Raw genomic sequence first — 284622 nt, forward strand, 5'->3', positions numbered from 1 at the left:
CCTAAGCCTTGCTAGCTGGAAGGAAGCAAAAGAAGAGAGGCGTCAGGCTTCCTGGGCTTTTTCAGCAATACAGTGGCTTAGAGGACAGGCTTGGGAATGTGCCAGCCTGCAGTTCTGGACCTAGCAAAGAGGAGGAAATGAAGCATTGGGATTGATGAGCATTTGAGTTCCTGGGCTCCCATACCCCTGTGGCACCAGCAATTGGGACCTCTCATTTCACATGCCATCTGTTGCACTGACCTTGTTGGGACAGTAGTCCCTGAAGCACTGGCACGTGACTGTGTTTTTTCTGTTGTTGTTGTTGTATTTTTTTTGGCTGCGCCGCACAGCTTGCGGGATCTTAGTTCCCTGACCAAGGATTGAACCCAGGCCACCACATTGAAAGTGCCGTGTCCCAACCACTGGACCATCAGGGAATTCCCATGACTGGTTTTTGATAAAATCTGGAGATGATCAGTTGGTAGGTCCAGCATGCCTTCTGGTCCTAAAGTCCACATCCCATTTATCTCCCACCTTCCTTCCCTCCAAGAAAGTACCATCCACCAGGCCATTGCTTGGTTTTTTTCAAAAACACCATTTTAATAAGGAAACAACAGAAATAGAAGATTGTTCTCTGGCTGGAGCCCAGACGCCGTATAATACATTACATGTACAAAGTGGCCTGCAGCTAGCTTCTGGGCCTCTCCCTGGGACGCTCTGACCCCCTGTTCTAGGCCAAATTCCTGGACCCTTGGACCTCCGCTGCTCTCCAGAATATGCCTGCCCACTCCCCTTATCCCAAAACGCAGTGGCCAGGAGGGAAGCCTGACAGGGGGCTGGGGTTGGAGGAGGGGCTAGTGGGAAAGAGGATGTTTTTAACAGCCAGACTGACATCAGGGGAAGGTCTCCCTCTCTTCAGGGTGCAGGGCTGCCAGGGGAGCAGTGGGGTGTCCTGCTTTGGTGTGGAGCATGAGTGGTGTGGCCTTAGGGAAGCCCAACCTGAGCTTGGGGTAGAGTCCCTAAACCCCTTAGGATCTCTTAGAATTATTGCCTCCCCCAGCAAGGGACGGAAGGCAGAACTGACCATTCCCAGGGCCTTAGAGAAAGACTAGAGATCCCCCCCCCCAGAGGGGGCTGATGTCAGCATGTCAGGACTACCCAGAGGTCACTGTTGAGAGCAGTTTTGGCCACTGGTGATGGCCCTGTGAGGAGCACCCTGGCACAGTTTCCGCCACTGTCAAGTTAACCCTGCTGCAGGGTGCTACATGCCAGGGCTGGATGGTGGTCACGTGGAGAGAGGTGCTCCCGCTCTGCCTGTGAATTCCAGGCTGGAGGTCCAGGGCACGAAAGAGAGTCAGGAGAATGCTGGTTCTTGATGCCTGTGCCCCAGCTGTGTTCTGCCTAGAGGCAGATGCCCCTGACTTCGACCCAAAGAAGGGCCCTAAGTGGGCAGCGGTACCAAGAAAATAGGCCCTGGCAGGCATTGCAGGCGGGAAGAGCACAGCTTCTTGAGGGATTGGTGGCATCTCTTCCCAGGTGGTATGTACAGGAGGTGGAGGGGCAGCAGGAAGCTGGGAGCTCTGCTGCTGGGCTGTGATGCAGGGCTGAGCCGGCTTCCCCAGGCTGCCCCACCTAGATGGAGACTTCATATTCTCTCGTCTCCTGCAAAGGAAAGAGACTGCTGGGAGTTGGAAACTTGTAAAAGGTTGGCCAGTCCATAATCCACCTTCCCAAGGGAAAGGGAAAGGGAAAGAGAGAGAGGGCTTGGCAGGACCCTCAGGGGTACCTGCCCAAGGGAGCATAGGATTGGGTCCTGATTAGGGTGTCAAGCCTGGCATGGGTCCTTACTCCAGTCTCGTAAGTCGGATTGTCAAATGCTGACTCCACGGTGATGCGGTCATAAGGGCGCGGTCGTGTTCGGGGCAGCTGCAGGGGGCTTTTCCCCTGGAGCCTGTGTGGCAGAGAAGCCTGTGAGTCAGGAGTGCTGGGCAGGAGTGAGTCAGGGGTGCAGGGCAGGAAGGGAAGCCAGACTCACCTGGAGAAGTAGAGGTACACACCTCCCACCAAGAGCGCCATTGCCACCAGCGGCAAGAAGATGGCAGCTGCAATGTGAGCAGCCTCCAGGGTGCTGGAGGCAGCAGGCGCCTTGGCAACTGAAAGCACAGAGGATGGGATTGGGGCAGAGGCCTGGGTCCCACATCCCCTCACCTCTGCCCAGGGGCATCCAGCCACCAGCTCCCTCTAGCTGGCTGGGGGCAGGGAAGGAGCTTTTTGCCCTGCTAGTCCCAGGCCTCTCTCCTTCTCTGCCCTCCCTCCTCAGAGAACCCATGGCCTGGAAGCTGTGAGAACTAGGGGCAGGGAGATTATTTCCCTGGCCCTCAAGGTTGGGGGCTCACCATCCAGGCTGCGGCCGCTGTAGAAGCCATCCAGAGAGGCTGGAACAAGAGGGGAGGGCCAAGGGCAGTGGATGAGCCCAAAGAACCAAACCACTAAGGTGGGGAGTGGGCTGATCATGGGAAGGATTTGTCCAAGGAGAGCCCATCCCAGAATTTGTCTTGGTGTCACCAGGTCAGAAGGATCTGGCAGAGACTGGGGAGACCAAGAATAACATGAAGGGGGCATGGGCAGGGGGTTCTGGTTCTCAGCACTTGACATCTTTGCCAGAGCAGCCCTACGGGCCAGGCAGAGGTTCTCGGGGTGGCAGGGCACTCACCAGCCCTACAGATGGGTGGGGGGTCACTCCAATGTGAGGGGTGTCCGGGCACACACTTAATGCTGGCCTGGCCCTTCAGCACATAGCCAGGGGCACATGAGAAGTGGACAGTAGCCCCCGCTGGGTGCAGCTGCTTCTCAGGACTGCGGGCACCATTCTCGGGGGCGCTGAGGCCACGGCACGGCTTGAGATGTTCCACTGCAAAGCAGGCAGAGCCCAGTGAGGGTGCCAGGCCCCTAGCCTCCAGAGGCAGCATCGTCCCCTCCTCCTCATTTGAGACTTACGGAGACATTTGGGGGCCCGGTCGCTCCACTTGGGGCTGCTGGCTTGGCGGTCATGGCAGGTGAGGATGGCACTACCCGTCAGCACAAAACCCTGGTCACAGATGTACTGCACGGTGGCCCCCACGGGAAACTTGGGGCTAGATATGAGGCGTCGGCTGTGCTCCACATCCCCAGGGTCATGGCAGGAAGTCACTATGGGTGCGGGGTGATGGGGGGAAGTAGCCCAGGTAGAACTCAGCAAAAGCCAGTCCACGCTGGCTTTGTTCCAAGTCAGCCAACATCTTCATGGCCTATGGCTCCACCCCTATTTATTTGCCCTACCATTTTGCTGGTGTATCTCCTCATTTGCCCCTTCGCATCCATCAGAGTCAACAAATACTGATTGGCCATATACCAGGAACAAAATACTTGGAGTACTTAGCGGATGACCCTATGAGAAAGTATTATCCCATTTCACAGATTAGGAAATTGAGGCTATGAATACCAGCTAATAATGGCTGGAGTCTGGGTCAGAATCCAGGAGAGAAGCTTGTAGGTTGTGCTGGGGAGAATATGGGGAACAGGTACACTCACCCCTCTGGCAGGAGGGCAGGTCCTCACTCCAGGTTAGGTCCCACTGGCACATGAGGACACTGGATCCCACCACCTGGTAGCCAGGATAGCACTGGTAAGTGACGACAGTGCCGTGTACCAGCTCAGGCTGCGACGGGCTCTTCCAGCCATTGGGGATCTCAGGCAGCTCCGGACACGTGTCATTACGGGGCACCTCTGGGGGCAGCAAGATGCAGGCTGTCAGCAACACCAAAGGGACTGTGCTAGCCTCCCTGACCCTGAGGGCACTCTGGCTCCTGGCAGTTTGTCCTGGGCCTAGCCTGGCCTAGGCAGGCTCAGCGATTCATGCCTTCCTGCTCAAGCGCCCCTCCTTGCCTGTCCCCGGCATTATTCTGTCTCCTAGATTCCAGTGTTGTCACCTAAGCTTTGGCCTTACTTCCAGAAGCATGTTGGCCAATTCCTCAGGGATTGGGTAGGGTGGGGAAAATCGTCATTTCTATCAAAGATTGTTAGAAAGGTAGAAACGAACACCTTTCCTCAGTTCCCTGTTTCTGTTATGAAGTTCTTCCTGTTGTCTACCCCAATCCCTCTTGCTGCAACGGAGAATTGCTTCCTCTCACCGGGCCCTCAGGGAAGATGGAGAACAAGATTAGCTTCCTGAAGGTGATAGCTGGAGATGCCCAGCTTTCCCTCATCAGATAAGAGCGCTCAGGCTCCTCATTGCCCTGGACTCTCTGACTTGCCATGGTTTGGGGTCTGCATCCTGGCATCCCTTTTCCCCCAGGCAGCAGGGTGGGGCAGGGGCAAGCTCACCAAAGAAGTGGATGACAAAGCCCTGCTGGTAGCCCAGCACTGAGGCCCCGGGGTCCGACTGGAACTGCATGGTGACGTCGGCCGTGGAGGTAAAGAGCTTGAAGCGGCCATGGGGCCCAGAGTACTGGCCCAGGACCCGGGCTGTCAGGTCATCCCCATCGTAGAAGGTAAGCACGTCACCAGGGCCTATGCGCAGCCTGTGGAGGAGGACGGTCAGGGAGGGTGGGCCCGGGGACCCCAGGACGGGCTGGGTGAGAGATGTCCCCAGAGCTCGGGAGGTAGTTTGGCCGAGCCCAGTGGGCACTCACACTCGGACGTCCAGCATGATGCGCTTGTCTTCCTCCACGTGCACGCCCCAGATGCAGTCCTGCCCACGGCCGTAGGGCTCTGGCCAGTTGGGGGAGAGCACGACGCCGGCCGAGTCTGTGATCTCCCCACTGCACACAGCTGGAAGGCAGAGGAGGCGCATCCCCTCCGCGTTCCCCCCAGTGCCACATCCTGGAGCTGCCACCGGCCCACAGGAGTGCCTACCCACTGCTCGGAGCCCCCCACCTCCTCCTCAGGGGGAAGCTTGAATCACACGTGTCAGAGGGCCCCTGTGGTCCCAGGCCCTGTGGCTGGCCCCCTGGCGCCCACCCTGCTCCCTGCTCTGGCAGGCCCATCTACTGGTGCCTACTGACCTCGGCAGGCGGGTTCTGTCTCATTCCATTGGGGGTCATGAGGGTCAACGCACTCAATGATGATGGAGCCCTGCTCCAGGGTGTAGCCAGGGTCGCAGCTGAACTCCACGGTGGTACCCACAGGGTAGGAGGGTGCGCTGCTGCTGAAGTTGCCGTATTTGACAAAGGGCTCGTAGCAATGGCCTTGCTGGAAGGCTGCAAACCACAGGGCCCAGCCCAGCTCAGCCTCGACTGGAGCAAACACAGGGGGGCAGTTGTCCGCCTACTCCCCTCCCCAAGGCCTTTCTCCTCCTGACTGCAGATGTATGTCTGAGGTTTGGAGCAGAGGGCAGGGACAGCCCAGAGCATCCATCCCAATTGTGCTCAGGAGGCCATCTTGATTACCACTGTATTCCCAGTGCCTAGTTTGTGCTTAGTACACAGAGGGTGCTCAATAAATGTTTTTGAATAATGAACACATGCAGGCAGGAGTGGTGCTAGAATGTCTCTTGTAGCAATTCTCCTTCCCTAAGGGTTGGGGCCATTTTTGTTCTTCAAACTCTAGAGAATTCATTCTCTTGGACCAGAGGTCCTGGGTCCAGGCAAGGGTCTCCTGAAAAGATGGAGTAGAATCCTGGACTTCAGGAGAGGGGTAGGGAGAGGGGACCTGGGTGGCAGGTGAGCAAGGGCTGAGTTGGAAGGTGCGATGATGGAATGGAGGCAGAGGGGGAGCGTGTGAGAAGAGACCCCAGGCTCAAGACCCCCACCCCCAGTTAGGTCCCAGCAGGCTCACCCTCATAGCGCAGGGCCATGCCTGCAGCCGCACCACTGCTGTCAGTACTGAGCTCCACAAAGAAGTGTCGGCCGGAGCTGAGCAGGCCCTCAATGGGCAGGTACTCCACCTCGTAGGAATCATACACGGGCGGGGCCTCCACATTGTCCCCATTGCGGATGATGAGCCTGGGCCAGGAGAGCGGCAGCTGCGTGGCTGGTCGCTGAGTTGAGTTGGGTGAGGCCCCAGGCTTGGGTACCATCCCTCCAGCAGGGTATTACCAGGCCAGGCACTGCTATCCCACCAGGATACCCCCTCACCTGTCGTCATCCTCTGCCAGGGAAACCTTCTCAAAGTGCAGGTGCAGCCGTTGGCCCTCAGGGGCCTCAAGCAGCCAGTGGCAGGTGAGGTTGATGCTGTAGTTGCCCGGGAAGCCGGGAGAGACGATACGGCCCGTGGTGGCATTGCGGATCACTCCACCGCAGGAAGCTGGGAGACAGGGGTGGGACGGTGGGCTGGGCTGGCCTGTGGGATCCTAGACAGCCTAACAAGCCTCTCTGCCCATCCCAGCTCTGTACCTTCTGCACGGGGCAGCAGGGAGCTTGCTTTCATGGCCCTGAAGGTCAATCCTTTGCCCCTGTGACCCTGCAGCTCCAGGCAGCCGACCTCCTAACCTTTCACACCTGTTATTCTTCATGTGCAACTCCCTCGACTAAGGTAGATCTTCCATTGCCTAGCCATGTGGCCCTGGGTAAGTCACTTACCCTCTCTGCTGACTCCTCTGGGAGGCCGTCCCTGATTTCCCCTGCCCAGGTGAACTTTATTAATACCTCTTACCAGGGTATGTCTGCTGCAGGGTATATCCAACCTTCTTGGGTATATCTGCTGTCTCTACTTCATGCCACTTTCTTAAACCAGTTATTATTGGATATGTCCCTTACCTAGGCCCCCCTGGGCAGGGGCCAAGTCTTTTCAGGCCAGGCACAGAGTTGGTATTCAATGTTTGTTGAATAAAATGAGTGAATGGATATTAAGAAGGAGAGTAGGGGGCTTCCCTGGTGGCGCAGTGGTTGAGAGTCCACCTGCCGATGCAGGGGACATGGGTTTGTGCCCCGGTCCGGGAAGATCCCACGTGCCGCGGAGCGTCTAGGCCCGTGACCCATGGCCACTGAGCCTGCGCGTCCGGAGCCTGTGCTCCGCAATGGGAGAGGCCACAACAGTGAGAGGCCCGCGTACCGCAAAAAAAAAAAAAAAAAAAGAGTAGGACTAGATCAGGGATGACAAACACCTGGTATGCATGCCATCCACCTCCAAATCGTGTGCCCTTAGCAGGCATTGCTAGCCAGGTGATGGTCTTGAACGCTGTCTGAAACAGCATCACTACCACTGTCATTTCTGGGCTGACCCCTTAGGGCCTTTCCAGCACTGGTCCCTCTGGCCTGAGACTGTCCTCTCTTCCTAAGCAGAGGCTTAGCAGCTCTCCCATCCCCATCATTGAAGACTGCTGAGTTACTTGGCCACAGGCTCCTGGCAGTTAAATGGGGCCAGAGAAGGGGTCTCAGGCAACAGGAGTGTGGCTGGTTTCAGGCAGTGCTTTCCTCTCCTGGACATGCAGCTCTGGACCCTGCCAGCTGTCAGAGACCAGGCTGCCATGGCCAAGACCAAGTGCCTTTGCCTCCAAGTGTTCAAGACGGCAGAATATTTTAACCTAATAAAGCTCCCGGGGAAGGAGTTGTGGTGAGTTTCTTCTCTGCTTCTTTGCAGAGGGGGCAGACCCACCTTTCTGCTTGGGCTCAGAATGGACCTGCCCTTCAAGTCGGATCACGCCCCATCCCTCACTTAAATTCCTCAGTGGCTCCCTATTACCCTCAGGATAAAGTGCAGGCTCAAGAGGGTGTGCAAGCCCTTTATAAACCACTCTCTCTTGACTCAGCTTCAGCCCTTCCCCGTACACCCTCTTCTTCAGGTGCACCTCACCATGTCCTCACGACAGTGTGCTGCTTCATGCCTCCGCATCTTTGCAGATGCTGTTCCAGGAATCCACTCCACTTCCCTGAGTCCTAACATGCTTGTCATCCTTCCCTGCCTTCTCCTTGGGAAGCTTTCCTTGTCTCCTTCCTCATTTTGGAGACACTCTCTCTCCCTCCCTTGGATCTCCCCACTGTGCCCTGAGTTCCCCCCATCACAGCTCCATCTGCACTGATCTTCCTGAGCTGCTTTCCAGTCTTCCCACCAGACAGAGAGCTCCTTGAGGGCAGAGCCCGTGTCTGGCTTATTCACCTCTGCTTATGCCTGGCACCTAGAAAGAGTTTATAGAATGAAATAAGTATCAAAAACCCAAGCTGCCTTTCACGCTGCAAACTAAACATTCCATCTCCCTTCTGCCAACAAGCCCCACTCCACTGGCAGCAATCTCAGACTCCCTGATCACCCAGGGCCAGAACCTGGGAGTCTCCTCCTTCCCCCCCATTCCCTCATCAGTGACTCTGGAAACACTTCCCTCCTCCTCATTCCCAAAGTCATTGTCTAAGTTCAAACCCTCTTGCCTGGCTGGCTGCCTAGCCTCCAGACACCACCCGGCTGTCTCTCCTGAGGAATAGTTCTGAGCCCCTCCCTCCCCATCTCACAAAACTTCAACAGCTCCCCACCCAGTGTCTTGGCCCGACATTCAAGGCCCTCCCACTGCCCCCTCCACATGTCTCAGGCCTCAGCCAAACCTGGCTGTTTTGTGTGTCCCTAAATGCTCCCTCACCTTCTCACCTCTGTGTCGCTGCCCACATTGTTCCCTCCACTGAAATGTCCAGGGACTTCCCTGGTGGCGCAGTGGTTAAGAATCCGCATGCCAATGCAGGGGTCACGGGTTCAAGCCCTGGTCTGGGAAGATCCCACATGCCGCGGAGCAACTAAGCCCGTGCGCCACAACTACTGAGCCCACGTGCCACAACTGCCGAAGCCCACATGCCTAGAGCCCGTGCTCTGCAGCAAGAAGCCACAGCAATGAGAGGCCCGCGCACCGCAACAAAGAGTAGCCCCCGCTTGCCGCAACTAGAGAAAGCCCGCATGCATCAACGAAGACCCAACGCAGCCAAAAATAAATAAATACATAAAATTTAAAAATCAGTTACTCTAATTTACCACATCAACAGATCAAAGGAAAAATCATATGATCATCTAAATAACAGCTGTATGAATAGTTAATACAACTCCACACTCATTAAAAAAGAAAAAAAAGAAATGTCAAACCTTCAACGCTTACTTCCCCGCGGAAGCCTCCTCGGTGCCCAGCTGAGAATGACCGCTTCCCCCATCCCCGGTCACTGTGTCACTTCACTGGTACTTTTTTGGTTTTTCTGTTTTGACTGCGCAGCTTGCTGGATCTTAGTTCCCTGACACCAGGGATCGAACGTGGGCCCACAGCAGTGAAAGCACTGAGTCCTAACCACTGGACCGCCAGGGTATTCCCTCTTCGTTAGTACTTTTAACTTCCTGCTCTGGAAGTTGGTGACCCATGTACTTTCTTTCACTCCCATTTCCTGGAACTGTGGGCTCCTTGAAGGCACAGTCCCTGTTTAATTCTGCTCTGTATACCTGTGGTGCCTCCATACCATAAGTGCTCAATAAGTGCAGGTTGGGTGAATGCTACTGACGTGTGTGGCCATTTTCTGGCTTCCTTATGGAGAGCAAATGAAGGCGCCAGACAGCAACAGAGAGCAGGAATGAGCCCCCCACCTCACTCCCCTGTTCAGCACTGAGTCCCCTGGGGCTACTCACCAATGCAGACAGGCTCCTGAGAATCCCATAAGGGCTGGGTGGCGTTGAGACAGGTAAGGAGCCTGGCACCCTTCAGCTGGTAGCCAGTGGCACAGTGGAAGCGGGCACTACCTCCTGGGTGGAGGCTGGTGACAGTCACAGCTCCATAAGCTGGACGTCGGGGAAAGTGGCAGCTCAGGAGATAGGCTGCAGAGAGAGAATGGGTGATGTGGGTGTGTGTGTGTGTTGAGTGGGCTGAGTCATAGCCAGGGCAAAAGGGGCCTGCCCCAGCCTGCCTTGAGGTGTCAGAGGAAGCATCAGGAATTCCAGAAGAGACTCTGATCCCCTCCCCAGAAGGTGCCAGGGATTATTTCCAGCAGCCTGGGCTGGTTACTGGAGCAAGCACAGAGGTGGAAGTTGGAGCCTTGGGTTCTGGTCCAAGCTTTCTGACACTGTAGACAAGTTACTTCGCCTTTCTGTGTCCTAGTTTCCTCATTTGTTAAATGAGGTTCAAAATGCCAGCCCACTTACGAGGATATTGTGAGAATAAATGAGGTAGTATTTTGTTCAGCTTGGTATCCCTGGAACCAAGAAATGTTTATTGAATGACTTGTAGATGTGAAAGAACTTGAAATAGAGAAAAGCCTATACTGATGTAAAGTACTGATATTATGTTTCCTATAGGGGACAAATATGAATTACAGCAGGAAACACTTAAGTCAGAGACAGTAAAAGCTTTCCCAGTATTCACGGAGAAATGCTAAAAGGCTTGATGGCAAGGCCTGTGGACTTTTTAAAAACAGGATGGGTCGAGGGTGGCAAGGCAGGCCACGCCTTCAAGGAAGTTGTGGGAGGGACAAGTTGCCCTGGGAAACTTGGTAACTTTTAGAACTGTCATACCAAGTATGACCGAATGGTGGCAGCAAATCCTATAAAAAAAACCCGGCCAATCCCAATCCAGAGCCAAGCTGGGTGGGGCCTTAGCTAAAAATAGGGGTCAGGGCTTGGGTCTGAGAGGTGGTCAAGGAGAGGGGCTGAGTGAAGAGTCTGAGCTACAGTCTGCAAACCCTCGGAGGTGGTGGGAGAGATGAGGACCGTCTAGGCTGATGACCACTCCTGGGTCTTGGAGTGGAGGAGGCCCACCCTTACTGATGGTACTAGGTGGATAGGAAGAAAGGTCCAGGCAGGGACTCTACAAGCCTCTGTGTGCCTTTGTATGAGTATAAGAAAGGGCTGCCTCTGGGCGGACGAGGGTCCACACACAAGTTTTGTGATTTTCACCTGTCCTGGTCTTAGTTACTAGGTCTGTGAAAGGGGGAGATGATTCCTACTCATCCCTCTCTCACAGAGTTCTTAAAAGAATGGCCAATGAGTGATTGCTTGTGATTGGTAGTCAGTATGGGGCAGTGCTTAGGAGGTGGGCTCTGAGGTCAGACTGCCTGGGTTTGAATACAGGCTCCCCTACTTGCTGTGCCACTTTGGGCAAGTTACGTAATTTCTCTGTGCCTCAGTTTCCTTGTTTACCCACCCATTTGGAGTCTGCGTCCAATGTTGTTGCATGAGAGGTTAAGTGAGAGGATATATGTGCAGTGTCTGGCACGGAACAAATACTGCACACACCAGCTTCCTGTTATTGCTTGTAATTTTGATTCATAAAAGCACCTCACATCTGCATGCACCTTCCAGCTTCTAAAGTGCCTTCACACTCTTCTTACTTGATGTCTACCACATGCTTAGGAGGAAGTTAGGGGTTATTAACTCACCTTCAGGTGAGGAAAACTAAGGTTCGGAGAGACTGAGGGACTTGCCCTGACCACACAGCCACTAAGTGGTAGAGTGGGTGCTTGAAACTCCTGGCTTTAGAGCCCACTGCTTTATATCTCCTCTTTCCCACCTGCTTTCCCACATGAAGTAGAAACCTGGGCTCAGGAGTCAGAGAAACCTGAGAGTAATAACGAAGGCTGTCCTGGGTGGTTGTTCAGGGCGGCCACTCACAATGATCTGGGGAGAAACCCCAGGCTGGGATGGGATGGGACACTCTACCCAGAATGGAGGGGGGAGTGACACTGAGGGCAGTCTAGGTCATGAGCCAGATGTCATGCTCAGCACTTGTACTTCCATCTTCCCCATGAGTTCTTATCACAGTTCTGGGAAGGGAGGTCCCCCATTTCACAGATTAGGAAATTGGGCTGGGATGAGGTGAGAGCAGGAGGCTGGGGGCGGACAATGAAGCCCCCAGACTCCATGGTGGGTAAAGTGCCACTTCCCAAGACGAGCTTCCTCCTGTTGCCATGACAACTGTTCCTGGGGAGCCTGCATCACTGAAATCTGTTGAGCTATTTTCTCCCTGGCATCTGTTTCTGGGGCCAAGTCCAGTGCCAGGAATATTCAGGAGGGAGGAGGGGGATGCCTGGCAGGGCCTTCTACTTCCTCACCCTGCCTGAGGTTGTGGGAGGGGAGTTGGAACTTGGTTCTGCAGATGAGGGCCCAACCTTATGATCTCCAACATTATCTTGGATAGCTCTGACAGGGGTGTGGGTACAGGGCCCCTCACCCCCTCTTCTGGCACCCTCTTTCTCCAGCCCAGGGAGACGCGCGTATGAGCACACGCTCCCGTTCCCATCTCTGGGATCAGGGCTAATTACAGCCTATAATTAGGGGAATTACACTCATTAAGGAAAGAGCTGATCATTGACAAAAACTGGGCGAGGAGGGAGGGCTTCTGGGAACTGAGAAAGAGGCAGGACTGGGCCAGCATTCCCAGCCCCTCCTTGGGGTCTGCACCCCTCGCCAGGCCTCCAACTCGCTGCCTTTCAGCCACCTTTGTCTGGCCCAACAGAGAGAAGGTCTGGGGGTTTGTGCAAAGGAATTTGCAGCAAGAGAGAAGGTTACTGTGGTGTGAAATTATGCCCACTGCTAGGGAGGATTGATGAGCCGTTAGGGAGGCTGGTCGGGCTGCCTAGACGCTCACCCTTGCCTCAGCTGGCCCCTTGCCTCTGACAAGCCCCTGGCCAGCCCCTGATGGCCACCAGGCTCCCTGTTGCCACACCAGATTGCTCCCCCAGTTTAGGTGGAGAGGCCAGGAAGGGGTGAGTACTCCTTAGCGGAGAGGTCCAAGCATCCCCATCCCCAGAGGAGTGACTGTGGCTCCCGGCAGGACCACGGAAGTGGTCCCTGTCAATGCAAGCCAATTGTTCATGTCAATTATTTCCCCATTAGCACTCCCCAGTCTGAACTGGTTACCTTGTCACAGCTGTGCAAGGGATCAAGAAGACTTTGGGGAAGAAGGGGCCAGGAGGGATACTGATGGGAGAGGACTAGGGTCCCAAACCCCTTTTCCTCCCTTTCCCATCCTACTAGCTCTTTAACATAGTTCCGGTTTCTTCCTGGATGTGTGCTAAGCCCTTGACATGCACCATTTTGTTTCATCCCTACCAAGACTTTGTGGAGTAGGTGTTTTGGACTCGTTTTACAACAGAGGAAAAGGAGGGTTAGAGAGGTCAAATGACTTGTCCAAGGTCAATAGCCAGTGGGAAGGAGATTCAGACACAGATCTGCCCATATCCTGAGTCTGTGATTTTCCTATTACGTCATGCCACTCTCCTATTTCCAGCGGTGTTCTGAGCTGACTGGGACATGGCCAGGTCCAGGGTGGGTGAGGCAGTTCAGGAAGGCCAGGTTGGTAGCTAAGGACCTTTAGATGGTCACTATCAAGCCCCTTTGACCTCGACCCCCTTGCATTTGGGGAGAGGCCTTCTGTTGTTACTGCCTGTTAGGTGTCTGCCTCCTGAGGAGATTCTGAACTCCTTGAGGGCAAGGACTTGGCTGGATCTTAATAGTGCCAGTCTCTTGCACAGGCCTCGCAAGGAGCAGATGCCTAGGAAAAGTTTACTGAATGAATGAATGAATGAGTGGCAATGGACACACCTGGGGCTGCCTGATTCAGTCCCCCTTTGAGACCAGTTCTCTGCAGGGTGGTAGGTGGAGGAGGGAAGGTCCTGGAGGTATCAGATGGGCAACACTCACCTCCAGTTGTACAGAGCTTCCCTGGGCAACTGAGTTGTATGTTACTAGTCTCTCCATGTTTTCCCCAGGCTGTAACAGCACCAGGGATCCCCAGGAGGGCAGCCAGTCTGGGCTGGTATTTTCCTCAGCTACCCAGGCCTACCTTGGTAGTAGAAATGGAAGGTGCCAGGCCCAGCGGGTGGTGGGAGGCTCTGGAACCTCAGGGCCGCTTGGTGGGTGGGGCTGCGGATGACGTGGCCCCTCATCAGGAAAGACTGGTTGGCCAGGGGCAAGGGGTCAGGCCCCCCGAGGCCCTCCACAGTTACTGTCTCCCCTTCTCGGAGGCTGATGTTCTGGACCTGTCCATAGAATAAACAGAGCAAAGCAGAAGAGTCAGGCTTCCTTTTGCTGATTGAGCCCTGCTGCCCTCAGGCTCCTGCAGGCCAGGGGCATGGCCAATCCTCAGTGCCCCTTAGGCACTGGAGCCCCCGGCCCTGAGCTAGGCACTTCAGTGCAGGAAGAGCTCATTTTACCTTGCTAGTAACCCTGTGAAATGGGACCTGAAGTTCAGAGATATCAAGTAAATTATCCAGGGTCACGTAGAGATTAGCACAAGTGGGATTTGTAAACATGTCTGTTTCCAAAGCTTTCCAGCTACACCAAATGGTTCCTGTCCCTTCATAGCTCTAGGCTCAGCTTTCTCATCGGTAAGGTGGGGGTGCAGTTGGTGTGTTGAACTAGATGGTGTCCGCCGAGGGCCTGGCCAGCAAGGTGGGCTCTGAAACATCAGCTTCCCCTGAACAGCCTCTGTTGTCCTCTCACACCCAGCTTGCCTCAAACTGAGCACCCCCTTCTCCCAGCTGGCAGCTCCCCTGGCTCCCCAGCTCAGGGAATGACCTTACCATCCATCTGCAGGCCCAAGTTAGAAACTGGCATCTCTCCTCCTCCCTTATACCCCAGCATCTCTCCTCCTCCCTTATACCCCACATCAAATCCGTCATTCCCTCCTGTCAACTGGCCCCCAACTCTGTTCACTGCTCTTCATGCCCGCTGCTACTTCCCCCGTCCTCACTGTTATTGCTCACCTAGACCCTCGCAGCAGCCTCCTGCCAGCCTCCCTGCCTGCAGGGCTTAAGCCACTTCTCCCTCCACCTCGATATTCTCTGAACTGCAGCCAGTGAATAGCCCTGATATGTTGCTGCTCATGGTGCTTCCTTATTTAAATCATCCGTGGCTCTCCAGTGAGCCCACAAAGACCACAGTATCTAGTCCAGACTCCTTGCTGTGGCCCTCGAGGTCCTGCCCAACTTGGCCTCTGCTGACTGCTCAGCCTGGCCTTATGCCACGCCCCTCCATGTGCCAGCCACCCTTCTGTTCTCTCTTCTCTGGGCCTCTTTTTCCAGTCCTTTCCTCTGGCTGTCACAGGTCCCTCTGCCACCACCCCAACGCCCTTAGACCTTCAATCCCTGGAGCATCCTCTGGGCTCCATGCCTTCATTCAGTCAAACAAGGATTGGACAGCAACAGACTCTGCCCAGAGGGGAAGTGTTAGTGTGGCCTGGTAAAGGAGCACTGGCCTGGGAGCCCAGAGGTCTGGGACCTAATCCTAACCATGTGATCTTGGACAAGTATGCCGACTATTTGAGCTTCATTTTCTCCATCATATAAAATGCCTAGTGTGAATCTTTGCTACTCAGAATGTGGTCCCTGGGCCAGCAGCATCAGCACCACCGGGGAGCTTGTTAGAAATGCAGAAGCTCAGACCCCACCTAAGATCTACTAAATCATCCTTTGCATTTTTTTTTTATATCTCTGATTTTCTTTCTTTCTCTCTTTTTAAAATTAATTAAATAATTTTTGGCTGTGTTGGGTCTTCGGTGCTGCTCGCGGACTTTCTCTAGCTTCTCTTGTTGCACGGAGCACGGGCTCTAGGTGCGTGGGTTTCAGTAGTCGTGACACATGGGCTCTAGAGTGCAGGCTCAGTAGCTGTGGCACACAGGCTTAGTTGCTTCAAGGCATGTGGGATCTTCCCGGCCAGGGCTCGAACCCGTGTCCCCTGCATTGGTAGGTGGCTTCTAAACCACTGCGCCACCAGGGAAGTCCTCATCCTTTGCATTTTAACAAGGTGATTCCGAAGCACTGATCTACACGGTTTCCAAGGTCCTTACTATGTTGCTCTGAGGCAGGACCTTCACAGATTATCCTCCTGGGCTAGTTAAGTGGCATCCAGTGAGCCACCAAATCCTTCCTAATCTTATCTCCCAAATATTTCAGTTGACCCCTCCTCTCCATCCCTTTGTCTCTATCTTGGCTCTGATTACCTACCACCCTCCCCCCTACCCACTGTTCCTCACCTGGCCTTCACCCCTCCCATCCCCAACTCATCTCCCTGGCCCTGGCTGTCTCAGATTGGACCATGTCTCTCTCCTACCCAAAGCCTGTTGGTGACTTCAGATTGTCCACAGGAAGAGGTCCAAACTTCCCAGCTCACAGTTGGCCTCAGCAGCTATGCCAGCCTCTTATCTTCACTGCAGCCACAGGCCATGCCTCACTCCCCTCCTCCGGGCATTTGCATATGCAGGATCCAGCCCAGGGAACGCCTTCCGTTTTTCCTCTCCTGCTGAAGCTGCTCATTCTCTCGGGTTTCAGGGCCACCATCCTCTGCCTCCCAAGCCAGGCCAGTCAGTTCCTTTACTTCAGGCCCCTCTACCGTCTGTCTCTCTTATAAAGCCTAAAGGTAGCATTTTGGGTCACAATGCCCTCTTCACTGGCCAGTTGCAATAAAGATGTGTGGAAAGGGTGAATGTGCGGGTCGCTAGAGGTACATTCCTTGCAGATTTCTGTAAACTGAGAAGCACAGAGGATGCTGAGCCCAGCCAGGTCCAAGGACACAGCTGCGCTAGGCTCTGGGCCCCTCAGACTGTGGGTGCTGAGAGCATATGTGCCCTGCAGACTCCCCTGCCTGGGAGAAACGGCCTAGGGAATCTTTGGGGCTGAAGAGAAAGCTCAAGGCAAGGTGCTGGGGCAGATGTGCAGCCTCTCCATGAGGAGCTCCCCTCCAGGGCACATTTGGGTGGAGGCTGCCGGACCATCTGCCAGAGACATTCCTCAGGGAATTCCTGCAGCAGGCGGAGGCTGGATGAGGCCCCCTCAAACTTGGAGATTCTGTGATTCTAGAGTTGGGCAAACAAGACTCACACACGTGGAATCTGTAATTATCGAGAGATGCCAGGCAGCATGTAATTCTGCCTTAAGTGGGACTGAATGCATGCAGCAGGAATCCTCTAGGGGGGAGTGGAGGGGGTGCAGGCTCAGGGAGAGCACGTGGAGCAGGTGGGGCTGAGAGCGCCTTAAGGGGCCAGGGCCAGCCTGGGAGGAGGAGGAGGAAGGGAGGACATCACTGAAGGGAAATTACTAATGAAGTGAAGGCAGAGAAGTAGACATGAAGTTAGCATTTTTCCTAGTTCCCATAAACACCCTTTAACCCCTATCTTCCAGCTCCTGACCCTGCTTTTTAGCCAGCAACAGTGGACAGCAATAACAACAATTACCATTCACAGAGCACCTACAATGTGTCAAGCCTTGTACTATTTACAGATATTTCATCCTCACCAGAATTCTGTAAAGTGGGTGGTAAAATCCCCTTAAGGATACAGAGGCTGGGAGAGGCTAAGGTCACACAGGTGTTAAGTAGCAGAGCCTGGCCTTGCTGGAGGCAAAGGCAGCTCCCTCCCTCCTAACCTCATGGGGGTGAGACCTGCAGACAGATTTCTAGACATTTTTATTCCTGGGTCCCAGGTCCGCCAGGTTTAGCAGGGAGGTGGTTTTTGGCCACACTGGGCTTTTTTCAAGATGTTGAGCCATCTTTCCCCCAGAAGCCCTTAAAGCTGAGAAAACTGGGAGCTGAGACCTCTGTCCCCCTCTCATCTGGGGAAGGCATGGGCCCCTCAAAGCTGGTCTGGTGGCAGGGGTTGCCCTGAGAGCATGGAATGGAGTGGGCCTGATTACTTGGGGCTCTTATCCAGAAGGTACTCTATTCTCACAATGGCTGCCTATGCAGCGCTGGTCCCCTGGGTTTCAAGCACCCACTTGCAGGCCTGCCACAGTGGCCAGATGTAATTTGTCACTTGTTTGAGGGCCAGGCCTGACAGGGGCCAGACAGGGCTGGGTGTTAGACAAGGGGGGTGATGAAGTCTTGATGTAATTTGCAGGCATCTGAAGGGCTCAGGAGACAGATTGAAATGTCAGCTCTGCTCACGAGGGCTGTCTTCCCACACGCCTAGCCAGTGACAAGAGGGGAGCTGGGGATCAGGCTGGGGAAGACAGAAGCAGAGGGAGCCGAGGACAATTCCCACAGGACTCTGGGCTGTCTAACACTGCCCAGCTTCCAGCAGACCAGGGGTCAGTTCAAGGAAGGAAATATGGCTGCTTTGAGGGGGCTGACTCCTTCCTGGATGGGAGGTGGGGAGGATTCAGGTTGCCCTCTGCCAACCCCAGACCATCAGCCTTGCCTGGCCTGTCAGTCCCCATGGAAGCTGCCAGTCGGTCTCTAGGACATGCTCTAATGGTGCGACTCATGGACAGGATGGTGCCACAAGTCCTTGCATACAATCATCTTAGTACAACCCTGCACAGGCCACGAGCTCAGGGATGACTTGTGTGTAAGCCCCTCCCCCAGTACCTGAGTCCCACTCCCAGAAGCTGACCAAGGCCCCTGTTCCACTGCACTCTCCTGATCACCAACACCTGTGTGTGTACTCTGACATAAACCCACTGCATGCGCACAACTCCCTCAAACAGATGACCTGGCACACATGCCCACACATACATGTGCTCCCTTACTCCAACAGTAGTAGAATCACAATTCTTCCCATGAGATCCTTTACAGTTTTCAAAGCTCTTTCACACCCATTATCCTCACAGATCTCACAAAACCTCAATAAGGGAGGCGGGGCAGGCTGTGTTTACCTCCAGTCTATAGAGAAGGGAACCTCGTAATCAGAGAAGTTGAGAGCTCCTCTTTGGGTCACACTGGAAATCCAAGGCAAAGCCAGGACTCCAGGCCAGGACTCCTGATTCCTGGTCCAGTGCTTTGTCTTCATGCAAGCATCCCAGGCCTCTCCCCTGAAACTGGGAGAATTCCAGATGGGGTTCCTAGAGGAGCAGGCAGGGCTGGGCTGAGAAAAGGGGTTGGGGATGGAGTTCTCCAACGGTTCCCAACTGCACTCTCTTTCTGGAACAGGCCAATCTTCTGGGCCAGGGGAAGAACAGGGACTCTTGAGTCCTGGGATCAACTCCCAGCTCCATCATCGACTAGTTGATAGGTCCTTGGGCAAGTCACATGACATCTCTGAACCCCAGTGTCATCTGTGAAATGGGATAATCACACCCACCTCATGGGGTTATAACGGTTAAGTTAGATCCCGCCTGTACGGGGCTCAGCACAGAGTGGGCGCAGCATGAACAGTCCTCTTTCCTTTTTGGAGAGACCTGGGCCCCACCCAGGCTGTGGACCCACCTCACCTCAGGTCTGCCAGGGCTCTGCCTGGGAGGCACTGTACCTGGGAGCCACCCTCTCCCTAGCGCAGATTCTGAGCTGCTAGGAAGCAGGAAACGGGGTCCAGGGCCTGAGATGCCACTGCCATTCTGAGCTATGATGGAGTTTCCCACCCAGAAAAGGAACCATACTCAGAGGGACTGGCTGGGAGCAGCCTTTTGCGTCATCTGGTTCAACCTCTTTTAAGAGAAAGGGAAACAGGCCCAGAGAAGGCCAGGGGCTTAGCCCAGTGACTGAGAGATGGGCTGCAGAACCAGGACTGGAACCCCACTTTCAGTTTCTGTGCTCTATGTGACAGCTTCTATGCTCTTGTCTTAACTGATGCTTGTCTACAAACACTTATGGGGTAAGGTCTGCTTTAGGGAGGGGAAGAGGGGCCTAAATCCATGGGGCTAGAACTGTTTGCTCCCTTGTGACCCCCCCCCCCTCAGATAAGCCTTCTAGGAGCCAAGAAAGAGGAGGTTGCTGAGAAACCTCACCCCCCTGACCCACCACCCTACTCCTGCGTCCCTATCAGGCCTGGCCCTGACCTGGCCTAGAAGGGTAGGGTGTTCCAGTTATCAAACTGGCAGCTGGCCTGGCATGGGAGAGCAGTGTTCCAATGGGGCCATCTGGGGCACTAGGGCAGGGACTGTGGGCGGCTGTGTCCAGGCTCCAGATGGTACAGAGAGCGGCCAAACCAAGATGGGGATGGCAGCGGGAAGGCTCTTAGAATGCCAAGCACAGTGAGAGACATGAGCCAGGCCCAGAAAGGCCTGGAGCTCTCAGGGGAGCTGGCTGCCTGGAGAGGAAATGGGACCCTCATGGGCCATGGGGCTCGTGCCCACCCATCCTGAAGGGTCTTCTCTGGATCTCTCTAAAAAGAGCCTAGCCCAGTGCCCAATCCCCAGCTGAAATAGGCAAGCCTCTTCCCATCATAGAGGGCTGGCCCTGGCCTTCTTCCTACAGGCAGCCCAGACCCTCAGCCCCAGAAGGCACAGATAGCTGCAGCATCCTGAAGGGAGGTGGAGGCCAGGGATGAAGCAGGTTAGGAGGGGCTGTGGTCTAAGCCATGAAGAGATGGGCTCTTAGGGATTCTGGAACCCCTGAGGCTGTTCCTCACAAAGAGGGAATTGAGAGGGTCTTGCCCAGGGGCCCAGCCTTTAGCCAGAGCTGTGGTCACATGGCAGGGGTTCAGCATGGTGTCAGGCTGACCTGCATAGGAGTGTGATTTGTGGGTCTTTAAGATGTTCCGGACTTCTGTGGTGGTCCATTGGTTAAGGCTCTGCACTTCCAATGCAGGGGACTCAGGTTCGATCCCTGGTTGGGGAACTAGGATCCCACATGCCGCGTGGTATGGCCAAAACAAAAAACAAAAAAAGTTCCTCTCCTCCCATGGTTCCTCCAGTCCCCCTTGCCTGGATTCCATCCCTTCCACCAACCCTGAGCCATCCCTGTGAATTCACGGAAGCGTAGGCAGGGGCTTACCCATGATGGGAAGAAGCCACAAGCCTTCCCCAAGCCTGAAGGAGCAGTGGGCAGCCTCCTGGGCATTCCAGCTGTCTCATCTGTCTTACCCCCAGTGCACAGAGTGGCCTGGCCCAACTGCCAGCCCTGGGCAGGAGGGCACTGCACTCAGGCCTAGCCTCTGGCAGGAGTGCAATCCAGAAGCCATTAAGCCCACCTCCTGCTCCTAGGCAATTAAGTCACCTGTTCAAAACTGCCTGGGCAGGCTTCAAGGGCCAGTCGGCCCTACCTGCTGCTTTCCAGCCAAGGCTTGGCTGCTGGCCTCTCATCCTTCAGGCTTCAGAGCAGGTATCATCACCTCCGGGGAGCCTTCTCTGACTCCCCCTGGCCCGCCCATGGTGGAGTGTGCCCTATCCTGGAATTCCTACGGTCCTCTGTGCTTCCCACTCCTATCCCCAACAGCATTGCGCATTCTGTGGTCATCATTTTTATTTTTATTTTTTGGTCATCATTTATGATTTCTGTCTCCCTCACTAACTGTGAAGATCCATGTCTCCAGCACCCAGTACAGAGCCTGGCACATAGTAATTGCCCAATCTGTACTTGTGGAACAAATTCACTCATCAAAAAACATTAGTTAGGCCTTCCTTGGTGGCGCAGTGGTTAAGAATCTGCTTGCCAATGCAGGGTACACAGGTTCGAGCCCTGGTCTGGGCGGATCCCACATGCCGCGGAGCAACTAAGCCCGTGTGCCACAACTACTGAGCCTGTGCTCTGGAGCCCGTGAGCCACAATTACTGAAGCCTGTGCACCTAGAGCCTATGCTTCACAATAAGAGAAGCCACCACACTGAGAAGCTCGTGCACTGCAACAAAGAGTAGTCTCTGCTCGCCGCAACTAGAGAAAGCCTGCGCGCAGCTACGAAGACCCAATGCAGCCAAACATAAATAAATAAATAAATAAATTTAAAAAACAAAACATTAGTTAATGATTAATGGAGTGACCTTGGGCAATTCCCTTTCCTTCATGGCCTCAGGTTTTCAACTACCCATTGGGTATTGGTCTGCAGTGTCATTAATTCTTCAGGTCCCCAAGTGGCCTGTGTGGTGTGGCCAGGAGGCTTAGATAGGAGCAGAGGTTGTTGGAACTGGCCGTGGAAGAACCTTAAATCCTGCTTCAGCCCTGATGATTCCGTCCCTCCCCACCCAGCCCTCCCTGCCATGGCCTCAGGAGCTCTCAGGCCATCAGGGCCAACAGGGTCCCCAAGGACTCTGCCCGGTGGCGGTGGCGGTATGGTAGAGGGCGGGGCCAGCATCTGCCTGCTCCGTTTCCTGACAGCAATCCAGGGCCGTGGCAGGTCTTCCTCTCAAGGTTGCCTGGTAACGGCTTTTGCATTTGATGAAAAAAATGTGGCAGAACCACAACAGACATGGGGCTTCCGGAGGAGCTTCCGGGGGCTTCCGTGAGAGGGTGGGTATCCAGGGTGGGGCTTGTGCCTGGGCCAGGGCCGGGGCAGGCAGAGGCAGCATCTTGCTTGCCTCATTGTGGAGAGAACCAGGACGGGGCCCGCCCGGCCTGGCCTAGTGGGCGTCCGTGGGGATGGTAGGCTTGGGGGTAGAACCAGCCCAGGCCTGCACAGGGGCAGCCCGCCTGGCATCGGCCCCCTCCCACCCCCTTCCCCACACCTGCAGCTGGTGCCTTCCACCTGGTGAGCCACAGCCAGTGCCACCACTCATTAGGTGATGATTTTACATTAATTACCTTAATTAAGCGGCACTGAGTGCTAATGGCTTGAGGCGGGGTGGCTGTTCCTAATTACCCTCCCAGTCAGACCCAAGCGAGGGGCACAGGAGCAAACGGTTACAGAAAGAAGGGGAGGGGCCCACCAGTGCTGGGAGAACGTCCCCCTCCGCAGGGCCTGGCTCAGAGACCTGGACCTGACATCCCCAGGGGGCAGGGCTGAGGGTGCTGCCCCAGGACAGATGAGCCGGCTTTAGGCCCAGATCCAGGGGCTTTGGGATGCGCGGGGAGCAGGCCGGGAAGGGGGGATAGGCAGAGCTGTCCTCTTCCCTGGACTCCTCCTCCGCCCCCTCCCTGATTCCCTCAACTGGGCCGAATGCCTCTCTTCCCCACCTCCATTCAGTCTCCAGAGTCACATTAAATGTCACCTCATTCCTTCCCACCTCCATTCATTCGTCCATTCATTCAGTCAGCCCATGGAGAACCCAGTCTGGGCCGTGCACACCAAGGCACCCCTCAAGGAGCTTACAGTCTAGCTGGGGAAATGACAGTTATAAACAGACCCGTAGGAGACAGCGTGATGAGCGAGGATGGGGGATGCCCCGGGCTTTGGGGATCAGGAGAGAATTCCCAGAAAAAGGGATGCCAGGGTTGAGTCCTAGGGGAGGGGATAGGAGGATGACTCTTCCACGCAAAGGGACCAGTAGGTGAAACTGGGGCTTGTGGGGAAAGCACGCTTGACCCATTCCCTTAGCTGCAAGCTGTTTAGTGCAAAGCAGGAGTAGAGAACAAGGGAAGAAGTGGCTAGAGATGGGCCCAGAGGGGCTGGCCTTGATTTAGAGGCCCTTGGGGGAGACGTGGGAGGTAGGATCGATTTCATTTGAGAAAAATGACGGCAGTGTGGGTGGAGGATGGTAATGGGGGCAAGCGTGAGTGGAGTGACCAGTGAGGCATCCACTACAGCATCAGGGGAGGGATGACAGAGGCTGGACCACGTGGGGGTTGGGATAGAGGGGGAGCAGCAGGTAGATCTGAGTCTGGGGGAGTGTCATGGTGACAACTTGGGCATCAGGGAGCTGGTGAAACAGGGAGAGGGAAGGGCCAAGGTGCCTCTGGTCACACAGCTCCAGGGATGCCATCTACACTGCACCGTGGTGGCCCTGCTCTAGGTTTCTGACTGGTTGGGCTCAGTCTCTGAGGACAGGAGTCGGGTGGCAAGCAGGTTTGGGGGAACAAAAAGGAAGAGCTGGGTTTGGGGCCTGTGGAGGTGGTGGAGCCTGTGGAACAGCCATGAGGACCTGCAGGCTCAGGTTTGGGGATTAAGAGGGAGCCTTAATGCCAAGGGAGGGATGAGATGGCCCAGGAAGGTAGGGGGCAGGGGGCTGGGCACTAGGTCTGGCGCTCCCAGCAGCTGGTCACCTTTGATGCTGCGGCCATGTCCGTCTTCCCACCTCTGCATCCCAGGAGCCAGCACAGGGCCTGGCCCAGAGGAGCTACTCAGGGAGTATTTGCTGAAGGGAAAGAGGAAGTGAATACACGAGCGAGTGAACATATGAGTGAGTGAGGCTCCACGGCTCTCACAGGTCCAACAAGGCCACCCTGAGTTCTTTCGACTCAGATGCATGGATTCACACGCTCACCCAATCCCGTGTCCATCGAGGCTAGAGCCCCTCCTCAGGCTCTCCTGAGCTCCTGATTAAACCCTTGGGGGAAGAGGATAGGCACACGTGCTTCTCCAGCAGCCCCTCTCAGCCTAGGCATCGCTGCGCGGGAGCAGGAACCTCTTCACTCCCTGAGGCGCAGGGCAGAATCCAACCATGTTTTAGGCCCACTGCCCAGCCCTGGCCCTAGGTCCCTGTCCAACTGCTGACCCTGCACATCTCTACCCAATCCCCCCGCCCCCAGGGCCAGCACCTTTCCGGAAAGATAACACACTAGCCCCAGTCCTGTCCCTGCCGAACCCAGGTCACTCACCTTGATTTCCACACCGTAGCCAGGATAGACGGAGATGTAGTAGAAACAGTCCAGGCCGACATCAAGGGGTGAGCTGGGGGCTGTGGGGGAGTCCAGAGAGCCCTCTGGGCCTGAGAAATTCCAGCTACAAGGGCCTGGGAGGCAGGAGGAGACATAAGGCTAAACCCAGCTCTTGCAAAGTGGATCCAACTACGGCTGACCTGTGTGTGTTTGTGTGTGCGTGTGCGTGTGTGTGTGTGTGTGTGGTGAAGCTCACAACTTGGGAGGTCTATTACCCTGTTAAAAGCAGGGGACCACTTTCTCTTGACCACCTACTGTGTGCAATCTTATCTCAGTTCTTGGCAGTGGCTCAGTAAGGTAGGTCTTCTTATTGCCGTTTTACAGATGAGGCTCAGGGAGGTGAGATAAAATTTCTAAGGTCTGCTGTAGTTGCTTCTGATCAGGATTTGAACCTGGGTCTGTCTGGTTCCCAAGGGCAAGGCAGGCCAGCACAGTGACACAGAGGGAGGAATTCAGGGGCCCCTCAGCTCCCCCATTCCCATCTCTAGATCTGCAAGCCATCAGGTAGCTGACCTGGTGGCTGGACTGTGGTGACGGTGGTGGTGATGATGGTGCTGGTGGTGGTGGTCTCCTCCTCATCCCCTGAAGCCGTAGAGGTGGTGATGGTCCCCTCAATCCCAAGCCCTGTGGTCTGCGACATGACCTCTGGAGCCCAGGGCCTGCCTATGTCTCCAGGACCTTCTCGGGTCAGAGTCCATGCCCTGCTAGGGGGTGTAGTATTGGGCCTCTCTGCTGGGCCTGGGGTGGGCATTGCCATACTGGGCCCTGGAGGTAGGGGAGCTGTGATATGAAGTGCAGGGGGCTCTGACTCCAGGCTCCAGGGTCCTTCCCTGGACTGGGGCTGAGTAGGTGCTGCCACCATGGCTGGAGTGGGGCTGGTGAAGACGGGGCGGCTGTCCTGCTTGGCCAGACGGGGAAGGGGGCTCGGGGTGTATGGTGTAGGCGGGTCAGGCCGGAAGGGCTGTGCTGGCCTCAGCGCTGCCTCCCCCTCCTCCAACCCCTCTTGTAGGAATTCCTCGAGCAGGGGGTGGTGGTTAAGCAGCTTCAGGGTAGGGGCCGTTGTGACGAAGTGGATGCCTCGTTCTGGCTGCTCAGGTGTGGGGTTCACTGTCAGCTCCCCATCCGTCTCCTCCATGCCTGGGGCCTGCTCTTCCCCCACTGTAGGGGCCTCCGAGGAAAGTCCTGAAATAGTAACAGATGATCAGAGGTTCTCCTCCTGCCCCACAGTGAGCAGCATCACACCTAGTCCAGGAAGTAGGAGATCCACCTCTCTTTTGACATAGAGCCTTGGGGAGTGTCCTCGTGGTTGAAAATCATGGAGCTATAGAATATTAGAGCTGGAAGTGAGATAATATCACATACTTTAAGGATGGCACATGAGATATCCCTTCTCCTCCAACACCAGAGGTGGACATTACTAATCTATCATTGCACTATTTCCTGGCTGTTCTCAGATTCGGCCTCAGAATCCTTCTCAACACAGCACTCTAGGCAGCCATGCCCGATGCCTCAGACCAACATGACGAACAAATATTTCTCATCCCTAACATAGCTCAAAGGCCTTATTTTACCAATGACGAAACAAGGTCAAAGAAAGGAAATGACTTGCTCAGAGTCAACGACCAGTCAATTGAAGACCACAGATGACACCCTTAGCAAGAGTGCCATCCCCCACCAGTGTGACTTTTCTGCCTGAGGTTACAGGACATTGCATTCAAGTTCACTTGCTGTTCTCAATGAACCTGGTCATTAGTCTCAGGAAATGCTTCATATATTTGGGATTTTATTTTAGATTGCCTCACAGACACATGACGACATTTTTGTTGGGGTCCCATTATGCCCTATTTCTCTCAATTTTCAGAAAATCATTTCTTTTGTCTCTCTCTCTCTCTTTTTTGTCCTTCTACAAAAGCTAAACTCTGGAGTAAGGCAGATGTAGCTTCAAATCCATCACCATGGGACTGTGTGACCTTGGGCAAATAACTTAAACTCTCCGAACCTTATTTTTCTCATCTGTAAAATGGGGTTTCTTTTATAGGATTAACTGAGATAATATTACTTCCCTTTCCCATTTGTTGTGCCTCTCTGAATTCTCTTTATCTTTCTTTTGACACAAGCCAGGGGCCATCTAGGGCAGGATCTAAAGTAGGGTCATCTGCATGCTACAAGCCCCTCCCCCCCCAAATCCATGGTAGACATTATTAACCAATTTTGGTTATTTCTTGCTGAGGCCATATGGTGCTTCAGAATCCTTCTTAACACAGTTATCCAGGCAGCCACTACCAATTGATTAGATAGGCTATGGAAGAAGAAACTTATTTGCTGTTACTGGTCTGAGGTTGCTATGCTATTGATTGTATTGACTTATTTAACCACATAGCTGAAGAGATGATGCATATTCTGCCTGTGGCCCACTAGGCTCCCCAGATCCTTGACTGCCAGAAAAAGGTCAATGGATGCTGGCTCCAGATTCACTTCACATAGAATTTTGCCAGTTTGGAGAAGGCTGGGAAGATATTCTGATTTTAACAGCTCTCAAAATGGCTGCATGAAGATTTGAAGGGAAACACAGCCAGGGTGAGATAACAGAGTTTGCAAGGAGAAGGTTGGTTCCTCTGCACGTCCGATGGTGGGGCTGTCATTCCACGGGCTCACACCCACTCCATGGATTGGCAGGCGTGAGGAAGCGGCAGATGGTCTACATTCTGTTCAGGAGACCATGGTGGCTCTGATGTGTCAGACAATTGGGAGGAGGGAGGAAATTGGGGTGAGGGAGGTGGGTGCAGGTCAGAGGGCTCTCCACTGCTCTGGGTCAGAGGGGCCTTGGGGCCCCAAAGCCCTGAGGAACGAGGCCCAACCCCTAGCTCCTGAGATGCTCACTAAAGGAGTCCATCTGTGCCTTGGCATTCTGTACCAGACACTGACAACACGGTGTCCAAACTAGATGCCCAGCCAGACCCATACCCCCTGGAGCAGGTGGTCTGGCAGTGTCCCGTGTGTTTCATCTAAGTCAGTCCAGGGAGTGCCTCTGACAGGCCAGGACGGGGCTATTCTCTTTGCCCAGCTCCCAGATATCACACGGTCTTTGCCAGGTTACCTGAGAGTGATCATAGCATATGACAAGGAAGAAGAGCCTTTCTCATCACATAGACTGGAGCCTTAGGGTTCCAGTGTCGCCTTCCAGGGTTGCCCAAGAAGAGATGTAGCAGAGGCTCCCAGGGTAGGCACCTGCGGAAGTCTTCAGTGGGAGAGGGAGTGCCTCTGTCTCAGGAAGGGACCGTAGCGGGCACAGCTCCTCCTGCTGGCTGCCAGGTGGGTGCTGGGCAATGGAGCAGATCTAATGGGCACCTCCCGTCACTGTCGATTGCACTGATTGTGTTATCTGGGGGGACTGAGCACTTGGTTAAGTGGGATCGAGATAGCATACCAAACGAGCAAATTGATTCTACAATCAGCTGCCACGTGGTCCCGGAGGGTGCTACCCACTACCAGAGAGGGTAAGATAATCTCTGGGAGACAAGCCATTTCCAGGGAAAGGGCATCTCCAGACACCCTGGATGATTCTGATGGAATCCTGAGGCCCTGTGAGACCCCTCCCCAGGTTCCTCTCTGCCTGGGCTGACTGAGTCCAAAGGTGTAGAGACTGACAAAGGGGGAGTGTGATGCAGGGGAAGCAGCAGGAGGTGTCAGGGACCCAAATGCCCAGTCTCATCAGGCACCTTAATGTGTGCCAGACACTGAGTTGGGTCGTTCCCGGATCTTGGATTATTTAATTGACACTACGAGTCTGTGAGGTGGGTATCTTATTCCCACATTATAGAAAAAGAACCTGAAGCCTAGAGAGGTAAGGTGAGGACTTGTCCAGTCACACAAAGGTGGAGCTGGGACTTGAACCTATGTTGATCTGGTTCACAAAGCCCTAGTCTTTCCAGGACACTAGCTCGCCTCACAGGAGGAGGGGACTGGGGCTACCCAGCAGAGAGTCCTCTAGCCAGTTGAGGAAACTAAGGCCCAGAGAGAGGAATGGACTTGTCCAAGGTCTTCTGCAGGTTAGAAGTGGAGCTGAGGCCAGAGTTTCTGGCATCTGGGACCTGAGCTGAGGCTGAGCTGAGCTGGGCCCTCAGGAAGCCTTCTGGTTGGGACCCAGGGAGCCCCCATTCTGTGTCCAAAGCACACCTGAGTCTGGGACTCAAACCAGAAGCCGAGGACACTGCTCCGCAGGGCGGGCATGCCAAGTCACACATACACTGGGGTGTAAATGTCAGCTCTCCACTTAAAAGTCAAGTGAGCCTGGGCAAGTCAAATCTGTGTCCTTTGTGTCCTCAGCTGTAAAACGGGCATCTTGGAGAGGTTCTGTGAGAATCTTTTTGTTCTAAATAGCAGGGTTTGTTTGTTTGTTTGTTGTTTTGGTTTTTTTGGTGGCGGGGACTACAGAGGGAGAGGCCACACTCCGAGGGGGGCAGCCCCCTGCCAGGGCAGCACTGAGCAGGCCTTTAGGGTTGGGAGAAGCCGGCCCGGGTGAGGCCTCTCCTTTCTGGGCGACCATGTCCCCTGTTGTGTGGCAGGTGTGTGTGACCTCGAGCATGTCAGCGTTCTCAGCTGTACAACGAGGATAATACTGCATCGCGCCGCGCAAAGGGCAGCCGCCTCCGAGGCTGGTATGTATGTGGGGGACAGTGGCCCACAGCAAAACAGCCCCCCATGATCCCCACCTGCCCGGTGCCGGTGCCGGTGCCGGTTCCGGAACGCAGGAATGCACACCCTGGGCTGCTGCTCCCTCCTCTCTTCCCGCGGGGCCGGGGGCTGCGTCCTCCAGGTGGGCTGGGACTGGGAAACACCTCTCGGCTCCCACACCACCCTGTCGCCGTTCCCGCCACGGAGCTTCCCGGCAGCCCCCAGCCCTGGTGGGCCCCGCCGCCGCCTCCTGGGCCCTCCCCCCGCATTAACTCTCAAGCTATGCAAATAGACATCGGAGGGAGCCCTGTTTAAAGTATTTAGACGAAATGAAAAAAGGCTTTCATCGGCACTAATGAGCCATTCAGGATGCCTCCCCGGTGGATTCTATCCCGCTCCGCCTCCCGGCCCGCGCTGCCCCCCTGTGGCCCCTCTTGGGATTGGAAGCCCCCTCCCCTTAGCCCCCGCCGGGGCCTCCCAGGGAAAGCCGCCTTCCCTGCCCGCTCCTCCCCTGGGCCCAGCTGGGTGAGGGTGGAGACAGGGGGCCGCGTGCTCCACCTGCACAGACTGGGATCTAGATGGGATGCTAGCTTCTGTTTAGGGAAAGCCATAACGACTGGGGACCCTTCTTCATAGCATCCAGCTGGGTAGGTGTGCTGTCCCTGTCTGATAGATGGGGAAACTGAGGCTCAGTGAGGCCCAGGACGTTGCCAAGGGTCACCGCCCCTGTGGGCTGAGGAGTTGGAATTGGTCTGTGGGGAGACAACGGCGGAGGGTGGTGGTCCCTGCCTGGGGCAAATGCTGCACCAGGCAACACACTCCAGATGCCACCTCAGGCCCAGGTGGGCTGTCTGCTTAGTGCTATTGTGTCTGCAGATCTTTCTGCTCCACACAGAAAGAAAAACCTCAGGTTCCAATCCCCAATCTATGTCTCACTAGCGGTGTGATTGGGCAGGGGGCTGCCCACTCGAGCCTTTGCTTCTCCATCTGTGGAGTGGGGACCTCCTGGGTTTGGTGAGGGCCATCTAGAGACAGGCCCATTCTCCCAACGGCCAGCCCCACCCCGTCCTCTGCAAGGGCAGGGGGACCTGCTGGCCTTAGCAGCTGGCACAGGAAGGGGACCCCACAGTTCTCAGAAAGGTCAGGCTTGATCACCAACTTGTGGCAGCACCAGCTTTCAGCTGAGGGGAGCATGACTGCAGGTGGGTACAGGGGGAACCTGGGGGATACAGTGGGCAGGGAGCTACCCCTCAGGGTTCTGGAGGTTAAGCTGGCCCAGCATAGGGTGAATGAGTATTTAATGGGATCCATTTATTATCCCATAAAAGCTAATGAGTTTATTCTGGAGGTTCTCTGGCCCCTTTCAAGTTTTAATAGGGAATTAGTGAGGGCCTGGCCCCTGTGGACCCCCTTTATCCCAGACCCCGAGGGAGGGAAGAGAGGCCCCTGGAATAAGAGCACCTGGGCCCCCCAGAGCCAGAGCCTGGTCTCCGCAGCGACGGTTCCACTGGGCCCAGGCCTACCTCCTGAAGTGGGGGTCCCCAGCTGGAGGCTGGCAGGGCCACATAGGGCCCCTGAGGCCTGATTCCATGTTCTACTACTGAAATAATTACCCCACAGTATCCCTGTGTCTGAGGTAGGTTTGCTGCTGTCGACTACTTGTATTAACAAAAAGGCAATATAAGCCCTATACGACAGATGGGGAAACTGAAGCCTAGAGGGGGGGTGTGGCTTCTTCAAGATCACCCAAAAGGTATGGCAGAGGCAGAATGGACACTTTCTGCCTCCTGTGGTTTGCAGCCAGGCAGCTACCATTACTCAGTGCTCATGTGCTAAGCATGCACTCAGCAGTTTCACATGTAATCAGTTATCCTCCCAAGAGACAGAGACACTGAGGCCCAGAATGGTTAAGTAAGTTGTACAAGGTTGCGCAGCCAATGCGTGGCAAGCCTGGGACTAGAACCCAGAGCTCAGCGGCTCCATAGCTCAGCTCAGTCTACTGCTCCCACTGGCCCTCAGCTGTACCTCTTGACTCTCTCCCCACCAGCCTGGCCGTCACTATCCTAGGGCACTCTTGCTGGGAGCCCTGCAGCTTGGGGTGATGGGGAAGGACTCCTGGCGGTGTCTTGGAGGGCCAGTGGTTAGGGTGGGCAGTGGTTTGAGTGTGGCAGATACACTCAAATGGAACTTCTCTGCCAGAACAGGTGCCTTCCCCCTTCTGCCCTATTGCTCACTACTTTGTCTCTTTAAACTTTCCCCATCCTACCAGATCCAGCTCCAATCCCCACCTGGGATTGAGGGAGCCATCCCTGCCTGGCCCAGTGGGTGACAATAGCTCTCTCCTCTGATCTCCTGGGGGCACTTTTTGGTAGGCCCTCAGCACACGTACAGCTTTGTCCATGGCCAAGGATCTAGCACAAGGCATCTCTCTTCCTGCATCTCTGCCCACAAATGCTGACCCCTGGTGCCAGGTACATTGAAGGTGGGCTCAGGGGACACAGTCTCCAAGCTAGGATTCTGCCTGTCTGCACACTTGGAAGGCTCCCTGCTCCCCAAAGTGCTTGGTCCTTGGCCAGGAGGAGTGGGCAGGGCAGGGCAGGGGCTGGCAGAGGTGTGTCCTGCAGGGAGAAGATGGGCAGCCAACCCTTGGCAGTGCCCCAGCACAGCCCCAGCTGGCAACTGATGAAGAGTGTCTGTCGGCACAAGCTGGTGGGCCCTGCAACCCCAGACTACCCTCTCTTCCCCTGCCACCGACCGTCCCCCATCTCACCCTCTTACTACCCTCTCTTGGCCAACTCCTGGCAGTTCGGTCAAATCTGGAGTACAAATGCGAATGGGGGCACCTCCTCTTGGCTGGGACCCAGGCAAGGAAGTGGCTGGTCCCCAGAATCTGAGCGCTTGTAACCTCTGTGCACATCGCATCCCTCCCTCACTTACACAGGAAGAAACAGAATCCAGAGAGGTTTCCCAGGTCACACAGTAAACTTGGGGCAGGGCTAGAACTCAAGATTTTGGGGCTCAAAGAGCATGTGGCCCAACTGTTCTGAAGAGTGAACCCTCCAATACTTTTGGGGCTGTCTGCCATCTGTGGGCATGCCTCCAGCGACAGAGAGCATGCTGCTTCCTGGGCTGCCAGGAACAGCTACCCCCCCACACACTGTACTAGGTTGGGGGTGGGTGGGTAACCCTGGGCTTCGGCATCTCCAGCGTTGGGGTCTTCTTGCCGATGGAGGGAGTATGGGGGTAGAGCAGGCAACACCCAGGAGTCAGCCCACCTGTCCTGGTCCCGCCCCTAACAGGCTAATAGGTCCCTCTGCACAAATCACTTCCCCATCCCGAACTTTCATTTCCCCATCAGTAAAATGGAAAAAGTATCACATTCCAGGATCTGGTGAGCCACAAAGGGCTCTGTGAAAAATATACTGAACGCCACTGTTAACTGAGAATTTACCATACACCTAGCACCATTCTAAGGTGCTTTTACCAGAATTAACTCATTTATCCCCCCACAATAATGCTGAGATATGAACTTTCATAGGTGAAGAAACTGGGACCCAGGGAAGGGTAGTTCCCAAGTTACCAGTTTGGATGTGTCAGATTCAAACGCAGAGGCCATGCAGCCCTAGTGCAGTGCTGTTTCATAGAACGTTTTGTGATGATGGAAATGTTTTATGTCTGCATGTCCGTCATGGTAGTCAGTAGCCACACGTGGCTAGTAAGCCCTTGAAATGTGGCTGGTGAGACCAAGACACCGGATTGTAAATTTGATTTCATGTTCATGAATTTACATTTAAATCGCCACATGTAGTTGGTGGCTACCATGATGGAAAGCGCAGCTCCAAAACCTGCCCTCTAGACCCAGAAGTACTCAGCGCTCAGAAGGGAAGAGCCTAAAGTGGGAGGGGGTCCTGGAGAAGATTAAGATGGGCTGACGGGGTACTTCCCTGGTGGCGCAGTGGTTAAGAATCCGCCTGCCAATGCAGGGGACACGGGTTCGAGCCCTGGTCCAGGAAGATCCCACATGCTGCGGAGCAACTAAGCCCGTGCGCCACAAGTACTGAGCCTCTGCTCTAGAGCCCGCGAGCCACAACTACTGAGCCCATGTGCCACAACTACTGAAGCCTGCACGCTCTAGGGCCCGTGCTCCGCAACAAAGAGGAACCACTGCAATGAGAAGCCTGCGCCCTGCAACAAAGCATAGCCCCTGCTCGCCACAACTAGAGAAAGCCCGAGTGCAGCAGCGAAGACCCAACACAGCCAAAAATAAGTAAGTAAATAAATAAATTTATTAAAAAAAAAAAAAAAAAAAGATGGGCTGACAGTGTCTACTCCCTTCCTTTGGGCCCGGGAAAACTGGGGCCTGGGGTTGGGCAGGGAGAGGTGACAAGGAGCCCTGGGACTTCTTTAGGTTTTTCATAAAGGCCTCAGGAGAGCTGGGCCTGTCAGCCACTCACTCCTCAGGGAGGATTGGTGCCACCCACCCACGATGTTTTCTTCCCAACCTGGGCTGAGCACTGATGTTCGGAGGGGTGGGGTGTTCAATGGGCAATTTGGGGAGCTCAGGCAGAGCCAGTATAGGAGGACTTTATGGATGGAGGGCAGCCAGGAATGCTTGGCCTCTGGCGATTTGGCCCAGGATGGGGCCAGGGTGTGTGAATGCTCCATGACAATGCCTGCTGTGCTTGGCTCACCTGCCCCTACCTCTCTGCCCAGTCAGGCACACAGGGGCAGGAAGCCTGGCTTGGCCACCACCCCAGGGCTCCTGGGCAGCCCCAGAGTAGCTGCCTGGTCTTGGGATCAGGGGAGGGCCTCACATTTACTGAGCACCCTCCATGGGTCAGGCAGGACTTCCTAGGGAGCTGTCTTCCACCCAGAGCAGCACCTTTTATGCCTGGAATCAATATTTTACACTTTGTATGTGAAGGAACTGAGGCTGAGAGGCAAAGTGAATCATCCTAGTTCATACAGGAGGAAAGTGGCAGATAAGGGGTTTGAACTGGGTTCGCCTGTTCCACAGCCTGGGCTCAAGTTTCTACTGAAGAGTTGCTGCTTTGTGTGAGCATGCGTGGGCCTGTGAATACGTGGGCCCGTGTGTTTACATGAGCGTGTGCATGCGCCTGCGTGTGTGTGTGTGTGTGTATGTGTGTAGTTCCAAACACACAAGGGCCAGAAGTCATTACCCTTTGTTCTCGACCATGGACGCCACACCCTGGAACCTGGATTCACAGTCCTCAAGCCTGGAAAGGCCCAACCTCCCAAAAGGGATGCACTTCTCCCCAAGGCGGCTGCTGTGCTGCCTCCTTCTCACCCTGAGCCCTTCTTGGACCCTGACTTGACCCTTCCCAGGGCCATGTGGCCTGGACAGCCCCTCAGGCTCTGGGTGTGTGGGGAGAGAGGGGACAGGGCTCTGGGCCGCTGCCCTCTTCTCCCCACTGCCCCTTCCCTCTCGTGAGGCTGTGGCCAGGGGCCCAGGGTAGAGGGAGCGCCCAGCTAACTGCCACGTTCTCTGCTTTCCAATTTAAAATCTAATATGGTCTCGCCACTGCAGAGCTGGGGGCTGGAGAGGTGATTAATGAGGCTCTGCTACAGCGTCGCCTGCTGTGTTCTCCACCTTCCCCTGCGGCCCTGAGTTCCCTGCACCTGCCTGCCTGCTGGCCCTGGGACCCCTAGCCCTGCCTGCCCGCAGTTCCTGGTGCTGGACAGGTGGCACAGGAGCTGGGGGCCTGGAGTGGGGCGTTGGGAGAGAGAAAGGGGCTGGCCTTGGACGTGGGGGCAGCAGGACTGACACCCACCCCTGGGGCAGGCTGGAAGGAGAGGAACAACCTGGGCCCTCTTTGGCCTTACCTCCCTCACCAGCTGGTAACTAACCATTCTGCTAACTCCTCGTGATAATGCCAGCTGGCAGGAGTGTGGCCAGAGCAGAGGCGGGACGTGGCCCTGAGCTGGGTGCTCAGGTCAGCCCTCCCCCAGCACCGCCCCCTCAGCAGCAGCAGGGATCATATTTCTCTGAATGGAAAACCTTGGAAATGTCAGCTGGGCTGAGGAAGGCTGTGAAGGCCTTCTCCCTGGAGCTGGTACCAGGGCCGGCTCAGCCCAGGCCAGTGGTGAAGCTGGGGGACAGGGGTTGGTCTAGGGAGGAATGGCCATCCCCTCCATCCTCTGCCCCCTGCCCAATTCCAGGTACCTGCCGAGGAGAGTCCCTCCTAGCCACTGAGCCCAGCGAGGTACCAGGGCCCAAGAATGCGTACCAACCTGGGCCCTAGACCAGCATCTTTGGGCTGTTGCTCCCCCCCCCCCCGCCAATCCCCCCTGCAGTTCAAAAGCTGGCATTACTCCCAGTGCCGTGTTCACCTCTGAGCTAAACGGCCGGCCCGGTAGCCCCAAGATTCTGTGGCCTTTGGTCAGAGGAAGAGGCTCACTCTACGTACCAGGGCCAAAGTGACCTTGTGACCTTTGCCCTGTGGCTACTTTTGTCAGCTACATCTGGGAAGAGATGGATTGAAGGATTTGGCTGCGCCTAGACCCCCAGCTGCCCTGATCCTTAATGCTGAGGTGGGCTCTCTCTCCCCTGGAGGTCACTAGAGTGTCTGTCCTTAGCTGTGAAAGCTGAGGAGACTGGTGAGGGCTTGTCAGAGCCCTGTCTCCAGCATGGAGGTAGCTTTGCCATGGACAGGCTGTGTGACCTTGGGCTTCTCTTGCCCTCTCTGGGCCTGTCTGGTTTTTCATATAGTACTTGGTTCCTGGCTTTTTAGGTTCTTTGGGCAGGTGGGGTGGAGAGTCACAGCCCCTCTACTATCAGTGCCCAACTGCAGGGGTTGATGGAGCCTCACAGTGGGCAGTGGTGAAAGTGGAGGGGGCCTGGCAGGACAGGGGACTGTGCTCTGTTGACTTGCCACTTTCCTTCTGAATGTCACTGGACCCCATACACCTCATCTCCAGTACCTGAAGTCCCTGTGTGTGCGTGGGTAGCCTCATCCAGGTATACTCCCTCCCCTGTCTTCCTCACACTTTGAGCTCCATTCTGTCTCTCCAGCTTCTATGGGGGAGATGCAGGAGGTCCTGCCTTACTTCCAAATGGCCTGCGGAAGAATCACTGGAGGCCTGGGATCTGCCTTTAGAGGTTTGGAGGGGGCAGGGGGAGGGGAGCCTGGGGCCTTCTCCTAGCCCCAGGCAGGTGGCATGGGGCCTAAGCTGCCCCAGGGCATGGGCCCTGCACCTGTGGACAATCCCAGACTCCCCTTGTTTCTATGGCCTGTGGCACTGAGGGGAAAGGGCCTTACCAGCCCAGCACCCGAGCCTGTGAGGCTTCCGAGGCTCAGCTTGTTCTCCCCACTTCCCGGGCAAGCCTGAGTGGGGGAGGGGAGGGGTGCAGAGCAGCTAAAAATAGCAGCAGCAGCTCAAGTCTCCTTGAGGGGTCAGTGGAGCCCAAGACTGGGGAGGAAGCGAGGGGAACAGGCTCTGGGGAGGGGAGAGACCAGACTGAACTGGGACCTGCTGTGCCTACACCCAGGGCCACAGTCCCAGGGTATAGGGACCGAAGGGTACAGATACGCAGGGACGTATGGACGCACACACCCAGGGGTAGATGGACAAGCCAGGCAGAGATGTATCCAGACATGGCTACCTGCAGATCTGGGGCTTCTTCTCCCCCAGACCCCCCGGGAACACCAGATGGACCCAGCTGTGCAGCCCCCAATCCCTCAGACTTCTCTCTTGACTCAACCTTGCTCTGACTTCCAAGGACCCTGCCAGACGGGGTGTGTGTACACCTTGCGTAGAGAGAGCTAAGACCTCCCTCTGTGTCCCTGCCAGTCTCCTCTGCTCAAGGCCCAGGGCAGGGAAGGACCAGGGAGCGCCAGAGGTAGCATCAGGGATACAGGTGCAACAGAGACTAGGCTGAGGGCACCACCCCAGCCTGAGCAGCAGGCTTCTTCCTAGCCTGGGCTGGCAGGCAGGGTGGGGGGATGAGAGGGAGACGGCCGGACCCAGAAGAGCAAGGCTAGGGCTCTGTCAGGAGGTGGAAGGAATGGAGTGGGAGGTGAAGGAAGGTGGACCAGGGGAGGCTGGATAAGCAAATGCACCAATGACCTCTCTCAGGTATGCCTTGTTTGGTCCCACCTTTACACCTTTGCCTGGAGACGCCAGGGGCTCTTCTGTCCTCAAAAGAAGGTGACTCCCTCTCCCCCATTTCCTCTAACCAGCCAGAAAATAGGACCTCACAACAAGAGGGAGGCTGCCAGCTGCCAGACCAGATGTTTCCAATCACTAGCATATCCCCTTGCTGGATATAAATGATATCTAAGAATGTCCATCAGAGCAGCAAGGCAGGGTGAAAGCCCTTAGAAGCACTCTAATCCCAGCCTTCATCCCTCTGCACTGCTAGTCTCAGCTTCCTAGTCAGACCTGGGCCAGCTGGCCCTCACTGCCTGCCCCTGACTTGGGAGTCCAGCCCTGGGCTCCTCCGGCTTCTGATCCAGCCCTTCCAGTGACGACCTGAAAACCAGCCCCTCCTGGTGCTGGGCAGCTCTGGCTACACAAGGACCCTCCTCTTAAGCGGGGCTTCCAGTTTCTTCCCTGTCAGCACCCCTTCTGATTTTCTTTGATTTGGATGCTGTTTTTTGAAAGAGGTGGGACAGAGGCCATGAATTCCCAAGGAAACTGAGGCACAGGAAGGTGACATGATTTGCCCAAGGTCACCCAGCCAGTAAGAGCCAGTATCAGGTTTAAACCCTGGGAGTCCTGGTGCCCTGACCAGCATTCTTCCAATCATGTTCTTCCTTTGGGGCTGCCCCCTCCTCCCGGAGGCACAACTTGGCTCTCCAGACTGCATGATATCCCCCACCCCCCACAGGCTTTGGAGCTCCCTAGGCACCTGCTGGCTGGTGGGACCCAGGCCAGACACTCAGCAGGTGGCTGCCTGGGGCACAAAGGAGCTGGTGCTCAGCTGCTGGGCTGGGAGGGAGAGAGGGAGAAGCTATGGGGGTGGGAATGCGGGAGGGATAGGGGCTGAGAGTGGGAGGGGCAGGGTCTGCTTCTGTGCCTTTTATAAGGAGCGAGAATGCAAAGGGGGTAAAACGGCCTGCAAATGAGCATCTGTTGGGGGTTGCTCTGTGGTTCAGGCACTTTTCACAGGGGCCCTGCAGTTCTGCCCTTGCAGCACATGACCAGCTGGAAGGAGAGTCCTGAGGGTAGAGAGAGGAGCCCGTGGGGAGGGGAGGAGTGGGGGACTGAGGGAGATGCTGAGGTTGATGGGTGCAGGATTCCGGCTGGGCCCCTGGGGACTGCACTGGGGGAGGGGAGAGACCCACAGCTTGGATTCTCCAGCACATGTGGTTTGGTGGCAGGAGGGGCCCTGCACCTGCTCTGCCTTCTTGGGGGGTTAGAGAGACACTCAGACCCAGCAAAGATGGAAAGAGTTGTGATGGGGGGGCACCAAGCAAGGCCTGGCCTAGGGATCCCAGAGGCTCACTGGGCCCGCAAAGACCCCAAAGATGAACTGTCTTGCTACAGATGAGGAACTGAGGCTCAGAGCAGTCCCTGGCCAGGAATATCTTGTCCTTTTGAAGGTGAGTGGTTGGATGCTGTTTAGCATCTTGTTTGTATCGCATTTAATTAAAATCAGAGGGTCTGTGGTCTAGCTGGGGAGGCAGTCACAGCTGAGTTTATTAAGAAGGCAGCTCCCCCTCCAAAATGAGCTTCTTAAGGGCAGGGATTATGTTGCATTTCTGCCTATTAAAGCACCTGATAGGTGCTGAATAGAGGGTTGTTGAATGGAAAAGGAATGGGTGGATGAAGGATGGATGGATGGATGGGCTAAGTTCCTGATGGGTGGTAGTGTTGAGAGAAAAGAGAGAGCCCTCTGGGCTGGATGATCAGGAAAAGAGGGGGTAGTCGAACTGAAATAAACAGAAGGACCCAGGGATAGCATTCCAGGTATGGAAAAATGGCTGAGCAAAAATGTAGAGGTTGGACTGAACAAGGCATGCACAGGGTCTAGGGTTCACCCTAGCACCCTCGCCCAGTCTCTCCGTTGCCCACCTTCCCACACACTCAGTTCCTTCTCATCTCTTGGCAGAGCCCCTTGTCCCTGCTGAGCCCAGCCAGCACCCCTCACCCCCGCCCCTTTCCACCAGCCTGTCTGCCAGCAAGGCTGCAGACTGTGCAGCCTGAGACCCCGGATTGTTGTTGGAGAAGCAGCAGGTTTGTTTACTCCAGAGCCCGGCTGAGAAATCTCAACAATCAATGGCCAACAGCACTGCCTGTGCTGTGGCATCGATCCTCCCCTCCCAGGGCGGGCAGCTGGGTGGCAGGTAGGCAGGTGGAGGCAGGCTTGGTTCCCAGTCCTGTCCAAGATCTGAGCTTCAGGCAAGCTTGAGCCTTCCCCCCTGGGGGCTGGGCCTCAGTGGGGGTGGGGGTGGGGGTGGGGGTAGGTGGGGCAGCCCAGATGCAGGAGAGGAGTGACTCGTATTCTCATTCACCAAGGCTCCTAAAAGATGGGAGAATAAGAGTTACCCAAGGTCACTGGCCTCTGGGCCAAGACTCCAGGGTTCACTTGACTCCCAGTCCCGTGCTACTGGCCTCCAAGTGTCAGAAAAGATGTTTTATTCCTCTGCCCCTAAGGACTGAGCAAGATAAAATGTCCCTAATCTACATCAGTAAGGACTGAGGGTAGACATCAGGAAGATAAACCACTGTCATCATTAGAAACATGCTAGAAGAAAGTTAGGAGCCATTTAATAAGTCTTGGGTCTGTCTGACAACATGGGCTTGAACTTGGCATTCTATAAAATGCAGATAATAGCTTCCATCTCATAGAGATGATATGAGGACTAAACGAGCTACTGTATATAAAGCAGTACAGTGCCTGGCACATAGCTGGTATCTGATAAATGTTTGCTATTATTGTTGCTGCTATTATTATTATTATTATTATTAGGATATTGATACTCTTCTGGGTTCCCATCTGCTTGTACTGAAGCTTTGCCTTAGGGTGGGGGAGTAGACACAGTGCTGGCTGCAGCCAGGTTTTGCAAAATGGGAAGGCACTTTGGAGTAGTCTTATTACTTATTGGCTTTAAACCCAGGGTAAGTGACTTAATCTCTCTGAAGCTCAGTGTTCCTATCTGTAAAGTGGGGATAACTAGTCTCTTGTATTAAAATAGAAAAGGCTTAAAAATGAAAGACTTGGCCCCTGAGGGTTCTGAGCCAGGCCTCATACCTCAATAACATGTTTGTGAAACGATGAATGAATGTACCCCAGGGGGTGGATACACCGCAGGGGCCACTTTTTCGGAGCTGTGGAAGGTTCCTGGACATGAACTGTGGGGGTCCTGGATGACTCCTCTACCCTCACCTTTTCATTCAAGGGCAAGACAGGCTCAGATCTGCTCCCAAGGTTTCAAATTGGTCCTTCCAAGCTCTGTGAGGGTGTCTGAAGTTGAGATGGATGAGGAGGTGATAAAGACAGAAGACATGGGGCTACCCCTCCCTTGTCTCAGTCCTTAAGTTCATGCAGGGCACCTCCTCCCAGCCAGCAGAAGTGGTGGGTACATGCTGTGGGAGTGAGTCAAGAAGCCTAGGCTCTGGGCTTAACTCTGCCGCTGCCTACCTGCACAGCTCATGAATTTATTCAACGTGTATTTAATGCATGCCATGTGCTAGGCTCTGTGCCACTGGGGACCCGAGCAGTGGTGGCACTAGGGCAGCAGGAGAGAGGCTTTAGCCCTCTCAGAATGGCCATCAGCACCCCACCCCCAAGCCACCTCAGGCTGACAGCGTGACAGCTTAATTTGTGGAAGGGAAAAACTAAGTAAAGGCTATAATTTACCGTTGGGATAATTGGCCAACCGTTAGGAAAGGGAAAAAATCCTAACATACAATCTATGTAAAAATAGTGTGCTTGCTACGCAAACTCAGCTTCAAGACACAGTCCCAGCTGCCATGCACCCAGCTCTCCTTTCTAAACAGGCAGCTGACCCTAAACTTCTTCCAGAGAGGAATTCTAGAACTGCCCTGAAATGGAGGGGCTGAGCAAAACAGATTTGGTACCCTTGTTTTTGAGTTCCGTCTTGCTCTTGGAAAGAAGCATCAGGCAATCAGGTGCTCGCGACCCAACAAGATGGGTAACCTGATGGGGGAAAGCCAGGGGATGGTGGGAGCACGGAAGAATCCCCTGAACCAGGCTGGAGGTCAGGTGAGGCTTCCCCTGAGAAACCATATAGTAGATGCCCTATAAATATGTGCAGAAGAAGTGCATGAAGGGCCAACTAAGCTGGGACCTGAAGCATGAGATGGAGTGAGCCAGGTTGGCCCAGGAGGGGAAAAGAATTCCAGGCAGGAGGAACAGCAAGAGACCAGAAGCTGTTGAAAACATGGATAGTTTGGGGAACTGACTGGCCTGGCTGGGTAAATTGGCTTCCCGCCGGAATTAGTGTGAAAGGGGCCTTGGAGACTTCCTAGCGCCTGCTCCCCACCTCCCAGCTGCTGACTAGGGCTGGTAGCATTGTCTCCTCAACACCAACCCCCCGCCCCCAAGCCTCTAACATACACAGCCTGGCTCTTCCTCCCTGAGAGGAGGCCAGTAAGCTGGGGACCCAGAAATCTGCATGACTTGACAGCCTTTGGTGGCCCTAATGTGCTTCCAGGCTTGGCAACCACCAGGTTGGTGCACCCTTAAATTGAACGCTCCAGGAGGTGGAGACCCACAGAGGACAGAGACATGCCTGAGGACAGACAGGTAGCCTGAGGCTCTTAACCATCTGAAGTGAGAGGTTGCTTCACTAAAGTAATCCTTACCTATAGCCCTTTTCCACACCCTCTTTCTTATTTGGGGGTTGGGGTACCCAGCTCTGACAGCTCTGCCCAGGTCGGGGCGCAGCATCCCTGAACTGAGCCCAGCCTGGCAAACGGGGCCTGAAGAGGCTTGGAGAGGTGGGGACAAGGAGGGTGGGAGGAGGCTGGCACGCTTGGGCACCTAGGGCTGGGTGGAGGGAGGGGCTAAGGAAGGAGGTTTGTTGACATGCCCCCCACCATTCAGGCAGCCATGGTGGGAGGGGCACAGAAGCTCTAATTAAGCCCAGTTTCTAATTAAACCCAGCCCCTGTGTCTCCTCAATCCCCATTAGCGCCCCATGGTGTCTCCAAGGCATTTTAAGCTGCCACCCTGCTGAGGAGGCTGGGACCGCTGCCAGGGCCTGCCTAGCCTGATGAGCTTAGGCCCGTGAGGGGCAAAAAGCCAACCAGACGTCCCCTCCAGTCCGTGGCAGTTTCTGGGTCCTCCAGTCTCCTCAGAAAGCCAGGGGAGCCTCCTGCCCGCCATGTCAACCTCTGGGGCTCTGAGTGCAATCTAGACTGTCTCCCACTGAGGCTTGTCCCCAGCACTCCCCAAAGTGCCAGGCTGGGCAACAGGGAGAAGGGCTTGGTGCTAGTTTTGGCTGTAGCCCCCAGACTCAGGAATATTCTGTCAGACTCCAGCACCTACCACAGAGTCTGCAGGAAACGGCAGTTACCATTTTATGTTAAGGCAGCCCTGGTTTGTTAACTCTTTCAGCACTAGGGCTCCTGGAGGCCAAGCCTTCCTCCTCTTCTTGCCTCCCAGACACGGTCTCCCAGTTCTTGGCACAGAGAGCAACTCATACTTGCTGTCCCCTCCCTCACTCTTCCCACCACATACTCCATCAGAGTTCAGAGAGGGGGAGCATCAGGTCCAAGGTCACACAGCCAGTGGAGGCAGCCTCTACCTCTGGAGACCCAAACCCCACCCCAGTTTCTGCTGCTTCCACCTTCACAATCTCCCCAGGCCACATTCACACATGCAGAGTTTAATTAACTTTATTGATATTCAGAAATTAGGAGAATGACTAAAGGTAATTGCTCATTAAAAATCATTACACTGACACAGCAGGCTCAAGCATACGCCGCCCCTCCCAAACCGCTTTCCTCTCCCCTTGTGGCAGGATCGCTGGGTACCAACTGTGGGTTGAGAGGACCACCGGTGGCTCATGGTGCCCCTCAAGCCTCAGGCCGATCGTTCCCCCGCAGCTGCAGAGGGAATAGGGGACTGAACCCATGGGGTTGAGCCTGGCCCAGCACGATCTCGCCCTGCCCCTGAGGTCTCCACCTACCCCGCCTCCTGCCACTTCTGGGCCGCTTCCGGCAGCATCCAAGCCTGTCTCTCTGCCTAAATGTGAGGAAAGCTGAGGCTCCCCTCTCGAGGCCACGAGGTGGAGGGATGCACCACCCAGCCACAAAGGCTCACAGGCCGAGGTCTTTACTGCTCCGGGCCTGCCTTCTCATTGCTGAAGCCCCCAGGAGCCCTGAGATGGCCAAATGCATTGCCTGCCAGTGAGACCACTCAGTACCCAAACGACTGGGACCTTGCAGCCCCGCTGGGAGGAAGGGGTGTACCAGGGCTGGCCCAGGCCAGGCCTTCTTTCCTCAGGCCTGGCATTGCCAGGCTCCTTCCTCTTCTCCCTTGGGGAGTGAAAATAAAGATCTTTCCAAGCAGGCAGACCCCTATCCCACATACCCCTTGGGGGAGAGGTCTCGTGGGCATTGGGGCGGTCCGGATGGTCAGGGAGGGGCACTGGCTGCACACACACAGACTCTCTGCCACAGAGTGAACAGGTTCTTCTCAGCGCTCACACCCACAAGTCTAGCGAGGCTCCCCGGACTCCCAGCCACACCAGCCATCCTCCTGGAGACCCGCAGTCTCACTCCAGCCCTGCAGGGAGCTTTCTGGCAGAGGCTGCACCGCACACTAGCAGCCTTACACACTCCTCACACCACTCACTGCTGAGCCCTCATGCAACATCCAGACCTTCTGAAGCCCAGACACACTCGGACCCACTACTCTGGACACTCTGGGCCCTGATTACATTCACACACAGACCCACACACCCACACAGGAGGTTTCAGACCACAGGCCCTGCACCCCAAGGGAAGCTGTCCAGCACAAGGACATGGCCCAATCACAAGAAATGTCCCGAACTCCCAGGGACATTTTCGGACAGCTGGGCCAGGATGCGAGCTTTTTCTCCCCCCTCTCCCTGCCCTGGCCCCGTAGGGCGTTCAGGACTCTTTCCCTCTTCCGCAGTGGGAACACATGGCACTGAGTTCCTGGAGCCACAAAAGAACCCGGCCTGGGCAGCCAGGGAGCAGAGTGAGCACACCTGGCTGCATGTGACTGGAGCCAGAGGCTCAGAGAGGGGCTTCCACGTCTCTGGGGACGCAGAGTGAAGAAAACCGTGGCCCAGGGGCCCAACCTGGCCCCGGCCCCACCGCCCTGAGCTCCAACGAGGCCTGGAAAGATGGAGCGAAGAGGTTAGAAACTCCCACCTTCTCCCCCCTCCACATCATGCCCTACGAACCATACTCCTAGGGATGGCGGGTCCCAACGTCAAGCAAGGTTTCGGTGATCACACCAGCCACTGGCTGCAGTGGAAGAAAGACGTGGGTGTCCATAGTTTTGAGAGCGTTTGTTTGAGCCAGGGCAGGTCCCGCCGAGAGTTGGAAACCTTCCTTCCCCGAGGCACAGAACCCCCATCCTCTCCCTAACATTCCCTCGCTGCACACTCCATGGCCAAGCTTCTCTCGACCCGAGACCAATGAAGTTGGATATCTGACTGCAAGCGGGGGACCGCGGACCGCAGGGTGAGGTACCAGTCCTCCTGCGAAGAGTCTGCAGCCATGGGGTGGGGAGGGGCCGAGCAGGACGGCAGGCAGGGAGGTAGGAAGAGCTCCGGGCGTGTGCAAGAATGGAGGGTGCAAGGAAAGGACTCCGGGGAGGACAAAGTCTCTATCTCAGGACCTCAGCTGTTGCAGCCCAGGGCAGAGTGAGGAGCCGGACAGGGGTCCCCGGAACCCCCGAGTTTCTCCCTGGAATTGTACTCTAAATCCCGACTCCGGCGTGGCAGCGCCAAGGCGGAGAGACGTGAGCGAAGTCCCAAATCCGGGTCCGGCAGCCATCCGGCCCCGTCCCTCCGCAGTGAGAGGCCTCGGAACGGGTGGCAAAGTCGAACGAAGTTTGGCGGGCGACAACGGAGGCGGGACCCTGGGCCGCCAACGGGACCGTCCCGACTCACCGCCCTGTGCTCTGCCCCACCCCGGCACGCGCCCCAGCGCTCCCAGGCGCCTGGAGTGTGGAGAGGTAGCGAGCGGGTAAACGCGAGAGTGTATGCGGGGAGTGGGTGGCGTGATGAATTGCAGCTGAAAAATCCCATTAGATCCGGAGAGATGATTAAAGGCGAGGTCTCGGTCGGGTGCGAATGGCGGGAGCAGCGGCAGCTTCCCGCCCGCGGAGCCCGTGCCCCGCCCGGCTCGGCCGGCGCGGGGGTCAGCGCAGCCGGCGGAGCGCGGTGCCTGGGCTGGGCAGCCAGATGCGCGGAGTTTAGCGCGGGGATGGTCCTCTCTTCCCACCCCCGGGACCCTGCCCCTGTCCAGTCCTGCCGCCGGACGCCGGGGTCCCTTACCGTGAGCCAGGAGCGCCAGCAGCGAGGGCAGGAGCAGCAGGTCTGCCGGGCGCATGGTGCCGGTAGCGGCCGCGCCCCAGGTCGGGGCCGCGATGGGAGGGCTGGGAGCTTGGCGGGGCTTGGGTGCGGGTCCTGCCGGGGAGTGGGAGCGTGGCCGCAGCCGCCGCCGGCGCCTGACAGAATCAGCACCACGGCCAGCGCCTGGCGTCGGCGCCGGGGATCGCCGCGCGGGGCTGGGGGCGGGGGCGCGGGAGGAGCGGCTTACCGTAAAGTCTCTAGCAAAGGCGCAGAAGACCCGGCGGCGGGAGCACAGGCTCCCGCGCCGCCGCCAGCTCAAGGGAAGGACTTCCCTGCTAATGTGGGCACAAGGCCCCCGCCCTTCCGCGCTGCCCACGCCCAGCCAAGCCTGCTGCCCTCTCCCCCATTAGCAGCCTGCTGAGGACGTGGGGTTCTAACCCGATTCTCCGTGAGAGAGCAACCCTCTCACCATCTCTCCCCACCCCATCCTGGCACCTGAAGGCGCCAAGGGTGACCTGGGAAGACGTCCGCGAGTGAGGCAGCTGGCGAGGCCCGCGTGCCCTTGTGGCAGCTTCGTCCTGGGCCTATAATGAAGATGGCTTTTGAGCGTACAAAGGACAATAATTTATTACTTTGTGTTCAATAAATGCCAGGGCTCCAGGCAGCTGCAGCAGCAGCAGCAAACTGTGCTCACAGAAAAACTTAATTATTCTGATATTATAGTTAAAAGCCAGTGGCACTCGTGTCCTGGGAAGACATTCTACACTTGGCAGGAGCCAACCTGGTCAAACTGTGGGAAGCTGAAGGTAATATCCTGAGTCCCCATGCAGCCCTGCATCTCCAGTACCCTGCCTTGGCCCCCCTATAGGACCAGAGAAGCCACAACGCTAGCCAGTGAGAGCAGACCCTTCACACCTATCCCTGCCCAGGTTCCTGGAACTGGTGGAGAAAATGGGACAGGCATGGGGTGTGTGTGAGACCGCATTTCCCCAGGGCTATTTTAGATAGAGACTTGAAGGAGGCCCAGGGGAGTAGCCAGGGAGGCTGTACCATTCAAGGACATAGAAGAACAAGCTTCTAGGACTCTGCTTGGGCTGAGGAGCCCCAGTGAGTCATGGGGCAGCAAAGAGGGCAGTCACATCCCTGAGGCAGATGTTTAGATCCAGAGATTTTTCTGGCTCCAAGGATGAGCTCACTTGAAGAGCCTCAATGGACAAATGGGACATGACCCTGTGACTGATGTTATTACTCCCTGTAGAGGAAGAGGAGGGCTGAACTTCCTGTGGCCCCCAGGGAGAAGGATAGCTTTCTGTTTAGTTCTTTTCACATGAACTTGGCTCCTCTCCAAAGCTTCCAGACCCCAGTCATTGTCCAATGCTCTTCCTGATCTCATTCTAGAAGCAAGTGGCAAGACTTCTGCTCATTCCTCAGAGTCTTTTTGTCCTTACCACCTCCACAATCTTCCAGCTCTGCTTATCAGATTCTCTCTAGATCCTCTTACTGTGGGCTCTGGGGAGCTACCTTGATCGCTGCTGTAAAGAATCCCAGGCAGCAGGCAGGCGGCATGTAGAATTACCTGAGGGAGTCACTGGGAGAGGATTTCTAGACCGTTGTTTCAAGAAGCTGAGAAAAAAGAGGGCAGTAGCAGAAGGACGGCAGAAGGGAAGGGACTTGACAAAAGAATCAGAGGTAGGGAGAGGAAGCCAGGAAAGAAGATGCAGAAGGGATGGAGGGAGAGGGTTGCCAACAGAGGAGGGAGGTAGAAGGTTTTGTGGATGAGGGGAGTTTGAGGAAATACTGGCAAATGGCCTGAGATTCTTCCTCTCCTCCTTGAAGGTATTCCTGAGCTCCTCCTTGATTCCTGGGCTCCTCTGAACTAAGCGGCTTGGGCAGAGGAGGGTGAGTCATGACCCAGGGATGAACCTTGTGTGCCAGGATGATTCATGGGGATTTGGAGGCTGGTGGCAGCTGGGCTTCTTGATGAGGTGGGCACTACTCACAAGAAGGAGAAGCTCAGGAACAAGTCACATCATGGTTTCTACCGCCTGAACTAACCTGGGCATTCAGGAGGGGGTCCAATAAAGACTACAACCCCCAGAATGCATCACTCTGCCCTGAGCTCAGAGGATGGGTTTGTACTGCATCATGGGAAGAATATGTACCTGGGCTGTGCCTCCCTCCTGAAGACAGTCAACGTGGCCTCTGTGCTATGGGTTCCCAGTTAGGTTGAGGCAGAGCCTGGACCAAATTGGGAAGTAGTAGAGTTTCTGTCAACACCTTGCCTCATGCCCTTCAAGGGGCCCGTTCTCCCCAGATCTCAGCATCACCCACAAATTAAGGACAATAAGATGCCTTAGGGAACATTCAGCTCTATGCTACAGGTTTATAGTGCACTCAAGTCATAGACACACTTGAAAGTGGCAGCCTGGGGAGACTTGCAAGGCTCCCTTTACTGGTCTCATTTCTCCTCTTCATTCTGTGTCCTCCACCTGGCTCTTTACCCCCAGAGGATCTTGGGCTTCCTTGTCTATGTAATTGCTTGCTTGTCTTCTCTACTAGCTGTCAACTCTGTGAAGGTTCAGAACATGTCTGTCTCTTCAAATCTCACCCTAGCCCAGTGCCCCACACATAGTAGATGCTTAATAAATATTTGTGAATAAATACGGCATGCCCAAGGCAGGTCATTGGTGCCAAATTAGTGCCGTGAGATAATGGAGAGGGGACAATTGCTTTTGAGGAGGAGGGGAGGTCATTGAAAGTTTCACACAGCAGATGGGTTGACTGAAATCAGTCTTTTTTTGTTTGTTTTTTGGCCACACCATGCAGCTTTTGGGATCTTAGTTCCCCCGACCAGGGATTGAAACCGTGCCTCCTGCAGTGGAAGCGCTAAGTCCTAACCACTGGACAACCAGGGAATTCCCTGAAATCAGTCTTAATTATGCTTTAGGTTTCAGTCAGGGGAGAGGAAGAAGGAGGGCATCCAAAGTGGAGGGAGTGACTTGTGCAAATGCAAAGTGTGGAAATTGCAAGATGGTGTGGGGTCAGGGAGAAGACTGGTTCTGGTGGAGCAGGGAGTCTCTGCAGGGATGTAGGAGGAAGGGTTGGAGCAGGCTGGGGCCAGGCTTTGTGTTCGTCTGAGCCACAGGACATCCTTAGTGACTACATGGAAGGGGTTACCCCATCACAAAGATATTTGCACCCAAACAAGGGAGTCCAGAATTATTAAGGTAGGTTTTCAAGCACCATGGCTAGTGATAGGAACTGAGGGGTTCACTGCTGACTCAGAAGGTAGGGGAAGGGATCTGAGTTACAATGGCTGCATTAGGACTGAGAGCCAGAGAGAGGGAGGAAGGGCCTTTCCAACCTCAGGGACCCTCATAGCTTCTGCCCAGAGAGTACCAGACATCCACACACACCCCTGGAGAAACCAGCCTCACGTCCCCACTTCCAAACAGCCCATCAATTTGCAGGATCACAGGCACATTGGTGACTTATTTTGAAGTCTCTGCCTGGATGACACTTGCTTTCTGAGTGAAAGGAGAAGAAAATTAGTCTCCTCCAAGACAGCTTTCAAACCAGAGCTACATCTTCCATGGAGCCAAGGGGTTTTTGGGGTTTCAGGGAAGCAGGAGAAGGGGCTACCACCTCACTCCAGAGACTCCCAGGGGCACACTGCTGCCTGTTCACCTCAAACCACTCCTCAGAGGGGGCTCAGAGACCCTGCAGCATCTGGAGCAGTCTGGGATGCCACAGCTCCAGCCAGGCTTCCTGGAGTACCCAAAGTCAACCTTTTGAATTTAGGGCAGAAGGAGGGCTCTGCCCTCATAAATGGGGTCCTAACTCCTGAGTATTTGCTCCCACTCAAGGAGCAGGACCAGATCAGCTTCTGCAAGAGCCCAGGATGGGTAGAGACAGCAGCAGAAGGGGGTTTGATGTGAGCTGCTTTCCATCTCCAGATCGAGGCCTCCAGCCAGCCCACCACCCCCAGCCAAAGCCTTTGATCCTCCACAGCTCCATAAATGTTTAATGCCACTGGTTGGGCAGAAATGAGGCAGGTGCTGAAACAGAGAGACTGGGGAAAGGACTTAAGACCCATGATGTTGGATACATTATTTTCACGTAGGAGCCCTGGGATGGTGGGAGGAGGCCTTCCCCCTCCATATGATTGAAGTCCCAGGATTCAAGTTTGTGGCGCCAATAAAGGAAACTCTAAAAACCCACCAAAGGGTTGAAAATAAAATGAATAATCAATTGCAGAAGCCTAATCCCCGGTTTGATAGAAGGAGAAAGATGGACAGTTAAATGACAATCAAATGCAAATACAGCTCAACAAACACCACAGCAATTACCAGGCACAGGGACCACATGGTGCTTGCAGGCAGCAGGGGTTGGCGATTTGGAAGCCTGGGCCTGTGCAGAGGTGATGGGTGTGAGACCATTTTAATGGACAGTTAAATAGATGCAAACCCTCCCCCTATCTACTTTGTATACACTGTTAATGAGTGGGGAACTGGAATTCTGGCATCTAGAGGGAGGTTATATCACCTTCTGTGGCTGCCTTTGCATCATTTCAGAAGGAAGAGGACCCAAGTGCCTGGGAGGTGAGACCAGAGTGGGCCCTTGGATCAGAGGACCTTGACATGGTCACTCTAGTCTCGTCGGATTCTTCACACCAGCTGGTGCTGAAGTGCTGAGGGTTGAAACTGAAGGGAGCCTGTGGGGTCCTCTGGGAAAGGGCTCAAGGTGCTGGTCTTCCAACAGCCGAAAGGCCCTCGGTGAGAGCGGCCTTCTCTTCTAGATTTGCATAATGCTTTGCATCTCATTTGAATGCTATTAATTTGGTGTCAGGCTAGGTTGGCACCATGTAGAAAAGAGAACAGCTGGCTTTCTCCCTCCCCTCTGTACCCTGAGGCTCACCCTGAGCAGAGCCCTCCCTAACTTGGGGGATGAGGTCTCCACTTCCACCACCCCTCAATGTTCCCTGGCACTTGGAGAGTCTCTTGGTGAAGTCAACTCCTAAAAGCCAAGGCTGCCTGGGCAGTGCGGCCACCTGCAGAGTTATGCAGAAGGAAGAAGAAAGTGTCCCCCAAGGTTGCCCTCACCAGACCCAGAGAAACGTTGGGAGTATGCTGGCAGCCTTCTTCTCCCCAAGCAATCAAGGTGGCTTGGCTTGGAAAGGGTCCAAAGATAATAACCCAGAAAGGAAGGGAACAAAGACAGGTGATAATCCCAGAGAAATATAGAGGGCTCTAGAAATAAAATGCTCTGAACTCCGTATTTCTAGTGCTTGAACTTACATTAAATACATCTGACCAGAGGCATTGGGTTTACAGTGGTGTGGCTCAGGCTGGAGACCTGGTACCAGGATGACGACCATGTGATGAGGGAGTTGGTCACGGGTGGGGGGGGGCGGTGAACTCCCCAGAAAGGGGGAGGAGGCCCCAGATGCACTGTGTGGGCTGCTCCTGTCCGGTGGGCCTCAGGGGGCTACTGTGAGCTGGGGGTGGGGGAGGAAGGAACAAAGTTTCCAGGCTGCCTGGGATGCCCTTCAAAGCCATCTTAGTTCTTTCCTATGTGGAGCCAGCTAGAGTGCCCCACCTGCTTCTTACCTGGGTTGGCCTGACCTGGAATCTCAGTCAGTAGTAGACAGAGAGTATTTATGCATAGGACAAGCAAGGAGGAGGTACCAACTGACCAAAAGCTGGTCTCCTTTTTTCAGGGAGAGCCCTTCTACACAACAGAATCCCAAGGCCAGCTCCACCTACCTCCGGGGACTAGGACAGGATGGGGGAGGCATGAACCATTTTCTTGACCTCATGCCCGTGCCCCTGACAGTACTTACTCTGGGTCATGCCATGGCTGGGGGTAGAAGAATACCTCCCGCCCTTTTTTCTTAATGCCTGAGGTAAGATTAGGGGATTGCTTTGAATAATGTGAGAGGATAATTGAGTTTTCCCCTTTAAGCAAACCCAGGCATGAAGTTTTGGAATTACATAAAGGACGGGCTCATAGCTGGTTCATATTTTACAGAAGGGCTTTAAGTATTTCCTCTTCAAAAAGATTGCCACATGCATTTAAAGCAGATTTATGAAAATTTGGTATATTCCCCATTTTTTTAGAAGTTAGCCCTGAATCCAGTGGGCTGTACTTCACCTCTAAAAATAACAGCACCATTTATTATTTACTATTACTGGGCTTTGAGCTGGGGAATTTATATCCTCACAGCAACCCTATGAAGTAGGTACTATTATTGTCCCCACTGTACAGATGAGAAAACTGAGGCTCTGGGAGGCTAAGTGATTTGTAGCTAGTTAGTAGGTCCAGCCAAGATATACAGAATACCAAGGCAGAGCAGAAGGCTATAGATGCCAGTGGGCCTTTGCGGGAGCAGGTGTGGGAGGGATCTCAGGTTCACTGGACCTCTGACCGCTGCGCTGGTCTCACCTCCAGGAGGTCTATGCCCAGATGTTCTCCTCTGGTGCAGTCCGTGGATGGTGGGCCACTTGGAACAGGCAGGGCAGGGCTGGTTACTTATCAACTTATTCTTTAGACAAATATTAAGTATCCACTGTGCTAAGTGATGGGGATAAAAAGGTAAGTGAAAACAGACACTGCCCCAGCCTGTTCAGAGCTCACTGTCTAGAATGGGATATCTTGCACAGAACCACCTGATTAAATGCAAAGCTACAATGTAGCAGATGCTCAGGAGAGGTTCACAGGGCTGTGGAGGCCCACACTGGGGACCTGACCTAGTTAGCGAAGGCTTCCGTGAGGAGGTAGTGACTGAATACAAATTCAAAGGACAAGTATGAGTTATTCGATTGAATAGGGATGGGAAGTATGTTCCATGCAGAGGGAACAGCATGTGCAAAGTCCTGTGGTAGGTAGGACTAAGAGACGGTTAGTGTGGCTGGATCATAGAGAAAAAGAAGTGTGGGGTGGGATGCAGCTAGAGAGGCAGGCAGGTGTAGAGCTCCAAAGCTCAGGGGGCTGCACATGACCTCTAGGCTCCCCATCTGCCCATCTGTCCAGGCATTCATCTGTCCATGTATTCATTCTGCCTTCCACCAACCTCCTATCCAGTTCATTCATCACCCTCTCACTCGGTTGTTTACTGCATGAGGGAACATTTATTGTGGCAGAACCTTAGTGGCCTGTTGGAAAGGCAGAGCTCCCAGTCCAGGGAGGGGAGATAGAGTCTCAATACAGTGAAACACAGCATGTCCTTTTGTACAAGGTGCTTCAACAGGGCAATGAAAGCCCTAGAGGCTAAGTGTCTCCCATGGTTCAAGCTTCCTAAGGCAAAGCAACATCATCCTCTCCAGGGAGATCCAGTCACACAGTTCCTCCTGGCATCTATCTCATTCCTTTGAGTGCCCCAAGGTGGGGAGTGTTTCTGATGTCCCTTTTCACTGGCCCTTCTTTTGGGTTCTTAGGCATCTCAGTCCCAGGAGAACACAGGGAAAATTGGTCAGGTCTCCCTCAGATATCAGAATCCAGTTCCAGACACTACCTTTTCTGGGCATGAAAATAGGACAGAAATCCCAAATGCCCCTTAATTCCAGCCATGCACTCCCACCCTTCACTCCTCGTTGAACTACTTGTTCTCTGCTTGTGACATCACAATGGTCTCTATGGCAACCAATTGTGAGGTCACCAATCTTTAAAGCAACAGAATCTGCAGGGCCAGACAGTGGCCTGGAAGAGAGAGGGAGCGGGCAAAATGCGGGCTTGAGAGGGAAACCAGCTCCCACTGGGAAAGCACAAGGCCACCCAAGACCTATGGGAGGGAGGAGGATTCCACTTCTAGCCCATCTGTAGGGAGGTAAAAACAGCTTCTTGACTTTGCCCCTCACTGAAAACTTCTACACTGACAATCAGCCCCTCTGAAATTGCCTGCGAAGGGAGAACTTCATCTAATCCCACTCAGATGAGCTGTAGAAATTGATGGGACACGGTGACTAGCATCCTGGGATCACTGAGGTGGCCCCATGTACCACTGGGAAGCGGAGGTAGGCGTGATTCTGGTCTCAGCCCCACTGGCCCAGAGGGGCTGGCCAAGACCTGGCCCGTGTTGGAGCCTTGATTTCCTTATCAGGGAAGGAGTGAGGATGTGAAGGTGCTAAGGAGCTCTGTTTCCTCACTTACAGGATAAGCAACTGATTCGCTTAACACTGTTGGGCCTGCCCTCCATCTTCTGAGTGAGTGGGGGAAAGGAAGTTGCTGGTACTTCTTGGGTAGGGCTGGGCAGGCCTGCTGGCTGCTCCGAGATCATGTTAGTGGTTTGCAAGAACAAGGCCTTCTGGAAAGGAAGACTGCTCATCAAGAGGCTGGGGGGCATCCTGAACGGTGCCCAGGCTTCAAAGTCAGGTCTGGGTTCAAATCATCCCAGCCTTTTGCTTGCCTTGGGCAAGTCTCTGAGCCTCTCTGGGCTTCTACTTCTTTACATAAGGAAGATAAGGGACTTCCCTGGTGGTCCAGTGGCTAAGACTCCATGCTCCCAATGCAGGGAGCCCGGGTTTGATCCCTGGTCGGGGAACTAGATCCCACATGCCGCAACTAAGAGTTCACATGCTGCAACTGAAGACCCCACATGCCGCAACTAAAGATCCCACGTGCTACAATGAAGATCCCATATGCCGCAACTAAGACCCGGAACAGCCAAATAAATAAATATTTTTTTTAAAAATGAAGGAAGATGATGCTACTTGCCTTTCAGAGAAATAGTCAGTGAGATAACCTGTAGGAGTGCTTGGCACATAGTAGGTGCTCAATAAACGCTCATATTTTTCTATCCCCTCAGCCCTTAGCCTAGGGTTTTGCATATTATATGTGCTTCATTAATGCTTGTGACTATAAGTGAAGCGTGAGGAATAGAGGGCAGTGTTTAGAGCAAGGGAAGTCAGTGGATCTGGGTTCAAATCCCAGTCCTTACCAGCTGTATGCTTTCAAGCAAATCACCTTACCTTTTTGTGCCTCAGTTTCCTTAACTATAAAATGGGAACTAGTGATAGTATTGTCCTCATAGGGGTGCTTGGGACTAAATGAGACAAGGAGAGAGAAAGCCTGGCACTCATTAAGTGCACAGTGGCTGGTGGTGATTGTACTGTCTTGAGTAGAGCTGTTTCTGAACATGCTGCAGTTTCTGTTCAGTGTCAGCTTGAAGGGAATGCTAGTAAATCTGTGGGATGTCTGGAACTAGAGAGCAAGTGAGCCTCAAGACAGAGACATAGGATGGCAGACTCCCCAGGAAGGGGTCACCACTTCCTGTTTGGATTCCCTTGGTGTGGACACTCAGGACTGCTGCCCAGTTCATGCCAGTCACAGGGGCTGGGTCCCCAGCTGGGCTCCATGAAATGAGGGCTGGGCTGTGTCTCACTCATCTGTGAAGCTCACGCCAAGGCCTGGCGCATGGCAGAGGCTCAGCAGCAGTTCAGGTGAACTGAGTTAGATGATGTCTATCATGTTGTGGCTAACATACAGTCTGCACATACCCCTTGCCAGGCTCTGCTCTAAACATTCTGCATGTCATTGATCCTCACAGCAACTTTTAAGGTAGATGCTATTAACCATTTGTAAAATGAGGAAACAGAAAGGCTAAGTAACACGCTCAAAGTCACACAGCTAGTAAGCAACGATGGGGCTGGGATTTAAACCCAGGCTACCTGGCTCTAGAACCTGAACTCTTAACTCCCATGTTACCCCCAATCTCATGGGCCCTGTCCAGCCATTTTGCCACATCTGCCACCACGAATTTCCTCCCCCAGCTCTCCCTCCCATCCTTCTCTTCTTCCGGCTGAGCCTGGGCCCAGTGCAGCCCAAAGAATGCAAATTCTCCCACCACCCGCCTCAGCCATCTCCCTCCCCCTCTGCTGAAATAAAGCTGCGGTTGCCACTGCCACAGCTGAAGCCGTCACCACCAGATCCTTTGCTTATTTCAAGTCCTCCTAAAGCATGTCGAGTTCTTAACTTATTAAAGATAAGCACATGGATACAGGGAGCAAATCTCTTTATTTATGACATAATCTCCAGCCCAAAAAAGCGGCAGGAACAGTGTTGCCTATATTAGGGAACCAATAGGAAAAAAATCAATTAGATCCGCCAGAGCGTTTCGCTATTAACTTTCTTCTGATGCTTCTCTTAAGGCTGGCCATGGGGGTCTCCACCAGCTACCGAGCTGGAGGAAAGAGGAGAGCTTTGTAGGAACAGAGGCAGGAATGTCACAAGGAAGGCAGTAGGCCAGGCTCCCAGACAGACACGGGAGTCTCTCCATCCAGGGTCTCCTTCACCGGTTTCCAAACCTCAGCCAGGAAGTACTTATGTTGATTTGACCTCCATGTTTCTTGCTGCAGTTTCAGCTGGTGTCTTCAGGGGCAGTGGGAGTCAGCTGTTTATTCTTTGCTTCTTGCAGACCAGAACCACGAAGTCTAATCACATTTCTGCTAGTTCCTTTGCGGGCAGGGTCCTCTTCTTCCTGGAAGAATGTTATTCTGGAGGGGCTCTTGTGGACTGATTTTTAGCAGAGTTGTCTTCTGCTGGGTAACCCTGCCGGACCTGCGCCCACTCCATGAGGTCCTTATGTCCATCTGCCTGCCTTCCAAGCTGTCTCCCAGAGAGCGGGCTCTCCCTAACCCCTGAGAGCCTCCAGCAAGTGGGATGTCCTGCTTCCCATAGTAACCCAGGTCTCCTCAAAGCAATCATGGCTTCCTTCCTAGTTCTTCCTCAGGGCCAGGAGTGTAGCAGGTGCTCAGTAAATATCACAGAATTAATAATTATTATAATAATAACTCTATTGACCAAATGTTCACTCAGTCAAGGCTGAGAAGGGCAGGTGCTTTGTTACCCAAAGTAGGACCGTTTGCTTCTCCCTGAACCAGCAGACAGCCCAGAAGAGGCCTTGAGTTTTGTTTTGTCTTATTTTTTTGGCCAAGAATAGCAGTAGCAGCAGCTCTGAGAAGTTAAGTATTATAATCCCCAATTTACAGAGGAGGAAAGAGACTCAGAAATAACTTGTCCAGGCTAATAAGTGAATGAAATGCTCTATCCATCCACTTTCGGTCATTAGTAAGTCCTTCTTGAGATCTAACCTAAATCTTGCCTGTTTCAGCAGCACCAGTGCCTTCTCTGTCCCATGGAAGCAGAGAACAGCATCAACACCCATGCAAACTTCCCTCAGTTTAGGAGTGTCCACCAGCTCTTTGTACAGGTTGACCCACAATGAATATTAAACACCAAACTTCACAGAGGCCAGCCCTGCAGGGCAAGCAACGAACCAACCCTCCTCATGCCTGTTCATTATTATAATTAATATTGAACCAGAGTTGGTGGCGACCTCGCCCTCACCAGGTATTTGGGCTATTTTAGAAGCTTATTCAGATCAATGACAGACAGCTCCAAATAGATAAACTCCTTGCCATCTAGACGAATCAATTGCAACACTGTCGTCACAACAAGCCCAAGAAATCGATCTGATTTCAGGCGACATGGTAACTCAGCGCTGGGCAAGCTGGTTTTAATTTCCCTGTGGCCGAGACCAGCTTCCTCTGCTCACCGAAGCACTCCTCTTTCCCAGCTGGTGTTTCATGCACACAGGTGTCCAGGGTCCTTGGAGAGCTCAGGCCAAGGGGGCAGTCGTATGGAGGACAGGGTGACTGGGAGGCTGTGTGACCTTGTGGAAGGCTCTTGAACCCCGAGACCCAGGAGGAGCTGACTCAGACCTGCGGCGGGGAACCTCATTTTGCTGGCTTCAGCTCCGATTTTCCGCTGCCCCTTGCAAAAACCAAGCCTGGAGGCCTTTCTGGGCTGCCTCCCAAATTGGGAATCACAGAGGTTGTCTGCCTATTTCAGGCACTAGGATAACTGCCCTTCTTGGTCTTGGAGATGGAGTTCGTCTAGCGGGGCAGCAAAAAAGCTCACCCGTACACACACAGCCATTTATTGGGTGCTTACTTTATGCCCAGGGAGTAAGCTTAGAACTTTACACCCCTCATCTTCTTAACCCGCACAATAGCCCAAAGAGAGGAAACAATTTCCACATTTTGTAGAAGAAAAAAACAAAACTCAAAGAGGTTAAGTAACTTGTTCTGGGTCAGAGAGCTTGTAAGCAATGGAGCCTGGATTTGAACCCAGGTCTAAAATTAGACCCCCTTCCCTAAGCCTTAGCCATCACTCTGTCCTAAACATACCATCAGAGATCCCTTATTCGCCCCCTGCCTGAATCCCGTCTGGTTAAATGAAGCCATTCCTCTTCCCCCAGCCTGCCAGGGAAGGGAGCCTCGCCAGAATTCTCAAGATCAGCAATTATTCCCTGAACTTTCACCTGGTGCTGCAGGTACTGAGCTGAGGGTGTTGAGGAGATGAGTCAGGAGGCCAGCTGGCCAGCTTCCTGCACCTCAGCTTTTACTCCCCTCCTCTCCCCAACCGTGTTAGTCTATCTAGGTGGTGAGGCATGGGGCCTGGGACAGGCAGCAGGGTGTTGGGAGATGTGACTTTGGAGTCAGTTGATCTGGGTTCAAATTCTAGCCCAATCACTACAGCCCAATACCCTGGGCAAGGCTCTTAACCTCTTGGAACTTCTCTTATCCAGTCTCTACGGTGGAGATACTATTACCCAAATCACAGGTTGTGAGGATTAACATGAAACACTGCAGGTGGAATACCTAGGAGTGCCCAGCATGCAGCAGGTGCTCAACATGTATTGGGTCCCTTTCCCCTTCTCTTGTGCCTCCTCTTTCTGGAACCCCATGCCTTGGGTGCCCAGTTCTGAATGGCCAAGTTCAGGGCCTTTAAAATATATTTTAGCTAAGAAACTCTTTAAAATCAGGAGATAGGGGCTTCCCTGGTGGCGCAGTGGTTAAGAATCGGCCTGCCAATGCAGGGGACACTGGTTTGAGCCCTGCTCCGGGAAGATCCCACATGCTGCAGAGCAACTAAGCCCGTGAGCCACAACTACTGAGCCTGTGCTCTAGAGCCCGCGAGCCACGACTACTGAAGCCTGAGCGCCGAGAGCCCTTGCTCCGCGACAAGAGAAGCCACCACAATGAGAAGCCCGCACACCGCAACGAAGAGTAGCCCTTGCTCTCCGTAACTAGAGAAAAAAACCTGTGCACAGCAACAAAGACCCAATGCAGCCAAAGAGAAATAAAATAAAAAATAACTAAATTTAAAAATAAAATCAGGAGACAGGTAATGGGGAAGGTAAGGATACAAACAGATAAAAAGGGAGTCGGTCAGATAGCGATGGGGGCTGGGAGCGTTGTTGCTCCACCTCTTCCCTCACCCCCAGCCCCATAGTAGTACCCCAGGGGCTGTGACTGAGCCCTGAGCCTGGCTGATTTTCTGACTCCAACACTATCTCTCAGCCACCAGCTACCTTGAGCCTGTTTGGATTTAGAACAATTTAGGTGCTAAGTGGGCAAAGCTACACCAACCATAGGGAGGCCATATATCTACCTCCTTTGGGGGTTGGGATTGGGCATTGCAGCTGGGGAGGCTTGGGTCTGGGGGCCAGATGGCCCTGGATTGTGAAGGGGGTCTTCTGTCTGTCCTGGGGAGCAAAGGGCGTGAGCTGAATCTTGTGGGGGGTGGACGCCTGTTCATCAGGCCCAGCATCTTAGTCCTCCCTGAGGGAAGCAGGGATGCCTGGACTCTGAAGCCTAGCAATGGAGAGTGACATACAATACCACACAGCTAGGGAGTGACAGATGCGGATTCAAACACAGGCCTATATGCTCCAGAGGGCTGGGATTGCCTGCACTCCCTCTTCTCTGTACTGTGGCTGCTCCTCCCCCACCCCATCCCCATTTTGCATCTATCAGGCCTTTCGCCCACCAAATACTGCGCATGAAGAGAGAAACTCCAAAGAAAGCAGGAGGGAATGGGAATAGATCCTGGAAGCACTTCCGGACTCATGAGCTTGTCTCCAGGAGAGGTTATCAGAGAGGCAGCACTGTCTCTGGAAGGGTTTCAGCTGGGGTCTCAATTCAGGTGCCCCATGTGGCTCCCACCTCCTGAAAGCTACTGAGAGACAAGGTGACCTCTGCTGTGTGTGACTCTGTATTTTGAACATGCAATACCTGCACATGGTTCAAAAAATAAAGGTACAAAAAATAAGCTGGTTCATTGAAAATCCTCCATCCCACCCCAATCTCCCTGTTCCCCTTCCCAGGGGCAGGCAGTGTTCTGCATTTCCTATCCACACATATACAAGCACATAGGGACACATATTCTCTTTCTTTATTCCCATTTTTAATACACGAGATGTAGCATAGCCCCGCACACTGTTCTGTGCCTTGCTTTTGTCACCTGACAATATATCTTGGAGATTACTCTGATTCAGTACATAAAGAGCTGCCTTACTCTTAGGTGCCTTTTTATGGTCACAGGCTTCTCGGGAGCTCAGAAGTAATCACATCTGGTTTGATTAGCTTCACATTTCCATTTATGACTTCCCCGCCCAGAGAGGGCAGGAAAGCTCTCCAAGGTCACGCAGCAAGGACTAAGGATGCGCCCTGATTTCTCTCCCCAGCTCAGTCCTCGGCTCCTGGCCCGGGCCACCTCGAGGCTGAGGCTGCCCAGGCAGGGGAAAGAGAGGGAGGGGGGTGGTCTTTAATGGAAATGCTCTCCGCGCTGCTCCTTTGCAGCTGGCACCTGGCGGTGCGCGGTGAGGGTGCGGATGCGGCCGCGGCCGGCCCGGTGCGCTGGGTGCGCAAGGGGCGGGGGAGCGCCCACTTGGGAGCAGGCGAGGCCGGCTGCTTCCCCGGGAAATCCGCGCCGCCTGCTTCCCGGTAATGAGCTCCCGGAGCCGAGGTGAGCTTCCCTAGCTGCTCACACGGCAGCCTCGTGGCTCCAAAGGAAACGGGGACTTTTTTTCTTCCGTGCCCGACAGCTCATTAGAAGAATTAATTTACTCCAGCGTTTACAGTTTAAAGGACATTATTTACTGGTTAATTGTTGTTATTACAAAATGTTAAATATAATTATTTATTTCCCAGGCCCTGACTGCTTCTCTGACAGGAATTTATTAGGTGAGACGGGATCACCGGTGGGCACCCCTGTGCTGAGCAGCGTGAAGGCGGGGGTTCACCCTTGGGCCTAGGTCTCTGGGCAGGGCGGGCACGTTGAGGGGCAGGACGTGAGGGGCTGTCTAGATCCTCCCTGCCCCCCACCCAGGGGGCTCCCTGGAAGCCGCTTCAGCTTTGGGGACCCTCTGTTCTGACTGGGCAGCACTCTGCCCTACAGTCTATCAACCATCACCCACATCTCAGTCTGAGGGGCGAGGCTGATTACACTCATATTACAAGTTAGGAACCTGAGGCTCATATACAGGTGACAGGCTGGGTGCTAATGAATGAGATGATCTGGAAAGGAGAGAGCACAGTTGTCTGAGACCCAACACCCAGTCCTGGGAAATGTGCATCTTTGGGGCAGACTGCAAACAATGGCCCTTTAGACAAGGCCTTCAGCTCCACCCTTTCCTGCCCAGGAACCTGCCAGCAGCAAGTCCCCTCAAGGAAAATTTGGAGAACCAAAGGGAGATGAAAAGTACTTTGAAAAAGTATGAAAACGGGCTCAAGGAAGCCGTTATTGTTGCTGTGCTGTAAATTATTGCAGAGTTATTTCTGGCCGGCAGCCTGGTTTATTTTAGACCCTACCTCATTTCTTAGGTTATAGGCCCTAATTCCTTGCCTGGTGAGACAGAAAGAGCCGAGCACTACTGGGGTGAATCCTGAACAGATTCAGAAACTATTGTATAACTACAGCTTGAGGAATTTTGCAGATTCCCAGAATACCAGGGCGTGCCACCCTTCAGAGGTCTTCTCCACCTGCCCCTCATTTTATTTTATTGCCATATTAAATTTTAAAGAATTTTATTCATTTTTCAAATAGGTAATTCGTGCCCAAGGTGCAAAATTCAAAAGGCATAAAACGGTATATGGTGAACTGTCTCTCTCATTCCTCAGAGGCAGCCAACGTTATCCATTCCTTGTGTTTTACTATATTGAAAAATGCCATTGTTTCCCTTTTCTGTTCATGTAGAAAATACAATTATTCCTGCAGAAGGAAATAAAAATCATATACAATCCCACTATTCAGAGCTGAATACTGTTAACGTTTTGGTGTATAATCAGTGAGTCTTTTCTCTTTGCACTGACACACATCTCTAGTTACAAACGTGCATAACCTGAGTTTATTACTTGTTTACAGTAAATATTGATTCTTCAAAAATAAAGGTCTGGGGCTTCCCTGGTGGCGCAGTGGTTGAGAGTCCGCCTGCCGATGCAGGGCACACGGGTTCGTGCCCCAGTCGGGGGAGATCCCACATGCCGCCGAGTGGCTGGGCCCGTGAGCCATGGCCGCTGAGCCTGCGCGTCCGGAGGCCACAACAGTGAGAGGCCCATGTACCGCAAAAAAGTAAATAAATAAATAAAGGTCTGAGAGGATATGTGCTAAATTGATAATTGGCATCCTGAGGAGAGGAACTGGACCGGGTTAGGGTAAAGGGGGAACTTTGCTGTGTATTTATTATATGAAATTTAGAATGCAAATATATTTGTATATTACTTCCCCCCAATATTCCAAAATCTGATTTTAAATGACTGCATCCGAAGGCAACTATTCAACCAATCCTTTCTTTCTTTTTTTTTATTTGTTTATTTATTTATTTTTGGCTGTGTTGGGTCTTCGTTGCTGCACGTGGGCTTTTTCTAGTTGCAGCAAGCGGGGGCTACCCTTTGTTACAGTGCACGGGCTTCTCTTGTTGTGGAGCATGGGCTCTAGGCTCGTGAGCTTCAGTAGTTGTGGCACATGGGCTCAGTAGTTGTGGCTCGTGGGCTCCAGAGCTCAGGCTCAGTAGCCATGGCACACAGGCCTAGTTGCTCCGCGGCATGTGGGATCCTCCCAGACCAGGGATCAAACCCTTGTGCCCTGCATTGGCAGGTGGATTCCTAACCACTGCGCCACCAGGGAAGTCCCATAACCAATCCTCTCTTATTGTGGTTTGAAGATGTTTGCTGGTTTTGCCATTATCAACAAAGCTGGGGTGGACATTTTGTACATCTTTGCACACTCATCCAATGTTTCCTTGGGGCAGTTTCTTAGAAATGGAATTGCTAAAGGGAATGTACACTTTAAGGGCTTTTTGATCCATCATGTCAAATTTCCTTATAGGATGTTTCAATCTCCCATTCCACCAGCAGTGCCCGCTCCCCACCCACACTTCCGATTTGTTCGGCACAGCACAAGTGTAAGGTTTGTGAGATAGTGGGGCAAAGCCAGGGGAGGCAGGCACAGGTTCTTCTCTGGGTGACGTTCAAGAAAGGGGCAGTGTGTGGTTTGAGAAGCCTGCGCTGGTGCCTCAGACCCCTGGGATGCTGGCAGGAGCCCCGAGGGGACCTCAGTGGCCAAAGTGAAAAGGGGAAGGAGCAAGGAATGAGTGCCAAACCCTCAGGCCAGGAGGGCAGGGGCCTCAGCTAGTCCTAGTCACAAGGCCTAACGGTTGTGCATCAAGCACCTGAATCTGAATCCAGATCCCTCCTCCAGGCCTCCAACCATAGGCTGAGTGTAGCCCCACTATCTGGGAGGGTCTCAGAGCTAAAGGCACAGCTGAGATGACTCCTCTTAGAGCTCTTGAGCCCTTGAGAGTTACAACCCTCAAGTTCATGCGGCACGTGCAGGACCTTCCAACTCCTGCCTCCTCTAAATGTCACAGTCAGTCTTCTCTTTGATTCTACGTGCCTGTTGCTGCCCAATTCTTGTGGGTCTCACCTATAGCCTTTGTTCCCTTAGATTCTCTGGCAAGTTGACCCATCCCATTTGGAAGTCTTTGGGAAGAACCAGAGGGACACGAGATGGACTTGTTGAATTAATATTGAAAAGATGGCATTCTGAAAGCGCCCCTCCTCTTTGGAGCCCAGTATCTCCACGGTAGCTGAGGTTTCCTCTTGATGGGGCGAAAAGAGAAAGCCCAAGATTGCATCTCATTGGTGAGATGAATAATACATTTGAAGCATCTCACAAACTGTGTTTGATCCACCTAAAGCTTCAACCGTTAACGTATTTCTCTTTATCCCCAGCAAGGGAGGGCTGGGAACTGTCAACATTTTCCTTTCTGCCTAATTTGTGCTTTCTCCATCAAGCGAAAAGCAGGGGCTGGGGGAGGGAAGGACACGGGGAAAGAGGATGATGGCGGTGGCGGTGACAGCCACTCCCTGAAACAATTCAATGAGCCACGAGACTGGGGGGTGCTCCCGTGGCCTGGGAACTGCTGGGGTCACTTGGTCAGAGCAGGGGCAGGGGGCGTCTGAGGACAGGGGCTGTGCTCTGGGTGTTGGGCCTGTTTGCAGCACTGTGTGCCCCTATGAAGTTGATCCTTGGAAGGACCCGTTTTCATTTCTGGAAATGTTTCCCAGAGGTGAGAAGTTGAGGCTTGCCAGCCGCCAAGCACGGAAGATGCTCCCTTCCTCTCATGGGAGGAGCAGAATAACGATCTTAAAAACTGCCACTGACTGAGCCCCGGGGCCAGGTGCTGTGCCAGTGTTTAAACCTATAAGCCTTCAGGCACTTCTCAGTTCACTCTGAGGGGTGACCTTAAATTCTAAGGGTTTTATCCAAGGTCATACTGCTCGTCAGTGTCAGGCTATCTGGCCCAGAAGTTCACGTTCATTACCACAGTGCTAGTCTCCCTCTCAACTAGTCTCTGATACTTTGCCAAACCTGTCTCCTGTTCTGGAGGAGCAGAGAGAAGTGGTTAAGAGCACAGACTCTGGAAAAAAAAAAAAAAGAAAGAAAAAGAAAGGGCACAGACTCTGGAGATTGGAATCCTTTTTCCTCCTCTTCACCTCTCACTGTGCCTCAGTTTCTTCATGTGTAAAATGGAGATGTTAACAACAGTACCACCCTCATAGGATTGCGGTGAGGATTAAAGAAGTAAATATTCCCAGGTTCTCCGAGCCTGGAGTGTAGGAAGCACTAACTAGGTGTATTTGCCCTTATTCCCAGCTTATTTTACTCCACAGTCAAATTGCAACTCTCCCAACTGATCTGGAACTTATTCCATCTTCCCTCTTGGGACTGCCTGTCTCTGTCCCAATTTACCTTATTTCCCAGCCCCCTTCCTGTGCCCAGCCTGGCTTGGGGCCCCACTGTCACACTCCCCAGGTTCTTGGAGGGCTCCCTGTGATTCCAGAGTTCTGTAGACACAAATTAGATTTCAGCAGGTCTTTTGCCAGATTTCTAACAGGTCCTCTCATACCCATGGACCTTGCTGATGTTCATGGCTCTTTCACCTCTGCTGTAGCTGGTACGGGAAATGCCCATCCCCTAGGTAACTAGCAGCACACTTTGGCAGGAGGTGGAGCACAGAGAGAGATGGCTTCCCTGGGAGGGAAACAGAGCAGGTAGTCTCCACCGGGGAAGGAACAAGGCACGGAGGATGGAGAGGGATTTTCCTAATAACTAACAATGTGTCTTCCATTCTGAACCATTCATTCCTGTACTTGCACAGGCACCCCCCTCCCTGTGCGGAAGCTATTCATTGTGTCCGCCCTCAACCCCTCCCGTTGTAGAAGTGTGGAACAGGAGGAAGAAGTCCGCCAAAGCAAGTACCGAAACTAGATTTTGGAGGGGACATCCTTACAGCCTTACAGGGGGTGAGAGGGTGATTCTGGTGAAGCGGAGCCTCTCCCATCAGGGCCAGGCAGGCCCAGTGGTCCCTAGCAGCCTGGCCTGTGTGCCTGCCCAGTGTCCCAGAACCCTTCTGTTCAGGCCTGGCATCCCACGGAGGTGGCATTCTGCTCAGCAGCTCAGAGCACAGACGGAAGGGCGGGCATTGCTGAGAATTGATTTGCGGGAGCAGTGGGGGCTTTTTCTTCCTCCCTGCTTCCCTGGTCTGTGATCTCCTGTCCTTCCTCACAGTCCCATTTCCTCCCTCCTTCTTCCCTTGATGCCTCCCTCTTTCTTTCCCTTCAGCAGGATCACAGCAGCTCCCTGGAAGGCAGGTGTGTGTGTGGGGGAGCGGGGTTGGGGGGGATTTTTTGTCCTCTTGCTACTTCTGACTGGGCGGGGCCTCGCTGCCCAAGGTACCATCATCTGACCCAAGTTCTGAGAGGCCGGGTCTGGCCACAGTGAAAGGACACACACACACACACACACACACACACACACACACACACACACCACACACACCCCACACACACCACACACACACACACACACACCCCCCTGAAAAGCAAGAGCTGAAACAGAGGGAGGAAAACCAAGAGAGAAAGGGAGAGGCAAAGAGAGAAAGACAGAGACAAGATTCAGAGCTTAGAAACAGTGAAAGGCAGAGATGGGGAGAGTCAGAGACAACGAAAAAGGAGAATTCAGCAAATTAAAAATTTTACAACCATCCTGCAAGTCTGCAAAAATGATCTTCCCTGCGGTCTTTCATTTATCTCATTATCTGACTCCTAATGTGCTTTTTCCCCCTTTTCTTTTCTTGCCACACTTGGCGCAGAATCTTACCAGCTTTTTTTTTTTCCTCTGGCAGGGCCTTCATATAGTCTTTTTCATTACATTTCCTAATAAAAGCAACCACGAGGACGGCACGGCTGGAGGATTAAAAAGCCACCTCAGCAGCCTCCTGGCCAGCAGAGCCAGGACTTGCTGTAGCCATGTTCACACTGCCAGGGGAGCAGACCAACCCCAGCAGGCCAGGTCAGGGAGGCCCAGGCTGTGGAATGTTCCAGGACTGGGAGAGGTGTTACAGCAACCGTGGGAGGTGGACGATGTTATGGGACATGAGAGAACACCTGGAGGAGGTGGCCCCTTCCCAGAGCTGTCCCAGAGGCAGAAGCCTGAGCCCAGCACCAGCCTGACCCCAGCGCTCCAGTTTTGCTCCAGAGCAAAGAATATTTGGGGCCTTTCTCTTTGGACCTTGGCTCACCCTGTAGCAAATTCTTCTGAATATTATTGATGTCAAGTCTTCATCTTTTGAGAGTAGATTTGATTTTGTTATCCACACTTTTTTTTGTGTTAAAATTCACATAACATAAAATTTACCATTTTATTTATTTTATTTTTTGGCCACATCACGCAGCTTGTGGGATCTTAGTTCCCGGACCAGGGATCAAACCTGGGCCTATGGCAGTGAAAGCGCCAAGTCCTAACCACTGGACCGCCAGGGAATTCCCTATTTTTATTTTTCTCTCTTTTTTTTTTTTTTTTTTTTTGAGGTACGCGGGCCTCTCACTGTTGTGGCCTCTCCTGTTGCGGAGCACAGGCTCCAGACGCGCAGGCTCAGTGGCCACGGCTCACGGGCCTAGCCGCTCTGCGGCATGTGGGATCTTCCCGGACCGGGGCACGAACCCGTGTCCCCTGCATCGGCAGACAGACTCTCAACCACTGCGCCACCAGGGAAGCCCCCTATTTTTATTTTTAAATTTACCATTTTAACCATTTCAGGTATACAGTTCAGTGGCATTAAGTACATTTACATAGTTGTGCAACCATCACCACCGTCCAGAACATTTTCATAATCCCATGGGGAACTCTGTACACATTAAACAGTAAGTTCCATTCCCTCCTCCCTCAACTGCTGGCACCCACCATTCTACTTTCTGTCTCTATGAACTTGACTGCTCTGGGTACCTCATGTAAGTGGTATCATACAGTATTTGTCCTTTTGTGACTGGCTTATTTCACTTAGCTTAATGTCTTTAAGGTTCATCCATGTTGCAGCATGTGTTAGAATTTCATTCCTTTTTAAGGCTGAATACTGTTCCATTGCATGAATATACCACATTTTGTTTATTCCACACTAAAAACAAACAAACAAACATTTCTATCCACATGAGGAAAGTGAAAAGAGGAAACCCACCCAGAGTCCCATCACATTAACATAACAATTCTTCTTTTTGTCTGTTTCTCTCTTTTGCTAATAACGGAACAATCTTGTCCTCCAAGGACCATTCCAGACCACTCTGAGAAAGCAGCTTGGCAGAGGATTTGGTACTTGGAAAGGGGCAAAAGTTACCAGGAAACAGATCTGATAAATCAAGTTAAGGGAAAAGAAGGAACCCCCTATAAAGTAACATGACATTTTATTGCCCCAGGTTATAAACTGGCCCTGTAAGTATTTCACACATTGCCCTCCAAGATGATTTGGGCCGCACACAGAGTGCCACTGGATTAACAACGCAAGCTCTCAAGGGGGAGACTTTGAAGAGAACAATGGTCATTTGGAACTATTTGCTTTAGTACTTTAAAAAATACATGTACAAAAAAAATCAAATTAAAAGCAACTTTGAAATGGCTTGTTGATTTGGGAACCACTGAGGCCATCCCTGGTTAGCAGCTTCATTTCTCAGGCGCTTGGTCAGGGCTGTTGGCATTGGTCCCAACCAGCATATCTCAAAGATCAGAGGGCATCACAGATTTAGGAGACCAGCAAGGGAAGGTATTATTGTATAGTGTCCATGTTAGTTCCAGCAGGGCGTCTCCAATCTCAGCCACTGGTTGTGTTAATAATGTCAATGCCTTGCATCTGTGTGGTCCTTTGGGAACATTTACCTTTCATTTCTTTCCACTTTCCTCCAGGACCCCCTTGCTCTAAGTCTCTGCTAGCCTCTCTGTCCCTTTCCCGACCCCAGAAGATAGCAGATTCTGCTTAGGGAGAGTAGAAGCCCAGAGGTTACAAAGACAGCCTCACGGATATCTTTTCCTTCCCTCATCTTGCGTCAGAGCTCCTGAAATGAACCGCTATTTTCCTTCTCTCTACATAAATAGAATGTACTTGTTTTCCACGTGGCCTTAAAAACTGGATCTTTGGGCTTCCCTGGTGGCGCAGTGGTTGGGAGTCCGCCTGCCGATGCAGGGGACGCGGGTTCGTGCCCCAGTCCGGGAGGATCCCACATGCCGCGGAGCGGCTGGGCCCGTGATACATGGCCGCTGAGCCTGTGGGTCCGGAGCCTGTGCTCCGCGACGGGAGAGGCCACAACAGTGAGAGGCCCGCGTACCGCAAAAAACTAAAACAAAACAAAACAAAACTGGATCTTTTCCTTACACAGACACACACACACTCTCTCTGCTCCACCAATATCAGCCTTTTCGAGACCACTCTTTCTCTTTCTGAGAAGCTGCCTCCTCCCATCAGTGCTCCAGGGGGCTTTTATTTTTCTTTTATTCTCAGCTCTCTATCAATTAAGAGGAGGGGGAAGCACTTCATCTGAACCCTTGGTGAGCAACAGCAACAACCAGCAGCTCCCGAGGCAGTGGGAACTTCATTTCCAGTGTTGACGTTTATAAATGTGGCACAGAAAACCAGTAGGGACTAGAATAAATCAAACAGTTTCTCCATAGGTCCCCCGGGGGCTGCTTTAGAATTTCTTCCCATTGGGGGTCATGCTCCTTCTCTTTCTTTGCAGAGGATAGGGTGGGGAATGCTATGGTTTGCAACATTGAATGAACCACATTCTTGCCCATTCTCCATATAAGCGCTGAGCCCAGCACCCAGGATGCTCTGGAGCAAGACCATTGGGCCTGTCTCTGGATGTAGAGAAAGGCCTGGGGCTTGAAATCCTGGCTGGGGGTTGGAATGTTGGCTCTGTCACTTACCAGCTATCAGTTTCCTCATCTGCAAAATAGGGGTAAAAATGCCTGCCCTGCCCACCTCCCAGGGCTGTTGTGAAGATTCAGTGAGATGTCTATAAAGTGAGGGCCCTGATGCAAGGTAGCGAAGGGTTATTAAGGAGCAATGATAAGAACCAGGGCTGTCCAGACCCCCCAGGGTGTCCAGAGAGCTTTCTGGATGGTTTCCAGGCAGACCTCTCTCAGCCTCTTCCATGAACCTCGGCTGTCTCTTTTCCTTTAAGAATTCTGGGCAAGGAGCTGATAGACTGTTCCAAACGCAGCTGGACTCTTCCCAGAGTATTTTCTAAGCCTTTCCTTCCTCGGCCCCTCCAAATATCAAGAAAATAAAGGTGGACAAATACGATAGGTGGAGGGAGGGAGACAGAGAGAGAGAGAGAGAGAGAGAGAGAGACTGAGAGAACGAGGGCTCCAAGGATGAGGCAGGGAGGCAGGAAGCAGGAACAGTTGCCTAATACTCTCCATGTCACTGGGAACTCATCATGGATCATTTCAAGGTTCTGTACGAGACCCTGCCCAGTGAGACGAGACCCAGAGTGGGTCCCAAAATCCCACTCCCTTTATATTTCCTGCATTTCCAGGTGTCGCACACCATCTTTCACCTGCTTTCTGGCCCTTCTGTGGATTTTGATCCTACCAAGGCCAAACCCTGCCTGTGGCTGGGAGCTTAGGTGCAGGCAGGATGCTATGTCCATCTGTCCCTGAGCCCCCTCAGGACAGCAATTATCTGTACAGTGTTTTCTTCTAAGCCTTTTCCTATATAACAAGATTCCACTCAGCTTCATTCCCCAGAGGCAACTAGTGTTGCAAGTTTCTTGCTATCCTTATAGAGAGAAAACTGATTTTCTTTAAATATTTGTTCAGCACTTTATGTAAAAGGATTAGGTGCTGCAAAGAGGAAGGTTGAACAGAGGACCGTGTTTCTTCATTGTTCTGAACAAGGCAGCTCTGGTGGGCAGTTGCATGCCCCATTATTTAAAACAAAAACTGTGAAGTGAGTAGGACCCACTCTCAGGTGAGCCAGTTAACCTGGGTGATGGGGTGGGGTCTACACTTGCATCTTATCAAAATAGTTTTCCTTGTATACAAATAGAGTGATTCTCTAAAAGGCATCTGGTCAGCAAAATTCCCTTCTTATTCCAGTCATGATGATGCTTTAGCGTCCCATGTATACTGGCCCTTCAGCCAAGGCTGGCTGGTCCACCCCTAAATCTGACTCTCATGGTGGCTATTATGAGATTCCCACTCTTGTTGTCCTCTGAGGAAGGTGGTCATTTTTGTTGACAATTGCCTTTTTTTTTTTTTTTTTTTTCACTCGTTATCTGAGGAGGAAGGGGACGGGAGTGTAAATGCAGGACATGCTGAAGGGGTGATGTATTTTGGGTACTAGTAATCTGACTGCAGCTGAGGTTGGAAGCCTGGTTATGGCAGGCTGAGTTATTTGGACCAACTATACAGTAAAAGCAACTAAAAGTGCTAGATAAATATCAAAAACACCTTAAAAGCCCCAAAGAGTTGATAAAATAGTAAGGAATTAATGGGCCAACATGGAAGAGAAAACCAGAGCATAGAAACCACTTTTCCTGGAAAGAGCCCAGCTGTCCTAGCAAATCTGAACATTCATTTTAATCACCTGGAAGAGAGAGGGGGTTAGAATTCCAAGCTCAGCGCCTTCACATGGTGGAGAGTCTAATAGAAGATCCTTTTTTCAATACACAGAGACCCCAAATGGCTACATTATCAGGGTAAGGGTGGACTGAAGTACTCCAGCCCAGGTTCACATTGCCTGGGTGATCCAGGGAACCTAAGATCCAGAACTTGTTTAGATAGCTCAGGATTGGTGGTGCCCCTGATGCCTGGCAAAAGTAAGCACACTCTTCTCTAGAGAAAGGCTCCTTCATACTCAAATTATTCCTATTTATTTGGAACAATATATAATAAATAATAATTTGTTCAAGTGCAGTCACCAGAACTTGGTTGAAGAGAGTGGAGCCTACAAGAAAATAAGGCTCCATGAGTGAGAATCATAGAAACAAGAGGCAAATGAGAAACAGCTGAGGGGGACTTCCCTGGTGGTCCAGTGGCTAAGGCTCTGCAGGGGGCCCGGGTTCCATCCCTGGTCAGGGAACTGGATCCCACATGCTGCAACTAAGAGTTTGCATGCCACAGTGAAGATCCCACGTGCCACAACTAAGACCCAGTGGAGTCAAATAAATAAATGTTAAAAAAAAAAAACCCAAACAGCAGAGACTTCACAATTAGAATGATCAGATGTAGACTATAGCGAATTCCCTGGCAGTCTAGTGGTTAGGAGCCGAGGTTTCACTGCCAGGGGACTGGGTTCAGTCCCTGGTCAGGGAACTAAGATCCTGCAAGACACGCAGCATGGCCAAACAACAACAACAACAACAACAACAAATGTAGACTATAAATAATGCTTCCTGTGGTCAAAGAAATAAAACACAAGCCTGAAAATATTTACAGGGAATAAGAAATTGTGTAAGGTGACAAAACGAATTTTAAAAAAATAGAAATTCTAAAAAAGAAAAAACCCATAGGAACTGCAATTGAAATGCAACCCATTAATTTATTTTTTAATTTTTCAAAGAATATATTTATTTATTTATTTGGCTGTGCTGGGTCTTAGCTGCGGGATCTTCAGTTGCAGCATGTGAACTCTTAGTTGCAGCAAGGGGGATTAAGTTTGCTAGCCAGGGATCGAACCTGGGCCCCCTGCATTGGGAGTGTGGAGTCTTAACAACTGGACCACCAGGGAAGTCCCACAACTCAATAATTTAAAAGCATCTTAAATGCAGTGGGACAGAGAAGTAGCAAAGTAAAAGGTAATAGTGAGAAGTTGCCCAGAATGCAGCACAGAGAGAAAAAAAGGGAGGAGGGAATAGGGAAGATAAGAGACACAGTGGGTAGAGGGCTGATACGTGTTTAATCACCATCCCAGAAAGAGAGGAAAGAACCAATAGGGCAGAGGCAAATATTTGAGAAGAGATCATGGCTGAGCAGTTTCCAGAACTGATAAAAGACACTAGTCCACAGATTTAAGAGGCCAGTAAATCCCAAGCATGAAAGTCCTGTTTAAATCAGCAGCCAGATGAGAAAGGAGGGAGTGGTACAGCTGAGTTTCCTTCCCAGCCCCAGCAGGCTAAGCCTCCATAAAGCCTCCCACCAAGAAGCAGAGCCCTGTGGCTTTGATACCTAAGATTCCCTGGCTCCTTTAGGCCTTTCTCCCTCTTCCACTGCCTCCAACCAGGCCCTGGTATCATACCATCCATCCACAAAGGCCTTCCCTCAAACCTCTCCTTCTCTTTTTTTTTTTTTTTTTTTTTTTTGCGGTACGCGGGCCTCTCACCGCCGCGGCCTCTCCCGTTGCAGAGCACAGGCTCCGGACGGGCAGGCCCATCGGCCATGGCTCATGGGCCCAGCCGCTCCGTGGCACGCGGGATCCTCCCAGACCGGGGCACGAACCCGTATCCCCTGCGTTGGCAGGCGGACTCTCAACCACTGCGCCACCAGGGAAGCCCTCTCCTTCTCTCTTGATCTCAAGGGAAGAAAGGGGGCCCAAGGCAGAAACAAAAAAGAACAGAAGAATAAGAACCAGTGAGAAAGCAGAGTACGAGATGAATGTTGCAGGCATTAATGCTCAGGAGATGGGCTAGACTGGCTTGGGGGGCAGCCTGGAGGTCACAGGCAGAAAATGGGAATTGGAGACGACTTAGAAGTTGCTGTCTAGAATTCTGCTTCCCTTCCCTTCCCTCCTTTCCCTCAGGCTTCCCTCTGATTCTCTGCCGCTATGACCCTGAGTCTGGCAGTATATTGTGGGGAGGACCTGAACTCCCATATCCATCTGCCTTCCCTAACAAACAGCAACATGTGCAGAGGTGGGAGAAGGGAAGACAATATCTCCCTGAAAACTGGAGAATACCAGAGAGCTGAACCCCTGGAGTTAATCTTTCTGCACACTACCGAATTTTAGTTGCCATTTGTCACCTGTCAAGCCAGCCCAATTCATGCAAAAGCTACTTTTCTTTTCCTGCCCCCAATTCTCACTCCTCCCTGCAACTCCCCACCCCAGAGCTTCCTGATATCCAGGCTGTGAAGCATAATAAAGATGTGGAAGAGAGAGGAAGGGGAGATTCCTGACAGAGGATTCATATGCAGTCTCCATTCCAGACACACACTCACCTCCTAGGAGCAGAACTGGGACACCAATTCTCAACACTCTTTGATTTTCCATTTCCCTCAATGCCTGCTGAGCTTTAATGGGACCTTCTCCAAAAGCCCAGTGGTGGAGGGGACTTCCCTGGTGGTTCAGTGGCTAAGACTCCACGATCCCAATGCAGGGGGCCTGGGTTCGATCCCTGGTCAGGGAACTAGGTCCTGCATGGTGCAACAAAGACCCGATGCAGCCAAATAAATAAATATTTTATAAAAAACAAACAAACAAAAGCCTAGTGGTGGAAATATACCCACTCAGATACACATACATGTAAATACAGCTACTTAAGGAACACCTGGGTATATCTTAGAGCACCTCAGTCAGATGAGTGTGCAAATATGCACACATATTTGTATAGAGCTGGGGTAGAAAGCCCTCAAGACAAGATTAAGAAGATTCCATTGTTCATCTTCAGGGATGTTTTCCCTTAAGACAATGAAAACCTCTTCTCCCTCATTTTTATTGAATTTCCTCTCATCCCAGGGAGGTCTGAGAGCATCCTTTCATAGGTAGATCCCCAGTGCTCAGGCTAAATGATGAGTTAATATTTTCTCAGAGGTTTCAGCCCAATTTCCAGGACTTTCCTTATTTCCTCCCTCCCCTGGAGACTGCTTAGTAGTCGAACTCTTGTATCTTGAGGGGGCAGAGTTGACCCTAATATTTGCCATTTAACAAACACAAAACAAAGGCACGGCAGGAAGCAGAAGTCAGGGTCTCTGGGGATTCCACCCCCTACCTCCTGGCTTGAAGGAGGGTACTGTCCTCAGCAACTCACAGAAGACACTGTCAGCCTTTGATAGACTTGCTGGGCGAGTCCAGAACAGACCTCTCACCTCCCTGAACACCTAATACCAGCAGGCTAGAGAGCCACATGTCTAAGGTGTCTGTGACAGCCAGAGAAACCCATTGTCTATTCAGCAAACACGTGTGGGTGATTTTCTGTCCCATATGCCTCCTCCACACCAGGGAATACGATGCAGCCATCAGGAAGAATGTGCCAGCCCCGGATGACTCAGGTGGAAGCCAAGATATAGGAAATGGAAATAGCAAGGTGCTGTATAGTATGTTACTTCTGAGATTAAAAAAAAAAGGACTATACCATATAAGTATGTTTGTATACCCATAGAACATCTCTGGAAGCACAAAAGAAAACAGTGACAGTATTGCATGGGGTGAGGAGCAGGAAATGGCTGAGGATAGGGTGGGAAGGGGAATTCCTTTTTGTAGTGTTTTTTTTTGAACCTTTTCATTGCTGTTCCTTATGTCTGTATTACCTATAAAAATGGCAATCAAAAGAAGGCCCTTCTCCTTAAGGAGCTTAGGGTGAAGGCAGACATGCAGACACGTATCAATACAGTATTCTCTGCTCGTTGTTCTCATGGAGATGAAGACAGGGTAGGAAGGGGCTATAGGAGAGAGGTCATCCAAGTCAGCCTGCGGGTGTGTGAGGGATTTGGGATCATCACAGGGAACGCTGGAACCTCTCTCAGCTCAGCCTTGCCAGGGCCTAAAGTGCACAGTGAGAAGGGACCCGCGGTAGAACCGCAGGAGCAGACAGAGGCCAGAACGCTTACTGCCTTGTGTGCCGAGCTAAGAAGTTGCGATTTTATCCTAATGGGAAATAGGCAACTATTAAAGAATTTTCAGCAGGGGAGTGACCTGTTCAGATTTGCTGTTTAGAGAGAGAATTCTGGCAGTAACACGGAAGGATAGATTAAGAGGGGCAAGGACGGGGTGGAGAGACTGCTTATGAGGTTAATGCAAGAATCTAGGTGAAGGAAGGCAGATGGACAACCTGGGGCAAAGGGAGTGGGGATGGAGGAGAGGGATGAAAGCTGAGACATGCAATAGGTCCGAAATGTGTACGGAGACCACGTACAGATCCAGCTTTGCTCCTCTTGTTTTTCTCATGCTGGCATCCTCTGCACATTCTGCCCCAAACACCCTCAGCAGCTGGCAGGATGGGTCTGGAGGGGCCACTTCCTGGTCGGCCTGCCTGTCTCCTTGCCCCAGGCTCCAGCTCCTTGGCAAAGAGGTGCAGAGGAAAGAGAACAGAAGCCTCTCCCTAGTCATTCAACTCCCAGGTCTCTCTTATTTATTCCGTGCTCTCCTCTCTCTCCTCTCTCTCTCTCTCTCTCTCTCTCTCACGATTCGGGTCCTCTCATTATTTCTGAGCTGTACAGCTTGCTGCTTCCCTGGCTCGGCTCTCCCACCCCTGTCTGCAAAGTGTCAATCAAACCATCAGATGAGCAGTTCAGCCTTACATCCTCCGCAGCTCTGCCCCAGGACACAGCGGCAATTGCTGACACATGGCAGCGGTGTAGGGCTGCTGGCTCTCCCTTTAATGGTCTTCCAATACAGAATGGGTGTTAATAGGGAATTTGAGGGGATCGTTTCTCTCTACCTGCCCCTATCAGGATGGCCACAAGGATGGGCAACCCTGAGAGAGAGGGGCAGCCTTCAGAAGCCAGTTTGCTTTTCATTTGAAGGTTGGACTATGGCCCGTGTCTGCTTTCAGAGGAGTCGTTTGAAATTCTTAACAAGAAGCAGAAGGCTTGAGTCCAGGAATCCAGGGCAGGCTTGTGAAGTAGGGATGGGGAAATGGAATTGTTATTTTATTTCTGAAGTTATATTAAATTAAACAAAGGAGATGTGGGATACAGAGCTGCTTTGTAGCTTCCCTGGAGGACGAACAATAAGAAATGTCGGGGGATGGGGTGGGGTGGGGTGGGGTGGGGTGGGGTGGGGGGGCAGCCGGGGAAAACTGAGATTAGAACAAAAAAAGAACTTCCCCAGGCCCCGGAACCGGTGACCAGGAAGATATGAAGCATCTGCTTCCTCAGGGGATTTCTCCTTATCCTTTTACAAATGATGAATGGAAGTGCAATTTTTATAGAATACGGGAGTTAATGAGCATTAAGCTCAATCACCTTGCCAAATTCTCTTTTGATCTTTGATACACACACATGTAACTCGTGGTTGTGATCCGTGTGTGTCTACTTGTGTTCTGCTTCTCTTCCTCAGTATGATTTCATATACACAGGTCTGCAGAGCCCTCTATCCTCACACTTGTCATTTTGAATCCTACCTAGTATTCATTCCATTGTGTCGACGGGCCAGAGTTTGTTCAGCTCTCCCCTGTGGCTGGGTTGTTTCCCATTTTTTTATATTATAAAAGTGCAACTAGGAATGTCTTCATACAAATGCCTTTTTCTTCACTTGGATATTTCCTTGGGGTATAGTTCCCCAAGTCGAATTTCTAGGTCAGAAGGTTTGAACCATTTTACCGCCCCGGAGCTCTCCAGAAAGCCCAGACAATCTGAGTTGCCACCTTACTCTCTCTCCGTCCCCGCTGTACTGACAGATTTTATCATTTTTATTTATTTTTGCTCATTTCATAGGCACGTAATCGTACCTTGAAGTTATTTAATTCCCATTTCTTTCGTTGCTAGTGAGACTGGGTGCATTTCCACGTGAGGATTTATTGTCTGCTTCTCCTTTGTGTAAACGGTTCATCTCCTCCGACATCTTATCAAGAGAAATCCGAAGGCTGACCTTATACATTTGTATCCAGCCGTTACATACTTAAATAGTCCATTTTCCTCAGTTATGTCTGCCACTTTTTACCGTAAGGAAGCTGTCCCATCGTGAGGTGGATGCTATCTTGTCCCATGTGGGTCAGGGACTGGGGAGAGTTGAGGTGACTTCTGGATCCTAGAGAAATTTTCTTCAGAAGAGAAAGAAATGCCAATCATATTGCACCCCCTCTCTGGGCCCCTATCTTCCTAGGAAAGGAAGCCTGGGCTGAAAGAACAGCTAGTTGCCAAGGCCACTCTGGAGGATTCTTTGCTAGGGCTAAGCATCTTCCTATGGTCACATGGATGTCCTGATCTATTATTTTCTCCCACTCACAGTATGGTCATGAGAGAAACAGCAAAATATTCAAATCAGAATCATCATTACAAGTCTGACTACTCCTTGGTAGAGCACGGTGGTTAAGGGAACAGGTTTTGGAACAGGCAAACCGAGGTTCACACCTCAGTGCCTATGTTTACCAGGTGCGTGGCTTTGGGCAAGTTATAACCTCCGTAAGCCTTCCTGTCTTTGGCTGTAAAGTGGTGTTTCAGTCATGGCTGCATAAAAAACTACTTCAAATCTTAGCGGCTAAAAACAACAACTGTTTTATTCTATCTCATGATTTTGTAGGTCAGGAGTTCAGATGGGTCTTGGCTGGATGAGTCTCCTGCTCCACGTGGCATTAATTGGGTCACTCAGTGGTATTTAGCTGGTGGCTGGGCTGGGCTGGAGGGTCCAAGATTGCTTCACTCTTATGTCTGGCTCTCCATGTAGTCTCAGGGCCTCCCCACGTGGTCTCTCCAACAGGTGGTTGGACTAACATGGAGGCTCAGGGGTCCAAGAGTGGGTGTTCCAAGACAAGAAGAGGAAGCTGCTTTTAAGGCTTGGGCCAGAAAGTGTCCCAGTGTCACTTCCACCATATTCTATAGGTCAAGCAGTCACAGAGCCTGTGATGGGAAGAGTGACGAAGAATTGGGAGCCATCTTTAATGTGCCAAAAGTGGGGATAAAAATATTTACACCTAGGACTGTGAGGATGAAACTAGATAATGCATGCAGAGGTTGATTTATCGGGAAGCTAATGAAACTTCAACCACAGGGCTCCTTAATTGCACAATATCTTCCAAATCCTAGCACCTAATTTTGTATTCACAATTTTTCTTTTCCTTTTTTCTTTCTTTCTTTCTTTCTTTCTTTCTTTCTTTCTTTCTTTCGTTCCACGAGGTCTTAGTTGCGGCCGAAGGCTCCTCACTTGCAGCTCCAGGGCTCTTTAGTTGCAGTTCACCGGCTCCTTAGTTGCAGCACATGGACTCCTTAGTTGCAGCTTGTGAGATCTAGTTCCCTGACCAGGGATCGAACCTGGGCCCCCTGCATTGGGAGCACGAAGTCTTATCCACTGCACCACCAGGGAAGTCCCTCTTTTCCCTTCCTTACAGAGGCCCCCCCACAAATTGTATAGGAATTAGGCCTGGGCTTCCCTGGTAGCACAGAGGTTAAGAATCCACCTGCCAATGCAGGAGACACGGGTTTGAGCCCTGGTCCGGGAAGATCCCACATGCCGCAGAGCAACTAAGCGCCTGCGCCACAACTACTGAGCCTGTGCTCTAGAGCCTGCGAGCCACACCTACTGAGCCCGTATGCCACAACTACTGAAGCCCGCACGCCAAGAGCCCATGCTCTGCAACAAGAGAAGCCACGGCAATGAGAAGCCAGTGCACCGCAACGAAGAGTAGCCCCCGCTTGCCGCAACTAGAGAAGGTCCGCGTGCAGCAACAAAGACCTGACGCAGCCAAAAATAAATAAAAGTAAAAATAAATTAATTAAAAAAAAATTAGGCCTTACAGATCCCAGCTCTGTCCCACATGCATGCAAGAGTACTCATTTAGCACACTGCCCTGCACAGAGGGAGCCCTCACTCCAGGGGCCCTCACACCCTAGGCAGATGCCTGGGCCCCTTCTGTGCCTCAGGAGAAGGCTCCTCCTCTCACTCTGTCCTTTCCATTTGCTCAGGATCATTTCTCCTTCTCCTCTTTTTTTTTTTTTTTTTTTTTTGCGGTACGCGGGCCTCTCACTGTTGTGGCCTCTCCTGTTGCGGAGCACAGGCTTCGGACGCTCAGGCTCAGCGGCCATGGCTCACGGGCCCAGCCGCTCCGCGGCATGTGGGATCTTCCCAGACCGGGGCACGAACCCATGTCCCCTGCATCAGCAGGCGGATTCTCAACCACTGCGCCACCAGGGAAGCCCCCCTCCTTCTCCTTTTTAAAAGACAAACGTAAGACATACTGAGAATAATTTCATAATCACAAACCTGCCCTCCTAATTGGCCCCTGCATGTACCCCTCCCACCCTGACCTCACCACCCACCAGGGAGGTGGGCCTTACCCGGGTCATCGTGCCAAGTTTTGAGCTGGACCCTCTAGAATCTCCAAAGGAAATGAGGCTGGAGAGAGGGAGGCCAGCAGGGGGAGGCAGCATTCCGGGTGCCCAGCTCGGTCTAGGAGGCATTGAAATTCCAGGGCCGAAGGCCTGAGACAAAGATCATAATGAGACAGGAAGGTGGCATAGGAAGGACCCATTTGCATGACAATAATTGAGCCAAGAATAGAAAGCTAGAGGGATGCAAGGGTGAGGCTGGCAGCTGAGCCGGGCTAAACCTCACAAATCAGACTACCCAGCTCTGCTCTGCAGGGGAGGCGGGGGCTCAGCCCTGTGCCAGGTTTTGGGGGTTGGGAGGAGTAGGGAGAAGGACAGGGCCCAGGGAATTGTGGGAATGCTGGCCAGGTTGGACTTTGCTTTACTCCTCCTCCTTCAGGCTGGAGCCCATCTCCGCTTGCCTTCTCCTTTGTATGTGGTCTCTGAAGCTGTAGGGCTAACTCAGTGGGCAGGATGGCTGCTCAGAAAGATCTCTATGACGCCATTGTGATCGGGGCAGGCATCCAGGGCTGCTTCACTGCGTACCACCTGGCCAAACACAGGAAGAGAGAGGGTCCTCCTGCTGGAGCAGGTACCGTGTCCCCTCTGCACTCCTGACCTCAGGGACTGTCCCTTTCTCCTCCCCCAAGAGGGTTTTCTGTGGGGTGAAGGCCAAAGGGCCTGATCTTCACAAATTCTATGCAATTTGTAGCTTAGCTGCCTGGTGTGTTTCATGACAATGCAAAGAAAGTTCCACCCTCCCTAAGACCCGCTTAGGGTTTCTAGGCACATTTCCTCCTTTTGCTGCCTCCCAGATCCTGCTCTTGACCAAGAAGCGCCCCAGACCCCATTTTCTTCTTTCTTCCCACCCAGTCTCTTCTGTGTCAAAATGGTCGCCCTGGCCCAGGAAAGTAATCAGTTCTGCTTTGGGTAACCTTAAATAGAGATAACTTGCCTAGAGGCAAAGGCTGATTTGTCAGTCTAGGAGGTAAGGTTCTTCCCTGCATATTTCTGGCCTCTCACCCTGGAACCCAGCAGAGGCTTCTGTTTTTTCTGCCACCTCTGGATAATAGCAGCCTCCTTGTTTGATACACAAGAAATAAGACTTAGGTATTTTTTTTTCCTTATAGAAAAGTGACCCCATGAAGTGCAGTCTACTGGCCACTGTACATATGGCTGGGCCCTGTATATCCGCAGCCTTCCCGGGGCAGGCGCACCCAGCCCACCTTCCAAAGGTTTCTACCCCCCCATTCTGCCTAAATCTATCCAGGCTGGTTTTGGTTTATTCTTCTTGGTAATGAGCTGGATTGGTTAGAAACCTTTTTCATTTCTCTATCAGTTTTCTCAAAGCCTGAGGGATTCCTGGTCCAACCTTTCAGGAAACACTCCATCTTTTGCTAAATCTCAACATGGTTCTCTTGTCCTGAGCAATCTGAAGCTACAGAGAAAGAGTCAGCATCAGTTTTCTTGTGCATAAAAATGAGGAGCCTAGACTAGAATGATCTCAAAGGTTCTTTCTGCTTCTCCATGAGTCTAAGTGGGGCAAGGTTGCAGCAGGATGACTGAAGACTAACTCACAGAGGGACTTCGGGATGTGAATGATGTTAGCAAAAAGGATGCCTGAGTTAGAGCTACTGAAGAAATTCTATCCTGAAGCCAAGTCAGTAACTTGGCCACAAAGGGAGACTGTACGGAAATATTTGAAGAATAAATGTTCCTTGTTGACAGCACATGATGAGCGGGCTCCGAAAGGGGAGGGGTGACAGCTGCAGTTGTCTCTTGTCCTCCTTCTCCAGTTCTTCCTCCCGCACTCCCGAGGAAGTTCCCATGGGCAGAGCCGGATAATCCGAAGGGCGTACCCTGAAGACTTCTACACCCAGATGATGGCTGAGTGTTACCAGATATGGGCCCAGCTGGAGCATGAGGCGGGAACCCAATTATACAGGTTGGGTTGGTGGGGGAGAATTCCTTGAATCATGGGGCTCAGCACCTGGGGGTGCTTTTACTATGCAAGAGGGCGGTGCCAGGAATACTTGACATGCAACGGAGAGACACGGGGTCTCCGGAAGTGCCAGACACGTGGAAGCATTCTGCTTGCTGTCATCATGGTCACCCGACAGGTCCAGCTGGCTCTTGCCAGTCTCTGAGTTCCAGGGCTGGGGTTAGACCATGTGTCCAAGGCTTGCAGAGGTTGTTTGGGGAAAACTGCTGGAAAGACACTGGGCAGATGCTCAGAGCTGGAGTTTCTATCTACATCTCCGTGGAACCGTCAGAGACCCTCTCAGGGCAGGGATTGAAATAGAGGAGAAGGCTTCTGTTTGATTCTTTGTATTCCTACTAGTACCACAAACTTTCACGCTGGGTCCTCTCCCCCAGAACAACCCTTATAAATCCATTTCATTCTCTGAATACCTCCTCCCATAGGAGCAAATGCGGATGCTCCTCAGGCTGCATTGCTGACCAGGGAGTGAGCCTGCAGCTATTTCTCTGTTGTCTGCATGGCCTTCTCTGACCCTTAAGACCCCCCCTCACTGACCTTTCAAATATTCATGAGGAAGAAGGCAGACAACCCAGGAGGCAAAGAGAACTTTTACCAACCATGCTACCACCCCTCCCGCCTTCTCTGTGGCTCTTAACTGAACTTCCTACAAAACCACTGCTCTACCCTACAGGGTGGCAGTTATTTTAATGGCCAGGAACCAAGAGGTTACTGTTCTGTTGCAAAAACACCATTAACTTAAGAACAAAGTGAAATCCATTATGCAAATACAGCTAGGGCAGCTAATTACAGATTTATTCCAGAGGCAGCTAATACACCCAGCACCCAAATAAAGGAGCACGTCTTGCTGAGGCGTGGCCTGGCAAAGGGACCTCTCTCTGTCAGCCATCTGTGAATACTGCTAAGTATCTTGTGTTAAAAGAACTGCTGAGGCCTTAGAGGGCACAGTTCCTCCCAGCAGACAAGGAGGCAACCAAAAGATGTTTGGAAAGTGTCTGGAATCTTTCAGAGGGGAGACAATTCTGGAGGCAGACAGGCTTGAATTTGACTTTGGGCTCTACCTCTTACCAGCTGTGTGACCTTGGAAAAGTTTCTGTACCTCTCTGCGCCTCATTTGTCTCACAGGGCTTTGTGAGGATTAAACGAGACTCTTGCGAAATACTTGGCGCTATGCCTAGCACTTTTGAATAAACGGCAGTTTCTTCCACTTATTCTGGGTCAGCTGTATCCTATCTCCATTGAGCAAGGGGGGAAGAAAGGCAGGAGGAGACAGATGGGATGCAGCAACCATGGACATCGAGGGGAAGGGCTGCTGGAGACAGGGAAAGGGACCCTTGGATAGGAGAATCTCATAATCTCACAATCCTTCTCTTTGGCAGGAGGACAGGAATTTGGAAGGGCTTTGGACCCAGGCAGGCCTGGCTCTAGATATCATCTTGCTCTGACATATTTAGCTGTGTGGTTTGGAGCAAGCTGTCTAACCTCTGTGAGACTCAGTTGTCTCATCTGTAAAGTGGGGGTAATAATATCTATTTCCTGTGTCTGTTGTGAGGATAAAGTTTGTAAAGGGCTTGCAATAGTACCTGACAAATCATCATCACCATTATCATTATCACTGCGTGTTTTAGTGCTTAGAATGAGAAACTAAGGCTGTTCTAAAAGTACTTGATCCATGTTAACTCATTTAATTCTCCCCACAAACTCATGAGAGGGTTGCTACTGAGTAGTCAGGGTCTTAACCTGTAGTGCAAGTCACAGAATTACTCAACTTTCAGTCTAGAACAGGGTTTGGCAAACTTTTTCTGTGAATGGCCACATAGTTTTACAGGCTTTGCAGGCCATATGGTCTCTATTGCTACGATTCAACTCTGCCAGCAACTCAACTGTGCCATTGTGAAAGCCCCCACAAATAATATGTAAACAAATGGGCATGGCTGGTAAAACTTCATTTATGGACACAAATTTCAGATAATTTTCATGTCATGAAATATTCTTTGGGACTTCCCTGGTGGTCCAGTGGTTAAGAATCTGCCTTCCAATGCAGGGGACGTGGGTTCGATCCCTGGTCAGGGAACTAAGATCCCACTTGCTGCGGGGCAACTAAGCCCACATGCCACAACTAGAGAGCCCATTTGCCGCAGCTACAGAGCCCACATGCTCTGGAGCCTGCATGCCACAACTAGAGAGAAGCCCGTGCGCCACAATGAAAGATCCCATGTGCCACAACTAAGTCCTGATGCAGCCAAAAATAAACAAACAAATAAACAAATAAATATTAAAAAAAGAAATATTCTTCTTTTGCTTTTTATCAACCATTTAAAAGTGTAAAAACCATCTTGGCTTGTGGGACAGACAAAAACAGGTGATTTGGCCCCTGGGTCATCGCTTGCTGGCTCCTGATTTAGGAAATACCACAAACTGGTTACCTTGTCCATCCCCTGTCTCCAAACAAGTCCATGCCTAAATCATCCCAGGTCAGAAGGCTGCGAACATACATTTAAAGACTGGGACATATCATAGCTCCTCTTAAAAGACTATCCCTGTGCTTCACAGCCCCAATTATGGAAAATGAAGAATAAAGTGAATGTTCTTTGAAAAATCTTTGAAGTTCTATATAGTGCTAGGCATTATTATTATTGTTCTTGTTGTTATTAGCAAGTCCTTTCTTATGGGCAACCTAATTTACTCAAGCACACTAATTTATTTGGTTCTTTTACTTAGTAGAGACACAGAACAGATACTTCCTATTCCAATTCCTTTAGCTTTTGTTCCTAATTCTGATTTTCTAAATGATTCATCAGCTGTGTGATTCTTATTCTCCTAGGTTCTTCTGGAAGAACCAGCACAATATCATAATTGAACTGATAGATATGAACATATTTACTTAATGATATTTGATGATGATTTAAAAAAAAAAACCTTCAAGAGTTGATAAGGTGGTTGTCCAATTCTCTTCATTCTGTTCTGCTGCTTCCTGTGACAGTGGCATACTAAATATGGGTGGCTCAGGATATTTGCATATATTCTGGGAACAGACGATGACACATGTGTCAGATCACAAGGTCTGAATCTTTTGTGATGTGTACAGCCAGGATGCTGATACCAAGAGCAAATCCCAGCTCTGTGGCCCATCTCTTTCCTGCCCCACCTTCTCCCTTTGAGTCCTACTATCTAGCTCCTGACCCGGGCTGCCCCTGCTTAGCTGACAATATCAGACAAGATCACAGCCGTAGGCAGTACAGCTGCTGCCAGAACCTGGTGGCCCCCTGCGCAGCTGCTGCTTCCTGTGTCTGCGAAGTGTCTGGCTTGTCAGCCACATCCCCTCCCTGGAGCAGTCTTTGTTAACCAATTCCACCTCGGCCCACTGAGCAGAAGATGAGATGCCAAGAGCTCCTCCAAAACCAACAAAGACAGCAGCCATTACCAAGTCCCTGTTGGAGTCCCTTCCCCAAGGTGACTCTCAGAGCTGGCTTTCCTGGCACTTTTAACCCAGAGCGGGGAAAGCTGGAGCTTGGGATGGGAGATGGCAGATGCAGGGAGAGCTGTCTGCCCCTCCCAACTCCTCCCCACTCCATCCTGCCTCTTGTCCTGCTATAGTAACTGGTGGAAATCCCTCATCACCAACTCCCTACATCATGTCTGAGGCTTTAGTTGGGCCATAGAGAAGTCAACAAGGCCCTTGGGAGGAATCTTCGATTATCTCTTCCTAGGGCTGGATCCAGCTAGGGTTGGGAGGAAGGCACAGTTAGTACCAAATGCTCTGATGGTGTTCTGGGACTTGGGAGCTGCATTCTTTCCAGGGATCCCCAGCATCCCAGCTTCACTACACGGTGCCGTCTTTCTAGACCAGCCCTGACCGCTCATTTCCTGGTCATTTTTTTTTTTTCCTGCAATGCCCTTGTCCCTTCTCACCCTCCTCGTCCCCAAACTTCGTAGCCTCGATTTGAGCAGAAAAAGAGGAAAGGGAGGCCCAGAGCATAAGGGTGAGAAATTGATGCAGAATGAGCAGACTGTTTATTGGGATCTAGGAAAAGCCATTAAGAAAATAAGTACTTAAATGATTTTCAATCTGTGCATGGAAGTCATCTATCTTCATACTGGGGGAAAAAGGCCCGTTCTCCCATCCCAGTTTTGATTGACTGCTTTCCAATTCTCTAAGCATCTCTCACAGGAGCCTCTCACCTATTTCCCATAATGACAGGCCTTTGCATTTCCAGGCAGAGTTTTACATTTATTTCCGATTTGCTCATAATGGTCAAAAGTCTCTCTCCAATCCAAGGCATTTCTCTGGCAGTGCATGGTTTCCCTCAGGCCAAATAGCTCAGCTGTGATCCACGGAAAATGAGTATTTCCCAAACACACCTCTGGACTAGGGGAGGGTCCAGCATCACAAATTCAGATGGAAAATTTCCCACTGTTAGATCAATATCTGGGCTGAGAAATAAATGCCACAGGGGCAGAGAGCTGGAGCAAAATGATTACAATTGGCACAATTACATTCACCAGCAGAATCAGCTTTCTGATTACTCCTAGGGATAGGGAGCTCCCGCTTCATCCACTGCAGGACGGCTTGGGAATTAGAACATCACTCAGCATTTCATAATTCAACAGATTTGCCCATTGCTTTGGCGTGAGTTCATTTCCTCCATATAGTACATTCCTGAAAGAGGAGTTCTTATTTCAAGGAAAGAAGGAAGGACGGAAGGGAAGAAGGGAGAAAGGAAGGGAAGGAAGGGAAAGTAACTAAATCTCAGAGTATGTGAGAGACCAAGGCTAGTATATTGCAGGCAGAGGTTAGAATATGCTGCTCTGGAATTTCCGGGCCAGGGATCTGACATTGTGACTGCTAAGGTGAGGTCTTTCCCAGAATTCTACACAGCTACAACCTCATCAGGTACAAAGGGCTCAAGAACGTACGCTTGGGTGACTTAATTATCCTGTTGACCAAGGAGTTTACTAGGCAAGTTTTCATTAACTGAGAACCAATCTGAAGTTCTTTTGGGGCCACAGGAAAAAGACGGTCTGCTGGCTGGTGGGGATTTCTACAGCATCTTTCCCCTGCTGAGCTCACTGCTTTCTCACCAGTGGTGAATGCTGGGTAGGCGGGGGCCACGGCAAATGGATTGGGCATGCTGCGTGGCTCTGTGTACCGACACTGGCCCCAGGGCCCGCTGTGTCCCTACCCCCTCCCAATCTCCTCTTTAATCCCCCCAACCAGATAATGTGGGATTTGGAAGCATGTAATATCCATGAGACTCCATTATAGGCTATTACGAGCTTTATATACAGTACCTGGGGGATGTGTCAGGCTGATGCTTGTCACTGTGGCTGCTGAAACCGAGAGGGACTACAGGAATGGTCCCAAGGGCCAAAGTGACCCTTCTATTGTTTTGATCAGTTCCCCCAAAAAGGGAGCTCTGATCTCTTGTGACAGAGAGATGGAAAGCGTTAAAGAGAAACAGCTCTCATTCTCTTATGGAGGAAGAAACACAGAGGGAAGTATAGGGAGAAACAAGATCACTGAATCACTGAATTAATTGCTGGAGTCCTAAGAGGCCATCTCACCTACTGGGGTTTCTGCATGAGGGCACTATTGGCATTTGGGTGGGATCTTCCTGAGCATTTCAGGTTTAGCATCCCTGGCCCCTGCCCACCAAATGTGAGTGGCAACCCCCAGGCATTGTGACGAGCAAAAAAATGATCCATGCCATTTCCACAACTCCCCTGGTGTGGAACCACCAATAGTCCAACAGTCATGCGTTACAGAGGAGGAATCTGGGGTTGGATCAGGGAGCAATCAGACCAAGGTCACAGAGGGGATGCTGGGACTGGAACCAGGGCCAGAGCTCCCAACTTAGGACCCTTTCCACAAAACAGGCAGCCTCTGAGAAGGAACTGAGAGACAGATGCACAAGAAGAGACAAAACATTATATGACAAGAAAAGGGAACAGGGGAAAGAAACAGCAGGGTGTTGGGGAGGGGAAAGGGGATAAAGAATTGAGTTCAAAACAGTGGGTGGGGTCAGGGGACTGGAGGAAAGGGAAGAAATCTTATCAAGTTCATTGAACATTTACCACTTTCTAGGTGTGGAGATAAAAGAGGACTTAGGATCTCTGACCTCAAGGGCAGGATGGATCCTGATGAGGGAAGATGGAGGGATAAGCAAACCAATAGTGAGAGCTAAGGGCAGACTTGGGGATGGGCTAGCAACCAGCGCAACAATACTGGACTGTTACAACAGAATTGAGATGTCTTTGCCTGTTTTTTGAATGTGAGGCCAGGACTCCCCTTGATGCCTGGTCTGGGCCCCTTGCTGAAAAATGACAGAGAAGGCCCAGGGCCCGGACGCAGACTCTCACTCAGGTGTCTTTTTTTTTTTTTTTTATAGGCAGACTGGACTACTGCTGCTGGGAATGAAGGAGAATGCAGAATTAAAGATAATCCAGGCTACTCTGTCTAGGCAGGGAGTGGAACACCAGTGTCTTCCATCTAAGGAACTGAAGCAACGTTTCCCCAATATTCGGTTGGCCAGGGGAGAAGTGGGGCTCTTGGACAAGTCTGGAGGAGTTCTCTATGCTGACAAGGCGCTCAGAGCCCTTCAGGTGATATTGTGCAGCATTAGGGGCACTGCAGCTCCTGCTCTGGGCATCCTGGGTCCCCATCAGCCATCCCTTGACCCCCAGTTGAATGACAGCCTTTGCCCTGCCAGCTTTAGTCTTGACTTTTTTGGACTGGGCAGTTTTATATACCCTGCTAGGCCTCGACAATATGGGAGAGGAGGTCTAGATTCTGCCCTCTCTTTTCTGCACTCCATGAAGGATTCTTTGTCCACCAGGGTGAACCACATACATAACTGATTTGCCCTTTCCTGCTCCTGCCCTTTCAGGATGCAATTCGACAGCTAGGAGGCATAGTGCATGATGGAGAGAAGGTGATAGAGATAAAACCAGGGCTACTGGTCATGGTGAAAACCACTTCCAGGAGCTACCAAGCCAAGAGCTTGATCATCACAGCAGGTCCTTGGACCAACCGGCTCCTCCGTCCCCTGGGCATTGAGCTGCCTCTCCAGGTAAGGGGAGCTGGAAGCCTGAGAGTTGGTGCTTAAGAAAAGAAGCCTTGGACCCAGATGGACTTGGGTCTTCCATCTGCCACTTGCTAGTGGATGACTTTGGGCAAATTCATTCACCTTCACCTCACTTAGCCTCAATTTTATAACCTGTAAAATGGGGACTAGGGCTGTTGGAGAATTAAAAAAAAAATATATATATATATATAACCTTGGGAGATGGCCTGGCCTATAGTAAGCACTCAATAAACATGAGGTATTATTAACTCCTGGAGAGAGAGAGAAGTAGGCTGGATGCAGTTTTGGGAGAAGATTAAGAATAGGGGAAGAGACAGATTCAGCAATTTTTATGCTTCATAACATAATGTAACATGTAAATGACATGAGAATTGAGTGAAACAAAGATGGGTGAGTTAATCAGGGCATCTGGGCTTATATTAAAGGGCTGCGGGACCCCAGAAATGCTTTCCCCCTTCATTTCCCACTTCTTCTTCCTGCTCCAAGACCCTGCGGATCAACGTGTGTTACTGGCGAGAGAAGGTTCCCGGAAGCTATGGTGTGTCCCAGGCCTTTCCATGCTTCCTGGGCTTCAGCCTGGCTCCTTACCACATCTATGGATTGCCCTCCGGAGAGTACCCAGGGATGATGAAGGTGAGCGGAGAGGCCAAGAGAAGGCTAGTAGGGGCCCAGGCAGATTTGGGGCAGCTATTCTAACTTTCCTCTCACCAGACTCCCTCGGATCCCAGTGGGCAGGAGCAGGAACGGACTTCACTATTCACTATGCGCAACACAAGACCCCTGGCTGTCCTGGAGCCCTTCCTTTGCAAACATAGGGTTGGCGGGGGAATGGACAGCTAGGCAAACTCATGTGGCAACAAACAGCATCTGTCAGGACTGGGGAAGGCTGGGATGATGGATGGGGTGCATTCTGTGTACAACCTGCCCCCTGGGTTGGGGGTGGTGTGCAGGAGGCCGGCCATCCCAGCTCACACTGCTCTGATTGGGAGCCAGGTCTGCTATCACCACGGCAACAACGCAGATCCTGAGGAGCGGGACTGCCCTGCAGCTTTCTCAGACATCCAAGACGTCCACATCCTGAGCTGCTTTGTCAGAGATCACTTACCTAACTTAGAGCCTGAGCCTGCTGTTATGGAGCACTGCATGTACACGGTAAGGGTGTGGGCAACTGGGCCAGGCTCTCTCGCAGCCCTGGAGAACAGGGGAATGAGACAAACTGGCCTTGTGCTGCTCAGGCTGGACTCTACCTGACCCCTGACACAGTATGTGACTTGAAACAAATGAGCTCATTTCTGCAGGTCAGTTCACCTCCACCAGAGAGGGCCCACTAGAGGTTATTCGTATTCTTTTTCATTAGGAAACTAGGCATACGTCTGGCAGTCCTTCACTATGTTTCCCAGAAGAGCTCTAAAAGAGTTTTTGGCAAGATGTTCTAGTTGAGCAGGCCTTAGGGACAAAGAGAAGAGACAGATGTCACCAGGGCCTGAGGCATCTTCGCTAAAGTTAGTTTACACGCGTTAACTGAGCACCTGCTGTGTTCATAGCCCTACATGAGAAGAGACAGACGGACAAATGAGAAAGACTGGCGTACCCTAGGGCATTGGCATGCAGAAAGCATTCCTGTGCCCCATTCCTATTCTTTCTGGAAAGAAATCCAGCTGAGTCTCCTCCCTTCTGAGCCTGCAGTTCTTCTTCCTCCCTCTATCCTCAAAGGACACAGGTGTGATTGTTTCTTTCTAGAACACCCCTGATGAGCACTTCATTCTTGATCGACACCCAAAGTACGACAACATTGTCATTGGTGCTGGATTCTCTGGTGAGCCTGAGCGAGGGAAGACGGGGTGCCTTAAAGATGACCTACCTAGGGCTTCCCTGGTGGCGCAGTGGTTGAGAGTCCGCCTGCTGATGCAGGGGACACGGGTTCGTGCCCCGGTCCGGGAAGATGCCACATGCTGCGGAGCGGCTGGGCCCGTGAGCCATGGCCACTGAGCCTGCGCGTCCGGAGCCTGTGCTCCGCAACGGGAGAGGCCACAACAGTGAGAGACCCGCGTACCGCAAAAAAAAAAAAAAAGATGACCTACCTCAGTGCCAGGCAAAATGGTGTTTTTCATGCTTTTAGTTGAACAGAGAGGGGCCAAAGCATAGACCTTGAGTGTATAAGGGGGTTGAGAGGGGCTATCAGAGAAGAAAGGGTTCTCATGGTGGGAGGCAACTTCCAGCTTTGGGATGCGACCAATGGGGAGGTTAGCTCTATCTGGGGACTGTGTAGGGGACGTCCAGGGAGTCCAGTACCTGTCTCTGAGGATGCCTGACCACCTGTTCTCCTTCCCCTAGGGCATGGGTTTAAGCTGTCCCCTGTTGTGGGGAAGATCCTGTATGAATTACGCATGAAATTAATGCCATCCTATGACTTGACACCTTTTCGAATCAGCCGCTTCCCCTGCCTGGGCAAAGCCCGCATCTGACTGGCCAGCTGCTTCCCTTCTGTGCACAGGAGCTGGGAAGAAAGCCCTCTTCTGGGAAAGACTTCTCAGAGGAAGGAAGTGTCTGGGAGATGTTATCCTTTTTTCTTGCCCCTCTTCAGTTCCCCATAAACACCAGCTGATTGAATTTATCTTCTTTCCCTAGCCAGCTCCCCAATCCCACACTTTTTTTGCTTCAGAAGTTCAATCAGATATTCTATAATCACAGAGTAGCAAGGACCTTGAAGCTGGATGTCTCAATAAGGAGGGGGCATAAGGACTGGCTCAGGAGACCAAAGCAGTTGTTAAAATTCTCTTCACGGGGGGCATTTGATGAATTTGGGATAGATTTGACCAAAGCTGCCTGGGGCCCTTGGCATTCCTGTAGACCACTAAGGCCCTTGGCATTCCTGTTCATAAAACTAGAGCCACCCTCTATCACAAACTCCTGTAAAATTTGGCTCATCTTGAGTGCACAGTAAATGTTTGTTGCAAAAAATGTGTTGAACAAACAGATAAGTAAATGACTGCACTGCATGAAAGCCTGTGGTGGGCTTTATTTTCCATGTGACCTTATTTCTTATAGACTTTAACTGTCTAAATTAGCACCACAGAATCCATTACCCCAGGACTCCGTGGGGTCTTTATCCCCTCAATGCACCGCACCCTCTTTCTCTGGATTCTTTGTTTGGTTCTCATCCTCTCTCTGGCTCTATAAAGATGCTCAGCTCCCCAGTCTCTCATTAAGGTGTATTGTCAGGTCTTTATGAAGATGGAGCTGTTCTACCAGAAAGGAAGAGAGAGACACACTCGCTTAGAAACCCTGTTCAATGTTTGAATGTTAAATGTGCCATTTTATTATCATTAGGATTGCTCCCACTTAATGAAACGGCATTAACACCCAGTCAGCTGGCCTCCTTGCACTAATTGCTTTGGAAGGAAACAGGCTCATAACTGCCCCAGGGTGGGTGGAGGGGTGAGAGGTGTAAACAGAGATTCAAGCAAGGCTGAGTGCACTCAGATGAAACCCAAGCAGGAACATTTCTAGACAGGGCCAGTTTGACCCAAAAGAACAGGAGTTAAAGCGCTCTGGAGAGAAAAAAACTGGGACTGGGTGGGGTGGAAATGTTCGAAGGAATCGCTGAGAGGGGAAGAGTGGGAAATGGAAATAGGAGTAAAAATATTCCCAAAGGAAATAACAACACAGAGGAAATTACTCTTCAATTGCCTTATAGGCCTAGGCACATGGATTAGTACTGATTTCTCCTGGGAATTATAAAAGCCAGCCAATCCTGTCAACCCCATGCCAAGTCTGCTTTTTGGGTGCTCTCACTTAGTTCCCCGAACCACAGCCTCTGTAAAGTGGGAATAATCATATCTGTAAGATGGGAATAATACTATTGATACATTCCATGGATCAACCTTGAAGATCTAACGCTAAATAAAATAATCCAGACATAAAAGGACAAGTATTGTATGATTCCACTTGTGTGAGCTACCTAGAGTAGTTAAATTCATAGAAACAGAAAGTAGAATGGTGGTTGCCAGGGGCTGGAGGGAGGGGGGAATAAGAAGTTATTGTTTAATGGGCACAGAGTTTCAGTTTGGGAAGATAAAAAAGCTCTGGAGATGGATGGTGGTGATGGCTGCACAACACTGTGAATGTACTTAAATGCCACTCAACTGTACACCTAAAACGGTTAAGATGGTACATTGTAAGTTATGTATATTTTACCGCAATAAAGAAAAAGGGAATAATAATACTGACCAACTCTACAGGAGTGTGTGAGGATCCAATAAGATCATTCATTCATTCATTCATTCAACACACAAATATTTGTTGAGTTCTGCTGTGTGCCAGGTACTGTGCTAGGCATGGTGGATGTATCTGAACAAAACAGAAATCTCTACTCTTGTGGTGTTTACAGTTCAGTGAGGAGAGGACATGTAAGTAATACGTATAAATAAATTGTGTTGTACATTAGAGGGTGACAAGTGCGTTGGGGAAAAAACAGCAGAATGGGGAAGAGAGAGAATGCTGGGAGAGGGGCTGCCCTTTTCAATGGTGGTCAGGGTAGGACTCATTGAGGAGGAGGCATCTGAGCAGACTTGGAGGAGAGGGAGTGCACCATGCAGATACCTGGAGGTCTGTAAGAGAACGTGGTAAATTGTAAAGCAAGGTATTGTGTTATTACTGAGAGAGAGGAAAATGCGGTACAGAGAGGGATCAGTGTAAGTTCCTGCCAGCTCCCAAGCCGGCAAAGTCGGGGAGGAAGGATGTTGGGAACCTCTCTCTCCCTCTCGTTCCATGGCTGCCCGCAGCTCCCTCTTCTTCTGCTTCTCTCAGTGCCACCCTCCTCCCCCAGCCAGCTGCAGCTCCCCTTCCAAAATATCCAGTCTTATTCAGCTTGCCGGTGACAGCTAAAGGAGGGGACAAGTGTCTAGAGGAGGCTGAGAAAGGACAAGTGGGGGATGCTGACAAGCCCTGCCTGGGCTGGCAAAGTCTCTTTAGAAGTGAGCCAGTGTGTCCTAGAAACAGAGTGCAGGCAGGGGCAGGGGCAGGGGCGTGTGGGAGGGATGAGGTCAGGGAAGAGTGGAGAGAAACAGGAATTGGATAAGAAGAGACTGGCAATGTGCAGGCCAAGAAGGCAGGTGAGGACCTGCAGGGATGCTGCACACAACCCAAGTGGGAGGAACTGAGCATTTCTTACTGAGGGCGGGATGGGGTCATAGAGCGAAAGAAGGGATGTAGGCAATAGAGTCTGCGGATATGGAGACGAGGACTAGACATTGTAGATGGGCTCGGAGGACAACCTGAGGGTTTTGGTAACTGAAGGATTTGCCAAGCAGACCCACCAGCGTTATCTCCCTGCCTACCTTCTGCTTGAGCGTGGCCAGGCACCAACTTTCAGGCCGACCCTACCTATCTTCAAGATGGAAGAAAATCAAAATAAATCGGGCAGGCAATAAGAGACCTCTGGAAGGGCAACTGGGGTCCTCACAGGCTGCAGGGGAGAGATAAGGGCAGCGAAGAGAAAGAGGCCAGCATGGTTGCCAACCAGACTAAGGAAAACAGAGGCAGGCTCAAAATAGATTGGGGTTGGGGGAGGGAGGAGAGGCAGCCCAGAAAAGAAGGGAAAGCAGAGGCAATCGATGCCATTGCGACTCTGACCCAATTCTTCATTTCTCAGCCTCACCATCTGAAAAATCAGGGGGTGATGGGGAAAAAGGGGAAGACTGAGGAGAGTCAGGGGAAAGTAATTGGAGTCCTAAGGCCTAGGCAATTGTGGGGTACAAATCAGTAATCCCAATGTGAAAAAGAGAAGGTATATGGTGTAGTCAGTACGAGTTAAACACTAACCAGAGTTCGGTATCCCAGGACAGGTTTAAGAGTTTAAGGAGTGTGATTGTAACTTGGAATGAGGTTCACCTGTCTAGCAAGGTAAGTGGCAGCAAGAGGATGAGTTAATCTGGGGGCACTAGGCTGGAGTGACTTGATGCTTGCATTTAACTTCTCAAAAGAGTGTTTAAAGAGAATCTGGTTATTGGATATTCTATTTCAGTGGTGGGCTTCCCATGCAGCAAGAGGGATTTAGGTTAGAACTCGGGAAATCCATCCCACTAAGTAGATTTGTGAGATATTAAAACATGTATATAGCACTGCTTAGGGTATTCTTTCCTTGGAAATCTTTAAAAACGAGAAGCCCACCTATTTGAGTCTATATAGTCTTGCCCGAAGGCCAGGACCTCCCAACAAATCTCTGAAAGACTTCTGGCTAGAGAGGAGGTAGGGTCTGAGATGAGATTCTGGGCAGGGAGAATGAAGGTAAGCACCTGGGGGGAGAGGTGAGGCATAAGGCAGGCTGGATCTGTCAGGCAGGAAGAAGCAGCAGGGACAAGGGGCAGGATTCTAACAAGCAGGACCCAGTGGCATTTACATAACTTTGAATAATGAATAAGCCCAGCTCTGGGGCTCCCAGTCAGCATGCTCATCTGCATGTTTATTAGGCTTTATAAGTGATCCAGCTCCCTACCCTTTCCCCCCAGCCCCTGCCCAGCCTGCCCCAAGCATCAGGGTAGTTGATTGCTCATTATTTTAGACTAGATTTGTTTCACCAACATTCAGTGAGGCATGGAGTGGGGGACACAGGAGGGAGGAATAAATCCAAAAGGCAGGTGGAGTGGAGGGGTAGGGGAACGAACAGAAGCAGCAGGCACAGGAAGGCAGGCAGACGGCTGCGAGCTGGGAACGTGGGCATAATTCTCTGAAATGCTCCTGGGGCCAGCATCTTCAGGAGAGAAAGGTTTCTTAGATTCCCCAAAATGTGCTGGGTTCAAGTCCCACTCAATCCCCTGTTTCCCTTACATCTGTTGCCAAGCCCCCAGCAGGCTTCTCTCTCAGCTCCAGTGCAGTGCTGAGCCACTTGAGCAGCCAGATGAAAACTGCCCCCAGGGAAGTTCTCACTTTTTCCTGAGGCAGGAATTTTGCTATTTTCATGAAAAAAAAAAAAAAAACTACTATGCTTTGCAAGGCCAGAACAGGCACCAGGCATGTATTAGGGGAGAAAGTGATAGGAACAGGCCTACATGGTATGTGAATTTGTAGAGAAGGGAATGCTTGTGTCCCTAGAGAGTTTCAGCCCACCTGGAGAGAGAAGCCTGGAAAAGATGGGCAGCCCTCGGCTCCTCCAGGTAGGCATATTAGGGCCAACTGCTCTGGTCTACTGGCAGGAGGCAGGAGAAGTAGTTAATAGCCTGGATGAGGAGTTGGCAGGAAACTGGTAGGGGGAAAGGTGGAGCACTTCTCAACCCTGGCTGCACGTTAAAACCATCAAGAGAGCTTTAAAAAATATGATGCTCGGGCCCCACCCAAGGCCAATTAAACCAGAATCCCCGAGGGAGAAGGCCTTGGGCACAGTAGTATTTCTTAAAAAGCTCCTCAATGATAGGACTTCCTTGGCGGTCCAGTCCTTCTACAGCAGGGGACATGGGTTCGATCCCTAGTTGGGGAACTAAGGTCCCGCATGCCGCGCTGAGTGGCCTCCAAAAAAACCTCCTCAGTGTTGTTTGGATGCTGATTTGAACAAACTAACTTTAAAATATATATATATATATATATATATATATATATATAAAACTTATTACATTATTAATATTTAAAATCAGGAAAATTTAAACACTGGATATTTGGTACTAAGGAGTTATTGATAATTTTTTTTAGGTGTCATAAGAGTATTGTGATTACATTTTAAGGAGTCATTTTCTTTTCTTTGAGGGGTAGATACTAAACAAATATCTTCATTGTAACAAAGTGATATCATATCTGGGGTCTCCTTCAAAATAATCCAAGGGAATGCGGAAGTGGGCCAGGTTCAAATGAAGCAAGATTCACTCTGTGTTGAAAATTGTTGAAGCTGTTTGGTGGATAAGGCTCATTATACTATGATTTTTACTCTTTGTATACACAACAAAACAAAAACAGTTCCTTGAGTGTTTCTAATATACAGCAAGGTGAGAACCTCAGAGCCAGGCACTCAGCCGGAAATGGGCCACCATGGCACCTCTGTGGGCACAACTGACTTTAAGGAGACCAGGTTTGTGGGACCCTAAACGATAGGTGAGAGCCCTGTCCTCCAACACCCTAGGCTTCAGGCAGAGTCACAGGGACCACTTGTGAGGAACCAGAGCTGACAGTCAGAGATGCACTGGGGGTGTCCAAAGAGCCCTTCAGGCTTCCTCCCCCACCCCAGCACAGCCTCTGGGGACTCAGGCTCTATGCATCAGGCCAGGAGGCTGGACCAAGGGAAGCCGCCTGCCTGAGGCACCCAGAGCAAGCAATCAGCCTGTCTCTTCTCTCTCGGTCCCTGCCCTCTCTCGATTGACTCCACAGGAGCCAGGCCCCTATCTCAGCCGGCAACACCCCTCCCCACTCCCCCCTTAGAGCCGTCACCACTGCTTCCCAGCGCTGTCACCCTCCCGACAGGCTCATCTGCCTCTGTCAGGGGACATTAGCCCAGCAGACTTCATCAAGGACGTGAGGGGAGGCTGAACACCAGTCCACAGAAGTACGGGCACCCCGGCAGCCACCCCCAGCGGCTGCCGGCAGAGCTGTCTGAGCTGCTGAGAGATTCGCGGGTAGCTTGATCTCATTTGCATATCACTTCTTTAACGAACACATTCACAAGAATCCCAAATTCTCAGTTTTCTACTCTCACCGACAGATTGGATCTCCTCACACTTGTCCCTGACACGGATCAACCATTCCCACGTTCTCCACATGCTCTTGAGAAATAACTTCCCGCCCTGCCGAGGCGCAAGGTATTCCCTCCCCCACCCCGCCCCGCCCCTCCGAACTCAGCCCCGCCCCCACCCCACCTCCACCGGAGCACTTGGGGCTCTCTTTCTCTTCTCCGCTCCATTACCTTCCCCTGATGGCCTCTAGGGGCTGGGCAGGGGAGAGAGTTGGAGGGGGTCTATTTAAGAGATTTTTGGAATCTGTGCCTGCGCATCACCCGCTGCCATGAGTTATTTCAGCGCCGATGTTTGTCTCGAGCTGATTATTCCAACCCGAGAACAGGTGGAGCAGCCTGCGGTGGCTTATTCGTCAGCCAAGGCCATCTGTTCCCAACAAGCTGAGATTTGTAGCTGATTTCTACTGGGGAGCAAGGAGTGGGGGCGGGGAGGGAGATGAAGATCACCTCCAGGCCCCAGGAGACTTACTCCTCCCAGACCTTATGCGAGGTCTGAATCCCTAGTCCTCCCCTTCTGAAACCAATACCTTCTCATTTTCTCAGAGAACTCACCGGTCAGTTGACTCTCTGAAACAGCGAAAATACTTTTTCCTTAAGGGGCTAAACCTTCTTAGATGGAGTCAGGTATGAGAAGCAGGAATCCATTAGCCAGGCACAGTCTGGCCATTGAGTCATGTCCACACTTACAGATCTTAAAAAAAAAAAAAAAAAGTATAGAACCATAACACAAATATCCTAAATGACCTTCTTGACTCTCGGCTTCTCCTCACCCCACTCCATCACCGGTCCCTTCATCAACACGAGTCTCCTTGCCTAAACCTGTCACCTGCAGGGCTCCAGGCTGCATGGGAGGCCATGTCTGGATGCTCTTATCTCCCCCTCCCCCACTGCTCCTCTCCCCTAAATACCCTGTTCAAGTTCCACCCTCCAATCTGTTCCTCTTCCAGCTTCCATTCTCAGCCATGCCAAGAGACGCCTGCTGCTTTTAAGAACGGCTTTCCCTGAGCAAGGGATCTAAGCAGTTTCTAAGCAGCTTTGCCACATGGTTTACCCCCTGCCCAGGGCTACTATTTCTATATATGCAATGCCGGGAAAGACGCTACTCTTATAGTCACACTAATATGACAATTTGGGGCCTTCTTTGGTGTTTGACACAGATACACATCTGTACTGACTTAAAAGAAAAATTGTATGAAATCTTTATTACAAGCACAGATACTTCATCTATAATCCCACATCCCCAAACAAAGCTATTTCTATTTTTCAGAAGTCTCTTCTAACGTTTATCTATTTATCTACTTTCCCATGTACTTTTGTCATGTGTACATGTTCCCTTAAGAACCCATTCAAAGAGCTTAAGACTGCCTCACTTTCGAGTTGGTTCTCTAGGCTTATTTTGCCAGTGCCTGGGAGCGGAAGCTCCTTTTCTACTCTTAAATCCTGTCCAGTGGCTCAGTATGTGGTTCACTGGAAAGACCAGCCCCCACAGATGAGCTCCTGGACACTCAAAAGCAGGCCATGGGCCTGTGCTTCTAGTGCAGAACCTTCCAGGGCAGTGCCACTCACTAGGGTCAATCTCCCTTGCTCTCCAGAGGACACTATTCCCGTGGGGGCCAGAAGCAGCCCTTAAGCAAGGGTGCCAACCTGTAACTGACGCCAGTCCCCAGGATTAAATATGAGCCATGAGGGCTATTTCATCATGTACAGTTTTATATTTGCCTCATCATCAGTTGTTGACCTGTCTTTCATTTCTGAAGCTATTGGCTGTATTCCCGTACCAGGATTTTTTTTTTTTTCTTAATTCTCCACTTTCAAATTCCCTAGTGTCCTCTCTTCCGCAAATCCTTTTGCTTCTTTTTCTAATCTAGTCAGATCATAGATGTGGCACAAAACATATAAAAATTTATTAAAATGTGGAAACTCTTTGACTCTTAAACCACCTCAAATATAATTCGCCTGGATGGTGTCAAAACTTAATATCCTTTTTGAGGTTTTTTTTTTTTTTTTTGCCAAACTGTCATAGCTGACTTTTGATATCTAAAGCAAATTCTATCCACGCATTTAAGTATTCCGCTGGGAGATTTATGTCACTGACTTCAATTGCAAAGCACACATCCTTTTTGGAATCTCCCTCATGTATATGACCCATCACTGGGGCTGACACTACAGAAGACTCAGTTCTCTGTAAAATTCCTTCTGAATAAATCTAGCATCCTTGTTAACTTCAAAATGGCTACTGCTCTGGAAATCACTCCTCCCAGATCAAATCCCAGAGAATGGTCTGGATTGTTCCATTGTACTGTAATGAAATTAGATTGAGGTGAATAGAGCTTAAAATATGCATTCCAGGCCATGTGGAACTGTTATTCATATTGTTGGCACCGTTGTTGAAACACAAATGTGATCATGTATGGGGGGTGCTCTGAGAACTGTTAAGGAGCAACACAAATGTGAGGTTGACATTTCCCCCCCAAATTGTCAAGAAGTGCTTCCTTCCTAAGGGAAGGCCTTGGTGAATACCAGGCACACAGTGATTTGAGATGAGGATCATGACAGCAATTCTTGGCCTTCTCGCCTCCCTCTTCACACTCTGACAAGGCCAGAGTAGCTCAAAGACGCCTGGCCAGTTGCTGGAACCAAGCTGAGGACCCTGCTAGGCCGGATGTCACCTCTCTGAGCCTGTTTCCTCACGGGGACAATGACACTTCACAGAGTTGTGATAAAGGTTAAATGAGGGGCTTCCCTGGTGGCGCAGTGGTTGAGAGTCTGCCTGACGATGCAGGGGACACGGGTTCGTGCCCCGGTCCGGGAAGATCCCACACGCCTCGGAGCAGCTGGGCCCGCGAGCCATGGCCACTGAGCCTGCGCGTCTGGAGCCTGTGCTCCGTGGCGGGAGAGGCCACAGCGGTGAGAGGCCCGCGTACCGCAAAAAAAAAAAAAAGAAAAGAAAAAAAGGTTAAATGAGATGTAGGCAAAGTGTATAAGCACTGGGGACATAGTAGGTGCTCACCATGGTTATACTGATTTTGTCCTCCTCATCCTCTGGGTCACTACTGACAAGCCGGGCAGGACCCTCAGCCCCAGTTGCCACACAGCTTCAGCTCCTGCTGAGGACTTCCAGCAGCCCTTAAAAGGGCGGGGAACAGTATCGTCGGGTTGCTGCGCGAGGAGACCTGTCCTTATGCTTCTGGAATCCTTCAAGGGCAACGCCGACAGTCGGTCCTGTCACAGGCTCAAGGACCGTTAAGGGGCATGGCTTCCGGGAAGAGCGCGGGGGCGGGTGGGGGACGGGGCGGGGAACCTCCAGGCGGAGGCGGAGCCAGAGCTTCCGTGCTCCGGAGGCCGAGGTCACGCAAATGAGATATGAATATGCTAATATGCCCGGGTTCCCAGTGAACCGGAGGGCGCTTGCCTGGACCGGTAGAACCAGCCAGGAAAGAGGAAAGGAAATGAAGAGGACGCGGAGGCGCATGGGGCTGCTGGACGGAACCAAGCCCAGACAGCCCTCGCGCTGGGAGAAGACGTCTGTCTTCTTCCGGCCCCACTAGCGCCACCCATCGGTCCCTCCAGCTCCTCACCAAGGGTGATAAAAAGGTGGGGGTGAGAGGTTCTGTTGGCAGCATTGAGGGGCTCTGTCCGAACCTAGGATCCAAGAGATTCTTGCCAGCAATTCCACCTTGTTTTACAGATGGGGAAACTGAGGCCCAAGAGGTCAAGGCTCTTCTCCAAGATCTCAGTGCCAGCGGCAGAAGCGCTCAGTTTAGCAGGTTTTATTCGTCTGGTTTTGTTTTGCTTCCACTAGGGTCGGGGGACACCACTCCGTAGGTGAAAGAAGCAGCAGCCCCAAACGTGGCAGAAGTTGGTACATTACCAAGCATGTCCTGGACGGCCCACCAGGCTGGAGGATTTAGAAAAGAAGAAAAGAAGACTTCCTGGGGAAAGATGGGGGTGGCAGCCAGTAGCAGTAGCAGGCAAGTACAAGTGATCATAGACTGGTCTGGAATACGTTGCTATGTAAAAAGTGTCGCAGCTTCCCTGAGAACCAGCTCAGAGGAAATGAAAGGGGAACAGAAAGGATTAGGGTTAGATTTAAGGCAGCACTTTCTCCCAGGGGTGATAATGGGGCCCTTTCTTCAATGACCAAGGAAGGCTGTGGACTCACCCTGTCCCTCCCACTTCTGAGGCCTTTGGGAATCCATCTCCCTCCAGTCCCACACGGGCCTGCTTGGAGGACAGGAGTGAATGATTGACTTTGAAAAGTCCCCGTCACTCAGGTAGGAGATCCTTCGCCTGGATGGGTCTCCTGGGCTCTTTGCTGAGGGTGAGGACAGCAGACGCGCTGGCTCCAGGGCCCCGGGTGGGGACAAGCAGCAGTCATGGCATCTCTTGCAACACACTCCCTGCCAAATGGATTCAAATTGGCTTGGATATGAACATATGATTGAAGGAGAGGCGCGATTCATTTATCAGGAGAGATTAAAGAGCAGCATCTGCGCAGCCTAGCTGGGGGACAATTAAGGAGCAAATCGCTAAGTGTCTGTGCCACCAGGCATGGGGGTGGGGCATGGGGGAAGGACAACTGGGATCATCTGCCAAGAGGACACAGGACAAGAGGTAGTTCAGGAGTCACCATGTGCTGCAGTCGTCTCTGGGCACAGACTGGGCACCTTGGGGAGCCTCACAGGGTCCCCCCCCCAACGCCTCTTATCCAGGATTCAGGGCAATCCTGAGGGTCTGAGATTAGAGAGGAAAATCTAGCGAGGCGGCCTTGAGCCTGGCACAGGGACAGATTTGCTGCCTGTTTTGTGGGAATCACTTACATTTTAGGGACCAGAGCGACCATGAGTGCACAGGTGAGGGCAGGAGCTTACAGAGCTCTGAAGGCATACCCCAAACGAAGATGGGCTCTGATGGCCTTGCAGGTCCCTGGACTTCCCTGAGGAGTTTGTGCAGAGGGAATTGCCTTCCTCCCAGCCTGGAGCCCAGAATGCTGGCCGAAGGCCTTTGCTGAAGCTTAGAGAAGTGTTGGTCATGTGAGGTGGTGTCCAGCTTCCCCAGACAGCCTGTGGAGTTCCCTGCCACCACCTCTATTTCCCAGCCCCAGGGCCTTTGCTCAAGTTCTTCTTTCTTCCCAGCACACCTATCCCAGCAATATCTACCTGTGGAAGTGCTATCCTTTCTTCAAGCCCCAGCTCAAAATACCAGCTCCTTTTAGAAGCCTTCCCAGTCCCTCCCCACCCTCTCTCAGTGAGAGTGTCTCCCCTCATAACTTGCCCAAAGCAACTTCTTTGTCCTTTTATGTCTCATGTAATTATTTCCAAAGGGACCTGCCCTAGCCCTAACACACGAGCCCCTGGAGGACAAACACTATGATGTACTCCTTTCTACTCACCCAAAGCTTGCACATATTAGGAGGCTAGACACACATATTTTTTTGTGTTTAACTCCTCCACTAGAATATCCGCTTCTTGAAGGAAGGGACCTCACCCATCCCCAGCACTTAGAACAGTGCCTAGACCATAGCGGCAGTTATGAAATATTTGACTGTTGAGTGAATGAGCAGATGAATAATACATATTTTCTGACTTGAACAAAGCCCTCCGCCCCAGGGAAGGCTATTAGAGGTTGATGCTGGGACTTTCTATCAATGATTAACCAAAGGCCTGAGTCAGTGTGGGTGAGCAGAGTTGGGATCTTGTCTGTAGGTAGCAGGGACTTTTGTCACACTAGCTCCTGGGAGGAAAAAAGTGCACCGAGCTATCTGAAAGCAGGAGTAAAAGATGTGAGTGACAGAACTGAACATGAGGAACCAGCAGTTAAAAAAAAAAAGTGGCTTCACTTTTACTACCTTCTCTATTCCACCTTGGGGGCAGTTTCTTTTGTTCAAGATGCAGCCACTTCACACTTCTCTCCCATTCATTTTGGGGATGACATTTCCCCCCCCCTTTCCCTTTCTTGCCCCTTTCTGGGTGGGTGACATCACCAGAGCATCAGCATCAGGCCTGTCTGATACCCTTTCTTGCCTACCTGTCCAAACCAGAGGAGCCTGATCGACCAGCTGTAAATACTTCATGCACGCAGGGATTATAACTGGTCACATTACAGAAGGTAGAGGAGGAGGACGGAGTCATTTGTTTCTTGCCCACTGCCTCTCAGCTGTCAGTGAGGGAACCACGTGTGGCCTGGGGCATGAAGGCAGAGACTGAGCAGGGTGGAGAAGCCAGCACGCCCAGCCTATTCAAGTTGCCCTGTGGCCAATGGGGTGGGAGGCCAGAGAGAGTTCTGCCAAGTGTTGATTAGAAAGTCATCTTTGGGATGACTAAACTTAAAAAAAAAAAAAAAAAAAAAAAAGAGAGAGAGAGAGAGAGAAGATAGGATCTCTGTAATTGGCAAGATTTAATCATCAGAGGGACCTCAACATTCCCAAGTGGAGGCCAGGGTAGGCCAAGGCCTGGACGGCTCTGCCAACCTGAATTACAATCCACGGGCTCTTAAAATAAAAGGTGGGGTTTGTGTCTTCCTTGACCAATCCTCTCATCCACTGCCTCCGCCTGCTCCAGATGACCTGCCAAGCTCTCTGAGCAGCACTGGTCTGATGTGGGAGCAGGTCAGGGATGAGGGTGATTCCCCCAGGTCCCCACCAGAGTCCTCACTCTGCTCCCCTGTGACCACCCCTGGACTCTACCTGAGCCTGAAGGAACAGGCAGGAAAATTGGCAGAGCCAGGAGAAAAAGGACATTTATTTCCATACATCAGGTAAGCAGGGGAAGAGAGCACAGCCCAACGAGTACAAACCAATTGCAGGGGAGAAGGGGAGACAGCAGATGGGAGCGGCACCAGGCACTGCCCTCGGGCCCCCGTCTGGTGGTGTTGGTGGGATGATCTTTAGGGTGGGAGCTGGGACTGTCAGTCTGCATGTTGTCATGTCTGGTTTAAGTGTGTGTGGGCAGGGCGACTGGAAGAAGAAAAATGACTCAGGCTCAGGACACAGGGTGAGGACTTGCATCTAATACACATCAGTACCGACCAAAGCTTCCATCTTCAGTTTTTCTGATCACAAGCCCTCAACCCAAGGCCTTCCCTCTCAAGCTGAGCTTGTGATCCAGGCAACTTGGACAGAGCGGGAGGGAGGCAGTGCTTGGATAAGCCCTGAATTGGCATTAGGTGGAATGGGTTTACTCTTCAATGGGTCATTGCACTTAACACACTGATGAGACAAAGAAGGGTAGGGGCTGGAAGTTCTGGCTGGTACAGATGCACCCCCGTCTGTGTAGGCCTGCTCAGCTCGAACCCAGAAGCACCTGAGAGCCCCTCCCCACACGGACTCTTAAGAACCTGGGCCCAGCTCTGCTCACGGGTCTCTCCAGCTGCACAAAGAAAGGACTGCTCTCTGAAGAGTAAAGATGAAGCTGAGGTTCCCCTAGTCATCCCCGGTGCAGGGAGGCGGGCCGGCTGCCACCACAGCCCCCCCCCCCCTCTCAGGGATGCAGCTGTGATGGAGAGGTTGGGTATTTAAATTAAAAAGTAATAAGACAGCAGGCACTGAGAAGAGAAAGCCCTCCCCCAAGTCATGGGGAAGGAGTTGCCGTTCCCACCCCAAACTCCTCCCCATGGACCCAGCGACCCGAGAATGTCCCAGTAGGCAATCTGTCCACCGTCCCTGAGCGGGGGGAGGGGGCTGAGATGGAGGTCAACTTGCTGCCTCTATGCAGTGCCAAGCCACCTGCCATCCACGGTGGCCCAAGGCAGGAGCAGAAAGTTCTCTTTTCAGAACTGCTCTTCCCTCCACCTCTTCCACGTGGAAACGTCAGATACCCACAGCCTGGGAAGCCCCCTGACGGAAGAGGGTCGGGTGTTTCCCATGCAGATCAGCAGTCAGGTGGGGGAGACCTGTGCCCCGCCATTTCCCGGGAGAGGCGCCGTGGCAGCATAGGCCGTGGGTGGGAGGGGTGCACACCACTCCCCTGGGCTATGCGTTGGTCTCTGTCTGCTTGGCCTCTGTGTCGCTGTCACTCAGATAGTTGTGGGAGTATCGGGGCCTGGAGGTGCTGTCGAGAGGGTCGTGCTCGTCATCTGACCGGTCAGGGGCAAGGGACTTCCAGTAGCTGGTGGGGCTGCAGGGAGAGAGGAATGAGGTCACAGAGGAAGGACGCTCTTTACCTTCAGCACCAAAGCCTTTGGTCCTGGGGAGGCCCCCCAAACCCTGTCGCAGCATTCCCCCAAAGTCACAAATTGAGAAGGAGAAGACTTCCCTAGCTTCCCCAGAAGATACTCAGAGTAAAAGAGAAAGGAGCACATCGTTTTGACTCTGAAACCTTTTACAACTCCGAGGAAAGCAATGCTGAAGAGCAGTGGGTCTCGAACTTGAATGTGCGTTAAGAATTGGCTGCTAGATCCCCGGGTTCTTCCCCTGAGAAGTTTGGATTTGCTAGCTCTTGGGTGGAACCCAGGAATTCTGCATTTTCAACTCCCTCCCCAGAAGATTCTGATACAGGCAGTCCATGGACTGCATCAACTTGGAGACTGCAGGTCTGGTGATTACACGACTACAACCTGTCTTAGTAAAGTTCCTCCCAAAAAGATTCCTACTAAGAAGGACGGGCTTTCCCCATTGAATACTCCCAGATCATAACCCTTCTTCCTAATCAGGCTTTCCTAAGGCCGGTGAGAGTTTCTGCCCTTGACCATGATATCATCTACTCACAAGGAATAGAGGCTCAGGATGTAGGAGCTGGTAAGACCTCTGTTTCAGGGTGGCATAGTCATCCCTTTCTTGGTACCATCATCCAACCCCAAGGCTTTCATCAGGCCATTGGGAGCCTCGTGCTCTCCCCTGACCAAGATATGAAGAAGCATTACTCCCTGGATGGAGCAGACGCATGGCGTTGAGCATGGATGGGATCTCGTTTCCACCTCTAGTCACCTTCTCTCTTCTTTCATTTCCAAAGCCTTAGAGCAGCCTTCCCCTGCCCCTCCCACCTCCACTGCCTCTGCCAGTCCAAGTGCACTGTCATTTCAGCAATGTTGGAGAAAATGCAGCCCAGGGTGGCTCCACCCCTACCAGTGCCCTGCACTCAATGGGCCCCTCCCTGCCCAGTGATCTCAGGGACACAGCCCTGCTTCCAGATCCTAGAGAGCTTCTGCTAGGATAAACAGGAATCCTGTGATCCCACTGTCTACAATTCTGATTTAAGAATCTGAGGAAGGCCCTTGTTTACTAGCGCTTTCAAAGTTCTTCTATCTCCAAACCGAAACAGGAGGACACAGCGTTCTGCAAGAAAGAACCACATGCTCAGCTTTTCCAATTGTGTTGAAGAAAGGATTTCATCACTGAGTATTTCCTGTAATGTGAGACACTGTCTTAGGCACTCTGGATGTGCTATCTTATTCTTCACCACATGATATGGCATGAAGAAGCTGGTTCAAAGAGACAAGCACCTTGCCCAAGGTCACACAGCCAGTATGTAAATCTGAACCTGGGACCTTAGACCTCAAAGCCTTTTGATGACTCCACCTTGCTGCCAGACCGGTGACCTGAGGAGAAAACCAGATGAAACCTGCATTCTCCTCACTGGCCTGGGCGAGAGCCCAGGGGGTGTGTAAAGACAGGTCTCTCTTTCTCTCTCCCTGGGGAGATGGAAGAGTCTGATAGAAGAGCCTGTTCAATTATGCAAAACGGTTTAGGAATGGGGCAGTCTGGTTAATAGTTATCGTATTTCTCATGAACGAATTACCATTTTTAAAGGAATCAGAATAGCACAAAACACATTTAATATAAACTAGTCTGAACATAAATGAATTTTACTTTGATGGGCCAAAGGCACTTAAGGACTCTGGGACGTCTCAGGGACAGAATTATAAAGCTCAATGATGACTGTGCAACATAGAAAAAACTGGGGTTATTTTAGCTTTTGGATTGTTTGAATTGTGAATTAGCAGGAGCCTGATTTTATTTTCATTTTTTAGACAGAACTTCTGGGCACCCAATGCTAAGGTCTGCTGTTGGGCAAAGGAAGGAATGGCTTTGTGGAAAGACAGTGGGGTTATTTTGTGGGGAGACGGGGGTGAGGTGGGTGCCAGGGCTGGGACCCAGATGCAAATGGGGTGCTCCTTTCCATCCTCACACCTCTCCTCAGAGTGGAGCTGCAGACCCCACTTTCATATTCCTGTGCTTGCCAGGCAGACACCTGGATAAACGACAGCTGGGTTTCAACACTGTTCCATCCAGATGCTGGGTGCAGTGGCAGAGGCAGCCGGGAGCGTTAAATGCCAGGCCTCTCTCCCCTGCTCTGTGCAGCCACAAGACACCCCTGCTCCCACCCTGGGTGCTCTTTAGCCAGTTTCCTTTGTGGCTTCTACAGCCACAGCTGTCAGAGAGTCAACAGCAGGCAGCTGGCCCCCTTCCCTGGGGCAAGAGTCAGGGCTGCAATTTGAACATTTTAACCACATTGTTTCAAAAGCTTTCCTCCTCACAAGCCAGCGTCTCCTGCTCAGCACTGTCACAAACGATTTGGTTCACAAGCTAATTCCCACTGGGCGAGCAGCCCCCTCCCCTTGCCTTTGCTATGGATGCTTTCGTGTTCTGCATTCTTGCAGGTCCCCATCACCGGGTGAGAAGCTAAACTGCCCCCACTCTTGGCAGTTTATTCACCCAAAGCCAGTTCATGCTGAGTCCAACTAGGTCCTCCCTCCCCTGGACCTTCTCTGCCAGCTCTGTACTGGTTGGCTAGCTTCTGGTTTGGTGCCCACTCTGGCCGCAGTGAATCCAATCCTTGTTGGAGGAGGTGGCAGTGTGTAGGGTTTCAGGACTACTCCTGTCTTCCTGGTGGACAAGGACTGTGCTGGTGGCTGAGGCAAGAAACGGGTTTTCTGTGTTTTTGTTCTTGCTGGGTCAAGGGTGATGATGGGCTGAGTCACTGGGGTCTGAAATCCACCAGTTGCTGGTCGGTGTGGGATGGCCTGCCTAGGCCCAAGTCTCCCTCTTCAGGTATTGGTACCGTGCTCAGAAGGGCCTGGCCCTCTCTGCTTTCTAAACCTCCTCCCATGGCCCGTCAGCTGACTTCCCATGCTAGGGGAGCAGGGCGCTCAGCAGGGCTGTGGAAGGACGGGCTGAGATGGTAGACACAATATTATGACCCCTGCCTTTTCTCACTGTGGTGCTGACAACAGCTCCCTAGTGCAACTGAGATGCGTCCTACTCTTCCCAGAGCATCCTGCAATCATCTGCCACATGGGGGGAGTGACAGAGCAGGGGTAAGCCCAAGGGCTTGGTTTCGGAGCAGCTCAGGGCCCACAGAATCTGAGTTGGCCATGAGCCTGGTCTGGGTTCAAGTTCCACCTCCCCCATACCATCCCCCCAATCCCATCCCATCACCATCTCCAAATAGCTGCAGGTAACATTCACTTCCATGGGCTCCATTCCTTAAAACAAAACTGGTCCCTTTCGGTAGAACCCAGCCCAAGTCAGTGTGCTTGGGCAGCTGCTCCACTGCACAAGAGGCCCACTAGCACACGACAGGTGTGTGTGTTAGTTCATGCATCTAGGAAACATTGCCCATGCCCCAGGGGGCTGCGCTCTGGGGTCATACCTCCTGGGAAGCAGCAAGCTTGCCCTGGGAGGGTACCATGCCAAAAACAGCTTCACATAACCAGGGTGATCCAAATGTCACCGCCCACCAGGGAAACTGGCAACAATAGTATTCCAGTGAGTCAGTCTTCGCCTTTCTTCCAAGTGGGGGTGTGGGCATAAAGGGCCTAACAGCTAGATCTCCCTCCCACAGGGAGAAGGCTGGGGGAGGCAGGAGAGCCAGGAGGGGGCTGTCACTCAGCAGCTGCTAATTTCTATTCATTAAAACTTTACAAGATGAGCTGAGATGAGGTGACGCTCACGTGTGGGCTTCGGGTAGGAGGGGTGGGGAGAGAGTCAGGCATCTCCAGGTCTGCTGCAGGGCGCGGTGATGTGGGCGCTGCAGCCCTGTAAGCCTTGCACTCTTAGGCTTGAGACGCATGCCAGAGAGGAGGGTGACACTGCAGGCGGGGGAGAGCTGAGCAAAAGGCCCCTTAATAGCTGATGGCCAGTGATGTACCAACCCACGCCTGGGGGTCAGCTAGAGCCCTTTCCTGGGCCCAGCGTGTCAGGGTCATGGACAGAAGTTCCGTATGGGTGCTGCCAGACACATACAGGAAACATTTTGCCCATGTGCTCTGCCTTGGGTCGTATGGAGGAGTAGTTAAGGGCAAGCTGAATAGACTCCATTCAGATCCTGGCAACATCACTTGCCAGCTACGTAACCTTGGCAAAGAACTTCACCTCCCCGAACCTCAGCTTCTTGTTCTATAAAATGGGGCTAATCGGACATTGGTTATGGGGTTAGTGTGAGGATTAAATGAATAAAATATGGCACGTATCTGGCGGGGGGGGGTGGGGGGTGGTCCCTGGCCCAGGGTTAGGACTTGATAAGTGGGAGCTGTGACGGACATCACCAGTGAGTTCAGCTGATTGGGCTCAGGGCTCAGAATGACTGATCAGCTCAGCTGGCCCCCGGCTCTCTGAGGTAGCCAGGAGGCTCTCCGAGGCCATTCCCGCGAGGAATGCAGGAAGGGGCCTGGGTGGTGGCGGGTGGGACGGGAGCACGTTAGTTCACACCAAGCGGCACACACCATGCTCTGCACTCCACGCCAGGTGCCACCTACTGCACTAGTCGCTCTCGGGGCGGTACAGGTACCGCATCATCAGGCTGTCCACCTCCTTCTTGCGCTTCTTCTCCTCCTTCCGAGACTGTCGGCGCGCCTGCCCAGCCTCCTTGTCCTCCGCAGCCGGGCCCTTCTTCACGCTCGAGCGGCTGTGGCCTGAGACAGTGGAGCCACTGGATGTCGACGAGGAGGACTCGGTCTCCGTCTCCGTTCTCTTCCTTCTCGATTTGGACTTCTTCTTGCTCTTTCGAGAGCTCCCCTTCTTCCGCCGCCTGTGCTCCGAGGAATCTTCGGAGCTGGAGCTGGAGCTGGAGGTGCTCCTTCTCTTGCTCCGGCTTTTCCGGCTGCTGCGGGGCCCAGAGACGTCCGCAGCAGAGGCTGAGCGGCGGATACTGGTGGCTCGCTCCGGGGGGTCCAGTTGGGCGCTCCGGGTACTTTGGATGCTCTTCCGGTCCTCCTCCTCAGAGTCAGGCTCCAGGCTGCTCCGCTGGAACGGGACGGGCTTGTAGCTCAAGACCTCGTGGATGGCAGCCTCCAGGTCTGGGTCTAGGTAGGACTGACGGCTGATGGGACGGACACTGGAGCCGAGAGGCTCATCCGTGGCGGAGGCGGAGGCGGAGATGCGGGGCTGGGGTGGCACCGACAGACTGCGGGCCAGCGACGGGTAGCTGTACTGTGAGTGGGCCTCACTCAAGGCCACACTGGCTCCATCGTCCCAATCATCCAGGCAGCTCCGGCCCAGGGACAGGTGGGAATCGGGGCTCTCCCGGCTGAGGGCTGAGGCCCGGCCCAAGGAAGGGCTGAGGGTCCTTGACAGGCCGTCGAGCCTCGAGGTGCTGCGGCGGGAACTGGGGGAGCCCGACAGCGAGAAGCTCATGGAGGAGCAGGCCCCATCCTCGCCGGAGCCACGCTGTGTGGCCGAGGAGGCCCGGCTGACGGCCGCAGAGACGGCCGAGGCCCGGTCAAAGTCTGAGCCCCACGGCTTCTCCAGCCCCCGGCTAGAGCAGCCCCCGACCCCGGAGAAAACGGAGCCGCATTCCTCAGGCTCCTCGGACTTCCTGCCCAGGCCCAGCTCCTCCCTGGGGCCCCCACGGGCCTTCCGGGGGGGCCTCTCGGGGGAGGCTGGCCGCTCGCTCAGGGTGGTGAAGAGTGAATCCTCATCCCCGGTGCCCCCGATGGAGTCCTTCAGGGTGAGCCGCTTCCGATAGCTCAGGGAGCTCAGCACAGAGGCCGGCCTCTCCTCCACCCCCTTGCCCTCCTTCCCCGGGGTGCTGAGGGCCGCTCTGCTGTGCGGGGGTGAGGCCGGGGAGGAGAGAACCGGGAGTGGATTAGCAGTAGCAGAGAGAGAATGAGAGAGAGAAACAAGCATTAAACGTAGAGAATAAAGACACCGGGGGAGGGAGAAAGGAGAACTTGGCAGCAGCCCTGGCAAAGTGGCCGTGAGAGCGTCGGAGGAAATGAAGCAAAATAATTTGCGTCAGTGAAAATAGCTTCATGGAGAATGTCATGTAAATTAGACTATTGTTCTATTTCATCACTTTTTCCCCTCGAAAACGTTTAGTTCAATTTATTTCATTGTCAACTACCTGGAGCCTGGTGCCGTGCAGTGGTGAATGGCAGTGGGGTGGGGAAGGTGGCATTATCTGCAATAGCAAAATGGTGTTTGGCCGAGTAAATTAAACCAATTAGAGGGGGCCGCTGGGTGCTTGCGGTGAGGGGCTGGACTTGGGAAGGGGCCTCAGGGGAGCTGGAGAAGGAGAGGGATTACCTTTTCTACCCAGCTCACCCAGCGCTCTCTGGGAGGAGGTGGAAAGGCGTGCCCTGGGGGATCAGGATGGCTCTGAGTTGGGAGGGGGGAGTCAGCAGGGAAGTGGCCGCAGGAGGGGTGGGAGCACAGGACCCTGGCTGGCTGGCCCATAGGTGGGGGATGGGAATTGGAGACCTGGATTTCAGGGGGAGCTGCCTGTGTGATCAGAAGACTGTGACTGGGCTGGAAAATAGGGGAGCAAGTTCCCCCAGCGGATGGGTGTTAGCAGAAAGCATGGTGGAGGGTGAGTGAAGAGACTAGAAGAAGAAGAGAATGGGCAGAGAAAGACAGAAATGTGTCCGTAGCTGTGACAGGGAAGTCAGGGGAATTGGGGCCTTTTCTGCTGCTATTCCTACTAAGACCTCAGAGGTCCACAGCCAGCCTGGACTGGCCTTGTCCAGGGTGTGGGATCCAGAGTCCCCCTGTGCCCCATTTCAGTCTTGATTCCAAGGGCCCAAACCATCAGGTAGTTCGTTCAACATCTGTTGAATGAATAAGTGGGGATGAAGTTAAACTTACACCAAACCAAAGCCCTGAAGCCCGGTAGGAAAACATTACCTCGGAAAATTAAGGGTGCCGCAGACCCTGACTAAGAAGAAACCAGGCCTCCTGTGCTCATCCCACGTGCCAGGGGCAGGCCTGGGCCCCTCACGCGCATACCAGGCAAGAGAGAGACGCAGGTGGCGTGAGGCCCACCCTCTCTGGGATCAAGGCGCTGCTCATCCATCCCTGGGGCATGAGGTGGCCTTTCCTCCCACCTAAGGCCACATGCTCACCTGGAACTCTTCAAGCTGCCATCATCGGAAGCCGCCTTGGAAGGCCCCTTGTTTTTGGACAACCATGACTTGACCCCGTCGACCCGGTCCTCTAGCTCTGAGTCCACATCTGAGTCCCCCTCGCTGTGGGATGAGGAGCAGAAAGATAGGCAAGGCTGGGAAGAGGTGATCGCCCGGTGGCCCAGGAGGCAGCACAAAAGTGGCAAAGCAGGTTTGTCTTGGGTGGAGGTGGGATGCAGGGCAGCATGCGCATCAGTGAGTCAGAGAGAACAAGTGAAGTTAGAGGGAGGGGCGCACCATTCACAAGGACCCTGCCCCGCTCAGCAGGCCACATCGTGGGACAGCCACCGAGAAGACCCTGAGGAGCATGGAGGCACCCCCACCCCACTTTCTGTGACAGGCTGCTGTGCAGCCAACCAATCCAGTGAGAGCGACAGGGAGACCATCCATTCATCAATTACAGCTAAATGGCTTTTGGTTAAAAAGAGGAGTCCTGGGCCCTTCAGCTCCTCCCTGAGGCCTATTCTGCTGTTCTTGTCTGCCTGTTCCCCAAAATGTGGCTACAGCTGCTGCCACTTTCCATGCCTTCACTGCAAGAGCTGGGCTGCTGGTGATGGAACAGAGAAGAGAAGGGCTTCATTATGACTTCAAGTGAGCTTGAACCTGGAGTCTCCTGAGCTGATGCAGTGCCAACTTGGGCACTACAGGCCGTATCGCAGACCCATCCTGCGACTCCCCTTGGCCCTTAAGAAACAGAAAGGACAAGGCGGGGACCGCAGCACTTCCCGAGGGGTTCGTAACAGCTTCAAGATTCAAGCTGCACCTGGAGATCCAGTGGGGCCCAGAAATCCCAGACAAGGGCTCTGTCTCTCCCAGTCTCCTCTTCCACCCTCAGGAAGCCTCCAGCTCTTGCTCCCCCAGGGCTTTTTTCTGGCCAAGCTGGCCTGAGCCCTCTCGACTTGCAAGAAAGCCCAAAGGAGTCGAATTCTGATGCTGGAATCACAGTGACCTCCTCACACAGCAGCAGGGGCTTGGAGATAGCTTCTGAGTGAGACTGCTTCTAGAATTCTGCAAAATGTCTGCTCACCAAGTTCCCTGCTGTGGATATGCTAGGATTTCTCCTTGATATAAATTTCCTTTCATCTGTGTCAACAGAAGCAGCCCCATTCCTGAATTATGTTCTTGAATAAATAGCCACACAGGTGTGCACATGTGCGTGCACGTGTGTGCGTGTGTGCATGCACACACACACACACACACAGAAGAAGCCACCAGACTCTGTTCTGGGGATGAGGCAGCATGACTGAGGGGAGGGGAATAAAGAAGCATATTTTATGGGCTTCCATCAAATACAGAATTATAACAAAGACCAGGCTGGCTGATGCCCCGGTTAAACAGGAGTTTAGCAGACAGCCCCGAAACCGCTAATGCAAGCCCTGTGCCCGTTCGAGCCTGGCAGATTTACTACGGTGCACAGGCCCTGTAGAACACCAATACCACTTGACTTATACACCCATGCAAAAAACCTTCTCTAGCTTCAGAGCCTGTAATTTATCACTGCCGTTCATAACCATATTGATTGCCATTAGAAAGGAGGTGCTGTATGCATTGTGGAATCTATGTCTACATGTTAAAAGCGTTTCTGTATAAATCTCCCTTAACACTGTGCTGTTTACTGCTTTCATTAGGGTTATGGCAACAACAACTGTATCTCTAAGTAAATCGAAACATTATTTTTCTGGCTGCCTTAATACACTCGCTCAACAACTTGGAGCAGGGGCCCAGAGCTGCTGAGGAAAAGACCCCCTCTGCCGTCAGCAGGAACCTGGCTAGGACTGCAGGCCCTGTGTGCCTTCATGAGTGCACGCTGGTGTGTGTGTGTGCGTGTGCAGTGGTTTAGAATATGATCTGAAATGCGCATTTTATCAGTCCTCGAAGCTCCTCCAGCCCAAGGATGGCAGGGCTAGAACACACAGGGGACAGACAGTCATGGGCCCAGGATATGAATTTGCCTCCTGACATTCAGAGCAGCAAATGGGTTGAGAAGCTGGCCTGCCCGCCCTTGCCTTCCCTTTAGTTTCAAGCCTATAGAGGATGTTTGGATTCTTTTCCTTAAACAATCAGGCCCGTAAACAAACTCCAGGGGCAGGCAGGCTCGGAGGGCAGTTGAAATTTTAAATGGTTGGAATTAAACCTCACGTCAAATACAATTTATGTCCAGGCTCATGTGCTATTAGTTAACTGGGAGCTGAATCGCGGGGGAACAAACAAACGGAGACAGAACGGCAGGGGATATTAATTGCGTGTGACAACCGGGCTCCAGCGGCCCTCTATCACTGTTACACACTATTACATTTATCATTAGCTCTCACGGAGTCCTTTGCACTGCCGCCAGCCCATCCTGGCCAGTGGAGGAGGCCTGCCAGGCAAGAGAGAGTCGGGGAGGAAACCCAAAGCGGCGCTAGAACAACAACCTCCAAAGACCAGCCCTGTCGGACCTGAAGGAGGATCACCCCGATCTGCCTGAGGGCCCGCACATCCGCCCCAGCTGCCCAGCTCCCACCCAGAAAGAAGGAAACGGACAGGGGGTGGATTTACTGGGCTTCCCGCCACCCGACTGACAGCAGCACAAATGCCTGGGGCCTCCTTCAGCCCAAGGTGCCGGCGGACAGTAGAGTAAACACATCTGGCCGTGCTCCCTTCCCCTGCCCGGATGCTTCCTCCCAGAGAGTAACTGCTAGATGCCCCTCACCTTCTACCCTTGTCTGCCGAAAGAAGGTGGCGGACCTTTCAAAATGAAACATACCCACTTCTTTCAGGCAGCTCAGGCTCCAAAGGAGCCCGAGGATGGGGAGAAATCCAGCCCAAACAGACGTTTCCCCAGAGAAAGAGGCCGGGAAGCGGCTACGCTTGGTTTCTGATGGGGCAGAGGCTGAAGCTCAGGAAGGCAGGCTGTGGGTACCACCCAATGAGGCTGAGCTCTCCTTTCTGACGGAGCCCCCATCCTGCCGACCAAGGACGTGGGGGCCAGTGAGCCTCCCAGTTGGAGCACCCTCGTTGCCTGTGCTCTACAGGGCGCGGCCTGCCCCCTCGCCTGATACAGGGCGTGGCCCGCCCCCTTGCCTCCCTTGGGACAGAGTGAGCCGTGTTAGCATGAGGGACTAGCTCAGAGGAGGAGAGGAGGCTGTGTGTCCACGTGCGACATGCAGCAGGGCGGGAGCCCAGGGTTAGGGGGAGGTTAGACACCACGCGAGGAGAGGCAGAGAGCGCGTGCGCTCCAGTCCTCACGGTTTATTCTTTCTTTTGTGATACTTTGTCACCATGTCCTGCAAACTGGAAACAGAAAGAAAATGGTGGGCAAGGGGGCCGGAAGAACACAGAAAAGTCAACCAAGGTGGACCCCTCAGCCGAGGACCCCTCCTTCCTCAGCAAGACAAGGCTCTGGCTGGCTGAGACCAGGAGGTGGGACAGTGCTGTCCTCAGAGGGAGGTCCAGGCCGCCTGGGGCACCATTCCCCTGCCCTAAAGGAGCAGGCTCCCCGGGCATCCCAGGAGCAGGATGGGGCCTCGGCCTTCAGGTGGGATGGGGGCAAGTCTTGGGGGGTCTGCTCAGGGCAGCCTTGGGAGCTTCTCCAGGGCCTGACCCCATTCCCACTGCCAGTCTGCCTGCCTCGTGACTTCCTCCTCGGCCTAAGACTACAAATCTCTCTGCTAAACCATTCCCTGGGTGGGTCTTACGTGAGAAAAACTCTGGCATGGTAACAAGGCACCAGGGCCCTTAAATCTCTGCTCTTCCCAGAGCGGGGCAGGCGCCATCAGAAATGCAGCTAAACGGGGGAATAACTCATCTTGAACGGGCAGAGCTGGAGAGCCAGGTCCCTGGGAGGCCTGGGGAGAAGGACAGGGAGGAAGTGGGGAGGGTGTCTCACCCAGGCAGCAGCTGTCCAGCCCTCAGCTGCTGCAGGACAGGGTCCATGCTGGGGTCTGGCAATGAGGGGAGGGTGGGCTGGAGGCTCAATGGTGGGGAGACCCAGACTGCAGCTGTTCTACCTGGTCTGGAGGCAGTCAAGAGGGCCTCCGAGCCGGCCACGGTTGCCATAGAGGCCCCTCACCTGTTGATGAGGTCCTCGTTCTCATCACTCTCCATCTCGTCCTCAATGGCGGCCTGCAGGTCCCCGATGCGCTTGAACGCCAGTTTCAGATCAGCCTGCAGGCTCTGGTTAGCAGCTTCCAGACTCTCCAGATCCATCTCCTAGGAGGGAGAGGGGGCAGTCCAGTCCACAGGAGGGCTAGTCTCTCACCCAGCTGCCCCAGAAAAGGCCAGCTTCCAGTCTCTCTGGGCCAGGCAGCAGCTACGTGGGTGCCGCTGAGAACCTGCAGAGCTTTCTCTGATCTGCTGTTGCTGGGCTGTTGAGGTCTGACCTTGCCTGACGGAGACTCCGGTACCACCCTTGGCCCCTGGCCTGCCCTTAGGCTTTGTGGACTGTGTTCTTGACATGTTCTCTTCCCTCTAATTCTGGTTTAGAATTTAACCATGGTTTCTTTGCAGCCCACCTCCACAAGCCCACGGGTGAGGTGTGTGCTTAGCAGGTTCTCAGAGGGCTGCCAGCCTCAGGCCTCGTGGGTAGGGGGCATTACCAGTTCATGCTTCTTGCGGCTCGCCTCGGCCTCCTTCCTGGCAAGCTCGCCCATCTCCTCCTTGGTGTCCCGGAGCTGCCGCTGTAGCCGCTTGTTCTGCTCCTTCTCCCGGTTCTCAGCCGCCGTGCGCTGATCCCGTTCCTCAGTCAGCTTCTCCATGTTCTCTTTGAGCCGGCCGGCCAGGCTCTGGACAGGGAGGTGGGAAGAGAGACCCATCAGCCAGGCAGAGAGCGGGGTGTGGCAGAGCTCCAGAGTCAGGAGGCCTGGGTCCAGCTCCGGCTGCCCTGCTCACTGGCTAGGTGGGCAAGCAACGAAAGCCCTCGGAGGTGACATCCTTTGTCCTTCTGTAAAAAAGGGAGAATAACACCTATTCCCCAGGGGTCTTTTAAGGCCCGAATAAGGTAATGTATGTGAAGGGACTCTGGAAGATGAAAAGTGCTATTATCATCATTATCACCACCTAGGTCGGAGGAGAGCTCTGGCTAGAGTCTGGGCCTGTCCACGCTGATGCCATGTGTGGGGGCCTCCACGGGCAGCAGGGTTTCCCTCAGAGACCCTAAACCCAGAAGCTCCAAAAGCTAGGGCCTGTGCTCAGAAGTAAATGGCTTTACTGAGAATTCTGGATTAGGAGGAGACTGAACAGTCATCACATGCCAAACACAAAGCCATTCCTCTAAGCCTGATGAATCTCTCTTTCCCCCGAAACGTGAACACATTTTTTCCCTTCTGCGCCATAGGACGCTGAGCAAAAAAGGCCCTGGAGATTGGGGCAGAGTGTGAGGGAAGAACGCTGCTTCTGGTCCTAATCCTGGTTCTACCACTGACTGGCCGTGGGGTCGCCACTCTCAGCCCCCAGCCTCTATGTCTCTAAAATAAGGCTACATCTCTAAGGGCTGTATGCGTTTAACATTCTGTGCATCTAAACCACATACTGCCTTTCTGAGCAGAAGGGAAAATGAGAGAGTTGAGGAGAGGGACTGGGGCCCACGAGAAAAGGAGGCAAGTGCAGCTGGTCTGTCCTATTTTACTTCCACCAGACCAATGGCCTCCTCTGCCCCTTGATAGCTTTGGGGCCTTAGGCAACCTACTTAACCCTTCCTGTGTGTCAAACGTGGATCAAAATATGACCAAGGCAGAACACGGACTATTACTAAGTCTCCTTCACTCTCTCTAGCTCGCCAGAGGACTGTGACCCTGTCCTGGGAGGTCCAGCCATATTTTCTTCGAAGGTCAAGGGTACTAATGCCCTCCGATGCCCACTGCCAGCTCCATAGTCACCTATTTCCATCCCCACCCTCTTTCCTGCTCCACCGACTCAGGGGTTAATGGGGAGGTGGCAGGGATGCTCCTCAGCACCCACACCATGAACATACTTCTCATGAAGGCCTGTCAGTGCTCAGACAGATGTCTACATGCTTGGGATGGAGGAGGAGAACTTGAAATAGGGTGAGAGGGGTGTAAACCCGGAGAGATCATTCTGCTGGCCTCTCTTCCTACCTGCTCTGCTGGAGAGGGAGGGGCTGGAGCAGGCTGGCTTCAGGAGAGTGGAACGGAAAGGATTAAATGTGGAGGTTGGAGATTACAGTTGGGAGGAAGGAGGGGTGGAAAGGGAAGATGGAGGTGAACAGAAAAAGGAGAAGGGTCGAAGGGAAGAGGGTGAAAAGTAGAGGGAGAGGACAAATGGGATGGGGAGAAAGGAAGAAATAGGCCAGGGTAAGAAAGGGAATGAGATTGGGGAGAAAATAAACAGAGGGAGAAGAAAACATGGGGCAAAAATGGAGGAAAATGAAGAGGGAAGGAGAAAAGGCAGAGAATGCAAGCATGGGAAGAACTGAGGAAAAAAGGGAATAAAAAACGGGAGGGAGAGAAAGAGAGAGCGGTGAGATGAGAGGACGGACTCCAGCCCGTGCAGAAGTGGTGCCATCCGCTGCATATTTATGACCCTGCCAGAGAGCGAGTGAGGGGACCGGAGGGGGGAGTGCACGGTGGAGGAAAACATGAAGACTAAAAGCTAAGCTGCTCTGGTCCCTTGGCAGAAAGCAAGCACAGAGTCAGAATGTAAAGCAGGCAGGCTCCGCGGTGCCCAGAGAGCAGGCCTGGCGAGCGGGGGAGAAGGCACCCGCTCCGTCAGCTGGCCTGGCAGCTTGGCAGAGGCCTCCGTGGAGCAGGGTGGCTGCGGGCCTGCCGGGCCCTGCTGAGCACGCGTGGCTCCAGCCGTCGGGGCCGCTCAGCCCTGCCTGCTGAGGACTGGACGGGGAAGTGTGCACCCACCTCCAGCCGCTTCACTTGGGTCCTTTCGAACTCCAGGCGTGTCTCCAGCTCCCGGATCTTAGCTTCCTGCCTGCTCACCAGGGACCTGTCCACCATGGACTGCTCCAGGAACTCCACTTGGCTCTGGAGGGCTTGTAGCTGCGGGGTTGGGGGCGGGGGCAGGAAGGGAAGAAAGAACTGAGCCTGGAAAGGGAAGGGGCAGGTTCTCTCTCTCCCCACCCCCTAGCAAGATCACCATGGTGACTAGAAGGCTGAGGGAGGGAGGGATGCACAGGGAGGTGGAAGGATGGGGCCCCGAGCCAGGGGCATTCCCCAACTGGCCCTGCGCGGGCACAGATTTTGCCCTTTGGAGAGAAGAGAGAAAGGACCAGAGAGGGCATAGAAATGCGAAATGAGGCAGCTGAAGCCGAAACATCTGCTATGGTGACATGGCTCCAAGCCTAGGCCTCCGCACTTGCTGACGCTGACTGATGGCAGAGAGAAGCACGTGCTGGCCTGTGAGCTCGGGAGTTGGTCCCCACACACAGTGACCCTGGCACCCTCTCCCGACCCTGGTCCCCACCTTCTCCTGTAGCTCTTGCTTCTCTTTGTTGGCTTCTTCTAGCTGAGCTTGGAGATCATTCATCTGAGCCAGATCCCGGGAGGCCTGGGAAAGGAGAGGGTGCTGAAGCAGGATCCCCCATGAGCACCAAATCCATCCCGCCCCACCCCTCACTGAGGCCAGGGCACACAGGCACCATGACCCCCCCAAAGCAGCGGCTGTGCCAGGGACCTAGAGGAGGACCAGAGGACAGCGCTTCTACAGGGTGCGCTGGGGCACTCCTGGGCAGGGTACCTGAGCCACGGCTGCCTTGTGCTTCTTCATCAGCTCATTCAGGTCCTCCTGATCCTCCTCCAGCCGGCTCTGCATCTCATTCTTCTCACGCTGAAGGCGGCCCAGCTGCTCCTCCAGCTGGACAGAGGCAAAGACAGATCAGAGAGCGTCAGGCCTGGCCTGCCTGATGGCCCTCGGTGGAAAGACTGAACCTCCCTAGGCCACCTCCAATGGGACGGGGTGATGACAGGGCCAGGCCCACCCGCTGGAGGAGGTTCCAGGACCAGTGATGCTCAGGGAACTGCCTGTCCTGCTGTGGGCCAGGGAGCGGAGGGAAAAGGGCTGTCTTTGCAGCTCAGGCAGACCCTGGGCTAGATGACAGCTGCTTTCTGACAGCTCTTGGGAGGCTAATGAGAAGGCAGAAAAGGTCTGTCCAGAACCAACGACCCATCATCCTAGCACTAGCGTTCAGGCCCTAACCTGTGCGCACTCTGCCCCCTTCAGGCCCCAAGGAAGGACCCCTCAAATCTGTGAAACTCTCCTGGCATGTTTCTCCTGGGACTGCCTGCTCCCTGGCCATCCAGCGCCCACAGCCAAGTCCACTCCTGGCGGGGGGAGGAGAAGAGACAGCCAACAGCAGCTTCAGGAAATGAATGAATCTATTAGCCTGTAATTCCAAACCAAAATGACTGCATTGGCTCCTTCTCTGCCCCATCCATCTTGTTACCGGGACGTGGGGAGCTGCGGAAGACTCCGCCAAGAAGTTTATTAACTCGGATTTAAATAAAATGGTAATTTTATAACAGCCCTTTTTAACACAATTAAGGAATTTGAATTACTCACCTGAAAACTGCTGAGGAGCATAAATGTCACGGGGATAAATCAAGCCCAGGAGATTGGCATCTCTCAGCAGTCAGGTGACTAGCTGGGGGGCCAGGGAGCCCAGAGCCAAGCCCAGCCTCCTCCCCTGCCCCATTCCCTGCCTGAGGAGGTACCGATGGCCATATCCCAGTAATGAGTTTTCGGCCGATGGATGGGCCGTGGGAGAGGTGGGGAATTAAAAGGTAGGCATTAAATAAGCGCTCTAATTAGCTGCCGCTTGGGCTTGTCAGTGGGCTGGCCAGGGGCAGGGGAGGGAAACGGAGCCATCCCATCTGATCGGTGCTTCTGCTAATCTCTAGGTACCTGTTTACATCCCTCAGCCACACTTGCTGCCTTTATTTATGATGTTGGGGCCTGTGGCCAAGCTCCCACAGGCAGGTGGTTAAACAGGGAGATGGGCCCTTGCTGGCTCCCTCCTCCACCTCACCCCCTCCCAGGCCTCTGCTCTGAGTGGGGAGAGGCAGAGGAGGGGAGGCCCGCTCTCGCCGCAGAAAGCCCTGGCGTGAAGGGACCGGGCTGGGGAATGAGCCCTGTTTGGGGTAAAAGCAGCCACTGTCACAGCTCCATTCTCCCTCAGCCCCCCGAATCTGGCCCGGCACACCCCGCATCCTCACCGCCGTCTTGGCTTTGGCGATGTCGTCAATCTGCAGGTGCAGGTCTTCGATCTCCACCTCCATTGCTTTGCGCGCTTTCACGGCTGCTGCACAGGTGAACTCTGACTCCTCCAGCTGGACAGAGAGCCACCCCCGCCCCAGGGAGAGACGTCAGCCATTCCCTGGGGGCAGGAGGGCTGTGCAGGAGGCTCACAGGGGAGAGGGAACCCAGGAGCTCTCCTTCTCCCCTGTTTACTTCAGACCCCAGGGCTGTGATGTGTTGTGTGTGTACCGGCATCTCCTCCCGTGACAGGGGTGGTGGATGCTGAGCCCGTCCATATCATCCGGGGCTTGACAGTCATGCATATAGCATGCGCAGACCCTGGGGAGTCTGGCTTCTCCCCACTTCCCTGTCACCTCCCTTCCCGAGGACTCAAGAACCACTGACAGGGGCAGGAGGGAGAGAGAAAGCTGATGACTTCCTGTCTGCAGATACCTGGTTCTTCAGCTGGGCGATCTCCCTCTTGCTGGGTGCGTTGTTCTTCAGGTGGTCCAGCATGATCTGAGCATCTGCCAGCAGGGCCTTGGTGCGCTTCAGGTCTTTCCGGAGCCGCTTCTCTGACTCAAAGTCTCGCTGGTTCACCTGGGTGGACACCAGAAGCTGGGGCTCTGGGCTCTGCCCCGGGGCCTCCTCCTGTCTTCCCCAAGCCCTCTCCTCACCCTACCCTCACTCTCAGAGATGCCTAATGAGCAATGACAGAGGAAGTGCCAGGACTATGCCAGCTGGTGAGAAAGCCCAGCGTGCAGTGGATGTGATCACCCATCCCACAGGTGATGACAGCGGGCCCTACGGAACCAGCACCCCTCCTGTTCCCAGCTCTCCCTGCGGCAGCCAGCAGTCTCCACTCACCTGGTCACTGAGCGTGGCCACCTTGTTCTCCAGCTCCCGCTTTTCCCGCAGCACCTTCTGCTTGTCCTCATACTCCTCCTCGAGCTGTACTTCCATTTGCTTTAACTGGGAACAGGGGCCCATTCGTCCTTTCAGTGTCTGGTGCCAGCCAGCCCCTTCCCGGCTGGATCCTCCCACCCCGGGAAAAGAGTGGGGCGGCGCTGAGCATGGATGACCCCAGAGGGGCAGACCCTGAATTCAAAGTTCCTAGGGTTTCAAAGCCATCTGGGAGGGAGAGGAGGGACGGCAGGCCATGCACAGGGGCCCAGGCCCGTGTGGGAGCCCTTGCTCCAGAGCCCTTGTGCCTGCTGCTTGGCACAGAAAGCAGGGGGCATTAACTCCTCAAGGGCCTGAGCTTCTCTACAGACCCTGAGAACACACATCCCAGCCAATGCCAGGATCCCGAGTGGAGATTCCTGGTCCTGAATAGCAATGGAAAATAATGTGGCTAAGGTAAAGAAACAGAAAAGCCCTTACTTCAAAGCAGTGATGGGGGAACTGGCATTTATATTGGACAAGTAAGTGCCCATTGCTTTACCTTTTTCTGACATGACTGCCGGGCCTCCTCCACCTCCTCATCCCGACTCTCCATCTCCTTGGAATGGGTCTGCCTCGTCCGCTCCATCTCCATCTCGAGCCGCAGCTTGGCCTGGAGGTGGGTGGGAGTAGGGACTGGGTTTCTTTCCCAGCAGCACCCTGACCCCTCCCCACTGCACCCTGATGGGCCGCTCTCCCCAGGCTTGGGAGCAGGGAACGTCTCCCTTTGCTCCCACCTTGTTTCTATGGCAAGTGGCTTCTCCAGAGAAGCTGAACTCCTTTCCTAGATGTCTGCCACAGGCCCAGAGAAGGCTGCTGCAGGTGGGGGCAGTCCTGCAGCTTTTCCACTTGGCCTCCAGGCTCTAGCTCCCTGAATTGACATGGTAGCTCAGTGGCAGGCTGGATGGGCTCACGGCCTTCCTGCTGCCATGGACTCTGAGCCCCTCACCAGTGGAGGTCAATTAAGATCTGTTCTTGTGGAAAGTACCATGAAAGCTTAATTATCTTCACACTGTGGTTGGCACGGATCAGGTGCTCCCTCAATATTTTCTGAATAAGAGAAGGAATGATCGACTGAACTTGGGATCTTGTCCTCCTCTGGCCCACACCCTGGGGTAGCTGTGGGGACGGCAGTGCCTTCCTCAGCCAAGCCCTCAGCACCTGCTCCAGCATCTGGATGGTCCCCGCCTGCTCATCCAGCTCCTCTTCCTGATCCTTGACCTTGGCCTCCAGGTCTCGGAGCTGTTTCTTGACCTTGGCCAAAGAGGCCTCATCCTTGGACTCTTGGGAAGAAATGTCCTGGAGCTCAGCCTCCAATGACACAACCTTCTGGGTGAATCCCGCAATGTCCATGTCTTTCTCCTGGAGCAAAAGAGAAGATGAGGCTGGCCCTGGGCTGGCCCGAGCCTGTGATGGGGTTGGGGTATGGATGATGGGAAGCCCCACGCACCTCCATCTGCTGCTTCAGGCTGAAAGCCTCGGCGAGGAGCATGTCCTTCTCCCGCTGCAGCTTCTCCCGCTGCAGCTTCTCCCGCTGGGCCTCGTCATGTGCCTGCGAGAGCTCACTGTCAAACCTGCGAGGGAGCGTGGCCATGGCGGCTCCATCAGATAAGGGAAGAGTCCAGGTCTCCAGCACCCAGAGGCCGCCAGGAAGTGGTGCCACAGATATGGACAGGACCCAAGTCAGGGGGAATCATGCAGCCTGAACTTGGGGCCAATGGTCAGGTGACATTCAGGGGTTACAGGTCAGGCCACCTAGGCCCTGCTGAGCAACCTAGTCTGGGACGGGGTGGGTAGGGATTTCATCAAGCAGGTCCAAGGAGCCTTTTCACCAGATGGGCCTCAGAGGGAACCACAGACTGCTTCCAGGGAAGAGGCGGACAGACTCTCCTCTGGCATTAAGTCTCGACCTTTTCCCTTTCAACAGATCAAAGAGTGGAAAGAGGGACCAGGGTGAGGGCAGAGCGGGCATCAGAATGGGTAGAAATGGACGTCCTGCCTTGTCTGACTCACTTTCTACAGTTCAGCTGGGCAACTTTAGAGGGAGCAGCTGGCTGCTGCCCCACCTCTGAGCACCAGGCCCTGGCCAGGCCCACCTGCCCCAGCAGCACCCCTGTCACCCCCAGGACACCCCACACCAGGCTGGAGGCCCCAGTCCCACTGTGCCCGGCTGGCAGCGTGCTTCAACGGGCACACGGTCCACGGTCGGGGGCCTCTTTCTTCACTTCTCCACTTCCCAGCCTTCCATTTCCTGCCCAGTGACGCTACAGAAGGAGCAAATTGCTGAAATTCCTCTTAACACCTTCGCTGAAGAGCTAATGGGCTTCCGGTGGAAAACTGAACAGCTCATCCCCACCCCAACTCCACATCAAAAAAAAAGTAAGAAAACTCCGGGCAGCTGAAACCTAATAAGGTGCCCAGCGGGGAGTGCAGCGAGACGGTAACTAGGCCGAGCTGGCACGGTCATGGGGGTGCTCTGAGCAGGGGCGGGGTGTCCCGCTAAGGGTGTCTGCCACTAGGTAAAAGGGAAGGTGGGGGTAAAGATGAGAACTAGGGAAGCAGAGAGTCACAGAGCTGGGAGGGAGAAATATAAAGCCTTCCTACCTCCCCTCACTCTCTGCAAAGCAGCAGCCCGGCAGGCCTGAGTGAGCCCAGGAGGCCAAGGGTAACCCTGGGTCACTGAAAGGACCCAGCCCTGCCGTCCTCACCCCCAGGGGCGTGGGTGTGGGGCTGCCCCTTCATAAAGGCAACTGGTGCCTCTGCTGAGAACCCGACCCCTGCAGCGGGGAACCGGGTGCCGTTCCCACCCCCTGGGGTGCCCTGCTGTTTCCAGGGTGTATGGGTTCCTTCCTGTTACTACTAGAGGCATCCCATTGCCATCCCCAGCCAGGGAAATTAATTGAGATTGGATTTTCTCCTGTGAGGGCTACACCTGCCCCGCTTTGTGTCACTACCGTAATGAGATGGAAGTGGCACGACAGTTTAACGACATTAGTCAGGAGAGTGTGTTTGTGTAGCTGAGGCAAAAGGGAGAGATGGGGAGCCGGGCGAGGGCAAGAGGCAGGGCCGCCGTGGAGAGGTTCCTGCACGGGCTCTGGCTGACATCCATCCTTCCTGGTCCCAGGCAGGGTGACAGCACGTACTGAGGGGAGCATGTCCGAGAGCGAAGGCCTGAGCAGGCCGTCGGTGGGGCTGTGGTCTGCGTGCTCCTTCGGGGCGAGACCCTGACTCACATGCCAGGATGAGTGACCATGCAGGCAAAGCCCCCGGCCCAATTCAGGCCCCCTCTTCTCTCCCCGCTGGAGGGAGGCGGGGAACCCTGTCTCGGGCTGCCCTAGGAAGTCCTCTGCGCCCAGGGCCGGGGACCCACCCACCTCCTCTGTTTCTTCTCCAGCTCGTGGTTGCGGACCTGCTGGCCCTCCAGGTGCAGCTTGGTGTCCTGCAGCTCGGCCGTCAGCCGCTGGCACTTCTTCTTGAGCTGCTGCAGGGCCCGCTGGCTCTCATCACTATCTGCCTGCAGGTCTCCAAGCTAGGGGGCAAGATGGGGTGCAGGGTCAGCAGCCATTGAGAGGCCCAGAAGTATTGGTCAAAGAGGTGAGGAGAAGGAAGTGGGTGAATGAGGGGGAGATGTGGGGATGAGGGATGAAGTCAGGGTCGTCCAGGGAACCTAAGACACTCTTAACAATAGTTTGCCTTTGGCTGTCCCCTGAGCCGAGAGGCGAACATGTCAACCCTTCCCTGTTGCTCCCAGGGCCTGCCTGGCTCCGGCCATTCCCTGGGCCAACGTGTGGCACCAAGCCCCTCCCAGCTTCTCCCAGCTCGTCCTAGGCGCAGACCTCCGCTTCCTCCCCCAGACTCACCCGCCTCTCCAGCTGCCTCTTGCTCTGCTGCTCCACCTCCAGCTTGTCCTCAAACTCCTGCTGGAGCCGCTTCTTGGTGAAGTCCACCTCCCGCACTGCTCGCTCATACTTCAGGCGCCACTCGCCACCTGTGGGGTGGGGGCACACAAGGGAGGACTGAGCTGCTGAGAGTCCCCGAGGAGGGGCCGAGGGGACGCAGGATGGGGCAGCAGTGGAGTCAGCTGGAGGGACTCGGAAAGGTCCCTGGAATGGTGGCTTCCTCCCAAGGCAGAAGGAGCCACTAGCTGGGAGAAGCCTAGAGAGGGTGATGTGGTGGTCCTCAGACATCATCCTTATCATGGTTGTTACCGCCCTCCACGATAATCGCCTGCACTTACGGGCACCTCTACTTTCTCATCAATTTATTTCATGTAGCCTTAAAACAGCCCTACAGACAGGAGACAAGGGGTGTGGTTTCCTAGGGGTGGGCATCAGAGCTTGCCACTCAGGCCACTTCCAAGTCCTCCAGCCTCCGACCCACCTGTGTCATCGTCATCCACTTCCCCGTTGATCTCAGCTGCCCGGATGAGACGGGCCTCCATCACCTCCATTTCCATCACCTCCGTTTTCTTCTTCAGTGCATCATACTGGGTCTGCAGAAGAGGAGGTTATGAGGTGTGCCATTCCACCCTCTCACTCAGTACCACCCGCGCCCCTGAACCACCGAGACCACAGTCATAAGCTTACCCGGGGCAGACAGGGGTGCTGGGCTGGTGGCAGAGGTGCCACCTATCATTGGGGGAGCAGTGGGCACTAGAGTGCGGCAGCCGCTAGCGTGGTCCTGCCCTTACCTGCAGCTCCTTCATCTCCTTCTCAGCCCGGAGCCTCTCGGCGGTCTCCGCGTCCAGCAGCTGGGAGGCGGACTCTCCCGTGTTACGTTCATCCGTCAGCTCCGATGTCAGCTCTGAGATCTGGGGTTGGGGGAGGGAGTCGCCACCAGTTGAACTGCCTGCCTCACTCAGCTGGAACAGCAGTGGGGGGCCTCCTGGGCTGGGCGCCCTGCGGAGGTGGGCCAGTCTGTCTGCTGCTGGGAGGCACTCACCCGGGTCTCCAGCCGGTCACTGCTGAGCCGCAGCTCGTTCCGCTCCTTCTCCACCTTCTCAAGCTTGCTCCTCAGCTGCTGGATCTCTTCCTAGGGTGCAGTAAGGCGGGCAAAGTGAGCCAGAGGCACTGGGAGTTGTTGGGGCCCAGGAGCTGCACCCTTGGGGTGAATGAAGCTGGTGAAGCTCGGGCCGGGACACAAGGGAGCTGGAAGCCACTGCCTCCCTGGGGCTCCATTCCTAGACCCTTCCCCATATGCTGAGGATGCTTGAGGTCTCATCCTAAGAGGATACCCAGGGGCTCAGCCAGCACCCCAGAGGGATGCCTTCTGTTTGCTGGGCATAGTTCAAGGATACCAGTTCCCTGGACTAAACGAAGGAGCACTTGGGAGCCCAAGACAAGCTGGCAAAACTCTTGCCCACGTGGATCAACCACAGCCCTTCCCTCCCGGCAGCGTGGCCTTCCCAGGCTGTTACGTACGTCTTTGTTCCGGATCTGCTCCTCCGACAGCTGTACCTCAATGAGGGGTCGCACTGTGGTGAAAAGCTTCCACCAGGGCCAGTCCTTCACCCCTTTGTTCTTCTTGATGTTCTTCTGCACACAGCGAATGGCCAGGTCTTGGATCTAAGTTGGGGTGGGGCGTGGCACATAGAAGGCTCTCAGCCCTTAGCCCACCAGGACCCTCCCCACCACCAGCTCAGCTGCTGGGCTGCTCCTCAGGCCACCTGACCCCGAATCAAACGCTCTCTAAGCCACCCCTTGCCCCCAGCCTCCCTCCGTCCCTTAGAGAGTGGGAGGCAGACAGCCCGGCCCTGGGAGCACCGCACTGGGCGCTAAATGCTCCGCCATCATTAGGAATAATTTCGTCTGCTTTATTTGCTGCCTGATTATTTCCAGCACCCTGGCCTAGATGTGCTATAAAACCTAATCTTGCTGAAACACAGGAGTCGGCGGTACTGGCTGTTTTATGGACTTGCTAATAAGAAAAGGAGTCGCTGACACAGCTCCTTAATCTTCACGGAGCAGCCTATGATCCAGAGCCCACCTTTGCCCGGGCCCTGCTCCCCACCACCCTAGCCCTCGGACCAGGCCACACAGCCCCATTGCTGGGTACACGAGCACTCTTGCTGGCACCGGGAGCTGTCCATCCCCTGCCCTGGCCCAGGGCATGCTGCCCCTGGGACGTCCAGCCTCTTCTCCCCTAGATAACGATAACTCATAGCCCCACGACCAGCCTCCTGGCCCGCACGTTCCCTTGAGTGTCCCTCCCCCCTCAGCCCCCCCCCCCCAGGAGCTCAGCTCTGCCCATCTAGGCTGAGGAGTGGGACGGGGATGTCCCTGGAGCAGCACCTTTTTCTTCTTGAAGTGCTGACGGGCCAGGTAGCCCCTGCAGGCTGCCTGGAACAGGGTCAGGTTCCTGCTGGTTTGTTCATCCCGCTGCTCCTCCAGCCGTGCCAGTGTGCCTGCCCGGAAGAACACCTGTGGAGAAGCGGGCCAGGTGAAGGTGGGAGCCTGGGCTGGGGGCAACCCGGCGGAGGAACAAGCAGCTGGCACAGAAAGCCAGCAGGCTCAGAGCGTGGCCCTTGGCCTGGTAAGAGCCTGAAAACCCCGGGGTCTACAAGGAGGGAGGAAGCAAGAGGCTGAGGGAGGAGGGCCAGGCTGGGGGCTGGGGGCTGGGGAGGCTTTGGAAGGGGAGGAGCAAGGTGGGAAAGAGATGAAAGGAGAGGGAGGCCGGAGGGAAGGTATCTGGGACAAGAAGGACGTGAGGCGGCGGCCGGTCATATAGGGAGATGCCCCTCAGCAACACCTATGCTGGCCTCTTCCCCCAGGGCTGCCAGCAGCACTGCCCACGCCCCTGTACCCACGGCCACTGCAGGCCCAGCCACAGGCTCCAGCCGCCTCTGGCCTCCAGCTGCCTGCGATCAGGCGGATGGTGGTGTATGTGTTTAAGAAGGAAAAGGCCCAGGATGCAGTGTGCAGAGGAGGGGGAGGCCGGGGAGGGGGCCCCTCCTCTGCATCCTCCAGGCTCCATTTCATGTCGGACTGTCTCCTCTTTCATGTGCCAACACCCTGCCCCCACACCCAGGTTTCATCTCGTGAAAGAGCCAGTGGGGTGGGTGAGGGTTGGCCCAGGCGAGGGACCTGTCACACGGGTTTGGGGGCTGGAAGGCAGGCGTGAGAGGAACCAGCTGGATGTCCCCACACCCAGCCTTTCCTCTCACTCTTCGGTGCCCTGAGCTGGGACTGGGTAAAATGTTCTGTGCTAAGAGAAGAAGAAGAGGGGGAATCGTCAGGTGAAAAAAAGACTAGTATCCTTGCAGAGGGCAAAGGCCATCTAGGTATACACCACCTCCACCTCGCCCAGAAGACAGAAAATTCCCTTTTGTGGGGCAAAGAGAAGATGTGAACTCCGCGGGAAACATTCAGAACCAATAGACATGGTGTCCCCAGGCCTCCCCCCAGGGAAGAAGTGGGGAGACAGCCCGCACTTTCTGCTGAGAAAGCTTTGCCTCTGGCAGGAACCTAGTTCCCCGAGGCTGGCCTGGGAGAAAGCCAGCTCAGCCCTCTGCAACACGCGGGGCTGAGCGCCTGGGATCTCCCGTGGGTCTCGAGCCCTACCTGAGCCTCCGTTTCCCACAATGTGTGAGCCTGAGATTCCACAGGGGGTGTGAGAGACCCAAGTCTCCCGAGAGGGTGGGCCAACACGCTAGTGTCAGTCTGACTAGGCAGAAGTGAGGTATCAGGGAGGGGGATGGAAAAAGGCCCAGAAACACACCGAGAAGCGAAAGGATGGTCTACAGTCTAGAGCAGTGAGCCTCAAACCTCTCTTAAACGCTGTATGTTTGTGGGGTTAAGTCTTTTTGAGTATTAGGTGACATCTCAGGGCCATCTCTCCCCGTGAAACACACCTATCCATACACATTTTACAAACATCAGGAGGCTCTCAGACACCCAAACTTCCTTGCCTGAACCCTCAGGGTCCTGTGGGCTCAGGTTGAAACCCCCTTTCCTCTGAAGCAATGGGACAAACACACAGGGAATCCTCACTCACCAGCCAGTACTAACCACATCCCAGAAGCGCTGAAACTTCTCTCCCAAACCAGATGTCAGCAAACATCTGACTTTGCCCCTAATTCTGCTCTGAGCGTGAGTGGGCCCTGGGTTTCTCCTGTTTCAGCCAGGCACCTGGGATGATGCAGAGAGTCGGAGATGGCAGCTGGGAAGAGGACCAGTCTGTACAGGCCTTCTTCTACCCAAGACATACCTTGGAGGAGGTGCCAGCCCCAAGGCCAGCCAGCAGTGGCTCAGCCTGCCAGAGTTGACAGGAGCCCACCCAGGGAGAGAGCAAGAGGCTGCAGTGAAAAATCTGACTGCAGGCTTCCCAGGGAGGAAGCTCAGCTGGCCGCTCCTGAGCTTAGAGACAGGTGGGGAGGAGGAGAGCAAGAAGGTGAGCCACACAACGGCAGAGACCAAAACCAGAAAGATGACACGGAAAGAGGGTGGGACCACAGGAGGCACAGAGAACAAGGAAAGAAGCAGAAAACAACAGGATCTGAAACCAAGGAATAGAGACCAGCAGGGACAGCCACAGCCCAAAGGAAAAGGAGAAACCAGGGACAGCACAGACAAAGATAGAGGCAGGGGACAGGAAACGGATCCCCAGTGAGGGCGGGGGCCGAGGGACCAAAACCATGACTCAGAAGGCAGGGAGAACAGAGCTGACAAGCAATACGCAGGACTTTTTTGCGAGCACCCCCCTCCACCTCATACTCCCACGAGTTCCCTCCCTCTCTGCTGACAGATAGGCAGTCCAGAACCCTCCCGGTGGCTCCCCACTGCTCTCCGTCCCACCTTGGCCCTTGAAGCACAAACGTGGATGCCACCTGTCAAGCCTCCCAGTCTCGGGAGACAGGGCTGCCCAGGTTCCCTGCCCCGCGGGAGGGACGCTCGGCTGGCCCTTTGGTGTGGAGCGACGCGGCAGACTGGCACCTGGGGCCGGGTGTGCCTGCCTTTTATGCACAGCGTTCCATTCAGGTGAGGAATTCGGCCTGTGGACGGGCGGTGGTGGCACAGCCTCACCAAGCCCTGCTTGCTCTCTGGGACCCTGGCAGCCCCAGACGACTCACCCAAGGAGGCTCTGCCTTCCTGCCTCTCCCAGCTCTCCCTTCCGTCTTCCCCATTCCCCACACCAGGACTCAGGCCAATTCCGGGCCACCTTCTGACCCACTCCGTCCTGACATCACGGAGGTGTTCCTCGCACTGGACAAGCCAGTCATTCAGAGGGAGGGAGAGTCAAGTTCGCTGCAGCTGGAGTATTTTACTTCCTGGCCCCCAGCCCTGAAGGGGGCAGCTTGAGAGGAAAGGCAGCCCCAGCGTGGCTGTGGTGGGGAAGGGGGCTGGCGGGGGCAAGACCCAGCAGGGGCCCCAGGAGACTCCTGGAGTTGGACTGAGCAGGGAGAGCAGGAGGGGAGGGGCAGCCATGTGGACAAGTGTGACCAGAGAGTGAGGGCGGCCGCCTTCCTGCAGGGACAGCTCACCCGGCTCAGGCCCATGCAGCAGCTGCTCTGTTCCAGGTCCAAGGACTCCAGCAGCTCCTCCACCGCCTACAGAGAGACGCCTCCGTCAGGGAGACCACCCGGGGACTCCCCACCTCCACGCAGGGCTCCGCCCAGTCACTCAGCCCTTCCCGTCCTCCGTTCGGTCCGCTCTTTATTCAGCGAGCACGTTCGGTGGCTTCCGCAGCGTCAGGCCCCGTGCTGGATTCCGGGGATATAAAGATGACTGCAAGAGGAACACGCTCTCTTGTTGGGGAGCGAGACAAGAAAATTGGTGAAGTACACAGAGGAGGAGGCATCTAAGCCAGACAAGGGAGCTGTGGAAGGCACCCGGAGGAGGTGTTGCTTGTGCCGTCTTTAGATACAAGTAAGAATTAGCCAAAGTAGGGGTGAGGGCATCTCAGGCAGAGGGACTAGCATGCGCAAAGGCCTGAAAGCATAACACAGCAGGGAGCACCGAGGAAACTCCAAGTAGTTCAGTATAACTGGAGAGTGGGGAGGGCAGCAGTTAAGGGGCAAGTAGATAGGTGGGCAGGGGCCAAAGCACGTGAGCCTGTGCGCTCCGAGAGCCCCTGGACGGTTCTCTCGGGGAGGGGCATGGTCAGAGTTGCTCTTGATAGAAATCCCACCGGCACATGAGTGGAGGATGCATGGACCCCTTAGGCAGGAATCCACAGGAGAGAAGGCTAGAGCCTGACCCAAAGGGAGGAGAGGAGGGGGAGATGCGAGAGGCCTTAAGGAGATGAAGCCTTGCCCGATGCGGGGGAGGGTTAGACGAGAGGGAGGAAGCTAGGGACGCATGGAGGTTTCTGACTTGTGTGGTAATTAGTTACTGGTGCCATTCTCCAAGGTAGGCAATACAAGAGAAAGAATAGGTTTGGGAGGAGATATAATCAGTTTGGTGTGGGCGTGCTGAGTTTGAGGTACTATAAAGGCGTACAGGTAGAGCAGCCCAGAAAGCAGCTAGATAGAAATGCACGTCTGGAGTGGGAGAGAGGCCCGGGCTAGAGGCATTGATCTGGGAGTCATCAATATATATGCGGTAGTTGAAGTGATGGGCGTGAATGAGGTTGCCCAGGAAGAGGGTGTAGGACAGAAAACAGATAACGGCCAAGGAGGGAGTCTTAAAGAAGAGAGAGACCTTTACTTCAGGGGCATGTGAAAGAAGGGAAGCTTAGAGGGACTGAGAAGGAAAGAACAGAGAGACAAGGGGAAAACCAGGAGCGGCATCAAAGAGGCTGAGCAGAGAATGTTTCAAAAAGAACAGAGCTGTCAACAGTCACACGCTGGCAAGAAGCACAGAAAAGTGCCCATTAGCTCTGGCAACATGGAGGGCTTGGGAGGACAAGACCAGTCCCAGGTGTCAGGGGTGGCAACCAGGCAGCTACCGGTGGAGGAATGAATGGCAGTGGAGCAGGGGCAGCAAGAGGAAACTAAGTGTCGATGGTGCAGGGCACGAGGGAGGGTTGATGGAAGGCTCCTTTCTTTTTTTTTTTTTTTTTTGCGGTACGCGGGCCTCTCACTGTTGTGGCCTCTCCCGTTGCGGAGCACAGGCTCCGGACACGCAGGCTCAGCGGCCATGGCTCACGGGCCCAGCCGCTCCACGGCATGTGGGATCTTCCCGGACCGGGGCACGAACCCGTGTGCCCTGCATCGGCAGGCGGACTCTCAACCACTGCGCCACCAGGGAAGCCCGGAAGGCTCCTTTCCGAACGTAACGTCTGTGGAACGTTTCTCCACTGAGAGAAGAGCCGGCAGAGAAGGAGAGGCCGGAAGAACAGGAGAGAGAGAGAAGACGTATCGCTGATGGAGCAGGTCTCCAGAGAGGCCAAAGGGAATGGGTTCCGAAGCACGGGAAGAAGGGACTGGACGAGGGGAGGGAGGACACCTGTCCCACCCAGACAGGAGCGCTGGGGAAGAAGGAGGCACCTGGAGAGGAGTGTACACAGGCAGGAGGAAGTTGGAGCCCCGATTTTATTAGCGTTTGGAGGCAAGGTCGACTGCTGGGAAGGTGCAGTGGGGGAGGATTTGAGGAGAAAGACGGAGAATGGAATAGCAGAGAAGGAGCTCGGAACAGGGGCCAGGTAAGGATGGAGCACGTGGAAAATGGGGCCCAAGGGTCCAGTGAGCCTGGAGACCGTGAACCTATAGGAATTCAAGTCCCCGCAGTTGTATAAATTTCTCCCACAGCCCTTTGGGAGCCCCAAGCTGAGGAGAGCAGACGCCCAAAGGTGGCCCTTCAGGGCTGGGATTGAGCAGGGAAGGTGCTATGGGAGGCTCAGGAGAGCTGAGGGTGATGAAGGCCGAGTGACCGGAGGGCTGGACCACGGCGTCGAGACTTGAGAGGAAAAGGAAGTGAAGTCAGAAGGGAATGACCGAGTGGGGTCCAGAAATGAGCGGTGTTGATGGAGTCATAGAGCAGGTGTCCTGAGAGGAAGAAAGGGGTCAGATGGGGTCACAGGTAGGAGGCTGTGGTGAGAGAGTTCAGGAGCGGAGAATTTCCAGGGATGATGAGGCGCTGGGTGTAACCATGAAGGGGAGGCGGGAATGGAGGTCAAGGGTGAGAGAGAAGGGGGTGTGGCTGGGTCATCTAGAGCCACACCAAGGTCACCCTGGACACTGGCAGGTCCCGGATGGAGAGGGTAGGGAGAAGGTCTCTGAGGCCTCCATCAGTGTGGGTCTGTGACTCGGGGGGCAGCAGAAGGCAGGCGGCTTCCTGCCCTGTTCTGCACAGCAGTCTCTCTTTGAGGAGAGCCGTCCTAAGGCCTGAGATGCCTTCTGAGTCAGGCTGAGTGCCTGAGGCCAGAGCACAGTGCAGGAGGGTTCCTGGCTCAAGGAGCCCTTTGGCTCTCTGAGGAGTTGCCTCTGGGGGTCAAGGTGACAGCCGAGAACGGCAGGGAGCCATCCCTTCACACAGCCAGGAATTCACCAACCTGGCTGACAAGGGGCCTGCCCTGGGAGCCTTAGGCTCACCCTGGCACCAGGAAGGTGTTGCCACATCAATCTTCCTCCAAGGAGGGATGCCTGCCCCTCCCCTGGACAGCTTCCTGCTGAAGGAACTAGGCCCTGGTGTGGAGGTCAAGGTTGAGGGGCCTGGGTGCTACCTGTGGGGCACTCAAAACACTAGTTCTAATCTGCCACCTGGGAGGCTCTTGGGTGATTGTCTGGCTCACCAGACAGCAGACACCCTCAGCTCGGGCCTTTAAAGGGGGTGGCTCTTCTGTGATTCCTACAGTCCATCCGTGCCCCGGGCTGCCTTCCCCTCACCGCACCGCCATAGCCTGGCTGCCATGTGTCCCTGGCCTGGCCCTGGTTGGCCAAACAAAACCAGGCACCTGAGCCAGAGCCAGCCTGGCTCTCTCTCTAGGGGAGGAAGGGCAGCTGCCTGGAGGGGTCTGAGCAGAGGGAGGAGGGTCTGGCGGGGCCGTGGGGACCCAGACCTACCCGCTTTTCATCCACCACAATGTAGTTGCGCCCGTGTTTCTTGGTCAGGTGCGGGGCCAGGACGTCGAAGCGGCGGCGGAACTCAGAAAACACCATGTGGTCAGGGTAACCTAGGGAGAGAGCGGCCCGGAGCCAGGCCCGTCAGCCTCGCCTGCTCCCAGAGCCCCCAACAACCACTGATGCCCAGGCAGAGTCATCTGAAAGGGAAAAGACTGCCGGGGGAGGAGAGCCCGCGGTCGAGGTCGCCCCGGGAAAGGAGAGTGGAGAGGAAGGAGGCAGGGGCGACGGACAGGAGGTGGGAGGACAACCAGGCTGCCCCATGCTGGGACTGCAGGGATTAAACAGGGAACAGGTTCTTTTAGAAGGAAGCAACTTCCTTGTCAGTGAGGATGCAAACGGGGGATGGCTGACCACCTGGAAGGAATGCCATGGAGATAAGAGCCTGGATGACCCCTAAGATGCTTTCTAGCCTCCAGGTCTATGACTCCGTGATAACCCAGAGAAGGATGTTTTGAGGACTTAATAAGAAAGAAAAAAAAAAAAGAAAATAGGGCATTAGAGAATAGCAGAGAGGAGAAGTACAAGGGCTTAGGGTTGGAATCCTGTCCTGGCTCTTGCTATCATGTGACCTTGGACCAGTCACTCAACCTGAGTCTCGGTTTCCTCATCTGTAAATGGGGGCCCTACCACTTACCCCGCATGGTAGTCATGGTGCTTAAATGGGAAAATGTGTAGAAAGCACAGCTTGGCTCACTTGGTGGGTGTTCAGAAAGGGCTCCCTTCCTGCCCCCTTCCTGACCTTGGGCCCTAGGCCCAAGGTGACCAAAAAGGCTTGTAGATTCCCTTTCCCTAAAGAGTGTTACCTCTAACAGAGATTCCCTATTGTGGGGGCTCGAGGCTGGGGCAAGGTCAGGATTGTGGCCAGCGAGAGGTTACCCTGAGGCACCCCGACGACACCAGAGCCCACGGCAGTGGATCAAGAGACCCACTCCTATGGAATCACAGAATTTCAAACCAAAAAGAGGTCTTAGACCGGATATAACTCAGCCTCCAGACGTGGAAACTGAGGCCTGAGACGGGGAGTGACTGGCTTGCTCAGGGTCACAAAGGCTGCGGCTGCAGGCAGAGCTGGACTCCAAACCCAGGCTCCTGACAGCCCGTCGAGGGCTCGCTCCACCTCGGTGGCCTAGCTGGCTCTGGGAAGCCCTCCAACTGCGAGATGGGGCTGATGCATGTGCCTGATGATTGAAACAGGAGGCGGGGGCCACTGAGGGGCTAAGACAAAGTGAGCTATTGATCGTATCTGAATTGCAATTAAATGGATGGGCCGGGATAGCAGGTCCGGACGCCTGGCATCTTAATTAATCATCAGCGCCATTGATGGTGGCTGGGGGCTGGGGGAGGAGAGAGGGTCTGCTGCGGCTGGCCTCATCGATCTGCTTGTCTGAGTAAAGCACATTGATTTTGGTTCAGAGCGGTAACAATCTGGTTTTGAAATAATAAACAGCAACTGCTTATCAAGACGTGGGGACAGATCGATGATTTATTCAGAGCAGGGCTGGGAGCCCATTTCCTGGCTTTGGCTGCTAAGGAAAAGTGACGGTGCCCCTGTGGAATGCCTCAAGGGGACCTGGCTGCGGGTCGGTGGGAGCCTGCATGCTCTTCTAGCTAAGGGAGAAAAGGGCGGAAACCTGGCAATTCATAACTTTTCAGGCCAACGAAACCCTACTCAGAAACTGGTCTGTTTAGGTCAAATCCTGCCCTGCCACTCACGCGCTGTGTGACCTTCGGCAAGCCACTTAACCTCTCTGAGCCTCAGTCACCTCATCTGGGGATGATACTAGTACCTACATCTCGTGAAGTTGTTGGGAGGATTAAAGGAGTTACAGTGTGGGACGAGTTTAGAATAGTGTCTGGTATACCGTAAATGCTCTAAGGACGTTAACTACTGTTATTATCGTCCTGTCTGGCCCCTCGTCCAGGTGGGTCCATAAAAAGGGTCTGTCTGACCTTTCTTGGGAATTTTAAGTTCTTCAGAAAGATTTAGCACTTCATTTCTCATTGCAGGGCTGGCCCACTCTTAGAGGCAGTTGCTCCGCGAGGACACTGAGTCTGCTGCTGTGGGCAGAGGTGACCCGTCCAAACCAGGGAAGGTGGAAGGAGGGAGCTGTGGGAACAGGGCATGTGGGCTGGGGAGGGGAGGGGATGAGGAGGGCTGGAATGTGGAAGGGAGAGGATGGCCAGCAGGCTGGCAAGAAAAAGAGAAAGGAAAACACTGGGCTGGAGAGATGCAAGGAGAGACCCCCAGAGGAGGGAGCAGCAGAGACGAGAGATCTAGGGCCAGTCGGAGATGGGGGGGAGCAGCACCCCTCTAGCCCCACAGGCCCTGTTAGGGAGGTGGGGAGGGGCAGGGGCAGCTCTAGGAAGGAGGGGTAGGAGTTGAGAGGGAAGGGGCCCCACCTTGGCGGTACATGCGCACAGCATCAAGCAGGCGGGAGCCTCGAAGCTGGGCGCGGAGCAGGGGCGCGTCCAGCTGCAGGAGCCCGGCCTCGCAGTGGTCTCCCGGGGGCAGGTCCAGCTCACTGCTGCAGCTGACTCTGCGGGAGTGGGCGGAACGGGGCTCCCCCGCCCAGCCCTCTGCCACAGGCAGGAAGCAATGCACGAAATGCAGCTTTGACTTCTTGATGGTGTCAATGAGGGCGTCCTGCCAAGGGGGAAGGGACAGCCTTCAGTGGGCTCTGACAGCCCGAGCCAAGAGACCAGGGACTGGCGCCAGCATCTCCACTCTGTGCAGGATGGCAGGTGTCCCACCGCTGTCTGGGCAGGACGTGCTAAGCCTGGACAACCCTGCCCGTACTAGGCCCGGGGTGGGCAACGCACAGCGGGTAGCACTGTAAGAGGACCCCACCAGCAGCAATCAAGGTGAGTGGGATGCTGAGTGAGCACTGGTGACCTGAGTGTGCCCAGAAGGCCCCGGCCACCTGCCAGCGGTCAGGAAGTGCCCCAGGGCCTGCACTGGCACACTCACCACCTGCAGCTTAATCTGGATGCACAGGGACTTCTTCTTGACAGCCGCCATCCCTGTGGTGAAGGTTTTCCGCATGCTGGTGGCCCGGCGCAGCGCCAACTGTGAGCCGCCCTCCAGGCCCGCAATGGAGCCTGAGAGCACCGTGGCGCTGCCCGCCCGGCCCAGAAACAGGTTGCTGATGATTTTTCTGCCAGAGGAGGGGAGGTAAAGGAGGGAAAGAAGTAACATTCAGGCAGCAGTAGAGGCCGTTCCTTTTCCCAGCTCCTAGGTCACCATGGCCAGGGGCCTGGGTTATCTGGGCTGGGGCTGCACGTCCCACACCTGACAGAGACACTACAGAGAAACCCTCACACAGCAAGAAGAGAAAACCAGGGCGGGTGGACGGAGTGGTGTTCTTACTTCTGGGAGTCCTGCAGGAGCCGGGGGGCGTTCTGGGTGGCCGGGTTCTGCTTGGTGTAGCTCAGCCAGCCAGCCATGTTGTACTCCACCCAGTTGGTGCCATGGCTGTGGCCCAGGAGAAAATGGTGCGGTTTGCTGCTGCGCAGGAGGGGGCTTTGGCCTGAGGGCGGAGCAAGCAAGGTTCAGGTCATCAGGGCACAGGTCCCCCAGAAGCCCATGGACTCAGTGAGCCCCCCAGGCAGTGCCAACTGGACCCATATATACATAAATGGGTTCTCAGGAGAGGAAGCAGAGGCGCTGCCCTCCAGGGGTGCCACCTACCTTTTCGGTCACCTTCCTGGGGGCCATAGTAGGAGAAAAGGCGCTCCAGGAGGGCGTCCTCAGTGGCCCCTGGCACCAGCACCTCCTCTTCCAACAACCATAGCAGGCCCTTCGCCTCATCCGTGCGGGCCAGCGAGCGGACCTATGCAGAAGGAAAGAAATCCGGCAGTGCCACATGGAGCTGGGTGAAGGGGGCTAGAACCTGTGGTCCCGACCTCACACCATAAACACGTTACACAGATACACACGCTACAGCTCCTGCCCCTCATGGCTGACATTCTGTGGAGCAGGTGGCCAGCAAGGAGAAAGAGGGGCCAGAAAGAGATCAGAGAGAGAAGCCCACGGCACCATATGATTCGTAGGACCTGTGTCCTAAGTCCCCAAAGACTGAAGGGTTCTTATTGACGCAAGCTCACATCCAGAGCCTCTCCTCCATCCTCAACCCCTTGGAGATCAGGGGGGCTTGGGTGAGCCCCCTGTTGCCCTCACTCTCTGGGCATCACCTCCCACGCAGGTTAAAGGAGATAAGGTCTTTAAGGCCCTGAGCACAGGGCATGGCCCAAAGGAAGCTGTCAATAAGAGATAGCTGCGATTAACCCTGGTTCCCCGCCCCGAGAGGGGAGGACCCAGAGAGGGCTCGGAGCACTGCAGGTGGCGTCACTACAGGGTCATAAACTCAAGTGCCAAAAGCCTAAGACAGTTGACTTAATGGCTGTGGCAGCCAAAATGGGCAGAGCTGGGGTGACCGGAGAGCAGGTGTCCCCATCCAAAGGGGACAGCCGCCACCCAGCAGCAGCCGACTGCTGTCCTGGAAGAACGTTGGCCTAGTGTTGGTAAATCCTGCAGTTTTTCAAGAGAAGGTGAAAATACTGTATTCTGATGTCTAATTCCCCATGCAAGCCAAACAACTAGGTGTGAAGGCGCCTTTTCTATGGAATTCCCAGGTCTTCCTTGGGCAAGAAGGACTCTGGCCTGGCCTCTAGGGACTGGGGACAAGAGAAGTGCCCTTTTCCCTCTTTGACCCAAGCTGCCCAAGGGAGTCTGTGTGCTGCCCAGGAGGACACAGAAGGTGGCCAAGGACCGACGGGCAACTAAGGCCTCCGAGCAGCTGGAGCTGTATGGCAGGAATGAGCAAGAAGCCACTGGCTGGTGAGTGGCAGGCTGGGCACCGAGGGGCCCCCGTGCCTGGAGGTGCAGCTGCCCGATGCCGAGGCCCATCAGAAAGGGGAGAGCAAAGGAGGGAAGGGATGGCCAAGCCCCATCCAAACACACTATCTGACCCACTGCTGCTCCTAAGCCAGCCGTTCAACTTTCCCACACCTCCTGGGAATGGCAAAGGCTCTCGAGGGAGGCCTTGGCAGGGGCCTAGGTGTCAGGAAGAAAAGCCAGCTTCCCTGGGGAGATGTGGGACTTGGGCACTTTAAGCACTTGTCCCAGGGGGACACTCACTCTCCCGGGGCCCCACCCCCTGGGCCAGGGCCTTCCCGCAGGGAGGAGGGAGAGAGAGGTGGGACTCAAAGCAGAGGAGGGAGATCAGCAACCTGGCAAAAATGCCAATTCTCCAATAAAGCGCCTTATGCAACTTCCCTAATTGAAGACAATTGCCAAATGCCAAGTGCTCATCAGGCAGCCAGTCCCCCAGGCAGCAAGGTGCCCAAGACGCTTGCCCAAAGGGTGACAAAGCCCATCCCCAGATTGAGGGGTGAGGACTCACACCCACACAGCCCCTCAGTGGGCATTTTATATCTGGGTACTGTTTCTGTGTTTGGGTGAATGCCACCTCCTCACCCTGCTCTGCTAGGCTGCACCGGTCCTCTCCTTGGGGACAATGGGAGGGGATGACTATGTCCTCTGGGTCCACAGGCCCCCTCCACTGAGGAAGTGGTAACAGGGCTCCTGGCAGACACACTTGAGGCACGGCTGGCACAGGGCCTGAGCTCAGACACCCATGGGTGGTGCTCCCCACTGCACCAGGGCAGAAGGAAGTGCCACCTTCCTGGCCAGACTGGCTGACAGCCAAGGGAAAGGGCACACAGCTCAAAAGCGCTTGGTGTCTGGGCCTGACTGCTGGGCCCCCCAACCCATAGTGTCCCCACCCAGCAGCAGCTCATATGGGGAGGGCTCTACCAAGGGAGAGGAATGGGAAGGGCAAGAAAAGGCCAGCCCAGGCCCTCCCTGGAATTCCTACCAGGGACTGATGGGAGGCCTGGTCCACGGCGGCCACAGAGTCATCTGTGGCTGGCTCCAAGTCGTCAAATGCCAGCTCGATGTTCTCCTAGGAAGGTGGGGAGGTAGTGAGCACAGGGCCGTGTGTGGGGTGCAGCCCTATGAGCAGGCCAGGTGGGGACGCTGGGGTCAGCAAGTCCAATGTCCCATCCGAGCAGGAGCTCCCCTCCAACAGCCCGACTGACAGATGCTCACCACCTCTCAAGGCACAGCGTTGTGTCTTTTGTGTGTGTGTGTGTGGTTCGCGGGCCTCTCACTGTTGTGGCCTCTCCCATTGCGGAGCGCAGGCTCCGGATGCGCAGGCTCAGCGGCCATGGCTCACGGGCCCAGCCGCTCCGCGGCATCTGGGATCTTCCCGGACTGAGGCATGAACCCGTGTCCCCTGCATCGGCAGGCGGACTCTCAACCACTGCGCCACCAGGGAAGCCCCGCGTTGTGTCTTTGGACAGCTAACCTTCTCCTAACCTCTTTCACAGCGAGCTAAAGTCACGTACACACTCCTGTTACTCCCACCTGCTGATTAGGCTACGTGGAGTAAGACCACTCTCGATTTCACACACTCATCCTTGAAATACTTGAAGACAACTGTCATTTTCCTCCTGAATCTTCTCTCACCCAAGATAAATATTCTTCCCAGCTCGTTCAACTCACCTCCACATGAGGTAGGATTTCCAGATCCATCCAGGACACCCTTGTATGGGGGCAGGGGGGCTAAATAATCAGTCACCATCCCAACAGCTCAGGAGACAGGGAAGGCCAGGCCCGACACACGTGGAGGCAGGAACTGCACGGTGGCAGTTCACAGGGCCTAGGCAGGTGCCTTGAAGGTGGGCAAAGAGGGGCTCCCAGGGACCCTGAATGCACCTTCGGCTTCTTGGAGAGCAAACTCTCCATAAGGAAAGCATGTAGCCTGGGCAGGAAAAGCGTCCTGCTCCAGAGACCACCGGGGGACATAAATGTCAGAGGGTAAAGGGCTGGGAAGGGAGCAGCCAGCAGGGAAGGGGGTACCTGGCTGCATCTACAGATGCCTCCCCCCCACCACTGAGGGTGCCAAGGCCAGAAGGTGAGCCTCGGGGGTGTCAGGCGGCAGGGGCAAGGTCAAGTGGTACCTCCTTGTATCTTTCCAACTCCTGCACAAAGGTGCGCTCATGGAAGAGCCTCTGCAGCCGGTCCTGGGCGTAGTTGTGGCACAGCTCCTCAAAGGAGGCCCCGCGGGCCGACCCACCCTGCTCAGGGTTCTGGAAGCCGGGAGTGTCCACAATCATCATAGAGCAGAGTGAGTGCTGGCTGGACTTGAGAGCCCTTCACAGGGAGAGCCTGGGTCAGAGCTGCCCAGGGCAGTGCCCCCGGTGCCCAGGTAGCTCACCCCGTCCGCATCCCCATCCATATCCCCGTGCAGGTGCCCAGGACCCGTGGGGAGGAGTGGCCTCTCCTGCCTGCAGGGACAGTGAGCCCCCTGCTGGTGGAGGATGGCTCTGCCTCAGCAATCGCACAAGCACAAAGGCATCAACCCCACCTTTGTCAAGGCAGCAAGATGAGAGCTCCTAGGCCCTGCCTGGCACTCACCTGTTCACCAGGGAGATGAGAAGCGTGAAGAGCTCGCTGTAGAGGCCGGACGCCATGCCCTCCAAGCACTCCAGTGCACTCAGTTTGGGGCCTGTGGGCAGGAGGGTCAGTTCTATCTCCAGGTCCCTGGGACTCCCCACCTGGGTGTGCTCCCTACCCACCCAGGCCAAGGCAGCATGGGGCCCTGGGGCTGGGCCTCTCCCCCTAATGGGAGCATCTATCCACCCCAGGAGTTTGCCCACCCCAGAGATGGCAACGAGCCCAGGAAGAGGCCTCCGATCACATCCAGCAGCCAAGGGGCTCGGGTACCTGTGCCATCCCCCAGGCTGCTCTCCTCGGGGCCCTGGCGGAAGGAGGTGGAGCGCTGCAGGGTGCCGCCCTGGTGCTGGTGCTTGAAGATGGCCGAGGAGAGCTCTTCCAGGCTGCAGCCCAGCAGGTACGCAGCCTTCTGGGCCCACTCGTGGCGGGCAAACTGCCTGCGCCCAGCTATGGGGTAGAAAAAAGGACCTGACATGGCGGGTCTTCCTCCTTAGACTGTTTGCTGACCACTGTGCCCTTCAGCTCCCTTGCGCCCATAGCACTAGGGAGCAGGCATCTTCCAGAGGGAAAAAAACGAGCCCTGATGACACCAGCAGGGCTTCAGGCAAAACAGGGAGAGCCAGCAGCTGCCTGTGCTTCCTGTGTCCCTTGGGGTTGGAGAGAACGAGCAGGTCCTAAAAGAGGAGGTAACGCCACACTGCGGCCACCAGAGGGCTCCCAATCGGCTGCAAAAACCCCTTTAGAGGGCTTGGCTCCAGGCGCCAACGTGGGGAAGGACAGAGCATGAGCCAGCCCACCTAGGATGAACACAAGAACTGCCTGTGCCTTGGGGGGAGTATCAGGAGAGCACTGGTGTCTCCCCCTTCCTTGGACGCATTAGGACCCTCCCGAATGCATCCGCCAGGGGAGACCGCAAACATCCACTGTGGCCCAACAGTGGAGAGGCGAGCAAAAACTGCAGGGGAGAGGGAACAGCCCACGCCGGCAGACGCGCCTCAGCCAACACGTGTCTAATCGCGGCAATTAGGGAAAGCTAACAAGAAACAAGGTTTTACCTTCGGCAGCTTCTGTAAGGCAAAGGACCAGCATGCAGCATGCAAAGAAAAACAGCATGTTAGCAAACAGTCATCAGCTGAGCCTGCCAGGCCCCGTGGAAGGGCCCGTGGGGGTGGGGCTTTGGGAAGATGAGCAGGAGAGAAAACACAACCCCATTCAGACTCAGAAACACAAACACACACACACACGCACGCACACATTCACAGCCTCAAAGGATTACGTTTATGGATGTGATCACACTGACACACAAGGAAAGAGACCTGCAAAGACTTTCTATCACACATACATGGGCACACACCCTCCCCCCCAACCCAGAAAATACTGGAAGCTCTGAGGAGGTAACAGACACTGCTCAACAAGGTCCACGCACTGACGCCCCCAGAGCTCTCCACCTGCAGTCAGCGCTGAGTAGGGTTACAGGAAACCTGCACTGTTACCTCCTTGGAGTGAAAGAACTTCCTCAAGACACAGCCACACAGCCACCCACCTGCCCACCTACAAGTGTGGAGACAACTTCCTTAACTCAGAGCCTGCTTCCTCTTTGGCAGGGATGTAACCTGCTGGGATCACAAGGAACCTAACACCCAGACGCATGTTCCTCCATGCACCCACCCACCCTCCCACCCACCAGCAGTTCCTCACTCCTGCTGACAGCCTGGGGCCCTTCATATCCCAGAGGAAGATGAAGCCGATGCCCAAGGTGCTGTTCAGAAGCAGCATCCCTTTCCCTAAACTGGAGGAGAAAGGGGTGAAGAGGAGCTCAGAGCACCTGACCATCAATGTAATCTCAGAGGAAGGCAAAGGAGCTCTTCCAAGCCAGACCAAGCTCCAGCCCTTCACAAGACCCCAAGCACTGATGCTGAAGCTGCAGCCCATTCAATACCACGGTGCCTGCTGCCCCCTAGTGGCCTCTACCCTGACATGCAAGAGAAAGAGGCACCTACTACCAAACCAGTGGAGAGAAGGGAAGATTGAGGGAAAACTGGCCTTGGGAAGCCCCAGGAAGCAACACACCCTTCCCCACGTAAGCCCCATGGAGGGCATCCTGAGAGATTCCAGGATCTGAACACAAAACAGGTAGAAACAGCTATTCCTGGGACTCTGAGAAGCCCCACTGCCAGTAAGCACCCTCTCCACCCTCAACCCTGGGGCTTCTCCCAGGCCAGTGTCCTCTGCTATGATAGAACAAGCCCAGCCCCCAGAGAGAGCCCAGGGCAAGCACCAAGAGGGGGCAAGGTGGCCCCTACACCCCAGGACGGGGTCAAGGTCAGTTACCCGCTTGCTCCTCGGGGGCCTCTGTCAGAAAAGGAACAAGAAGGAGAGTTATTCCAGGGGGACTGCTCTGAGCTAGTGCCCTTCTCTTTCCCCTCAGCCTCCAAACCCCCAAGCCCCCTGCTCTTCACAGCGCTCCCGGTCACTGCCACCTCAGTCCGGGCCTCTGGCCATCCTTGGCAGAGACGCTTCTCCAGGGGTTTGGAGACTTCTGCTCTGATGAAGGGGACGGGGAAGAGGCACAAGCCAAAGAGGGGTGTCTGATAACAGGTGAGTCTGTGCTGGGCCAGGACAAACTGGGAGTGGACTGGGCCCCCACAAGCTCTCCCAGGTGACCCGCTAGGCTGTTGGGATCCACTGCCCGTTACCTTTGGTGGCGCCTGCAGCCCCCAGGTGGTAGATGGCAGCCAGGATGAGCCAGCAGGCTTTCTGCTCGTCGGGGGAGATGCCCAGCACCTTCATGGCCGTCTGGAGCTTGCTGAACTGCTGAGCCGCCTTCTGCTTCTCCTCAGGCTGCAGCGACAGATGGGCACACTGGCACCAGATCTCAGAGGGGCTGTCCCTCTGGTATCTCCCATGTTGCTGGACCATCAGGGCGGCCAAGCTAGAGTAGAGCCGCCCAGCCTGGGCTGGGCTCCTGCTATTCCCATGAGGCACTCCAGGCCATTCCAAGCTTCTCCGGCCCCAAGGCCCAGGGCTGCCAACCCGTCCCCATAGGCCCCTCACCTTGGCCAGTGGTACAATCCCAAACACATTGTTCTCTGCCAAGTGGTTCAAGTGGAGCTCTGTCCTAGGGGTACAAACGAGGTATCAGCACAGCGCTTGGTCCCCATGCCAAGTCCATCTCCCTGCCAGGCTGGAGACAGAGACTCCGCTTCCAGACTCAGTCCTGTCTGCCCATCATGCCCTCCTGTCAGGCCAGCTGCTATGGCCTTTCCTAATTGGCCTGGACACCAGGCCAGAGCACTGGCCTCCCTAGGACAGGTCACAGAAGGCCCTGGTGAGAGTGTCCAGACAGACTCCCGGAAGGGAGCAGGGAAACCGCCTGAAGGGTGAGTCCAGCCAGGACTGAGACCGTGCCCTCAGTGACAAGGAGAGCTCAAGACAATAGTGCCTGGGCTGCTTGCTCAGCCTTATCATTTATCCTCTTCTCAGTGGACACAGACAGCAAGCCCGAAGGTCTAAAGGGAAGAGCCTGGCGGAGGAGCCAACGTGGATGCAGGAAGGCCAGCATGGAGGGCACTGGAAAAGGCTTGGTTTTTTGGCCCCTGTGTGGACTCAAACACCTGCTTAGCCCGATACTAGCTGTGTAACTGCGGGCAAGCCTCTGACCACCTGCATCTCGGTGTGCTTTCCTCTCCAGATCTGGCTTCCCAGGAGCACAGATCCTAGCTAGGCCCTGGGAACGCTGAAGGGTCAATGGTGCCCCTCACATATAGCCAGGTCCCCCATGTCTGGGGCCAGAGAGCTCCCGCTGGGCAGGGCCTATGGCTCATTCATCTCGCCATCCCCAGGGCCTAGCTCAGAGCCTAACACATGGCAGGCACGAAATAAACAACCGGCACGGGATGCAATCAAGTGGCAAAGCCCAGGAGCTGTCAGTGGGTGGGAGCCCAGAGCACCCTCCTCGTTCTCTCTGTCCCATCTCACCTGAGGGTGCCATCCCCACAGGCCAGCAGGTAGTAGAAGATATTGAATGTGGCCTCACCGGCTGGGCGTCGTGCCACACGCAGCTTCTCCAGAAGCATCGTCTGTGGCACAGCATAGAGGGTATGTAGGCAAGGAGGCAGTGCCAGGTCAAGCTTCTCCCACCCACACCAGAAAGAACCAGGCCCATGGGAGCGAGTGGCTGCATCTGATTCTCCAGGTGCTCACCTCATGGTCAAACCTGGGGCAGACACCAGAGCCAGGGAAGAACACAGGCCCTGCCACCCCGCCCAGCCTCCAGGCACAGTCTTCTTGGGGAGCTGGACACTTTGTGGTGAGATACTTCATTAGCATGGAAGCGAATCAGCCTCAGCTGGGCCTTACTTTACTGACAGGCCAGCCCTGCCAGGCCCAGGGTCCATCTCGTTAGGGAAGAATCCCAGGAAAATGAGGTACAGGAGGGAGTCTGATTTCTAGGGCGTGAAATCAGGCAACCAATCTCTTACTACCCTGAGTGTCCCCTCACCTGAATGGAGGCTGAGGCCACCTGGCCAGCTTGGTCAAAGTCCAGGGAGAGGATCTGGGAGAAGCGGGTGGCGTTGCCGTTCATGATGGTGGGGCTGTTCCCAAAGGCTTCCAGGAGGGTGTACAGAGCCTGCCACTTGTCCACTGCAGAAGACAGGCCCAGGGCCCATCAGGAAAGCCACGGACAGCTTGCCCCCAGCCACAGGCTCCAGAGGCCCAGGGAGAATGGGAGGCCCAGCCCATGGCTGCTCCTCCAGCACCCGAAGGCTCAGTGACTTAGACCAGGCTGCTGAGGATTGAGGGGTTTTGTGGACACGGAGAGGCCAGGGAGAAGAAGAGTTGGCACCTCGGCGGGGCCTCCACCCCCACACCCCTCTCCAGCCCATTCTGTTTCCCCGGTTGCCCCTGCCTCACCAGAAAACACCTTATTCCCACTGGTGCCTGCGATGGTGGCCAAATATTGCACCAGATGCTGACAGCTGGTGGTCTTGCCACTGCCACTACTGCCCAGGAGGATGATGGACTGGTCCTGACGGCTCATCAGCATCGCCCTGTATGCGGTCTGGGCCACGGCATAGATGTGGGGGGCCATGTCCTCCCGCCGACACCCCTTGAACATGTGCATCACCTTGGGCGCAAGAGGGATGGAAGGAAGGGATGGGCGCTCTTAGCCAGCTCCACACGGACAGCCCTCACCCCCAAGGCCCACATCTTTCTGGGCTTTTCACTCCAGGGGAGCCAGAAGGTTCTGAGGCTAAGGTCATGCATGGAAATGCAGATACCAGCCAAGTCCTGGCCTCTGTGAGAGGTGGCGGGGGGGCGGCTTCTGTCCCCACCCCTTGAAATGACTCCTCTTCCCAAGGCCACTGTGAGAGTGGACGGGAGCCCCGTGGGATGCCAAGGGGAAGGGGTACAGTCGGGGAAAGTGGGCAGGGGGTAGGGGATGGGGGGGGGTCTGTGGGGCCACATGGTAGCTGAGGGGGGCTGCACCTTCTCCGAGTACACAGCGGGGGCCCCCCGGGGGCTGAGGACCAGCAGGCTGGGGCCGGCGTACGTGTGCAGCAGGCCGGCGCCATAGCGCTGGCGCAGCGTGTGCAGGACGCTGGACTCATTGAGGTACACCAGCGAGGCCAGATCCTCCAGACGGTCGCAGGAGGGAGCATTAGCCTGTGTGACAGGACAGGCGGGTGGGCACTGAGGAACAGATCCAGTCTGCTCTGCCAGCGGACGGCCTGCCCAGCCTAGCCCACCTCCTGTGCCCTCCACCAGCCTCCTGCAAACCTTCTCCACGTCATCCTCGTCCACATCCAGGATGGCTCCATCATGGTCTAGCTTCACGCGTACCTTCCCCTCGGGCAAGCTGAGCTCCTCGGATTTGAGCTGAGTGGCTACAGAGCAGGGACAGACAGACAGACATGGGCCCGGGAAGCCGTGGCAGCCCTCTTTGGGCCCTTCATGGTCCTGCCTTCTCCCCACTGTATCACCCGCCTCTCCTTGCTCAGGCCTCTCCAGACCCAGAGGCCCACCCACCACCCAGCCCTGAAACCAGAGAGGCCCAGGCCCTGGGTCTCCCCAGACTCACCCAGTGAGAAGCCATCCTTATGGACCAGCCACACCCTCTCTGTCTCATACCAGGCCTCCTCAGCTGCGATCTGCTCTTCTGTCTTCACCTATCAGAGGGAGGGGAAGAATAGTCAGACCCTGTTCTGGAAAGCAGACAAGGACAGCAGGAGAGAGGAGACATGTGAGGGGAAGGGCTTCCAGACGAGCCACTGGGCGAGGGGGACAGGTGGGTGGCAGACACAGAACGGGAGACATCAGAGATATCAAAGGAAGAAGGTGGGGAAGCCAGGAGCTGGTGGCGGGTGGCCCTGAGGAGCCCTGAGGACAAGGACACAGAGCTAGGGACCCTGACAGCCCTGAGGGTCTGGAAAGACAGGGACACATGGAGTATGTGCCTAGGAGAGAGCAGATCCCAGGAGAGCAAATCACCAGCCACCCTCTTGCTCCCTCCCTGCAAAGACTGTAAGATCAGTATCCCGAGCCTCCAGCCCTCACCCTGGGCCACAGCTGCTGTGACCTTACAGGCCTGGCTTCTCCATTCATCCACCTAACGGGCCCTCCTTCACCAAGCTGGGAAAGGGCATTTCCTCAAGATCTGAGAATGTCTTCCCAGGACTTCAGTGTAAAATGATGGGTGAGTCCTAGCCTTGACCCTGGTCTTCCCTCCAGAGGATGCTCCCCTGGGCAGGGGCAGTGCCCAGATGCACATGCTAGCCTCCCTGCTCCCCCTCCGTGCCTCCTCAGAAGGAGCACAGACCCATGGGGACGTGCTAAGGCCATACAGGGGCATGAGGCAGCATGGCCAGGGACGAGAGGCAGGGGCAGGGGTAGCCATGCTCTGTCAAATACAGGAAGAGACTTGCGTGCCACAGGGATGGGCACGGGAATGGGTATAAAGGGGCTGGGAGCCCCCGGAAGCCCAGGTGGTCACCGACCAGGAAGAAGCATTCACGGGCAATGTCAGGGTGTAGGGCTGCCAAACTTGGCACCCCTAAGAGACCTGAGCTGGTCAGCAATGGTGCCTGGGGGAGCTGGGCAAACAGGAGCGGGGCCTGGCCCCCATGGCCCATCAGGCTCCTTTTGTCATGTGGGCAATGGGGCAGCAGGGGCATCCAGTGTCCTTTGGTGGGTGGATGGTCACCCCCAACATGAGCAGCCCCCAAGCTAGCTCTATCCCCCAACTCTCTGGGGATCCCCAGCTGCGAGGTACAGTTAGTCTCCTAGGGTCCCCCACCCTCAGGAAACCGACCTGGGGCCAAGGTGTAGACACTGCTCTGTGACACTGACCCCCTGGGTGAGGGATTGGAAAGGACAAGAAACAATAATAACAAATACGTTATTTGTTACATTTCCTGGAGCTGAAAGAAAAAAGATCTGGGTTCTACTCCCAGGTTGGACTCTGGCTTCAGATAACTCCCTCTCCCTCGCTGACAGCCCTTCTGGGCTATAGAGTCAGAAGGCTGATTTACACAGCAGTCTCCAGACTTTGCATATCATGGGCCAGTGAAATTACCCCTCAAATAGGAGGATCACTATGGGGCTGTCAACCTTTTAAGTGAAGACATCCAAAAAAGGCTGGTTCTTTATATTTGAAAAAATTAACTTTATAAAACAAAATTACTTCTTTTTTTTTTTTTCAAATCATGAGACAGGTGAAACCTTTGTCTTGAATGGGCATGTTGTATGGGTCCAGGGTTTGGAGACTGATGAATAAGGTGACATCAAAGGACCATGGCCTCCAGCTAGTTCCTTTAGAGCTAACCTGAAGACAGGTTCCCATATTGGCCAGCAGGGGGAGAGAGAGGATGCGCATCTTCAGGCTTCAGAGAGGGGAGGGGGTGGGGGTAGGGTTGGTAGGGGTTCAGCCTCTCCAGCTTTCTCTACCCAGAGAGAGCAGAATTGAAACACCTAGAAACCAAAACTCTGGCCAGGCCCTTGGGCTTCTGTGGCTAAGAACCATGCGCCACAGAGGCCAAACTGAGTGGCGACCCTCAGTCTAGACACTCCTCCAGGGCCTGACACAGAGCTGCCCCATGTCCAGCTCCTGGCACTGCCTCCCCCAGGGGTCCCCCCCAGATACCACGTGAGGTGGGAGCCAGAAGGGGAAAGGGGCCTTACACTCCAGCACAAGGCCCGGGCACAGACGCCAGCCGAGGTACAGGCCGGGGGTGGCGGGTGGTCACCAGAGGAAGCGGAGGGCTCCTGAGGGGGGCAGGAGTACCCTACCTGGCTGTGGGCAGGAGAGGCGGCCTCAGGGTCCAGCTACCAGCAGCAAGCAAAGAAGAGAGAGAGAGGAAGAGGGGTGAAGACAAGCAGACCGTTGGCATGTCCCCTTCAGCAAGCACCCCGGGCCAAGTGGAGGGGAGAGGGGCGTAGCACCAGGAGGTGGACGGTAGGAGGGCTGGCCCAGCAGGTACATTGTACCTAGTCAAGGAGAGGCCAGGCCAGGAAGGAGAGGTCCTGCTTGGTGAAGAAACACTTGGTACCATCAGACTCCTCAGAGGAGATGCTCTGATAAGTCACTCCCTGCGGCAGGAGCGAGCCTCTCTGCCTCAGGCTACAGGCCCTCCTGGGCTGGCCATCCAGTCCATTCTGAATTACCCTCCTCTTCTGTGTTGCCAGGCCAGACCACCTCACCACACCCAGGGCCTGGGACCCCTGGGAGCCTCTGGCCTTATCTCCAGGGCATTTCCCAGCCCAGCTCCCCTGTAGCCACCAGCTGCCCCTGGCCTCCAGACACACACCCAAGGGTGCCACTCCCCAGGCCAAGGGTGGCCCTTCAGAGCTGTCACCCCTGCCTAGCTCATCAAACAGGACCACCAGCAGCCCCAAGTCTAGGACTCCTTCCTCAGACTCCCACTGCACCCCTGCACCACTCCCACCCCATGGCAAGCAGAGGTAGCACCCATCCAGGTCCACCTGCCAACTGCCCAAGAACCAGGGGACTGTGGACAGACCCGGTAGCCAGCCTCGACCTCCCCATCTTTGTCTGGTTACTTAAAGGCCTTTCTGGAGAGCAAGAGGAGTCAGCCAGGCCTTGGACCTTGCCTGTTAGAAATGGGCAAGGAGCTAACAGGCCCCACCTGGGTCTGGAGAGCCAGGGCATCAAGAAAGGGGGGTGTCTTCTCCCTGCCTCGCACCCACCAGGCCCTGGCACCAAGATATGCCCTCTGGGGCGAGAGACTGGGGCCAGAGAAGGGGCTGGATCTCCAGCCAGAGGGGTCCCTCCCACAGGTTCCCTGGAGGAACAGGCCTCACTGTGCTCAGACCCTCCACAGTGCCCTTCTCTCATTTCTTCCAATGGGAAGCCCATGTGAGGGCCCCCAGGCCTCCAGGGAGCCACACTTCCATTGTCACGTGGGCCTACACACACAGACACACACAGTCTGGCCAGCAGCCCCAGCCAAGAGGAGACCAGGGACTGGGAACCACACTTGAGAGGCGGCATTACAGGAGCTGTGAAGATCCTCTCAAGCCGCTGGTGGGCCTCCTCCACGGGGGTCAGCTGGACCTCGGGGGCAGCTCCTGCCTAAAGGTCAAACCACTATTAGTCCCGGCCTGGGGAATTGGGGGCACAGCACACCAAGCTTCTAGCTCAGGAAGCCACTGGGACCCCCGTGGGTTAGTGGAATAGGGTCAGGGAGGCAAGCCAGGCACCAATTTGAGTTTTTAAGCTCTCAGATGAGAATAAAAACAGGTGCCTGTGGGTTCTAGGGTTAATTCTTCCCACCACTTTAACCATTCCAGCACCAGGACAGCCCGTTCTCACATGCATCCTCTGGCCCCTGCCCTGGGCCCAGGCGACAGGTGGCTGAACTCCAGGTTGGGGCCCATCTCAGCCCCAACTCCGAGTGAGAGGTGGAGGGACAGGGAGCCAGAGGGAAGGCAGCCGGCCCAGGAAACGGGCGCATGATGCTCTCTGGCTCCTTGGAGGTTCTTCTTAGGGGCCAGTGGTTCGCCTCACACCAAAACGCCCCTGCCAACTCCTGTGTGCCAGGAGGTCACTCCCCTGATGCAGAGTGGGCCAGGAGGGGCGAGGGAAGCTGCCGCCTGCTCTTTTCTGAGTTCTGCAAAGCCCGGGAAAAATGGGACGGGGAGCAAGGCAAGTCTGAGACCTTAGGAATCCTAGCAGGCAGCAGGCAGAGAGGAGGGCCTCTAGGGCCTGGGAGACAGGACAGGTCTTCCACCGACTGTCCCCTTTCAGCCAGAAGGAGCACGCAGGAGCACAGAGAGGCAGTCGTGAAACTTGACGCGTCGCTCCACTCACCCACCCACCCAACTCCTGAGGCCCCAGAAGGGTCCACAAAATGGGAAAGCTTGAAGAGAAATGCCCCCCAACCCAAGGACCAGCCAAGCAGGCATCACCTTCCAAGGGAAAGGGCTGGACAGATCGTCCTTGGCCCTCCCCTGTGCCTCTCAGCCTCCTGTCCCACCCAGAGGGCACTTTGTGGACAGATAGGACGGCAGATACAAAGGGGACGCACTGTGCTCCTTTGCCACCCAGGCCCAGAGCTCCTCAAGAGTCCTGCTGCCAGAGGGACAGCTGGCCAGGCCTGAAGAAGTAGTGACGGCGACGATGGTATCAATAAGCCCTGTTACCAGCATCACTATGGATGCTACCAGTTACGGAGCACCCACCACACCAGGGATTAGGCTCAGAGCATTCATTCCCTGTATCCTTTCTAATCTTCATAGCAACCCTACAAAGTAGGTATTATCCCTTATTTGCAATTCTAAAATCCAAAAAGCTCTCCAAAACAAAAGATTTTTCGTAACTGTTTTGGTGGCAAAACCTGACTGTTTAATCCGCCCCTCCCCCCCCCGCAGCATGAACATTCATAATTCCCTGTGGAAATATTAATGTTTGGTCACAAGTTGCTGCTCATTATGTACAGTGCATGAAAGTCTCAAATACAAAAATTACTAATTTCCAAAATACTTCTGGCCCAGGGGCTTCAGAGGAGGGATGGTAGACCTATGTGATCCCCACTCGACAGATGAAGGCTCAGAGATGCTGAGGTCCCACAGGAGTGAGTGGCTGGGGATGGGATGTGGGCACAGGCCACCTGACCCCAGAAATTCTATCTTTCTACCCTCTCACTGATCTGCTAAGACTCTGATCCTCGACTTGGGATCTGGGGCCTCATGCTGATACCATGTAGCTGGGGGCCAGGGCCCAACTCCCTCGCAAGTGTGGAAGAGCAGCAGCATGCAGTTAACAGGTCCCCTGGGTTCTGGCATTCGGTGAAGGAAAGCCATGCAGCCCCTGCCATCGGCACGTGGCCCGGGCCCAGCTTCGCCGTCATGCGGGGCTTGTGGAAGAGCCTTGGGAAAGCTGGCTGCCAGTCCTCAGGTGAGGCTGGTGAGGGAGGGTTAAGAGGTTAGTGACACACTCAGGTACCTCCTGCTGCACGTCAGGGGCTGGTGACTTGTTCTGTCGCAATCCAGTGAGGTTCGACTTGAGGTTCGGGTCGGCGGAGCCTGGGTCCGCCAGCTCTTCCGGCTGGGCTGGGGAGCCTAGCTTCTCTGAGGCGTCCACCGTCTCTGGGGAGACTGGTTTCCCCGAGGAGCCTGGCTCCTGGCTGGAGGGCTTCTCTCCCTTCCCGGGAGACTGCCTGCCACGCGGCCTGTGGTCCTTGCCCCTGCCCCGAGACATCAGGCTCCGCAGGCCCGCGGAGAGCTCATCCTTGGCGGCCTCCTTCTCTGCTTCGGACTTAGGCCGAGCAGGGGGAGCGGGAGGGGCTGCCTTTTCTCCCTTCCTGCCTCGAGCTGGGTGCTCAGGAGATTTGACCCCTCTGCCCGCAGGCTCCTTGGCGCTCCCAGGTTCCTCACCAGGCAGCACCTTGCTCACCACCTTCCTCACTGCATTCGCCACCCTCTTCCGGGACAGGCCCTGGGCCTCCTCGCCGGGGCCTTCCACTGAGGCAGTCCTCGGGCTGTTCATGGCGAGTGTGGATGCAGGGCTCTTGGCTCTCTGGGGAGCCTCTGAGGGTACAGGGCTGGTGGAAGGCTGAGGACTCTTAGATGGGCCACTGCTGCCCTTTGAGCTGCCCTCTAGCTACAGTCACACAAATACAGGGAGACATTAGCATCAGCCCGTGTCCCTGCCCGCCCCACATAGAGGAAGTAAGAGGTGTGACCTCACATCTAGTCGTGGAACAGACCTTCCATTCATCCAACAAACAACACAAGCTCCAAGAGGCCGCCCCAGGAAGCCCCCTTTCCACCTTCCAGATAGAACAACTGCATCGAAGAGTTTGGCTTCTCTCTCCCGTAAAGCACAGCAGGTCACCTGCCGTCTATCTCCAGGCTTAGCAAGGAGCGGTGAGAGACCAGCACAGGGTGCCCAGAGGCCCAGAGTTACTGGCTTATGTCAGGACAGCAACTAAGCCTGGATCCCAGGAGGCCCGCTCCCTCACAGCCCAAACACAGCAGAGACGGAGCATGGCGAGGTCAGACACCAATTCCTACCATCAATCCTGGGCCTAACTCTGGGGCTTCCTGCCTTTGTGGTCCCTGGTCCTTCTATCACCCAGCTTCCTCTGTAGTCAGACCCAGAGCCTGCCCATCCCAGTGAAAACCGTAGTTAGGAAGTAATACTTGGCCCGCAGACATGCCAAGCCTCCTCCCTCCCCACTCCTCTGGGTTGAGGCCACTGTCTACCCCTCACCCACACTCTCCAGAGCTGCAGAAACCCAGTGCTGGCCCAGGAAGCTTCCACCTCAGCCTGCTTTCTGCCAGTCTCCCTGCAGTTTTCCTTGTGCAAACCTCTCAAGGGCTGGAGGCCTCCTAGCTCCCAGAGTGTGCACGTGGAATGGCAGGAGTAAGAGGTGGCAGCTGCAGCACTCAAAGGGTTAAGCACTCAGGCGACCACAGCTCCACTCTGTCTAGGCTCAGCCAGCCTCTGGGCACCCAGGAGTCCACTGAAGATGCTGGCACACTCTGCCTGGTGAGGACTGTCTGCGGTCCCGAGGGACCACCACTGGGCAGGCTCGGGCTGGCTAATGGCAGGGCAGTTTCCTGCAAAGCCAAGCCACATTGCCTGGGAGAGCCAGGTCAACCTAGGGGCTCCTTGCCGGTCAGGCAGTGCCCTGCCACTAATGAGCTGTGCCTGAGTCCTCGTTCCCCAAACAGTGACCTTGGTTCTAGGGTGTACCTGGCTGCCATCTCTGTTGAAATGCAGGAGGGTGCTCACAGAGTGCACAGACCTCTGGCTGCCGTGTGGACAGAGACCCACGTCCTGAGCAGAGCTGAGCCAAACGACCTCAGCCCAGGCCTCAGGTACAGGGTGGTCCTGCTGCAGGGGTGGGAAAGGGAAGCCTTGAAGGGGCCTCTTCCTCAACCTCTTGGGCCAAGAGTGTTCAGCGGCATGTCAGGGCCCTGCAGAGCTGCCGTGGCCCCAGCTGCTGGGCCTCACTGCCTGACCCCCACTTCTGGCTTTCCTCCCATGCCTTCTAACTGAAGCTCATGATGACAATGACTATGATGACAGTAACTGCTAACACTTAAACGGAGCTTATTATGTGCCAGGCAGTCTTCTAAGCACTTTACACATAATTCCGCCCCCCCAAATCCGGCATTCTCCAAGGCCCCTCCCTCACAAATCTCAAACATATCCCCTTGAAATCACCCTGACCTTGCAGCACTGCTTACAGGTCAGGTGGAAGCCATAACACCTGGCTAATCAAATCTCCACTCAAGGAAGGGGCGGGGCGGGGGGCAGGCACCATGTTGGGTAACAAAGTACAGATGTGTTTTGTGATCCAGCTCTGTTCCCGAGCCCTGGGCACTCCTGCCCCCTAGATCAACAGCAGCCCTCTCCTGACTACACACCTCTGGACCTGGCTGTTCTAGAACTGTGTCCCCTCTCTTGCCTTAAAAGTGTCCAACTTTATTCAGGGTCTCTATCCCAAGGCAGAATGACTTGGTGGGGGGGTAGTGGCACTGCACGGCTGGAGCCTGCCTCTAGGTCACCCGCGCTGAGCAGCTGACAGGGTCTTGGGAAGAGGCAGCAGCGGCTGCAGTGAAATCCCCCCCCGCCCTTGGCTTGTGCCACCCAGAGCAGGACGAAGCATCCCAACAGCTGAGCTCTCACTTGTCTGCCGAAGCCTCTCCAGCCCCAAAGAGTTCAGGAAACCAGAACTATAGGTAGGAACTAAAGAGGGGGCTTAGGGACAGGTCCCCAACATGCCCTGGCATTGCCATCTCCTTCACACGCACCAGGTGGGCATCACACATGCTGCACTTTCTGTCACTTTACTGGAATTCCCTCTAGCCACCCCACACGGGAAGGGAAACCCTGCCGTGCCTGCCTGCTCCGTGGAACTGCCTCCCAGACTAGGCCTGGGCTTGTGGACTCTCTCTCTCTCTCTCTCTCTCTCTCTCTCTCTCTCACACACACACACACACACACACACACACACACACACACGGGACTAGGAGAAGCACTTACAGCCCCTTCCTCCTTGGCAGGAGGACCAGGCTTCGGCAGGGTTTTGTCCTCCTCTTTAACCTGAGGGAGCAGACAAAGAAGTCACTTTGCAGGTCAGAGGTCAGGGTGGGCAGACCCAGCACTAAAAGCACAGAAGGAAAACATCCAAGCAGTCGCCCTCTCTGAGAGGCTGAGCTCCTGAGTGCTTAGGAGTCCTGGGCCTATGGACGTGAGCAACAGATATCCTATCCTGGGGTCAAAACTGTCCAGTGACAACTTCAAGAATGAAGTCTCTGGGGGGGGGGGCAGTTAAAGCCAAGTACCCTTTGCCCTCAGTGACCAGCCACGTGACCCACCTAGGCTGCCTGAAGAGGTCCACCCATGAGAGCGACATCATGGCCTTGGTTACAGGGTGGAAAGAAAGATCCAGCTAATTCAACTCGGGCTAAACTACAAGAGCCATTCCCAGCTCAGACAGGAAGTGGTCTGAACAAGAGCCTCCCTGACCTAGGGACTGAGGAGGAGGGAATGACCCCAGCGTGGGGGGCCGGCTGGGCCAGCAGAGCTCAGTGTGGGGTAATAGGTGGCCCCTATCAGGCTGGCTCAGGCTTGCTTCTAGGTCCGTATGATTTCCCCCAGCACAGAGCCTGCGTGCCTTCCCAACCAGAGCGCTGAGCTCTGGCTGGAGGCAGGAAGTCGGGCAGAGGCGGGGATTCAGGAGGCCAGATATCTTCCCAACCTCAGACCCACAAAACTCTGCCAACCATGCAGCTGAGGGAGGCAACCCCAAGGATCGGGGTGGGGCGTGGAGGAAGGAAAGATGCCTGGGCTCTGGGGTTTGTGCCCAGCCCAGGAGCTGGTTGGCCCAAGTCAGAGGGGACGAGTAGAGTCAGGGGCAAAGGGCAGAGACCATAGTATATCCGGAAAAAGGACAGACAATATGGCCACTCTGATGGTTCTTTCAGCTCAGAGCCTGGCTCAGAACAGACCCAGAGGACCAGGCCTCAAGTCTGGGAGAGGCTTCTCCCCTCCCCCTGCCCAGCATCTCTTCCTCCAAAAGCTCAGGCAGTCCTCGTGGATTTTATTTCTCTTCTTTCCCCAGTCACTTAGGACTGTAGGAAAAAGACAGGTCTGCCACCAGCCCCACCCCATCCTCAGCATGACTCCTTCCCAGCACAGGGGCAGGAGCATGGGAAGGTGTCCTTGATTCCTAATGGAAAAGATCCTTAGAAACTCATCCAAAATCATTTTAATCATCCACCTGGGGGGACTCTCCATTTGCAACCAGGGTCCATGGCTAGTTTTGACCTCTAATTAGCAGTGCCTGGGGCACTGACCAGCATGATGGCCGCTGCAGTTTTAAAGCTAATAGCCCATAGAGCTTTTTACAATGGGCTCAAGTTTCAATGTTAGTACACAGTGCCACGGACAGAGGGAAAATGGCGATTATTCATCAGAGTGGACTCCACGACTTTAGAAATTGGGATTGGAACAGAGAAAAGGAAGGGAGGGGCTGATGGAGAGGAAAGGAAGAGGAGTGGGAGAGTCTAGGTCTGCACCTGCTGCCCCTACAAATGCCCATCACTGCCCAATCCCCCGCACCATCACACCGCGCATTAGCTCCCAGACCCACAGGTTAGAGGGACAGCAAGTGTTCACACCCAGACACACTCATTACTGCACACAGTGCTGTTAGCCCGGGCTCAGGGATGGCCCAGATTCCAAGTCCACTCCGTGTCCTTCAGCAGCTCCAAATCTGTCCTCCTTCCAGTGGCTCAAGCTTGGGACCTCAAGGGTCTTCCCCCAGTGGCGAGGCATTGAGGGAAACAGCGGCTGCCCCCTGAAATGTCTGGGACACCAGACCTAGCTCTGAGCTCAGCTCTGGATTTAGCCCGAGGCTGACTCACTGTCCCTCCCCCACCCAAAGGGTTCTGTCTGTTGTAGGTCATTGCCCAGCTGGGGACTGTGCACAGCACAAAGGCACGCCCAGGTCTTCAGCCTGAATCACCCTCTGGCCCCAGGTGGCCAACTGGCCTGGTTCCCCTCTCTTGGCTCCTCTCCCCCACCCATCACAGCCCCCAGACTCGGGGAGACCCAGTTCTGAGGCCTCAGAGCCAAAGCCATTCCCAGCGGCCCCTTCATAGCAGCTCACATTCCCAGGGGTGAGTCAGAGCAGCGGCAGTGGGAAGGGTGTGAGGGGTTAACTTGGAGGGGCACCAGTGGGACAAAAGGCAGCTCGGCTCACCAGAGGTGGAGCTCAGGGGAGGAGCATGGCTCAGCGCAGGAGCCCATCCAGACAGAAGAGTGAGTTCATGGACCCCCTGGTCATTCTCCTCGGCCCCCAAATACACACACATGCCCCAACCCGTCTCTAGCTTCCAAAGCTCCTGCTCCCACAAGCCAGTCTCCTGCCTGCACACACCATGCCAAGCACATAAGAAAAGCATAAAGAGTTTTGAAATACAACTTTCCTTTTGCTCCCAGAAGGCGAACCTTGATGAAAAGGCCATGGTGCCGAAAGTAGCCTGCACTCTGGGCCAGAGAAGAAATGGGGGGCAGGGTCTCTCAGGGACTTGGAGTCTTCCTAAAGGCCAGGACCTGCCGGGACAAAGACTGTGGGCAACAGGGGAAAGGAGGGGTGAAGTGGAGGGGGAAGGATGACAAAGCTCAAAAGGTCAGAGAAGGAGTAAGGAATAAAATATCAGAAACAAGAGAAGGCAAGGTCGGGTACAGAATATCGACACAGCCCTTGGAAGCTGTGCGCCCTTGAATAAGCCACTTCACCTCTCTGGACCTCTCTGTGGAATTAGGGGATAGACTAGTCCAGGTCATGGTTAAAGTCCCTTCCAGGTCTGGCACCCTAGGAGGCTGGGTGGGTGGTGAGAGGCACACAAGCCCTGAATTCAGTGAACCAAAGCTGCGGGCCTGGGAGCCAGGAGGGGATTAAGGAAGCTGCTCTAGGACTCCTGTGGCTTTGCCTTTTACCTGCAACTCACCAGCACCTGCCAGGGGCAAGAGGCCTGGAGAACTGCACAGCTGCCCCGTCTGGGGGTTAGAAACTACAGCGGGTCCTCTTGAAATTCAACAGGCAGAATTGGCCTCAGCCCAGGGAGAGGCTTCACCTCAAGAATCCGTTCAAGTCAGTGGAGTTAAAAAACTGGTTCATTCTTATTCTTACTTATCCTGAATGAATAGCGAAAAAACAGAGAATGTTTTGTTTTCAGTGAATTACTTTAAATTTGCTTTGTTGATGTTTCTATCCTATTATCCAGTTCATATGCTAGGCTTTAAGTTTGTTTGTTTGTGTTTGTTTTTTTAAGATGTTGGGGGTAGGAGTTTATTAATTAATTAATTTATTTTTGCTGTGTTGGGTCTTCGTTTCTGTGCGAGGGCTTTCTCTAGTTGTGGCGAGCGGGGCCACTCTTCATCGCGGTGCGCGGGCCTCTCACTATCGCGGCCTCTCTTGTTGCGAAGCACAGGCTCCAGACGCGCAGGCTCAGTAGCTGTGGCTCATGGGCCCAGCCGCTCCGCGGCATGTGGGATCCTCCCAGACCAGGGCTCGAACCCGTGTCCCCTGCATTGGCAGGTGGCCTCTCAACCACTGCGCCACCAGGGAAGCCCCAAGTTTGTTTGTTTGTTTGTTTGTTTGTTTAATTAACTCATTCGTTCTTTGATGTCCTGCTCCAGTTCTCCTGTGTGTCCAGAGAGGAGCCCATCAGCCTCCGGCTATAAGGACACCAGGCCGTTCACACCTGGGCCTGTTCCTCTGCGTCAGCTGTTCCTGATGAGCATCGCTCTGAACGCAAACGTGGGTTTTTCTCCGGAGGAAATTCTCTCCGTGGCTTCTGTGCAAAATGGCCTGGATCTTTCTCCTCTCTTCCTTATCACTAGATTTTAACTAAGATTTGCTTAGGATCAAAAATAAGCTATCGGGCTTCCCTGGTGGCCCAGTGGTTGAGAGTCTGCCTGCCAATGCAGGGGACACGGGTTCGAGCCCTGGTCTGGGAGGATCCCATATGCCGCGGAGCAACTAAGCCCGCGAGCCACAACTACTGGGCCTGCGTGTCTGGAGCCTGTGCTCCACAACAAGAGAGGCCACGACAGTGAGAGGCCCGCGTGCCGCGATGAAGAGTGGCCCCCGCTTGCCACAACTGGAGAGAGCCCTCGCAGAGAAACGAAGACCCAACACAGCCAAAAATAAATAAATAAATAAATTTATTAAAAAAAAAAAAAGAATAACCTATCTTTGGGGCTTCCCTGGTGGCGCAGTGGTTGAGAGTCCGCCTGCCGATGCAGGGGACACAGGTTCGTGCCCCAGTCCGGGAAGATCTCACATGCTGTGGAGCGGCTGGGCCCGTGAGCCATGGCCGCTGAGCCTGCGCATCTGGAGCCGGTGCTCCGCAGCGGGCGGGGGCCACAACAGTGAGAGGCCCACGTACAGCAAAAAAAAAAGAATAACCTATCTTTATCCAATACAGAACAGGTAAGGAACACAGTCCCAAAGATGGTGGCCATATCTCTGGCACAGTCACCTCCAGAGCTGAGAACTTAACTTACGGTTCTCAGCAAGGGTGCTTGGAAGCCAAAGCCTCTCTTCCCTGACCTGTTCCATCTCTGGAGAGTTCAGACATTTCCAGCAACATTAATTACTGAGTATGGAACACCTACAATGAGATGGGCCCCGTAAAAATATTTAACGTATATTTTCGTATGTAAATCTTATGACAGCCTCATGACATGGGAATTATTATTATTCCCACTTTACTGATGAGGAGAAAGACTCAGAAAGAGATTAAGTCACAAAGCTGGTAAGTGATGGAGCTGGGATTTGAACCCAAGTGGCTCTGACTGCAAGCCTGTGCTGCTCCCTTGGAGGCCCACCTTTTCTGCTATGTTAGGCAGGGTCAGAGGGGCTGAGTCATCCTTCGTAGCCAACTCTGGTTAGATCTGCATCAGCGCTGAGGTTCAGGAGGTCTGGGTCCAGCCACAGCATGGATTGATAGTGTGGAGCTTACTAGTATTCAAAGCGCCCAAACTGAGTTTCTGGACTTGCAAAGGGACCACGACCCTGCCATTCTCTGAGGCTCTGACCACCTCCTCCCTCTCTGGCACTTCTGGCCTCTTCTCTTCGGGGAAGGGAAGAGAAACCAACGCTCACCAAACACTCACTGTGGTATCTGGCACAGCGGTAGGCGCTTTACACTGTCTCCTCCAATCCTAACAAAAACCCACTTTCTAGGTAAGAAAACTGAGAAGGCGAGTACCTTGCTGAGGGCCCCCCAGCTGGTAAGTGGCAGCACTGGGATTCACACCCAGGATGGATCTTGGGGGGCTGTTTGTGTGTCTATAACACTCCCCGGACTGTGATTTCCTTACAGGCAGGACTCTGTTTTACTCATCATACTGTGGGCACTAAATAAATGTTTGCTGCCTGACGGTCCTGCAGTGGGGGTTCTCGGTACAAACCTCTTATTCCCATCTGGTCTCTTCTGTCAGCTGTAAACTATGGAGAATAAGACTTGTTGATCCTGATTCCCAGGGAGGTGGGGAAAACAAGGGAGGTATAATCTCTAAATTTGGCAACAATAAGTAGATAGTAAACCCAATTGCCATGGGGATGAAGGGAGGGCAGGACACTCTGAAATTGCTTAGTAGCTCTTCCTGGAGCCAACAAGAGCCATGAAATGCATCATCCTCTGGCCTGGCTGTCCTATCTTCAGGAATGTATAAGCAACGAGCTGACTTAAAGAAAGGAAGAGAAAGAAAACCTCCACAGACCAATACAAAAATGCACTGTCTATAATAGCCCTAAATTGGAAATAATTAACTCCCTAGAGTTAGGGAGGGGTTAGGTAAACTATGTTACTTCAGTACAATACACTGTTGTGTTGCCCTTTAAACTAACAAATATGTGGACAATGTAACCATATGGAAAACTCCTCCTAAAAGAACGTGATTCAAAAAAAAAAAAACTAACACCTAAATAGAAAGCAAACGGTGATGGTAACAATCTTGTAAATTGTGCAAATTGGACATAATAGAGACATTTGGTATTTATTTTGTTATGTATTTGTTACTTACTATTTATTTCTATTATAAAGATGGCTAAACAGTCAATGAAAAAGAAAAAGCAGAGGAGATAATAGCTAAAAGCATTTGTTCTCAAAGAGGAGCAATCCAAGAAACGTGCTGAGGGACCCATCTACCCTCAGCCCTGAAGGCTTCCAAGGCTCAGGGGTCTGGGTCAGGCTGGGTTTTACCCTCTGCGTCATGAGCGAGGACCATCCACCCTTCACTTATCATCCTGTGCCCCTCACAGGAGGGTACAGGTGCACAAATGCCCCCAGGGGGATCGTTCCACCCACCAGGCACCCCTCAGGCATGGAGCGCTCAGCCTGGACAAATGTATCGCGGACATCCATGCCAGATGTCCACCCACTGCAAGCCCCCGAGGGCAGTGGACACCCTGAGAAAGACTGCCTAGGGGAAGAGAAGATGCTGCTGCCTGTGGCCAAGGGAACGTGGCAGCTCTTTCCCTCTACCAGCTTGCACACATGCTCCAGGCTTCTCATGGCATCCTCCTCTCTCCCCTTTCCCATTCGAACACAGAAGGGATTTCCCACTTGACCCTATCCCTGCCAGTCCTAGCCTAGCAGCGACTAATCTAAGGATGTGGAGGAGGATGAAGGTGCAGGGAAGAAATAACAGTAAGAACAGTCAGCCTTGCTTGAGCATGTACTAAGTGCCAGGTACTGTGCTGAACGCTTTACGTGCATTATCTCGTTTAATCCTCACAACATCCCTCTGAAGTAGATACTAGTATGATTCCTACTTTACAAAGGAGCAAAAGGAGGCTCAGAAATGACCTGCCCAAGGTCTCATAGCAGCGAGGGGCTGATTGGGACTTATGCCCAGGTCTGTCCTCCAGCAAGAACCTCAGAGGCTCATGTTAGGGGATGGAAGGAAGCCCTGGCCCCACCTCCCTTGGTTCCCCTGTGCCACTGTCCTTCCATGACATCACCTGCCAGAGCAACAGTTTGGGTAGAAAGCTGGGGTTTCCAGAGATGGCCTACTCCTCCACCCACCCATGACTGGAATAAGCTTTATACAGAGCCGCTTGGGAGGAATGGGGGGCTCTGCAGGGAGTGGCCTAAAGGCCATCCTGCCAGAGAAGAAAGGGGAGAAGAGCTTGGCAGGGACACCCTGGCCCCTTTGGTCCAGCCTCCAGTGAGAGCCCTCCCCCCGCCCAGGGCGGAACAGAAAGTAGCCAAGCGTGCGGCCACTGCTGGCCAGGCCAGCCTAGAGGAAGCAGGTGCACTGGGATGGCTTCCTGCTGCCACTGCAGTTGCAGAAGGCCCGGGTTTCCTCCTCCAACGGCCAGACCTGCTGGAGGCCCCCCCCTTCTCTGGGGATACTCACTGCCCCTCTGCAGGGCACTTTGCCAACTGCCTGGCCATCGGCGTGCATGGCCCCAAGTCTGTGACCTGGTGCCGGGACCTGGAGGCCCAAGGTGGGGTGGCTTATAAGCTCTACCAGGAAGCACCCACTCTCAGGGTGAGAAGCCGCTCGGGCCCCACCCCCAGCCCGCCCACACGTGTTGGCGCTGGTGCCAGTTTTGTGGCTGGAGCGGGGCAGTCCTTGGGCACAGGGAGATACAAATGCTCCTAGGCACATCTCAGGCTGCTGATACACCTCCGCACCAGGCCAGCCCATACTCTCTGCCAACTGCTGACACAACTGAAAACCTTACCCTTGGTGGCCGGGAGGGGCGGCGTGGGGGAACGGAATGGACTGGGAGGCCGCTGTGTCTCTCCTCACTTGCTTTTTTAAGGAACTTACTCCCCAAGATGCCATCTGTGGCCCTTCCGAGTGTCTGATCCACAGAAACGGAGGAGCCCATGCTGAGTCCACTCTCGGGGACAATGAAAGGGGGATCCCTGACAACTCCAAAAGCCACCCCTCTCAAGCCCCTCTCTCTTGTCCACCAGGGGGAAGCAGGGGTGGAGGGCCATGCTGGCAACGCAAAGCAGGGACAAGACCTCCAAAGTCATGAGTCAGGCCCAGGAAGCCCTGCCCCTCGCCTCTGAGAGGTAGAGGCTGCGGGGATGGATGATTCTCTCCCCACCAAGGCAGCCTCACGCCTCCCTCCCCACCTACTTCAGCCACCTCGAGGGAAATAACAAAAAGTCCCCTCCTTCCCGAAATGAGGAAACAGCATGAGGAGCCTGGGACATTTCCGGGGTGGGGGGTCAGAGGGACACTCACCCGCATAGCCTGGCCTGGAGCAGGCCAGAGCAAGGAGTCTCCTCTCCGATGCTGCTCCGTTAGCAGCTCAAAATAGCACTGGCAGCAGCCCCGCCCCTGTTCCCCTCCCTCTCTCCAGGCCCCTCCCATCCAGAGCTGCCCAACCCTGGCCAGAGCCAGTGGGAGAGAGTGAGAGAGTGAGTGGCCTGGAGGACTGCGGGTACCAGGTATGCCGGGAGGAGAGGGTGATACAGCACGCGTGGAAGAGGAGGAGGAGGCTCTTGGAGTGAGGACGTGGGGTGGGGGGCAGGCAGTGTTGGAGGGTTAGGGGCAAGGGACGGGGAGTGTGAGACTTTCCGACTGACACACACCCAGGCTCCCGACAGCTGAGCTGATATGGCCCCTAAAAATAGCAGAGGAATTTGAGACCTGCAGCCCCCCAGCCCCACAGGCCAGAGTCAAGACATGCACATGCGCGTTCACGTGTACACACACACACACACACACACACACACACACACACACCAGCACGCATGAACACTCGATCACAGCACAGTGTTTCTGAGAACACACAAATCATAGGCTCACCCCAGTCATCTAATTACTGCGGCAGAGGCCAAGACAACTACTAACGTCACATCCAATACTACATACAGGGCCCACTGTCCACTGTGTGCAAACACAGCCATCCTGTAAAGTCCAGCAGGAGCAGAGACCCACTCGATCAGTCTGAGGCCCACTGTGGCTGCCCCCCTGTAATAAATACACCGGGGACGTGCACAGGATCAATTGCACGCTCTGCGTAGACATCCCTCTCCCACACAGCCAGTGACTGCGCAGGCACAGAGGAGGGTGGGGTAGGTGGGGTGTGGGAGGGGGGGCCTTGGCCCTGCAGACAGAGGAAATCTTGGGTGTCTGGCGGATGAGCAAGGGTTGCCAGTGAGAGGCCAGCGTTCCTCACGAAGAGAAACCTGGCCTGGCTCTTCAGTTAGCACCACAGGGTGCCCAGACCAGGGCTGGGGACACCGGTGAGGCTGAAATGGGAGATGGGCGCAGGTGGGAAGGAGCCAAAAGACAGGTCTTTTGAAGCTGTCTCAGAACCTGTCAGCTCTGCAGCAAAAAAGGAAACAGTCGTTGCCTCCCTCTTCCTCTCCAGGAAGAAAAAGGGAGGGGGAGGGGGAGGGGGAGGGGAGGGGCTGTTGCTGAGAAGCCAGAGCAGAGCTGTCTCCAAACCAATGCCCAGCAGGGTGTCTGGAGACCTCAGGCCTGCCACCCTTGCCGGTCCTATGAGCCCAGTGGGTCCTGTAAACAGTATTACTTTCTCTGTGAAGAGGTTGCTAAGCACTGCCCAAGAGGACCGAAGCCCAGCTCCGGCTCCCACCTGCCACTCGCTGTACAAGCCATTAGGATGCTGGGCTCGTGATTCTGCTTTCTAGGGAGTGGTGTGTCTTCCTGGGGAGATGGTCTGACCCTTCGGGGGCATGTGCCATGTCACAGGTCTTCGTACCTCCAGTGCTTTCTTGACACAGTGGTGCCACTTGCCTCAGTGGCACGCTGAAATCCCCGGCGGGACTTTAAAAATACTGATGCCTGGATCCCACCTCTTCCCCCTAGTTTCTGATTTAATTGGTCTGGGAGGGCGGCCCGGGCACTGGGATTTTTAAAAGCTCCCCTGGTGATTCTTACATACAGCCACAGCTGAGAGCTGCTTGACTGGAAGGTCAACATAAGGCCTAGGGCAGAGGTGCCCATTTGTTACATCAATGAGAGAGTCAGTGAATGAAGGAACGAATGACTTAGCTGTGTGACCATGGGCAGGTGACTTAGATTTCCCTCATCTGCAAAATGAGGATTATGCTGCACTGACTCTCTTAGCATGAAATTGATGAAGTCTCAGTCAGTGAAAGGGCTTTGGTTTTCAAAATGTGGTCTCCAGACCAGCAGGATCAGCATCCCCTCGGAACTTGTTAGAAATATAAATTCTAGGGCCCACCCCAGACCTACTGAGTCAGAAACTCAGCATGTTTTTATGCTGAGTTTTTACCAGCCCTCTCTAGGTGATTCTGAGAACCACTGCTTTAAAGGAATTATTCACACTGTACTGTGGTTAAGTTAGTGAGGCCTCCAGAGCCAGACTGCCGGGTTCAATCTTGGCTCTTCCATGCAGTAAACTACACGACTTCACTCTGTGCTTCCATTTCTTCACCTATAAAATGGGGGAAATAATAGTGCCTACTACACAGGGTTATTACAGGGATTAAATGAATTAGTACTTGCAAAGCCCTAAGAACAGGGTCCGGCCCCTATGTTTTCAAAAAGTTTTAACAATTATTATCTATCTGTGATCATTGGGGTGGGGGAGAGGCATCACAAGCAAAATTTTCAGGTAACTGAAGCCTACCCTCTTTAAGGGACAAAATACTTTCTATTTTAAGTAGTTTTCTAAATTCTATTACTATTTCCAATCATAAAAACAACAAACATTTTATAGACTCTCTTTCTTTGGTAAAATACTCTGAACTCATCTCTAACATCTTAAACTCTGACCTCCTGACTTACAGCCTGGCTTCTGCCCCACCAACACCCCAAACCACTCTCCAAGGGCACCAGCCCCGTCTCGGCACCACAGTCAACCTGAAGCCTACCTGAAGCCTCGGGCTACCCCCATGTTAGGAAGGCCAGACGCCCTTTGTGTCTGTGTATCTGCTGTTTAGTTCTTTTGTCCCCTACCCCTGCCAGACCATTGGCTGTCACTCTGCCTGTCATCATGCCTGTCTTGAGCAGTCTAACCTCCTTCTAATGTGCTGTTTCTGCCAAAGGCTGTAAAGCCAGATAACCAAGCCTGATAGAAGAGTCCAGAGCAGAACAACGGGGATGTCAGCGAACACACAGCCTCTCCTGTGAGTGAAAGGCCTGGGTTTTCACACGCAGACTCAGTGTTCTCTACGTTGGCTGCTTGAGGGCCTTCGAGGCTTACCTGCCATTCGGCAGTGCCCTGGAAGATGACTTCTGGGTGACCAAGTGTCACTTCATCTGCACAGTCTTGTCTGACTTACTAGTAATAACCGTGGGCCCATCCGTTCCGAGTTTCTACTCAGATGACTAGATCCTGTCCATTCTGTCTCTGAGATGCTTGGTATTACTGACAGAGACCATCTCAGGGCAGTTTCACTTCCCTTAGTGAAAAGGGAAACCTCTTCATTCAGAGGGGGAAACTGGGGCTGTGGCAACCCACTCAGCTTCACACACAATCACCATTAGTCCCTCTGCTGCTCAAAGCTCAGTGCTGTCTCAGGACCTGGTCCTTAAGCCTGCCCTATGGCTCTGGGGGCCACGCGGTCACTCCCACAGCCAGCCGGACCACCTCCAGGCACCTCAGCCTCCCTCTAAGGACAGCCACAATCTGGGGCCTCCTCAGCGCTTCACCCTCACCTTCCTCTCACCCTCACCTTCCTCTCACCCTCGCCCTCTCCCCAGCACTCCAGGCTCTCACTCTCTCAGGAAGATCTTCCCACGGCTCCCTGCCCTCATCTCCCACAGAGCCTTTACTTATGAAAGCCTCTCCACCAGCCCCTCCACCTTCCCCATTTCTCAAAGTCCATCTTGAGTTCCACCTCCTTCATGAAGCCTTTCCCAAAACCCAAGACCTGCGTGGTAACAGAGTGCAAAGTCTGAATCCCAGCTCGGCCTCTTTCTTGCAGTCTGACCTAAGGGAAAGTTACTCGATTTTTTAGACTTTGCACTTTTTGCCTTATAATAGTACATTTACCTTATGGGGTTGTCGTGAGAATTAAAAAAAAATATATATATATATATATAGTGGGACTTCCCTGGTGGCACAGTGGTTAAGGATCCACCTGTCAGTGCAGGGGACACGGGTTCAAGCCCTGGTCCAGGAAGATCCCACACGCAGCAGAACAACTAAGCCCGTGCGCCACAACTACTGAGCCTGCACTCCAGAGCCCACGAGCCACAACTACTGAGCCCGGGCGCCTAGAGCCTGTGCTCGACGGCAAGAGAAGACACCGCAATGAGAAGCCCACGCACCGCAACAAAGAGTAGCCCCCACTCACGGCAACTAGAGAAAGCCCAAGTGCAGCAACGAAGACCCGACACAACCAAAAATAAATAAATTTAAAAAATAAATTTATTAAAAAAAAAAAGAAGTACCTGGTAAGCACCTAGCATTAGGCCTGGCAAATTGTCAGTAGTGATTAAATTATTATTAAAAACCAAGGTGTAGTGAAAAAAAAAAAACCCACAGTGTTCGCTGTCTATACCTAAACATCAGCACATATGCATAGTGGTTCTTGAGTATACTCAACACGGTGCTCTATTACATACAGGGGAGTCACATACCATGTGGGATTAGATTCTAAAGTCAGCATGTAAGGCAAAAATAGAATATAGTCAAAATTAGTCTTAAAAATCCCTAAACTTGCTCACAAAGTATAGTACATACACATGGGTTTGTATATACCATTCTATATATCTGAAAGCATAATGTATACAGTCACGTACAGCACTGAATAAAAGTACACAAAATACAATGGTTATAATTTCAGACTACAGTAATATATAGTTTCCTACACAACCACATACAGGTATCCTCCATTTTTTGAAGGTTTGTTTTATGCCACTTGGCTTTTACAAAAGGCATACGTTAGTACGTGTTTCTGATAAGCCAAAGAAATCTGAAGAGGATTTTCGCTTATACAGAAAAATGCTAAGAACAAAAATAGTGTCCAGTGTTTGTTTTGCAGCAAGCGTTATAGCGGCAGGACACACGCCGGGCAGCACTGCCAAGCTTCTTCCCCAGGAACTACACTCAGCATCTCAACATCAAACTGTCATGGCTTTGAAGTGAATCTGTATGTGTGCTTTATCTTGATTTTTAAAAATGCATCCATTAGCAAAATGTGCCTTAAGGTCACTGCTTCTTTACTTTACACCATTCCAGCTTCCAAAAGGTTTCATAGGAACGCTGTACTTTCGGATTGCGGGGGGGGGGGACTGTAATTGAATTTATTGAAGTTTAATGAGTATATGCCATGACTAAACTGATGTTTTGATGGTAATCTATTTGTGTCATGTGTTTAAGCCTTCTCCCCCTGGAGAACAGGGACGATTTCCTACTTCCTTTAGATACCATCCTACTCCCCAGAACCAGGCACATAGTAGGTGTTCAATAAATATCCACTGGATTTAACTAACTGATCTGAAAGGTACACGTGCAATTAGCCACACAGAAAAGAATGGGGAACAAAGGAATATCCAGATTGAGTAACAACTTCAACTACTCTGCTCTTCCACATTGGTAGTGTTGGGTGAGTGAAAGGGCCTTGGCTCTGTTTCGGGCACTGGGTCAGGCAAAGTGGTTAAGCAGATCTGGGAGCAGGCTAGACAGGAGGCTCTGAGGAGTAAGTCATTTACTCTTGCAACTAACGATGATGTGTAATACCTCGCGGTGAACACTGTGGGGAAGCACAATGCCTGTTTTGGGGTTTTTTGTTTTTTGTTTGTTTCATCCCCTTACCACTAGACTGAACTTCTTGAGGCTGGTTGAAAGGGAGGTAGTCTGTAAAACATTGAGACTGAGGTTCTAATTAGCATTTTAATGAAAGAATACTCCTCTGACCTTACTTGTCTTTCTAGTTCCCCTTTAAATCAAAACTCTTAAAAGAAAGGGGGGGGGCTATAAACACTGTCTCCATAAATGGATACTAATTATGTAGTGCTTGTGTTATGACTAATTTGCAATGTATAAAGTGTCACTAATAGAATTCTTTATTTAAGGAAGTTGGGGGGAGTCTTGTTTCTAGCACTATGCTCTCAGGGCTGGGGAGGGCCTGGAGCATTTATGCTTCCTGGAGACTCCCCACCACCAGACAGATGCATTCTTCGGGATGATCAGTTCAAAGGTTTCTCAGCACCTGTGCCTTCCCTCTGTTGGCAAGAATTAGCCTTTATTACCTTTTTTTTTTTTTTTTGGTGTGTAAGAAATGTCTTCTCTCCTATAAAATAACAGTGTGTCAGTAGACAGTGACTGGTACTCTTTGAGATACCAAGGTTTTTTCTGAAATTTTACTGGGCATCAATAACCAGTGGATCCCAAAGGAAGGGAACAGACCCTCTTGAAGCCTAGGGATGGCCGCAGGGAGGGGGAGGAGGTCTGAGGGGAAACCCGCCGAGACCAAAGGTGCACGCGCAGTGATGGGCCCAGACAACCCTCCCCAGGAGTTGCTTCGCTGGGTTGCGGCCGAGTCAGCCCCCGGCCCCGCCCCCAAACCCTGAGGCCTACGCTTCCTGGCCCCGACGGCCCCGCCGCCAGCGCAGGGGAGGAGTCTGGGGCGGGGCCCGGCCGGCACATGCGCCTGGAAGCCCGGTGTGCACCCGCCCTGCAGTGCTGCTGGAGCCCGGCAGAGGGCGGCCGCCCCCTTCTCAAGGGCCAGCCGGCGCCCAGGCCGCGGGATAGCACCTCCTTGGGGTCGCCCTCCCGGCCCCGCCCCCAAGAGGCGCCCCCTGGGAGCTGGAGGCTGAGGGGGGCAGAAGCGGCAAAATGGCCTCTCCCTTTACCCTGGAGGGCTACGTCCAGAAGAGGCAAAGATGAGCTCGGCGCAGACTTTGCTTTCATCACTGCTCCATCCCCACAGCCCAGAACAGTCCCTATGTATAGCAGGCACTCAGTAAATGCTTATTGATGGAATAAAATGGATGAATGGATGACTTCATGAATAAACAGAAGACTCCAGGGATGCCCTGAGCCTGTGTGGTGGGGAGAGGTCTGGGACAAGCAATCCAGGAGGGTCAGTGGGCTCGGAGTGGCCAGCCCCAGATCACTGCCCCAGAGGTGGTCACTGAGGCTTTGGGTTCCCCCAGCCCCTGCCTTGGCACACTCAAATGTTTGCTCAGAGCCTGTTGACACCACACCATCTTGTGGGCACAGAGCCCAAGCAGGGAAGTCTGGGCTTGTCCTCTCTGAGAAGACCAGGAGACCATCCCCTCGAAGTCAGGTCCCGGCTGCCTGCGGGGACAGACCACCTGACTGGTGGCTCCAGTAGGCCTGCTGCTCCCTGAGGACTCTCAGCTGCTGGGGATTTCCTCATGGCCCCTGGGGACTTCCAAACTGCCTCCGCTTGCCAAGCTCCCACAAGGCCCAAAGCCAAGGGCCAACCTTGAGGATGGCTTTCCAACATCCTCCACCCTCCTGCCCCAAATCCCACCAAGACTTGGGGCACTTCTGAGTCTACTAAATGCACCACGCATGATATTCCCATCCCCACCCCCTCTGGCAGACAGGAAAGAATAAGCATAATGAAAAATTGTTCTTCTCTTTTTCACATAACCGACAACTCTTCTCTATTTCCAGAGGATAAAAAAAGGAAACCCAGTGTAAGGGTCAGCCACACCAATTTTAATAAAATATCAGTATGGCCTCCCGGGGTGTGAGTTGGAGGCCTGTGCTATTTATTCTCAAAGTCAGAGACACTCCTTTAGATAAGCCTCAGTGTCCTCCAAACACTGGATGTTCAATAAATGTTTGAGGATCTGTGTGTTCACCTCTGGAGGCCCCTGTTGGGCTTGTTTCTAGCACTCTTTTAAGTCAAAATAAAGCACAGACCCAATCTCCATAGAAGCAGGAAGGAAGAAGCAAAAGCTTCTACTTTTCCTACTAACCCCCCACCTCTGCATTAACAGCCCTGGCCAAATCCACTGGGGCATGTGAGCACCTGTGCATTACCAGGCTGGGCAGTAAACACGCTTGGCGAGCTGGGGAAGCACTGCCCCAGTTGTGGTGGCACATGGCCAGGGACCCGTTGGCCCTGGGGCATCAGGATTCCTGAGTTGGTGGAGTGTAGAAATTGCCCGAGAGAACAAGCCTTCCTTCCTGAGAGGAAGAGAAAACACCACCCTCCCAGCCTCACCAGGGGGACGGCAAGACAAGGTTCAAGATCACCCCACCATTTCTTTCTGAATGAGCTGTCTAGAGCTGCACTGTTCAATACAGTAGCCACTAGCTAAGTGTGGCTATTTAAATTGAAACAAGGGAATGCTTCTGATTAAATTAAAAATGAAATAAAATTGAAAATTCAGTTCCTCAGTCACACTGGCCACCTTTCAAGTACTTAATAGCCACGTGTGGCTAATGGCTACCAAGTTGGAAAGCACAGACTATCGAACATTTATCACTTTGCAGAACTTTCTACTGGACAGGTCTGGTCCAGAGGATCCCCCTTTCAGCTTGTCCTTGTCATCCTTGCCAAAGACTCCTTCAGGTGTTGTCCCTGACCACCTGCTGTTCTCTCCCACCCCTGCCCCAGAGTCTGCTTAGACTCCTGTCCCCATGTGCCGTGCCTTGACCCCCAGGGCTCAGAAAGAAGTGGGGGAGGGGACGGTAGCCACAATGTAACCCCCAGCCTGGGAGCAGAAGCCAGATGCAGAAGGGATGAAAAGGCAAGGCTGAATGGAAGCCAGCCCCCACCCCAAGGCATCCCAGGCCTGGGAGAAAGCCCCTCAGTGCACACAATCATTCCTTGTTTCTGCAGAGTCTCTGGACCATGCATGGGTAAGACATCTGGAATGTAGTGGCCTGAGGGCTTCCCCACATCACCCGCTGCTGGACTCATCTGATGTTAGTGCTCCCAGAGACAGAAGTGCCAGCAGAACCCTGAACTTTGAAGAGCAAATAAGGCAAATGAAGCCTTGTACTGACCAGAATGTTAGGAGTTCTCCCACAGGGTAGTGGGGACCATAACCGGACACCTCCCTGTGATGCCAGACGGATAAAGCAAATGAGGAAGAGGGGGAGGAGGACGCGGTGGAGAACGGACTCCGGGGCATGCTCACTTTGCTAGAGAGGCTCAATCAAGCTCCCCCGGGAGGAAGGTGGGACCGGGGCACGGATCCGACTTCTATCACATTCTACCACCGGCGCTTAATTTGAAAGGTTTTGATACGGTAGCTAGAAAATCCAAGGTGGGAGCGTCTGGGCAAGCTTCGACGTGTGAGGGAGGGAGCAGACAACAGACCCGGGAACTGGCAGGTCAGGGCTGCCTCTCTGTTCTGTGCCTCAATTCCTGTTTAGCCCTAATCCACGTGGGCTGTCAGAGGCAACACAGGTGCGAGGAAACACAATAAGTTGTAAAGAGACCACAAGAGAGTAGAGTTTGTTTGTTCAACTGGAAAACAAATAGGAAAGAAGTCTGGTCCTCGAAAGGTATTGGTATCAGCCAGGAATTTGACTGAAGGAAATCACAGGCAAAGTAGCACAGTTCTGAAAACTGGCATCAACCAGATTCGACTGGATGTCCAGGGCAAAGCAATCCCACTCTGAGGCTACCATGTGGCCCTGAGTAAGCTTGGGGACCAGTCTGGGCCTTATTTCCCTATCTCCACCTGGAAGGCACTTTGGGCAAAAGCACCATCCTAAGGAGAAGAGTCAAGCCCACCCCACCCTCCATGAGCTGAGCTGAGTCCTTAACAGGCTGTGGCATTCCTGTGGGCAGATGACCCATCAAGCTCCCAGGCACCAAGTACTTCTCAGCCATCAGAGACAGATCAGTGATGATGACAATGACACTATTCTAAGTGATTTACATGTGTTGATTCATTAATCCAGGAAAGTACTAGTATTCTTATGTTACAGATGAGGAAAATGAGGCACAGAGAAATCAACTTGCCCACGGTCACCCAGCTAGTCAGCAGGAGAGCCAGGATTCAAACCCAGGCAGTCCAGCTCCACAGGCTGTGCCATGCCCAGTACATGCCAATGGATCAACAACACGAACACAATCATACGCAACTCCCGATTTGTGGGCCCTTCTGCCTATGCTGGCTTCCTCTTCCTTCTCCTCCCCCAAATGAGCTGAATTGAAAGTGGTTCGTACAGCCAAAACCAGCCTTCCCATCCAACTTCATATTTGCCAAGCATCTGGCTCTACAGCAACAATAAGAGCTGCAGTTTGGAGATTTTGAAGAGAACGGGTGGGGAGGGAAGATGGGAGATCCTTTATAGCAGGGGCTCCTCTTTCAGAGGCACAGAGGGAGACCTCAGAACCAGTGGTCTGGACTTCCCTGGTGGTCCAGTGGTCAAGGCTCCGCGCTTCCAATGCAGGGGGCACAGATTTGATCCCTGGTCGGGGAAGTTCCACATGCTGCATGGCGTGGCCCCCAAAAAAACCCACAAAAAAAACAGCGATCTAAGAAGACACAGAGGCTGGGTGGGGAACCCAGGGCCCTGATAAAAAGCAGGAAAGCTGTGCCTTCTTCTGCCCCAGAAACCAAGTCCTCTGGTTTGTGGCCAGCCTTCGTCTGCACAGAGAAGGTGAGGGCTGGTTAGAAGGGCTGGAAGCTGATGGCAGAAATGCTTTGGAAGGGTCTGTGTGTGTGTGTGTGTGCACGCATGCGCGCGCGTGTGTGTGTGTACGTGTGCCAAGCCATTTCCAAGCTGGGTGTCCTGTCACAGAGCCTGGTTCTTCTCCCCAGGCCAGGGCCAAGAAATGATGGGTGGGGGCAGGAAACAATAAAGAAGCCCTGGGAGAGGAATGCAGACAGGCATCTGTGTGACTAGGCAGGGTGGCTCACCTCCCACGACGGAGGGTGAGGGCCTTTTACAGAGCAAAGGTGTTCAGGCTGGTACCCCTCACCTTCTCCAACCCTACGCCTCATTCCCACCTGCCGCCCCCAACATCATCTATACAAAAAACTCCTGTCATTGTCCAGAAATCCTGAAGCCAGAATCAGGATCACTGCAGTCTGCCAGAGAAATGCGGGCTCCTCCAGGCAAAGCTAAGTGCTAAGGGGAATAAGGATTTTGCTGGCCACTTGATTGCAGGAAGACAGCCCACAGCCATACCCCCAGGTTTCTCAGGCGGTGCGCCCAGTTTCCCTCTCGCCTCTATTGATCTTGATGCATGGCCAAGTGAGTGGGGCCTCAGCCTTACCCTGTGCCTGTGTCCTTTAGGTAACCTAGGCCGCCTGCAGAGGAGGATGCAAGGCTGTGCCAGGCCCAGCACAGGCTGGGTCCCCTGTGCCTGAAGCGCCAGGCACACAGGCTCTCACAGCCTGGACCGCTCCAGGTGAGATAGAAGATGCCAGCCCACCCAGGGAGGAAACCTTTCACTGCTCTAAAGCCAGTGCTTCTGCAGGCAGCTCCACAACCAAACCAGTCCATGGATGAGGGACCTGGGGGTGGGCAGGGACAAGATGCAGGCCACCAGCGGGAACAAGGACTTTGTATCAGACCCCTCCCCTCGCCTTGTCCCTGGGAAGGCTCCACCGGACTCTCCAGACACTTTCCCCTTGATGGGATGGGGCTGGGCATGAAACTGGGTGTCACAGAGAGTCATGACCGTCTCCTGCTGCCTGACAGTGCCGTCACTGCTTGGCCTCCAGCCCACGCCACTCCGGGCTGAGATCTATCTTTTCGCAGATGTCTTCTGTTCTAGAGAAAGCACAGGCTCCCAGATCACAGTGATGACATCTTCAGCCTTTCTCCTCCACAGAACCAAGCCCACAGGGTGACAGGGAGCAGGTGCTCCTCAAGGTTTCCTGACCTCCTGCCTCGAGTGTGCCAAGGCTTCGGGGACACTGGCACCTGGTCCCTGCAGCCCAGAGCCAGGCCCCTCCCCAGCCCACCCCACCTGCAGCCCTCTTCTACCCAGAGCCGGGGCAGCCTCACAGTCCTGCTGCCAGAGAAGGGAGCCCAGGAAGTGCCCTGTGAGGAACCTCCCTCCCTGTGGGTACCCGCTTGTCCTAGGGCCCAGCACTGAGAGAAGCTGGGCAGGGAGGGAGGAAGTGAGTCAGCTCCTTGCAGAAATGGGAATTGGAGGGAGGAGCCAGCAGAATGGAGCTCAGAGGGCAGAGGGCACAGGGGCTGGAAAGGTCACTAAGAGAGGGAACCAGGCCCTGGAGGTGCTGTGTGGCCCACAGAGTGGACGACGGATACAGGTGACAAACTCAGCGATGCTACCTCCTGCCAAGGCTGGGTGGCCCCTACAGGCCCGAGAACCTGGGAATGGCAGGCACAGCCCCACCTGAGGGTGGAATCCGAGGCAGCTCCCCTTCCTGACACACTTACCGTCTGGAGGAAGTGAGGCCCTGTGGGATACGGCCAGCCACGTTCTCGCCTCACTGAGGTTGAGTGTCTCTGGTCCCCAAGGCCTCCCGCCGCCTCTCCTGAGCCCCGCAGCTCCAGAAGCCCAGGCTCCCCCTGGCCTGGCCCAATGGGGAGATAGATGTTTGCGTTTCCCAGAGAGGATGGGAACCGAGTCCAGGCCCCAAGAGCAGAGCAGCTGGGGCTGCCCCACACCTGCCCCCGCCCTCTCCGGCAGCCCCTGCCCCTTCGGGAGCTGTCCCCAGGCTCCAGCTGGAATCTGTCGCTCTGACTGGGAAAAATCCTTGCTGTGAAAATTCCCAGCCTGCCGACATTCCAGCACACAGGCAGCCCAGGGAAAGCAGAAGGAAAGAAGGCGCCCTGAGCCCTGTCAGGCCACATTCCACCCCCTCAGAGACCTGCAGCCAGTAAGACAGGCACATTCCTCCAAGGTCCCCTGGGCCGGACACTGTGTGACCCCATGTGACCCTGAATCTGCTTCTCACCCACGCCTGGTGCCTTCCTTGGCAGGCTGTCCCAGGGACCCTCCTCCCAGAGCCCCCTCCCCAGGCCCCTGCTCCTGGCTGTCTAGAGCCCATCTCCCCTCCACTCGTGTGAGGGATGCCGAGGGTCCAGGCACACAAGAAACAAAGTCCTAACACACTGCAGACAAGTCACCAAGGACAGTCAGCAGGGAGGGTTCTAGGAACCCAAACTGAGCTAAACAAGGGAACCCGGGCAGAGAGAACAGGAAGCCAGTTCCTGACAAGAGAACCATCCTCTTTCCTTCAACAAATATCCACTGCTCTCAAGTGCTCCAGCACGGCAGAAGTAAGAAGATAACGAACTAATTACAGTCTTGATGAAAGCTGTAAAGGAGAAGGAGGACGTGCAGACCTGACATGGTCTGAGAGGACCAGGGAAGGCTTCCCTCAGGAAACGATATTCAAACCGGGGCCAGTTTGTATGAGTACGTGAGGGTGGGCAGGGAAAAGCATGATAGACAAAAGGAACAGCAGAGACTCGATGGTAGAAGCCAGTGAGAACCCTGCGTTGCACACCCACCACCTGCCAGGCACTCCGCCAGGCCGTGCTCCTCAGCTTTGTCCCACAGTGCACACTAGGGGAGAACTCATTCACCCCTGTGCCACAGAAGAGGACATGTTCTTGGTCAGAGGTGACATTTCGGGGATCTAGCTACCCCAAATGCTACAGAGGTCAGTACCAGCATGTCGGTAAGGGCCAAAAAGGTGAGGGGGCAACGTGCCTGGCCTCCAGGATCTAGCAAGGGAGAGGTATGAGGGGCAAAAGCACGACCCTCCCCCACCCCGGGGGACCACACCCGAAGGCTGACAAGACAGATGCCACTTGCCTTCCCGCGGCTTCCCTCAGCCGCCTTTAAAGGACCTCTCCCAGCTCCTACAAGATGACATCCCACCTGCTGCCACTTGGGCTCACTTCCTCTGGCTAATCCTCTACAGAGACAGAGAGCAACAGTCACACCCTCCTGCAGCACGCCATCCGCAGAGCACGAGTGGTCAGTCACTCCTGGCTTCCCCTTTCCTTCTGGAGAAGAGGCTTCTAGTGACAGGGCAGCGGGAACCAGAAGGTCCAGGCCTGGGCTGGGCAGTGGGTGTATAAGGATATCCAGAGACTGCCTTCCCCTGCCCTGTAAAGCTATCTATATGGATATATAGATATCCATCTCTCCTATGCACAGTGAAGGGCCGGAAGCTGATACCTTGCGTTCAAATCCTGACCAGTCACTTAATAACCGTGAAACCGTAGGTAACTTAACCTTAACCTTAACCTCTCTGTAAACCAGTTTCCTCATCTGCAAAACAGAGATTATTATAATACCTACGTCAAAGGGTTGCTGGGAAAATTTAATGAGTTAATATGTGTGACACATCTAGAACAGTGTCTAATGAAAGCAGGGTGAACGCTAGCCATGATCTTTGTTCTTGCTCCTATTTTTCATGCCCTTCCCTCAAGGCATTTCTGTTCGGCTGAATCTTTACCAGATCAATTAAATACCACTTAGGGAGCATGCACACGCTACGCACTGTACTGGGTGCCGTACAGAACACTGGGCAAACACCCCACGTTCTTCCCTGCCGCAGAGTTTGTGCAAAGCGGCCTGGCTGAGCCAGGCCGGGGCAGAACGCCGTGCCCTGACTCTGAGGAACATGTGGCGGGAGATTAAGGGAGCCAGAGTGGTGACCCAGGCCTAAGGAAATAGTTTCCCAACCAAACTAGAGCCAACAACTGAAAAAATAAGCTTTGCTGACACTGTCCCCTGTATTTCACAGAATGGAAGCCGCTGCCAAGCACCACGCGGGACTCTAGGGTTGGCTGGGCCCCCCCCAAACTGCACAGCAAGAGGTGGGGGGCCATGAAGACTCCATTCCTTGGCAGTGCCTGTCTGGCACAGTGGGCGCCCACAGTGCTGCTGATGCCTGGGGCACATCCGTACCCGCTGCCCGGACGGACAAAGGAGGCGCCAGGCAGCCTGCCCAGGCAGCCGGGGAGCCCTCACCCCAACTGGTCACCGGTCCCCACCCCACGACGCTGCTCTCCACCCCAGGCTCCAGTGAGGAGAATCCAGCAGCTTAGTGTAGCGGGGTGGCGGGAGCCCTGCTGGCAGGCGGAACGCGTGCTTGTGGTTTCTGGGAAATGCTGTAGAGATTTGCAGCATTTTTAAAATACTTGTGTTCCCACCCGCCACACACGCCCCCCTTCACCCCACTCCTCACCCACCCCCAGTCTGGGTGTTTGCATATCTGGTATTTTCCAGAACCACTTCAATGTAAATAAGAGAGATTAGAAGGGAGAGGAGGACAAGGTGGCCAGGGGTATCAGGATGGGCCAGAGGAGTTCTGGCCAGGGCTGGAAGGGGCCGGAGCAGGCTACCTCAGTCAAGGCTCTGCCCTGCACCAGGACTCCAAGCTGTGCCTGCAAAAACAACCGATGACCATGACATGTACCCACACCCTGTCCAATGTGGCCTGGGCACTGTGCCCACCACCCACGGGCTGGGTGGCCAGGGCACTCTGGGACTGTAGTTCATCTAGCATCTCACTGGGAAAAAAGCAGAATGGTCCTCCGAAGACAAAAGGGAGACCTAGCAGAATAGAAGTGACCTAGCCTACCACACTATCCTGCTGGTCCCATGGACCCCACTAATCCAGGGCAGACAACCCCCCAAAATGCTCCCAAAGACCTTTCACCCACCAGTTCTCACACCCTTGACACCTACCCACCCGCCTCTCATTACCAAAAGGACATAGTTTGGGTTCCACTCTGAGCCCCCAAACCAGGGCTCTCACATGGTGAGACTCTGATGCCAGAGGTGCCAGAAGCTTTGGTGCAAAATGAAGTAAAAAATTCCTGGAGTAACGTTAGGAACAGAGCATTTTAGAACCCTGAGCTCAGGCAGTACCCAACTTCTCCACCACCAGAAGCCCCTGGGAAGCCCACTGCCCAGAAGCTGGCCTGGCAAGGCCTGGAAGCAGCACAATTTCAAGTCTCCCCTTGCAGTCTTGCAGGCCCCACTCCTGACAGCACCCAGGGACCCGGGGGACAAGGTTGGTGAGGCTCATACCGTTTCCGCCCAGGGGACTAGGGCCTTCCACTACAGCAAGGGGGCCCCTGCCTTCTCCCAGATGCAGGCAACCCTGACCAGCCAGTCCCCTGCAAGGCCACTGATGACCAGGCCTGCAGCCCTGAGAAGCCAGGCTCTAAAAAGCTGGAAAAAGAAAGAGAGCATCCAGCGTCCCATCTTTCCCGCCAGCTGGCTGTTTTTGACAGAGCTACAGAGAAAGAGTTTGGACAAAAGCGTTAGGCGTCCCGTTGGAAAGAAAACCTCACCAGGAGCAAGAATGGGAGAGCACGAGGACGGATTAATTAAAGAGGCTGCAAAATTACCTTTCCTGGATGGCATCAGAGACCGGGCAGAGGGAAGGGTACTAATCTTCCTAAGCATTTACTACTGGCTAAAGTCTATATAAGTGACATCATCTAATACACAAACATGTTTATCTTAAATAAAGGCCCACAAAGCATGGTATACAGAATAAAAAACAAGTCTCCCTTTAGCTCCAATCTTATTCTCTTTCTCAGAGAAAACTGTAGTTAGTTGGGTGTGCATCCTTCTCTGATTTAGTCCTCTCAAATTCTGGGAGGATAGAATACAGCCGGTTTATAGAGGTCATGGGTCACTTTGCCTCGGAGGCCTCTCCTAATGGCCACCCCTTTTCTCCCTAGCACAACTGGCCACTTCCTCCTTCTCACCCCATTGCATAGCTGTGCAGACCTCTGTGATAGCAGTTATGGTGCTTGGTTGCATTTCTTCACTTAGGTCTATGCTCCCTCAAGGAAAGATTATATTTTATTTATGGAATCCCCCTGTGCCTGGTACAGTGCCGGTTCTTAAGCACACTTCATTCAGTGTTCAAGAGAGTGAGGAAATTGAGGCTCACAAAGTTTGGTAACTTTAGTAAAACTCAAACACAGGTCTTTCTGACTCCAAAGTCTACGCTCTTTACACTAGAACATGCTCTCTTCCCGATTCTGGAGGGTGGATGTGGTTTAGATGGACACGACGACCTCTTAAGGAACCTGACGGCCCTATAGCCTTTGTTTGTTTGTTTATCTATTTATTTATCTATGGCTGAGTTGGGTCTTTGTTGCTAGGCGCAGCCTTTCTCTGGTTGCGTCGAGTGGGGGCTTCTCTTGTTGTGGAGCACAGGCTCTAGGTGTGTGGGCTTCAGTAGTGGTGGCTCGCGGGCTCTACAGTACAGGCTCAGTAGTTGTGGCGCACGGGCTTAGTTGCTCCGCGGCATGTGGGATCTTCCCGGACCAGGGCTCGAAACTATGTCTCCTGCATTGGCAGGCGGATTCTTAACCACTGCGCCACCAGGGAAGCCCCCTATAGCCTTTGAGTACAAACCCCAAGGTCCAACAGAAGAAACTGTACCACGGATCTCGGGCAAATGCCTGACAGCTCAGGAACCTAGCCTTGACTGGGAGGGAGTGGTAGGCCTTCCTTTAAACCCCCATCTCTCCCCTCCCACCACATCCTCAGAAGCTCAGGGGAGCAGTGCTTTCTAGGTACGGCTCCCATGCAGGCCAGCTCCTCTGGCTCTTGGTGGCAGGGGGACAACCACATCGGCCAGGGTTTAGCCAGCTGGGCTTTTCTGAGCTCAGCAGAAACATCTTACATTCCCAGACAACACATTTGTCCCCCGTGAAGGGCCCACTGAGGACACAAACCGAAGGGACCGCTCTCCCCTCTCCCAGGTCCTAGTCCCGGCCAGGCGTCTACTCCTTCTTAATGGTTACTGACTTTCCCACTCAGACTCATGGACCTGGAGGAAGGAATTCTGAACCAACTGGGGTTTTAAGATCCTCATCGTTACCAACACCTCCCTCAATCTCGCCAACTCAAGGAACTTTTTGCCTTTAGAAAACTTAAGGGTAATTGATCCCAAAACAGATGTCCCTAGAACATCTTCCCTGAGGAGCCAAGGAAAGAAGGTAGCATCTTCTCCTAAACCTGGCAGTCACGCTTGACCCCTCTTCTCTTCCTTCTCCCACACCAACCAATCAACAAGACTACAGTGCACCCCAGTGTTCATAGCAGCACTATTTGCAATAGCCAAGACCTGGACAGATGAATGGATAAAGAAGATGTGGTATATATACACAGTGGAATATTACTCAGCCATAAAAAAGAATGAAATAATGCCATTTGCAGCAACATGGATGGACCCAGAGATTATCATACTAAGTGAAGTAAGTCAGAGAAAGACAAATATCCTATGCTATCACTTATATGTGGAATATTAAAAAAATGATACAAATGAACTTATTTACAGAACAGAAACTGGGACTTCCCTGGTGGCACAGTGGTTAAGAATCTGCCTGCCAATGCAGGGGATACGGGTTCGAGCCCTGGTCCGGGAAGGTCCCACATGCCGTGGAGCAACTAAGCCGTGCACCACAACTACTGAGCCTGCGCTGTAGAGCCCGTGAGCCACAACTACAGAGCCCATGTGCCACAACTACTGAAGCCCGTGCACCTAGAGCCCGTGCTCCACAAGAGAAGCCACCTCAATGAGAAGCCGGCGCACCGCAACGAAGAGTAGCCCCCGCTCGCCACAACTAGAGAAAGCCCGTGTGCAGCAATGGAGACCCGACACAGCCAAAAAATAATAATAATAATTAATTAATTAATTAATTAATTTAAAAAAGAACGGAAATAGACTCACAGACATAGAAAATAAACTTATGGTTACCAAAGGAGAAATGGAGGGAGAAGGATAAATTAGGAGTTTGGGATTAGCAGATACAAACTACTATATATAAAAGAGATAAACAACAAGGTCCTACTATATAGCACAAGGAACTATATTCAATATCTTGTAATGACCTATAATGGAAAAGAATCTGAAAAAATATATATATATTTTATATACATATATAAAACTGAATCACTTTGCTGTACACCAGAAAGTAACACAACATTGTAAATCAACTATATTTTAATTTTTAAAAAGCTGAAATAAAATAAAAAAGACCATAGAGCCTACCTCAGTTGCTCCCGTCTGATACATCTCTCCATCTCCACTGCTTCTACCCAAGTTCAGGCCTCCACCCATCCTACTGAGATTACAACAACAGCTCCCTCACCGCTATCCTTGCTACACCTGAAAGCATTCTCCATAAGCAGTCAGAGAGATTTTCGAAAACCTGTTCCCATCACTCCCTAATTTAATTGCTTCAATGTCCTTGGGTTAAAGTTCACATTCCCTAGCGAGACTCACAAGGGACTTCGTGACCTGCCCCTGCTTGCTTCTCCTGCTGCTTCTCTCAATAATGTCCCCACACTATCCCCCAGTTGTATTCCCCAGATGTGTCATTCCCTCCAACCTCTAGACCTTGACATGTGTCTTACAGCCTTCCTCTTCCTCCTCTTGCCTCCCTGACACTCATCTCCCACCCAGATGTCAGTCCTCCCTGACTCATTCCCAAGGCTGTACTAGTAGAAGTCTCTCTTCTGTGCTCCCTAGGGCCGTGTCCTGGCCCCTGTCACTGAGCTTCTCGAATGGCATTGTCCTTGTCTGCCACTTGACCATCCCTCCCACCACACTATGAGTTCCTTGGGGCTGGGGTTATGTGCTGCTCACTGCTGGACCCCAGGACCTAGCACACAGAAAGTGCTCAACAAATGTTTGTTTAATAGATAGGTGAGCGGAAGAAAAGACGCAGAAGAGTTGCTTCTCTCAGGCCAGCTGAGTGGTTCCTATCAGGCCTCAAGTCTATCTTACTACCGTAGGTCACCCCTGCTCCCAGTGGAACCCTGTCTAGCAGCTACAGGGATACACGAAGAAGGTGTGAGCCAAGCATTCTGGACACACACCACGTAAGAAGGAAACCCAAGGGGCTGTCTCTCCCTGGGGCCTTCTGAAGAGGCCATGGAAAAAGCCATGGGGCCTGGCCCCCATCTGTGTGCCGAAAGAGAACAGATGGCTAGCCAGCTCCCTCAGAGCTCCCTGGGGACAGGCAACGTGTGGACACAGTTGATGGATGGCCTGATGGGCAGGGTGGCCGCCAGGAGCTGTACCCGTGGGGCTGGAGTTGTCACGGTACCCCACCCAGCAGCCCGGAGGAGGCAGGAAGACTCTTTTCTTGGCATGGAACTGGGATTAGAACTGCTGCCAAGAAAAGGAGCAGGAGTAGGAGTGGGAGGAAGAGGAGGAGATAGAGGATGAGAGCCGCAGAAGAGGCTGTAGCACTCCCACACCAGCTCCGGGGTCTGTCCCAGGAAGCTGGAATGCTGGGCTCCCCTCCGCTCCCCTCTGCTGTGGCCTGAGTCCCCACCACCTACCCAGGTAGGAAAAGATACAGGGCTTCTCTTAACCTGTCGGAGGGCTCTAGGAGACTCATGAGGATGGGGCTTTCTACTATGTCCCCTGCCCGATCCCCCAGGTGGACGAAAACGTCCTCTGGCCACCAGCTGGGTCTGCCCCACAGGGGCGAGAACAAGCCAGCATTTCAGGGATACCTGTTGTAATGTGGAATCCACCAGGGCCTCCAAAGCTAAGCCATCCACTTCCCCAGGGATGAGGAAGCAGCAGCTAGCTGGGAAGGGAGAGTGGCTGGGAAATATGAGATACCAGGATGATCCCTGTGCTATAAAGACAAAACTAAACAGCATCCGAGATGCCAGGCCCAGGGCCCCACAGAGGCCTGTGCTGTGGTTCAACAGGGAGCTGGCAACAATCCCCCAGGGGAGATTCATTCTTTAAGAAGAAGAGAGTTCCATCTGTTAAATGCAATGTTAGCCTGGTAGAAAGCAGACAGACATGGCAACATGGTATGATTTTTGGTTCTCAAATAAAGACTACTCCCTCTAAGTTGCAGTTCCCTGAGTTCAGTCTAGCCTGATGGCTGGCTAACACATAGTAGGTGCCTGATGTGTGTTTCCGGAATAAATGAGTCCAGGTCTTCCCCTGGATTCCACGACAGGCTCCCTTCCACTCACTACCCTTTCCTGACTAGCAAGGCTGCCTGACCCCACCAGTCCCAGGGTAAAGGAAGGTCGGGAACGCAGCTCCAGTGCTTCCTGCCAGAGCCTAACCCTGCCGCTCCCAGGCCCTCCTGGCCCGAGATGCTGCCAGGCTGAACAGCCATCTGAGATTCCACTTCCCCTCCCCAAGAGAAAGCTAGGACCAGGACTCTGCTTGCTTCCTTAGCATTTCCTCCCACTTCTGACTTTGACACATCTGGCCGGTCACTTAGTGCTGAAAGGTCCTGGCCAGGCTATGCAGTGGTCAGGCTGCAGGGACCAGATCCAAACCATCCTACAACCCACAGCCAGGAGAAAGGGATGGCTAGAGGCCAACTTGTCCCTCCTGGACTGTCTCTAGGCAGAACATTCCAAACTGATATGTAGCCACCCTATCAAAAGTCCCCTGGGGCTTCCCTGGTGGCGCAGTGGTTGAGAGTCCGCCTGCCGATGCAGGGGACACGGGTTCGTGCCCCGGTCTGGGAAGATCCCACATGCCGCGGAGCGGCTGGGCCCGTGAGCCATGGCTGTTGAGCCTGTGCGTCCGGAGCCTGTGCTCCGCAACGGGAGAGGCCACAACAGTGAGAGGCCCATGTAACGCAAAAAAAAAAAAAAAAAAAAAAAAGTCCCCTGGGGGCTTCCCTGGTGGCGCAGTGGTTGAGAGTCCGCCTGCCGATGCAGGGGACACGGGTTCGTGCCCCAGTCCGGGAAGATCCCACATGCCGCGGAGCGGCTGGGCCCGTGAGCCATGGCCGCTGAGCCTGCGCGTCTGGAGCCTGTGCTCCACAGCGGGAGAGGCCACAACAGTGAGGGGCCCGCGTACCGCAAAAAAAAAAAAAAAAAAAAAAAAAAGTCCCCTGGGGTTAGAGATCTCAATCCCCTTAGAGACCTGCTCATACATCTAATCTCAATCTCTTCTGCTCCTATGTCACCCCCTTCCACTGCTGTTCTGTGTGGGCAGGATAAGAGTTGGGATCTCAGGGACAGTCAGCTCATACTATCTCTGTAGGCTTGATCCCTTTTGCCTTTCCAGGGCCGTGCTTTTTCTCCTTCTAAGAGATAATAAAGACTCTTGGAGCCTGAGTGATCTTTATAAATCAGATCCAGTCACTCCCCTGCAGAACACCCTACAATGGTCCCGTTTCACTGGGATAAAATCTGAACTCCTACCATTATTTACAAGGTCTTCGATGATCTGGCCACTGATTATCTCTGCAACCTTACCTGGTATTCAGCTCCTCAGTCACTCAGGGGTAAAAGGAGGCCTGAGGTCATCTCCCCAGGAGCTACCAATGTAAGCCCTGATTTAAAATAATTTCTCTTTTTTTCACCTCCTATATCTAAATAATGGAAATCCTATATTTTAGTCCAGATACCAGTCTGTACTAGTAGTAGCCCAGAGTGTCTCCTATCTGGAAGTGGCGCATGTTAGCCCCCGTGCCCCAATTTAGGGCTCAGGATAAATTAGCCTACCAGGGTATCATAAAGCTTGTATCGCTGTGTATCACACCTTCTGAGGTCACTCCTCCCCACAGGCCAGGTAAGTCGTCCCGGAGCCCAAGGAGTGGCACGGCTTCACCGGTCACACTCTCGCTAGGCTCTGACGGTAGCTCCCGGGTACCCCAAGCATCCACCCAGGTACAGTCGCAGGAGATGCCAACATCCCCAATCCCTGCTTACCCCCGGCTGCCCAGGCCAACACTCACATGGGCTGGCTCCCTGCGGGGTCCCTCGCCGCTCCGCAGCCAGCTCCGACTCAGCTCGCTGAGCTCCGGGATGGGCTGCACCTTGAGCTGCACGCTGTCCCCAGACTGCCGGATCATCTCCACAATCTCATCCCTGGACTTGCTCTCCACATTGTGCCCATTAATCTCCACCAGACGATCACCCGGCACCAGCCCCAGGGCCAGGTCCTTGGTGCCTGCGCCGGGCTCAGCAAAGTGAACCACCCTCCGATAGACCTGGCCCTCGGGGCCCCGATCCAGCATGGTTGTGCGTCGCAGGGAGAAGCCAAAGTCCCCCGTGGGCCGTCGCTGCAGTTCCAGTTCCCGGAGCGCAGGGGGTAGCGGGGGCACCACGGGGGGCAAGCGCAGGTCAGCCGGGAACCTTTTAGTCACCAGCTCAGGGGCTCGGGACCGAGGTCCTGGTCGAGGGATGCCTGGGCCAGGATGCTGCATCAGCTGTCCCTCTAGGGTCCTCACCTCCACCTGTGGAGACGGGGCGGCAGAGTGCTCTGAGGGGGTGGAGGTTTCTGAGGCGCTCTCATCTCGGCTGCGCTGGGAGAAGGAGAAGCGCTTGACAATCATCTGTGAGTTCTGCTTGGCCAGGGAGCCGAACTTGGCTGCCCGCTGCAGCACCGAGCCCCGTAAGCTGCCTTCCTCACCCTTGAGGTCATCGCTGGAGCTGGCTGTGCTCAGGTGGCCCGAGTCCAGGATGACACTGCCCCTGTTGCTGTCGGAGTCGATGTCAGTCAGGTGCAGGTCGGAGCTGCTGGCCACCTTGATGGGGATGGGGTTGGAGATTTCCAAGCGTGCCTTCGAGTCACGCTTGGAGGAGCGGTTCAGGTTGAAGAAGCCACGCCTCAGGCTCATCTCTTCCAGGCTCCGCAGCTCCGCTGCTGACATCCGCTCCTTCTTCTCCTTTTTCTCCTTCTTCTCCTTCCGCGTGCCATCCTTGTCCTTGTCTTTCTTCATTAGGTTAAACATGGTGGGGTGTTATTTTTAGGGGTGGCCCCCCAGAGGATTACGGGTGCTCAGCACAGGGCCTTCGTGCCCCACCTTGCTGCTGCAAACAGAAACAGAGAGAAAGGTTATTCGAGCAGAGCCTCTTTCTGTGTCTCCAATCCAGACACGGCCAGCTAATGAGCACAGCCTTCCCTCACTGAGCGCCAGCTATGTGCCAGGTGCTCCGTTTTACACAGTACTGTCTCAATTAAGGCGATCTTCACAACACTGCTATGGGTAGGTCCGTCATTACCCCCATTTTACAAATACGGGAACGAGGTTTAGATCAGCTTATAAAAGCCCAGACTCCAAAGTCTGTCATTTTCTGTAATCCCTGAAAGACCCAAGCTTAGGTGTGCATGGTGGTGGCATCTGGGAGATCTAACCTCCTGGTTAGAGGATGCCATCAAGCCAACTTGGGGTCTGACTTAAGATTCAAAAGCAAGGGACTTCCCTGGTGGTCCAGTGGTTAAGAATCCACCTTCCGGGGCTTCCCTGGTGGTGCAGTGGTTAAGAATCCACCTGCCAATGCAGGGGACACGGGTTCGAGCCCTGGTCTGGGAAGATCCCACATGCAACTAAGCCCGTGCGCCACAATGACTGAGCCTGCGTTCTAGAGCCCACGCGCCTAGAGCCCGTGCTCCACAAGAGAAGCCACCGCGCGAGCCGCAACAAAGGAGCCTGCCTGCCACAACTAAGACCAGGCACAACCAAATAAGTAAATAAAAATACTAAAAAAAAAAAAAAAAAGAAAAGCCACTGCAATGAGAAGCCCACACACCACAACGAAGAGTAGTCCCCGCTCACCGCAACTAGAGAAGAAAAGCCCGCGCACAGCAACGAAGACCCAACACAGCTAAAATTAAATAAATAAAATAAATAATTTTTTTTTAAATTAAAAAAAAAGAATCCACCTTCCAATGCAGGGGACGCGGGTTCGGTCGGTGAACTAAGATCACACACTGCAGGGCAACTAAGCCCGTGCACCGCAACTACTGAGCCCACACGACACAACTAGAGAGAAGCCTGCGTGCCACAACTAAGACCCAACACAGCCCAAAATAAAATAAATAGATAGATAAATATTAAAAAAAAAGATTCAAACACAAAGCAAAAAGGAAATGGACTCTGTGCACCATCACCTCCCCATAGCCAATGTCCATTAAGGCAACAGGCATCACATGCTACTGGGCTCTTTCCTAAACCTGCTACCCCTAGAGCAGCAGCCTTAGCCACTGCCTGACAGAAGATCTCAAAGAACCAACACTTATTTAATGACTGCCACTCGCCAGGCATAATGCCAGGCACTTTACACACACTATCTCATTTGAACCTCACAGCATCCCTGCAAGGTAGTTATCATCATCTCTACTTTACAAATGAGAAAACAGGGCTCAGAAAATTAAGTATATGTTAGTTGTCACACAGCTAGTAGGCAGTGACCGCAGGATTCAATGGCAAATGTTGTTTTCTTTCTAGGGCCTGGGCGCCCAAAGTGAAGCAGGGAGGGAGGTAAGGGGAAGTTCCAGACTGAATAGAGGACAGACAGCTGCAAGGTGGGGGTGGGCGTGGGGTCTGCTGGATAAACAGGATCCTGAAAAGCTCACATCCTTTTCCCCAGACCAACACCTAAATATAGCCTCAGGAAGAAAGTCATGGCAGCCTGAGAGAAAACCCCAGCTCCAGGGCTTATGCGCCTAGGGCGCCAACCTACTCCCACCCCTAGGCACACCCATCTGGGGACAGGATGGAGAAAAACCTGGTGGGGTGGAGTTGAGAGAGCCTTCCTTGTTCTAACCAGCAGGGAACAAGAAGGAGGCTGTACCACCTAATTAGAAATTAAATGTACTTTTTTCTTTCTCCATGAAGGCCTCCCGCTCTTGAGTTCTAGACACAAGACCTACAAGCTTACCCCTTGCAGCAAGCAGCGAGCTCTTTCCAAGCCCTGGAGAGGCCTTTTCTTTCTGTGTACCCCACTGCCACAACCAAGCAGGGCCTTCCAGGCCCCCCAGTTCTACTGAGAAGGACCCCCAACCCAGGTACAATGCCTAGGAAGGCATCAAGGCCAGAAGCGCCCAAGGGCCCCGGGGTACTGGCTAACTGCTTTCCCCCTGCCCAGCACCCTGACCCACGTGGCCCCTGAGAGATCAGAGTATCCTTTCTAGAGCAGCGCTGTCCACAAGAAATATAATTCAAGTCATATGTGGAATTGTAAACTTTCTAGCAGCCATATTAAAAAAGATAAAAAGAAACGGTTAAAATTAACTTTAACAATATACTTTATTAATGTAGATATCCAAAATATTGTCATCTCAACATGTAACCTATGTAAAAAATATTGAGATATTTTACATTCTCTTTTCCGTATTAAGTCTTCGAAATCCAGTGCACATTTAACACTTAGAGCACATCTCAATTCAGACAAACCACATTTCAAGTATTCAACAGCCCTGTGCTTGCGGCTACTGGATTGGGCAGTGCAGTTCTAGAGAACTCTTGAGTTATAGAGCATATCCAAAGAGGTGGGAGATCTGGCCCAGTCACTGGTTCCCTGTGGACCTAGCAGGCATCCCTCTCCCCCTCTGACCTCCATTCCTACCTGGTAAAACAAAGTTCCCTCTGAACTTTTTAGTTCTTAGTGTTCCAAGCACAGTACCTGGGAGTGGGAAGACAGGAAATCTAGGGCCCGAGAAGTGCAAAGCCAGGGACAGCCTCGGCTAGCTGAGCCTGGACTGATTCAGGGTGAAGGGGGGCCCAGCAACAGGCATCCTCTCTTCAGGGCTCTACTTTAATATAGGGGGTCTCTCCCTCTCCTCCTGAACGCTGATGGGGATATGGACAGACCTACCATATGCTAGGATGCAGGATCTTTGGTTGGTCACTGCTCACCTTACCTCTCATCCATCACTACCTGCACTCTCTTAAAAGGCTAGTTTAGAAGATGGCTCCAGGGGGACATGTGGGGGAAATGAAGAAAGAAACCCATCTTGGGGACTTGGAGGGAACAAACCAGTATCTCAGCCTCAGCCCAACCACAGAGAACCAAACCGCCTACAATGCTATCCCACCAAGACACCTTTTATGGTCTCCAATTCTCACTCTGCAATCCTTACCCAGTGCTGGCTCTTTGCTGGGGACTAGACATCTGAGCAGTATCAACGGAAAAGAGCCCCCAGAATTCTAGAATCTTTGGGCTGTCTTGGCAAAAGCTTGTCCCTCACTGTCATTGCATCAGGCAGAAACAACAGTCACAGCAGCAGCACAGGGGGATAGTGCTGGCAGGAAATGTTAGAAGATCTGGTATCTAGGCCCGGATCTGCCAACAAATCGCTAGGGGACCTTGAGCCTGTCACTTTGCTCAAGGTTGGACTGGATGATCTAGGTCTCTTCTAGCTATAAAATTCCAAATATTTAAGTCTCTTGTGGACATAGGTTATTTATTAACTTTCTGCCAAAGTCACCCCTCTCATCCCAACCCTGAGGCCTTTGAGGCTAGGTCCATTTCAGCCCTTCCCTCATCAGCCCTGTCCTGCCACTGTTATCTACACAGCTCACAAGGTACCCCTTCCCCACTGTTGTCCCTACAATTGCCAGGCCTGGCTGTGGCCTGGGTTCTCTCCTGTGTCACATGTCTAGAGCTACCTGCAACCTCCCCCTCCAGGGTCAGACCTGCAGTATAGCTGCAGCTGCTCCTATGCATCTCAGAGCCCAATTCGCCAGAGACCTGGGCTCTGTCAACCTCCTGTGGACCTTGGACTTTCCCGCATCTCCGGTCCTTAGGTCCAAAGTCTCCAGCAGCAATCACTACCTCCCCACCCCCATTCCAAGCTGCAGTTTCTACCTGCCTCCCCTTCGTCTCTTACCCCCCACACCGAAGGTGACCTTACAGTTTTTCTGACCTCCTTCTCTGCCTTTCACCCCTCACCCTACTCCAGGAGGCCTTTCCTAATTTTAAGTGGAGGGAAGGTCTGTGTGTAAATTAGGGTACGTATCTAAATCATCTTGACCCTACTATCCCCCAAATCAAAGCAAAGTACCACTGAATCAGTCAACTCAGCTGCTTTAGTACTTTAAGACAGAAAGCATTTTGAGGGCAAGGACCTTTCAATTCAAGTATGCAGCTATCCATTCATCAACAGGAGAAACAATTTACATATTCATATCATGGAATACTACTCAGCAGTAAAAAGGAAACTACTACTGATACACACAATAGGGATGAATCTCAAAAACATCCGTTAAGTGACTGTAAAAGAAGACTTCGACATACTGGTATGGTACTTTTCATATGCATTTCTAGTATAGGCAAAAGTAACCCACGGTGAAAAAAAATCAGAACAGTGGTTACCTCTGGGAAGTGGGGGTGGAGTGGGAGTGGGGATTACCTGAGAAAGGGCATGAGGGAACTTTCCGGGGTAATGTTCATGTTACATATCTTGATAAGGGTTTGGGTTGACAGATGTATACATTTTGTCAATTGTCATCAAATAGTGCACATAAGATTAGTGCATTTCATTGTATGAAATATTCACTCAAAAGAAGAAAAGAACGGTAAACAAATATCGAACTCTAGCTAATGATATGTATGCTAACGTATTGGGGGCAACGTACGTTGGTGTCTGAAATTTACTCTGAGATGCATCAAAAATATAAGATGCCTTGAGGGTTGGATCAAGGGATAAAGATGTGATAAACAAGGATAGTAAAACGTTCACTGTAGAGTCTAGGAGATGGGGTGTTCACTGTAAAACTCTTTAACTTTTCTAAATGTTTGCAGGGCCTTGTGATAAAATGTTGGGAAAAGTATGTATTTATCAAGCACCTACTAAATGTAGGGGATATAAAGATAAATAAAACCCATGAAAGAGTTTAGGCTTCAGATGACAGGTAACAAAGCTGAAAACAAATTCGGGTTAACAGCGATGCAATCTTGGGCAAGTCACTTAAAGTCTCTGTGCCTCTATTTTCCCATTTTTTAAATGGAAGTAATAGTACCTACCACGTAAGGCATTGGAATTAAATGAAATATGTATATATGCCCTTCATATAATGCCTAGACCAGACTAAGTCCTCAAGAATGGTACCCAGTGGTAGCAAGGCACATTCATGCCATTTAATGGGATGGTAGAGAGGATAATAAAGTACACAAATGACTATCAGCACACATATGACTAAAATAAGTCTAGACATACAATCTTAATGCTCTACAGAACCTTTGTATATGGAAAGTAAAGCCCAAAGAAGTGAAGGCGATCCAGTTAGCACACGGCCAAGCTGGATCACACTGGCTCGAGTCCAGAGGCCCCATATCACTACTGCCAAGATAAGGAGAGGCAATTCATAGATGCAGAAATACAAATGGCCAACAAACATGAACAGGTATTCAGCCTGAGTAATAGTCACAGCTGTGTGAAATAAAACAGAGGTATACTGAGTTCACTTAGCAGTTTAGTAAAAACTACCAAGCTAACATCAATCAGAGGATGAGAAGCAGGGTGTCCCAAATGTGTTGCTGGGAATATAAGTTGATAAAAGGAGGGCAAGTGTGTGGTATCTACGAAAATATTTAAAGGTACATATTCTTTGACAGGGCCATTCCATTTATAGGACATCTATAGATACATTCACACAATAAACATAGCTAATCTTTGCAGCACAATAAACATGGCTAATCTTTGCTATTTCATAATAGCAAAATTCTGTCTCTATAAAAGTCCATCACTAGGGGAGTGGCTAAATTATAGAACTTAGCAGTTACTTAAAAGAATGAGGTAGGGCTTCCCTGGTGGCGCAGTGGTTGAAAGTCCGCCTGCCGATGCAGGGGACACGGGTTCGTGCCCCAGTCTGGGAAGATCCCACATGCCGCGGAGCGGCTGGGCCCGTGAGCCATGGCCCCTGAGCCTGCGTGTCCGGAGCCTGCGCATCCGGAGCCTGTGCCCCGCAACGGGAGAGGCCACAACAGAGAGAGGCCTGCGTACCGCAAAAAAAAAAAAAAAAAAAAAAAAAGTATGAGGTAGATTTGTGTATACTGACCTGGAAAGATTCTATACTATGTTGTTAAGTGAAAAAACAAAGTTGCCAGATAGTATACAATTTTTACTAAAATTGTTTAAACTACGTATATGTGTACATACATATACATGCACATTATGTATAATATTTGCATATGCATAGAAAAATGTATGCTCTGGGGAAGAGACAAGGATTTTGGAAGGGTCAAAGCAGACTTGTGTTTTGTCTACATTTAAAAATTTATTGACAGTGAGAATATTTAGCTGGTAGGGGTATGTGTGTGTGTACACTTAAGCCTGGGGGCTTTAGATAGTGGGATTATGTATAATTTTTCTTCTACTTTTCTTCATGCCCTTTATTTCCCACAGAAAGAAAATTTATAGAAAATTCTATTTATATAAGTATTAAACTATAAATACATAATATATAAAATATTCATAACAAGCTTTTAAAAAACAGTCTGGAAAGATCCGTTACACAAATATATCAGTGATTTTTCTCTGTGGAATAATGGCAAAGAGGGGTAACACTTCAGCTTTCTACCTCGTAGACTTGCTACAGATAAAACCTTTTTTTTATCATGTTACTTTTGTGATTTTAAAGATCAAAGAAGAAAAAAGGAAGGTGTGACAAAGTAATAAGCAATCCATTTGGCATTAAAGCTGTAAACGGGTTTGCAACGACAAGTTCGAAGCTGGCCATCTCATGCTTTGAAAATGTTTCCGTGACTTGGGGGACTTGGTTAAAATAGATCTCACTAGTGTCTTGTGGCTTTAAGCGGGGACAGATTTAAATGGGTCACCCTGCAGCTGGCAAAGTAGAAACCCCAGGAAATGGAAACTATAACATTAGAATCCCAAGACAAGGGCGCCCAGACTTGGCTGCTGTGGGTGTATACTTAAAACGGCCAGTCCTCCCACCCTCGACCACACTCATAAATAAATACAAAGGAAATACTTTCCCAAGAGAGCCGGCCTCTCTCCCTTGGCCTCTGACCTCCCTGAGCGGCCGTTTCCTACCGCCCCGAGGCCTTGATGGGGCGCTCGGCCGCCCGGACCGAGGAATTGCACGAGTGGCCCAGCGGGGCTCGCCCGGCCCGGGCAGCGCAGGGTGACGCCTGTCGCCGCCGCCGCCGCCGTGGAGCTTCTTGCCGGCGGTCCTGCTGAGCCCCACCGCGGCCCATGACCCACTGCCAGGTCACATGGAGCTTCTCTGGCTCCAGGTGTGCTCACTCACTCCGTCTGCACGCTTCTCACATGACATCAGCCGGCCCGGCCGCTCGGCCGCCGGCTCCCTGCCCTGCCCGCCGCAGCGCCGGGAACCATCGGCCCTCGGCACCTCCAGGCAGCCAGGCCGGCGCAGACGCAGCCCCGCGGCGCCTCCGCTGCGATACCGTCTCCCCTGGAACGCAACAATCCCGCAGGCCCCGGGAGAAACGGGAGCGGGAGACGTGTCAGCAGCCCGGCCAGGTCCCCGGCGGCGGCTCTTTCAGATGCACCTCCTTGGCCCCCCGCAGGGCCTGCCGCCGCCCGCTGGGCGCTAACACTCCAACACCCCCACCTCCTGTGTGACCTTGAGCAAGTCCCGTCCTCTCTCTAGACCTCGGCTTTTTCAACTCTAAAATCTCCATGGGCCTGAGACTTCAGACTTGGGCTTCGCTGAAGAGGTATTCTGCTCAACCACAAACCTGAGGTTCTAATCCCGCTCTCCCTCTGATTTGCTGTGTGACCTACAGCCCATTATCCAACATCTCTGAATACTAGAGAATAACAAAAATAATTCCTTGTAAGTGACTATAAAGTACCTGGCTGCGAGAAAGGGCCCTGGGCCCTGTAAAGTCATCAGTCCACAATTTAAACTGCGGCCTGACTGTAAACTATTTGAAATGTCAAGGGAATGTGGATAATTTACAAGCCACACAATTCCTACCTCAAGAGAAAGGGCAGGAAAGTGAGGGGCGGAGGGTGCGGGGGTTTCCAAGTCTGCTCCCCACCTTTCCCAATCCAGTTCCCACTACTGCACCACCCCACCCTCTAATTCAGGCTGCCTCAGAAAATGGTGATGGGGGGTGAGGTGCAGTGAGCAGATCTTAAAGAACCCCGGGGCCTGACCCAAAGCAGAACTTAAAAGCTCCATCAAGCCCCCAACCCAAGTCCTGGGGAAACCTGTTAATCATAGCACAGGGTGGGCTGGGCCCTCCCAACCCCTCAAACCTTTAAACTATATCAGGCCAGAGCCCCTCAGCTTTACCCACCACACCCAGGAGAGGCCTAGGACAAGGCCTGGGGCTCAGGGCCACCAACAGGACCCTGCTCACATGGATGCTCTGGCTCCAGTCTGTGGTATCCACTCCAGGTGAGGGAGGTCTGGCTGGGGACAGACCTCTGGTTGAGAAGGAGTAAGAACAGCCCTGCTGCCCTGGAGACCTGTGACACAGCAAGTCTGAATCAAGCCTTCCTGAGTTCCAACAACTCCCTGCTCCACCTAAGAGGGTGGATTCTCCCTTTCACACAAGCTCCACTTCTGCCCCTCCCAGTCCACCTTCAAGTACCTGCCACTGGGGGACCCTGGAGTTTTCAGGCCCAGCTTCTGAAGACACATGCACCCCTCAATGAGCAGCCTCAAGCTAGGCCAGTGAAGCGGGCTCCAGGCAACAGGCTGGCTGCCCAGACTGCCAGGCAGTGAGGTTGAGGGACCAGGCAGGAGTCAGGAAGGGCACAATCCACCTGAAGTTTTCTGAGGAGAGCCTGGATCATGAGAGGAAGCCCTCGGGCACACACCCTGGCACCTGAGTCAGGCCAGCAGACAGGAGTAAACAAACTAGATATTCAGAGCTGCCAGGTGCCAGGTCAGCGACTGTCCAAAGCTCAAAGCTCCCACAGGAAGTGATCATCAGCATTCTACTGCTTCCTCACCCACCCTCCACTCCCACCTGTGACACTTCTCATTCCCCTAACCCCCCAACACAATAGCTTCCCCCATCATCTTCCTGGAATTGAGGCCCCAACTCCAGGGTTCCCAACCCCAAATGTACAAGCACACCTCCACCCAAAGCTATATATAACCAGTCATGTCCAGCAACCAGGAGGATGTTTCCTGGAAAGTCCTCATCACAAGAGGACAGAGGGGAAGCTGAGGAGGTGGCAGACCACTGACAAAGAGCCAGTGAGGCCTGTCCGGAAACCAGAGACCTCGAGAGAGCAACTTTCAATATCTCCAACTAGAAAGTAGCCCCTGAGTTCATAGGGTGGGGAACATGAGGCAAGGCCAACTCCGTTGCCATGACAACAGGATACCAACCTGCCCAAGAAAAGGGCTCCAGACCTGGTAAGCACATGGAAAGGCAGCTTGAACCTCTAGGTTCAAAGTCTTGCTAAGGTGTTCTTGCTCTTAATCACCTGGACAACCTTCAGTCCCTTCCAGCATGGCCGCAGTGCATACACACTCAGCACCGTTCCCTCTTCATAGGGGGATTTACTAGGCCTCCTCAGCCGCAGACATGCTAGGCACTCCAAAAGACGAAACGAACCTACATAAATCATTGGCAAGGTGAAGAGGGGAGGGAATCCAATTCCATGATTTGGGGGGACCATCTGAGGGCAGGAAGGCCCTAGGCAGGAAAGCTCTTCCCAGGAAGCACCATCCCAGGCCTCCCTACATGAACACAAACCATGAGGACACTGCCAAACACATGCCCCATTGGCCAAGGGACCAGGCAAAAGGAGTACCGCTTAAAAAACGAACTGGCAGCCTCCCCCATCCTCACCCTCCCCGCCAGCTCATTCTGGCCGGCAGCCTTTCCAACTAATCAGCAGGACACACATGCCTTGCAACAGGGTGACACCCCCATTCCCCCACTGCACCCCTACCCCCAAACAAAGCTCCAATGTGCGGTGTGTCCCTGCAGGCCTTAGCCAGGAACAGGACCCACGCCTCACCAGGCTTGGTACCAGCGGCACCCCCAACAAGGGGGTGGGGGGCAGCGAACCTTACCATCTCCCCTTCCCATTGGCGAAGCAACTGGCATGACAGGTTCGCAGGGCGGGGCATCAGGGCAGTCTCTCCCAGAGGCCTGGGGCAGGCAGTCCAACGTTCCCACACGCACCCCACCCCTTGGCAGGGAGAGGTGAGGTGAGCAGCCATTCGCAGGGGACAGCTGGCACGCCCTAATCCCCAAAGCCTACCGTTCACCCACCCGACCCCCGTCTTCTGTCCCAAGGGGAGGGGGCCCAGGGAAGCAGGGTCTCCATTGTTTTGCCAGCTGTCTGGCAGCTGCTCCTTTGAGAGGAGTCCGGTGTCGGCCTGGCAATGAAAGGGTGAAGGCCGCTGGGAGGGATAAAGGGCTCGGTGGAGGTGCTCGCCTTCCCCGCTGCCTTCCTCAGAGCCTCGGTCCGTCAGTCTGTCTGGGGGGCCTGGGCCTGGCCTCGAGAAGCCCCCTACCCCCCAGGCTGCAGCCTCCACCCCGCAGCTCGGGGCCACCTGGGCTCCCCCGAGCCCCGAACACCCCCCCAAACTGAAGGCCACCCTGTCCGGTCTCCCCCCGCCCCTCGAGATGGCAAAAGGGGCCGAAGCTCGCCCTCCCGCCCCCCTCCCGGTCGGCCCCGCGTCCCGGCGCCGAGCTGCGCGGCACGGCCAGGGACCGGAGCCGGGAGTCCGGGCCGCCGCTTCCAGGGCACAGGGGAGGAGGAGGAGCCGGCGGGCCCCGCCGCCCGCCCGCCTTCCCGGCCCGAGCCCGCCCCGCCGCCCCCCCACCCCGGGCCCGGCCCGCTAACGAGCGGCCACCCCCGCCGCCCCGCACTCACCGGCCGCCGGAGCCCGCCCGGCAGGCAGCAGGAGCGGAGACGCGGCATCCAGCGGCCCCGGCCCGGTCCCGGCAGGAGCTCAGCACGGCGCAGCGCAGCGCCGCCCCCCGCGGCCGCATGAGCCGAGCCGAAAGGGAGCTCCCTGCTGGCGGCTCCGGGGATAAACGGCCGGCCTTCCTGGCAGCGCCTGGGCGCGCCTCCAGAGCGGGCCAGGCGGGCACCGGGAGCTGCCCTGGAGGCCTCGGTCCGGGTCCGAGAGGCCCTGCCTGGGGGTCCTGTCTGCACTGGGCACTGGGGGCTGCTGAGCGTGCCCAGGGCAGGCCCCGGGGTCATGCTGAATGTATAGAACAGGCTCTGTCCTCGGCAGGCACTGGTGGACTCTGCTGGCTGTGTCCAAGAGGGTGCTGCCCAGGACAGTGCTGTCCAGAGAGAACAACTGAGCCTCGCGGGCCACATCTTCCCAGGGTGGCTCTGCAGAGACAGACATAGGGTGCTGCTGGAGGATGCCAGATGGCCTAGTCCAAAGCAGGCACTGCCAGCCGTGCCCAAGGTGGCACTGGAAGAATGTACTCCCCAAGGTGGACACAGCCTCCTGGTGGCTTGGCCTGAGAGAGCCCTGCCTCAGGTGGAGCTGCCTAAGGGATGAGCCAAGGCCCGGGAGTCATAGCCATAAATGGCACTCACTCCCCAAAGGAGTCCAGCAATGCCAAGATTAACAGCTTTCAGAAACTCTTTGGAATGAGGTCTGCCCCTGGGTCCTCATGTCCTGTCAATGTCGGGTGAGCTGCTCTACCCATTGAGAAGGAATTTTAGACTTTCTGGAAGAGGCCAGAGACATTTAGAGACCAGACCTCCAAGATAGGTGCTATGCCTTGAGCTGAGAGAGAGAGGTGGGCATTTCTACGGACAGTGTCCATACTGAAGGGAGGTACCCCAGAAAGTGGAAGAAACTGAGTGGGGTGGTGCAGGTAAAAGGGTGTAGCAGACAAGGGCAGCTGCCTCCATAAACAGCCCAACCAGGAACTTCTGGCAGGGGTGGCCCAGCCTGACAGACCAGGGAAGGTTCAAGCAAGGGGGCTCAGGAGCTAAGAGCTGAGTAAGAACTGCGAGATCCTGAGGAACAGACCAAACCCAGAGTATGCATTTTGGATAAAGGAATAGCATGTAACCCAAACTCAATGCAGCACACTTTTACTGAGATCCTGCTAAGTGCCAAGTGCAGCAGACTCTGAGGGACATAGAGCTATCAGACCTGGAGCCTCTCTCCAGGGAACTCACATGGTGAGAGCGGGGGCTGGTAGTGAAATTTGACTGCAGTGGGATTCACCACACTGTCATCCCTTGGATGATGAGATGACGCTATAATGGATGGCTTATTTAGCTGGAGGAATGAAAGAAAGCTGCTCTGAGGACATGACATTTGAGCGGAACCTTGGAAGCTAAGTAGGACAATGACTATCACTATTGCTTTCTGAGCAGCTACTAGGTGCTGGACACTATCTCTATTCCTCACAACAAACGTATGAGGGAGACATTTTTTTAAAGATTTTTTTGATGTGGACCATTTTTAAAGCCTTTATTGAATTTGTTACAATATTGCTTCTGTTTTATATTTTTTGGTTTTTTGGCCACGAGGCATGTGGGATCTTAGCTCCCCGACCATGGATCAAACCCGCACCCCTGCATTGGAAGGCAAAGTCTTAACCACTGGACCACCAGTGAAGTCCCTGAGGGAGACATTATTTTTATAGATAGGGATTGAGTGCATGGACTCGGGAGCCAGGTTGCCTGGGTTCAAATTCCAGCTCGGTCAAGTCTAGCTGTGTTACTCTGGGTGACTCACAAAACCTCTCTGTGCCTCAGTTTCTTTATCTGAAAAAGTGGGCTAATAATGCCTGCCTCAAAGTTTATTTTGAAAATCAAATGCGTTTAGTGTTTTCAACAAATGTTGCTGGAACAGCTGGACAACCACAGGCAAAAAGAGAGAGTCTAAACACAGACCTTACACCCTTCACAAAAATTAAAATGACTCATAGACCTAAATGTAAAAGACAAATACACAAAACTGCTAGACGATACCATAGGAGGAAACCTAGATGACCTTGGCTACGGCAATGATTTTTTGCATACAACACCAAGGACATTTATAAAAGAAGGAACTGGTAAGCTGGACCTCATTAAAATTAAAAACTTCTGCTCCGTAAAGGACAATGTCAAGAGAACGAGACGACAGGCCACAGACTGGGAGAAAATATTTGCAAAAGACACGTCTAGGGCTTCCCTGGTGGCGCAGTGGTTGAGAGTCCGCCTGCCGATGCAGGGGACACGGGTTCGTGCCCCGGTCCGGGAAGATCCCACATGCCGCAGAGCGGCTAGGCCCGTGAGCCATGGCTGCTGAGCCTGTGCGTCCGGAGCCTGTGCTCCGCAAGGGGAGAGGCCACAACAGTGAGAGGCCCACGTAACAAAAAAAAAAAAAAAAAAAAGACACGTCTAATAAAGAAATGTTATCCAAAATAAAAAAAGAACTCTTAAAAAGCATCAATAAGAAAACAAACAATCTGATTTAAAAATGGGCCAAAGACCTGAACAGTCACTTCACCAAAGAAGATATACAGATGGCAAATAAGCATTTGAAAAAATACTCTACATCATGTGTCATAGAGAATTGCAAATTAAAACAACGAGGTACTATTACACACCTAATAGAAAGGCCAAACTCCAGAACACTGGCAACACCAAATGCTGGTGGGAATGTGGGGCAACAGGAACGCTCATTCGTTGCAGGTGGGAACGCACAATGGCACAGCCACTGTGGAAGACAGTTTGGCAGTTTGGGGTTTTTCTTTTAATTAATTTATTTTTTATATAGCAGGTTCTTATTAGTTATCTGTGTTATACATATTAGTGTGTACATGTCAATCCCAATCTCCCAATTCATCCCACCCCCCCCACCCCCCGCCCCTCTTTCCCCCCTTGGTGTCCATACGTTTGTTCTCTACATTTGTGTCTCACTTTCTGCCCTGCAAACCGGTTCATCTGTACCATTTTTCTAGGTTCCGCATATATATGTTAATATGTGATACTTGTTTTTCTCTTTCTGACTTACTTCACTCTGTATGACAGTCTCTAGGTCCATCCATGTCTCTACAAATGACCCAATTTTGTTCCTTTTTAAGGCTGAGTAATATTCCGTTGTATATATGTACCACAACTTCTTTATCCATTCATCTGTCAATGGGCATTTAGGTTGCTTCCGTGTCCTGGCTATTGTAAATAGTGCTGCAATGAATATCAGGGTGCATGTGTCTTTTTGAATTATGGTTTTCTCTGGGTATATGCCCAGTAGTGGGATTGCTGGGTCATATGGTAGTTCTATTTTTAGTTTTTTAAGGAACCTCCATACTGTTCTCTATAGTGGCTGTATCAATTTACATTCCCACCAACAGTGCAAGAAGGGTTCCCTTTTCTCCACACCTTCTCCAGCATTTGTTTTTTGTGGATTTTCTGATAATGCAGTTTGGCAGTTTCTTGTACAACTAAACACACTCTTCCCATATGACCCAGCAATTGTCCTCCTTGTTCTTTACCCAATGGAGTTGAAAACTTATATCCACACAAAAACCTGCACATGGATATAACAGCTTTATTTATAATTGCTAAAACTTATAAGCAACCAAGATGTCCTTCAGTAGCTGAATGGTTAAACTGTGGTACATCCAGACAATGGATTATTATTCAGAAACCAGCTATCAAGCCATGAAAAGACACAGAGGAAACAAATGCTTATTACTAAGTGAAAGAAATCAATCTGACAAGGCTATATGATTCCAACTCTGTGACATCCTGGAAAAGGTAAAACTATGGAGACAATAAAAAGATCAGCTGTTGTCAGGACTGGGATAAGGGAGGGATGAATAAGCAGAGCACAGAGGATTTTTAGGACAGTGAAACTACTCTATATGATACTACAATGATGGATGCATGTCGTTATACATTTATCCAAACCCACAGAATGTACAACACCAAGAGTGAACCCTAATGTAAACTGCAGACTTTGGGTGATGATGATGTGTCAGTGTAGGTTCATCAGGTGTAACAAATACACCACTGTGGTGTGGGATGTTCATAGCAGGGAAGGCTGGTGGGGGGGAGGGTGAAGAGGGTATGTGGAAACTCTGTACTTGTAGCTCAATTTTGCTATGAACCTAATATTGCTTTAAAAAATAAAGTTTATTAACTTTTTAACAATTCAATGAGTTAATATGTAAAAAGAACAGTTCCCAGCATACAGTAAGCATTCTATAACTGTTAGCTTTGTTTTCATAAATTTCCCAACTCACAGCTGTGGAAACACAGCCTGCAAGTGGCGTGAGGATTCAAACTGAGGTCCCCAAGACTCAAAGCCCATGTTCTTTCCCCTGTACCATGGCAATGAATGAAGAGACATATTAACATCTGTGTTATTTATGTGCGTCCACATCAGGGCACTCGGGGGTAGCACACGGTGTTCCTAAGAGCTCCCCTAGCCTGAACCGGGAACCAACTTCAGAAACCCGGCAAGAATGAAACACCAGAGCAACGCCCACAGTGACTCTGGCTCATGGTCACTTGTTTTTTAATCTTTTACTTCTCAAAGGTCAGAATAATCCCTGCCCTGGCTCTAAGTAAAAGTAAAAGTAAAGCCCCATCCACTCCTCAAAGAAAAACATCACAGCAGTGTCCACATAAAATAGCCCAGATGACCACGGAAAGGCCAGTTTTTCCAGAAAATTCGTAAGCTCCTAAAGCAATCTGACTCAAGTCGAGAAGCCCCTAAGGGAGAAGGCTGGTAATAATAAATATCCCTTACAGCAACTGAGCCTTCACTATGGGTCAGCGTTAAGCTAACCCCTTGGCCGGCATTGTCCCACTTAGTCCTCATCCTCACCTATTAGGGAGGTGATGTTCTTATCCCCATTTTGAAGATTAGAAACCAGGCTGAGGAAGATGAAATAATTTGCCCAAGGCCACACGGCTAATAAATAGCAGAGCCCGGATTGCTTGCTCTGAGTCACTCTGCTGGGCTGTGTCCTGGGCAGAATGAAAGGAGCATGGACTCTGGCGCCACACGGCTTGAGAGGATATGTGGTCTAGCAGCTGCTGGCAAGTTCCTTAGCCTCTCTAAGCCTCAATTGCCTCATCTATAAAATGGGGATAATAATAGTGCTTACCTCATAAGAGTGAGGATAAAACAAGCAAATTCATTTAAAGCAATTAGCCTAGTACTTGATAGGTAGTAAGTGGTTAATAAATGTTAGCCCTTATTAATCTCTCTGACTCTCCTCATCTGTGAAATGGAGGCTGATAATAATGTGTAAGTCATAGAGTTATTGTGAGGCTTAGAAGAAATGGCACAGGTCAAGCATGATGATACTCATCACACAGTAAGCTACCACAAATATGACACTCCAGAAAGGATCGCAAATAAGCAAGCCAGTTTTTTTTTTTTTTTTTTTTTTGCGGTACGCGGGCCTCTCACCGTTGTGGCCTCTCCCGTCGCGGAGCACAGGCTCCGGCTTGCAGGCTCAGCGGCCATGGCTCACGGGCCCAGCCGCTCCGCGGCATGTGGGATCCTCCTGTACCGGGGCATGAACCCGTGTCCCCTGCATCGGCAGGCGGACTCCCAACCACTGCGCCACCAGGGAAGCCCCAGTTTTTTTTTTAAGCTCACAGAATTGCATATCTGTGTGATAGCAAGTGATGTTCAGGTGACAAGAGCACATGTTGAATATTGTTCCTCAAAATGCATTAGCAGAAGATCCTATATTCCTCTGCATAGACACTTGCAGTGTGGGTGCAGAACCCTCTCTAGGAAACTTGAAGCTAAATTCTTAGAAGAGAGTACCTGCCGAATATCAGCCGAAAAAAAGGAGCCTGTCTCTGAAATGACATAAAAAAGTTTAACTTGGGAAAGTTCAAACACAGACAAAATAAAAGAAATAATATAACAAACCCCTGAGTACCCATCACACAGCTTCAATCAACTCCTGGAAATCTTGTTTCAACTATACTCCCCCCTATAACTGTAACTTTAAAACAAATCCCAGATATCATATCACTTCATCTGAAAACATTTTGGTGTGTATGTCTAAAAGATAAGGATTATTTTTTAAACACCACCACATACCATTGTCACACCTAAAGGTTTTAAATAATAATTCCCTAATATCATCAAATCATCAATGTTCAAATTTCCAATTATCTTCATAAAGTTTTTTTTAATTGCTTGTTTGTTTGAATCAAGATTCACATGTTGCAGTTAGTCCACTTTTTTTTTTTTACAATTCATTTAATGGCAACTGGTAATCATCAAATTAGCAATAGTTATCTTCAAAAGTTATTACACTAGTTGTGCTGTAATTTCTCGAGGTTGATCAGATACCTAGAGTCACAGACATTTCCCACATAAGATGCATTATATAAATCAGGCTTGATTTATCACCAGCATTTATAAAACCAGACCTAGGGAAAGAACTAGGTCTGGGGACACATGCATGGTCTTAGTGTAGCAAATTCTTAGCCTGCTCTGATTATTATAAAATCAGAATAGCAAGAATATTTGCAGGATGTGACTTTTAACTATCTTTTAACCTACAGGTTTCTCTTCTATCTCTTCCTTTTTTCCCTCACAACTCATTTGTGGGAGAGACTAGGTCATTTATCCTACAGATTTTCCACAATCTGGACTTTGTTGGTTGCATCCCCATGGGGTAGTTTAATATGATACTCTGGCCTCTGTATTTCCTATAAATTGGTAAATAGATCTAGAGGCTTGAGCAAATTTGAGTTTTATTTTTGGGGGAAGGATACTTCATAGGTGGCATGGTCTTTTTTCTTCAGGAGGCATATAGTATCTTGTTGACTCTAAAATGACACTTAAAAACATCAGAAATATATGATTATCTTTATTAGAAGTGTAAGAATATGAAAAGAGCCCATCCAGCAACAGATGAATGAAAAAACAAAATGTAGCATTTATACAATGGAATATTATTCAGCCATAAAAAGGAAGGAAACTCTGACACATGCTACAATATGATTGAACCTTGAGGACATTACGCTAAGTGAAGGAAGCCGGTTACAGAAGGACGAATGCTGTATGATTCCAGTTACATGAGGTATCTAGAATATGCAAGCTCATAGAGGCAGAAAGTAGAATAGAGATTACCAGCGTCTAGGGGGAGGAGGAAATGGGGAGTTATTGTTTAATGGGTACAGAGTTTCTGTTGCGGATGATGAAAAAGTAATGGAAATGGATGGCAGTGATGCTTGTAAAACGTTGTGAATGTAGTTAATGCCACTGAATTGTACACTTAATGGTTAAAATGGTAAAAATGGTAAATGTTATGTTATGCATATTTTACCCCAATAAAAAAATATCTTTAAGAGCCCAGCTATTGGGAATTCCCTGGCAGTCCAGTGGTTAGGACTTGGTGCTTTCACTACTGGGGCCCAGGTTCAATCCCTGGTCAGGAAACTAAGATCCTGCAAGTCACACAGTGCAGCCAAAAAATAAAAAGAGCCCACCTATTGCACAGAATATGGCCCCTCTTACAAAATTTTGACGGCTTCAGTTTATATGTCGGCCTTTGTCTGAACCTGCAGCCTTACTCCCTCTGTACTGATCTGCACATAGTTGTGGGACTCCTTCCATGCTCCCAAGAATCTCACGGGCTCTGCCTGACTCTACAATGAGCCACAATCCCACCAGCCTCAAGCCCAGCATCCTAGACTATAGACATACACAAGCAGAGCTGTGGAGGCAGCTGGAGCATGTGCTTCTGGAGATATAAGGCTTGAAGTTGAGCCTCTCTTTGCTACTTACTTGTCATGAGAGCTTAGTCAAATCACTTAACCTCTCAGTTTCCATTCTTATAAAATTAGGGCTATGAACTCCTACCTCACAGGGTTGTGTAAGGATGGAATGAGGTTGCACAATGGTCAAGGGCTGTACAAAGAGAGGGCTTCATGTTGTTATTACGCTTGGAGTGATTCAGAGAGGATCCAGCTAGGACATAGGTTTATCAGCTCATTGAGAAAATAATGTTTCCAGAAGTTAGTTACTTTGCAAGCTAAACTTTTCTTGACATCATTCTTGGTGAGGACAGCAGTAGAGTCACCAGCTGTCAGTGCCAACACTGAGGGCATTCCCAGGATGTGGGATTTTCAGTGCTAAAACAGAAAGTTCCAAGCGAAATAGGACAAATTGGTCACCCAAGCCATGACCTACCAATTGCTAATGCTAGGGACTGCCTCTCAGGCTTGCTGACTACTGCCTATTTGACCTGCCTTTTCTTCTCAGCTTGGCCCCTGGAACCTCTTCTAAATCTCTTTGCTGGACCTATTTCCTCTGTTTGCCCTTCAGTGTTGGTGCTTCCTAGGATTTCTTCCTCCACCTTCTGCTCTTAGGATCCTACACCCGCTCCTTGGGAGATCATGTAAAGCATCTGATAGTAAATATTTTAGGATTTGCACGTGTCTCAACTACTCATTTCTATGACTGTAGCACAAAAGCAGCCATAGACAATACACAAATGAATGAGCATGGCTGTGTTCCAACAAAAATTTATTTATAAAAACAGATGGTGGAGGCTTCCCTGGTGGCGCAGCGGTTAAGAATCCACCTGACAATGCAGGAGACACGGGTTCGAGCCCTGGTCTGGGAAGATCTCACATGCCTTGGAGCAACTAAGCCCATGTGCTACAACTACTGAGCCTGCACTCTAGAGCCCGTGAGCCACAAGTACTGAGCCCGTGCGCTGCAGCTACTGAAGCCCATGTGCCTAGAGCTTGTGCTCTGCAACAAGAGAAGCCACCACAATGAGAAGCCCGCACACCGCAAGGAAGAGTAACCCCCACTCGCTGCAATTAGAGAAAGCCCGCAAGCAGCAACGAAGACCCAACACAGCCAAAAATAAATAAATAAAATAAATAAATTTATTAAAAAAATAAAACCAAACATATGGTGGGCCAGATTTGGCCCAAGGACTACAGTTTGCTGAACTTTGGCCTAAGGAATAGAATCCAAGCTTATTAGCATAACCCAAAAGGCAAATGGTCCCCCGCTACTCAGGACCAAGACACCAATACCCTGAGGTCCAAGGAGAACAGCTTCCACTGCAGCAAGCAGGACTCCAATTAGACTTTGGAAAGAACTTTCTTAGCTGTTAAGTATTGTTAAAATTGCCCCAAGTTGTAGAGGGAGACAGGGGAATGTCCATCTCCTCTGGTTTGCTGACATGCCTCAGGCAAAGCCCTTTCTGGCCACTCCTAATTCTGGTCTGAAGATATCAACACTAAATTAAATCAGCATAGATGAGTCGAGCTCCTATTCCGTGCAAAGCACTAAGTTAAGAGCAGGACTGTGTGTCCTCTTCCTGCAAAGCTCAGCATCTCTGCCCTGCCTGCAGCTGAGGTGCAAAGACCAGTCAGAGACACGTGCAAAGTTACACAGCAAGATGGATGTAAATAACTGCTGAAGGTCACAGTCAAGGGGAGTCACAACATGCATGACTAATTATCGAGTGGAATCGTCCTGGAGGTTCAGAGGAGGAACAGATCAGAGGAGGGGTCAAGGAAGGCTTCACAGAAGGAGGCTAGGATTTGAGCCTATAATAGTAGAACTTAGACGTAACAGCACTGCTGAGGAACACTGTGCACCTGGCACTTTATACCCCTGTGAAGTGGTATAACCTCTTTTGAGGTATAAGCCTCAAAACCCCAAGCAGCTTGGCCAAGGTCACACAGCCAGTGAGTGGCAGAACAGGATTTGAACCCAGTTAGTTTGGCCCTGAAACCAACCAGGGCAGAGCTCCCAAGGAGGGACTGTAGCAAAGGGTGGAAAGAAGCGGGTGAAGGTCCGGGCAGAGCTCCTACTGTGGCTGGAATGGGAAGGAGTGGATAGCGAGGTCTGGACTGGCTCGTGGAAGATGCTGGATGCCAGGCTGAGGAGCTTCAAGTGGTTAATTCAAGTGGAGAGCTGAGCGGGAGGCAAGTGCAGGTTAGAAGGGAGGGAGGGGACAATGCAGGCAGGAAGGTGCTGGCAGGTTCAGCAGTAGCAGTGCAGGCAAGTCTGAGCCAGGGAGGTGATGTGGGGACTGGAAGGAGGGGACTGGGTAGGAGAGACTAGGAAGGAGGATTTGTGTGGGGACTCTGCTACCAACAGCCATAAGAGCAAGTGAGGGAGGAGCTGGCAATTGATTCCACAGTTCTCCATGGGCCAGGCAGCAAGGCAAAAGCAACCCTCCAGATAGCTAAAGTTAATACAATGGCTATGGGATAGGGAGGGTGGGAGGGAGACGCAAGAGGGAGGGGATATGGGGATATATGTATACCTATAGCTGATTCACTTTGTTATACAGCAGAAACTAACACACCACTGTAAAGCAATTATTCTCCAATAAAGATGTTAAAAAAAGAAAAAAAGAAAAAGAAATACACACACACACACACACACAAATACAATGGCTTATGTTTATTGTGACCAGCTACTACTGGTGAGTACCTTACATATATAAACTCATCTTATCCTCACAACATTCTTAGGAGGTAGGGTTTATTATTATTCCCATTTTTTTCAGGTAAAGGAACCGAGGCACAGAGAGGTTAAGCAACTTGTCCAAGGCTATGCAGCTGGTAAATGGCAGAACTGGGATTTGTTTTTCGTTGTTTTTTTTTTTTTTTAATATTTATTTATTTTTTATTTAGGCTGCGCCAGGTTTTAGTTGTGGCAGGTGAGATCTGGTTCCCTGACCAGGGATCGAACCCGGGCCCCCTGCATTGGGAGTGCAGTCTTACCCACTGAACCACCAGGGAAGTCCAGAGCTGGGATTTGAACCCAGACAGTCTGGCTCCAGAAGCCTTGCTCTTAATCACTTTGCTATCCTACATCTGTTGAGGTAATGCTTTCAAGAGGAAGCAGGATTCCCCAACCTCAAGGATAAAGCAGGAGAGTGATGGCGATGGCAGGGTTTTTGCCGGGTGGCATTGCCCAGTCAGACCTCAGGTCTCTGCTGCTACCTTGAGCCGGTTGCCTCTCACCATCAGGCGGGGAGCCTGAGGCGTGCTGCGCTGGGGCCTGCACTGACCCGGCCTACACCTCCAGGCAGAAGGGTACCTGGAGCCCAGGGCTGTCTCATCAGAATGGAGCAGGGGAGGATGGGCAGGCCACCCCGTAAGTGGCAGCAGCTGGCACAGGCCACAGAGAGGGGTTGGCAGGGGAAGACCCTGCCCCAGTACTACAGCTCCACCAGGTTCAGGAGAAAGAATCCCACTCCTACCCCAAATATGAAATTCAGAAAGATCACCTTCTCTGCGGCCCTGGACACAAAGGAGTCAGTACTAGGGGGACAGGGATAGGAGTGGTAATGAAACAAGCATGGAACATCAAACCCAAACAGGGAGTATTGCCCCAGCAGGAAGGCCAACCCTGTAAAGGCCCGCAGTGCCACGTGGGCAAGGTTGATGGCCAAGACTCTGTGTGACCTCAGGCTGGAATCCTGGGCTGCAGCCTCAAGGCATTTGAGGAGAATCTTCTCTCCCGCCAAGAGCTGTCCCTCTAGGAAGTGAGAAGACCCCAGGAACCCCAGTCTGGGTTCCTGTGGACACAGAAATCACAAGGTTTAAGGAAGGAATTGAGGTGAGGTAAGGAATAGGGAGGGAAAGGGGGGCGGATAAATATAAAGCCCCAGCAGCCAGATATTTGCATAACTATTTCTGGCCCACAGCAAGAACTCCAGTTCCATCTGTGCCTGATACCCAGGCATGCCACTTGCTGCCTGACAAGGACAAGGAGAACAAACTGGCAGAGAAAAGGACATTGAGGAAGAAAGGATGGAAGCAGCAACTCTCCAAGTTTCTCCCCAGTACAACCCCAAATTAACCAAGAGTCTGAACACTTACACTGCAATTAGGCTTCTGCAGAAATGTGCCTGACTAATGGGCTTTTGAACCTTCCAACTGTCCTGGGCATTTTTTTTTTTCAGACTTACATGGCACCAGGCATGTTTTTCTCAACATGCCACAGCAGACTATTCATAACTTAGATTGTTTCTCCCCCAGGTTCCGCGGTCACATATAACTTTTGTCACCATGCTAGGATTTGGAAGAGACAGGTCTTACAGCCCCCATTCTTGCCAGGTAGATGCTCTTTAAGGCCTCACATTGCAAAAATCGTATCTAACTTTACATGTCTGTAGCTTCTAATCCTAGGAATTACTGAAAACCTTGCCAAGGCATAGTTTAGAGGGGGGTATTGACACCCCTTATCACCATCAGCCCTCTCTTTCAGCCTCCCAAATGTGAGTACGATCTAAATAGAGCAGCGGCAGCATGCTTACTGTGGAAACCCAGGGGCAAGACAGGACCCCAGACTTCACAGCTGACTTGATTGTCTTCCATAGTCCCCCACTAAACAGAATCCTGGAGCTGCCCCTGGAACCTCTCTCTATTCCCCTTACTTTCAAAAAGACAAGTTGTCAACATGAGTGAACGAGGGTTGAAGTTTCTGGTTGCCAGGGCTTTAATACAATGGATAAGAACACAGTCTCTCACGAGAACTTTGCAAATAGGGCAGAGATCTATCTGTGCAGGCCCAGGTTTCTCAACCTCAGCTTCAACCTTAACACATTGACATTTTGGACCTGAGAATTCTCCATTATAGAGGACTGTCGTGTGCATTGAGGGAGGTTTAGCAGCATCTCTGGCCTCTATTCACTAGATGCCAGTAGCAACCCCCCTTCCACCCCGAGTCATGACAAGCAAAAATGTCTCCATTTCCAATGTCCCATGGGGAACAAAATTGAGAACCACTGGTCTAGGCTAAGCAAAGTGTTTTCCTGCTTGGAGGCAGGGGATGAAAAAGTTGACCTTTAGATTCTAAGATCCAAAAGGAAAAACTCCAAGAGGGGTAAACAAGATGCTGTGACAGGCTAGAAGTCAGGGAATAGAGCAAAGGCCCCGTATCATAGGAAATTGTGATGCCCCAGCCAGCTAGCCAAGGTCATGTAACAAGGACCCTGCAGAGTCAAGAGTAGTGAATCCCCAGGTTTTCAGCAGCCACAGGCCTTATCATGCAAATCAGTCCCACCTCCAGTGTGTCCAGCTCCTCCTCTGAACTCAGATCTTCGGGGGTTGGGGGAGACTGCTGGGTAGACTTCTCTGGGTCTTCCTTGGAACCACACAGATCATAGAGGCCTGCAAGAAGAACCAAGGCCTGGAAGGGTTTCCAGGTCCATATCTTAGAGCGCCTCTGCCCACTCTAAAGCCCTAGAACGCAGGGCCAGAGAGGGGCACTGCTGGCAGGGTTCTTAAGCTCCTCTAGTTCCAAATCAGTAGTACAGATTCTTCCTTTTGCCTCAGCCCCCGATGTGGCCTGGCACAATACCGTTACTGATCTTTTCTGTATCGAAAACATTATTTTGTTCAACATGGATTTTTTTTTTGGTATCAGTTTAAATTTTTGAAAATATTCCAGTAAGATATTCTTTATCTTGATTCGTGAGGTTTCTAGCATTCCTTAAATTTTGTGCCTGAGGCTACTGCCTCCCTCACCTCATGCTCACCCCAGCCCTGCTCGCTGGGTCCCCAGCAGGACAGCCCATGAGGCACATGTGAAGGCAGAGGTCACAAATGGAAGCCCACAGGCTGAATTCTGCACATAAATGTGTTTTGATTGGCTATAGCACTGTGTTTTCAAAAATGTCTTGATTTGTAGCCAATTTTTTTTAAGTCAAGAGATTCCCATAAAAATCCACAATTCTGGTTTCTTTTGAAACATTGGGTGATCTAGCAATACTACATACCATGGTCAATAGCTGGTGGGACCTGCTTAGTGGTTTTCTGTTTAGGGTAGGCGGTGCTGTCCAATTTCCCTCAGCCACACTCACCCGGCTTCTCCTACTTACAAGATCCATCTGATCCCCTGTGCAGTGGTATGCTGGAGCTGGCTGGTACCCACTCACAAGAGTTGATTGTCAAATTTCTAGAGTCAGTTGTTGAGCCATTACAAAAAAATTAAATTATATAAACTTACAATTAAATACATTAAATTGAAATCAAAACTCAACTTCCTAATGACTATTTTTACTATTATGTTTACTATTTTACTAATACATTTTACTATTATCTATGCTCTTGAGGTTATTTACATCTGTTGTGCCTATACGGTGGAAATATTATATATTGGTGTGTTACTGTATCTCTTCCCAACACTGTGTTCAGTTTTGTCACATTGGAAGTATGAAACTGGCCACAATAGGAGTATTTACACCATGGAAATTGGCAAACACCATAAAACAGGGCTTGATTCATTGTGTTGCTGATTTCTAGACTTAAGTTTTTCGGGTTTTTTTTTTTTGGTCATGCCGCAAGGTATTGTGGGATCTTAGTTCCCTGACCAGGGATCGAATCCAGGCCCCCCGGCAGTGAAAGTTCCGAGTCCTAACCACTGGACCGCCAGGAAATTCCCTAGACTTAAGATATTGATGGAGAAAATATTAATAACATCAATAAACTTAGTGTGTCACATCTGTAGCTGTTATGTTATGATTAGCACAAAAATTTGAGGAACTAGTCTTTCAGTATTTGAAAACTACCATGCAATTCAGCAAGGAAGTTGCTCAGTCATTGACTAACAAGTGAAGTTCAGACAAAAAAAAAAATCTTTATTGTTTCACTTTCATCTTATGCCTTAACTTCAACAAAAATATCAACCAACATTCACGTCAAAAGTACACCTGTTTATCAGTTGTAACCTAAGGCTGATTACTGATACAAGCAGCCCTCAAAAATCAATGAAAGCATTCTGTGGGAATGAATTGGCTAAATGGAATTGACCATAAAGAGTATTGTATATTTTATTATTATTTCTAAATTGTGTGCTACACATTCTTTATACAAATAAAACATTTTCATAACCTTATGTGTTTGTACACATCTTTCCAGGGAGCCAGTTTTTAAACGTTTACCAGCACACTGCTGTTGGCATCTGTTTGCCACTCTTACTGTAAAGTTCCTGGGCTAAGAAGGCAGTTACTTTCTCTTCTGTTTCTCCCCAATTCTTTGTGCCACATGGTCCCAGGGTGGGCACCCAGGGGTCCCCCAACAGAAAATCTCTCAGAACCCACCTTCCTTCCAGGAACCACCTGCTTCATGCCAGCCTTCTCACATGTGCTCGTATCAAAGTCCTCCAACAGCTAATTGAGATAGACGTGATTATCCCCATTTCACAGATGAGAAAACTGAATGGCAGAGCCAGGATTTCAATCTAGGTCTGCTGCCTCCAAAGCCTGTGTTCTTTGTACCATGCAGCCTCCCAAAGGAGAGAGAAACATGATTTAGAGCAAGTAGGGCACCGGAGAAATACCTATGTACTTCTCTGATCCCAGATTTTTAAAAATGCCATTGAACCTGTGCCATAGACAAGGGCTGCCCTGGAGCCTTCTCCTCCTTCTATCAGCAAGATATTCCTTCAGTCAATTCTAAATCCTTATTATGGCTCTGGATTCTGGAGACCCCTAGAGCCAGGCCCACAACTCTCTTACCTGGAAGGGAGTAGTTGTTGCTGAGAGGTGGAGGCTGAAAGAAATCTGCTGCCTGCTCCGGGATGCTGCAGACCAGGAAACACGCAGAACATGGGCTGTTTGTCCCCAAGCTGTGGGGGGCTTGCAGGAGGAAAACTCAGAAAAGGGTGCCACCAAAGCTGAGACCCACAGTGTGTGTTCTTCGTGTTCAGAATCCTACACACTCGGCACAACTGAAGCCACGAGTATCCCCCTACCCTTCAGCGTTCAGGACCAAGCTGTGGCCATGGCCTGCCGGGTTCAGGAAATTCCCTCCACAGGTATGGACACCTGACGTAGTCACCCTTGCAGAGGTGCAGGTGAGGCCCAGCTTGGAAACCACCTGGCTCCCAGGAGTGCTTGGCTGGCACTGACAGGAATGAATCAGGAGCTAGGGCTGTTCCCAAGGCGGAAGTTCCTACCAGTGAAGCTCTTTTCTCCCAGCTTGGTGGAGGGGCCCGGGGAAGCTTGGGGGTGATGTTTAGGAGTGCCTCCCCAGGAGAAAGCCCTCTTCCCCAGAAAGACTTCCCAGGTTGTCTGGCCTTCCTGATGTCTCTCGGCATCTGAGTCTGAAATCAGGGGCCCCAGGCTCTATCACTTCCTGGGTGACTTGGGGCAACTCACTCCACCTCTCTGGTCCTCATTTGTATAACAGAACCAACAGATATTGGATGGCCAGGGCCAGACTCAGGAACATCACATTCCTTACCTCATTCATATCTTCTCTCCGACCCTGTGAGGTTAAGATTAGGATCCCTACGTTGTAGCAGAGGAAACAGAAGACCAGAGACGTTAGGTAATTTAGCTGGGATCACTCAGCTAGAATTCAAACCCAGGTCTAGCTGACTCCAGCTCCACAGATTCCTGTTATAAACTATAAGGTACTTGACACAGCATAGCAGGAATGACTCTGTTCTCTACTGCAAGGTATAAGAAATAGATGTGAACTTTATATCTGTATTAAACCATAGAGTTTAGTTTAATCCCAGGCCATTTTAGGTTCCCCTTCCCTCTGCACCAGGATTTTGTCAAGGTGGCCCAAGGCAAGTGTGCAAGCACTCAGCCCTCTACGTCATCTACCTCTATGTCAACTGATTGGTAGAACCGGGCCATTGGTTGTCCCACACTGGGTTACTGCTGAGATGTCCTTTATTTCTTGTCTGCTGGCTTTCTCTGTTATGTCCATGCCAGGCTTGAGGGTCCAGGGTTCTTGGCAGCCAAGTTCCCATCTGCCCCACCTCCCCAGACCGCCATTTCCTTTTGCTGCCCCAGGCTCCAGCCCTAGTACACCACAGGATCCCTGTGGCTAAGACTCCTGGCCACCCACAGAGTCATCCTTTCCCCTCTGTCTCTTCCGCCTCTTAGCCTGGAGGAAGCTTCTCCAGTTTCTGAAAGGAACCCCACTCCTCTCAAACACCCCATCCGGCTTTCACGTATGATATTTTCCTCAAATATTCAGTCTCTACTCAGAGGTCTCTCTATTCTCCTAAAGACTAGATTTCTGGAGAGGGAGGCCAGAAAGCAACTTTATTTCTGAGGCCTCATCCTCTGAGGCAATGAGCACAGGACAACCCAGCTCCTTGAAAAGCAGGAAGTGGTGGGGATGAGGTGTTAAAAATACCAACAGGAAGGAGAAAAATGGGTAAGATCTCAAAAAATTTTACATCAATAATCTTGTACAAACTTACTATTCTTTCTCCCAATTCCCCTTTCCTTGGGGGCAGAGATATAGCCTTTCAGGGCTTAGTACTAGTAGTAGCAGTAATAATAATAATAATAATAATAGCTAATATATGTTGAGGCTTTTTTACGGGCCAGGCACTATGATAACTGCTACATCTATATTACTCCACTTAATTCTCATAAAAATTCTGTGAGGCAGTTTTTATTATCCCCATTTTACACATGAGGAAACTGACCCTCTGAGAGCTCTGACCCAAGATCTTACAACCTGTACGTGTGGAGCCCAGTCCTCACCCAGTTTTCTGACTCCAGAGACTGTGCAGCAACCACTGGGCCACACTGTAGTTGGCTGACCAATATCACTCAGACTGCCCACTCACCAGCATCGAGAAATATTGTATACAAGCAAGTCAGGCACTCCTCAGGTGAGGATGTAATGGAACTTTGGTGTGAACGGGTTTCACCTGCAGAAGCAGGAAGTTGGCTGGGAAGGAGGTTACTCCCAAGGGCCAAAAGACCAGACTGTAAGTCCTTGGCCCACCTGGCAATGGGCTCCCCAGGCCAGACTCAGAAGCATTGCCTGGGGTTCCAGGCTGGACCCACCTCCAGCCTGTCTTCCCTCTTGTCTGCAGGATGCTGAGAAATCACTGCCCTAATCCAGGGTCCCCTCATCCACCCAGAATGTGGGTACCAGATGTGGTGTCAGATGAAGCAGGTGCCGGCAGTCTGGCCCTGGGAGGTGAGGGGTCAGTCTGGGACCAGAGCTGCATGTTCCAGGTCCAGCTGCTCCCTGGATACACACACACACACACACACACACACACATACACATACATACATACACACACACACACACAGAGTTAATCTTCCCCTAATATGAGATTCCTTTTCTCCTATAGTGATAGAACTTTTTATTAATAGCTAGGCAATATCTACCCAGAATAAAGACCTCATTTCCCAGCCTTCTTTTCAGGAAGGGTGGCCATATGACTATATTCTGGTCAATGGATGTACATGGAAGTGCAAGTGCAACTTCCAGGCAGGGCTCAGCTGGGTGATTTTCTTGCCCCTTGTGCCACTGACTGAGGTCACCTGGTGGTATTCAGCCGGTGCATGGGTTGGCTTGGAATGTCCAAGTCAGCTTCACTTACATGTCTAGCATCTTGGCAGGGGCAGCTTTTGGTGAAAGGCTCAGCTGGGACAGTCAACTGGAGCACCCACGTGTGGTCTCTCGAGCATGATGGCCTCGCGAGAGTTGGACTTCTTACGTGGCAGCTCAGGGCTCCACGAGAAAGCATTCCAATGATCAAGACAGACACTCCATGGCCTTTCACAACCAAGCCTTGGAAGTCACTTGACATCACCTCTGCCTATGCTATGGTCAAAGAAGTCACAAGCCCACCCAGAGTTGAAGAGAAGGGTCATAGAACTGCACTTCTCAATGGGAGGAGAGTCAAAGAATTTGCAACTTTGTTTTAAAAACACACCACCAGCCCTGGACCACTAGGTCTGGACTTGAAGTCAGAGAAAAAAGAAACTATCTCATTTAAACCACTGTTATTTTGGCTCTCTCTCACGCACAGCTGAATCCAACCCCAGCAGACACACATATATATTCACAATATGACAGACACACATATATTCACAATATGACAACAGACACACATATATTCACAATATGCACAAGACACGGAGGGTGGGGGTGTGGGCAGATACTGAAATCTCACAGGATTAGGAGTATTCATTTACTCACATTTAGTCATTCAACAAACCAAGCTCAGCAGCTGTCTTTCCCCAAAGCTCTTATCTCACTCTATACTTACCCCGTCATAACGCTTTCCATAACCTATTGTAATTACCCATTTATTTGTCCATATCATCCTTGCTCTGCTCATCTCTTGGACCATCTCTGTCTTGTTCATCATCATTCACTTATCACCAAGCACAGAACCTCAGTAAATATTTTCACAGGTTCATATTTTACAAACAGACAGTAGGTGATGCTTCAGACTGCTGGGGTCTGGAGATCACGTGGAGAGAAGTGACACTGGTTAGGAGTCTGCATGGTGCCTGGAAATGATGAGTTCCCGGACTGAAGCGTCAGCAGGTTCAGGGGGATGAAATGAAGAGAGAGCAGGAGGTGGGACTGCCAGGCCTTGGTGATGATGGGTGAGGGAGAAGCAGGAGTCAAGAGTGGCACCCACAGGAGTTCCCTGGTGGCCTAGTGGTTAGAATTCCAGGCTTTCACTGCTGAGGGCCCGGGTTCAATCCCTGGTGGGGGAACTGAGATCCTGTAAATTGTGGGATGCAGCCAAAAAAAAAAAAAAAAAAAAGGAGTGGCACCCAGGTTTCTAATCTGAGTAATAGAATAATAAACAGTGGCATTGTTTGCTGAAAGAGAAAACAGGAAAGGGAGGTAGAAGACTCGGGGAAGGTAATGAACTCAGTTTGGGCTATCTGCATTTCAAATGCCTGGGGGCCATCCAGGCGGAGTCATGCAGGAGGCAGCTGGACACACAGAGTTGGATAAACCCAAAGACCGGTAAAGACATGAGCACACATTCAGAAACATTCCCACTTGTGTGCGTTCATCGTTCGTTTAAAAGTGTTGGAGGAAGCAGGGTCCAGAGCAAGGCCTTGGCATGGAAGTTGGTAGACTCACACGCCCGTCTCCACTACAACCTGATGTGTCATCTTGAGAAGGGGCTCTGCCTTCCTGGCTCATAGTTTTCTGCTTTGTTGTAAAAATGAAAGGATTGTTTCTGACTTCTCTTTCCTTCTAGCTCTCCTGGGCCATGATTCTTAGTGAAATATTTGAAATATTTGAAGGTCTACGACTTGCAGGCTATCACGCTAGACATTGACCCCAGTCCTGCTTCTCACAAAAAAAAAAAAACCAAATCGACAGCAACAACGAAAAGAAGGTCACCTTCAGGAGGAGGGTGCCAGGTGAATTGCATTGTAAGCTCCTGGAGTCCTGCTGTTCTTCCTTTTATCCAATCCCTGCACCCAGTTCTCTGTCCACTCAGTACTCACACCTGAATCCCACCTTGGCCTCCAGGCTCCTCCAGCCATTCTTGGCCTAATCCTACCCCAACAGCTGTTTTCTTAAAGACCAACTAGGATTAAAAATTATCCTAATTCCTCACATTTGTGTCATACTTTATATTTCTACTTTCTCAGTATAAATGATATTTATTGCACAGGAGCTATGTGGTAGGCAATGTGCCAGGCTCTGAGGCTCCAGGATGAAGAAGACATGGGCTCTGCCCTCCTTACAAAAGGCAGGGAAGAGAATTAGCAATGTAATCTGATGTGATACAATCACACAGGGGCTGTAGGAATCACACAGGGGCAGTGTAGGTGGTGTGTGTGTGTGTGTGTGTGTGTGTTTACGAGGATCCTCAAACCCTGTGAAATTTTCACAAAACATCAGCACTGGAAGGGATCTCACAGACCAGTTAGTCCCACTTTCTCATTTTATTTGTGCAGAAACTGAGGCCCAGGGAAGTTAAGTGACTTGCCCAAGGACACACAGCTGGTGAGAGCAGCAAAGCCTACACTGGAAGCATATATCCCAGACTTCTTCCAGGTCTCATCCACTGTGCTCTTTCCCCCTCACCGCACTCCCTCCTAAGATCATTCAATAATAATGATATATTTTTTAATTAATTAATTAATTAATTAATTAATTAATTTTTGGCTTCGTTGGGTCTTTGTTGCTGCGCGCAGGCTTTCTTTAGCTGTGGCGAGCGCAGGCTACTCTTCATTGTGGTGCGCGGGCTTCTCATTATGGTGGATTCTCTTGTTGCGGAGCATGGGCTCTGGCGTGAGGGCTTCAGCAGTTGTGGCACGTGGGCTCAGTAGTTGTGGCATTTGGGCTCTAGAGCTCAGGCTCAGTCGTTGTGGTGCACGGGCTTAGTTGCTCCATGGCATGTGAGATATTCCCAGACCAGGGCTCGAACCCGTGTCCCCTGAATTGGCAGGCAGATTCTTAACTACTGAGCCACCAGGGAAGCCCCAATAATGATATTTTAAGCTTTATAAGTGCTAAGACACTGTCCGGCACCATGCTAAGCTCTCTACATGAATTGTCTCATTTATTACTCACAGCAACTCTAAGAGTTAAGTCTGTTTTTATGATCCCCTTTTATGATAATATTGAGTCTCAGGTTAATTGACTTGCTCAAAGTCACCCAGTTAACATGTGAAAAAGTCAATATTTGAACACGGGTAGTCTGAACACAGAGCTATGTGCATGAAAAAACAAATCACCTGGTGACCTTGCTTAAGGTACAATTCCTAAGTCCTACCCGTGGAAAGTCTAATTCTATGGGTCTAAGGTGAATAAGCTGGAGCCTGCATTTTAGCCATGCCCTCTAGGTGATTATGATTTGGTGGTTTGGACCACACCTGGAAAAACCCAATTCTCTTTTATCTTTTTTCTAAATTCAGAGTTTTCTGACAGACCCCTCTCTTCCCCAGGGAACTGGCTTTGGGAGAATGAGGGTGCTCTAGGGACAGAAGTGTGCCCCCTGGTGGTCAAAGATTAGAGGCCAGGAGCTGCAGCCAAGAGGGCCCTGGGTCAACATCACAAATGTGGATTTTTCTACAGTTCTGTTCAGCCAGTGTTCCTGAGGTGCCACTATGTGCCAGCACTGAGCCAGTGTAACTCATGGTACACTCGACTGAAGCAAGATTTCTGGGAGCAGAATTCTTCACGGTGACCGCTCACTTGTTTTCACCCGCTGATACAAAGGCATGGATTTCTGGCTGCAGTTGTGCAAATTTCATCTGCTCCAGGTAGTCATATCTGACAGTACATGGCTCTGTATTTTAGGTCTTTAGGGAGGTGCAAAAGAGGTTTTTGAAAAAAGCTGAGCCCACACTCTGGCAGGAGGATGCAGGAGCGTATCCACCATTCAGAGTGAAGGGGCCAGGCTTCGGAGTTAGGCTGCTGCAGCTCTGCTGCTTCAGGCTCTGGGGTCCTGGGACAGTTCTTTCATCTTCCTGAGTTGCAGCTGCCTCACCTAAAACATGAAGCAATAACAATGCCTACCTCATAGGGTTGTGACAAGGAGGAAACGGCTTCCTGGAGCAGTGTCTGGCACATGGTAGAAGCCTGACAAACTGCAGTGTTTTTGATATACTTTGTAGTTATATATCATAAAGTATAAAAGAGATAAACCAGGGCTCCTGATATCAATCTTGATGTATTCCCCTTGAAAAGGAGTGGTAGTAATTCTCAATCCCGTGTAACTGAGGGAAAAGATCTACTCTAGTGCCAAATCCTCTAATATGTGCCCACAGATGTGAAAACTGCTCCACACTGTTGGTGGGAGTGTAAATTAGTACAACAACGTTGGAAAATCGTTTGACGATGTCTGCTAAAACTGAGCGTGTGTATGACCCAGCAATTCCACCCCTAGGTATCTTCCCAAAAGCAATGCTTTTAGATCTTAACCAAAAACATGTATAAGTATGTTCACAGCAATACTATTTATACTATATTATAATACTATTTATAATAGTCCCAAAGTGGGAACTACCCAAGTCTCCATCCATAGTACAAAGGATTTAAAAACTGGTATTTTCATAGAATAGAATAACATACAGCAATGAGAATGAACAAACTAGGCATAAACACAATGAAATGGGAGAGTCTCACAAACACGATGTTGCGAGAAAGAAGCCAGACACTGAAGAAGAGGTACCGTACGGTTCCACATATATAAAGTACAAAATGGGGAATTCCCTGGCGGTCCAGTGGTTAGGATTCAGCACTTCTATAGCAGGGGGCACAGGTTTGATCCCTGGTCGGGGAACTAAGACCCCACAAGCCACACGGAGCAGCAAAAACAAACAAACAAACAAATAATGTACAAAATGGTCAAAATGAATCTAATGCTGTTGGGAATTGGAATAGTAGTTACCCTTCAGAGCAGAGTGCTGTTGTGCCTGGATGGGGTGTGAGGAGGCTTCTGCAAGGCTGCCACTAGTTGATCTGTGTGGATGTTACACAAGTGTGTGCACTTTATAAAAACTCATCAGACTGTTCACTCATGATTTGTGCATTTTTCTATAAGTATGCTAGATTTCAATAAAAAGTTTATCTAATAAACTCTTGATAGGTCCCTCATGACAAGTCACAGGATATGCTCAGACCTCACTTATCACAAGCTGAAGCCCAGAGTCCTAGAGAGTATCAGAATCAGGAATTTAATGCCCCTCTAAGAATGGGAGATGAGGCCTCAGGCCCCATGAGCTGGAACCAGGTTTCCTGCTCAGAGCCAAGAAAAAAAAGGCTTTCTTATAGATAAAACAGGTTCTAGAAAAACTGCACCACTGGGCCATGGAACAGAGCAAGAGAGCTTGGTATCTGCCTGGAGTCTGTGAGTGGACAAATCAGACTCTGACATGGTACCAATCACAAAACTAGGGCATATGATAGATTTGCTGTTCGAGTGCCCCGGTTCCAAGAAATTAGCAAACATTGGTCTGGAAATCATGAAACTCATAGAGTACTAGCATAGAGAAAGACAAAATAACTCCTACAGGAATCCTCCAAAACCTAGAGAATGAGCAAAGCGCTGATCCCTGAAGAAACAAATAAATACAGAAGAAAATATCATGTTAGAGAAAATTTATACCCCTGGATTTACAGGTAAAAGAACAATCTGAAAAATGTTTCCATTCATGAAACGTCAAAGCTAATTTAAAATAAATATCTCTAAAATGTCCAAATACATAAAGGGAGAAGTAAAATCCATATGATAAGTGAGATATTGTGGGGCAAAAGGTGAGTTTGAAAAATACCAAATAGAAATTCTAGAAATAAGGGCTTCCCTGGTGGCGCAGTGGTTAAGAATCTGCCTGCCAATGCAGGGGACATGGGTTTGAGCCCTGGTCCAGGAAGATCCCACATGCCATGGAGCAACTAAGCCTGTGAACCACAACTACTGAGCCTGCACTCTAGAGCCCACAAGCCACAACTACTGAGCCTGCATGCCACAACTAGTGAAGCCCATGAGCCTAGAGCCCGTGCTCCACAACAAGAGAAGCCACCACAATGAGAAGCCCGCGCACCACAACAAAGAGTAGCCCCCCCCACCACAACTAGAGAAAGCCTGCGCACAGCAACGAAGACCCAATGCAGCCAAAAATAGATAAATAAATAAATACATTAAAAAAAAACCCAGGTCATTGAAGCTTACCTTACTGCATTATTATTATTATTTTTAACTTTATTTATTTATTTATATATATTTTTATTTTTGGCTGTGTTGGGTCTTCGCTGCTGTGAGCAGGCTTTCTCTACTTGTGGTGAGCCAGGGCTATTCTTCGTTGCGGTGTGTGGGCTTCTCACTGCGGTGCCTTCTCTTGTTAAGAAAACAGGCTTCAGTAGTTGTGGCACGCAGGCTCAGTAGTTGTGGCACATGAGCTTAGTTGCTCCGCGTCATGTGGGATCTTCCCAGACCAGGGCTCGAACCCATGTCCCCTGCACTGGCAGGCGGATTTTTAACCACTGAGCCACCAGGGAAGTCCCCTTACTGCATTATTGTCTGTTAAATGAACTAAATAATTTTCTTAGTGTCTAAGCCAGTTTGCATTAGGTTTTCTGTTACTTGCAGCCAAACTTATAATAACTGATAAATGGGGTTGCAGAACTGGGGACATATAGAACTATTAAGGAGGTAGAATTAGCAAGATTCAGCCAAAGGTTGGATACGATGATGAAAAAGAGAGAGGAGTCAAGATTGATCCCAGTTTCTGGCTTGGATAACTAGGTGGATGGTGACACCATCTCTGAGACAGCGAAAATCAGAGGAAGATCAGGTTGAGGGGTAGGAGTGACAGTGGAGATCATCTGAACAGCTTGGCTCTGTTGGGTTTGAGGAGTCTGTTGGAAGCCATCTAACTGCAGATGTCCAGGAGGAAGCTGAATACTCAACACTGGAGTTGAAGAGTGAGCAGTGTCTCTCCAAACTTCATGTCCACCTAGAACCTCAGAATGTGACCTTATCTGGGAATACAGTCATTGCAGATGAAATTAGGTGAACTTAGATGTGGTCCTACTGGATTAGAGTGGACCCCAAATCCAATGATTGGTGTCATCAGAAATCCATGTAAAGACAGAGAGACACATGGGGAGAACAGCATGTGAAGATGAAGGCAGAGACTGGAGCGATGCATCTACAAGCCAAGGAAGGCTGAGAATTGCTGGCAACTACTGGAAGTTACGAGAGAGGCATGGGACAGTTTCTGCCGCAGAGCCTCCAGAAGGAACCAACTCTGCTGACACCATGATTAAAACTTCTGGCCTCTGGAACTGTGAGAGAATACATTTCTGTTGTTTTAAGCCAAGTTTGTGGTTATTTGTACAGTAGTCCTAGGAAACGAATATACAGAGAGATGTCTGAATTTGAAATATAGCTCTGAGGGTTATCAGAATAAAGTGGTTGTTGAAGTCTTGGGAGTAGACGAGATCATCTAAGGAGAGTCTAGAATGAGAAGAAAAGGAGGCCAAGAACAGACTCAGGAAGACTGACCTAGAAGGAGCAGGAAGGGGAAAGGGAAGAGACTGAGAAGATTGAGAAGCAGCAGAGAGCGGTCACTCAGATGGAGGTCAAGGGAAAAGAGTGTTTCTAAAGAAGGACACGTTCGATGAGTCAAATATTGTAAAGAGAGAAAAAAAAGGGTCCGTCGGATGTGGCAGTATGGAAATCACTGGTCTCCCTTGCCAAAGCAGTTTTGGAAGAAAGGCAAGGACAGAAATAAGATTGCTGTTTTTGAAGACAGAGAGGGAGGTGAGGAAGTTGAAATAGTTACTTTTTTTTAAGGCCTGTGGTTATGAAGGCAGAGAGAGAGTAGGTGACGTCCAGAAGGGGAAGCAGAGTGTTGGAGGGGGTAGGTTGGGGTTTTGTTTTCAGACGAGGAGGCTTAAGCATGTTTATAGGCTGAGGAAAAAGAGTCAGTAGGAGAGAGGTTAAAAATTACAGGAACATGACATGGAGACCAAAAAACAGAAACAAACTCCATCACTGATGCAACCAGCAGACATATGTAACTTCCAATCAGATCTTTAAAACAAAAAGTGAACAGGAGCCTTTAAGGAGGTGGAGTATAACTCACCAGTCCCTGTGTTTGGGCTGTGCACAATGACACAAAGAGTGCAGTATGACTTCCAGGAGGGGAAATTGAACCAACCCAAGCAAAACACCTACAGTTACTGATTTTTAATAATTCCCAACCAAAAAAGCTGGCTGACCACCTTTTGTCATATAATGAAATCTACAGTTGACAGTATTCACCCAGCCATCCAGACTTTCCAATCAGTTTTTCCCAGTGCACTTTTTCTTCAATAAGAAAGGACATCCACAGATCATGACACATGTAGGAAAAGTCTCCAACATAAAATAATAGTAGTAATAAACAAACAGAAGTAAAGGAACCTGAAGAGAATAGAGATAATGTAGGGAGATGTAGAAACTTCAAAGAAGCAAAAATATCCACAGGGAGATAAAAGAAAATACTGTATCTATGAAATAAGAACGGGATGCTTTAAAAATGAAACAATCAGAAAACAAAACTGGACTCTTGGACATTAACAATGTGATAGTTAAAATAACAAATTTGGTAAAGTTTGTGGTAGACAGAATAATGGCCCTCCAAAGATACGTCCACATCCTAATCTCCACAGCTTGTGAAAATGATCTTACATGGCAAAGGGACTTTGCAGATATGATTAAGGAACTTGAGATGGGGGACATTATGCTGGATTATCTGGGTATATAATCACAAGGGTCCTTTTGAGGGAGGCAGGCAGGAAGACCAGCGTCACACAGAGAGAGATTCGAAGATGCCATGCTGTTGGCTTGAAGGAAGGGGCCATCAGCCAAGAAATGCAGGCAACCAGCCTCTAGAAGCTGGAAAAGGCAAAGAAAGAGATTCTCCCTGAGAGCCTCCAGAAGGAGTGCAGTTCTGCCTCCAGAACTGTAGGATCATACATTTGTGTTGTTTAAGTCACTATATTTGGGCTAGTAATTTGCTATAGCAGCAGTAGGACACTAATATAGGATTAAAAGTTAAGATCAAGGAAATCTCTTAGAGGTCAGAACAAAAAGACAAAGAGACATAAAAATAGAATAGGAATATAAAAAAAACTAGAGTATCAGTTCAGGAGGTCCAATGTCCAATGAATAATAGCTGCAGAAAAAGAAATACATTAAACAGAGGTGAGAAAATGATCAAAGAAGTAATACAGGAACATTTCAGAGAATTGAAGGACCTGTCTTTTCTGAAAGTTGAAAGAGTCTACTAAATGCCCACAGAAATAAAGGGAAAAAAAGATTTTACCAAGGCACAGCCTCAGGAAATTCAGATCACTGGGAATTAAAAAAAAAAAGAAACTTCTAGAAAGAATGAAAAAATGTCTCATACAAAGGATGAGGAATCAAAATGGCATTATACGTCTCAATATCAACATTGCATGTAGAAGACAAAGGGGAACCGCCTTCCTAATTTGTAGGGTACTAGAGCTCTATACGCAGCCAAACCTTCAATCAAATGTGACCATACAAAAATACATTTTTAGATAGTTTGACCTTAAAAAATTTATGTTCATGTGCCATTTCTCAGGACACTGTTAGAGAATGTGTTTTACTAACACAAGAGGGTAAACTATGAAAGAGGACACGGATTCAACCCTGGAGCACTGACAAGGGAGTTCCCAGGATGTCAGCCAAGAGAGGTCTCTGGGCAATACCTATGCAGTAGCATAGACAGAAACTTCTTCAGTCTGGAGCAGGAGAACAGAGGCTTCTAGATGGAAGTCTCCAGGGGGAAAAGATGCAGCCAATAGGAGGTTCTGATAGGTTGAGCATGTAGGACATTGTATTAAGAGGTATTTCATGAAGATGCAAGAAAATTGAACCTATGACAAAACTAGGGAATGTTTAACTCCAGGGAAAACAAAACACGGTTCAAGAAAGGAAACGTTATCATGCATTACTTGGTCCAGTAGTAAATAATATTTAAAAAGTCATAGAAACTAATTCACTGAATATGGATTTAAGCAAAATTTGTAATGGATCTATAGGACAGTGGGGAGGGGAAGAGAGCTAAAATCCTGTCTGCCAAGATAAGAAATCAGTATATAATGTCTAAAAATCAATGAATACCAAAGGAAAAGCTAAAGAGTTGAAAATGGTAACCTTTGAAAAGCAGAACTCCTGGGTTTGTAAAAAATATTTATTGTACAGTTAATATATGACTTCTTCAGTTACATATACTTTTGTAGTAGAATATAGACATTATTTAAAAAAAATACTAGACAAGAGAGGGCTAATCGATTAAATAAAATTCCTAAGAAGACAGAATGGTATGTTATCCAGGACAGGAAGTAGTGAACATCTGGGACTGGAGGTGAAGAGGTGAGGGTGGGTGTGGAAGTAGATAGTGCTGCAGGTACTGTAGGTTCCAGGGGCAGGAAGTTGGGGAAATCCATGCCTGATGAAACAGGATGTAAGTTCTCCTGCTGGGGGTAGAGGGAGCACAGGTGGGTGAGCAGCATGAAGACAGCAGCAAAGTAACACACCCATGTTACAGGACGTGAACATGGACGTTTTGGCTGAGACATTAGATGTTTGAAACCATAGTGAGGGGACTTCCCTGGCAGTCTCGTGGTTAGGACTTCACCTTCCAATGCAGGGGGTGTGGGTTCGATCCCTGGTTGGGGGGAGATAAGGTCCCACATGCCCCACAGCCAAAAAACCAAAACATAAAACAGAAGCAATATTGTAACAAAATTCAATAAACACTTTAAAAATGGTCCACGTTAAAAAAAAATCTTAGGGGCTTCCCTGGTGGCGCAGTGGTTGGGGGTCCGCCTGCCAATGCAGGGGACGCGGGTTCGTGCCCCGGTCCGGGAGGATCCCGCATGCCGCGGAGTGGCTGGGCCCGTGAGACATGGCCGCTGGGCCTGCGCGTCCGGAGCCTGTGCTCCGCAACGGGAGAGGCCACAGCAGTGAGAGGCCTGCGTACCGGAAAAAAAAAAAAAAAAATCTTAAAAAAAAAAGAAACCAAAGTGAGTTATGTGACAGAACACTATGCAGAAATTTCAAAGGTGTTTGAGAACTGATCTGATGGCTCTTAACACTTCCTTCTGACACCGAGGTTGTAAAGTTGGAGAGATTAGAGACAGACTATGGAGAGAGTGTTTTGAGAAGCTGTGCCGTGAACCCCATCATCCGTCAGGGGAGGAGTGAAAGAGCTTCACCTTAGGTGAAGGTTCCAGGGTCTCCACTTAGAAAGCCTGTTATGTGTCCCTGCAGTTAGAAATCTAAAGGTCAGAAGTTGAGCTGGGCAGTTGCTGAGGGATGAGGCAAAGCAGAGGAGGCTAAGTAAGAATCAGCCTACATTCTAGAATTTGCTGTGGTAAAATACATGTAGTGTTTCCTGAGGCATGGCGTGGGTCATGCCTCAGAAGGAACTGGGATGGGGCTGGAGCAGATTTAGTCCAGCAGAACTCTTGGAGGATTGATGGGTCCTCAGCAGAGTAAAGCTAGACGTAGACCACCAGGGGCCTAGGGGCTGTAGAAGGAACAATAGCCAGAGCGGAGATGCACAGACCTGGGTCAAGGTTACTGCAGGTGGTGGTGGTGGTGGTGGTGGTGGCGGGTGGGGGTGGGGGTGGGGAGGTGGGCGTCTCCCAAGAACCAGTAAATACCCACAAGACGGGCAGTTTTGAAGATTTGCTGGGCACAGAATGTGAAGCCATCTTATCACAGGACCATCAAGTAAGGAATGTTCTGTTCTCCTTCTCCCATTCCCTCCAATCCTAGAAGGATCAGAAACCAGTGAGTAAGCAGGAGAAAGAAAAAAGAGTGCCCTTAACCTGGGCTCAGGCTTTCTGCCTAATGCAGGTCCTATCTGGGGTAGCAAGGAGAAGACACCTTTGAATGGAGATTGACGTTTTGGTTACTATAGTGGATAGAACATTCTCACTTTAAATTGAGACTGTCTTTTATGATTTAAAGTACATCCAACTTTTTATTACCTAAAAATGGCCACAAAAAGTCTTGGGAATGCCCAGGTTTACATCCAGGGCAAGGGAAAGAAATTAGCCCCAATGGAAAAACATAATGAGGCAGAGGAGATGAAAATAAATATGCTTTTATGGCTACTCTCTCTGAGTCATGCTGTTCAAACAAATGAAGGGTGAGGGATTCCTATAAACAACATGGTAAAGAATATAGATTTTGGGACCGAAGAGAATCAAGTTTGAAATCTGATTCTGCCACTTCCCAGCATTGTGACCTTGGGCAAGTAACATAAGCTCTCTGAGTCTGATTCTTCTACTGTAAAATGGGGTTAACTAAGCATATCTTTCAGGGTTAATTGGGAGGATTAAATAAGCTAACATTTGGGAAAACACTTAAAAACATATAGATTCTCTCCTGTTCTCCACTCTATCAAAGGATGTTGTAGGGTGGCTGGTGGGACAGGGTATGCCAGGGAAGTGATCATGAGGATGGTGACTTTTTTACACTGTCTTCTCCAAAAGACAACAGAGAAGCAGATTGGCAGAGGGGTATCACCTCTGGATCCAGACAAAGGTGGAAGGAGACTGGTGTCGGCAGATCAAAAGCAGGACACTCCGTTCAATTTAAATTTCAGATAAGCAACAAATAATTTTTTAGGATGAAAAATGTTTAGGACCTATTTATACTTCAAAATATTAATTGGTTATCTGGAATTCGAATTAACCTGGGTGTCCTATATTTTTATCTGCTAAATCTGGCCGCCCTAAATGAGACACAGAGTTGAACTACTTGGCTGTAGTTGAGAGAATGGGCTGAGTGCCACCAATAGGATAAGTCCCATCTTCGTTCCTATTTTTCTAATAGCTTCATGGAGTTCCAATTGAGAGGAAATGACAAGCTGCAGTATTGAGAAATTCAGTAAGACCGAATGGGATTGAGATGCCCTCCAGCTAGTTACACACAGAAGAAGCAGGCTAAGAGGCTCGCCCTTAGGACAACAGCACTCCCTAGCATGGAAGCAAAGGGATAGATGAACACAGAAAGAGCTCAGAAAGAACCAGAGGCTTGAGATACCTCCCAGGTTCTCTCCTAGTGCTTGCGCCTTCTCAGGCCCAGCCAGGCCCTGGCTCTCCTACTTGTTTAAAGGTGTAGCAAGGACTAGGGCAAAAAAGGTCCCCCCGAAGCAGCCCCTCATGGGGGAGGTAGGTGCTGGCTGAACGCTGACTGGGCCCTTTGCTTTGTACTCATCCTGCTTATTCCCAAACAACAGAAGTGCTGCTCAGCCGCCTGGTCAGCCCCATTATGCGCTTGCCAAAAAGTGCTGAGTCCAGGGGCTGCCCTGGCCCCATGACCTCACCCCTCTCACCCTGGGCCTCATCCTGTGAGGCTCCCTGGGCCCAGAGTCAAGGTCAGGGTGTCCAAGCCATCCATAAAATTCTTCTGAGCATCTACCATGATTGTCATGTGGCCTTAGTGCTGGGGAACCCAAGGTTCAAATCGACCTCATTACATTTGGGGATTGTCTCATTCTCCTCAACGTCTGTCATCACCTCCACATCTAAAAGCCCATCCCACTGGATAGACAGTTGTCCCACCTGTTCATGTGATGAGTGTGTGGACTGAGAACAGACTTCACAATCCCTGTCCCCCATAGATCAATGCCCCGCAGAAGATTAGACTGACAGAATGCGCTGTTAAAATGGAATAGAGAAAACTATTGGGAAAAAAAAAAAAAACAAACGGAATGAATGTGGTCTTTTTGAAATTCAAAGACAATATTTTTTATCTGATAAATGTTTCTAAAACTTTGTTGCTTGTTCCCACTCATCTCTATGAGAATCTGGCACACGATAGTATCTGACTTGGAACAAGCTATAATATAGTTACCATTTATTGATGGTACTGGGTCCCAAAGGCTGCCCTAAACACCTTCATTTCCCTTCATCTGACAGCCGTGGGTCAGGTAGGTATTATCATCTGACTTTACGCCAGAGAGGCAGGGTTGCCAGGAGGAAAAACTGTGCTTTCGAACCAGCGAGATGTGCATTCAAGTCCCTGTTGGGTTCTCTGGCCCAGAACTTGGCCCCTCAGATCTTTAGTTAAGTCATTGGTAAAATGGGTATCATAATGATCTACTTCATGGGGTTGTTTTGAGAACCAAGAAGGTAGTGTCTGGTTCACAGTAAATGCTCCGTACACTGTAGTTATTTTTATTAAGGATGAAGAGGAGAGACCCAAACCCAGCTTGGGCGAAGGGAATGCAAGCTGGTTGCTCTCTTGGTTCCCACTTCTGGAGTGCCTCTGCCCTGACTTTCCTGGAAAGAGACAGCAGAGGGAGTTGGAGCTCTGAGGCCATAACCATCATGGGGTAGGTGAAGCAGGAGTTCCAAACAATGTCAAGGGGGGGAATCCTGTAGAACTTGGTTAAAAACCATATTGAGGGGACTTCCCTGGTGGTCCAGTGGCTAAGACACCACACTCCCAATGGAAGGGGCTCGGGTTCAATCCCTGGTCGGGGAACTAGATCCCACATGCATGCCACAACTAAGATGATCCCAGGGCTTCCCTGGTGGCGCAGTGGTTAAGAATCCGCCTGCCAATGCAGGGGATGTGGGTTGGAGCCCTGGTCCGGGAAGATCCCACATGCCACGGAACAACAAAGCCCGTGCGCCACAACTACTGAGCCTGCGCTCTAAAGCCCGCGAGCCACAACTACTGAGCCCACGTGCCACAACGACTGAAGCCCAGGCGCCTAGAGCCTGTGCTCCACAACAGAGAAGCCACTGCAAGGAGAAGCCCGAGCACCGCAACGAAGAGTAGCCCACGCTCGCCACAACTAGAGAAAGCCCGCGTGCAGCAACGCAGACCCAATGCAGCCAAAAATAAATAAATAAAAATAAATAAATTTATTAAAAAAAAAGATCCCGCGTGCCGCAACTAAAGGAGCCCACATGCGGCAACGATCCCATGTGCCGCAACTAAGACCCAGTGCAGCCAAATAAATAAATAAATATTTTTAAAAAAACACATTGAGGTGCTATTTGGAAAGCGTGATGGTTGCCCTGGAGATTTGGTACTCCTTCTCCGGCATCCTTGGACTTAAGGTAATTGAGGAAAGAGGATAGAGGACAGGCTGGGGATGCTTATGACCCCAGGAAAACTGGATGGATATTTGTAAACTGTTTGCACAGTGACCTTGATCTTCCCCCTTACAGTGGTTTTGTTCATGGGTTTGGGTTTTTCAATCAAACGTAAAAGCCCCACTTTTCTGCAAAAATTAAAAATTGGCTCAATCAGCCTGCATGGTTCTAATACTCCAGTAGTGTGTAAAGTTCCCAAATTGAGATGCTGAGCGTGTATGAAGCACAAACACAACACAAGCAGGTCGGTTGTGGCTAGGGTGGTGAGGACTACATCAGTTTCACCTCTGCCCCCAGAGTCACAAAACCCCATCATAGGATGTCGTTCATTCATTCAAAACATATTTACTGGGCTTCCCTGGTGGCGCAGTGGTTGAGAATCTGCCTGCTAATGCAGGGGACACGGGTTCGAGCCCTGGTCTGGGAGGATCCCACATGTCACGGAGCAACTAGGCCCGTGAGCCACAACTACTGAGCCTGCGCGTCTGGAGCCTGGGCTCTGCAACAAGAGAGGCTGCAATAGTGAGAGGCCCGTGCACCACGATGAAGAGTGGCCCCCGCTTGCCACAACGAGAGAAAGCCCTCGCACAGAAACGAAGACGCAACACAGCAACAATAAATAAATAAATTAATAAGCTCCTACCCCCAACATCTTCTTTTAAAAAACAAAACAAAACAAAAACATATTTACTGAGCTAAGAGTTTTGCCCAGAGCCAAAGATATAACAATGAACAAAACTGAGCCCCGGCCATCATAGAGAATGGCGTCTAGCAGAAGAAGCAGATAATTAAGTAAACAGTTTCTTTATCTTCAAAAATAACTTTGTTTTGATAGAAGTATGTCCACATTGTTCAAAACTCAAAAAGTACAGAAAAATATACTATGAAAAGTTTTGTCCTATACCCGAACCCCAAGTGCCCAGTTTCCCTCCTTGGAGCCCAACATTTCTAGTTTCTAAAACAATTTCTAAGTGTGATCCATGCAATCATCGGTAAGTGCAGGGTGTCATGAGAGCACTTGGTGGGGGTACCTAAGCCAGTCCAGGGGTTAAGGAGTGAATGAATGAACAAATGAACAAATAAGCGTTTTCCCAAGACCCCAGTTCTGAGGAGAAAGAAAAGGAAAGTTGAGGAAGAATCACCAGCATGGACAGCTGGTGCCTTAAGCCCTTGCACAGCCACCAGCCAGCCACGATCCCCAAGGCGACTCTGTTCTCGCTAGCCATCGATCCAGATGCCATCAGTTGATCAAGCAGCAGAAACGTCCTAGGGTGGCACATCATGCTTATCATCAGACCAGTAGATTTGGAATGTTCTGCCTGACCTGCAAATACTTGTGTGTATACCAGAACTAGCCCCTGGATTTTTGGTTCTGAGAAAAGGGGGCTCAGACAAACCTGAGTTACAGGCCAGAGAGATTGGCAGAGGGATTGGGAGAACTTTACTAGGAAAAGTTTCTTCCTCTCTCCAAGCTGCTATGAGATTTTCTACAGGATCTGTCACCAGAAAGAGAGTAGGATAATATGTAATAATAAACCTACGATGTGTCAGGCAGATAGTATCTCCTTTTTGGGGGTTGAGAGAAGCTGAATAACTTGCCCAGTCACCCACCCAGGGGGAGTTGGGATCTGAACTCACATCCGCCAGGCTCACCCATGGCACCCTCCACCCATGGCACCCTCCTCCTTCTCACAGTAGCTATGATGCTTGAACAACACATCCTCCCCTTCAGGGCTCCTGGGGAGGCCCCCAATTACCACACAGTATTCTCACCAAGAGCCCTGAAATTCCAGGGAGAAATCATTTTACCTGTTAGGGTACCTTGGACCTGTGAGACTGCTAAGGGCCTAAAGCAATATATTTTTTAAAAAACCTCAGGGCTTCCCTGGTGGCGCAGTGGTTGAGAGTCCGCCTGCCGATGCAGGGGACACGGGTTCGTGCCCCGGTCCGGGAGGATCCCGCATGCCGCGGAGCGGCTGGGCCCGTGAGCCATGGCCACTGGGCCTGCGTGTCCGGAGCCTGTGCTCCGCAACGGGAGAGGCCACAACAGTGGGAGGCCCGCGTACCACAAAAAAAATAAATAAATAAATAAAAAATAAAAAAATAAAAAAATAAAAAATAAAAAACCTCAAAAGATTTATTGGCTCCAAATTTGAAAAAGAAAGCTGCGAAATTAAAATGAATATTTAATAACAGAGCTACAGAGAGAGTCCTACTAGCTGACCATAACTGAATGCAACTCTAACATAGTTATACATATAAATATGGTATAATAAAGATTTCCAAGCACACACTGAACCATTTTTTAGAGTTCAGAATTGTAATAATCCTTTACATTTTTAAACAACCACCACCAAAATGTATATCCTGTATGAGAAGGGAGGTGCGTTTTGATGTGTTTGTTATGACATGGGGTCTTAGAAGGTCCTGGGGTGGCGAGAGGAAAGGAATCTGGAGAAGAGCAGGGGACAAGGACGCACGCAGAGACCTGTCCTCACCTCCCCGCTGCTCTGAGAGCAAGTCCACAGCAGCCAAGGCCTGCACAGCCAGCCTTGCCCACAGCAGCAGGGCCTCTCTGGATTTCTGTATCCCAGGTTTAAACAAAGCCCTGAGGGATGCCCGTCCAGCAGGCTGAGCCACCAAAGCTCTGGGATCAGGGGGAACAAAAGCAGAGGGAAAGCAGAGTGCTGACAGGGCCGGAGGGCATCAGCCGCAGGGCTATAAAGAGCAGGGCCATAGAGGAAGTGGCACCAGATGGAGACCCAGACTGTGCAGCAGGAGCTGGGTGAGTAAGGCCCTGAGGGGTGCTCTGGTCCTTTCTTTCCTTCCCCTGCAGAGACATGCCCAGAAGGGGGACCCCGTCTTCCTGCCTTGTGGTCAGAGCCTCTGAAGATGGCTGGAGAAGACTGGGGAACTCTGGGGGAGGTCGTCTTCTCTTGCCACCTCAAGAGGTCACTTACCTGACAATAACCACTGCCCTAGCAACCATGGCTGGGAGGGGGCATGGGGCCCCAAGAAATGACAGGCTCCTGGGGCATAGGGAGAAGGTAGGGGGGCAAGAGCTAGGAAGTGCTTGTTCAGAGGTTCAGAACGGAAAGTTACGTCACAGAGTTTATATGCATCAGTCCCTGGACCAATACCAGCCAGAGGGAAAAGCTATGAATGGCTGTTCTGAGTTAAGAAAACTGATGTAGGGCTTCCCTGGCGGCGCAGTGGTTGAGAGTCCGCCTGCCGATGCAGGGGACACGGGTTCGTGCCCCGGTCCGGGAAGATCCCACATGCTGCGGGGCAGCTGGGCCCGTGAGCCATGGCCGCTGAGCCTGCGTGTCCGGAGCCTGTGCTCCGCAACGGGAGAGGCCACAACAGTGAGAGGCCCGCGTACCGCAAAAAAAAAAAAAAAAGAAAAAGAAAAAAAGAAAACTGATGTACACCTGCCTGTCTTCTTTCTTCCCTCCCTCCTTGCCCTCTCCCCCCCCCGTCCTTCCCTCCTTTAATCTTCCTATCATCTTTTTCTATCTACCTCACCTCTATGAGCCTCCTCATCTGTAAAATGGGGATAATGATAGTGCTTCCCTCATAGGCTCATTGTGAAGATTAAATGTATTAATGCGTGTAAAGCATATAGGACAGGGCCTGGCATAGGGTGGGCCATTGTTAAGTGTTAGCTATTATTATCATCCTCTTTTCTTCCTTACTTTCCTTTGATAAGTCTTTCAATGCCGCCCGTCCCCCTCCTCAAACACGCACCACCCCAACATGGGCTCAGCATGGTGCTACATCAGTCACTCTGGAGACCCAGGCCCTGCCATGGAGATGTTCACCCAGGACATATTCAATAGGAACACAGATCAGTACTGTGATGAGCGCTGGAAATGAGGAAAGAAAGCAAGTCGCCATAGGCTGGGGAAAGCAGCAAAGTCTCAGGAGGCAAGACCAAGGCTGGGTAGGTCTAGAAGGCAGAGAAGTAGGGAGGGGATGGTGCATGGCTGTGCACAGCTGGTCAGTTTGAGGGCTGTGAGAAGCCAGGTGACAGTGAGACCACGCACTGGTAATATGAAGAGTCCGGCCTAGATGGCTGCCAAGGGGTTTATACTGGGGTATGTAAGACTGAGGCGATGCTGCCACCAGCAGCGGGTGCCTGGAGGCAGGCAAGAGGACAAGAGCCACGTTTGTCAAGTGGTCATGGCATCTGTTCAGTGCTCTACCTGCGTTATTGCTTCTAATCCTTACAATAACTCTGCGCGTAGAAGTTTTACCGATGGAAAACAACTGAGGCTCGGCTAGTGAGAAGCAGAGCCAGCGTCCCAACCAAAGTCTGTTTACTGGACTTCAAGCCTCTTTTACTTCCGCCTGTGCTCCTCTCCCCTCACCCCAGAGGCCATATCATTGGTGTGTGTTCTGTCTTCCAGAATCCCTTCCAACCACCAAGATGGCTCAAACTAACCCCATGCCGGGGTCTGTGGGGCCATGGAAGGTAAGCCCATCCCTATCACATGGAAAATTGAGGACTCCATCAGGGCAGGGGGTATAATATCACCTCAGAGCAGGGACAGTGACCGACCAATAAAACACCAGCTTGTAGGGGAAGGGTTCAACCCAAAATCCAGATGCTGTCTCAGGAAGGTTCTTCTCAGGGTGCCCCATTCGGACAGAAGAAGGATGACCCCGGAAGCCCGTGATGGGTTGGAAATGATACCTAGTTTTCTAGGTCAGTTTTCCTCCACACTGCTAAAATCATCTTAAAATAGAGCAGCCCGAGTGGATTTTGACATGGAAAAACTGAGGGCCCAGAAATGAGGACAGATTGGCCACCAGATCCCAAATAAATGGTTGGACTATGGTCTCCTGACTCCCAGCGTGAGGCTGGTCGTAACCACTGCCTGAAGTGGCTGATCCTCAGCCACTGTTTCCCCCAACACCCTTACCTTCCTCACTGGGTCAACTCTTGAGTCCTGTTCACAGCTTTGGGAGTTGTCCTCTAGCCAGGTTCAAGAGCCAAGTTCTAGTTCAAGGTATGAAAGGGGTTTATCACAACTCTCCCCTTACTCTTTAGGTTTCTATAGAAGGTGTGGCTGGAGAAGCTAAGAAATAATTCACAGGGAGCCCCTGGGTCTCCCAGATTCCTGGCTTCTGGGCCACACTTATGCAGGAAGCATGGTAGAGTAAGAGTCCACAAATCATTGGTGTGTCCACTAGGCCAGCTATCATCCCTGGAGGACAATTCCTATCAGAAACCAATCCCCACGCCTCATCCCGACTGGGCATGTGAACACCGCCAACCAGTGCTATTAGTTCAAACCCCTTCTTAACCCAGTCTACACTAGAAGAGACCTTATCAGGCCTCCTGGGCTGCAGCTAGTGATGGAAAACATAGGGTCAGACACAGGTTAAGATGTTGGCCTGGGCCTCTGTTCTTCCTGATGTACCACTTTCTAGCTCTGTTTTCCCATTTAAATCCCACTTCAGATAACCATCTATGACCAGGAGAACTTCCAGGGCAAGAGAATGGAGTTCACCAGCTCCTGCCCAAATGTCTCTGAGCGCAGTTTTGACAATGTCCGGTCTCTCAAGGTGGAATGTGGCGCGTGAGTATACACCTCAGCAGAACATCAGGCCCCTTATTTCTGGTCCCTTCAGACATGTGACCATAAAGGTGGAGATCAGGGAAGAAAGATGTTCCCCCAAACTCTAATCGTTTCTGGGAGAGAAGCCTCCATACTTAAGTAATCTCAAAAAAACCCAAAAGTCACTACATGCGTAATTTAGTAACTCAAAGCTGGAAGGAACATGAGGTTCTTAGTGGCTTGGTATTAGATTTGGGGGGGGGGTTAAAGAAATATATACCATGGGGTGGGGCAGTGATGGTAATCAGTTCTGTGCTTTTGGAGCCCATAGGCTTCTGCCTGGGATTCCCTCAGAATAGCCACAAGCCCCTTGAGTTTTTCTTTTCTACAGAAAATAGAGAGGAAACTATCAAGCTACCGCTTCACAGCTAACTCCCCTCCATGTCCCAGAGCAGACACTGTTAGCTAATTTCTCTTTGTAAAAAGGAACTCAACTCCAGAGGGTAATATTAGTTCCTAGCTAGTCTTTCAGGAGTTTCTTGGTGGTGGTTAATCTCCCTGGCAAGGAAGACCCTCTCTTGTTTTGTCTTCTTACTCTTGGCAAGTTAGTTGAGGCCTTGATCATCAGCCTGAAAACACAAAGGGAAGGACTCTACTTCCTAGGCAGAACTGGCCGTGCATGTAGATAGGTTTCCACAAGTTGCTAACCCCCAAAATTGAGCTCTTCCACCCTTAAAGTAAAATTCTTTAAGGTGTCATCAGTAACTCAGACCTGGTTGTGAAAAATCAATCTGAGGTGTTTTAATAAATAAGGTACAGGTATATATAGGTATGCAGAAGAACCCACAACGGGACAAGGAAACAAGAGACTAGTCATTCATCCGCTGCCTGTTCATCCCTTTGCTTCCTTAGAAAGAAGTCAATAGGTTTGGCTGGAGCCAAAGCAATAGTCAGTCACTAGATCCTGAAACTGGAGCTCCAAGTAGAGAATAAGGTAACTTGGAAAGGAAATATAATTTTAGACTTTGCCAATACTCATTATTCAGGCCAGTGAAGTACACCTCTTCAGTGGATAACCCCAAATATATTTACAAACCCACAGAGTGCAGCTGCCATTCTCCACCTCTCACAATAAAAGTATTACTTTGTATGGCTTTAATTGGATATTTCACCCCACTGTTAACATCTAAAACAAAAGATGCCTTCTCCATGAGGCCATGTAAGCTCTGAACACCATGAACAAACACCATTACTTGTCTTTGGCAGCTGGGTTGGTTATGAGCATACCAGCTTCTGCGGGCAACAGTTTGTCCTGGAGAGAGGAGAGTACCCTCGCTGGGATGCCTGGAGCGGGAGTAATGCCTACCACATTGAGCGCCTCATGTCCTTCCGCCCCATCTGTTCAGCTGTGAGTCCCTGAAATGTTCATTTCTGTGCATGTGGGGGATGGATAAGAGAGGGTGCATATGGACTGACACTTATGTTACTTCCCATCAGTTATGCTGAAATGTGGCAGGAAGGATAAAAGTATAAAGAGAAAAGAAAAATTCTGCTCCCTCAGTTTCTAAGTTTACCATTTGATTTTTTTCTCTCCTAGATGGTATTTTTATTAAGCTAAAAGTAAGGGCTTCTTATAGGTGGCAGAAAGTGGATACTCAGGAGCCCAGATCTTCAGAAGTGCAATAGGATAATTAGTGAGAGCACTTACCATGTAATAAAAGTAAATCCTGGGCCAGTTAAATTTCAATCTGTGGGGCTTCCCTGGTGGCGCAGTGGTTGAGAGTCCGCCTGCCGATGCAGGGGACGCGGGTTCGTGCCCCGGTCCAGGAAGATCCCACGTGCCGCGGAGCGGCTGGGCCGGTGAGCCATGGCCGCTGAGCCTGCGCGTCCGGAGCCTGTGCTCCGCAACGGGAGAGGCCACAACAGTGAGAGGCCCGCGTACCGCAAAAAAAAAAAAAAAAAAAATTCAATCTGTGTATCATTTTACCTAGAAACAGGGAAATGCTGAAGTAACCTTTTAGTACAGTGGGATGACTGAAGTAGGCAAGAGCTCCAGCACCTCTTATCTTTGATTCCTAACTTTCTTGTTTCTAACACTAAGCAATATTCAATTATGCATCAGAATGGGATGATTTTAGTCTTTTGGAGAATTCAAGCAGAAGCAGGATGACCTTGAGGGCTGTGTGGAAAAATTATCCCTACATTGGGAGTAAGGCTAGGCTAAAACCTTTTCAAATGTTTATCTATATCATGTGATTTTCTCATGATTTTAGCTGTTAATGATCTCAAAGTCCTACAAAAATTCAAGTAGTGGAAATGGTAAACTGAACTGCTCTAGAACTAAAAGGTATTTCCCTATCTGGATGTGTTTTCATCCCACTTTAACTCTGATTTTTTCCCTCTAATGTATTGATATAATTTACACATAGTAAAAGGCACAAATCCTAAGTGTATATTCTTATGAGTTTTGAAAAACATGTATACCCACATAAGCAACACCCTAATCAGATACAGAACAATTCCATTGCCCCATAAGATTACCTGGTGTCCCTTCCCAATCAATTGCTCCTTTCCACTTGCTATCACTAAGGCTAGTTTTGCCTGCTTTTGAACTTCATAAAGGTTAGTCTCTGCCTTCTTTTTTTTTTTTTTTTTTTTGCGGTACGCGGGCCTCTCACTGTTGTGGCCTCTCCCGTTGCAGAGCACAGGCTCCGGGCGCGCAGGCTCAGCTGCCATGGCTCACGGGCCCATCCGCTCCACGGCATGTGGGATCTTCCCGGACCAGGGCACGAACCTGTGTCCCCTGCATCGGCAGGCAGACTCTCAACCACTGCGCCACCAGGGAAGCCCAGTCTCTGCCTTCTTAATGCTTGTAGTCTTCATATCCCCTACTGGACATTTACATTGTTTCCAATGCCATGCACACACACAAACACTTAGGCACACATGGACTTACTTTTCCTATCAATTTGTGGGATCTTTTCCACATTACAATTAATCCTTTGGTTGGCTATGTGTTTCAAATATTTTTCCTGCTGTCATAATTTTCTTTCATTGGTCTTTCGTTGTTCCAAAGTATATCAGTTATTTGTACATTTTAAATGTTATGGTATTGGGACATCCCTGGTGGCGCAGTGGTTAAGAATCCGCCTGCCAATGCAGGGGAAATGGGTTCGAGCCCTGGTCCAGGAAGATGCTACATGCCGTGGAGCAACTAAGCCCGTGCACCACAACTACTGAGCCTGCACTCTAGAGCCCGCAAACCACAACTACTGAGCCTGCGCTCTAGAGCCCACAAGCCACAACTACTGAGCCCACGTGCCTAGAGCCCGTGCTCTGCAACAAGAGAAGCCACCGCAATGAGAAGCCCGCGTACCGCAATGAAGGGTAGCCCCCACTCGCCGCAACTAGAGAAAGCCCACGCACAGCAACGAAGACCCAACGCAGCCAAAAATAAAGAACTTAAAAAAAATCTTAATTGTTATGGTATTAAATTGGATTAAACAGGATTACCCAATTTTTAAAATCTCTGTATTGCGTGAAATATTTTTACCATTAATGATCATGTACTTCCTCCTGTAAACCAGGAGAGTTTTGAGTTTGATAAATGTGGTAAAGAACTACAATGACAGCCTTAACACTGGTACTAAACTTAAAAAATTTCTGCATTACAGAATCATAAGGAGTCTAAGATGACCATCTTTGAGAAAGAAAACTTTATTGGACGACAATGGGAAATCTGTGATGACTACCCCTCCTTGCAAGCCATGGGTTGGTTCAACAACGAAGTTGGTTCCATGAAGATACAATGTGGAGCGTAAGTGCATCTCAGTTTTTCCTTCCCCCGACATTCCTGTATGGAAGGATTTATGTTGACTACTCTCATACCTTTTCTCATAATCAAGGTTAATTTTCAGCTGGTTGTAGGTATCTGCTCACAAATGGTGCCTGGCGTATTTAGGATGGCTCTTGTTTTCTAAGCCTAAAAGCCTTCCATATCATTGTGTTGAGGAAAGAGGCTCAGGTTTGGGGGTCTTGACCAGGTTCCTAACTAGTTTTAATAATCCAATCTGCTTTGGCTTTTATAGCTGGGTTTGCTACCAGTATCCTGGATACCGTGGCTATCAGTATATCTTGGAATGTGACCATCATGGAGGAGACTATAAACACTGGAGAGAGTGGGGTTCTCATGCTCAGACTTCCCAGATTCAATCAATTCGCCGTATCCAACAGTAGTGGATTAAAAGCTCCAAGTAACAATTCCCCAAGCATGAGACCTTGCTAAGCAATCTAGAATGAATTTTATGTTCTGCTCAGATATTGCTTCCAAATGTTAGCTGCTGAAATCCACAATAAATGTCATTAAAAAAAACCCAACAACTTTGTAGACTGAATTAACTACCATGCTTTATAGAAATCACATTTACATGCCTGAGAATCTTAAAAGACAAGCTTCAATAAAACCCCAAGTTCCCTTTTGTGTCCTTGCAAGTCACTTACCTGGCCAAGGACAATGATTCCCTATTTCAAAGAACATGAAAGCATATAACCCAAATGTATCAGTCTATATAGTGACAGACACACTCTTGGTAAATGTTTTTTCATCTTTTCTAACCCCCACTCTAATGTTGATGTTAGCACTGCTTTTTTTCACTTGTGACAAATCAATGCTAAACAAACTTAGGAAGTTTCTCAAATATGCATTGCCATATTGCTTAATTGCTTAGCTCAATTTCGGTTTCTTATTTCAACTGGAAGAACATAAGGCTCAGTGTCATGACAAAAGGCAGGATAGCTGCTCTCACAACCGATTTTTCCATACACATGCCAATTCTTAAGTACCTTAATAACCTGTATGATTAGAAAAAAAACCATGACCTATGACCATGCTATATTTAAGACTTAAATTATTTGTACATTTGATACTTTGAAAAAAATATTATCAATGTCACAATCTTAACTTAGTTTTCAGTAGTTTTTTTGAATTAAAGCACACAAAACATGATAACACAAACACCTCAGAAACTTTAAAATTTTTTATTCAACAATGTACACTTATTGTCTCTTAATTTGATCTACAAATTTCTCGTTTTTTTTTCCTGATAAAATAAGTAAATCTGGGTATGGATGTAGAGTGTTTGTAATTTGTATTTTTAAAACACTGAACATGAAGTAAGACACCAATAAAGGAAGAGCATCACGTAACTGACACTTCCTCAGAATCCATGACATCAGAAACAGCTATGGCAAATACCTAAGCATTTAGCAAAAGGGTAAATTTCTGGCCACTGTTCTTGTATCTAGAAAAGGCCTATCATTCTGACTGGTCAAAATAAACACTGAAAAAACATTTTTTAAATTGGGAGATGGAAGGAAAAAAATCCTCTAACATAATTGTAGCCCATTAATTGTCCTTTCCCCCAGATTAAGAGGTAACTCAGCTCCTAAGTGCTGATGCACACAAGACACAGAAATTACTTTGCTCCTCCAATAACGTTCTAAGACTGAACATGTGAACCACTGACGGATGCTGAGGAGTAGCCATAGCCATCAAAGATGATGCTATACTCCTGCATTCATGCCTTTTAAGGCCATGCATTATGGGCCACCTTTCACATCTTGACTAGTAGACTTAGATTTTAACTGTCACTTTCAGTGAAGGTATAGAAGGGTTTTGCTGTGTTTTCAAAGACAACAACATACATTAAGAGCACACTTGCTGATAGAGAAGTAATATTCTTCTATACATAGGAAAAAGCTATAAAACAGAAATATTTCTTTTATATCTAGGAGCAAGGGGAAAACACCATTAGTATTATCTCTACTTAAACATATTAGCCTCTTCTACAAAGGTCCGGAAGAGAATATAAAACAATCTTTTAGAAGATGATTTGACAAAACCTGGCCAGTACATCTACACAACCTTTAAGTACACATACATGTGAAGTAAAGCTATTTAGTACATGCAGACTGCAGCAATTAAACCAAATCAGCTCAGTTTCTAACTTGTTCTAATCAGCTTGGGCAGTTTTAAAAAGATACACATCATCTTTAATCTGTGCTTTGATCTTTAAAGAACTAAATGATTCTTATCTCAAGTCAGTCATTCATTCAGTAAACCAAATTTATGCTAAAGCAAAGGTAAAAAGGCTATCCTACCTTTAAACCAGGTTTAGAGGTTTAACATAGAATTGTCACAGAACTCCATGTGGCAAAGGTCCTTCCTTCACTTCAGTTTCAATTACTTCCCATTTCTATTTGATCAAATAAATGAAAATTTCATTGAAGAGTATCCAACAGTTTGTAAAGCTGATAAAACTGCCCTGTTTAAAAAAAAAAAGCCCTTTAGTAGACATGAGTCAAGCTCTCATTTTAAACCTGTTATTAAAATAGGTGCCAATTTTCCTCTCTTCTAGTTCCACTGATGAGCTAGCCCAGAACTCTAACTTTGAGCCATGTTTCTAAACATGGTAAAGCTAAGAGCAGCAAAGTAATAAGGATAGGTCACTTTTGGTAATGACACACAAATTAAACTTTCAAAACATGTGCATAGCTTTATTCATCTACTTAGATCTAACCTTTTCATGGAGCTTCGGCAAAATTCGAGTGTGCAAAATGCATTTCTAAAACGTAATGCAAGCAAAGATTTTCACATTTACACTGGCAGGAAATACAGAGAAACTAACAAGTCACAGTAGGGAGAGTTCAGATCTTTTTTTTTTTTTTTTTTTAATGACAGAATTGCACAGTTCATTATTTTGAGACAATTGTTGCAGACATAAATATTTAAAAATTTCTAAGCAAGGTGCTTTAACAATAAAAAATTTTTAAGTTGGAAAGAGCCAATAACTTGGATCATAGCTCACATGGAATTCCAAATGAAAGTGGACTCCATCATCTCCCTAGATTTTGCAAACAATGCTTTTTATAACACTAAAGGAAACAGCAAGCTGAAATGTCTTTCAAAGCACACAAGAAATGGTGTCACCACATTACTTGAAGAAGGTGCTGAGCGGGGAGGGAAAGGAAGTGAAGAATCCTTTTACTATTTCCCACTACAGAACAGCCACTAACAGACTAAGAACTAAAAAAAAAAAAAAAAAAGAAAAAGAAAGAAACAACCAAAAAAGTAAATCAAATCACTTCCCAGTTTATAAAATAGTTCCAGTTTGTGACGAGATCTGTAACTTTAAACAGAGAGCACCAGTTGGGCGTTAGAATGAGCATTTCATACTGCATAAAAATTAGTGAGGTGGTAAGAACCATCAACTATCTCAGACATTGTAACATGGCCTTTCCAATTTTTTTTTAATATACATGCAAGGCACATTGATATAAAAATAGATCTCTGGCCAACAAATATATTAAATAAGCAAATTAAAATTTTGGCTTTGCAATATTGGCAACATCAAAATATAATCAGATAGCTTTGGACCACATCTCTCTCTCATATTCTTCCACCCCATTTGGTGTTTTTCCTCCATCATATTGGGTTCAATCTCCTTCAAGTTTGACTATGTGCTTGAGAAATGACTTTTCCTCTTGTCAAGTAGCATAAGTTTATCTTTCCTAAGTAAAAGTACGCTAGAGAAGCAGAATAGTTGGTTTTGATTGATTTGATTAAACTAAATCGGATTGGCTTGGGGCAACATTATTTCTCCTCTGTATACAAACAAAAATAAGCTCCCAGTATATATAGTAGACAATTGTTTTCTTTCCAAAAGACCAGCAACAAACCAATGATACTACTTCCTTTAAGCCATTCTTCCCAACTCCTCTTTTTGAGGCAGAGGGAATAACAGAAGCAAAATTAAGATTTAAAAGATTTTCAGTAGTAGAAGACATTTTAAGGCCAAAACGTGTAATACTAACAGAATTTGTATTTTCCTAAGTTAATGTCCTTCATAGGCCAATACCATAAATAATTTGTACTGATTCCCTCCCAAAGAGAATTTTTAAATTCATTCACTTTTGTTAGTGGCTGTGCTACAGGAAAGGTATCAAAGCAACCTATAAAGGTATGGTATATAGTAATGTAAAAAGTGCATCACATTCTTGATTTTTCAGTTTCTCATAGCAGCAGCAGGATTAATCCAAGACAGAAAATAGTTGTATTCTCATCCTAAAAATGCAACAATACCTAATGAAATGTATTCAGTATCATGAAAGGATCCTCCTCCACGGAGGATAAAGGAAACAGACAAACAGGGGTAAACTAAAGGCATTCATTCATATTTACATATTAAACCACTTTTGTTAACACCAAATCTTTACACCTAGCAAAAGAAATATTTAAGAATAAAGCAGACATTACTAAAGCAGTATCCATTTTTGGAGCCTTTGTTTAGCACCTGAGGAGAAAAGGATTTATGGAAAGCTCTGCAATTTACCTCAAGTTGGTTTTGTTGGTCTACAGAGTAAAATTTTGATATGCAATCAAAGTGAAACTGAACTGGAAAATAAATGTCTGTAGCTATTCTAATAAGGCTGCAGAAAAGGGATACTGCAGTACTATAAAATGGCTTTAGAACTCTGGACATAAACAAAATCTTATGGATAAATAGGGAAGTCTGAATCAGCAAACCCACTTGTGAGGATGGCTGTTCCATAGGTTTCTAGCACATAACTGCTATTTGACACTCCCAGTAATGCAAAAGCAATATACCATTCATGCTTCACTGGGTGTTTTTATTGTGTAGACAACTTAAAACTCTATTTATTTGTAAGACCCTTCTTGAGTAGCAAAATGGTGTGAAATTTAATTTAAAACTCGGTAAATTTTGAGTGAAGTGAAATTTTGCTTTTGAGTGAAGCCAATGATTCATCATTCTTTAAACCAACCCAGGGTGGTCCTGGTTCTCACACATCTGAACAGATTGATGTATATTTAAAAAGAAACATTTTAAGATACTTAAAGCAGAAGCCCATCTTTCTCAAAATAAAAGAATCCTGGTGCGCTGTCAACTAATTACATTAATGAAAATAACATCAATATTAAGAACTAATGATAACCTAATGCATCTCTGAAAACATAAAGCAGCTATTATTCTTTTAGTCTTATCCTCTGCCCCTCCCCTTTAAACAAATATCAACATTTTGGGGGGAAAAAAGCTGAGCAAATTCTACCCTTTTAAAAATTCAACAGTAAAATTATGGGTAGGATTATTAAAAGACACTGCCTAATCAGAATCTACAACTGGTGCAGCATTAACAGACCTGATCATAGTATGTATTTGTCCCACTATAGTGTCTGTTTTACACAGTTAGCGCAGGTATACAAGAGGGATCATGTGTTATTTGAGGATATGGCTCAGTGGCATAACTATTCTCATAATCCTTGGAAAGTGTGGACTTTTAATCTATTTCTAGAACTTGAGGAAGAAAGCCTTGAAAGAATGACTTCCTCCTTATTTAGAGGAATTTAAAATCAAAGTCCTCTTCTAAATTTCCTTGACTGTGGCCATTTGGTACATGACATACAACTTCACTAAAAAAGTTTACAGCAAAAAATAAACCATAAGATGCCTCCAAAAGGGTTAGCAACAAGCCTAAAAACCAAGCACAGAACTACCACTGCTATGTAATGTTTTGTGAAAGAAACACATTTTGTACTGTGGACAACACTCATTGAGGTTTGTCATCCTAGAAACTGTTATTTGAAAAAACAATGCAGCACTTTTTTTCTTTATAAAGTTTTTGCAGATTCTGTGATGATTAGGGTAAGCAGATGATTAAGGAAAACAGCAAAATTCTAAACCTCTCCAGCCGTTTACTTTAAGGAAAAACAAACTGCCATTAACAAATTCCTAGTTATTGTCTATCCCCTCCTAGAAAGAGGAGGAGGAAGGGCTAGCTACAGATGCTGTAAATACATTGTATGTGAAAGCTCATTATTACTGAAGTCAGAGGAAAGGCTATGGAATTAACTTCAGTTCAGCAAAGTGGGGTGAATGAAGAGAAAGATAAATACACCCTGTCTTTTGTGGGGAAGGGGAATTATTCAAGACATCTACAAGAGAGTGGTATGTGACACAGACACCTACAATCAAGACAGATTTAAAAAGAAATCTCCACCCTTAGTTAGTATCTTCATAGCTATTAAAAAAATAGGTCATGATTTCATTCGTAGTGCCATTTTTCAAATACTACCCTTTTAAGGATTAAAACCACCTGACTTTATTCTGTGTAATGAAAACAAATGGCACAAAATAAATACAAGTTCATTCTCTGAATACTAATATAATGTCTTACACACATTCATCTACTAATTTTTAATATCTCCTTCTCTCTCACACACACAAGCACTCAACAGACACACACACAGACACACACCTTTTCAGTCTTTACAATGGAGGGATGTTAAAAATCCCCTCTAGACTGTATTTGGTTTATGCTACAGTACTAATACTCTGAGTTGAAGAAAAATTCTTTATACCGAACAATAACACATCAATGTTATTTAAATGTGCTAAATTAATCACAGCTGAAGCTTACAAAAAATAATCAGAAAACATCAACTCTTAAGATTTTTTTTTTTAATAAGTGCTCTGTAAGGAATTGTGTGAGGACCTAAGAAAGATTGCGACAAGTAGAGTTAAGTGTTACCAAACAGCACAAAGGAGACATGTCTCAAAGTCCTGCTTGTACCTAGGCAATTAAGTCCATTAACCCAATGCCCCCAAAATACTGACAGTTAATGATGGGGCACTAGGGTTCCAGAAGGTTAAGAGACATCCCTAACTCTATACCTCTAACCATATAATCAAGGAAATTTCAGTGGGGAAATCAAAGTGAAATGTTGCATTGTTTCATTTAGAAGTGAGACTCAAAATCCTTTGGACAAACACAGAGATGGGGTACATTCTCTTTTTGGCTTCTCTAAACATGGAGGCCTGAGGGATATGGAAGGGAAGTAGGAAAGCAATGACAACTTTCAAAAGATATTTTCAAGTAAGTGTTGCTTCTAAATTAAAAATTCAGATGCGGGCTGTTTTTTTTTTTTTTTCCTTTTAAAATATATATTCATTCAACCTCTGTATATCACAAACCCAGAAAGTTTCTTGTGAGTTGTGACACAGAAGAGCTTTCAAATTCCAGGTAAGCAAAATGGATGTTTAAAAAAAGGAGGGCGACAAGGGGAGAGGGAGAGAATCTGGCCCTAAGGCGACAAGTGGTTACACAAGGCAATTGAACACACAGCAGAACTTTAAAACCTGTAAAACAAACTGGAGCCTTTTTTTCCTTTAATCAACCTTGTATCTTTTTTTTTTAACCTTTTGAAAATTTTTATTTAAAAAAAAACACAAAAACACAGACTTCTTTCACTTCAGTATGTGGTATGATGCATTTTCCAGTTTGTTCAATGCTTTAAAGCTCAAGGATGCCTCTGCTTTCAATTGTACATGGGCCTGAAGCATCCTAGCTTTTGGCAAGCAGGCAGGAGACTCAACAAAAATCAGAATAGAACAAGGCAGACTAAATGCAGGGCACATCTGTAAACATATTATACATTTGAAAATTACAATATCTGTAAAAGTGATACAGTTTACAGGGGAAATGAAACTATCTGGAACTGGCCTACCACAAGTTTCTGAACCTGGACTGATACAATAAGTTATTATATATATATATTATGTATAAAAGTTTTGTTTACATCAAGTGGAATTGGCAATCCATGCTTATACTTTTAAAATCTAAGCAGGGCAGAAATCCAGACTATAAAGATATTTTCTCTACTCTATGCTGAGTCCAACAGCTTCTTTCACAAACTACTTGTTAAAAGCCTCAAATAATCAACAAAACAAGAAAACTCATCCATACTACGGTCGCTCAAAACTGGACATTTCTTAAGCAAAAGGGTTGAGCCAAAGTAGTTACTTTCTCCCCAAATACCCCTGGGGATCCAGTCTACTTTTATTAGAAGACTACATCTCTCTATATAAATGCCCTGCTATTTTAACCTGTATTTGACATACATGGATATACTAATTTCTGTGTGTGTGTGACGCAATGCTATGTCAGGCCAGAGAACTTGTTTTTACGCCACTAACACCATCCAATCTTAAGTTGGACCCTTAGTTTCTGCACACACAAAAAAATTTATTTTAGCATGCTATATACAAGCTGCAGTGCAACAGGATGGTAATGTGATGATAAGACAGGGCTAATGCTCTTCTCTGCCCAAAAGAAAATTTCCAGAATTTCACATTATTTTCTTTAAAAAACCCATTTGCTCTAGTATTAAAATATATTTATTAAGATATAATTAGAAGCTAATAAGCTCAGAAGTATAGTCTGAATGGAAACACACCTTCTATAGGCAGGGTTTATTACCTCCTCACTGGCTAAAAACATGAAGTTTCATATTTCCATGGACTTTTTTCTTCCCCCTTTAGATTATTTCTGAGAAATTAAAAGAGAATTTACAGAAAGGTACAGAAGTTTCTCTTCAGATGTTTGATGAAAAACAAGAAAAACAGCACATTTAGTGTTAGTGACAGAGAGCAAGTCCGGAGCACCTACAGTTGAAAAGCAGAATATATTTTTGCTCCCACTTACACAATTACATTAAAATATGGGCACAGGAGTATTTTTCCATATTAAATATCTAAAGCCAATTGTTTGTTCTGTAACTTTTCTTTAAATGACACTCATGGATTCTTTACTTATTAGAGTCCAATATGTAACCAAAGCCAAGTGAACTATGTACCAACTATTCCAGAACTGTAGAACTTCAATGCCCTCCCCATCCCCACCCCACAAAAAAATTAAAGGAAAGAAAGAAAATATTTCCCCAACACCCCACAGAGGCTGCTTAACTCCTGGCAAGACATGCAAATCATATTCGCTAAAAAAATACACCCCTGCAAACTTCAAGGCATTTTATCCAGCATTCTCGCAGGGCTCATAGTATAACCAAAAGATCAAGGGAGGAGTGGGGGAAAATGTTGAATCATTCTGGGTTCCCCGTGATTAGTGTATCACTTTAGTCACAGAACAAGATACGGAGATCTTTTAAGTGGATTTGCCTTTCCAGTGGGTCATTTGTTGCCCAAGTTGATGACAGCAGGAACTTTAGAACCACGCTTGTTAATAAGTCCATATTCATTAATCACTTGCATTCACACTTAAAAACGAAAACTAACAAAAGAAAAAAGAAAAAAAACTATTCAGTACCAGAGATTAAATAACCATGTGTAGTCTCTTGAAATAAATTTGATTCCTTAAGAAGTCTAATTACTTTCAGGTGCCTTTTTTTTAAATAACTATATATATATATGTATATATATATATATTTGTATATATTATCCTGTGATTCTACTTATGGTTCCTCTGCTGCGTTGAAGATCTAGGAGCATAAAAGCCTTGTATCCCCCATGAACGGTGGCTCTAATGCTGCAGAAAGGTTACAAATAGGCAGTCTGGTCCTTCATTGATCTGGACTATCCATGGCTTCATTGTAAGTGATTATCCTTTTGGGATCTGGAGGGAAGTTTAAAAAATAAACACATAAATAAAAACAAGGTCTGAAATCCCCAAATGCCCATGTTCAAAAAACAAATCCCAAATAACCATCATCATGTAAACTCCTTTTATGAAAACACAATTTAAAGACCATTTCCTCTTTGTATCAACACATGTGTGATCCACTTCGTCTCAACCAAATAAATCAACCTCAATGGATTCCCAGCATAAAGGTCCTCGAGCCAGTGAGGGGCCTCAACGCCTACACGTTAAGAGGGTTGAGTTCAGTTAACCAGGACAATGTGCTTCTCCTGATTATAAAAGTAGCACATTTGAAAAAAGCAGACAAAGGTTATTAAGTCATCAATAATCTAACACTAAAGTAAACACTTAGATTTATTTTCCTTTGTTCTCCTCAGCAAAATGAAGTTAAAATTTATTTAAGCAATGTGGATTGTCTATTAAGGAACTGTTCAAGAAACACCTAGCACCAAAAATTTCAGGTTAAATTAAAGCAAAACTACCGGTTCAGTCCTAATTATGACTTATTTCTTCCCTCTAATTTCCCATAGCACCACCAGACTTTATTCTCAGCAACAGCAAAAACCTGTGGATATCCTAGGTTGAAGTATAAAACAGTCAGAATGTGTCTGGGCAGACTCCAGTGTTATTTTAAATTCCCATTATTTATCTGTACGCCCCCCTCTTCTGGAGAGCAATGTTTTTATTACATACTACGTCTATCTACCCTAAGAACTTTTTGAAGTACACATGCTTTAATAAAAATAAAACTTGTCAACCTAATAGAAAAGTATAAAGGCCTGAAAATAATATAGAAGAATTCAAGCTCACCTGAGGCTAAGAATCAATCTAATTTAGTCCAGAAACAATATCCTTTCTAGAACTCCAAGGGACATCCATTAGCAGCTTGCCAGGAAGGCAATGCTCAATTCTTAATAGTTAATAACCATTTTAGAGTAAAAAACAGGTAGGTCTACTTCTGCAGGGTATATTTTCTAGTCTATGTTTTAAATGTGTGTTTGAATAAGGAGGTACACAGAAAGCAATTCAAAATAGTTTAAGAGCTTGCCAGCTATTTTCAGGTCATGGCTGTGTTAGACGAAAAAGACCTGGCCTAAGAATAAGAGAGAGGATGGAAGAAGAAGCAATGCTGGAAAATCAGGGAATCTTACTTTCTAGTCCGGACACTTTCTAGTTTATATAGTAACCCCTCTGTGCCTCAGTTTCCTAATTTGTAGTAAGAAAACAGAATTTCTAATGCCTTCAAGTTCTGAAATTCTAGGACTTTCACATTCATCTGAAATTCACTTATTTTAACTAGCAAGCTGGATGGCAAGTGGGATCCAGCCCTGTAAGTGGGCTTACAGGGCTCTGAAAGCCAAAATCTATTATTAGTGACTGACTCTCCAAACCAATACTCACTTTATTTCAGGTATCCCACAACTAACATATTTTATTGTATTTGGAAAGAACGCACTCAATAATTAAGATAAGCAATTTTCAGTTTTTTGAAAATTCCAAATTATCCAGATGTGGATTATCCAGTCCCTCTGCCCTCCTGCTACTCACATCTTGTTTACGGGAGTGAAGGAAGCTAACCTGCTATTCTGTAGATTTCTAACCTTCTTTTCAGAGAATATACAGCCCAAATAAGGTTTTTACAACAGCTAATATTTTTATGAACTATGAATTTCAGTTCTTAGGCTACCCTTTGTCTATCACACAAATACAGATAAAGACTGGCCATAAGGACATTTTAGGTAACCTAACCATTCTTACCTTGCTTCTGCAAATTCCAAACAGATTCCATCTCTGCAAAGAAGAAAAAAAGGATTATTTTTATACACCAAGTTTTAAGCTTTACACCAAGAGCAAAGTTTAAAGCTATGCTTTTCACTTTAAACCTAAAAAACCTAGATGGATTATTGCTGGGCTGGGTTCTATGAAACCCAGACAAAATATTCAAATTTTCCTTTAATTCTTGAGAGTGTCATTGAGATGTCCTTAAATGTTGATTACAGAAAATCAATTATTACCTGAAATCAAATTGCCAAGAGAACAACTCTGTCTGCACAAACAGTAAAGATATGCACTTGCATGCTATAGATAAAATGATTTTTTTGTAATAGCTCATTGTTATTAAAAAACACCAAGTATTTTTTGGCAACCCATCATCCTTCAACAAGGTGCCAATGTCTTTTGAATGAAGCATTCATCAAATTTAATTAAGCTTGACACTTAAAATGCCTTATTAAAATTTTACTTAACTCTGTGTTATAGGTAAGTAGTTCTCTCCTACAAACCCAACCTACTCTTCTTAACCCATAAGGTCAAAATGTCAATCCATACCTATTTATTAATAACACACAACCCTTATCTGTTCCAATTCCATTCAAATGTGATCATTTACAATGTGCCTATTTTAGTATCTTAGAATAAGGGAAGTAGGTACATAACCAAACTGTAGTGACATACAGAGAGAGGGCAAGAAAAACTCCACCTGGAAGCATAAGAAAAAGCTTCACAGAAGGGATATTTGAAGTCTTGAGGAATAAGACAGTAGACGACTATTACACCACAAGAACCTAAGAACTGTTCCTTGAAAGGAGGTTAATGTAAACAAAAACTTAGTAATAGGAATGACCTATAACTAACACTGAGAATAAGTGCTTTTCCACGGCCCTATAACTACCATTTTGAAAAGACAAAAAGGTGATTTTTATTCTGTATAACTGGACTGTCTGTAATTGTATTCTATAATTTATCAGCAACCAATTATAGTTAAGGAAAAATAAAACTGGAGCTCATTAAGATCAGATATATCTGAACATAGGTTATAGTTAAGGTACAACATAATAGCTCCCCAGGGCTAAAAGGAAGTAAGTGTCTAGATCTAAAATTATTACTTTTTGTTTTATGTGAATGGATGGGGTCAGGGAATGGTAGAATCACATTCTCCCTGCCCCCACCCCATCAAACTCACTTCTAAAAAACCTGCTAAGATTTTTTGAAAATTTGTCAGAATTGGATGTTTGGAGTAATGGGTTAATTATTCAAAATGACCAAAGAATTATCCAGATAAAATCCCATTCAAGGTATCACAGCAATTCCCTGATTAAACAAAGACTGGGAATAATGCACTGCTTGCCACTTGGTCCAAGAGCTTAGATGGATGCTATGGCCTTTAAATTGCTGAGCAGATGCCCATCTAAAGATTGGCAGGAAAATTCCCATCTCCTAGGAGGTCTAAGGAGAGAGAATTGCAACCAGTCTAATCTGGGGAAAAAAAGAAGATATATCAGGAAAGGAATTCTAGTCATGGCACTCATGTATCTATCACGTCAATATAATTTCTAATCCCATTAGTTTCAGGCAATTAGGAGTAGCTGCAATAGTAATTAGAGCTGTTATCTACAAACTTCTGGATCTCAGAATGGCTTACTTTAAGAAGTCCAAAGAGAAGCCTTTCCTTGGTTGACCTCACTACAAAAAAAATTAATCCGACCACCTTTCCCCCTTTTAAAGTACAGATATCTCACATTTTGCAACAGATAAATTCCTGAGTTCTGTATACACAGATTACTTGATGCTCATTATTTAAAGTTTGCTTAATGCAAAGATAAATCTATATTTAGTTGTATGTCGAGAAAAGAAAACAACAGAACTTTTCATTGTTATAGCCCGCTTATGCTATAACATTTTCCTTTCTTTTCCCAGCCGAAAACCTCAACCTGCCGCTGCCCCACCCTTTTTTTGGGGGGTGGGGGGAGAAGGGCACTACATTCAAGAGTCACAGTAGCAGCATACTATTGTACTTTTAAAGCAGAGTAAACATACACATTTAGAATAAAGACAAAAATAACTATTTGCAAACATCCCATTTCTTTAGTGGATTGAAGACATTTCCTTAGCTTCAACTAGGACATTCAGCTTTACATTCTACTCTAATGATTTTAAATTATTTCTGGCAAGAAAATTTTATTACCCTCAAATATGGGCTCTGGAGTAGTGAATTTGACTATGACTTCTGAGGAGGGAAAAGGGATGCTGACCTAGCTAAAAAATTAGTCATGGGCCAGCCTAGCTTCCAGCCAGGAAATCAGCATTATCTGCAGTGTTGTACTGAGAAATGAATGCAATTCCCCTTCCTGCTATTTAATATCAATTACTTCTATAACTAGTAGCAACTTGATTTCCTTGATTACAATTTAATGTTTCCATGAAACTCCAAGTTAAGATGAAAAAGAAGGGAAAATAAATCAAATATTGTTTGCAGGATTATATGCCATGCTTCAACCACTCTAAAAAGACTAACAAGAAGCTAGTGACAGAGAATACATGGGAAAGAAGTGAATGACATTTTGCCCTCTTTTAGGTTACAAAAGTTTGGATTCAGACGTTAAATATGAAATGAGTTTCTGTTTAACTTTATCACAAGAGAAGCTGAACAAGTATAAAGAAGCCTACAGAAGGCACCTTCAAGTATACAGAATCATAACATAGCATAACATTGATCTTTTTCCTTTTAACACTGCCCTCTTCTACACGCATGCACTCACTCACACACACACACACACACGTCTAACTTCCCAGTTCTTTTAAAACAGGAATCACACTATCCAATTATGCAAACAGTTACTGAGAAACAGCCACAGGGCCAAACTTGGTAGGCAATTTTGTCACGATTCTATCATTTAAACCACCACCACTCAAATTTGAAATTTTACTATATCAAAATTTTAAAATTCAAATATTTAGTAATGCCACTCAAATGAAGAAAATGTAACATTCAATTTTCTAAAGCAGACTACCTTCTATGTAGTTCCCTATCTCAAGGCTTCCTGTAGTCAATGTCCAATTACCTACAAGTTCTTAATTCCAAGTGGATTAAAAGGCACTATTTAGGGATAGGGATATAGATGCAAAAACAGAAAGAAATGCTCTGCCTCTGTGAGCTTAGTAGAGTAGGTAGGTAGCTTTTCTAGGTAGAAGAAGCATCAGCACAATCAAAGCCTGATGCTATTAAACAAGGTGTGCTAATTTAAAGCAGTCAGCCAACTGGGTTCTACATACCACTTGTTTTTGCAAATAAAGTTTTACTGGAACAGAGCCACGCCCACTGCTTTTGTGTGCAAGGCTGAACCAAATAACAACAGAGACTGGCTCACAAAGCCTAAAATATCTGGTCCTTTATAAAACAAGTTTCCTGACCCAGGCTTTAGCAGTCACAGGTAATTTAGTAAGTCACTAAGAGGAAAAGATTTAGACAAAGAACACCACTATTCAGGGAATAAAGCTGAAAGTCACCAAGAAGGAAAGATTTAGACAAAGAAAAATGCCTTTTTGCTATTTTGGGGAAAGAGCACAAAGCATTCATAAAGAAAAGTTTGTTATTTAATTACATCGGTGAAGGGAAGCTACTGAAGAAATATGAGGTTATTAACCAAATATTAGGAATGATTCCTCAAGGCAGCTGAAGAGAATGGATGAAATGACAATACAGAAAAAGAGCCCAGTAAATGTTACTGCAGAAGTAAAGAATTTAGGACAGTTGTATTAGAGATAGAAAAGAATGGAGATGTTCGAGAGGATCCATATAAACCTAATGATAAGGGTTGTATTGTATGTTAATTCACTGAGAGGGAAGGCAAGAAAGAGCGAGCAGGTTTTGGGAAAAAAATGAATTCAGTTTTACAAACACAGAATTGGAGTGATGTTGAATTGAATATACGTGGTCTGAACTCAGCATAAAAGCAGCTGAAGAAGTCTTGAGCTTAATTCACAGCAAGAGAATTAGATGAGATTACCCAGGAGTTCAAAAGCATGAAAAGGGGACTGAAGGAGCACCAACATTTAAGAAAAAGAGAATGATACCAGGAAGGTTATATCAAACACATAGGAAGTAGGAAGAGTGGGTCGAGTTAAGGAAATGGAAACTAGAGAACGCAGGGAGGGAGTGTTCAACTACTGCAACTCTTACCCAAAGTTAAGACATCTGTAACTTTCTAGTTACCTATCCCTATCCCCTTTTCTCTAGCCCAGTTCAAGCAGTGGTATCCTATGCACATTTCTGAAGTTGTCTTTTAACTGCTCTCTTATGAAGTTAACTGAGCCTCACTTTCTATTTTCTACACCATGGTTATAATTCTCTTCCTTTAAAAATATAAATCTGAAAGTGACCACACTGCTCAAAACATTTCAATGGATTCCCACTTGCCTACATGGAGATTGGTTCTGTGTATGTCTCATATAAAATTTATTTGTAGGGCTTCTTTGGTGACGCAGTGGATCTGCCTGCCAATGCAGGGGACACAGGTTCAAGCCCTGGTCCAGGAAGATCCCACAGGCCACGGAACAACTAAGCCCATGTGCCACAACTACTGAGCCCACGAGCCACAACTACTGAGCCCACGTGCCACAACTACTGAAGCCTGCGCCTAGAGCTGGTGCTCCACAACAAGAGAAGCCACCGCAATGAGAAGCCCGCGCACCGCAACAAAGAGAAGCCCCAGCTCTCTGCAACTAGAGAAAGCCTGCACGCAGCAACAAAGACCCAATGCAGCCAAAAATAAGAAATGAAATAAAAAATAAATTTATTTCTAGCATTTGACACAGTGGCTGATACATTAATAAATAAATTCAATGACTAAGTTAAAGATTTAACTTGCACCATTCACCTTCCTTGAAACAAACTGAATAACTGGCAATCTTCAAACACTATTTCACTTCCACCTAAAATATTGACTCTCCTTCTACAAATAAATAAGCCAACGTTCACTTCTTTTTTGAATCCTGACTACCCTCATCCCCTGACCCCACCCACTCACCTTAGCGGTTTCTCTATATTCTAAATGCATTTTTCTATAGAGTAATCACACTAGTAATAAATTTCTTTCCATGTTTCCCCATCAGACTGAGTTCCTTAATAACATGAACCCTCTCTTTTCATCTGCTTATCACCACACACAGTGCTTGACATAATAAATAAATAACTATTGATTTGAACGGAATACTACTCATAAATCAGTCAAAGTAATAATATAGAAAAGTAGTTTTAGGTAGACCCATTTGAAACTGCTATTATTCAACCTGTTTTGACCTACAAAAAACAGCAATTTCATATGGTTCAACCAAATAGATTAATCTTCTAATTCTAAAATCCTTCAAAGAAAAAGACTGAAGAGGGTTAAAGCTAACTAAAAGCTTAACTGTTTGCCTTTAAAATTGAAAGATACTACTGTCCCAGTTTAATAGAACATTAAAAAAATCATTTAAAAACATTTAAACATTTTAAGAAGCATGTAATGGCTCCCCACAAAAAGAAAATAAATCATATATAAGGCAAAACAAGCTGATTCCCACAAATGAGAACCCCCAGATCAATTTATCAGTAATCATGCCTTCCAACCCCTTATTAAGACATTTTAGATCAAATTCTGTAAAATTCTGCAAGGGTGGTGGCATAAATTTAAATTTGCTTTTTCTCTAGCTTAGATTTACCTGTCTTTTGGTGATTTCTGGCTATCCCAATGCTGTGTTTTGCTATCCTGACTTCCTCCTTCTCAACCAGTCACTGTACCTACCTGCCTATTCTTTTGCTTGTCAGAAATTTCTCCCCACCCTTCTCTTTTTCTTCTCATTTTGACTATACCCATAAAGAAATACTGTACATTTTCAAGTAAAGTTGATTAAGATAGTTGTTAAGTCACCACCTTTTCAGTAGATGCTTAACGAACTCTTCAGTGTATCAATCTCAACCCTACATTCCCCATTTGGAGTGACACCAACAGAAAACAGAATTGTCTGGACAACCTCTAAATACACACAATAGAAACTTGGAGCACTTATTCTATTTCAAATTACTTTTGAAGGTTAAATATCAAATTCAAGTTGCTTAGAATGAAACTGCTACTACTATGATAGTAACAGACAATTTCTGTTTTTATAGCATGGGTGATTACTTCCCTCTCCCTCAGGACTTCAGCTAATGAAATCTAGGGGTTAAATTTTAGCTTCTATTAAATTCCTTACAAGTTACCTTCCAGATTAGTAGCAAAGTAATTACTGTACTCATAAAGCAGAATTAATGAGAAATCAAGTATCCAGGACGAATGTTAAAATGGAAAGTCACTGGGAAAAAAGGATCTTACACAATTATTAAGAATTACTTGTCACATACATTCCTATATGTCCCGTATTACAGAGAGGGGAAAAAAGGACTCTTCCCAAATATAGGATATTCAGCTAGGACTGAAACCAAACTCAAATCTGCAGGTACCTGTTAATAAGATTATTAGAAAGATAGCTTTGATGGCACAATTATGGAGCAAATGCAATACAGCGAAAAGGCTTATTAAGCACTGTGTTAACGGGAGAAAATTTAATATTCAGATCTTTTTGTGAACAAATATATAAACTGTATGTATAGTTCCCATCAGTTTTATGGATCAATTTAATTAACCGTAACTTGCCTCCTCAATATCCTGTTTCCCTTGGGAGATTGGGATTGACATATATACACTAATATGTATAAAACAATAAGAACCTGCTGTATAAAAAAATACATAAAATTAAAAAAAAATCCTGTTTCCCATTATCCTGCAGATGTAGAAATATTTATCAGCTCCCTCTTGCCCTTACCCAATCTAAAAACTTTAAAAAAATAAACGTTTGTTCATTTTTGGATAAATAATACATTCACATGACTACAAATACAAAGGGGGAAATCTTTGTTATTTCTCTGCCGGGACTATTCCAAGAGTCTGACTGATCTTTTACTTCTAGTCACCAGAAAAATGGCTTCTAATCTACCCTACAAATTGGTGCCACATTTATCTACCTGAACACAGATCTACAAGTCAATTGTTTAATACCAGCCCAGTTATTACAGCAGCTGAGTACAATCTGGTAACACAGAACAAAGGCTGATATACTTATTTTATAAAATTAGAAAACCCAGGCTTAAAAATGATAAATGATTTGCCCAAGTACACAGGAATTAGGAATAGCATTAAAACCCCTGTCTTTTGTCAGTTTAAGTTACTTCCATTCTACCAGCCTATCTCCCAGATATTCAGTGGCTCCCCCTGCCTCCAGATGGAAATTAAAAACCTCCATGATCTGGCAGCTATTTACCTTCCTTCTCTTTTATATCCCCTCACCACATCCAAAGTGGATATCTTCCTACTTTACTTGTTTTCCAACTTTTCTGTTCTTTATCTTTCTGTTCTCTGTATTTCCATTAAGTCAAAAATTTTACCCCCATCCATCAAAAATCCAGTTTAAATGCCACAGCCTCCAGGAAAACATACCCTGCATTTACTCCATTAAGGAACTCTCTCTCCCCCAACTAAAATCTCTTATTTTTATCCTTCTTATGACATTTAAAATCCTTGCCTTAAAACTTGTGTATTGTGTTTTCTCCTCTACTGAAGTTCTTTAAAGGAAAAGACTCACCCTGTGAAAGCAAGTTTTCCACAACTAGGCCTATGGTAGGTACAACAATAAGAGCAAAACAAATTATTGCACAACTCCTTAGTAGTACAGAAAACTGTGACAGAAAAGAAAATAAAAAGAATTAAGCTGGGGAAAGTTCTCTATAGACCTAGAGTCCCAATCCTAGTCGGCAATTAGAACCACCCAGTGAGTTAAAATTTTTTTTCAATCCAGGACCCAACTCGAGTGGATCAAACCACTTATGCCAATAACCTGCCACCTGTGGAGGTAATACAGAAACAAATTTTTTAAATTTCATGCAATAGCCTTGAGCTGCCTTAGGAATATTTTATACTAGACAGCTTTCATTTTGACTCACCCCAATCATCAAAAATTAAATCTTACACTATTTATCTCCCCTGAGTCTCTATGTGATGGGTAAATTTTATCAAATCAAATTATTTAATGAATACTCCAAAATGTCAGCATTTTGAATGCTTAATATCCTTTAGTGCAGTATTAGCCAGGCAAGATAAATTAACTGGTTTAAATTAACACATTAACCACACAACTCACACCAATCAATGTTACTTCTTGGCTTCAAATGACTTTAGACCATTTCAAAACTAAAGATATCACCTCAGAAAGTTAGGATCTAGTATTCTAAGCCTTTGACAACAAATCAAAGAGTTCTACTAACTAAGCATTCTGAGTAATTACTTTGAAGGTGGCAATGGTTATATGTCTTGAGTATGTGCATTAAAAGCCATCACTCTAACATACTCAAAGTATCAACGACTAAAATGCTGATACCTGGAATTTGCTTTTAAAAACTCCTAAGAGTGTGAAGGTGGGTAGATGAAATAAGAATGACAATGTTTTCTAAATGTTCAAGCTGGATGATGGGCACATTGGGGTTCACTGTAGTATTTGGCTCCATTTTTAAATATACATAAATATATTTATATACTTATATATACTTAAATTTTCATAATCAATTAAAAAATTATCACTTTGAAGTTTTAATTCAAGTGTCACTTGAGATAAATAGGAAAAGAGGCCTACCTCTTAACTTAAATACTGGTACTGCTATGTCATGGTACAATATTCCCCCCAAAACCACAAAGATTAACAGTCTTATTTCTTAAGAAGTTAGTAGCATATTTATATCAAAAGCTGTAAGAAAAATCCCAAGAACAAGAATTCCTATCAATTCCTTTTTTATGCCTCACTGTATCTTTTTTTGTGTGTGTGTGTGGTATGCGGGCCTCTCACTGCTGTGGCCTCTCCCATTGCGGAGCACAGGCTCCAGATGCGCAGGCTCAGCGGACATGGCTCACGGGCCCAGCCACTCCGCGGCATGTGGGATCTTCACGGACCGTGTCCCCTGCATCGGCAGGCGGACTCTCAACCACTGCGCCACCAGGGAAGCCCTGCCTCACTGTATCTTCATTTCACATCCCTCAACTAAACATTCAGATTTTTTAAATCTGCAGTAACTAACGTTTAAGACCACAGGTAATTAATATTTAATCTCAAAAATGTGCCATTCCTGTTGAACTGACATAATGCACCCTCCTACCTACTATTTCCAAATAAAGTTGCTGAAGGGCTTATTTTTGAAGTTAGGAAGTATGCACAGAACTTCCAATCCTAAGTCTAACTTCATTCAAATTACTCAGTAATAGGTTACTTTTGAACATTTAAAGATCATACTAAAGGATCAAGAAAATAATACAAGTGCTCTTTTAAAGGACAGTCCAATAAGTCCCACTGATTATTGCCTCTTTTAGAATTTTAGAACACTTGAAAAAAGGGCAAGTCTTCGTTTAAGAAAAAGATCTTCATATCTTCAAAAGGTTGTGACCAAAACAAATTCAAATAAAAGAAAAATTAGTGACCTAATGGATTTGGCAGGAATTCAAAGCACCTGCCACTTTGGGACCTAACTGAACTGAATATTACCTGTTTGTTCTAGGGAAGAAAAAAAAAAAATCAATACCAATTTCATCTCAATAATGTCCAATTACAAAACTCAAACTGATGCACTTTACTAAAGCAAACCTTTCAGTTACATCAGCAAAAGTAAGTACAACTGCATCCATGTAGGGGTATTTAGCTTATCTAAATACCATGGATTTCATAGTTAGCCCATCTATAGGACAAGTGCATACACAGAACACCTAAGAATAAACAGGAGTTAATACTCCCATTAAAAAAGGCCTGCATTTCTCCATAATAAACATCATACATAATACCAACAACCAAGTTCCCAATGGAACAACCTGTCCCAGAATTTTTCCAGGTTGTGGGAGAACATAACACAACCAGATATCTTCTCAGGCTCACACAACCACCACCAGTATAAAATACTTTGGTAAAGATTTTCCAAGTACACTGGTCTCTGGAGGGCAGATGGCACAGAAAATATCAAAAACACCCAACTCCCCTGGCAGAATTTAACATATAATTAACCAATGTCTTAAGAAAATAAGTATTTCTTTTACCCTAACTTTCCCAAAAACATCCAGCTCTTGGTTAACGCGTATTTACTTCCGAAGAGCAGTGCTGGAGAAAAGTGAAAACAGGTAATTTTATCTGCCAGGATTTCTACTCCTTAACTCCTAGAAGGCAATTCTAGTATTTACTCCTATTTTTTAAAGGAAGAAAAATTTAAAAGGACATCTGTTTATTTTACTAATGTCTTACAATCTGCAGCTAAAGAAAAGTATGGAGACTAGGTAATTGGCTTAGAAGTCATGTAAATAGCTTTGTTATTCATCTATGAGGCAGTGATTCTTCCAGGGAGAATATGGTAATTACCTTATCCCTATTATCTGATATGCTTTCTCTCCCCTGCAGTTGCAAATCATTGCCTAAATGAGCTACTGTTAAAAATGGGACTGTGCAGTATATATTAGGTGTGTGCATGCATGCATGGGGTATGGATTTCTGTTAGGGGAGGTGGGGGAGGTAGAAAAGGAAAACTGAAAACCACTGTTCTCCAAAGCACAGAGGTACTTGTAACATCATTTGTAAACATCATTCATGAAACAAAAAACATTGTTTTAAGTGGGAGTTTGGGATTAGCATATGCAAACTGGTATATATAGAATGGATAAACAATAAGGTCCTACTGTATAGCATAGGGAACTATACTCAATATCCTGTGATAAGCCACAATGGAAAAGAATATGAAAAAGAATGTATATATGTATAACTGAGTCACTTTGCTGTACAGCAGTAATTAACACAACACTGTAATTCAACTATACTTCAATAAAAAATAAATTTAAAAAAACGGCTACAAAAATACTGCAAAAACAAACACACCAAATAAACATTATTTTAAGGATTTAAATTAGTTATGCCACATAGCAAATTTTTCCTTAAGACACAAATAAGCCATATCCTAAGAAGGTTATTAAAATGGAGCTTGAAAGATATCTGGTTCTTTTTTTTTTTTTTTGCGGTGCACAGGCCTCTCACTGCTGTAGCCTCTCCCGTTGCGGAGCACAGGCTCCAGATGCGCAGGCTCAGCAGTTATGGCTCACGGGCCCAGTCGCTCCGCGGCATGTGGGATCTTCCCAGACCGCGGGTCGAACCCGTGTCCCTTGTATTGGCAAGCAGACTCCCAACCACTGCGCCACCAGGGAAGCCCTCTGGTTCTTTTTTAACATGGGCTTTGGGGCTGTGACAGGTGCAGACTCCCAAGAGCCTGGTCCCTACCATTGTAGTTTGATTATCTTCTAGTTACCTTTTAGCACCTGTTATTCCTTCTTATAAGAGAAAAAATTAGTTGACACTCCACCTTTTTGGACTCCTCCAAAACACTGCTCCTACTCATTTTAAGCAAATGAGAACAAACAAGTGAGCTCACTAATAAAGAAGCATATGATATAAAAAGCAGAGGCAACACCTGTTCAAAGAAAAAATTTAATATTCCTTGAACAAAAGGCAGGAGGTCAATTATCCTTGTCTATATAAAAAGAAACGCTTTTAACTTGGAAAAGTGAACATTCCTTCTAAACTTTAACCATACTGTTTTCAAAGACCCTGAATTAGAGTCTGGTATCAGCTGCTTATCAACATTGTTATTCTCAACTAAGCTCTGGAATTCTTAAAGAATCTCATAGTAGCTTCCAAATTTCACTCTTAATACAACAGCCAATAAATGTATATTAAAATGACCAGTAAGAACCTTCATATAGGAAACAAATAAGTTACCTTTAGTGTGATATACAATAGCAGCCCTCAGGTCAAAAGAACCCCAGCTATCATTCCTTTCTAGGCCTCTCTGGTATCTCTGTTCTTTGGCGGAGCCTAACAAAGTGTTCGTAGGAGACGCCAGAGGATTTTGATTTTCTATCTCATAGTCCTTTGAGAGAAACACTAAAGCACCTTGACTACTGGTGTCTGCTTTTTGCAGGTCACCTATATGACTGGGTTCCAAGGATAAGGCTCCACTCTCACTAGTAGTCCCAGATTTTAGAATGCTACCCAGAACTTGAGGACTAGTCCGTTTTTCCAGCTCATAAGCCTTGGGAAACACAGGATGCTCAGTTCCTGAGGGGATTATTTCAGCACCCTGTGAAACCAAAGTGGCAGGATATTCCCCTTGAAATGTCACCTCCATCACTTTATGATCTGATGATTTCCCAATAACAGTCTCAGGGCCAGCACTGGGCTCATTGATAAATGATAAACCCCACTGATTCTGGAAGATATCCCCCAGGTTTTGCTGATCTGTCTGAGAGGGTAGATCCACTTGTGCTGTGCTCAACAGCACAGTTTGCATATTTGAAGGGTAGATAAAAAGGCTGGACTTAATTTGTTCAACAGCTGCTGAAGTCAGACTCATGTCTTGGAGAACTGAATCAGTCCCAGAAGAGATGGGTGTTAGCGTATTAGCAGCAGTAGTTAGCAGTGGCTGACCCCCAGGAGAATACACACTTGCATCAGTCCCTGCTAAAACTGGCCCATTAGAGAAGCTGGCCGAAGTAACAGATTTCAGCGCTGACATAGGGACCTGGGATAATCGACTTGAAGATTGGGTCTGAGTTTCCCCAGTAGATGACGAAGAGGATGAAGATGAAGATGGTGACACGGAAGAGTTCTGTACAGTTTTGTTGAGGTTTTCCTTAACTTTGCTTGCATAACTTATTTTAGGAACTATTTTAGCACTGCTATTGTCCACTGGAAAAACTGGGGGTGGTTTAAATAGGGTCCACGAGTCCTCTTTGGAGGCAACAGCAGAAGTATGCTTTCCTTTGGGCCGATCATCAAACTTTTTGCTGCTCACACCAGGCTTGATATCAGAGCTTTTCCTCAGCATATCACCCACAGCAGGTTTTCCTCGACTTGTTCCTCCAGGCCCAGTTTCATACTTCCAAATGGGCTTTGAACCATCTACTCGATTTCCCTTTTGTTCACTGTAGTCAGGCTTGAAAGTTTCAAGTCCCTGTTTTAAGGTTGGGACATTGGTCTCTTGTTGCATTATTTTGTCCTGCACTAAATTAAGGTTTTCACAACCCTTGGCACTATTGCGCCTAGCTTTCCTTTTTTTAGGAGTGGTATATCCGCTCTCAGATCCACTACCATCATTATCTGCTCCTTTGCCCATATAACCATTAGCAATATAGCCAGAATTATTTGTTACAACACCATTTGGAATTGCTACGGTATCAGTCTTGTCTACAGATTGGTTCTCTCCAGATTTATTTTCATAAGACTTCCCATTCTTTTTGTCCATACTGTTTTTCTGAATGAAATTCCTGGTTTTAATTCCTGCTTTCCCAAAGGTGCTGGACTTTACAGTCTGCTTCAGATTAGTGTCTACAACTTGTTGGTTGCCATTGAGGACCCTGGAAATAGGGTTGGTGGCTTCATCAGAACCCAGGCTCTTTAAAGATATTTCTCTTTCTCCAGCATTACCATTTAGTTCACCATAGCCTAGGAAAAAAAGGTTAAAAAAATTACAATATGTACATAACACTTAACAACTATTCATTTACAACATACTAGACACTATACTATGACTTCAGCTTTACGTTATTATTTCATAACTCTATGAGAAAACACTTGTTAGTCCCATTTCACAGATTAGGAAGTTTACTAAGCAAGAGACAGAACTGACTGGTATCAAACCAGAGTCTAAGGTCAGAAAGAAGATGACCTCTTAAGCATAATATCTCTCACCTAACAGGATCAACCTTCCCATCATTCTCACAAGGCTGTTAGAAAATTTCCTTTATAGGGACTTCCCTGGTGGTCCAGGGGTTAAGACTCCATGCTCCCAATGCAAGGGGCCCAGGTTCAATCCCTGGTGGGGGAACTAAGATCCCACATACCGTAACTAAACCCTGCACGCTGCAACGAAGACCCAGCGCAGCCTAAATAAATAAACAATTTAAATATAAACAAATAAGTAAATAAAACTTTTTTACACTTAAGAACAGAGCTACCTTCTGGGCAAAATCAAGTTATACTGATACAGTAAATCTAAGTATTACAACAAAATTAAAGATTCCACTTCTATGAAACCATAAATGGCTGGTGGTCACCATAAGCAGTTCCTATTGCATTCTGTGAAACAAAAATCTAACACTTGTGAACTTTTTCAAAAGTGGTCTTGGGCTTCCCTGGCGGCGCAGTGGTTGAGAGTCCGCCTAACGATGCAGGGGACACGGGTTCGTGCCCCAGTCCGGGAAGATCCCATATGCCGCAGAGCGGCTAGGCCCGTGAGCCACAGCCGCTGAGCCTGCGCGTCCGGAGCCTGTGCTCCGCAACAGGAGAGGCCACAACAGTGAGAGGCCCACGTACCGCAAAAAAAAAAAAAAAAAAAAAAAAAGTGGTCTTAAATTAATTGACACTTCCCAGACATTAAATCATACTGCTATTGTATGAAACCCAAACACCTATGTGCTAACTCTTATAAGATATATTTTCTTCATTTTATATTTGAGTAAACAGACTCTCAGAGAAATTAAGTGACTTGCCCAAGTCACAAAGTGGAAGAACTGGAAAGCTGAATTCCAGTCTGTCTGGAACATGGTTTCCTATCACTATATGTCATACTGCCTAACCAAATGATTCAGTAAGAAGATACTAACAAAACTACAATGAAAGGTACCTAATTTTAAAAAGTGTTATGGTATTCAAGTTTAATTTAAAAACTTCAGTCACCAGAATCAGTTTATTACTATAGGTGATTCAGCCGGGTCAACAACTTTTCTCACTTCCTTACTAGTAAAATAGCGTTACTACTTATCTACTTTACTGTGAAATGTTCCCTAAAGCATCTTGAGGTCAAGTCATTAGAAACAGATACATGATAAAAGAGAAGGATGGATACACACACACACTCACACTCATTTAAGGCAGCTTTTCGGGGTGGGGGGAAATCCAATAGTATTTAGTATTCCTAGTATTTAGTATTCCAACAGGAATAAATAATAAATAATTTGTCACTCTCATTCATTCTCTTGGGCCTTTAGCCTGTCAAGGCTAAAAGGCACATGAGCTTGTATATTCTTGTTTTGAAATTTGTTTTAATTTCCAATATGGTAAATATCAATAGACATAATCCACATCAAAAGCTCTTTGTATACTTTAAGAGTATAAGGGGCACTAAGATTTTTTCTAAGGCTTGAGAACCATTGTTTTAAAAGAACTTGATGTGAAACAGAACACACTGAGAAGATTCACAACACGGTTTACTGTAATTTTAAGTCACTTACTCCACATCAGAGAAATGAGCCAATTATATTATATTAACTTTCAGGAAATAACTTAAGAAAACATACTTAAGGCATAATCATTCTTGAGATATAGTGGCACAGAACTTGTTTCATGAGAGAATATATTTTGTAAAAGTTCTTAACTTCTGTAAAGGTACATTTTATTTTTTGGCTGGCTAAAAAAGCTATGAGAGCCAATCAAATCAAACTTTTGGTGGAAAAATTCTATGAAACAGCAGAGATCACTGCTTTGGGTGTTTTCTAAAAGGTTCTTATTTTTCTCCAGAAAAGCAGAAATTTTGATAGAGACTCTCAACACTTTTAACAGATACAAGTTTACCGGTGCACAACTCTAGACCAATGAGAACTATATATACCATTTAACATACTAACAGGCTAAAACAAAGGCTTGTACCCTTGGGCCAATTAGTCATAACTTTTCAGATCTCAAACATAAGCAGTCTTAAACACAAAAATAAATAAATAAATAATCCAAAGTCCAAACTAGTTGGACCAAAGCCAAGACTTTAACTAGAATTTTTCCTATGTAGTGGCTCTGATATCAGAAATCACCAATTTAAAAACCACCCACAAGCCACTATACTTCCGCCCCCCAAGTTTTAACGACAAAAAATATTTCTCATTTAACCATATAAAAATTTTCCCATGGCAACTTTGTTGGTTGCAAAAAGTCTGCCGGAGAGACATTTTCTTTTAAAAATTTAGGTATTGAAAGAAAATGTAAACACTATAGAATTACTGAGAGAAATCAAAAGTCTCCAAGTGCTTTTATTATTTAGGGTTGCCATGCTAAAGCATCTAACCCTACTTCAAAAGGACTCGGCAGAACTGGAGTCCTGATAAATCTAGCTTTTGGATTAGTATCTGAAATTACCGAATGAATTTGCATTTGTCCCTCTCTTGCTCCCTCTTCTGGATAAAGAAAAATTGTTACTCTTTACAGGTTTATAGGTAATGGGTCATAAAAGCCCACCTCCACACGTTACAGACACATTTCAAAAATCCTCACAAGTTTTCTTAATAAATTAGCACTATGCATGCTGAAGCAACAGTGGTGTGACCAGGCCACACAAGAAAAGCTGCTCACCCCAAATTGTTTACATTCTCTCAGAACTGCTAAACCCAGTTTCCCCTATTTATTCCCTTTCAGGATAAGACAAACTATTATAATTTGAAGGATGCCACCTTGAATGGTTCAGGGCTGCCCCCATAAGTAGAGAGGAGTCCTGCAGGAGTATATTAATACCTGACAGACAAAACTGAATTTTCCAATCTGAACTGTAATACTGCCTTATAGTCCAAGTAACCATAGTAAGATTTTTTTCACCTGAAGTTGAAAAAAACCTAACGTTAAAAAGATCTAGTATTATATAGTTTCTAACAGTTTTTAAACTGTTCCAAATCCTTAGGATTAAATACTCAACAAATTTAATGTTCATTTCTACTGCATACCATCAGTCCCTACCACCCCCCAAAATGGAAAATCTGACATTCCAGTTTCAGTCTTCAAGTACTATTAAATCTGCAATAGAAAAGCAGTTTTTCTCCAGCTCTCAGTAACTGCTTATATCAAATTTGACACGCAGGATTTAACATTCATTCTCCTACCGTTTCAATTTATAAAGAACCATTAATTTTTTTAATCTGCGTGGTTATAAACTTTTAAGTTCATTTCTTTTCAAATGTTTTCTAAAATGACTTTTGCCCTCAATTTAACATTTGTTAAAAAGAAGAGTTTGGGGATCCATATCGGTTTTAAAATCGGAAAACACCTTTCCTTTCAAACATGGAAAAAAAGTCTCCTCCCAGGCAAGATGGTAGTGCACCAACCTCATGGATGAGCCACCTCGGTTCACCCTTAAGGGCAAGAAAAAGGGGTCAAAAAAACGTCGCCCTCTATACCATTCAATCAAACATTTTTCTAATCTCTCTCCTCAAAACCCCTGCCCAAGCCCGGAAAATAAATGTTGGGGTGGTTGGAGAGAGATAGAACAAGCTTTTTTTTTTGTAAAAATGAGCTGCTAGAAGCAAAGGGCCCAAGTGAAAGCCTGAGAGGCGGAGTCGTGAGCGAACCTGGCAGGAGACGAGGTTCCTGTGGCAGAGAAACTCGTGACCGGGGAGCCTGGTTCCCGCTGGGTACCCCACCCGGTCTTCAGGCACCGCCTCTACCCAAAATGTATCCCTCCCGCCCCCCCGTCCAAGCCCTCCTGCCCCAGGAGCGCTCGCGGCCGCCGCCCGCGGCCTCCTTCTCCCTCGGCCCCGCTTCGAGGCCGGCTCCCCGCCCCGACCGCCCGCGCCTCCCGCCGCACCCGGGAGCGGGAAACGCGGCCGCCAGCACGCGGGGCCCGACGCAGGCCGCTCCCCTCGTGGCCGCTTCCCTCCCCCACCCCAACCGCCCCCGCCCCTCACCCCAGGGACCCGCCCGGGGCCGCGCGGCCGCCACCGGGTTACACAACCCGGCCGGCGACGGGGGGAGGGGCGGCCGCGGGCCAGGGGCGGCGGCGCCCCCGCAGGGCGGGAAGCGAGGTGACGCCGGGGGGGATCCCCAGCCACCCGGCTCGGCCGAGCCGTGCGCCCCTCGACACTCTTCCCCCTCAGCTCTTCAGTGGGCCGGAGTCGGTGACAGGAATCGGCTTCCAACATGGCGGACAGGAAGCGGCCCCGCGAGGAGGAGAGAACATTCCAGCCGCGCCGGCTCTGGGGGGAGCGGGCCCGGGGCGCCGGCCTCGGGAGGAGCCGCGGGGACAGACTGCAAGGTGCGGTGCCCGAAAGGGGCGTCTAGGGGTGGAAATGACCCGAGAGACGAGGGGTCCCATCCGTCCCCCCAGACGGGGAACCCCAAGGCCACAGGTGGGCTTGGGGTGGCGGGTGAGGGAGGACACTTCCTCAACTCTGCCCCCCTACCCTCTCATCGCCGTATGCAAAAGGGTCTCGCGACGCCACCCGAGTCGGAATTCGTTAGGCCTTCCTGAGTTACACCCGAAGGACTTTCCTAGGGGGGTGAGGTTCACCCCCAACTCAGGGCCCCCAAATTAGGGTCCCTCCGGGGCCGCAAGAAGGTAAACGAGAAAGGAATATAAGGCTAGACCTCCAAGGCCGACCCTCCGGGTCTCCCTCCAGTCCGGGCCGGGAAGGTCACACTGGCCTGGTTGGGCCTCTCCCATGCTGAGAAGAGGGCGCTGCAAACCCCGGGGCCCAGCCCGAGCTTTCGGAGAATGAAAGGGGGCTTCCCCAGACCCGCAGGACAGGGACACACACGCACACACACCCTGACCCCGTCCGCGCTTCCCCGATCCAGCCCCACCCCCATCTCCCCTACCCCCCGCCTCCATCCCCCTTCCCCCATTCGTCCTCCCTCCCGGACCTGTTTTCTTCTTCGGCGTTTCCTGGTGCTGCTGGAGGGCGTGTTTCTGCTCATGTTTCAGCGGCTTTGGCTGGGCCTTGGGGCTGCCCTCGGCTCCATGCTGCAGGTATTGGTGAGGCTGCTGGTGATGGTGGTGGTGATGGTGGTTGTGGCTGTGGTTGTAGAAATAATAATGGTGGTGGTGGTGCGACTGCTGCTGCTGTTGCTGCTGGGGGTGATGGTGCGGATGGTGGTGGCTGTGATGGTGCTGAGGCTGTGGCTGGCTGGGCTTCTCCTCCATTGAAAGCGGCTGGGACTCTCTAGCTGAGGCTGCGGGCTGCTGCACCGTCAGGATCTGAGACTGCTTCTCAGGGCTCACTCAGTATATCTGAGCGCGTCTCGCAAGCGCACTGGTTAACCGAGCGATTCTGCGAGATTGGCAGCCGCACCCCAGCAATCAGGAGCCACGCTGTGCCTCTGGCCCCGCCCCTAGCCCAAATCCTCTTTCCTTCCCCTTAGCCACTGCCTGCTGGCCAACGCCACTTACCCTATGCAACCTCACAGGGCCGGGCCTTCAACGTCAGCACTATGGCTCTCTCTTCTGTCGCTTTCTCTCCTTCACCGCGCAGTCTGAGAACAGCACTTTCTACACTTCTCGCCCGCAAGCTAGCTCATGTTGAGGGCAGCAGATTCCACTGGCTCTGGGAGCCATCTGTTGGTTTTGCATCTCCTAGAATCTATTGGCTTTTTTTTTTTTTTTTCTAAATCCTTTTCCGGGTAACCAGAGGGGAAGCTCAATTCCCTTAACCCTGAGACCACTAAAGGGGCAATACAAAAAGAGGAAATAAATACATTTTTAAAAATACAAGAGCTTCGCAATCCAGTAGATCATTTTGTATTCTGGATTCATTTTGCTTTGTATTCATATGCTAATCTCTTCCTTTCCACGAAGGGATTATAGGATTCCACAATGGGGTATCTGTGTAATTTTCTAAAAGAGCACAAAGGGTTTAAATCATTGTTTCTTTGTAGTTGGAGGCAAGGGAGAGTGGGAGGAATGAAAATCTAAAATCTACACTGAAGTAGGTTTTTTTGTTTTGTTTTGTTTTGTTTTGTTTTAACGCTGCAGGTGAGGTCAACGGTGGAACCAAGAAGGGTTTTAGAATGTGAAGAGTTTCAAGAGAGAAAGAGGGTGAAAGAGCACTTTAAAAGTTAAGTTAAAAAAATTTTTTTGCATATATGGAAAACATTGGAATTTAAAGAAATACTCTGTTGCATTTTGTGATATTGATTTAACTTATCCTGCATTATCACATCACAGCCTGATTTTTAAATGTTTAGTCAGGACAGTGGTTACTCAGGAAGGAAGAAAACGGCTGTGATGGGGGCACAGGGGTGCACTCTGATAATATTTTATTTCTTGACCTAGTTGGTGATTACACATATATTTGCTGTATAATTATTTCTTAAACTGAATATGTATGTATGTATAATACATTTTTCTCAGTGTATGTTATACACTGGATTTTTAAAAATTTACCATAAAATACATAAGATTTACTATTTTACTCCCTCTTAAGTATGCAGTCCAGTGTCCGTAAGCACACTCACACTGTTAGGCAACCATCACCACTGTCCATCTCCAGAACTTTTCATCATCAGAAACTGAAACTCTGTACCCATTAAACAATAACTCCCTGTTCCTTCCTCCCCCCCATGCCCTGGTAACCGTTATTTTATTTTCTATCTCTATGATACCTCATATAAGTGGAATCATACAATATTTGTCCTTTTGTGTCTGGCTTATTTCACTTAGCGTAATGTCTTCAAGGTTCATCCATGCTGTGGTATGTATCAATATCAGAATTTCCTTCCTTTTTAAGGCTGAATAATATTCCATTGTATGCATATGCCACATTTTGTTTTTCCATTCATTCAGCAATGGACATGTGGATTGCTTCCTCAGTGTATATTTTACAATTTTTAAATGTGGCTTGAATTCCTACAGCAGGACAATGTTAAAGGAACAAGAAGCTTAAAAGAAAAAGTTTGTGCTTTGAAATCAATGAATATCAGCACAAAAGCATAATTAAAAGGTAAAAGTCTTTTTCCAAGAGCAAATGTCACTGAATTCAGACAACCATGTCCAGACTTGACTTGTTCTTTATAGTGAGGATTTGCGTTGCCTTGCGGAATTTTAAAGAAAGACCCCTTTGGGTGGTGGGGGAGTAAATTTACCCCATTTTGAGAGCTAAAACCCTAATAATAACATGTTGTGACAAATAAGTCCTTGCTGTTGAATAGTATTGCACCACTTTCCCATCTATTAAAGAAATAAAAGTGTTTATGGAATTTAGGATTATGTTGATAGGGCTTTATATTCTTTTGCTGACTTGAGACGTTTGGTTGAAAATCAAGAATCCCTGAGTCATAACTTCTCTTTCTACATTTTCCACATTATAGTTGCAGGCAAACCAAAAGCACTCACTCCGAGTTTCTGACTTTTCAAACTTTGGCCTGCCTTAGTTTCTTCACACACAGTCATATGAAGTTTAGGAAACTAAGCCTTGCTCTCAGATGCTCTAGTTACTATGAATGTTGCTGTAGTAGTATGTAGTAGTATGGAGAAAGACTTGTGATATAATGTAGGAAAAAAATGCAGACTATCAAATTATATATACAGTAAGGTCATAACCTTATAAAAACATGAATCTTTATTTACTTATTTATTTATTTTGGCCACACCGCACGGCTTGTGGGAGTAACTATGGAAAGACAACAGTAGAATGTGTACCTTTTCTTCCTCCTGATTTTTTTCAAATAGTTGTATATAAAACATATTTTGAGATTTTCCATGTATTTGAAAATAATAATTCCATAATACCAACCCCCCTTGAAAAGAGAATAATTGGGGGACTTCCCTGGTGGTCCAGTGGCTAAGACTGTGCTCTCAATGCAGGGGCTCCGGGGTCGATCCCTGGTCAGGGAACTAGATTCCACATGCCACAACTAAGAGTTTGCATGCTGCAACTAAAGATCCTGCGTGCCGCAACTAAGACCCAGTGCAGCCAAATAAATAATTAAATTAAAAAAAAAGAGAATAATTGGGTCTACTTAGTTCAAGCATTTGTATATTTTAAATGAAGCCTGCATTAAGGAAAAAAACACAACAAGAAAATACAGCATAAGTCTGGAGAAATTATGGGTGCTATTTTTTTCTTTTCTCTATTTTCCAAATGTTCTGTTATGTAGTTACTACTTTTCATAATAACATTATTTATTTATTTGTTTATTTATTTATTTTTTGCAGTACGCGGGCCTCTCACTGTTGTGGCCTCTCCTGTTGCGGAGCACAGGCTGCGGACACGCAGGCTCAGTGGCCATGGCTCATGGGCCCAGCCGCTCCACGGCATGTGGGATCTTCCCGGACCGGGGCAGGAACCCGTGTCACCTGCATCGGCAGGTGGACTCTCAACCACTGCGCCATCAGGGAAGCCCCATAACAACATTATTTTTAAAAATTAAAATAATAAAAAACTGAATGTGCACAATCCTTAAAACTAATTTTACACCATATTTTACCTACAGTCAATGTACAAAGTTGTAATGGAGAGACAAGAGGTTCCCAAATAAGGTAGGCTAATGTTTTAACTATCACTGTAATCATAATACCTAATCTTTATGGAGCATTTATGATGTGTCAAGAACTGTACCAACTATTTTATCTTTGTTTTCATTTGCAATTCTTTGAGATAGATATTAAGCCCATTCTACAGATGAGTAATTTGAGACCTGAAGAAATTAAGAGACTTGCTTATAATTTAAAAGTCACCAAGTTTATGGTGGGGCCTGAAGTAGATTCCAGGTCAGCTGGATAGAAAGAATTTCTAACACTGTCAAAGTGTGATGTACATTTCTAAAATTTTAGTAAACCTCAAAAAAACATTCAAGCTGTATCATAGCCACCATGAAGGTAGTATCTGGTTACCAACAGAGGCATATGTACTATGAAGCTAATGAAGGTTCAGGGCCACTCAATGCACAGGCCCCTCCAAGCCCTAGAGGGGCCCTAGAAATGGTCTCTTGAAAGAGATAGATATTTTTTCATTGTTCTGTAAAAATTTTTTTAAAGTAACATATTTTTGTATTTTTTCCTTAATGAGGGCCTCCCTACAAAACCTGGATTCACCCCTGTTAATAGTCATTTTTAACAGTCATTTGGGAATCTGACTCAGAAGTGTTGTAACTTCAATAGGTCCTTTAAAAGGTTCTGGTCATTTTATAACACGGAAAAATGTCATGCTATAACTCAAGGGCAAAAAGCAAAATAAACTATATGTATACATTATGATTGCATATAAAATATGAATTCAAGGATTGTGAGGGAACTTGAAAATGAAAGCAATAAAATCTTTTTATTCATTTGTTCATTCGCAAATATTTATTAGGTACTTTTTATGTACCAGGTCTTATGCGTTTTGTTATTTGGGTTTTTAAAAAAATCTGTTTCTCTTATTGATAGAGTTTTAGAACTTGGGTGAATACATTTGCAACACTGTCTTAATTACCAGATGAAAGTCACTTTTCACACACCTGTACTCTTACACTTTGTCTACTATGACAGCTTAAGAGATACAGAGATATTTAATTCTCTGGACCTCAGTTTTCTCCCCTCTAAAATATGGAGAATGGGTAAAGTAGCCTCCAAATTTCTTCCTACTCTAACATTCCTTAATCACTATCACTGCTCTTTCTTTCCATATTACTACTTTATTTCATTATAATAGACTCTACAGCAGCAGAAGTGTAGCTGATAAAAATCTAGCTTTTCAACTGTAACAGTTGACTATAACTTTAGAAATTATAATCAGAAACAGAATTATGTAGTTTTATATAAATGGAAATTGGCTCTCTGATGATAGTTCCAGTTTCAAACGAGGCAAATCACTGGTAACATCCACTGTTTTATTTTGGCAGGGAAAGAATTTTATTCATGTATATTTCCTTTAGATCTTAATATTTTTGTCTTGAGACACTATCTTCAAAAAACTTTCAAAGGAATTGAATGGAGGTATGGGTAAATTAGGTTAGTCTTTTAATAACAAATATGACGTCTTTTCTAAATATGAAAGTTTTTAAAATGACATTTTTCTTTTATGAAAAGTATTATGGGAACAAGTTTGAGGGAGAAACTATAGCAGAGTGGTATGAGTATAAATTTTGTAGTCAGACAGAACTGGGATGGAATCTCTATTCTGAAACTGCTTAGCTTTGTGACCCTGTGTGACCAAATTATTTCACCTCTCTAGCCTTAGTTTACTTATCTGAAAAATAGAAGTAATATTAGTGCCTAACTCACAAGGTATAGTGAAAGTCAAATTAGATAATGTAAATAAAGTTGTTGGGTATAGTGTTTATAACATTAGTAAGTGGTACTAGATATTAAATATTGGTGATACTAAATTATTAAATATTAATACATAAAGTTAACATTTCAGATATGATATTTCATTAAGGAAACTGAGTTTCAGAAAAATCAATTAGCAAGTTAACCAAGAATAGAATATTTTCCCAATTTTTTTTTTTTTTTTTTTTTTTTTTTCTTTTTGCGGTATGCGGGCCTCTCACTGTTGTGGCCTCTCCCGTTGCGGAGCACAGGCTCCGGATGCGCAGGCCCAGTGGCCATGGCTCACCGGCCCAGCCGCTCCGCGGCATATGGGATCCTCCCAGACCGGGGCACGAACCCGTATCCCCTGCATCGGCAGGCGGACTCTCAACCACTGCGCCACCAGGGAGGCCCCCCAATTTTTAAAAAAATAAGCAAATAGCCCTTGAGCCTTTGGCCCTCTGAGCAGCACCATGGCAGTGGGCAAGAACAAGTGCTTATGAAAAGTGGCAAAAAGGTTGCCAAGAAGAAAGTGGTTAATCCATTCTCTATGAAAGATTGGTATGATGTGGAAGTACCAGCTGTGTTCAGTATATGAAACATTGGAAAAACACTAGTCAGGAAAACTCAAGGAATCAAAATTGCATCTGATGGCCTCAAGGGTCGTGTTTTTAAAGTGAGCCTTGCTGATCTGCAGAATAATGAAGTTGCATTTAGAAAATCCAAGCTAATTACTGAGGATGTTCAGGGCAAAAACTGCCCGACCAACTTCCATGGCATGGATTGTACCTGTGATAAACTGTGCTCCAGAATGGTCAAAAAATGGCAGGCCACGATCGAATCTCATGCTGATGTCAAGACTACCAATGGTTATTTGCTTCATCTAATTCTGTGTTGATTTTACTAAAAAACACAATAGTCAGAAATCCAAAAGAAGATGATAGGAGTCATGACCCGAGAGGTGCAGACAAATAACTTGAAAAAAGTGGTCAATACATTGATTCCAGACAGCACTGGGAAAGACATAGAAAAGGCTTTGCCAATCTTTTTATCCTCTCTCTGATGTCTTTGTTAGAAAAGTAAAAATCCAACAAGCAAAAATTTGAATTGGATAAACTAATGGAGTTTCATGGTGAAGGTAGTAGTTTTGGAAAAGCTGCTGGGGCTGAGTTGAATGCTAAAGTTGAATGAGCTTATGGATATGAGCCACCAGTCCAAGAATCTGTTTAAAATTCAGACATTTAATGGTGACAAGAAAAAGTCTTATTTGTGATGTTTAAAAAAAATAGAATAGGCAACTGCTGTCAACTAAAATCAATAGTGCATTCAGTAGCAGTCCTCTCTGAGTAGCAGGTTCAAAGTTGACGTTCACTTTCTTCTTTTTTGCTTCTCTATTTTTTGGTTGTTGTACATTTAACATTTATTCCTTTTGTTTAAAAAAAGTATTTTAAAAAAATGAATGAATTTAACATCTAACTCTCCTGTGAACATTAATCCAAAAAAAAAAAAAGACCAATAGAATCAGTATGCCATTTTGGATTCCTTTCTGAGTCTCCAGTAGACAAAGTGATTTATGTATGAATGAATCAATAAATATTTAGTTGTCAGTGTGTATAATACTCAGTTTGTTGGAGTCCATAGTTAGATGCATCTAGAAGTTAGGTAAAATGTCACTCCCTGGGAATAAAACTAGTAAGACTCAACATAAACTGGATGAAATTAACCACTACTAGGGAATCTAGTCAGTGTGATTAGAATGCCTAAGAAGCTATTAAAATAAATAGTGTAACCATGGAAACTACTGTTGTAGTTTTTATTCAATTTTATTTCCCTCCTTATTGTCTTCTGGTGTTTTTAAATTAGTATTTCAAAAGTTATATGATTGCTGTTATATAGTTATTATTGCTGTGTAACAATTCACGCCAAACTTTACTGCTTAAAACAACAAACATTTACTATCTCACAGCCTCCGAGGGTTAGGAATCCAGGTGCTGCATACCTGGGTGCCTCTGGCGAGCATCTGCTTCCAAGCTCACTCATGTGGTTGATGGTGGAACTCAGTTCCTGGTGAGATGTTGGAGTGAAGACCTCAGTTCCTCACTGGTCATTAGCCAGAGGCCTCTCTATAGGGCAGCTCACAACATAGCAATTGTCTTTCCTCAGAGTGAGCAATAGAACAAGAGGGAGCTCTCAAGATGAAGCCACAATCCTTTTGTAACCTAATCTCAGAAGTGAAATCCCATTGTTTCTGCTACATTCTATTCGTTAAAAGTGAATACACACCTACACACAAGGGGAGGGGATCACAGGAGGGTATGAATACTACACTTTCATTAAAGGGATCATTGAAGTTTATCTCAGAGCCTGCCTACTGCAGGTATAAAACCATTTATTAAACTTCTTCTGCTTGCTTATATGTCATCACCTAGCTACATTCTGAATATAATCTCACATTATATATGACTTGTTTATAAGGAGAGTATACTAATCAACACACATAAGTTCCTCATCATTTATTAAATTAATAAATATTTTTAAACACTTGAATTTTGTCACTTGCCAGCCTTGTGAGTTTGGCTAGTGTGATTCAGTCTTCCTAATGCTGATAAGTATATGAACGTAAACTTGTGACCAGGCCCAGGGTTGTAGTCCTGCCTTGAGAGGGCCCACCTGAACTACCACAAGGCCTCCTTATGCAATAGGAATGGCAATATAAAACACCTACATGGCTAGTCAGGTTAACTTAACTTGGGTTAAGTTACTTGTCTGTAAGCAAACTTGGATGTAAGAAACATTTCTCCCAACACAGTATCAAATTCTACAGTGATAGCTCTATTAAAACATATACCTATTTACCTCAAGAACTGGATAACTTAACGTCTCAGTCTAATATCTGCTTTCAGCTTACATAAAGATAATCTGATACTCTCAAAAGCCTTAGTTACATCTTTTCACGTAAGTTAATATTTACTCTTTTACTGTATAAGGTAATAGTCACAGGTTCCAGTGTTTGGGATATGGACATATCTTTTTGAGGGCCATCATTCAGCCCACGACAGGGCCATTGTCTGCAAAGAATTTTTAAATAATAGTAAAATTGGCTAAATGTCAGTCCACTTTTTATTATCACCCTATGCAGGCAATTTTAAACAGAGTCAATGATAAAATACTCCCCATGGGGGCAGACCACTTCCAACACCTTCCCCCACTCTCAGTGTGCCCATACTGAATATTCCAATATGAGCTATTCAGCCTGGCTTAACTTTTCACAGTCAGATTCTGCAAAAAACAGTTCGGTGTTTCATCAATAGCCAGCCACATCCCCTAATCTTGGTATGACTGACCCCTCATCCTTCAGGAATCAACTTAAGTAAATGTCACTTACCCAAGGAAAATTTCCCTAAAGACCCTTTCTAAACCCAAAGTGCCATACCACCCCTCCCACTTATTTCCTGTATCTGTTTCTTTCATAGCACTTGCCACACTTTGCAGTTATTTTATTTGTAGGTTAATTTTTTCCCGTCTCCTTTACTTGTTTGTAAGGTGCAAGTCTTGTCTATCTTGTTCTCTGAGTTATCCCCAGAACCTAGCACAGGGCCTGCCACATGGTAGATGTTCAGAATACGTGTATTTTCATTGCATTCTCAGCTTGTGTGCTACCAGTAAAGCACATTGGCTCAACATTGAACAAACTTGTCTTTCTTCATCTCATGTCCATTACCCAAAAAGAAATAGCCACTTGTTGTTTAGGACTGGTGACATAGAGAACCATTTATCTCCATAATTCAGAAACAGCTGCAATGTCATGGATCTTAGTAGAATTGTTTCTCCTGATCCAAACTCCAACTCGGACATGACCATGAATGTTTTATCCTAAAAATTCATAGAGATATTGTAAGGCCTCATCACAAAATAAAACATAAGTATGGTATTAACATTGTGAAGGCGGACCTATACATTTTGCCAGGCATCACACTAGAAATGACACGAGTCTAGTCTGTACCTTAAACTTAGCAAGTTCCAAAGATAAATCATCAATTTCCTCTCCTAATCATATGCTCCTCTTAATTTCCTTCAGCATTTCTTTTAGTGGCACAACTATTCACCTGGCTAGTTCTCCATGCTCAGTCTTCAGCTCTCCTTTCTTCTCCCTTTACTTTGTCTTCCTAGGAGATCTAACCCATCTCCAAGTCTAAAATATTATCCCAGGACTTCCCTGGTGGCGCAGTGGTTGAGAATCTGCCTGCCAATGCAGGGGACATGAGTTCGATCCCTGGTCTGAGGGGATCCCACATGCCACAGAGCAACTAACCCCGTGTGCCACAACTGCTGAACCTGCATGCCTAGAGCCCATGCTCCGCAACGGGAGAGGCCCCTGCTCACCGCAGCTAGAGAAGGCCGGCACACAGCAACAAAGACCCAACACAGCCAAAAATAAATAATTAGTAAATAAATAAATTTATAAAATAATAAATAAATTAATTAAATAAAATATCATCCCTACAGTGTTATTTCTAATATATGTCCTCAGTCCTCTCCTCTGAGCTCCAGACTCTCAATTGCCTACTTGTTCTATCTTAGATACATCACAGGCATTTCAGATTTATCATACCCAAAAGCAAAACTGGTTTTTCTTCTAACCTCTTTCTAACTTCTTTCTCTCTGATCTTCTCAGTCTGCAATGACACTACTATTCACCAGTGGCTTAATCCAGAAACCTGGGAGTCTTCTTGGACCCCCCTCTATCTCTCATCCCCCACAATTATTTCATTCACAAGTCCTATCAGCTGTATCCACAAATATATGCAAATTGTGATGACTTCCTTACATCTCCACTACCTCCTAGTCTAAGCTATTGGTCTCTCTACTTTCATGGCATTCCTCTCCAAACTCATTTCATGTCACCCTCTCCTTAACCATTGTGTTACAACCATTCACTGTATCTTTCAGTTCTCTGTACAAGTCGAGCCTTAGCACATTCTGTTTCTTCTGCTGTAATGCTTCTCCCCGGCTCTTTCCAAAGCATGTTGCTTCTCATTTTAAAACTTAATGTAAAAAAAAAAAAACTTAATGTAAGTGTCACTTCAAAGACTCTTTTCCTCCCTGCCCTATGTAGTAAGTAGATCTCTTCACTTCTACTCTTTTTTTTAAAATAAATTTATTTATTTATTTATTTAGGCTGCGTTGGGTCTTTGTTGCTGCGCGCGGGCTTTCTCTGGTTGTGGCGAGCGGGGGCCACTCTTCGTTGCGGCGGGCAGGCTTCTCGTTGCGGTGGCTTCTCTTGTTGCAGAGCACGGGCTCTAGGCGCACGGGCTTCAGTAGTTGCAGCACGTGGGCTCAGTAGTTGTGGCTCGCGGGCTCTAGAGCACAGGCTCAGTAGTTGTGGCGCACGGGCTTAGTTGCTCCGCGGCATGTGGTATCTTCCCGGACCAGGGCTCGAACCCGTGTCCCCTGCACTGGCAGGCGGATTCCCAACCACTGCGCCACCAGGGAAGCCCTACTCTTTTTTTTAAAGATCGAAGTATAGTTAATTTACAATGTTGTGTTAGTTTCTGGTGTACAGAAAAAGTGATTCTTTTTCATATTCTTTTCCATTATGGTTTATTACAAGATATTGAATATAGTTCCCTGTGCTATACAATAGGGCCTTGTTTATTTATATATAGTAATTTGTATCTGCTAATCCTGAAGTCCTAATTTATCCCCTCCCCCCCTTTCCTCTTTGGTAACCATAAGTTTGTTTTCTAAGTCTGTGAGTCTGTTTCTGTTTTGTAAATAAGTTCATTTGTGTCATATTTTAGATTCCACATATAAGTGATATCATAGGATATTTGTCTTTCTCTGTCTGACTCACTTCACTTAGTATGATAATCTCTAGGTCCATCCATGTTGCTGAAAATGGCATTATTTCATTCTTTTTTATGACTAATATTCCATTGTATATATATATGTCACATCTTCTTTATCCATTCATCTGTCAATGGACATTTAGGTTGCTTCTATGTCTTGGCTATTGTAAATAGTGCTGCTATGAACACTGGGGTGCGTGTACCTTGTTGAATTAGAGTTTTCTCCAGATATATGCCCAGGAGTAGGATTGCAGGATCATATGGGAACTCTATTTTTAGTTTTTTAAGGAAACTCCATACTGTTTTCC

General features: G+C 50.2%; 5 protein-coding genes, 1 long non-coding RNA gene and 1 pseudogene across 22 annotated transcripts; 4 read left to right on the forward strand and 3 right to left on the reverse strand.

Moving 5' to 3' along the window:
• Positions 1-906: 906 nt before the first annotated feature.
• SEZ6 (seizure related 6 homolog) lies at positions 907-45500 on the reverse strand (the record flags this gene model as incomplete). Of its 4 annotated transcripts, none has more annotated exons than XM_081219561.1 (17): positions 907-1641; positions 1828-1930; positions 2015-2132; positions 2376-2414; positions 2693-2890; positions 2977-3168; positions 3550-3744; positions 4342-4538; positions 4650-4788; positions 5022-5216; positions 5794-5960; positions 6093-6261; positions 9544-9729; positions 13691-13886; positions 24244-24377; positions 24817-25485; positions 45446-45500. In XM_081219561.1, the coding sequence occupies 17 exons, from the start codon at positions 45498-45500 to the stop codon at positions 1612-1614; spliced, it is 2982 nt and encodes a 993-aa protein (XP_081075687.1). In that variant the 3' UTR covers positions 907-1611. The 4 variants fall into 4 exon arrangements, with proteins under 4 accessions (XP_081075687.1, XP_081075686.1, XP_081075685.1 ...); XM_081219560.1 differs by having other exon boundaries at positions 907-1657; XM_081219559.1 differs by having other exon boundaries at positions 907-1705.
• Positions 45501-79786: 34286 nt separating this feature from the next.
• Positions 79787-91159, forward strand: PIPOX (pipecolic acid and sarcosine oxidase; the record flags this gene model as incomplete). Its single annotated transcript, XM_081219139.1, is given in 9 exon segments — positions 79787-79879; positions 79881-79904; positions 81109-81257; positions 87701-87914; positions 88199-88381; positions 88883-89029; positions 89390-89548; positions 90137-90212; positions 90731-91159. Coding segments are annotated over 9 exon segments (1176 nt in total). The 3' UTR covers positions 90862-91159.
• A 12327-nt stretch (positions 91160-103486) lies between these two features.
• MYO18A (myosin XVIIIA) lies at positions 103487-200130 on the reverse strand. Of its 13 annotated transcripts, none has more exons than XM_081220017.1 (44): positions 200028-200130; positions 188197-189274; positions 154551-155207; positions 152601-152678; positions 151376-151411; positions 149169-149256; positions 148868-148974; positions 148577-148753; positions 148001-148214; positions 147588-147730; positions 147065-147165; positions 146141-146204; positions 145783-145927; positions 143357-143533; positions 143048-143138; positions 142591-142783; positions 141444-141530; positions 139256-139397; positions 138935-139094; positions 138536-138722; positions 137968-138211; positions 135508-135617; positions 132046-132111; positions 128858-128986; positions 127988-128131; positions 127509-127598; positions 127258-127377; positions 126948-127059; positions 126428-126555; positions 125942-126096; positions 124018-124141; positions 123729-123929; positions 123070-123180; positions 122493-122597; positions 122079-122225; positions 121604-121717; positions 120129-120245; positions 119856-119939; positions 119294-119431; positions 117023-117208; positions 116497-116636; positions 115674-115718; positions 112386-112508; positions 103488-105223 (listed from the first exon to the last, which is right to left on the reverse strand). In XM_081220017.1, exons 2-44 carry the CDS (start codon positions 189193-189195, stop codon positions 105079-105081), a joined length of 6924 nt encoding a protein of 2307 aa, XP_081076143.1. In that variant the 5' UTR covers positions 189196-189274; positions 200028-200130; the 3' UTR covers positions 103488-105078. The 13 variants fall into 13 exon arrangements, with proteins under 13 accessions (XP_081076154.1, XP_081076143.1, XP_081076148.1 ...); XM_081220022.1 differs by lacking the exon at positions 200028-200130 and adding an exon at positions 199219-199653; XM_081220023.1 differs by lacking the exon at positions 200028-200130 and adding an exon at positions 196462-196480.
• Positions 200131-236246: 36116 nt separating this feature from the next.
• On the forward strand, positions 236247-243292 carry CRYBA1 (crystallin beta A1; the record flags this gene model as incomplete). Its single annotated transcript, XM_081219190.1, has 6 exons — positions 236247-236277; positions 237902-237966; positions 238959-239077; positions 240323-240464; positions 242731-242873; positions 243145-243292. The coding sequence occupies 6 exons, from the start codon at positions 236247-236249 to the stop codon at positions 243290-243292; spliced, it is 648 nt and encodes a 215-aa protein (XP_081075316.1).
• A 786-nt stretch (positions 243293-244078) lies between these two features.
• On the reverse strand, positions 244079-273473 carry NUFIP2 (nuclear FMR1 interacting protein 2). The gene is made up of 4 exons (XM_081220032.1): positions 273101-273473; positions 266204-267928; positions 254321-254353; positions 244079-252538 (listed from the first exon to the last, which is right to left on the reverse strand). Exons 1-4 carry the CDS (start codon positions 273378-273380, stop codon positions 252486-252488), a joined length of 2091 nt encoding a protein of 696 aa, XP_081076158.1. The 5' UTR covers positions 273381-273473; the 3' UTR covers positions 244079-252485.
• Positions 272204-277509, forward strand: LOC308607788. Its single transcript, XR_014014046.1, has 3 exons — positions 272204-272492; positions 274209-274290; positions 276390-277509. It is a non-coding gene; the product is annotated as an uncharacterized lncRNA (long non-coding RNA).
• A 1414-nt stretch (positions 277510-278923) lies between these two features.
• On the forward strand, positions 278924-279695 carry LOC308607333 (small ribosomal subunit protein eS1-like; annotated as a pseudogene). The gene has a single exon. The product of its transcript is annotated as a small ribosomal subunit protein eS1-like (transcript).
• Positions 279696-284622: the final 4927 nt, after the last annotated feature.

This window comes from Mesoplodon bidens, assembly GCF_964165515.1.
Source record: "Mesoplodon bidens genome assembly, chromosome: 19".
Taxonomy (NCBI): domain Eukaryota; kingdom Metazoa; phylum Chordata; class Mammalia; order Artiodactyla; family Ziphiidae; genus Mesoplodon; species Mesoplodon bidens.

Coding starts and splice junctions, on each gene's coding strand:
- MYO18A (XM_081220017.1), bottom strand. CDS start 189,195: ATGTTTAACCTAATGAAGAAAGACAAGGACAAGGATGGCACGCGGAAG. Junction 141,531..142,590: donor AGTTGGAAAGATACAAGGAG/GTACCACTTGAC, acceptor CCACCTTCCTAG/GAGAACATCGAGCTGGCATT. Junction 124,142..125,941: donor CTGGAGAAGAAACAGAGGAG/GTGGGTGGGTCC, acceptor GCTCCCTCGCAG/GTTTGACAGTGAGCTCTCGC.
- NUFIP2 (XM_081220032.1), bottom strand. CDS start 273,380: ATGGAGGAGAAGCCCAGCCAGCCACAGCCTCAGCACCATCACAGCCAC. Junction 267,929..273,100: donor AACGCCGAAGAAGAAAACAG/GTCCGGGAGGGA, acceptor TTTTTTTCCTAG/GCTATGGTGAACTAAATGGT. Junction 254,354..266,203: donor TATTGTATATCACACTAAAG/GTAACTTATTTG, acceptor TCTTCTTTGCAG/AGATGGAATCTGTTTGGAAT.